Here is a 288,358-nt window from a genome sequence, read left to right as displayed (position 1 = left end):
ACATGATCTTTAAAAATAAAATTTAATATGCTGATTTGTTGCTCGTGTAAGAAACATTTCCACTTATTATTATTATCATCAGTGTGGAAAACATTGTTAAACGCTTAAGATGTTACTGTTAAAACATATTAAAAAATTTATATTAAATAATTTTGTGTATTTTCAGGATACACTTTGTGTTAGAAAAGAACAGTGTTTATTTGAAATTATTTGTGTTTATTTGTTTATTTATTTGCACATTATAAATGCCTTTACTCGTCACTTCAATCAATTAAAAACTTACTGACCCCAAAACTTGTACTGGCCAGGTGTATGTTTGCTGATAATGTAAGATAAAGCGTTTCATAAGGCTTTTATTCCTAAGGTTGTGCAAATGGTGTCTTTCTTTGTTCTGTCTCAGGGGGGCTGGTTAGTGCTTTGGCTGATGATAGTATTTCTCCACCTGTGGAACCCGCGACAGAAGAGACCAGCTGTGCTGCACTCACCTTTCAAGTTCAACAAGGAGAGGTCAGCCACGGTCACTTAATCTACACTTGCCTGGAGCATGTGTGTGTGTGCATGTAGACTGCTGATCAGTGTTGGCGTCAGTTCACACTGCATGATTTTCTGTCATCGATCACCGTTAAGCAGCCACACTGCACTCCACTCAAGAACTCCACTTCACACAGCATGATTTTTAATCGCTGACAAGTCCAGATATTTAGCATGCATCGCGGACCGAAATGCAACCTCCCCGCTCTGTCTCAAACGAAGCCAACAAGGAAGTAACTAAAACTGCAATTCATCGACTGGTCAGCTTGAGGCTTGAGCTGCAAAAAGGGAGTCAGTCCCATAGACTCCCCCATGTTAAAATGCAACTTACAGCAGAAAAACCTGCTGTTTACAGCCTGGTTCAAAAAATTATTTTGGTCTATATAGCCAATCTTGCCTCTTCATTACAACTTCATTGTGGGTGAATTTCTTTGTGAACTCATCCGCTTAAATAATATTAAGCCTGCGTAAGTTCTGCATAATTAAGGGCATGTGGCCATTTGAATGTACAGGTGGATTTCGCCACTGCTGACACCTCGCCACTATATGAGCAGGGTGTGGCTTCAGCAACAGCAGCTCCCACCTTTTTGCCCATTTTCGATTATCTGGGGAGTGACGACTGTAATACGCTGCCAAGATAGCTTAACGCCCGCTTCTCGCCCACTTTGTGCTTCAAATAAGCTTTCTTCAGAAATCTGCTATGGCGATGTCACGCGACACTACATCCATAAGCTTTTATACAGTCTATGGCCGCCGGGTTTACATAAGACATCACAATTTCCCTCTCAGATCGCTGCCTTTTGATAATCTCATTACCGCGTGACTGTCACTCTCATGAACGAGCACCGATTTGCCTCTGATATCTTGTATTTGTAGGCGATTTCGCGAAAAATCTGTCGGCGAGGAATATCAGGGCTAAAATCGTCAGTGTGAACTCGGCATTAGCAAGACATGACAGCGGGGATGTGTGTGTGTGTGGCAGGATTGGTGTTGGTGTTTGTGTGGGCCGCACGCTCTGATCTGATACCTCTGTTTCTCTCTTTCACTCCCTTATTATTCCAGTTGATTTCAACTTGCTCAATCACTGTTGGTGCCCAGGTGCAGCACAGAACACAACAGTCATTTTCTGTTAGTGGCACAGGGAGGCAAGTCAGCATGTGTGTAGTCATGTTTGCAAACAGTAGTGGGAGAAAGAGAAAAATTTTAACTAATGCAGAAAGCAGCACTATTTTACTGTTTTCGAAGGGCTTTTTTATTTTTAAGTTTATTTATTCATTCAGTTTTACGCAAACAAGGTTTCAGCGCTATTAGTCATAATTTAATTTAGGAATAATTGAAAATCCTGTCATTTACTCACCCTAATGTCGTTTCAAACCTGTATGACTTTCTGTCTTCTGTGGAACATGTTAAATGTTGACTTTTATGTTCCAAATATTTTTGGTGGGTGAACTATCCCTTTTAATGACCATCAGATGCGGTAAGCTTATTGCATTGTGCTTGGTTATACTGTACACAGTGTTAAAAATAGGCAGATTTCCTGATGACTTACAGTATTGTTTTATAGTTTAGTAGACTAGAAGGTGAGTTATGAAAGATAGAGTACATTTACATTACATATCATGCTGTTTTATTTCATCTAGTTCTCCGTTATATGTCTCCTTCAAAAGCAAAAAAGTTACTTATTTGAAACATAAGTGACGTGTTCATACTAAGGACACTTCAGTCAGCGTTGTAGCTCTGTGGCAAGAATTGAAGAATGTGTGAGACATTTAATCACACTCATAGCTATAGATCAGAACAGGAAGGTTGTAACCTTCTGATTCGGTTTGGACAGCTGTTGACTCTGATAAGAGATGAGGCAGCCCTTCACTTATAATCTGCACTGCTGCTGTTGATGAGAGTGACAACTTGCCAACAGCATAACTATGTGTGTTTTTTTTTGTGTTTTTTTTTTTTTTTTTTTTTTTTTAAAACGGGTCTCTGCATGTGTGCATCTGCCTTGGAACTTTTTTTTTGATTTTTTTTTTGTTGTTCTGTTGGTTTTTTTTTTGCTGACATTTAGAAAGTGTTTCCCTTTGCGATCTGCCTCACCCCTGAGGCTGCAATAGTGCAGCTGTGCCCCTGAGAGCAAACAAAATTGTCTCTGTGTTGAGCTGTAAAGTTAACATGAATAGGCATTGGGAACATTTTTTTATTTGCGTAATGCATTGTATATAAACACATTTTTATAAAATACTGGATATCTGGATCATATTCAGTAATATTTTAAAAGTAAAGATGTAGTAGATGGCTTCCATCAGTACTCCTAAACCTTGAGCAAAAAGATGAGATAATCACATTTTTATAAAATACGGATATCTGGATCATATTCAGTAATATTTGCAAAGAAAAACGGCAGTAGATGGCTTCCATCAGACTCATAACCTTGCACCGGGGAAGAGTTTACAACTCTTAAAAGGGGGTCATATGATGTTGCTAAAAAGAAACATTTAGTTGGTGTATTTGGTGTAATGCCCAATGTGTTTTACGGTTTAAGGTTCAAAAAAACATTATTTTCTACATACCGTACAATATTGTTCCCTCCTCTCTGCCCCGCCTTTCTGAAAGCTACGTTGATTTTTTACAAAGCTCCTTCGTTCTAGAATAAGTGAGGTGTGCTATGATTGCGCAGCTGTCAAGTGCGTTGTGGATGGGGTGAATACCTCAAGAGTGTGATGTAAATGTTAAAGACTCTCTTGGGGTTTTGAGACTAGTTTTTTGCAGCGTTAGGCATCAAGATAACAGAGGAAATGCGGCCACTAAAAGCTTGTGGGCTGTGATGATGAGGAATGCTTCTTTTGGAAAGTATATATTTTTGGGAGGAATATAGCTTGGACTACTTCCCCCCCGTCAGGACACCGTGGGGGCATCACACTAGCTGACGTTCTGACCGAAAGCTGTGAGGAAGATTTTACAACAACCAGAGAGGAGGGTATAGAGAGAGGAACGGCTGCTGTTAAACAATGCCTCTTTCATGTCATAGAGGCGTTAAAAGTGCTCCCAGCAAATGCTCTCTCCCCTGGGTGCAACATTAAAGCATTTTGGAGCCGAAAAAGATATTCGACTGTGTTGACTTCAAAATGCCTTTGCCTGCCATTCAAGCCATTCTGGCGCATAAGAGAAAAATCAAAAAATTCAGCTGATTTAAATGCATTTGTTCGGTCCTAAGCGTTTACAGGAGGAAATGAATTAGAGCTCATTCCAAGATTATTTTTCCTCCATGTTGCTACATATGCAGCCTGGTCAGATTTAATGTGTTTTTGCTTTACTCACCGGTTGGCCTTGCCTGAATCAACACATTGTAGGTGATTATGAATCTTCTTGTATTTTTTCAGTGAGCCAGGTGTCTCAATCATTCCAGAACTGTAAAATGAATTTTCCCATATTATGATGCCAATGAAAGGCCCAAGTTTATGTTTTTGAAGCCGCTATGACCTACAGACACAATGTTTTACAGATGCCATCCCCTGGTGCTGGCTACATACCGGACATGATTCAGAAGGGAGGTTGGCGGGTTTTTAAGGCTGTTCCTAGATGGATTTGAGCTCTCTTTGCTTGTATGTGTGTGGGTCCCTGCGCTCAGTAAAGAGCAAGCCAAGTATCAGGACGTGCAGGGCGTCCGTCTGTCATGCTAATACACTCTAAATTTAGCTCACAGTATCACACAGTCACAGAAAGCCGTCTGAACAAATGCACACCTCACTTTTCACACATGGAGGGCTGTTGATGTTGGGAATGTGGTTGTGTCTGGTTCTTCTAAACAAAGAAAAAAAGATTGAAGGAAAAAACCCGTATGGCTCAGTTTCACTGACATTGGTGAGACCAAGGTTCATTATAGTAAGAAAACTACATAAATGGAAGGAACAGCAATTTCTTAATAAAAAAAAAAAAAAAAAAACAGCATGTTTTTTTAGAGGATACAAAATATCATTAAGCTCCGTATAAAAACAATACAAGTGAATGGAGTGGAATATATGTGTTTTGATTATGTGGCACATATAATATTGTCTAGTCATCCTGGAGGAGATGTGCAGATGTCATGTTAAATTCTCTATGTTAATGGACACACACACTCACCAGTGAAGTGATAGATGTGATTCTTTTTTCCTGTGCTAATTAGTAGATTCATTAAAGAGGATAAATTAGCTAATATATGGAGAAAAGGTGCCAGAACAGGACTCAAACCCGATAACCTTTTTTCCACTTAAACAGTTTGCACAATAAAGAGAAATGGGATAGAAACTTTTGACAAAATGATCACTTACCTGAGATGATGACATAATGTAGACATAAAATTAGTAAGATAGTATATAATTGGATAATCTAAAAAATATTGCAAATTAGTAATTTAAATTTAGTAGTTTGTGTGTAGAGCTGTAGTGCATAGATATAATTTGGCTGCTGTGTGTTTAGTGGTACCTTCTGGCTACTATCGTGTATGAGTTGCAAGTCCTAATGATCTTACACATTTTAAATAAAAATTGCATGTGTGTTTTTCTTTGAAAGCCTCTCTTATGTTTTTCCTCTTACATGTTTTTTCTTCCTATTTGCCATTTCTCAAGGGAGAGAGAAAAAAAGAGAGCAGTCAGCAGTCCAACTTGTGGCATTATCTTTCGGTATACTTTTCTCCATCTTCCATCTATCCTGATAGACAGGGAAAGAATAATGTTGAGTTTGATGCATGGGATTTCTTCCAAACAACTTCACCACTCAATAGATATATAAATAAGGTGCTAGTAGCCTGAAGTCTATTTGGGGGTAGGTGTTTGTGTGCACTTGTATTTGCAGGGAAAAAGCAGTAGTAGACCAGAGGGAGTAGAGAGGCAAGCCGTTTGCACAGCTACAAACAAAAAACAAGCCTTTTTGTTCATAAAAATCAACCCATATGCTCCACCTTTTTTCCTAAAAAGCAAGTGTTCATAAAGATGTTCTGCATGTGAGTTTAGGAGAAACGTATACTTTGGGTACGAAATCTCAACTGAGTGGTACTAATATTTCAGTTTTTTGCACATAATTATATAGATAGAACTCCAGTAGCTGAACTTGCTTGCTGCACTTCCATCCCTCTGGGCATGATACAGAACAGTGCATTTGCAGGTTAGAAGACAAGCAAGAACAGCAGGTAGGGGGAGAAAGAAAGAGTAGGAAAGTCGGCTATGGGGCGTATCAGTTTTTTTTATTTTTTATATTTTGCTAAGGATCTGTAGAAGGCATTTGGTTGGAAGAGAAAATCGATGTAGTTCATTTGGTAGCATGTGAGTCAATATAACTGACTATTGAAAGTGCGTAGTGCTTGCTGCAGCTTTCTGTTTTGCTTATCTTTACCCGTGAGTTTCGCACAGACAAAATGCTATTTCGTCGCCAAGGTTGATGCTTTTCCATGAGTGGCCCTAGGAGGGGGTGGGAAATGGTGAGGGAGTCAGAATTGTGGCCATGAACCGGCTCAGATGTCAGCTGCACAGCAGGAGGAGAATGTAAGCATATGATTCAATTGGTGGAGATAGAGTCGTATAAGGAATTTTGAATAAATGGCCCGTAAATTTGTCTTGAACTAAAAGGAGACAAATTTTCTATGGAAAATGACAGAATAGCACCTGTGCAGGGGACGTGTGTGGTATCTTGGCAAATCCGGAACAGGTTGCTTGACATCTCTTTTGCTGAAACTCTAAGGGGGCTTTCACAACTTGGTTAAACCCGGTACAATCAGCTTTGCGGGCACTTCCATCTATCTTAGCAGATGTACTGCGAAATGATCTAAAGAACATATGCAGACTGAACAGAAATGCGATCTACAGCTCTCTGTTGGCCAGCGCGTATCGATCAGGCTTGTATCAGGAACGTGAGTAACATGTACACACAAACACAATTTTATCAATGCGTTCAGCATCAAGGGAGCGAACTGTACGGAGTACACATGCAACTGGGTACCCCGACCACCCGCTTTTTAAGTGGACCGAGTGCCTGGTTGGGGTGCGCACCTTCGAGTTGCGGGAAGCCAGCGTTTAACATCATCAAACGACCCGAATTCTGACATCGAACGAACCCGGGTGCGCACCATTTAAGTGCTAGTGTGAGTGAAAGCATCGCCGGAGGAAGGATTGTGACAATACAGAAGATTCCCCCCCACGTTTTGGGGGGGGTTGGTCTCAAAGAGAAGAGAAGTAATAAGGGGGAAAATTTAAAAGTCAGCTATTTAAACTATGTGCTGTAGAAGGGACGTTTACAAGACTAAAGAGAAATCCTTTTCGAGTCATGGGAGTCATAATATTGAGAATATGATTTTCAGCCAGCTTTGTGATGAAGTAAAGTAAATTAACAAAGCGTACTATGATTTTTTATGTGTATTTACACTGCACATAGATACCATTTATTTATTTGTCAGCCAAAAGTCCCTGCTCGGAGGAAAGAGTCAATGATTGGGGCACATTGCATTATAGGTATTTAAAGTTTTCCTACTTTTTTTCCTGTCCACCTTTTGCTCTATGTATGTAGTTTCTGATTATTTAAACCAAATCTTGTCTGTGCTGTAAATTACTCCCTTTTATACAAAATTCTTATTTCAGTTGAGTCCATGCATGCATGACGTTTTCTACCTCACATTACACTTCCCATATTTTTTTATAGAAAATGGAAATGGATTGATATTCAAAAAGGAAACCTTCAAGGGTCATGAGAGTTCCAGTGTATCTAGATCTATTGTGCTCTGATATGAGAGGTTGCGCAATATATGCATGTTGTCCGGCCAAGATTGCTACATGCTGCCAGCAACCTTTGAGCAGCGAGCGCCGCAAACCTATGATTTTAAAGTATGATGTAATCAAGAATTCCTTAGAATACAAGGCTGATGGATCAAGATTCAGCATTTCTGATGACCCCAGACAAAAAGAACCTAAATAAGACACTGGAGAACCAATCAAAGAGTACATGAATTTTTGAATTTAATCTTATAAATTCAGATAGAAGATAATTAAATAAAAAATTGTATTACATTTTTCGTTTATACATATGAGGCCTTCTGGGTAAAGTTTTTTGATATGGGAGAGCGTTGTGTTCTTTTATGAATTGCAAATAATCACAGATTTACTTTTCTCTACATTCGCTCTTTTTGCAGGATAACGTTTCTGTTCATCTGCCCTTCCAAAGTAAATGTGCGTGTCCATGCGGCTCGGAACGAGAAAACATTCCACATTGTGCATGTGGAATCCCTTTAACCCGCTCTAGGAATATACCATCAATGTGGATAATCAAAGCCATATTAATTGAACTGTGAGTGACACACACACATTTTGAAATGAAATGTAATTAATCTCACTGAGACCTTGAATCGGATTTGTAATATTTCATAATCTGTCACATCTGTCATTGTTACCTGTAGCCCTTGTTATGGTTTTATTTGTAACTAAGCCATCATTTCAATCAAATGCCATTTGAAATCGTCAATTCACCTGCTCTCACCTCCTATCGCGCTCTTCTTCCGTAGGTACCCACGATTTCCTTCAATTATTCTAATTCTAACATTTTTTGTCAGCAGTTTTGTTTTCCTCCCTGACAACCGCTGAAAAAGCTGCAGTGCCTTTGAGACCCAGACAGTGTAGACACAGCACACACACATATGCATTTATCAGGTGTCAGAATCGGCATCAATGTTAGTATAGACAGATGTCCTGTCTTGCCTCTTGCTTTAGTTCTTACAGCACACTGAACACTCGCAGAGACAGACATGTTGTGTCCCCTTGCGACAGGAAGGGCAATTGTTGAAAGAGACTTGCTCTCCGCCCTTTACTGTTGAACCCTGTAGTGACAGACATTAATGGGCAAATCAACATGGCTTTACGTCATGTTATTGAGCAGGGTATTTTCTCCATTGTCTCTCGCACACAGGTAAACACACACATATAACTATTACCTGTTTCTCATACTATGAATCACATTAAAAGAACAATGGAAGATTATTATTGGGCAGGTGCATTAAGATAAATGTTAAAGGTCCTTTCGCCACAAGCAGGGCATAAAATAAGGTCTGAACTTTATTTTGTGATAAAATTGTATTTCTGATAAAAAAATTTTTTTTATATAATATTTTTAATATGTTTTTTTCAACAGTGGCCAGTTTTTGTTATCTCTAGTTTTTTCGAAATAGTAAGTATAGGTCTAAAATACAATTTAACAGACCAATATTTTAGCAATATACAGCATTTGAATAAACATTAGTATATTAAACTAAAGAAACTATTTAGAAAATAAGATATGTAATGTAAAATATGTAAAATAATATTTAAAAATAATAATGTATTTGTCTTTCTAAAAATATATAATATTTTTCATATAAATTGAAGGTCAGTACTTGTTTCGAGTATTTATTGTATATTATTTATTATTTATTGTAAATACATAACGAGGTTTTCAATGGTTTGACGTGAATTAGATTCATCAGATCATAATACTTTATGTGATTGACACAATTTTTAAAGGAATAATACATGTTTTGTACTGGTGGAGAATATCATGAAAATTTAGTGCTAAGCATCAGTATTTCTTCTAAATATTATATGTAATTTATTGTTATCTGTACATGATCAAATATGATATGAAAGTTTTGTTTGAGAAGGGGTTAAGCAAGAGAATGCGTCATAGCTATTATTTATTCTAGATTGTCCTATCATAATTATACAGACATATTTACTGGGTCGAACACACAGGACAATTATCTTGAAAAAAAAAAACGGCTCCCTCCGTCTCCGTTAATACAATATTATTTGTATTTGTACATGATCAAAATGTATGACATAATTTTCGAATAGGATTGACAGTTGAGAGAGGTTAAACACATGAGATGCGAGTCACTAGCTATTATTTCATTCTAGATTAAAGTCTTATCATAATTAATCAGACATATATCACAATACTTCGAAAAACACAGGAAATTATCTTAAAATCAGTGCCAGCCAGTTCAAGTTGTGTTCATAAACATCCCTTCTCCATAAACACACTCTCAGAATGCACTTCACAGTAGTAGCCTACCCCCCACAGCAGCTAATCAAGATGGTGTGTGCCTGTTTGAAAGAGGAAATCTGGCGTGGCTCACTGGGTGCCGTAGGCGCCCCCCCATGATGCCAGACATGTGGTGGGTCCATTTAGGCATGATGCCAGGACATTGAGAAAAACAGTGTTGTGTTTCTGCAGGTGTCAGTATAGCGCAGTGTTGTTTTAGAGTACGGGGGCATGTAGGTTGGCACTTTGACTGTGTGGGCTGTCTATCGGGTGATTAAAGGTGGGCATAGAGATGAGTGGTGATGTGCATGCCACATTGACAAGCGGGGACATTGAGGCATGTTACAAGGGTTACAATAGCAGGTGGTGCAATTTTTAAGCTGGTTCTCCAGGTGTACAGACTGGGTTGCAAGGAACGCCAAACATGGCCCTCTGGACAAACAGAATGTCTCCACAATTCAGGTCTTTGCATGTCTTTTGGTGTGACAGTGCTCTGTCATAAATCCAGATCTTCCGCCAACAAAGACACGTGATGTATGGTTTCTCCTTGGCCAAGGTTAAGCAGACAGGCAGTAGGCTGGATTGTTAGTGTACTGGGTACAGTCATTAAAATAGTAATATATCGTACACCTTTATGAAGATTTATATAGAGTTGCATTAACCAGAGAGTGTGGTAAATGACATGCCAGTTTCAGACGACTTGATTTGCCGGTGGACTCACGTGGTTACTGCTTAAAGCCAATGGATGCACTTACTTTAAAATTGAACGGAAATTGCATCTTGGATGCGCACAATATACACGTGTACACGCACAGCTGGTAGGGATGGAAGGCGGATGCTGTGCTGTGTTTGCTCTTTCCTGTGGTTTTTTCCTAATGACAGGAAATTAAAACTTCAAGTCAACATGCACTCGTCACAATCAGAGAGAAAGCGTGAGAATAAGAGTTAGGTACGTTTAGTGTGATGATTGTTTTGGACCTTTAAAAAAGGATTGTGGGTAGGAGGGGTATATGTTGGTGAAACCGGGGGGGTGAAATTGGGGGGGGAAAAAAATTTATGTAATCATAAGATGTCTTGAGTGAAGAGTGAGGGCGGCAGTTACAGAATGAAATTTTGCCCATCCTATTCTTGTTGCCATGGTGATCAGCTCTCTAAAACCAGACTGTTTCTCCTAAAGTAAGGGTTGAGGGATAGGAGGGAGCGTAAATTAGGATTTTGAGGTCTAGGGAATGGAGTAGTTAATATCCGTCACTCTATCAACACGCTTGCCACCTTGACCTCAGTGTGGAGGGGCTACTGCTCCCTCCTTCCCCTTTCTTTCTCTCCCGCTCACTCTCTGTCTTTAAACAAAACAGGGCTCAGTTTGTGCCAAATGTACTCATTGAACCAAATTTGGTTACTGTGCCGGGTGAGGATAGGTTACATTTTTCTTCTCAGCTAGATTACTGAACATTTTATCATATCAGACAGATAAGATGAATACTGCTGCTTACAAATGGAGGCTTTAGATAAGATTTATTTAAAAAAAAGTCAAAATGCTGTTTCATATCTGTTGGGGTGAAATTAGGACCTCAAATGAACATTGTTGTTACATATTGTTTTTAAATAATTAATATGTGTATTTTAGGACTCTCTGGATTGTTCAAAAAATGCAATGAAATGAATACAATTAACCATGCTTCCTAATCTCTTATGGACATTTTGTAATAAGGAATACAAGCTTGAAGTGAAATACCTCCATTTTTTGTGAACCTGTCCTGTGTGAACTTTGTCTTTTTTTAACTATTTTGACACAGTAATGCCATATAATTTATCTTTGAAGAGAATTTCTTAGTAAATATTGATACAGAATGCAATAATAATAATATGTCAGTATGTCATTAGAATATGATAACCTACTGTACATACAGTATAACATTTAATTAATGTTATGTGCTTTTAATGTTTAATGTTTTAATCACATCCTTTTTATGGCCGATTCAATAAATGGCTGATAATAAAACACTACACTGAAAAAAATTATACATTTTTTTAAAGGTAAGTTGTTGCAAACAATTTATTTTAGCTACATTTAATAAAAAAATATATATATTGAAAGTTAGTCAACTAAATTTGTTTATTTAAATGTAGCTGAAAATAAATTGATTGCAACCACTAATCTTAAAAAAAAAAATAGTAAATTCAATGAAATCATTTTTTTTTCAGTGTATTTGGGATAATTTAAATCATTTTCAAACTAATTTAGGCTAAAACCAAACATTTTAAATGCTACAGGTAAAAAAAAAGAAGATAAAGCAGCCATTAAAGGGGTCATATGATGCGATTTAAATTTTTTTTCTTTCTCTTTTGAGTTGTAACAAGCTCTTGGTGCATAAAGAAGATCTGTAAAGTTGCAAAGACTAAAGTCTCAAATCCAAAGAGATATTCTTTATAAAAGTTAAGACTTGTCCACGCACCCCTTAAACCGCTCGTTCTAACACACCCCCACATGTCTACATCACTGTGTGGGAAGATTTGCATAACACTGTCCAAATATTCACGCAAAGAAAGAAGGCATAACTTTTATTCTCTCTGTTGCCACCGCTGCCATGTTGAGGAGTCGCTGTGTGTTTCGTTGTGAAAGTGAAACTACTTTGTTTGGCCTTCCAAAAGAGGACACGACTAGAAATCAGTGGTTTCTATCAGTGGTTTCAAGTTGTATTTCAACACTGTTCCAGAACAGTCCAACCCAAATATTCAGATGTGTGGTGCGCATTTTATGGAGGATGAGGACTGTTTCCTGAACCTGTAGCCTGCAATGTGTCTGTGGCAAAACGGCTGTTTCTATAAAGTTGGGCAGTTCAAACTTTGCAAGGACAGTCTGGCGCTTCTGACTCACAGCCTGTAAGTACGTTTTTTATATTTAAATAATTTGCCACTGATGATTCAAACGCTAGTTTTGAGCAGTAGAATAAGCATTGTCGTTTGTTGTTTCTCAGATCACAAATCCAGAGATGGTTTTTATGTTTACGCAGCACGATATGCAACGCAATGCGTAAAAAAAAGACAGTATAAGTCATTATAATCAGTAATTATGTCCCCATTGGATGCAAAAAATGCCTCGTTTGTAAAGTGTTTTATTGGTTTTGTCTCGTCTAGTGAGGTCCAGATCATGAACGAATTTTCTATTTAACCGGATCTTCTTAGTGAACCGGTCGCACCAGTTCACCAAATTGAACTGAATCGTTTGAAACAGTTCAAGTCTCCAGTACGCACTAATCCAAAAATTACTTCGTTATTCGGTTTATAAACGTGCCTTACACTCCCTCTGATGTGAAATAAACCAATGTCCCGAGTAATTCAGTTACTCTTAACAGTACATTGACTGAACTGCAAAAAGAGAACCGATGATGGGATGTGCACAAGCAGAGCAGCTGGACTGAGTCTCGTGCTGCTGGCCTGGGAGACGGCATCACAGTATGTTAAGGGGCGTAACATTTCCGTCACACGCTTGAGGCATTCGGCTAATTACAATGCAGTGGATAGCTGGCCAAACGTTTCAGAAAGGCGGGGCATAGAGGAGAAACAATAATGTACATTATATGGAAAATAATGTGTTTTTTGAACCTTAGACTGCATAAATGAATTACATTACACCAAATACACAAAATAATGTTATTTTTAGCAAAATCATATGACCCCTTTAAAGAAATTATATATGAAAATGCCCTTAAAGTTGGCATTAAACAGAAGTTGTGATAGTCTTTTCTGCACTAATGTGATGTATATCAGAGAGAAATGGTCGCTCCAAAAAAAAACAACAACTGTAGGGCAGGAGTGGATTTTATCCATAGGGAACTGATTAAATTGCTGGATTGTTGTTTGCTATTGCAGTGATATATTTTTGCAAGAAGGAGGGGATGTTATTTTCATTTAAGATTACAGAGGCACATAAACAAGGTTTCACAGATAAATATATAATTATAATAAATACTGCAATATTTCATGAAATATTATATATAGTATTTTGTAATGGTGAGCAGGTGAGGGGCCCCGTGTTACAGATTTTTATTCCCCATGTACCTGTCAGTTACGTCGCAGACGCAAATCAGGACCCCTGTCTGTCGAAGCTCCATCACCGTAACAGATGTATAAGGCTCCGTCTCTCCTCATCACGCTGTAGCTCAGCAGAATGTAGCTGAAGGGGACAGAAGGACCCCTGTCTAGGCCACGGCTGTCACCACTATAGGCGTCTAAGGCTTTGCCCGAGAGCCGTCAACAACACAGTTGGCCTGCTGGGTAGTCAGAGGGTACAAAGGAATAAGACTCCTGCCAGTACAATCAATGGCTTATGGGTGTCCACAATATTGCTATCTGAAGTAGCTCCTATTGATGGCAAGGCAGCTTGTTTTGTGATGAATAGAGAGAAGGGTTTTGTAAATGAGAGTATCCGTATATGCTGTCTTTTTATTTAGGCCCGTATTTATTAGAATGAACCATTTTGCTCTTTCCGATCTATTGGGCTGTTTCTTAACTAAAGTAATGATGGCATATTATTACATTCATTGGCTGCAAATGAGTGGGCAGTAGTGGTCTTGTAAAATTTCTCGCTTACACTATTGTGTCCCGGGGAGATCTCAAAGCTTCTTTTATGTATTTAACTGTGGATAATCTTGAGGTTGAAAACGGACTGTCTGAATGTCAGTGGAGACTTATACATTTCATATTTCAAAAGCCTAATGGAGTAAGTATCTGGATGGAAAATTTCAGATTAGGTTGGTTTCATTTGGACGACATCAATATAAGATGCCTCTATAGGAGCTTGTCATGCATTATGTAAAACCCTTTCATTTTGAACAGCTTTGCATGGCAAGAATCCCACTCTTGGATTTTGTAATGTATTGTTAAAGAAGATATTTTTATGAGAAAAATCCCATTTTAGTGGTGATAAATCTCAATAATCCCAGCCAGTGCTGGACTTCATATCAAAACTCATGCTATTCATAGCTAGATTGAATATATCATGGTTATTAATTTTGGAAATGTTTGATAATGGATCTGTATGACAATCTTTGATTATAGTTATGAGTTGTATGGCATACCGAACTATCCAACTGAATTGATTTATTTAATCTTTGGTGCATGCTTGGAAACATACTTATCACTTTCATAAACACACCACATAAATTACAACATGCACTGCAATTCAAAAGTTGGACGCCTTTTTTTTATTATTAATTAAAATATAATATTTAAAAGATAATATTTCACAATATTACTGTTTTTACTGTATTTTTGATCAAATAAATGCAGCTTTGTTGAGACTTCTTTTAAAATAAAATCTTACCAACACCAAACTTTTAAACAGTAGTCTCTCTCTATCTCACACAGTCAAACACACACATCCCCAAGGATCCTTTCCTCAATGTCTTCATACTGTATTTCTTGTTATGTGTTTGAACTCCTCTATCCTGTCTCCTCGCCTAACACCAATCCCAAACCTGTCTTTCTATCACAGGTCCTCCAAGGCCCACCCCGGCCCAGTCGTTCACATTAGTGACAATCCTATGGATGAGGGCAAGGTAAGGCGATGCCTACACAACTACATGAAAACAAATCAACAGTTCCTGACATGAATAATTCATTTCCCTTACTTCACACAAAGCTCTTGTTTTTTTCCATTCTGAACTCCTAAGACATTTCTTTCCTACAGTGCAGCACAGTTCAGTAATTGGGTCTCTAATCTCATACAGCTTGTTAGCAAATTATGTTGTTTTTGAAAACAAATGATCGAGGAGATATGAAGGAGATGAACAAATGCTCCAGCTTCTTCCAAATACATCTTTTTAGAAATTCATTTTTACCTTCGCTAATTGCCAGCGCACAGTCAGAGGGGAGCAGAGAGACTGGCACACACCTGCTGGGGTTTTGCGTTTTTATGGATGACAAACTGTCTGTCTCTTACTCTGGCAGCTGAGAGCTCCTCATAGGCGCCTTTACAGTGACGATCCAGTCTCTCTCTCCCATCCCACTTCTGCCCCTGAACGGGGCATCGATCCATAACAGGTCCACTCAGTTCTTAATGGGTCTTAAAGTCCTTAGACACAATGTCCCTCCCTCTTGGCTGACAGAACTCTGACAGTTTATCAATTGATAGACTATCACTGAATCTTTAAAGACAAAGAGGTTTTGAACTCAGATGACAGGAAACGTAATTTTTACTTATTTCCTGACCACTCATTCTTATACATTTACAACTCAGGACTGAAGTTATAGAGCTTAAAAAAGCACCTTAAAGCATCTTAAAAGTCATACAGTAACTTTGTGCAGTACAGGATCAAATTTAAGTCTGAAAGAAAGAAAATTCACAGAAAAAGACAGGTTTGAAATTACATGAGAGAGTTTTCATTTTCTGGTGAGCCATTTCTTTCATAATAAAGGTAGAGTTGAATTATGGTGATAACTTGCACATTTCTTCCACGTTTTGAGCAGAATGTTTTGTCTGATTCATTGATTTTGTTGGAGAATGAAGGTTTGTTTTGGATTAACAATCAGAAAAAGGACTTGAATTTTCTCAAACAGCTATTTAATGTTTTCTTTGACGACACGCATCATTTACTTTCAGATTTACGTCACCACCTGCATGAACTCTCATCAGTTTACAGGTCAGGTTCAGCAGCCTCACAGCATATTTTCCTTCTTTTCTTGTTCCCCCCACATCTTTCTTCTTCTTTCAGCTCATAATAGGATTTGAGTCTGGGATCGTAGTGCTGTGGGATTTGAAATCAAAGAGAGCTGACTACCGGTACACTTATGATGAGGTATGTATTGTCACACAATGTTGTATTCCAGGCTCCTGTCGCCTGCAGTGGCACAAATGTGGAAATGCGTTGCACAAATATTCATGAGATGTTTTGATTTTAATAGAGGAGACTGATTAGATCTCTAAGTAGGCACATAGTCTGTTCAGCTTGGTGCTACAGCATCAAAGGAACATTGGTATATGAGAAGAATAAGTGGCAGTGTGTACTTTAGATGCTGCTGTAAGTTCTTCCTATTCTCAACCATTCATTCATATTGGTGTCTTCTTCAGGAATGTTCTGAAAAGTGGAGGGACACAAACTAATGACTCATTAATATTCCCCCAACTTATTTACTGAACAGCAAAGTGAGCACTAGCTATAGGAGGATTACAGTTTGCATGTTTGTTCAGTCTACTGTTCTTACTGGGTGTTGTTCTTAAAGCCATTAATTTATACAACATCATTTATTGATTCATTGATTGATTGAAAACAAACTTCTTTAAATATTATAATTTTCTCAAAGACTTTTTTATATAATTATTATCCAATAATTATTAAGACGAATTAACAATTTAAAATATTTTCCAATAATAAATTTTTTTTTTAAAAAAATCCATGGTGAATAGAAAGTTCAAAAGAACAACTTTTATTTAAAATATAACTCTTTTGTAACATTATATAATTTTACAAATGTATGTTTCTCTTGGTCAATAAAAAGCATCACTGCTGAGTGAAAGTACCACTTTCATTTTACAAATAAACTCCATTACAATAATAATATCCCGAAAAGTGGATGAACTTGGAAATTTGAGGAATGTCATCTTTCAGCTGTGCTATGCCTCTGAATTTATTCATCAATTTATTGGCCAAATAGCTTCTGAATTGGTTTTGAACAATTCATTTCAGCTTAAATGTTATTTATTTATTTATTTTTATTTTTTCCAGAAATAGTCTTTTTGTCTGAATGTCCTGGAAATTATTAACATGCATCTGAAAAGCCCCCATAGAACATAGTTAATCTGCCACTTCAGTTTAAGTTGGTTCGATGGCTTTTGTCAACAGTGGCAGCCAGCTTACATTAGTTATTATGATGAGCATGATGTGCCCAAAGCAAAGTGCGAAGGAATTAAAACTGACACTTTTTTCCCCCAGACATGCACATACACACACACACACATGCACATGTCAAACCCATCTCTTATTGTAACTCCCTCATTGGTGTGTTAGCGTATACGTGTGTTGTGTGTGAGAGTGAGAGTTTAATTTCTCAGAGGACAACTCATCTGTACCCTGATGAATGACTGTGCCTGGCTGGATGTCTGATTTATTCCTGCCTTCATTTAACTTGATTGATTAGTACAGCAGAGATAAATGTCCTACAATTCACTGCTCCATAGGGGTAGCAAGGTGTCATTTTGGCTCAGCACAGAGTCACGCTCGTACCATGAAACCCTATTGTCCATCAGACCCCCCCCCCCCCATATTGCCTTACTGTTTATAATTTTGAAGTAGAGACCAGAAACGGCTCAGACAGGTTGATCAGACTGTCTTTAGTTATGCAGATGTTGCCTGGGAACCTTTTTATGTTTGAAGGGGTCACAGAAGTGCAATAGACAGCAGAATTAACATCATATCAGATCATGGGAAGCTATTAGTGCTGAAGGGGTCACTGAGGTGCAGTGAGCAGCAGAATTAGCACTGAGGCGGTAAGGAGCTATGCTGTTATAGATGGATGGAAATGCTGAAATAAGGGTAAGGAAAGGATCAGTGCAAGCAGCATAAAGGACATACTGTATGGATAAGCAGTTTCTGTTTAATAGAGATTTTAATAATCTTGCTTTCTCCACCTTCTTTTTCCTCCCCTTCTCCTCTTTCATTTAATCATTTTTGTGTGCGATATAGAGTGAGATATAAATAATAAACTACATTTTTCCTAGCATCTATACAAAGTTCTGTCATAAAAACAGATCTAGATTGGCCTCAATCTGCCCAATCTACCAGTATTCACATATACCTACATGGTGCAGCTGATTGGTTTCTGTTGAATTAACAGCCAATGAGCTTGCTGCTTAATATTCAAATACTCGACCAGTGTTTTCTGTAGCAGTTTGCAGAGTGCTTGCAGAAACCCTTCACCTTCCCCAGCTCCACCTGTATTGATCTCCTAAAGGTAATTTTTTTGGGCATTTTTTTTGTCTTTATAAAGATAGGACAGTGTAGAGCAGGCAGGAAGTGAAGTGGGAGAAAGAGAGGGGGTGGGATCAGGAAAGGTCCTTGAGCCGGGAACGGAAATTTTTTTTCCTGACCATTTTATTCTCCATCACTTCGAAAAGTGATAGTGGATTGGAACAAAATGGATTGTTCAACTCCCTAACTGTAAATATGAGCAACAGTAATATTGATAACAAGCACTTGCTGTAATTAACATATGCTTTTTTTATATGTATGCACATCTACAGTAGTCTTTTTTGGAGAAGATGGCCAGCTGACCTTGTTCCGGATGGCTTGACGTTCACTGCAGGAATGATGTGTTTTTGTGTGTGTGAGGGCAGTGGCAGCAATATTTTTGGACTGAAGAGGCGGGATGTGGCTGCCTGCAGTAAAGCTAGCAGACCTCTTTAGCTCTAATTGGGCCTCTGTGTGCGTGCATGTGTCAGAGGTATGACAATGTCACGGTTCCCTGTCTCTGTGGGTATCTCCAAGAGTGTGACGAAGAGAGAGAAACATATAGAGGATAGAGTAGAGGGGAGCTAGAGGTCCTGGTATCTTTAAGGTGTTGTTAATAAGGCAGGTGGCTTATCCTTCAGACCTTTCTCAAGCTGACATACACACACACATGCATACAGTTATCCTACATGTCCTTGTCACTGTATGAGTATAATTACAAGTCAGAAACTATGGAATACTAGTGTACTGCAGGGTATGCAAGGATAAAACCAACAAGGTCTATAATGTAATCTAGAAATCTATTTGTTAGGCCTATCCTTCACATTTATGAATTTTAGGAATCAGCCACTGAAGTATCACTAAAGATAATGATAGTAATTAAAAAAAAGGAACTGTATACTGATCAATCACTAATCTGAATATGGGTGTCTATATTTGATTTTTTTTTAATGTATGAGACATTATTAAAAATAAGTATTATTCCCACTTGTCTGCATGCACATTTCCACAAGTGCTACTCAGTTTTTGCATAATAAAATGGGTTAGTTTGCATTTTTATCTGATTCTTGTTATAAATCATAATAGTCTGGTCATATATTGAAAAAAATCATGGACAATCTTAAGATACTTGCCGTTTATTCATCAGGAAAGTTCTGGTCAAGTGCATTCCTTAATGGGATAGAGTATTCCATGCCATATTCTGTTGCATGTTTTGGCAAATGTATTAGCCCCTTCAGGTAATCCATGCATTCAAAAAAAAATTACATTCTGGCGTATACTATATTCTGCAGAAATGTAAATGTATGTAATGCAATTCTGAATAGTTTGCTTCAAGCTTCATTGGATGTCATTTGTTTAGTAAAACACATTTATGATGAATAATTGTGTTCCACAGCCATTTGTTCTGTACCTTCAGAACATATATTATGCAAGCAATATAATCCTTCCTAATCGTAGTGGGGTGTTGTGAATGTAGTTGTGCTTCAGCATATTATTGTGTGTGTGGGTGCGTCTGTTCATCTGGCTCCTCCTCTCTGGATGCTCCTGTAATGATGTTGCACTCGGTTCATTGATTAGTTAGGTCTGCTGAGGTTCGTCCCCACTGTCTGCTGGAGACAGAGATAGAGCCGCCATCATTATGCTAAACAAGAGGAGACTGCGCTTAATTAGAAAATAATGAGAACTCTCTTTCAGCCTTCTTTGTGCTTTCACTGGCTCCCTTTTCTCTCGATACATCAGTCTCATGCTGTGCATTCTCTCTCTTTCTCTTCCCCTTGATTCAATTCTGTTCTATTCATTGTGCTATATTGGCCTGACTGTTTTCCCCATAGTATTGCCAAAGCCTTCAGTCAATACAACAACAGTACAAAACAAAGCTATATAAAGAAACAAAGCTACTGATGTGCAACAAAGGAATTATGGAAAGGTTAATATATGTTCCAATATGTTATGCTCCAATACTGTATATATGTTCCAAAATTTTCAATAAATGGTGTTTTTTTAAACTTTCTATTCATCAAGAAATCCTGAAAAATTCAAAACATCACACGATATTAAGCCTCACAACTATTTTCAACACTGATAATAATATAAAGTGTTTTTGAGCACCAAATAAGCATAATATGATTTTTGAAGGATTATGTGACACTTAAGACTGGAGGAATGGCTGCTACAAGTTCAGCTTTGCCATCACAAATATCAGTAAAATATCAATAATAAATATCAAAATAGAAAAAAAGTAAACTGTAATAACATTTCACAATATTACTGTTTTTACTTAATTTGTAATCAAATAAATGTAGCCTCGACTTAAAAAAAACATTACAGACCCCAGCCTTTAGATTGGTAGTGTATATCAAAGTTATTAAATAATGTAGCTAGTTAAGCTAAAAAACTGTTCTATTAAAAAAACAACAAACAAAAAACAAAACACTAGTTCTGATTGTAAATAGCTGGCAGAAAATATGATGTGATTCCAGAAATATTGCCAGAGGATATGTAACATTCTAGATTTTATCAACTCTACTTAATCAATAAAATAGCTTAGCAACATTATTTTAAAATCAGCTACTTTTAAAAAATTAAATAACACTTGGGTGTAAATGTGACTCCCCTCCTCATGTTTTTCTGGATAAAGCTGCAACAAAAAACCCTGACGGTTTAAAAAGCATGCTGCAATCCTACTGTTGTTGTTGCACCCAAAGCCACAGATGCAGATTGTGTATAACAGACCTACTAGCTTCACTATTTGTAGCAACCTTATTGATGCTCAACACCAGAAAGACAGTCTTTCTTTATATCACTTATCCCAGCATGCCTCTTGATTCAACCTGGGTAGACCTGACGTATACCCCTGGGTCATGTTCTTGGGCATTACCGGTGTGAGTTACTATTAGGAAATCTCCCATTGAGTTGCCTCTCCCCATGCAAGCATTGCTAACCTTTGTTTCCTGCTCTTTTTCCTGTCTTGAACTGTCATTCTCATTCACAGGCGATCCATTCGGTGGCCTGGCACCACGAGGGGAAGCAGTTTATCTGCAGTCACTCAGACGGCACCCTGACCATATGGAATATAAAGTCTCCAGCCAAGCCCGCACAGACAATCACGCCACACGGTTAGTGATCTTTCCCTTTTTCTGCCTCAAACACACAAACTCATTTTCTTCAAATTCATATTTTGTCAGGATAAGGGTTGCGAAATTAATTGCTCTTGTGTCTATTTCAAAAGGTTGTATCACCTCTTTCAAAGACTTATTAATTCAGGATTGTCATTTGATTTTTCTCCCCCTCCTTCACAAAGCAGCTTAAAACAATCACCTCCCCTTCCCTGATTTCCATTTCAAGTGAAGCTTTAATTTTAATTTTCATTTTGCTCCTACATGGAGACTGCCTGTGTTGTGGTCTTTAGTGATGAGTGAGGTGAGGTCATGCACTTCCTTTTGGTGCACGCCCTTGCCTGCTCTATAGAAGATACTCCATTACGGTCCGCTCTTGATACAAGAACCCCATGAGAGGAGAACATCAGACAGCCAGATTTAGAAACAATTGGGAAAAGTCATAAAATATTGTCAGAATTTTGGTATTTTCAATCCATAGGCATTAGTAGGGTATGTTTAGGGAGGAATTAGCCCCGCTGTCTTTAACTTAGCCACATTAAAAATCTTAGACTAATCTGCTCCATTTTTCTCTTTTTTCTCTTATTTTAATTTATGTGTATTTAAATATATAAAAAGCAGCACAATTCTTTAAATTTATTTATTAATTATTTTAAATGCAGTATTTGAGCTATTTGCTCATAAGGCAATAATATTCATCTGAGCCCAACTAAAGACCGAAATCCTGGAATCACCCTTTTTAGTTCAAAGATTTTTTGGGAAAGTTACCATTTTAAGGATGGTCATTTAACAAACTGCTTTGGAGGAGAAGAAAATTACATTAATCAATATGTTTCATAGTGAACATTTCTGTTTGTTATGAAAGTACTTATGTAGTTCTTCTGTGACACACTTCCTGTCTGTGGGAGAGAGAGGCTCTTTTCCAAATAACACCTTCAGCCTCTGCAGCCGTCTACTCTTTGGTGACATAATTCTTGATAGAATGTTGGCTGTAAAGTCTCCTCCTAAAATGCCAAATGACAACTTCAGTCTTTTAAGTTTTGAAAATGTACAGGAAGTTCTGTGGCTTTACTCTATTGGATATGAAACCTGTTTGCTAATACACCCCTGTTTAGAAAACTTCCTGTTTCAATTGGAAATATGTGAATGGCTTCATGCTTGTCAGATGATTTAATGGGGTCTTTAGTCTTTTAAGTCCACACCAAGTGTACTGTTTGGGCCAGAATCAGACTTATCCCGAGTGATTTCTAACCTCTTTTTCTGGCTCTGTTTCAGGAAAGCAGCCTAAAGATGGAAAAAAGCCAGAGCCTTGCAAACCCATTCTTAAAGTAGAGTACAAGACCACGCGAGCAGGGTAAGTGCACATATGCAGCAATACATTTTTTGTTTCTCCTGGCCATCTTAGACCATCATGAATGGTGGTCCAGGCTGGTTTTGCTGGTCAAGCTGCTAAACAAGCATAAGTTAAACTTTTCTAGCGAAATGTTGTTTTTAAATAAATGTGGAGTCCAAAAGTCTGAGACCACATTGAAATATGGAATTAAAAAATTAATTTCAAGCTCATTTAAACCTGGAAGTAAATAAAAAGTTACAATGTAAAATAAATAACAAGTACTTAAGATTCTGCAGGATTTCTAGGTTACAACCAAATAAACAAACTTGTGGAGCTCAAGTGCTTCTTATGTTAAAGGAAAAGGCATTCTAAAAGACATTCATTTCAGCTTCTCACTCAGATTATTATGCAAATAATCTAATTTGAGGAAAATACAAGCACAAACTTTCCAACTTTTGACTTATCTCACTGTACGGTATATGTTTGTGTTCTGAACAGGGATCCGTTTATGATCTTCTCTGGTGGTTTGTCATATGACACTGTTGGTCGACGGCCATGCTTGACAGTAATGCATGGAAAGAGCACGGCAGTACTGGAGATGGATTATCCCATTGTAGATTTCCTCACCCTGTGTGAAACGCCATATCCTAATGGTATGTAGGCCGATTTACTCATTAACAGCACCTGCTCTGTCCCAATATTGTTGGAATAAGTTCTCAGTCTTTTTATCTCATGCCAGTTCCTCTCTTTTCATTTTTTGCTGACATTTAAACCTTTGTTTTGTTGGGTTCTTCTATTCTTTCATGTTCTTTGTAGATGAGCTTGGGCTCTCCCAGTGGAACTGCTGCCTAGTAATTACATTTTACATCACTTTTTTTTTTTTTTAAAGCTCCCTCTATTCATAACATCCAGTTCTGTGACTGCATTAGTTTATTATTGGCGTAGCCATTTGAATAATTTATCACTTTGGTGGCTATTTCTGAATAGTAAGTGTTTTCTTTTCTCTCTGCAGGCAGCTGTAGCAAAGGCTGATAGTTTGTTAATAGTCTGTCAATAATTTGCTGCTGTGAAAAAGAGAACATTAAATATACTTATTATGAGTTCTTTGAAATACTTGATGCTCTGATTGGCCAGACTCAAACTTTTTTTTTTCCCCTAAAATGTCTTTTGAGCTAAATTTCAGCAGTGCTTTTGAACATTACTGATATAAATACGAAATAGAGGAAAACGTGAGTTGTTCAAGACAAGTTTTTTTCTTTTTCTTTTTTGAAAGAAATTAATACATTTATTATGCAAGTATGCATAACATTTAAAATAAAGAAGTGACAATAAGCACACTGTTTTCTATGTTATGGACTTTTTTTCTTAGTGAAAAGCTGAGTAAGATAAATTAAGTTCAACTCAAATCAATATTTTAGTCACCATGATTTGAGTTGGGGTTTATTTTGAGGTAATGAAAAGCTGACTGTACTTTATCCCTTACATAACACCCTGATCATATCACATACTTTACCTTGTGCATGGTACTGGATTAAAAACATTTTTATTTCTTGTGATTCACCTTGCTTTTACAGATAATCATGCAGTTGTTCTTACCTAAACAAAGCATCTGTGTTCCTATATTTTTATAAAAGGCTTAACCGTTTTGTTTAGAATTTGCATTAAGCCAAACTGAGAGGCAGTGAAGAATACAGAATAAATGGGAACAGTGTTTACTGTGCTGCTTGCATAACAGTGCCTGGCTCTGTATGTTGATTAAGCTATATTTGAAGTGAGACGTCTTTGGTTCTGACTCATTATTGAGACATTTAGGAGGTTCAAACTTATGCAGTGACGTCTCTAGTCATAACTTCAATGGATCAGGCCACTTAAATATGATGCATACTTTATTATAAGTTCGTGCCAGAATGGGTGCCATTTACATCTCTCATGTTCATATACTACCAAGTCTTATTTTCACCAAGGCTGCATTTATTTGATGAAAAACAGTACTGTGAAATAACGTTATAATTTTGAAATAACTGTTTTGTATTATATTATATTTTAATTTGCAGTTTATTCCTGTGATGTAAAAGCTAAATTTTACTCCAGGCATAAATCAGTCTAGTATGCTGATTTGGTGCTAAAGAAACATATCTTATTATTATCAGTTTTGAAAACTGTTGTTTAGGATTCTTTGATAAATATAAAATTCAAAAGAGCAGCATTTATTTAAAATAGAAATTTTTGGTAACATAAATGTTTTTACTGTCACTTTTGGTCAATTTAATTTCCCCTTGCCAAATCAAAGTATTAATTTCTTTAAAAAAATAAATAGCCGTGAATGGTATTTGTAAAAATATGTGCATATATTAAAAAATTACTCAAACATGTAGCGATTTATTCATGATTTTACCCATCCTGTTTTCATTTCTCTGCAGATTTTCAGGAACCATATGCTGTAGTGGTCCTCCTCGAAAAGGATTTAGTTGTTATTGACCTTGCACAAAATGGGTATGTATCACCCACAGCATTTGCATCATATTTGTGTCAAACATGTTTGACACCATCCCTTTTCCACCACAGTATCAATCTTATTTTTTAAACTCTGATGTTTTTCAGTTACCCTATCTTTGAAAATCCGTATCCCATGATGATTCACGAGTCTCCTGTGACATGTTGTGAGTACTTAGCCGATTGTCCTGTGGACCTCATACCTGCACTTTACTCTGTTGGGTCTCGCCAGAAACGACAGGGCTACAGCAAAAAGGTACAACAGCATGCGCACACTCATTTAAAGGTGCTAATCGGTTAATGATGTCTTTTAAATCAAAACGTCCTGCCTACACACATGCACCTTGGCTTTTGAGTGACTAGATTACAGTCCCTCGTGAATCCCCCCGTTGCCCTATGCCTGCGTGACTTCAGGCCCCTGCCGTGCAGCACATTGTGTCCTCAGACTGTGTGGGTCAGAGACAAAGGCAGGCGTATTTATGGGTATGAAAGAAATCATGACCTCTCAGCCAAGACTGGAGTGCGGTGTGTAAGTTGTGGGTCTGTCTCCCACAGGGAGCAGGTTAACTCAGACGGCCCACTTTGAATCACAGCACTTCTGAATACCTTTGAATAAACTGCTTCAGCTTCCACGCCTCGTGAGGAAATGCTTTCCTATAGAGTCTCGCCAGCCATTTAATAAAGGTTCCACCCACGTTGCAGAAATGTTTTGTGGCTGCCAGTGCAAGCCACAGTCATTATATTAAGAGTACGCTTACTAAAACTTACAAATTGGCAGATTTCGTTTTATTAAGTTTCCCAGGAATGCTCACATGCTTTAGGGCAATATCTACTAAATTTCCTCTATTCTCATATGTCGAGAAATGTTGGATTTATGTGGTTAGTTTCATGGATTAAAGTGCTTTTATGTGGTTCTGTTGTTCATCACAGGAATGGCCTATCAGTGGTGGAAACTGGGGCTTGGGCACACAAAGCTACCCTGAAATAATAATAACTGGGTAAGAGCAGTGTGCACTTGTGTGTGAGCAAGTGAATGTGTGTGTATGCTCTGTTCTCTCTTGCCATTCGTAGTTCTGCTGAAATGGCAGAAATTGCAAAAAAAAACCTTAAATGGAGTAAAAGAAGAAGGCAGGGTATAAGAAGAAGGAGGAGGAGTGCAGAAGAGAGAGTAATGAGCAGGACAAGACGGTAGCGAAAGGGAAGTATGACAAAAAAAGTATGCATTTTCTGATGTACCGCCCATGGGATGACAGAAGCTTTTTTCGCTTTTTTTAGTGGGTTTGACAGCAGTGGGAAGAGCACTTCCTCTCATCTCTAGACTAGCTTTTATCTGACATAGAAACTTAGCTTACCTCAGTGGTTTGTTTGAATACATGTGGTAATGGGAAAGTGACAGTGAGTTTATGTGGGTTTGTGTATAAAAAAATGTATGAGACAGTTGAAATAAAAGATTCTCTGCTCTTCTTGCAGGCATGCAGATGGTTCAGTGAAGTTCTGGGATGCTTCAGCAAGTAAGTACCGAGTCTTTCTGACTTCCACATTCACCCCATTTACCACTTGTGTGCGGTATAATAGTTCCATTTACCACAATGTGTGCGGTATAATAGTTTTGTCAAAGCTCATAAACTTGCTTCAAACACATTTGCATTTCATATTGAACTCGGCAGAAGCATTTATCTAAAAACAAAAGTTTTATATCAGATTTTTGTCATCTTTCGGACATGAACCCATGACCTTGGTATTGCTAGTGACATGCACTGCTATTTTGGCAACTGCAAAGACTGTAGACCAAAATATTTCAATCATATTACTGTGAATGGCAAGTGCAACACGCAACATAGAGGAATTAGTCAGGTGGAGCCAGTTGGCAAAACTGAAGCTCTGGTGCGTATAGAGAGTCAGTTTCCTGACTGCACGTGCCCATTGGCTTTACCAACTCAAAATACATGCTTTTTTTCACTCAGTTTGAGCAATTTGAGAACAGCATTTCTGGGTCAGTTTATGTCAGATGTTATTGCCAATTTGAAATACGTTATTTGAATGTGAGTTCGGTAAAGCAGTTTTTTGAGGTTATGATATTCCCCATTCAGGTAGATAAGAGTTGGTGTAAAGGGACTTGGCTACAGTTACAATCACATTTGACTAACACTTAATAACTGGATTCTGCTGACCACTGTTGGAGTATAACTTGACTTCAGACATAATTTACCTTAACAATAAGGCAATTTTCCATGATTTATGACCCCACTGGAGACTGACCTTATAATGTCTCACACAAAAAACTCCCCAGATCCCACAGGCTTTTTCTTACCTTGTGCACCGCTGAGAGAGACCAGCGTGGTGATAGTGTTACCTGTACATGCCATTTGACCTTGCTTAAACTGTGAGCTTTGCAGACTACAGTTTCCACTGTTCCTGTACCTCCTGTAGGTGCTAAAGGACATTGCAATATTAAAAATACCACAAAGTTGCAAACCCCTCACACAAGTGCATGTTTAACATTCAAATGAGTTTTCTTAGTGGTAGAAGATAATTTAAAACCAAAGTGGCCCTCATTTTGTTCACCAATGAAATATAAAGCTAATTAGATAGGACTTTTTAATCCTGCTAAGACAGAGTGGCTAATCTTATGCCATTTAATATTTTTTTGCTTTGGCTGAACTGAACAATTGGAGTCAGTGGATTAGAGGCCCTCAAAAATTGGACAAAACACATGTATGCATTTGATAGCATTGAAACACTTCCCATCATTCATTTAATCCTCTAAAACATTAATTGTACAATTCTAGAAGTTATATGACTTTGTTGTTTAGAATGCTAGATTCTGATTTGTTTATTCACAGCATTTTGTGGTCTTTTTTTATTGTCCAAAGCAACCTATTTCCTGTTAAAGTGTGTTAGATTTCTGTCTAAAATAATTTAAGTTAAAATTTGTTTGTGTCCTTTATTCATTCATTCATTAATTTATTGATATGAGAAGTAGTTGTGTAATAAAACAGATAATGTACAGTAAGCTGGTAATATGCAACATGAATATGCAAAATAAACCTCTTCAAATTAATAGAACATAAGGATGCATCAGTATTAAAGTTCTGTCTGAAACCAATAAGACAGTAATTATTTTCTTGCTCTTGGCTGATCAACAATAAATTGCCGTTATTAAATGTACTGTAGTGCTAGTTTGATTAAATAAATGCGAAATAAAACACACAAAAAGTCAAATCAATTTTAAATGACACAGGTGAATTTAGACATCACAACATTATAATGTACAGTATGAAAAAAATGATATTTATTTAGAGATTTGCATAAGACTACATTTTAACAATGTTTTTAAAGCAATTTAATGTTTTTAAAGATTAACTTTATTAACATTATAGTGATATTAGATGACAATATGACAAAAATCTCTAATTTTGTGTTAATGACTGGTTGACTACAATTATCTCTAACTTTTTTCTATGAATTCCACTTGCCATGTGTTCAGTAATGCTCCAGGTCCTGTACAAGCTGAAGACAGCTAAGGTGTTTGAGAAGGCACGCTGTAAGGAGGAGAAACCCAACACAGAGATTGTGGATGAGGACCCATTCGCCATTCAGTTGATGTCTTGGTGTCCCGAGGAGCCGCATGCTTTGTGTGGCTGGTGTTTCTGCACATGTCATCATATACAGGTTCAGCAAACAAGAAATCACCACAGAGGTTGTGCAGGTAAAAATATGTTGTTCATACATTTTAATGTTAGAATTATTTCGTAAGAATTATGCAAGATTTTAATTTTTTTTTTAATTGAGGTGCTTTTGTCTTAAAAAAACGTTGTTTTCTGGAGTGTAATGAGTAATGCTGCCCTTATAGACACTCTCAGTCTCTCTCTCTTATTCCCCGTCTCGAGTTATTTTAGTTTCCTGACAACTGCCATGACTCATAACGTTAATAATAATATAAAATCTGTTCATTAAATGGATGTTGTTCAGTGACTTGAATGTTTTTGTGCATTTGTACGTGTATGTGCCGTCTACAGAGCCAACTAAGGATATCCGAGGAACAGTTGTTACTCAGATGCTTAACTAAATCCCTAAGCCTTTCAAAGCCGTTTTAATTAATGTTCACCACATCTAGCTGTATATAGAGCTTGAATAATTCATACTGCATTCATTTTGCCCTCTCAGTGTTTTTTTGCAAGCCGTACATTTGCATACTGATGCTTCCATGACCCATAAATAAATGAGCGCTTATGATAATGCTATTAGAAAATATATCTGTGAATAATTAGAATTTCCATATGATTTATTGTGGGAAAATATATAATGTGGTAGACTGAAGCAATTAAGCAATAGTGCTTTATTAATGCTTAAACGACGCAACTTATTTACATATTAATACATGAATCATAAAACAGGATAATAATGAATCAAATGTTCGAATACTGTCATATTGGGGAAACGTGAATTTCAGGCACAGGAACGAATCTCATTGGTTAACAGAGGCGCATGCTCAGCGCAAATGTGGGAAAACCATTAGTGTTACCATCTTCTGCTGACTGAACATTTACACTTCGGTATAATGAGGGCAAATTAAGCCTATTAGCACCTTCAGTCCCGTGACTCTCACACACATTATAAACACTCACTTGGAAGAGACACGCACACCAATTAGTGTGTCTCATATTAAGAATAGAGACACCAATGGGGATCAATTAACTCAGTGTGTTTAGCTGAATCATAAACATCTGTTCTCAAGCACAATAGTGTCAATTACCTGTGTACATGTGTGTGTGTTTTACAGTTATTGGAGGTCAGGTTACAGTATGAGCTGAATGATCTGGAGTCTCCAGAAGGGGGAGGAGATCAGACACCAGCTCCTCCCACACCAAGCACCTCCCCCAGTCCACAAACCGCTGCCCCTCAGACACACACCTCCACTAGCAGCAACTCGTCAGATGGGATCCGAGACAACATACCCTGCCTAAAGTAATTCTGCTTTGCAAGTTGTATTTTAATACACATAACAGGGAATTCAAAAGTCTGAGGCTACTCATGTAAATGCCTCTATATGACTTTTTTTTTTTTAATTTAGACATTTTTTTTCCAATGCAAATTATATTATTGGCAGAACATTTTGATGTTTATTTGATGTTTAAAAAATGCTTATTTTTTACTATATTATAAGTAATGGTGCAAAAGCCGTCACCTTTTAAGAAGGTACACTTTTGTTCCTATTAGGTTCTGATATGTACACTTTAAGTACTAAAATGTACCTTTAAGGTACCAAAATGGACCCTTTAGGTACAAACATGTACCTTTTGAAAAGGTACTGCCCCAGTGACAGCTTTTTACCTTTATTTCTGAGAGTGTAGTATTTTTAGTATTTGGTATGTTGCCCTTTTGCTTTGACAGCAGCACTCGGCCCATATTAACTCCACTAATTTGTGTAAAACCTGATGACCAAGTGATCCAGCATGATTTGAAAATGATCCAAAGAGCATCTTATGTTTCATTGGATTGAAAACATCTAATTGTCTTTAGAAAGGAGTTCACATGATCAGTTCATTTGATTTGTGAGAACCCAACAGATAATATGCACCAAATTTAAGTGTCAAGTTAAAAATAGTTCTTAGCTTTTACAAACACATTTCAGGACTTCTGTGTTCTGTTCCATTTAGCTGCGCCCTGTCTGGCTGTTTCCAAAGAGAGCGTTGAGGGATGTATTTGCTTCTGACTGAAAGTTAGTGTTCACAGTATTGACGCAAATGGTTGTCTGACAAATCACCATGCACTGTGAGGCCCCTTTTTGGCACATCTTTGTATAGCTGTTACTAGATTTTGCTAGTTTTTATGATTAATCATGACACTTTCAAGTGCTTGGGTACTCATTCCCATCCTCAGTAAGTATTATATGTCATTATAGAGTAAATGTTGTACTTTTTTTTTGGCAGGGACTATGAATAACCCATGTCCTCTCTCTGTCATTCCCTCAGGGTGCGCAGCAGTCCCTCTAAAGCAGTCTTCAGGGTATCAGGTGGAGCTGGTGGTACAGCTGGTGTGGGTCAGTGGAGAGCCGCCCCAGCAGATCAGCAGCTTGGCCATCAACTCCAGCTATGGCTTGTGAGTTACCTGAAGATTTGAAGACTTGTTTTATATTGTTTTGTCAGGTGGTTCAGCCAAATGCTGCAGACTGTCGGAAAAGTTTATGAAAGGACAATATTTGCTTTGTTCTTTTGTTATATTAAAAATATTTTAAAATCTTAAAACATAGATTTAAATATATATCAAGATTTTCAATGAATAATGACACCTATGTTGGTTTGTTCCTCACACACAAAATTATAGTAAGGCTTTATAAAACTTGGCTTACACAATCCTTCAAAGTTTGGGGTCTGTATGTTTTGTAACGTTTTTGAAGGAAGTTGCTAATGCTTACCATCTGTGCATTCATTTGATCAAAAAACAGTTTAATAATAATGTGAAATAGTATTACAAAAAATAACTCTTTAAAACAAAATAATTGCTGTGATGCTGAATTTTTAGCATCACGGTTACTCCAATCTTCAGTGTCACACGATTGTTCAGAAATCATTCTAATAATATGCTGATTTGGCACTCGTGCAAGTTTTGCTTATTACGTAAAGTATTACCATACCAGTATAAACCATTTTTTTTTTCTCAGGATTCACTTTGAAGAACAGAATTCAAAAATAGAAAGTAATGGTTAAAAGTGGATTAGAATAAAATGTCTTTACTGTCACTTTTGATCATTTTAATGCATCTTTTAATGCATCAAACTTTTGAATGTGTGTATAAATTATAAATGATTGTGTGTGTAAAATATATTAACTTGATTAAATAATCACTATAGCAGCATAAACCAAAATCCTAAACCAGCATAAACCCAAAATCCTTCGAATTTGAGGACAAAATCACTTGCTGTCTTTTATGTTTGTGTGTAACATAGGGTGTTGTTTGGCAATAGCAATGGTCTGGCAGTAGTGGATTACTTACAGAAGAACTGTTCTGTTGAATCTGGGAACTGTGGAATTGTACGGCTCTAATGATCCGTATCAGAGACAACTGCGATCTCCCCGCAAGAGCCGACAGCCTTCTGGAGGTCTGATATGCACACAAACATGGTTTTCATCTATAATAGACAAAGCACATATATATGAACAGCACACCATTGGCAGGACATGCAGCTGTGCAGCGAGGGGGATACAGCAGTGTGTCCCCCTGATGGTGGCTGGGCAACAACATTGCACAATTGCAGCGGAAACACATGATGTAAGGAAGAGAGACGATTGACTGGGACTTGGCAATGGATTGAGGTTGATTAGATTATCTGGGTGTGTATGTGCGTGTTTGTTTCAAGGGGTAATGAGTGATATTTAGCGGGGCTGGCCTGGGATCTGTCCCGAGATATGCGCACAGGGAGTGTGCTTGATCAGAGCAGCTGGGGTCAGCTCCTTTCTGCCCATTCTGCATCTCAACTCCAAGATCTGGGAGCAAAGGCTACACACTGCACCTCACACTAATGTGAGTATAGGCAATTGTACTGTCTAAAATAATTCTTTAGACTACTTTTACACAAGGTTGAGACTGATACTTTAGCACACTTTAACACGTTTTCCCATAGGGTGTGACAATCATGTTTCTTTTCTCTCTACACCGGCCTTGTGACATTAAGAGGGCTCAGCCACCTCAGAGGATCGCTGCAAATCCCCCACCCCTCAGGTTAAAAACACCCCCTCAGAGCATGATACAATCCCATACTGCCTCCTGCCACCATCATACCGATTAGTCCTGACACTGGAGTTTGCTCGAAACACAGATGTTATTGAGCTATCCACCCCAGCGGGGGCATTTTAGGCATTTCAACCAATTCCTCTGCTCAGGACTAAAGGGATAATTCACAGAAAAATGAAAATTCCGTCATTATTTATTCATTGTCATGGTGTTTCAAACCTGCCCACACTGACAAAATTTCTTATTGTGGAAAAAATGACTAAATAAACTGTACACTGCTGTTCAAAAGTTTGGGGGTCAGTGAGACATTAATACGTTTTTCCAGCAAGGCATGCATTCAGTTTCTTTGATCAAAAGTGACAGGACATTGTTACAAAGATTTCTATTCAGCTGACAATAATAAGAAATGTTACGGTTAGCATCAAGTAGGCATATTAGAATTATTTGTTAAAGGGTGAAATGTGACATTGAAACTGAACTAAAAATTTTGTGGGGGGGGGCTGCTGAAAATTCAGCTTTGCCAGTTTCCCAATAATTGCAAATTTTTAATATATATAAAATAAAAAACAGTTATTTAATGGTAAACAGTAGTTTCACAAAATTAAAATTTGTTGGTGAAACTGTTTTTATTTTTTTTATCAAATAAATACAGCCATGCTGATACTTTTTTAAATATATTTGAGATATTTTTAAATATTAAAACTGACCCCTTGGTGAGCCTTTGAACAGTAGTGATGTCATGTCTTCTGAGTTTCCTTACAGTAGGTTTGTCCTGGGGCTCAAACCAACATTGAACATTATTTACTGAAAATCTTGACATCCCTTCAGAGAGTTTTCATTAAACTTATTGATCCATTTTCAACAAAACCAGCCTTTACTGTATTATGTTTAAACCACTATGACTAATCTGAAAAACAGCCATGAGGGTGAGTACATAATGATTTTTGACTGATTCATTACTAATTTAATCAACACCCAAGGAAGCTTGGATTTATTTTGTTATTACTCATCAGTATATAAACAAGCACTACTGCTGAAAATCCGCTGGCAGTGTTAACAGGGACACACCTTACGTAACATCCTCAAAACTTGTGATCATGGTGTCTGGTGGGAGTGCGAAGAAAAAGGTTACACCAAAGGTCACAGATGACTGATGAAGGCTGGCAAGTGTGAAATAGAATGCGTAATGGTGGACTTGACATTGTGACAAGTTGCCGCCTTCGCCTGAGTGGAGAGATAGTGGTTTAACATCTGGGTCTAGCAAGCAGTCATAGGTTCAAAACCCACTGAACCGGGGATGATATCATGACCTGAGGCGCAGCACCATTTGTGCTCCAACTCAGCAAAAACTGTTCTCTGTTTCAAAGTATTTTGCTAAAGTAAAACTCCACTGCAATCATAAAGACAACAACACCATGTTGTTAGAAGTGGTTTCTGAAAATTAATATGTGCAACACCGGTTGAAATTGTTTAGCCGTGCTTCAGACAGTCTCTGATCAAGACACGACTTGTCTTGCGTGGCGAACAAGACACATTAAACCTAAAATTATACTAGGACAACACCAAAGCTTGTCAATTGCACCTGTAAAACACAGCACTCCTTAGTTGAGAGTGCCTTTTAGACTGTGGTATAAATGAGAGATATTGATTGCTTTCAGATACTGTCAACTGAAGGTAACGTGCTAACCAAATATTCACTTTCGAAGATGTGGCACATAACAGATTTTACTTTTAGTGTCTGTTAGATGGCAAGAGTGTTATGCCAAAGTAAAACTTATCCGCAGGAAGGGATACGTTTTGTTCCCTCACGTATTCTTAACCTTTGCTATAGAATATCACGTCTTCCGCTAAGAGTTTCCCTGCGAAAACTCCGAAAAAAAAGACCACATTATTTCAGCCACTCATTAATTCAAGAATTTGCATATGTTTTTGTGTGTAGAATCGAGACAATATAATAAATGCAAAACATATTCAAGGGTTAAAAACACAGTATAGGGACAAGTTAATCTTAAAGCATTTGGCATTCTCTTATCTTTAGTTCATTTAGCGCAGCTTAAGGTGGCATGGATTATGCCGAATACAACCTAAAAAACTCCTTCTAGAAATAGCGTACATTCACACTCGGAGACCGGGGCAGTCTCAAAATAGGATAAGATTTGCTCCGAAAGGGCAGATCAAATGAGAATGTATTCTGTTGAGCACACGACCTCGGAAGCGTTCTCTCATCAAGGTGGTTTGATCAAATATTGACAGAAGGGGTCTCTGTAATTATGGGGGCAAATAGCGCATACCCCATCAGTAACCCCGCGAATGGGCAGATACAGAACAATGATGCAACTGTCACGGAAAAGCCAACCAAATGCATAACAAACAAAACAACCCGGTCGATATGTAATCTTTTTTTTTAACACGTTATGGTTCTCCTGCGCTGTATGTTGCTCCCAAAAAGCGTAAATATCTCTAACTGTCTAATCTTTACTTCCTCCCAAACAGTCTTTATGTCAAACCATCACAATTCTTCAATGGAGGAGGGAGAGGAGGTAAGGTTGGATGGCCGGTGTAGAAGAGGTTCCACTGGTTTTGTTCAGCTCACACTGTCTCTGTCTCTATGTATGAAAAAAACAGAGGAAGCAGCTGTCCTCAGAAAAAGTTGCTTGAATAACCCTGATGGAAATTCCCACTGCATTCTACGTTCATGTAGCACGCATGCATTTATGGTGAAATGTGCTTGTGGTGATTTGCTTGAGGCTTCTCTTTTTCACACACCGATGGCTAAGTCCTACAATTGTCTGTCTGTAGGAATGAAGGTTTTCGGTTTTGTCGATCTTCCCTGTACTTTCTGTCTCTTTATGTCCGTTACATCTCTGCTGCTGCATTTTGAACAATACATTTATTTAGATGGATTGCAACCAGCAGTGGTATTATTAGGAAACAAAACATATAGTTTTGGGTAATTAACCATTTAGTTTTCTTTAGTTGTTCTTATATAGACTTCTTATATAAAGCTGTGAAGGCTGTTTTTGTTTTGTTGCTTTCTTGATGATTTTTTTTTTTTTTTTTGATGACTCACTGAGGCTCATTACACTGCAACAAAAAACCAAACAAAAAAAAAAAAAAAATAACAACTGTAAATCATTATTTTGTCCACTTAAAAAATATCTTAATACTTTAAAGGGAATAAGTATATTTTATTTGAGAAGCAAATCTGTCATAATATATTAAGACTTATTTTAAGATATATTATATAAAACACAAATAATCAAAAATCTATATAGTGCTATCATTAAATATACCATTTAGTTCCAATTTCCATTCCAGTTAATCAATGAACACATAAACGCATTGTAAAAAAAAGAAAAAAGAAATCAATAAAAAATAAATATAAAGCTACTTGATGTAAATTTGGAAAATAGTATTAAATAAATACAAACAATGAATCTTATTCAGTTTGTTTCTCGAAATCAGTAAATTTATCTTGTTTTTAGAATGTTTAGATATTTTTTTGCTGACAAAGCGAGGTCACATGTTCATCTACCAGCTATTTATTTATTTGTGAAAGATAATAGATAAGTCCAACATATGCCTCTGCAGCAAGGAGTATATATACAATTATATTATACAAAATGTACAAAACTCATCCATATATAAGCCATAATGTCTGGATTTGGATTCTCCTATGTGGTGCATGCTTGTGGCATGAGCTACTGAGAATGATTATTTTTGTCTGTTCTGATGTTAATTCTTTTCCTTTCAGGGCTGATATGTGCGTCAGGCTACACTTATTTACATCCCAGTACTGTTTGTCCAGCATGCGGCATTATGCAGTTTGTCTCTGCTACTGCTGAAAAAATATTGCAGTGTCTCCTTAGGTCTGTTTGGAAGTATTTGTGTCCCTCAGGATGATTAAAAAACCTTTTTAGCTATATTTGTCTTGGTGTTTTCTCCAGCTTTAACTAGTTCAAGCATTGCATGGCTTTTACTGAGGCTTCAATGTGTTTGTAAAGAGAGAGGTGTCTCTTTTTCCAGCAAAGATAATCCGCGGAAATTAAGCTTGCCTACTGAGCTAAAGCCAGACTTGGGTAAGCCTAGAGCTTTGTGTTCATGCTACTACAGCTTTTTGAATGTGGAGTCCATCAGCACATTATCAAGAAACTGGAGTCCACATGCTCATTGAATTTGAATATCACATGTCAGTTAGCCCAAGACTATGGTGGCTTCAGAATTCCTGAACTTTCAGAGTTTATACTGAGTTTCTGGGATTGAAACGTGTTATGAAATACAGTTTATTAGAAAAGGTCCATCTGAAGCTGATTTAATTTTGTATTGAATTGTGGGTCTGACATACATATGGGTCATGACTGAATTGGTTTATCAAAAGTCTTGAGTGTTTCCATATGGTACACGTAAGCATGGCCAAAACCACTGCATCACTTTCATGTAGTCATGGTCCTCTGTCAGTCTTCCTAACTCTTATCCTGAATAACACAAGTCAGCATTTGCTGGTATATTAATTCAGTATCAGATTCAGTTCGGTCATCACTTTCCAGCAGGAGAGTTTTTAAGGGAATTCCCTCAAGGAGTACTTTTCTGGAATTGCACTGATTTGAAATGGAAATCAGATGAGTAGTTTGATGTAAAGATCATAAAAAAGATTGTAAAGATGTTCCCCTCGCATATCATATAAACTTCTACAGGATATCAGTTAATTGTTTTGAATAAGGAAACTTTTTAAATGTATACAATTGTTCAAATGTTTGGGATCATTAATTTATTTTATTTATTTTTTTTCATCAAGGATGCATTTAATTGATCAAAAATGACATTTATAGTGATAGTTTTCACAAAAATATTAAGCAGCACAACTTTATTCAGCATTGATAATATTAAGAAATATAACCATAATTGGGGTCCAAGCACAAAATGGTTTGTGTAGACGATACAATTATACAATGACCATGTCTCTTTTCAAATGTAATTATCCTCACGTGACTTTTCATGGAAGTTTTATTCTACGTACTATATTAAAAGAGGCAAATTTAAAATTGGACCGCAACTCATTAAAGAATGGCATAACAGCTGCTGAAAATTCAGCATTTGCCATCACGAAATAATAATGTAAATTACTTAAAATCTAAAATTGTCACAGTATTTCACAATACTAACTGATTTTGCTATAGTTTTGAATACAATAAATGATCGCATGTTGAAAGCTTAAGACCCCCCCCCCCCCCAAACTTAGAAACATCTGAAAGGTTTGAATGGTAGTGTAGGTTTTAAATGAGAAGTATTATACATGTCATAATATGAAAACTAAACTTTAGTTCTCCTCACATTCTCATTATTTTATTTATTTGTTTGTGTTATTTCAGACCGTGACGCATCTTGGATAGGGATGACCAGACTTCCTAGCTTTTCCAGAGTAGTCCCATTTCAACCCCTTTAAGCATGTCCAGTGCAGATTTTTTTAGAAGCTGGGCCGTAGGGCCAATTTTCAGATAAATGAGGTCGGATAAAAGGGTCTAAAATATATAAGTGTCCAGAAACCAAAAGGGCATCCTGTCATGCCCCAAACTTGGCACAGACCATTTATTTCCATCACCTGGAAAGACTGCCTCATTTCCCACCATCAAAGGTCATTTTCTCACCACTGAGATATTTTTTGTGGTGTTTCTTATACTTTTTGCATAAACCACAAAGGCCATACATTTATTTAAATTTTAAAGGGACGACAGAGGGATCAAAAGGAGAGACCAGGGCGGAGTAAGCGGCACAATGAAACGCCGCGATAAGCACGGGGATGGGGAAGAGATAGGCTTTGTGACCAAATTACACCCATTTACATCCACAGTACTGTTTGTCCAGCATGCAGCATTATGAGTTTGTCTCTGACTCGTCTGAAACATATTGCAGTGTCTCCTTCGTCCTTGTTTGAAAGTATTTGTGTTCCCTCGGATGTAAAAACCTTTTAGCTTATGTTGTCTTGGTGTTGTGTTCAAGCACAACTAGTTCAAAGCATTGCATGGCTTTTACTGCACGGATTCAATGTGTGTTTGTAAAGAGAGTGTTCTCTTTTTCCAGCAAAGATGTCACGAAATTAAAGCTTGCCTACTGAGAGCTAAAGCCCGACTTGGGTAAGGCCTCGACGTTTGTGTTCAGCTACACAGCCTTTGAATGTGGACGTGCCATCAGCACATTATCAGAAACTGGAGAGTCACATGCTAATTTAGATTGACTACAATGTCAGGTTAGCCCAAGACTATGGTGGCTCATGAATTCCTGAACTTTCAGAGTTTATACTGCGATTTCTGGATTGAAACGTGTTAGAAATACAGTTTATCAGAAAACGATCCACTGAAGCTGATTTAATTTGTATTGAAGTTGTGGGTCTGACTACCTATGGGTCATGACTGGAATTGGTTTATCAAAGTCTTGTGTGTGTTTCCATATGGTCACACGTAAGCATGGCCAAAACACTGCATCACTTTCATGTAGTCTGGTCCTCTAGTCAGTCTTTCCAACTCGTATCCTGAACAACACAAGTAGCATTGTGGTATATTAATTCAGTATCAGATTCCGTCGCGTCATCACTTTCCAGCAGGAGAGTTTAATGGAATTCCTCAAGGAGTACTTTGTGGAATTCGCACTGATGTTGATGAAAGGAAAATCAGATGAGTAGTTTGATGTAAGATCATAAAAAAGATTGTAAGATGTTCCCCCTGCATATCCTATAAACTTCTACAGGATATCAGTTAATTGTTTGATTTGAATAAGGAAACTTTTAAATGTATACATTGTTCAAATGTTTGGGATCAATTAATTTTATTTTATTTATTTTTTTTCATCAAGCACATGCATTTTATTGATCAACCAATGACATTTATAGTGTTCTATGTTTGTCACAAAAAATCTAAAGCAGCACAACATTATTCAGCTTTGATAATATTAAGAAATATAACCATAATTGGGGTCCAAGCACAAAATGGTTTGTGTAGACGATACAATTATACAATGACCATGTCTCTTTTCAAATGTAATTATCCCTCACGTGAACTTTTCATTGGAAGTTTTATTCTACGTACTATATTAAAAGAGGCAAATTTAAAAAAAAATTGGACCGCAACTCATTAAAGAATGGCATAAACATACTAACAGCTGCTGAAAATTCAGCTTTGCCATCACAGAAATAAATAAATGTAAAATTATTAAAATATAAAAATTGTAACGTATTTCACAATATAACTGATTTTGCTATATTTTTGATCAAATAAATTGGTAGCCATTGTTGAGCTTAAGACCCCCCCCCCCCAAACATTAGAAAATCTGGAAATTTTGAATGGTAGTGTAGGGTTTAAATGAGGAAGATATTATGTCATAATAATGAAAACTAAAAATTTAGTTCTCTCACATTCTTTCATTATTTTTATTTATTTGTTTGTTGTTAATTTCTAGACCGTACGCATCTTGGATAGGATGACCAGACGTCTAGCTTTTCCCAGAGTAGTCCCATGTTCAGACCCCTTTAACATGTCCAGATGCAAAGATTTATTTTAGAAGATGGTCTAGTAGGGGCCAATTTTCAGATAAATGAGGTCGGATTAAAAGGGTCTAAAATATGAAAAGTGTTCCAGGAAAATAGGGCACCTGGTCACCAAATCTTGGGAATACCATTTATTTCCATCACACTGGGAAGAGACTGCCTCATTTCCCACATCAAAGGTCATTTCTCACCACTGAAGGATATTGTGTGTTTTAACTTGTGCATAAAACCACAAAGGCAGAACATTTATTTAAATTTAATTCTGCTCAAGATGAAGAGGCTGATATGGAAAAAGTCATTCTGTCAATCTGTTAATCTGTTGGTTGTCATCTCAGAGTGGGGGCTTTACTTTTTTTGTGTGTTTTCTCCTCTACTGTCCTACTCTCTGTATGTCCCCCACGGGGTTCCATACCCCTAGACCAACAGGGACACAACTCCTTCAGCCGCTCACGGAGCTCCAGTGTGACCAGTATTGACAAGGAAGCACGAGAGGCCGTAACATCTTTCTATTTCTGTGAGACGTACAACCGTAAAACAGATGGTGGACTTACACCTAGTCTGTGGGTTGGCACGTCCTTGGGAACAGTCTTGGCAATCTCCCTCAACACTTGCCCCCTGCTGGAGAGCAGAGGCTTCTGCAACCAGTCATCGTCTCCCCTTGTGGTAAGTTAGTACATTAGAAGTTTAAATGGAAATGAAATGAAAATAATATATGAAAAAATAAATGAAATAATGGAATAAATGAAAATTACTGAAAAATGTACTCAGCCTGAGCCCAAGATGTAGATGAGTTTTGTTCCTTCATCGAAACAGGTTTGGAGAAATTTAGCATTACATCACTTGCTCACCAGTGGATGCTCTGCAGTGAATGAGTGCCGTCAGAATGAGATTCCAGACAGCTTATAAAAAACCTCACAATAATCTACAAGTAATCACACAACTCCAGTCCATCAATTAATGTCTTGTAAAGCAAAAAAGCTGTGTGTGTTTGTAATAAAATTACCCGTCACTTCTGGCCAAAATTCAAGTGCATAATTCTAAAATAATGTAAAAAAAAAGAAGTCCATCGTCTGTCTTCTCACATTAAAATCAATTGACTTATTTGTGTAAAACTGTTTTCACTTCTTGATCTGTGGATATTTCTCTCCTGATTCAGATGAGATGACCTTTTCTCTGGAGGGAAGCGTTATGGTTTATGGATACATATTTTGGCCAGAAGCAAAGGTTTAAAGTGAAAGCACTTTAATTATGGACTTGTGGATTATTGTGATGGTTTTATATCTGTTTGAACTCTCATTCTGACGGCACCCATTCACTGCAGAGAATTCATTGGTGAGAGAAAGTGATGTAATGCTAAATTTCTCTAACTCTGTTCTGATGAAGAAAAACAAAGTCATCTACATCTTGGTTGAAATTTTCAGCAAATTTTCATTTTTGGATCAACTAATCCTTTAATTGAAGGTTAGTTTGTTTGACTCTGATATCTCAACCCTTTCTGTACAGGAACTCTTGTCAGGTTGAAGGGCAGCATTCTGCGGATGGCTTTCCTAGATTCTACAGGGTCTCTCCTCCCTTCTGCTTTTGAGCCATGGTATGAACCCAATGCTCCGGTTCCCAATGGAGAGGAGCGGGACAAGGTCCGTAAGAGACGGCCGGTGTCTGTCTCGCCCCATCCACATCCCAGGAACTGAATGAAAACCAATATGCTGTGCTGTGCTCTGAGAAACAGGCCAAAGTCATATCCCTGCCCTCTCAGACCTGTGTATTTAAACACAACATCACCGAAACATCTTTTGTGCTGCGGGCAGATGTGGTACAGATTAACACCGGCATTTGTGTGGCCTGCTTCTGTGCCAATGGACACATCATGACCCTCAGGTGAGAGAAGATGCCCTTAACACAAGCCAGATGAGGGTTGATTTAAGTGCATTAAATTAAAACTGTATGTAGGGATGCGTAAATACAGAAAAATCTATGAATCCATCACGATTAAACTGGGAAAACAGATATTATCTTGTTAAAAAAACAAAAACAAAAAAAAAAACGGACTGGCAACTGTAATGTCATTTTATACGTGTAAAGAACTGATATTAAATAAATAACATATACAGTATATTGAATGCTACACTTTTCAAGACTCCAACTCAGTCCGCCTTTAAAGCATTGTTTATCTGCAGACTCCTGGTGATTGTTTCAGTGATGTGAGGAATTGTTTGTAGATTGATATTGATATACTGTAACACACGCAGTAAATTTGGAAATAAGGCTATTTTTAGTATACAATATTGTCGTCTTGCTCCACTGTTCAGCAAAGTCAGCCAGGGGGCCTGTTGCTATTGCAACACAGATCTAATCACTGTATTGCTCTCCAAATCGCTTTGGCTTATAAATCTTCAGAGGACAGAAAGGCAGACAAACATCTGTGTGTTTGTCAGTAGGAAGGTCAAAGTTAACCATCAAACAAGAAGACCTTGGGGGTATTACTCCAGATATCATCTACAAATATCCTTGTTTCTTGTAATTTAACGGCACATTTTGAAGGACAAAATCAGCACTGCCACAGTCTCAGCATTGCAGCTCTTGAATAATAGAGGAGGTGAGAAAATCCCAGAGCTGAAGAAATGTCTCACTGTGTCATGCTGTTTCAGTCTGCCAGGGTTGAGGCCACTGCTGGATGTAAATTACCTACCCCTGACAGATATGCGGATAGCGAGAACGTTCTGCTTCACCAACCTCGGCCAGGCCTTGTACCTGATTTCCCCTACTGAGATCCAGAGGATCACCTACAGCCAGGAGGTCTGCGAGAACTTACAGGTGAGCAAAACCGTTCTTCTAGACTCTTCTGGTGCACAGTATTTACGACAATGTTGATGATGATGTGATTTTAATTGTGCAGGAGATGCTAGGTGAGCTGTTTACTCCGGTGGAGACGCCTGAAGCTCCTAACAGGGGATTCTTTAAGGGTCTGTTCGGAGGAGGAGCACAGTCTCTAGACAGAGAAGAGCTCTGTGAGTTATTTTTCATTATCTGCTCTTTACCCTTAGATGCTTAAAATATCTCAGCAAGAATGGTAAAAGTAGGAATGTAGACCACAAGCTGAAAGATGACCATTTAGGATGTGGGGAGCTAGCTGTCGCACTTTTTACTTCAGTAAATATATTTTTCAGGGTAGGGTTCACTTTTGTAAGTCAGATTCTCAATAGGCACAAATTATTTCCCAGTCACAATAGATGTTGCAATTGAAAAGCCAAAACTGTTGCTATTATCATTGTTAACTTGTTATCATTAATACATCTACAACTAATACATCTACAACTACAGCATCTAAAACACACTGGCAACCCGAGATTCATGAAAAAAGAATATAAAATAACACATGTATGCCAGTGTATTTTATTGTGCATGGTATTTCAGTTGTTTACCCAACACCTACTACAAAAATATCATTATATTAAATAATTCACAGATTATTCAAATATAACATTGTTTTGAATAAGGCATTTGAATCCAACATACAAAATTATGTTTATGAAACTACACAGAGATAGAATTTTGACAAAAACCTATTACTGATGTTGTTATTTTTAGCTAAAATATAAAAATGCTTTTTGTTAATTAAAATATAAATAGATTAAAATCTTGAACTTAAAAACCTAAACAGAAAATTGGAAATGTTGCCTGGGCAACAAACTGAAATAAGTTGTAGTTACTGAAATGACTAAAAAATGACTAAAACTTAAAATAATAAATTAATGCTGATATATTTTAAGATCAGTCAGAGTAAGTTTCTTTCAGTTGAAACAGCTCAGACGTAGATTTTAGGCTTGGATTAGGCTTAAGCGTTGTCTGTGAAACCGGGGGTATATCTTGTTGTAAATAATTATAACTGGATTTAAAATGCGTAGTGTAACAATAGCCCCTTTCAAACAGTAATACCAGTAAATTGCCATAAAATTACAGGAACGACTTTACCGGTAAATTCAAAAATGCACTGTTCACACAGTCAACAACATTCCGTCTTTTTTCCCGGAAAAGCACCATTCACTAATCCATTGCAAAATACTGGTAAATTCTGTGACATCATCAGCCTCTAAACAGCTGCGCTTGTATTTGTAAACATGGAGGAGTATATGCGGTTAGTATTTTTGTTGATGGTTTCATTTTTGTTTCAAACTTTCGCATTCATGAAGCTTTTTTTGTCAGAAACATCGTAATAGACGACTAAGAAATTCTTCCACTACCACTTCGATTGTGATTCTCGTTTATTTTCAGATATTTAAAGCACAATGTTTTCAGTTTACTGATGACCTGACTTTTTGTCCTGTGAATGCCTTGCTCTCGGAGATGGTTAGTTATTTTATCATACGTTACTGAATCACTAACAGTTCCTCTTAGGTGACGACGAATTTCTTCATCCGCCCAGATAAGGAGAAGTGCTTTAATTTCACTGTCACTCCAGCTGGATGACATTTCTATCGCAAGCCATTTTAGCATTTAAAACTTTGGTTTGACTATCCATAAATATAAACAGTGTGGAGTGAATGCGTCATTTGCCTCAGATTGTTATGATTGGCCCGGAGTAGACGTCTTACGTCACCGCGTTCTGAATTTGTACGTGCTCATACCGGTAATTTTCCTTCTGCGTTCACAAACAGCAGAATTCCGGCAATTTACTGGTACTGTTACAACTTCTCATACCGGTAAATTGGCAGAACGAATTTACCAGTATTTTTGAAAAGGTCCTGTTCACACATGATCTCTTTACGGCAATTTACCGGTAATTTTCCGGAAAAGTCTGTATGTGTGAAAGGGGCTAATGAAATTAGATTGTACAGTACATTTATAAGGTGCATTACAAGGCATAATTAATGCATTAAAACTACTTTTATAATGCATTACACATAAAGGCTCTAAGTAAAGTGTTAACATATATTTTTTCTTAAATCTAATAAATATGACAAAAGCAGAGAACAAAATACACAAGCACATAACTAAAAAAAAAAAAAAAAAGAAAAAAATCGCTGTCAACCGATTATCCAAAATAAGCCTTTTTGTTCACATAATATATGTGTGTGTACTGTGTTTATTTATTATGTATATATTTAGCAAATATTTACATGTATATATTTATATTCATGTAATTTATATTATATATTTAATATGCAAACAACATATTTTTCTTAAATATATACGTGCATGTGTGTGTATTTATATATACATAGCCTAATAAATATAAACAGTACACTCACATGTGTTATTTAAACAAAAACTTTTATTCTGAATGTGATTAATCATTTGACAGCACTAATATATATATATATATATATATATATATATATATATATATATATATATATATATATATATATATATATATATATATATATACTGTATCACAACTGGCACAACTGGTGACAACTAGACATCTAGCCTAGGTGCTTCCTGTGCCTCTTTGCCATCTTAATAAGTTCTGTTCTTAAAAATGGCTTCTTCACTATGTTGTTGTATCAGAGAGCTCATTTGTGCTCTGTTGTGCTGTCACCTCATTTGCAGCATTCTTTTCCTCCACTTCTTTTCACACTCTGCTTCCGTATTTGTTTTTCAGTCGGTGAGTCAGGAGCCGGGAAAGCACCACGCAGTCTCGCTCAGCACATTCCAGGTCCTGGGGGTATAGAAGGCATGAAGGGGGCAGCGTCAGGCATCGTGGGTGATCTTGCTCGAGCTCGGATAGCGTTGGACGAGAGAGGGCAAAAACTGAGCGAGGGGTGGAAGAGAGCGGACGGCAGCCATGATGGCCAGTGCTGACACGTTCTCCAAACACGCTCATGAGGTACAGCGTTACCACCGCTGACGCCAATAACAGATGGATCACTTTGTAAAAATAGATAAACATTTTATGTATTACAAAAGTTAATTTAATGTGCATTAGAATCATGTGGCAGTGCAGCTGGTGTCTCTAACTTTGATCTTCTTTTTACTCCCGTTGCAGATGATGCTAAAGTGTAAGGATAAAAAATGGTACCAGTTCTGATCTCCGCAAAACAGCAGAGCCCAAAGGGACTCAGGAGTTCTCCTACACAGCCTTGTTCATCCGTAATCCTTCTCCCACTCCCATCTTTATCTCTCCTCTGCTGGACCAGTGGGATCCCTCGCTCTTTCCTAGCACAATATTAAATACAGTCTGCTTACAGAACTTCGGCACAGACTGAGAGTGGCCCAAATCTGAGGAATACCATACCATGATGGCGTCCACTCTTCCGTTTTTGTTTGTTGTTTAATATCGCCAATCCCCTCTCATGGTGGCTGGGCTTTGCACGCCCTGGAATTCCATTTCTTCTCTCAGTCTTTGAATTGTTTTTGTGCTGTTGTTTTTTTGCAATCACGTCCTGCCTCTCACATCCGAGAGCAGTAAGTAGTCAAAAAAGACAGACAGACTAAACAAAAAAATACAATAAATAAAACAACAAACATCATAAAAATCTAAAAAAAAAAGTATATATATATATATATATATATATATATATATATATATATATATATATATATATATATACATATACATAATTCTATATAAATCTCTGTAAAAATGCCATATTCGCTATTGACTGTCAAGGAAAAACTGAAATACAAAGACACAAGGTGAAGCACGGAAAGAGCTCCGTTCACAGGAAATGATGTCATAACATGGAGGAGTCAAACCTTTCAGAAGAAGAGAGAGAACATCTCCCATCTCCAAGAAATTACTCAGTATATTTCTGTACATTTTTTTTTCAAAATTGCCCCTTTGGTTTAAATACCGTTGGATTATTTTATTTATTTATTTTGCAAAAAAATTTAAATAATTTGCAAAATGAACTGTATTATGTCTAATTAAATATACAATGCTTTTTGGGGTGATATTTTTATGGAATTATTGTGAATATCACTACAATAATGCTTTACATTAAAAGAACCATCTAGAGGGTTTATAATAAGTTGACATGATCCAGAGAATTTAAATGACAGATCCATGTGGTAAATGAATGAATTATGAAATAACTATTTATAAACCAACCCTGAGTGATTTAATGATGGTATTTTCATGTGATACATTATACAGATGCTTTAAACTTTCTGTGAAACTCCGCACAGAAAATATCTGGTCTGGACTGTGTTGTGAAAGAAAGTAGGCAAATTTAAGGTTTAAAGTTATCCATGTTTTGTTGGGTAGACAGCCTATAGACCTCAACAGCTAGAACATTTGTTGCGATAACAACAAAAATGACATCACAGTATTTTCGGCGTTGACTCTGGGATTTGATTTGGTCCATTAGACCAGCTTTCTCATTCCTGCATAATGCATAGATTTAATATAGACGCTTTAGTTGAACATGTAGAGATTGTACTTTAGTAAATATTCTGGTCCACATTTCATTTGTTAAATAAAAAGCACTTACTGTACTCTTGGAAGCGGCTCTTTTCATAACTGGAAATATGGAGCGGTTTTCCAGCTCTAATCTTTGGTGACTTGAGACTTGATTATAAGCGTGAAGTAGGGCGGAACGCTTTCACTGACTTGGAAACAATATTCATTGTAGTTCTGAATTGTCAGGATAACAGGTTTCTTTCTGGTTTCACACTGGTGCTTCATGTGTGATGCAGTAACACAGAACGTGCTTCAACATCATCTCCATCTGTGAAAACAACTACAATGAGTGTTAGGTGTACATTCCAAACCAGAAAACTAGAATTTAGTAACATTAAATACAAAAATAAAAAATTGTACAGCAAATGTCTTTCTTGTCCCATTTCTCCCTTGAAACCACATTTTAGTGCCATTATATTTATTAGTGGTTTGCAAGAAATGCTGCTATATATGTTGCATTCATCACATGATCCATTGTTGTTCCAGATACTGATGTTCACTTGCCTCTCTGCCCAAAGTTTTTTTGCCATTCTGTGAATGAGAGAAGTAGTTCGACAATCTGGGAGCATAAATTGACCCTAAGACAGTTGCCATATCTTTTCAAACGCCAAAGATTTTCTTTCATTGAGTTCTGTATTCCATTGACTGTGTTCGACAGGTGTCTGTGTCTGAAGTACCACTGCATATTTCACCAGTAACAGTGTTGAGGACTTTTCTGATGTTTTTGGCGCTGTGCTAGTCTGCCTTTCATGTGTTTGTATGCCATACTTCAAACAAAGAAAAATGGGGGGAAAAAAGAATTACAAAGCAAAACGAAGCCAATCTCTCTCAGACTCTAAATGTTTCTCTGTGTTGGACTCTATATTCTCTGTAGATGTGTTTTCATGCCATGGTGTTACAGTGTTTCTGAAGACCGGGTTTGTTTTTGAATATCTCGCTTGTACGTCATCTCTCCTGATTAACTAATTAAATTATATTTGTACAATGTGTATTTTTCTCTGCAGTACTGTATTTCCCTGAATAGATATCCTTTCTTATTTTTAATCATCAATTATTAAAAAATTATTTTTATATATGCTTTGAGGAGGATGTAGTTTGAGCTTACTTGTCTTCATATCTTTGTTTTCTGTTTGGAATTGATCTGTTTGTTTATGCCATCATTGACAGAACAGGGTGATTTCTGAATTCAACACGCGTGAGTGAGCTTTTACCTTGAAATTGCCACATATAAGTGTGGTTCATTTTAAAAATGCCATCCTTTTGATTTTGTGTGTTGGAAAATACATTTTGGACCCCGACATGGTTGATACAATTCAAAACCAAAAATTGTTTTATCAAGATGTTGGCTCATGTACTCATGAGATATTTCCAGGAAATATTTGATGTCCTAGGTTGCTGTTTTGTCATTGTCAATCGATAAAGTATCCAATCCGCCGTGTTGAACTGTAATGCTGTAAATGTCAGTAATAAGTGTTCTAACTCCAGCAGAATTTATTGATCACAGCCTCAGTTCATTCATGACTGTTTCAGAGAGGTTTTCAGACTCACTCTTGATGTGAACCTGGTTGTTTGCCTTTTGTTATCTATCATGACTAAGGAGAAAAAAGTTCTTGTTGCTTTCTTGGCTTAAATTTAATTTAATTTAATTTATTCATTTTGTAATGTTTCATGTTGACTTTAAGTGAATTGTTTTATTTGTCTCAGACAGAACATTCTTACCTGAAATATTACACTTTTAACATGCAGAAGAGCCTCGTTCATTTCTGTCCTGAATATAACCGTTATCAGTGGGTTGCAGTATTTTCTCATTGTAGCCAATTTCTTGTACAGTTTTATGCAAATTTCACATTGGATGTTTATGACTATCTGCTGCCACAAACAATTTAGAATTTCTGTAGATAGAAATTACTGTGCAATGGAAAATAAATGATTTAAAAAATCTTTCCTGTGTTGTCTGGCTAATGGTTCCTGATCAGAATAGTTTGCAAAACTCCAATTTTATTAAACATGTAAAGTGGGAACAAAAGATTTATTTATTTCAATTTGTATTCTTTATAAAGACCTTTAAGAAGAGCATACTTATTTGCCAGTGTGTTGGCTGTGATTGGTTGGATGTTGCCTAACCACGCCCACTACAATGATGTCACGTCAGGCAAATTACATGATTATCACAATCATATACCCATCTGGTATATATATATATATATATATATATATATATATATATATATATATATATATATATATATATATATATATATATATTTTTTTTTTTTTTATTATTTTTTATTGTGACTGCTTCCTTCTTTGTTGACTAATGTTCTTATTAATTAAATTATTAATGACTGTTACATTCTGCTGAATTATAAAGGGACGCATAAGGGAACTTATCTGACTCACTTCTGTTAAACTCACCCTTATTGATCATGGAGGTGTACTATGATTAATACTGATACAGTATCTCAAAACAGTGAGAAGATATGAAAAGGATGCTGTTATACTATTAAAGACCACAAGGAGGGGTAGTAAGACAAGGAAAAATGTTGATCAAACTGCATTGAGGCACGACTCTGGATAAGCTGAAGGCCTAAATCAGGTTTAATATGAAAACAACAAAATGAAAAACTTTTTAACAAAAATCACCCCTAGAGCATAAATATTTCTTAGTTTGAAGAAGCACACAATTATAATAGTATGCATTTTGTATTTGTATGAACATATTGGGGTGAATTCAGGTCGATTGGGACACCTTTTGAGGAGTGTCCTGAATTCAATTTAATACTATGAATATGAAATATTTTTTCCAGTTGCCAACTACTATATTAAAACAGGTGATAATTTAGTATAATTTTTATAATATTTAGGCTGCTGAATTAGCTTAAAATTATGTTTTTTTATTTTTAGTTTAGTTTAGTCGGCCTAATTTTGTTGCGTGCTTTTGTCATTTTTAATAGGTTATTTAGGCTATATTTAACTTTACATTCAAGTTTAGTAATTCTAGTTCTTCAGCCTAAACTTATTTAGCCTATTTCCGTTTGTACAATAACATTTTTCATTTTCGTTTATAGTTTTTTTACGTTTAAGTTTTTTCTTCTAATTTTATTTTTAGCATGCAAAATACTAACATCTTTATATGATGTGAACATTAGCTTTTTTCTAGGCCAAATATATATTTTTCCCAATTTTAAGGCAGGGGGCATCATAAGACTGTAGCATAAAGTGAAAAGCGCGTGCAGCAGCGCTTCCGATTTAAATCCTCTTCCAGCAGCAGAAAGGAGACACGCGCTCCCGCGCAGCACGCACACAGCAGACAGACAGCAGCCTGCCGTTAACCGCAACATTTACCTTCCTCGGCTTTGCCAAAAATTAAAAGTCACAAAGTTTCGGATTTTTAAGAAGCGCCATGCCAGGGTTTCGTTTACCCCAAACTCTGACAAACTGACAGTTTTCACAGCGCTTGCCTATATTCAAACCGTGTCTCCTCACCAACCGTCGCCTCGCTGAGGAAAACCGATCTTTCTCGTGCGCCGCCAACGCGATTACGCTGCTCAGCAAATAGTGGCAAGAAGTCTGAAACCACATGTGCTCGTCTCCAAACCGGAGAGACGCGGTTACATTTGTCTTCAGAGAAGAAAAAGAGTTGGCTTTAAGCCGTACTGACAGACACAAGGGAAGGAAGGACGGTCTCGTGAGAGCGCTGGAGAAGAGCATTGGAAATTAACGCGGTGCGTAATATTCACGTTTCTTCTTGGCACTACTGCGCGAACAGTTGAAATAAACGAGGGGAAAATGTAGTCTTTGTGGATGGTTATCAGTACAGCCACTTTAGACGCTAACCATTACCGGTGAATGGCTCTTTAAACACGGTGAAGGGGGGCGGTAACGTTAGTTGTGGAGTATACGGCAATGCCAAGTTGAAGGGTCTCGACATTGTCAGTATTAATAAACGCTGAAGTGCCCAGCACCGTCTGTTTAACATTTTTGGGCTCGTGGATATTTTCTAAACATCCCCTGCTATCAAAAAGTGGAGAGAAATGCTGAATGAAGATGACATTTTGACTGGGATATTCACGTAAACCGCTGGCACACGCGCTGTCAGTCACCTGCTCACAAAGGTAAACGCACCTTTACTTAAATACCGTTGAAAATGATGACCAGTGGACCCAACATCGTCTATGAATGGCTGAAAACCCTTCAGCTGTGTCAGTATGTCGAGGCTTTTGTGGATAACGGGTACGACGACTTGGAAGTTTGCAAACAAATCGGAGACCCGGACTTGGATGCCATCGGTGTGTTCATTCCGCACCACCGCCAGCGGATTCACGATGCCGTGCAAAGGTTAAAAGATCATGATAAGGAGACGGCCACCGGGCTTTATTTCACTCTGGAGCCGATGCCCTCGGTCTCACCTATATACACGAGTCGCATGGTAGAGCAATGCGAGTCTAGGCTGCGGGGCTCCAGGTCATGGACTGAGCAGAGCAGTGATAGAGCGGCGCGCAGTGTGGGGTACATGGGGGCGTCCAGGAATCTGACGCTGGGCAACCGCAAGGAGCTGGAAGTCTACCCAAAGCTGAAGCTGAAGATCATGATCAGGGATAAACTCATTAGGGACGGGATAAATCTTGCCAAGCAGCCATACTCTAATAAGGTGAGTTGCTGTGTTTACTTTTTGTCCCGCGTCGGTATAAACCACGTGGCGTGCCCTTGAATCAGAAATTTGGATTGTAAACAGCCTCAGTTCGAAACACAAGCTCAGTATAAGGATAAAACCTGGGATTTATGTCATTAGAAGGAGAAGGTAACAGTATAGGACCATATGGCTGGGATGCATGGATCTGGAGGTTTGATGACTGGAAATTTGCCTTAATCTGGTTTTCAATATATGATCAGTAGCCTACTGATCAATTTTAGACGCACTCCGTTTCTAATGGCTTTCTGGGATCAGTAGGTCAGCTAGAATTGATTGGCCTGTGCAGGAAAGGCCTGTGCAGGAAATGCCCTCACACTGCATTCATCCAACATTCAACATTGGATAATTCAAACCTGACCCATCTCCTTATTTGTGTGTGTTTGAGCACTGAGGCTGGAAGTTCAAGGTGGATACAGAATCAAAGGAGAGAGAGCGCCTCAGAGAAGTTAGGTGAATGTTGCAACCTTGTATTAGATTGAGTGTTCATTACACTTTATTATAGATATTTAATGTGGGGGATTTGTTAGAGGTATCACTGGGATTTAGATGTACAACAACTTAATGCTCTCAGATGATCCCTGGCCTTTAAAAATAGGTGTTTGAGTGTGCACCACAGTTTCCCCTTTGGAAAAAAAAAGCATATTTCTTGTGATTTATAGTTCCCAGCAGCTGGGTAGTAAAATGACTAAATGAATTTCCAGAAAACTGCACAGCATTAGAAGCTGTGTGATTCTTCCTCTCTTGATCTGTTTATTGGAATGGATTGTTGGAGATGTGCATTGTTTTTGAGGATTGTACAGATGGTTTGCTGCATTCAACCATCTGTACTTAGAAGGTAAGGTTTGCTTTGGTTTAATATCTTGAATCAGAATTGGATTGGTTCATGAATGTTGATGACATCAGTTATTATGAGGTCACAGAATGCATGGACATCCTGATTAGTCAAGACAAGACAGTAATAACTATGACAGCATATGGATATTTGAAATCAGAACAGGTCAAATCTTACTTCCTTAAAGGGGTTTATTCACCCAAAAATTAAAATTCTGTCATTCACTACTCACCCACATGTCGTACCAAATCTGTGTGACTTTCTTTCTTTTTTGGAACTAAAAAGAAGATATTTTGAATGTTGCTGAGGTCCAAAGAGCATTGGATCCCATTGACTTGGAGACAGTTTTCAGGAGACAGTTTTCAGTGTCTATGTTTCTCAGAAGGAAGGAGTATTAAATGATGTTCTATTTTTGGCAAATTATGATGGCCATTTTTTTTTCATTTAATGAAATGATCATTGATTGCTTCATAAATTGTCAGAAAAAGTCCACAACTTTAAATTAGTCCGCATTGTTCTAGTCTTGTGTAGCCAGAACTTCAGACTGATGGCAGAAGGTCTGGGAACTTTGGCCACTTTGAAAAGCCAAGGACTGCCCAAGAGGCCATATGACTGACAGGTATAACAACCAATCATGTTTCGCTTTGTGCCGTGTCATGTTTAGGGGCGTGGAAATGTCCCCACAATAACAGAACAGTGTCTAAAACTTTTGGATGTATTTTAAGGAGTCTATGCAAACTTTACATATTTCATTTACTTTTGGAAATCCAGCATTTAGTTCACTCTAAGTGCTTTTTGTGACAGCTTTCTTCTTCCATGAGGGGTTTTGGCATTATGGCATCTTTGTTTCCAGGTGGAACTTTAAAGAACGTGATGCATACTACTTGCGGAAATCAAATAGAATTTGACCAATCAGATGGCGACTTCAAAACTCCTGAAGTGTTTCCAATTTGTCCTGCCATATGCGTCAGATGTTCAGGAAAACGTTTCAATGTTTAGCATTGTTCACACCAGTTTGCATTGCTTTTTATGCTTTGCTGTTGCCATCTAGTGGTAAGGCATGCTGACCGTACCCCATACTTCAGGGATAGGCAACTTCGGTCCTGTAGGGCCACTGTCCTGCAGAGTTTAGCTCAAACCCTAATTAATACACACCTGAACAGGGCAATCAGTGTTTTCGGGATTACTAGATAGATACAGGCAGGTGAGTTTTTATGAGGGCTGAAGCTAAACTCTGCAGGATAGTGGCCCTCCAGGACCAGAGTTGCCTATCCCTGCCATACTTAGATCACTCAATTTTCACTTTTGTTGAAGTGGTGTAGTGTAAGGTTTGGGTATAGGGTTGGAGAAAGTCTTTTGAAGAAACAGACCAAAATTGTCCTTATTCATTGGTGATGTTTCCCTCCAGAGAGCTGTTACTGTAACCACATCATTGTGCTTGTTTGGGTTTACTGTAGATTGTCTTCTAATTTTAGCAAGCTTCTGATCCTCACAAGTCAACCCAAGCATTTAAAAGGCTCATTTGATTCAGTCTGTTCAGAAATGTCCTTGTATGTGTCTGTTTACTTAGAAATAAGCTCACAGCATATGGTCCCTCAGGCACTCAATGAACATATGCTTGAACAGCACAGTTGTGTGGAGTGTTCAATTCATTGTTGATTTATGATACAACAATATATTACGGTGTGAAATTATGAAAGTAATTGTCACGTTTTTAGTTCCCATGTGATTGAGTTGAAAAGCATGTAGTGCTGATGTTTTATGTCAAAGCTTTATTGCTGTGGTAGATCTGTATACTGCTCCTGTGAGGTTTCAGTAGGCTAAAATAAACTTAATCGGTGATGATCTATTTGTGTTACTCTCAAGATTGGATTTCGCCATAGGGGTGGAACACTCATGTCTGATTTAAAGTATTAGCTTGATGGCTTTTCAAGTTCATATCAACCTCATGAGTGCTTAGCCACTGTATATGGTCATTGTGTGAAGTGGATTGTGGGAAACTGTTGTAGATATTTTGTGTCTGAAATGCGTGTTGCAGTGGAAAGATTTACTTGTCCTTGTTGAAAAATCCGTGGTTTGATGATAATCTTCTGTAAATTATTCCCATTGAAACTCTGCATTAGCTTTCCTCACCTCTCACTTTGACTATTTATCCACAAATAGATTACAGTAGTTTTAATGGCTTGTGCAGCAGTGGTCGTTTTGTTTATAGCTGATCTTTGAAAAATGTCTGCTAGCAGCTCTTAATAGATCCTTTGACAGGCTGTGGAATGTCGTCCCCTCACACGCCAGACCATAATCCTTTTCATGACGCCACAAATGACCTTAGGGGGAGCAATAAATACCCATAATGCTTTTCCTTCACTACAGCAGAGGTTTATTTATTTAATGATGTCTTATCAGTTTTACTGACCAGGGCTCGACAGTGGAGCATTTCACTCTAATTTGCGACTAAAAATAGATGTGTATGAACTGGAAAAATTTATTTAGGAGAATGAGTGCGAATAAAATGTATTGAACATCCTAACTTGTACAATAGCCTATAAACAAATGTATTAATTTCTTCAATTTATTTGTGGAAAAACAGTGATGCATCCTCATGATTATTGAACTTTAAAAAGGTGACAATTTAATGTAAATAGCACAGATGAGAAGACAGAAGAAGTGAAGCTGACACGCTGAATGAAAGGGCACATTCGGCGCTAGAGGGCGCTGATGGAGGCAGAAATGCAGCCGTTACCCCGGTAACCCTTTAAACAAAGCAGCTGCTACTTTCTGTTTCAAACCATCATTTAGATATTTATATTAGCTTTAGTTTTCACCATAGCACCAAATAATTCATACTTAAAGACCTAAAACATGGCCGTTCGTTATTATGTTCACTAACACTTAACAGGTTCCATTAACATTAGTTAACATGAAAATAACAATGACTGTATTTATTAATCTTAGTTCATGTTAATTTCAACTTTCAACAATACATTATAAAAAGCAAAAGTTGTCTGCTAATATTATTTAATGGAGTTAACATGAACCACACATAGTTGTATTTTTAATAATCAGCGGTAAACACATAATATTAACTCTGCAAACAATTAGCTATTTCACATTGTTAGTTAGTTAACCTGTTTTAACTAAAGTTAACTAATGGGAACTTATTGTAAAGTGTTACCTATTGTTCGTTCGTTCATTTGAACTTTGATCTTTGCACTCTAATCTTGAAATGCTTGTTTACTTTATAGTTTTTACTTACTTTATAAGGTTATTTAACCTGTTTGGGGGACAACACTTGTTTTTTTTTTTACTTTCTAAGTTATATATTGTGATAAAACAATATACTGTGATAAAAGCTTCAATGACAATGTGAAAATTTGATATTGTAACATACCTAATGTTCATACAATTTAATAGGACTATAAAAATTACATAATTAGCCTGTAAATAGAGTCTGAGGAATTTTTTTTTAAATCATTGTGTATTTTCTGTGTTCTGATAAATGAAATAATTTTGTTTGTAAATGTCTCTTTTATATCCTCTTATTAAGCTAAAACACATAATTTGAAAAATTTGCATTGCGCCCCTAAATTTTTTTTAATGTGCTTCTAAATTTGTCAATTTAGGAGCACATTGCTCCTTGGGAAAAAAGTAAGCGTCTAGCCCTGCTGACATGATAGATCCGTTAATAACACACAGACATAAATGCACCAATGTTGGCCCATGGTCTATATATTTCACTATTTTGTTGGAAAAAGTAGGTTTGTTCTGTACCTGCCATCAGGTTCATGCTGACTGCCTATATAGCTTACATGGCCTGTCTCAAACTGAGCTCTCTGCATGGAGATAACATAGGGGTTCACATCATTTTTTTGTCCAGTGAGAAAATGTTACAGAGGTATTGTAAAAAACCAACATCACACTGCCTCTTATTTTGAATGCCCTTTCCTATCCACATCTCAAAAAATAGCAATTTGTCATTTAAAGACTCTCCGTTTCTGTGTGTTTTCTGCAGAAGCATCATGCCCATTCCAATCGAGCCAACTAGATTTTAGACGCAATCATTTTTTCTATATGCATATTATTGATATTTTGCATCTGGTCATGTTTTACTGCCACTAGCACACCTCAAAAATGACATAGATATCACCCCGTTTTTCTCCAGATAATATTGTTGCTTTCAAGGCAAGCTATGTTGGGATGGCTTCTATATGGTGCACAGAAATAGAAAAGGTTCAGAGATGCATAGGGAAATGTGATTGTAGGGCTTGTATATGGCAGCTTTAAATTATTTGATTGCATTTTGTATTCATTGTATTGAGTTTGATTCTGTAAGTGTCAGCATTTCCATTTTATTTTAATGGAACTCATAACTCTGAAATCAGATTTCGTTAAACAGGCTTCAGATTCCCCTCTATTCGCCCACAGACCTCCCACAATGCTGTTCACTTCCATTAGACCGCTCAGTCAGTTTTTATACTTGGCTTTGCGTTGAACTTCAGTCAGTGTGACTTCCCCTCTCTTCGCAACAGACCTCCCACAATTTCAGCCATGGACAGAACGTAATTGTCGGATTACCAATATGGATTTTTACATTAACAGAAATACTGACAAATTGATACTTAGAGGTTTGCAGTCAATTGTGTTTGCACTGTCTGTAATTTGGTGAGACAGAAGAATAGTGCTTGATAAATAGTGCACAAAAGATGAAAGATAATATATACATGTTGTTGGAAAACAGCTAAATTTATAAATGTACATCTGCAAATACACTAGCTACATTTTTACATCAATCAGTTGAAATTGGTGCTCTGTTTCTCCACATGAAAGGCACTAAAATCAAGCAAGCAATTTTGAGCATAAATGAGCTCAGGATAGTTAACATAGCATGAGCTGTTCTATAAAAGATTATAACTTTATCAGGGCTCCAGACTAATATTTGAGAGCAGTAGCACCAGCGGCACTAACTTCTACAGATGGTGGCGCCAGGAGCAGATTTAGTAGCACTGGGGGTGGTGTGTGGGGGTATTCAAAATAAAGATAATTTCAAAATTACTATTGTTTTGTATTAATAAGTGCAGTTACTAATAGCGTTGCATGTTCATTTCTTGTTTATTGTTTATACGGATTTGAGAGAAAGGCCCTGTGTCCACCAAAGCTTTTTTCCCTGCGGCTAGCGTATTTTTTCAGTTGTTCTCAATGGGAGCACCGCGTTTTTTTAAAACACCAGGAGCGTGCCGAGGGCCTGAGCATCTTTTTCGCACTGAGCGCTGAGTGTTCAGGCTTTTTTTTTTCTCCCCCCCCCTCGCTCATAGTTGAAGAATGTTCAACTTTGGATAAAACGCTGCGCTCATCACTGTCACTTTCTAGTCAGCTAACCAATCAGAGTGCAGGAGGGGCAGGGCAAATTCCACACCGATCAACAGTCACAACTGTCATTTTGTTACAACGACGTGTCAACAAGCGCATCAACGGAAAAAAATGGAGGAGAAAATAATATTGCTGGTTTCTGAGCATTCAGAGCATTTTAGTCAGAAACAAATTATCTACCAAATCAGATATAAGTAACAGTTTAGCGGATATTCCGAACATAGCAACCAAAGTGTCTCAACTGAAAAAAAACGATGCGCCACAAAAAGCGCTCACAGGTGAGCATATAAAGCAGAGCACCTCGTGTTTTCAGCTGGCTAAAAACGCTTTGGTGGACACAGGGCCTAAAGCACTATGCTTGAGTTATGATGCATACAAAATTTACTGTTATTAACCCTCTGGAGTCAACTAACGTGAATACGCGTTTAGTGGCATATTCTCCTGATAAGACCGAAAAGAACTTAAATTACGCTTTCAGTTTTGATTGTACAGATAAGAGCAATACATCAATCGAATCTGTGAAGGGTCTACTTTTATTTGTATGCACACACAATAACAACAAAACTTTGTGCATTTATAAAATAAAGAAAACAAACAGTGCGCTGTCTGCCGCCTTGGTTCTGCGTGATCTTCATTTAGAAACGCGTTATTAAAATGAACTGTAACTCCGCAAATACTCAACAAAGAGACATGAGAGATAGGTCTATAGAAAGCTTGACATGTCTACTTTTAAACTGAGCAAGTCTTATCAAAAACAAATATTCTGTGATAAAGTAATCCATAAGAAAACAACTGATGTCCAGTCTTTCAAGTCTCCCTTCATTATATCTAATGCGACCACGTCCACGTGCCGAGCTTGCTAATGATATTACAATCATCTACATGAAGTTTGTGGCAGGTAAACACCCACTTCACAGCAAACAAAGCAGCGAGACTGTACTTCACGTTTTTTAAATGTTACTGTTCGCTTCGTGCTGAGAAGAATAAGACAATAATTCACCTCAATAAGACCACTGAGAGAAATAAGATTTGGATTACCTCAGAAAGAAGAATGTGGCTTGACTCAGCAGAGATCATAAACATGAGTAAGTCTTTTTATTATTAATCTACTTGTATAAGTTTTCATTATGCGGGCCTTTGTCTTCTTAGGTGTGAATCACACATATATTCATGGTCAATCACACCTACTCGCATATGCCCTTTCGAAACAAAAAGTGTCTTAGAAAATTTAAATCAATCTATTGTTTTCTGTGAGCGCGTAAACGAGATGATTTTCACATCATTTTGAAGCAAAGATTCTAGGCTACAAGGTCCATGTTTGACAGTCTTGTGAACAAATGTTCTCTAGGTGTTTTATGACCTTATTTCAGTGACTTAAAAATTGTAGTTTTTCATTTAACCACGCATAAACATTGTTTTCTCAACACAATCATGTACATACATGCTATTTACATATTATTGTAGCCCAGTTTGTACTAGACTAGTATTAGACTTTAGCCATCTATATGTTTATAAGCAACTGAAAAAAAGCACAAAAGTAAGGGGATGTCAAAACTTCACCAGGCCCCCAAAACCCCTTAGACCCCAGAAGGTTAACAATAGTAACAGGTGCAAAATCTACTTTTTATATACAGAAAATTTATATATTCCAGTCTTATTAAATGTACCATTATTCTTTTAGCATGTGGAACTTAAAAAAAATTGACTCTTTCAACAGTTGAAACAAAATACCTTCTGATGGTCATTCATGTTTATTTCATGCTATAACGAGGAAAGAAATGTTCGGTTCTCATGCCACTTGGACTGAGGAGCTACAGTAATCTGTCACAACACATTGAAGAGATATAAAATGGTATTTATTGTTTGAATTTTTTTTGTATGTTTCATACCTAAAGTAACCTGCTGTGTCAGTTTTCTTTTTGGTCCGTGAAGTATTTTTCACTGTGTGAGAACATGTGTTGTGAGAGCACTATGGCTTGTTGGACACATCAACAGTAACGAAGGCTTTGCAAAGGGTCAGTTGGTCAATTGCAGCCTCCTTGAGTTTTCTTTATTTGCATCATTTTGCTTAACTGCTCAATTGTTTGTTGATTTTTAGTCAAATTGGCCTCAAATACTGGTTGTTGTTGTAAGAGTGCAAGTTTATGATGACACTGCAAATCAGCATGTGCCGGAATGACAATCTGTCAATACACTAAAATAACCCACCATACTGTATATCCCAATGGGCATAGCTGCATGTACTGTTTACAACAGCTGCATGTAATATGGCTGTAGAACTACACCATATGGCACAAACACATTTATGTCTTGTGTTAACAATGAATCTCCAAGCATCATATAACATGTCAAAGAATGGCCCAACTGGGAGTGTTTTTGTGTTGGTGAACATTAAGTTATTAATTAATGCAGCACACATAGACACACAAAAGAAGAAAATGAGTAAAGTGCATGCAAATAAATAAAATGACAGAAGAAGTGTTTTGAGAATAAGTGCATAAGAAACTACACTTTCTCTTAGTGCTCTTGCTGTTTGTTAAAACCATTACGTTCAGTTGATTACTCTACCGTTAATGTGACTTTTACAGCATGAGAGTGCCGTGAGATGAAAGGTAGAGAGGCCGCTTTTCTTTCTCCATTATTGCAGAAAATTCTTCCCACCTGTTTTGGAATTCTTTGAGACTTCCTTATGTTTCCATGGTGACATTTACATAAACACATTCCACCAAAGAGAGGAAAATGGGAGTTGATGGCATCTAATTACCTGTGATTTATAACGCTCTTTGACAGGGTCTGCACAGGACACATTTATTCAGTTTTAATCCCTATTATACTGTTAAGGTCCACATTAAGGTATGTGTGCAGGTGTGCATGCTTGTCTGCTCACTGAGTTTTTTTTTTTAGTTTTTTTTTTTTTTAATACTGCAAGTTGAATTCTAAATCCATATGTGCCTTTTCTTTGATTTTTGACAAGAGCGATGATGACTGCTGATTTTCAGACAGATTCTGTTCAGCGTACAGAAAACGAGGGAGGACAGATGAAATAGGATGGGGATGTCGGTTGCCATGGCAACATTCAGTGGTAGTTTTTTGTACTGGGATTGTGAAGGGACGGTTGTTTGTGGTTTTAAACAATCCAGCAATTTCTACTTGTATCATTATATTGGTGATATTATCATTTCCCAGAATTTTTGCATTAAAATGATTTTCTACATTTTTGTTTTAGTTTTTACATTTAGTTTTGGTGTTTTATGAATGGTTGAGCAGGGTCTGTGGTGCTGTTTGCTTGTGTGCATCTCTGCATGTCTCTGTTTGTGTGATTAGCTTGGGTGCTCACTTTAGTTCTTACTGACTGCCGAAGGAGAAAGTGCGCAAAGTGTTCACGTGCACACACACACACACACACACACACACAGACAGACACAGTCCCATAGGCATATTTTTCCTCCATACTATGGCGAGTACGCTTAAGGGAAAAAAATAGCATTTTTTGTCTGTGTACTAAAAAGCACAATTCGGCTTATTCTGTTTTTCAACTGACATGCAAATTGACCAACCACAGTTGGTTTTGTTTTTGCATCCTGTTTAGGGGTGTGTCTTTATATTGTTCCACAATATTAGACTGGATGAAAATGAAATAATAGTTGTGGAAAAATGTGTGTCATTAAATATTGATGGTTTTGCAGGCATATATCAGAAAGTAGAGCACAATAGGACAGTTCTGCTTATAGATATCTAATTTACTGTCTATTAAATGTCTCAATCAAATCCAGTTTAGTTGCTCTTCCAAAGCTCTCATTGTCAATTTGGTACCTTTTTAACACTGTTTCGATTCTTTGCAGAAAGATAATATTCAGCAGTGATCTTCAGCTTAGTGATGAGCTGATGGAAAATGATTTCTCGAAATCCACATGTAAAGGCCAATACACTGAGGCACCAAAGAAATATTTAATGTAAATGTCAGGCAGTGAATCATCAGTCTGTTGGTCTGATGATCTCAGTTTGTACAACAGCGAGTCCTTCTCACTGAAGAGGAAAAAAAGCTTTCAGGCTTCTGAACAGCTTTATAGCCCCTAACCTTTCCTGTCAAATTCTCCAAACTTGCAGTAACAGTTGGTCGTTTGGACTAAAGCATTTGTTTTGTGTCTCTGCCCCTGGCCGTGTTTCTACAGATGGAGCCAATGAAATCGGGGAAATAAATGATTTCGCCAGTAATTAAATCAGAATGATTTTATTTAAAGCATCATTTACCTTCTACTTGATTATTTAATATGTCATTACGCGCTGCTTCTGTGCTTCCATTCTTCTCAGGCGCCTGGCCATCAGCCCTGCATCCACGAGACGTGACCTTGTTCTTCATAGAAGAGAAAATTTACATTTCAATATGCATGAAGTAGCAACTAAACAAAATCTGTAATTGTAATTAGGGGATGGTAATCAGAGCTATCTAATGACAGGGGTTGGGAAAGGACAGTCAACAAATGACAATCATTTTAGGGCAAATGCATGGCAATAGTAAAGTGGGACATTCAAGGGTTGATTTACATATCCAAATACCTGCACATATCCAAATATAGATCATTTACATGTCTAGGTATCTATCCTATCTGTAAAAAGTGACAAAGGGCTTTATTCAAATCAATTATGTATCAGAAATGCACCAGAAAAAAAAATATATCTGAGTAAAATATTTTTTGACATGTATGGTGTCACCGGCCTTATTCACTGTGATTGATTGTCCAAGAAAAATGCACATGTTCTTTAAAGAGCCAGAGGTTATAACTGAATTGAAGCCAAAGCCATTTGCTGTTTCGAGCAAAAATTGCCTTTGGTGTGTGTTAGATGCCTTAGACATGATGGAAATGGAATGAAAGGTCAGAGGTTGTAACATTAACAACACATTCAGTCAGATTCAGATTTGTACAGTGCTATTGCTTTGTGTCACAGATGTGATTTAAATCTGTGTTGGCAATGTTTCATTGTTTAATGATGTGTTGGAGGAAAAGCCAGTCACAGTAGTTTGATGGTTTTTGGTGAGAAACTTTAGGACGTAAATGCTCATAAAGGACAGTTCTGGCTTTTGAGCTGCTGCTTTGTTACTCGTCAAGGCAGGGCTTCACGCTTACCTTTTTCCCAAGGAGCACATGTGCTCCTAAGATGAAAAATTTAGGAGCACATGTAAATTTTTCACATTTTGTGTTTTAGCTTAATAATGGTTCAGTAGAGAAGTTTACAAACACAATTATTTAATTTATCAGAATAGTACAAAAAGTACACAAGGTTTTTAAATTACTTTGCTTCAAACTATTTAATAGGCTAATTATGTACAGTCATGGCCAAAAGTTTTAGCAGTGACACAATTTTTGTGTTTTGCAAAGTTTGCTGCTTAAGCTGTTGTGGTGTTCATTCACATTGTTTCTAGATTATTGTGTAGAGTGATCAGATGCATTTTTAAATAATTGACCAGCTAACATTAATTGATTAATCATATCAGCAGCACATTTGAAAGTGTGAATGAGTACTAGTGAATGAGTCAAGTGAAATCACTATCATACTAATTAGATTATAAGAGCAGACTGATTGCTATAAAAGGAGGGAAGAAGCGCTTCCAATCATTGTGTTCTTGTTGGCAATAGTTACCTCCAAAGAAACACGTGCAGCCATCAAAACTTTGCATCAAAATGTCCTCACATGCAAGGAAATTGCTACAAAGAATATTGCACCTGAAAGAACCATTTACCGGATCATCAAGAACTTAAAGGAGAGTGGTTCGACTGCAGTGAAAAAGTTTTTCAGTTCAATTCAAGTTTATTTGTATAGCACTTTTCACTATACAAATCCTTGCAAAGCAACTTTAAAGAAAATTAAGTTTCTACAATATATTTAGTAATAGCTTATCAGTGGTGACTGTCAATTAATGTACTTATGGCAGAAATGTACGAAAAAAGTCTTCAGGACGTCCCAGAGTGTCCAGCAAGTGCCAGGACCGTCTCCTCCTGAGGAGTCAGCTACAGAATTGTGTCTCCACCAGTGCAGAGCTTGCTCAGGAATGGCAGCAGGATGGTGTGAGAGCTTCTGCACGCACGGTGATGCAAAGACTTTTGGACAACAGCCTGGTGTCAAGAAGGGCAGCAAAGAAGCCACTTCTCTCCAAGAAAAACATCAAGGACAGACTGAAATTCTGCAGGAAGTACAAGGCTTGTACAGCAGAAGACTGGAAGAAAAGGTGAACACTACCATGAGTTCTGTGTTGTGCCAACTGTAGGCATGTTTCCATTACAGATTTGCGTAAAACTTTAGCGATATTTTATAAATGTCGATAAAAAAGTATTGCGAAATGACGGCGTTACCATTAACCAATGTAATGTGACTAAAACGTAACCTTTTTCCTCTCGCATTGTCATGGCAAAGGATTTTGGTGGGATTTTGATGGATTTTGGCTATATTTATTCAGAAACACAATGGAATAAACACAGGCATTGACTAGAGTGGTCACAATCAGCTTCAGTGACCATATCAGAGCCACGTAGGAAGTGTTTCTTGGAGGTTTTAGTACACTGAAGAATATGACTTTTTACATAGGCCATGTGACCTGTAAATGCGAAAAACATTTCCATTGCAGTTTTTCGAATTATTCATTTTTTGCGTTGCCTGAAAAACCACCTCATGCGAGCGTAAAAACTTTTTTGCAATATATTGGCGTTTTTTGTGAAATTGATTCATTTTCATTAGGCATATTTTCATGAAATTGATTCATTTTCATTAGGCGTATTTTCGATTCGCAATTTCTATTTGTGCAATTTGAAGGGTAATGGAAATATTTTCGATTCGCAATTTCTATTTGTGCAATTTGAAGGGTAATGGAAACACAGCAACTGTGAAATCACAATATCCGGAAGAAGCTTGCTATTCTATTACTGCCATGAATAAAGAATGGTATCAAAACATCCTGCAAGAGGGACTTCTTCCAACGATCCATGAGCAATTTGGTGATGATCCGTGCATTTTGCAGCATGATGAGCATCATGTCACAAAGTGATAAAGAAGTGGCTTGGCTTGAAGATCATTACATTGAAATTTTGGATCCGCGGCTAGGCAACTCCCCAGATCTCAATCCCATAGAGAACCTGTGGTCAGTCCTCAAGTGGAAAAGCAAAAGCCCACAACTTGTGATCAACTCCGAGAACTAATAAGGCAAGAATCGATTGCCATCAGTCATTATTTGGCCCAGAAGCCAAAATCCAGCATGCAAGAGCGAATTGCAGAGGATATGAAGAACAAGGGTCAACGCTGTAAATATTGACTCATTATATATATATTTTTTTCACCAATAAAAGCCTTTAAAACTTATATGCTTTTCATTGCTTTTCAGTGCACCATAGAAACGTGGAAAAATAATCTACAAATACTGAAGCAGCAAACTTTGTAAAACTAAATTTGTCACTGCCAAAACATTTGGCCATGACTGTAATTAATTATAGTCCTATCAAATTGTATATACATTAGGTATGTGACCGTATCAAATTTTCACAATAGTCATTGAAGGTTTTATCACAGTATATGTTTTTATCACCATATACAATTTCCAATTACAATTTTCTTTTTAACATCCGCTGATGCTCCACTCAGGGCTTCCGTAGTTCCGAATGGGTTCAATCCTCCCCCCGCGCGTTTGGCATAGAGACATGCTCCCTACAAAATGAACAAGACAGCGGCAGCACAAGCACACCTGCCAAAAAGCAACCTACAGCAGTATTACTCGTTGCGCAGCTCGTCAAGCTTTACTTTGTGGCTCGCATGGCAGTAAATAATACAGTGATATGATCATGTATTCAATACATTAAAAACAAGCAGGGCTATAACATAATAACCCATTAAAAAACACATCATGTCTACTCCGGACATGAGTGGTGCGATCTGACAGAAGACAATATAACCCAGTGATGTTGTCTACACTGGATGCAGCGCGATGCGACACGATCCCCATCAGTAAACTGATGCCTCGTTCTATTTATGTCGAAATGTACTGACACTACGTTCAGATGATTTGCAACTGTAGTGTGGTGTCATCAAGTTTAGACCGACAGACCGGCACAGCAGGCCGCAGCACGACAACTCTCGCATCCGGTGTAGACACGGTTAGATGGTGTCTGCTCTATTACAAATAATTTATATTTAAAAAAATTAAATTTTTTAAAAAAAACAGCGGCATTACAAGATAGAAATATAGACTAGAAAATATATTTACACTTGCTCTGTCCTACGTCCATGACACTGACTGCGGAGTTGCAAGTTTTAATCTTAACCGCTCTTATCGCTGAGTGTGCACTTGGATGGTTAGATGCATAATTGGCTAGTGTGTGTATGTGTGTATGTGTGTGTGTGTATATTATATATATATATATATATATATATATATATATATATATATATATATATATATATATTATATATATATATATATATATATATATATATATATATATATATTTAAACACACTTAAGGTCTTTCCAGCATTAAGGTAGTCCTGCTTTTTTTTTAATGATCTTTTCTGTTACAAAATGGTAAATGATAAAGAATGATAGCCCCTTTTGTATTGCATTGCATTGCATATCAGGGATGACAGATTGATAAAAAGACATGCTATTTATGACTGAAACTTTGATGTAAAAGTGGCTCTCTGATTGACTTTGCCCTATCAGTGCAGCTCCCGTGAAAAAAAAATAGTGAAGACCACTGACAGTCTTACAAACATTTACAAACTATATCCGGTATGATAAGAATGTTGTGTTACATTTTATGTTATGTTATGTTACATTTTCACTGTTTACAATGGCAGGGCCTGCCATCTTGTCTTTTTGGCTTGTTGTTTCTGATTGCACTTTAACCCCAAAGGGGAAATCCAGATTGCCCAGCCCTATGTGTTTGTAATTGTTTTATTGTGAAACTTTTTGTGCTGCCATTTTGGTCAGGACTCCCTAGAAGAAGATTTTGCATCTCAATGGGGCTATCCTGGTAAAATAAAGGATAAATAAAATAAATTTGTTAGTTCATGTTAGCTTCATTAAAGGGGTATGTGACGTTGCCAAAAAACATTATTTTGTGTATTTGGTATAATGAAATGTTTATGCGGTTTAAGGTTTTTATTGTTGCTTATCTATGCCCTGCCTTTCTGAAACAATTAGTTCAAAAATCATATGAGGCTGTATCGCTTTTTTTCCATATATAAATTTAAGAAATCAATACATTTGTTATAGGCTACCATGTAAGTTAGGATGTTTAATACATTTTATTTGCACTCATGCTCCTAAATACATTTTCCAGTTCGCACACATCTAGTTTTAGTCGCAAATGCGAGTGAAATGCTCGCACTGTCGAGCCCTGCAAAGTCACCATAATGGAGGCATTTTCATAACATGATGTGGTTGTTGCATCAGTTATACTGATCAACTCCTTTCACCAAATGACTGCTGCTTATAATAAACATGACCAGGGTTGACTTTTGTATGGTTACATTGTAAGGAATGATTGAAGATGATTATTGTAATTTAAAGTGAATCAATTTAGTGGAGAAACAATTCCTTGATTACATTAGGACTGGATTGATTGGCAGTATAATTTCATTAGAAATCATTTTGGTTGTTTGCAAGCTGTATGTTGTTCTTGTGATGCTCTTTACTCTGAGCTAGTAACAGGATGTGTGTGTCGTGTCGTGTCGTGTCGTGACTTGACCCTGGACCACAAAACTGTCGATGGAGTATATTTTTAGCAATAGCCAAAACATTTATCAAAATTATCGATTTTTCTTTTATGCCAAAAATCATTAGGATATAAAGTAAATGTCATGTTCCATGAAAATATTTAGTAAATTTCCTACCGTGAATATATCAAACTTAATTTTTGATTAGTAATATGCATTCATTTGGACAACTTTAAAGGCAATTTTTTCAGTATTTAGATTTTTTTTGCACCCTCAGATTCCAGATTTTCAAATAGTTGTATTGTCGGCCAAATATTGTCCGATCGTAATAAGCCATACATCATGATGATGTATAAATCTGGTTTTGTGGACCAGGGTCACATTTATTATTTCTGCAATGTCTTTAGCTGTGGCCGAAATCGCCCACCACTCGTTCACCCATTCACTAATCCTGTATGGAAGTTGAGTGGACTATATCAGAAAGGAGTGAACAAATAAGTGAATGGATTCTTCACTTTTGAATGGTAGTGTGCCTATTCTTTTCCCCTCAATCTCTCCTATTTGTTTGTAAAGGTGCAGATAAGGACTATTTAGTTCCTGTTCTCTAGTGTGAACTACTCCTCCTTTTCCAAGTGCCACACGATCTCAGACATGGTGCTTTGGTGTTTAAGGTTAAGAATGTGATTATTAGCATAGACATAGACACACAGCACATAGACACAGTAAGCACAATGCATTTAGACGCAAAACAACACTGTAATGTATTTTTCTAAATTCAGATGGTTTGGTCGGTCATATTTTAGAAGAAAATGACTCATCCCTTCTGTTGGTATTTTCCACTTTACTCAGTTGGCCTGTTATTAGAGGTGTTTGCTCTGTCTGTTCTTGCCTTAGCTGAGTCATCCGTTAAAATGCTGATATTTTGGTATCAGTGATCAAATATTTGCTCTGGCTCCTAAGTGCAATACCTTTTCTGCCTCATATACACCCAATCAATTACATTAATGAGAGATACAATTAGGGCTGCAATTAATCAAAATTAAATAGCAAAGGCAATAAATCACGATTAGGCAGAAGCTGCGATTATCATGCGTATCTTTCAGTGAAGCACAGTTCTGTGATCAGCAGTGAATCTCCATCTGAAGGCCAGAGGGTGCTCTCGTGCGGAAACTCCAAATACGCATTGCAAAAGAAACCCAGGAAATCCCTATAGAGGTTGCTGAATAAAAAGAAGATTTAACTGCTTTCATTAATTCAACATGACTAATAAACACATGACTATGACAATATATGGTTTATCTGAGTTTGTCTTGGCAAGGGGCGATGGTTATTTGTGGCAGTCAACAATGGATATTGTGGTGGGCCGCCACAAATAAATCAATGTATGGGAAACCCTGACATACCCTGTATCAGGGCTTAGAATACTATGAAATACAGTATGTTGCATGCCTTATTCTGTGTAAGAAGCCACATCATCTCACAGATTATTTCAAACACGACTGACGTTATGAAGTGAGTTTGGAGTAAAAACATGTTATTAAATGTAGTATTTTCACGTAGTTCACTGACAAGCTATCCAAACAACTTTGCAGAACAATTTCATAATCGTGTGATTAAATCGTCTGCAATTCTGAACGCGATTTTGCGTAACTTTACAGTGAACTATGGCTCTGTGTAGTAAATGCTGCTCCATCTGAAAGCACGTGCTGGAGATTTACTACTAATCACAGAACCAGCTTTACTGACGAGATGCACATGACAGTCTCATTTGATTAATCGTGCAGCCCTAGATACAATCATTGCAATTCAGGGAAAATTAAACCTGTCAGCAGCTTCAGGTCAAAGCCGTAACAAGAATATTTAGTTCATTAGTGCTAGAGACAACATGTCTTACCCAAGGGTGTGTAAACCAATCTGAAACTAAGATTCCAAAATCCACCAGGAGAATCAAAATAAGTTTAAGCAAGGTTTTACCTGGTATGATTTAAACCGAACAATCCAAAAACCATATAAATGTAAACTGGTGAAACAGTAACCCTTAATATAGTGGCTGTAAGATTTGAGTTAAACAAGTTTATTGCTGATTTTGATATATGATATTTCTGTAAGCATTCAAGTAGATAAGAGTTGTATATACCTATTACCTTATATGGAAAATAGCTGCTCCATGACGTTACCAAGAAGACATTCGAGTCACTGGACTTGTTTGAAAGGGACTCGAAGAAACAGCCAAATAGATGCCGTTAGGCTGTCTTGTTAGCATAGATTTGCTGCGGTTCTGTCTTGCTGTGACTCTGTCAAAGAGGTTAATTGAGTTGAGCACAGAGGAGGTCAGAGGTTTGGGCTGCATTTGGTGTGAAATTAGATAAGCATAGTTCACCCACGCACATAATATACACAGCGCTCGGACCCAAGCTTGTTTTATTTATTTGCTAATAACAACTGACACTCAGAGCAACAGCGCATCTGTTCACATCTTCCTACCACTTTCTCTATTTCTTTCTCATCTACTTCGATTGTGTGTGTGTGTGTGTGTGTGTGTGTGTGTGTGTTTCTTCCTGTCTGTTCCACTGACACACATTTAGAGCTGATGTGTTGTCACAGATATCTTCCCCTGGTATATTTCCATCATCTGGTATTGCTTGTTTTATGTCATTTTTCTGCTGTTACATTGTACTGCAACTGTTTTCTTCTGGACTGAGGTCACTCCATCACCATTTTAATATCAATTTATCTCTTTGATTTCGCTTATGACTTTTGGAAAACAAGGTAAACAGATTTCTACATGCCTTGAGACCTGTATCATATTTTCATAACAGCAGGACTGTTGTTTTGTAATTCTCTGTAATAAATGAAGTATGCTCGCAAATGGCATAATGCACTAATGTAAATATTACATTTGTAGATTTGGCATGCAAATGACCAACTCAATTTGATGTAGGGCAGTCATCCTTGAGGGGCTTTTGAATAGCACAGTGGCATGTACGAACTGATTAACAAACAGCTAAGCACCATTAGGCTTTTTTCCTAATAAAATAAAGAATGTGAAGCCTTCAGACAAAATGATTGCAAGGAATGTGTTGCTTGCATGAATGTGTATGTGATTTAGGTGTGATTAATGTGTTGGATGGTACGTTCTCATTAATGCTTTGAAGATGATATTCTGCTTACTGTCTAAATGAAGATGAGTATGCTATGTACAGAGTGGGTCGTCCAAAATAATCAGCAAGGCTTAGAATAGAGGATATGTGTGTTGTCGTGGAATGATCATCGCCTTCTCACGTCAGCGCCACCTTACAGTCAGACTCAGACCAGGATAGGAATGTGTGCAGCACCAGGACCCCTGCTCTGACTTGGTACTAGGGATAAGCTTGTTTTCATATTTTCATGTTGTGATTAATTGCTAATGATTTTATCACAGTATACGGTATAATCACGATATTGGGATTTAGTTGCAAAAAAGTGTTGTCATAATACAGTATAACAGGTTTAATAACTTTTTTTCTATAACATTTAAATGCAATAAAGAATACACAAAAATGTATAAAGTAAAAATTTGTATACAGATTAAAGTGCATAAGCAACCCTCTACATTGTGAGTAAATCACTTGCATATGCAACTAAATTTTACTCTGGGCGACTAATTGATGTCTATCGTTAGCCATTGGCTAATATATTCTTAGATTTTACTTGCCAGTGTGTGAGTTCGAGGCTATTATAAGTTTAGTATATATATATTTTCACTCGCTAAACACTGACTGAGTGCTTCAGAGTTTCGCTCTCCATCAAGCGATCTGTACTTTTTCAGTTCATCTCAATGAATATGCAGCGCACCTTAAACTCGTGTGAAGGCGCACGACTCGCCGTCGCTTTGCTGATAGCGCTGTTTCTCACACATGCAACGAGAGAGAGGAAACAAGGCATTTGTTGCATCCAGTGGGGACATAATTACGGATTGTAATGACTTATACTGTCTTTTTACTTGTTGTGTTGCGTTGTGTTGCATATCGCGCCACGTAATCAAACAACAAAGCACTACTCTACACTGCTCAAAACTCAAAACTGAATCGTCAGTGGCAGATTCTTTAAATATGAAAACGTACTTACAGGCTGTGAGTCAGAAGCACCAGACTGTCCTTGCAAAGTTGGAATTTCCCCACTTTATAGAAACAACCTTTGTGCGAAGGAATTGTAGTCTACTCTCCCAGGTTCAGGAATAAGTCCTCTGAATATTTGGGTTGAACTGTTCTGGAACAATGTTGTAAATACAACTTAACCACTGATTTTTAGTTGTGTCCACTTTTGGAAGACCAAACAAAGTAGTCTCACTTTCACAATGAAACACAGCGTCTCCACGACATGGCGGAGGCGGCAGCAACAATACTACAGCGAGAATCAAAGTCAAAGTCTTTCTTTGCGTAAACATTTAGGCAGTGTAATGCAAATCTTCCCACACAGTGACGTAGATGTGGGGGCATGTTTAAATGAGGCATTTTAGGAGGGCGTGGAGAAGTCTTAATTTTTATAAAGAATATCTCTTTGGGTTTGAGACTTTAGTCTTTGCAACTTTAGAGATCTTATCTATGCACGACCAGCTTGTAACACTCAAAAAAGGAAGGAAAACTTGAAATTGCATCATATGTCCCCTTTAAAATGTAAAAAAAGTTTGAAAATAGAATATTAAGTCTAAATATTTAAGTACTTGCTGCTGTGATGAACACCACTGTGAATACAAAAATCTGAATGGGTATTTAATCTATTTAAATACGTTTTAAAAAGTAGGCAGCTGCTTTATTTATGGAGTTTCCATGGTAATTCCTGCAGTTTAGTGCCATCTGCTGTCAGAATGTGCACTTTATCCAGAGCGTCTCTCATGCGCTGTGCCATGGGCTTCTCATCTGTGCTTGTATACATGTGTGTGTATGCGTCTTTCACGCATACAGCTCTGTTGTCCATTTTAACCAATTGATGGGAAAAATATTCTTAATGCATTCAAAAAATCGGAATAATTTATAATAAATAATTATTCACGTTATTTTGAAGTGCCCACGATAACAATATAGTGCATATTCATTACCGTGGGTCTGTGATATATTGCATTACCGATACCGGCACACGTCTACTTGGTACAAATGCTCTCTACACGTCCCTGACCTTCGCTCTGTCCAAGTTCCATTTTCTCATTTAATTTTTATTCTGTTTTATTTAAAACAAACCATCTGGTTTATTTGTGTCTTTACTCACCTTGTCACAGTGTGTATATCAAGGTGGGTGGCAAACACTGCACAGTTACATAATAATGCTGTGTAAGCTACTGTTTGACCACATAAGTTTGCCCTGGGCACATTGTGTAGAGGTGTATTCCTTTAAATGTATCCATTTATTTAGTTTTTGTTATCTTGTTAACCAAATAATAAATTTTAAATGTACACTGTGGTTTTTTTTTTTTAGTGTTTTTGTCTTGAGGAAAATAGATTGCAATGAGTGTGATGGGGAACATTATGTACCATCAGGGAAGAGGGGAGAAATGCACGATAAAAGTGGTCTTTCAAATTTGTCCAAATAACCGTGTGGTGTGTATAAGTGTGCTTTCAGGCTGTTGAGATTCAAGCTGTGTTCCTGATGTCCTGATGACCGTCTGCCTGCTGGATTTCACAAACTCCACTGACTCCAGACAGAATACTGGTATCGGGATAGAAACACATCAGCAACAGCTTATATAAGACCGGTCCAGACAATCGTTTAAGACTGTCAGTTTAGTGCAAATAAGTCTTTATGTAATACACTTACTTACATACACATCTTTATATAATACATTTAGATAAAGTATAACAGTTTCTCATTTATAACATACTTTATGTAATACTTTTGAATCAAGAAATCTCTCTTATATCAGATAAGCTATTTTAAATGGCACCGCATTTTTTTCTTTACATGATACAGTTGTACAGACATAAACGCACACAAAACTATTTTGTGACATGCAATATGGAATAATGTTTTAATATTGCATGTCACTGCATCTAGTCAATAAGCCAGCTGTGGGTGTTACAATCAAGAACATTGTCACTCATACACACACGAAAAAATACTGATGCTAACAGTGACACACACACACACACACACACACACACACACACACACACACACACACACATCAGTCTGCATTATCTTTACTCTAGTGTAAACACTCTGCAAGGCACAGGCTTTGGAGTAATGCAAAATGCTTTACGCTAGACAAACATCACGTCATGATGCTCTCTTGGGAGATGTGTATAAGATCCTCTGGGTTGTTCTGCGACTGCACATCTTCTGTATTCAGCAGCATCTATTTAAAGTTTGTTTCAAATGTATTCTAGCATTTACAGACACATAGCACAAATATTGTCAAGACTGCATCTGTTAGTACTTCTTCCAACCATACTGGATCTATAGCGGTTAACTATTTGGGCTCGACTAATGCCTCTTTGCTGCAAGACTATAATGCTGATAGAGCTAGAAACCATAAATGTCAGCCTGGAGAAAATGGCAAGAGGGCATGAAAAAAAAAGACCAGATTTAGACACATTTGATCCATTTTCCGATGCTCTGCTCATCACTTTCCTCATTATATGATGAGGCATGTGTGACCCATTGACCCACAGTCTCCAATACCCAGACAACATTAAAGGGTTTTGGCTGGGGTTGCCTTTTAAGACAGCTCATCTATATTTAAGGATTAGATTTTGTATTTGTGCTGTGTCTAGTCTGAGACTGCTGTGGCGGTACTGATGTAAATGGACTTATATTGGGTAAAAATTAATTGCTTATTATGAAGCAAATACAGTATGTTCTTGGTGTATTTGAATAATACATGAAAAAGGAACACAGATAATCAATAAATCATATAAATATTTGCAGTTTACTTTTTTAAACAGACCTTTGATAATGTGCTTTAAATTTAGTTAATAATTTTAATGTTATTTTCTTTCATTTCTGTCCATTGTATTCTGACTATAATGGCATATAATTGTAGTTGACAGGAAGGTCATTTTAGTTGATGATAATGTGCAAACTAATGGATTTTTTTTTTTTCTTCAAACTGTAACATATCAAACAAATATATAGGATTATTTCGGGTTGTTTAAATGAGCTAAGTAACCTGCTGGCAAAGTGATTCAATTGACTTTTTTCACATCAAGAAAATATAATCCCTTGCATAATTATAATCCCATTTTATGTTTTATAAATCAGTTCTTTCTAGATATTTTTCTTTATGTTTTTGTCAATAGCCTGTTGTAATTACAAAAGTTTAACCTTTCATAATAATTTGTTACTGATGTAATGGTTGAAAATTGCTAATTTTTTTTGCAACTCAGTAATTGAATCTGAATATATTGTCTGGGTTAATGTCACTTTGGCACACTTCTGTATCTATTTTTAATCCACTAATGGAGATGACTCAGCATTTCAGGTTACCCAGCATGCCAAGGTCAGTATCTAAGCGTACTAAGCTCGGTGGTCAAAGGTGACTGCTATTGGACCATGGCTGGTTGTTGCTCAGTAATGCGTGAGCATTTCCTGTCTGTCGTTGTGCTCATTTGTTATATTGTGTGTGCATTGTGAATCCACCGGTCAGCGATCTGAGTAGTAAAAAGCCATTAATCTCTCTGTTTAATGACCCTGAGCCACTGAACAGCTGTGAAGGCACCCTTTACAGTTGAATGCAAACTAATCAGAACTTAAACACAGTAAAATTTACCTCATGCCTTCAGAAATTAAGATAAAGTCCACCTAAATTGGTAGCCTACATTTGTGTTTGTTTTTTTTCTTTTCATTGGACAGACCAGCTATGTACACACACTGGAACATAAAGACCACACACACACACACTTTTTCCCTTTCAATCGAATGATTTTAGTCCTTATGGAAGCAGAGGACTCGTTTTACTCCATTAATCACAGAGACCCCATAAACAAGACACACAAAAGGGTCAAAATATTCATAATACAGCTACCAGCCCCCCTCTGTCTCTCTTTCTTTATCGCCCTCTCTCCTCTGTTCCTGACCTTGCCTTGTTTTGAAGTGCAGGGTTCATGGTTTGTGGGTGTTTTTTGGTTGAGCTATATTTAATAAAAACAGGCTGACTGTAAGCTCTGAAACACATGACAGATGTTTACACAGCAAGATAGAACAAGAGAAAACCAATGTTTATTAAAACCTTTTATTCAGTGCTGTTTTATTTCCTGCTGTGGTTCTCAGGGGCAATATCATCACTACATCACTCTGTGGCTGCCGACCTGGAATGGATAGCTTATGACCTCATGAGAATAGGGATGTGTGTCGGATAAGACTGGATGACTTCTCCCAAATGGATAGTGATGTCTTGAAGAGACACACTCTAAGGTCGTCCAGGTTAAGTGATTCACAGACAGGAATGCTGATAGTGACTCTGTGCTGATATTGTAAACACTCTCCCCGGTGGCTCATAGTTCATGAAAGCTCATTGGCAGAAGCGTTGCTTGTCTTTTTGGTTCTTTGAGTGAGAAGAAAAAATCTGTTTCAAATAAATGCTGTTCTTTTAAACATTCTATCCCACAAAAATGCAGAGCAAATGTTTTCATCATTGATGATAAGAAATGTTTCTTGAGCAACAAATCGGCATATTAGAATCATATGACACTGAACACTGGAGTAATGGCTAATGAAAATTCAGCTTTATCATCACAGGAATCAATTACATTTTAAAATATATATTATTAGCATATATACCAAGACTCGTTTGTTTGACCTTGGCCTCACAGCACCCATTCAACTATTTTGCAGATTATGTCAAACAGGAGGAGGTCTTTGTTGGCATTTGTAGATTAATCTGTTGTGCCCAACATCTTGTTCAGTCCTGATGTGCTGGTCGGTTTCTGGTTTTCTCATTATCAGGCTTGGACCTCAATGACCTCCCTGCTGTGTGGCACATTACCCACAATGCTCTGATGTGACCTCCCTCTGATGGAGGTTGGCATTTGAAGAGCACTTTTCCTCCTCTCATCAGACATGTTCTCTCATTGTCACGTTTCCGGAAAGATCCATCACATAACCTTCCCTGACCCCCCTTCTCCCCCTTTCTGTCTCCTCACACTCGTCCGGCAGACAGGGTAGTATGCCGCCAATACCAACGCCTCAATAGATGGTTGTTTGTGTGCGTGTGACTGAAGTGATATTTATTCATGCCCCTGCAATCTTCATCACCACCTTTTGTCAACAGGATTTCATGCCAATAGTATGACAACCCAGCACATCAGTGCCCTTAGTTATTTATGCCAAAATACTTTTTGTGTGTAAAACATCATATTTTGCAGGTGCTAAAAAGAAAAAATGTGATTAAGGGCTACATTTATTCATATTTAATAAAACAGTTGGACAAAACCTATGGATTTACATTGATAATGTCTGGAACAATATCTAGGGATGAGAATATCCAAAGTTACTGCACACAAGGCCATCTTGGTTATTTTCTGAATTAAATCCATTGAGCCATGTTGAGCACTTTCTTCCCACTAGAAAAGTTAAAAATCAAAGCAACAGGATGCATTCAGATTTTTCTCTCAACTATGGTCTTAAAAATTGTACCAAGTAACAATACTTTGTTTTATCAATTTGAATTTGTTCAATCACTATATGCAAAATTCCTTATTTAGCCAATAATTTAAAACAACAGATGTCATGTTCTGCAAATTTTCAGTTAGTAACACAAATTAATTTACTGTTTTGATAGTTGTGTATGTAGTCTTATTGGACGTTTAATATGTTAAATGAACTATGCTATCTTTGTTTGTGAAGGAAACAATTTGATAATGGTAACCACATTTATTTATGCTATAATGTGTGCTGGGAACTCAAAAACCCTTAACATTTCAGCTATATGAAATTCTTTTCTTAAGGCAACTGTGTTTGACTAGTTGGCACAATGTTTAGGGGAATCCCATTGGTCTAAGGTGGGTTTTTATGTAATTTTAAGAAAATTTAGTGTTTGAGACTCGAGAGATTGTCAATTGGAAAATGTGTAGTTGTGCTTTTTACAGCAAATATGATTTCTGTAATGTGATAAAGACATGGACATGGGCACTTTTGACTTGAACCAGAAAGCTACCACCTAACAATTAACCAGAACACTTTAATAACAGTATAGCAACATGCTAAAAACACTTAGAACACCTTTGATAGAATGTGCATAGCAACACCCTGATAACCTCTCATAAAAACCCTAGCATCATTATATGCCCTACCATAGCAAATTTTTACATGCTGTTATTCATATTTTCATGTTTATATTTGTGAGTAATGATAAACCACTAATGGCTCTCAGGCCAGTGTAAATAGAAAAGCTTTATTTCCGTATACAGTCTGTGAAATCATGCTTGTGACAGATGCCACTGATAACAGTCATCATCATGTAGATCATTTTAAATGGGTCAGTTGTTCCCAAATGCATAAACATGGACAATGGATTTGTATGAAGACGCCACTCTGTGTCTGAATCTAAGTGGCGCCCTGTAGACGGGCGCTGAGATTCCCAGAGCAATTAACCTAATTAAGCCCACAATTCTGATTGTTAATAAAGGCTGGGTGGTGAAGAAACTACCTGTCTAAGCAGCTATCTAATGAATGTGTAGTCGCAGTGTGAGGAAGACCACATTGAATTTAAATTAAAAAAATTCCTGCATTTTTTTCAAATTTATTAAACTTTTTTTTTTTTATATATATTAGAGTGGAATGTAAAATAAAAGCATTTTGGGGTTGTTGGCTCTTGGCTACTGTGTATGTTTGTGTTTTTGTAAGCATGTGATTGGTCTGAGTGTGTCTTTGTACTTTTACTCTTTGTCTCTTTGACTGATAGGGTTTGAAGAGCTCAGCAGAAATCAGACATTAGTCTTCTTTAAAGCAGGCAGGGTACAGAGGAAATCCAGACCTTCTGACTGCTTCATCCTCATGTCTCTGTGCATCTATTTGAGTGTCTGTCGCTATCTCACCTTGGGCCATCTGTTTAAAGGGGTCATATGATGCAATTTCAAGTTTTCCTTTCTCTTTGGAGTGTTACAAGCTGTTTGTGCATAGATAAGATCCCTAAAGTTGCAAATACTAAAGTCTCAAACCCAAAGAGATATTCTTTATAAAAGGTAAGACTTGTCCATGCCCTCCTTAAACGCCTTGTTTAAAAACGCACCCACATGTCTACATCACTATGTGGGAAGGTTGGCATAACCCTGCCCAAATTTTTACGCAAAGAAAGAAGGCCTAACTTTGCCATGTCTTGGAGACGATGTTTCGTTGTGAAAGTGAAACTACTTTGTTTGGTTTTCCAAAAGAGGACACAACTAGAATTCAGTGATTAAGTTTTATTTAAAACACTGTTCCAAAACAGTTCAACACAAATATTCAGATGTGTGCAGTGTATTTTACGGAGGACTGTTTTCTGAATCTGGGAGAGTAGCCTATGCCGGCTGTACACAAAGGTTGTTTCTATAAAGGGCAGTCTGGCGCTTCTGACTCACAGCCTGTAAGTATGTTTTCATATTTAAAGAATTTGCCACTGATGATTCAAACGCGAGTTTTGAGCAGTGTAGAGTAGTGCTTGTTGTTTCTTGTTTCTCCGATCACAAATGCAGACATGGTTTTATGTTAATGCTGTGATACGCAACATGTAAAAACACAGTATAAGTCATTATAATTCATAATTATTTCCCCACTGGATGCAACAAATGCCTTGTTTGTAATGGATTTTATTGGTTTTGTCTTGTCGCGCCGGGACAAGGCATCACAGTATGGTAAGGGGCGTAACATTTCCGTCACACACTTGAGGCATTCGGCCAATCACAATGCACTGGATAGCTGGCCAATCAGAGCACACCTTGCTGAGCTTTGTAAAAATCGATACGTTTCAGAAAGTAGGGGCATAGAGGAGCAACAATAATGTACAGTATTTGAAAATAGTGTTTGAACTGTAAACCGCATAAACACATTGCATTACACCATATAAACAAAATAATGTTATTTTTAGCAATGTCATGTGACCCCTTTAAAGCTGTAGCCCGTAAATGTTGCCTCTTTGTCGCCATCTCTGTTTTTGAAAACCTGCAATTGCAGTTATTTGCGGAATTGTCTTCATTACCTGGGTTGTACGCCGGCACAGCTCCAGGGCGGATGGATCTAATGTTTTGAGGAGTATGTGTGGCTGTCAGTCAGTCTTGGAATATATGACCCAAATAATAATTTTCACCGGACATTGTCATCTGAACAAGTAAGTAACAAGTCTGCCACTTTTGTTCTGACCAACTGAGGAAAAATGCATTACAATAAATCATGCTACCAATGGTGATTGAATCTAACGATCACTTATATCACATCAAGCCATGCAAATTATTATTGTTTTACTTTTTTCTCAAATTGTTAAAGTTAACAATATCAGCATTGTGTGACTACATGGGTATTAGCATGTGGGCTAGGGCTGGGCGATATATCTAACGATATGATCATGCGCATCTAGTCAGTAAATCTGGTTCCTTGATTACCGCTAAATCGCAATCACCTGCTTTCAAATGGAGCGGCATTTAATAGACAGAACCGTAGATCACTGACAAGCTACGCAATATCGCGTTCATTATCGCAGATGAATCGCCTTCGATAATCAACGTGATATTGCGTACCTTGTTTACAATCCGCTAACAAAATGATAAGTTTAATTATTCCAGCTGCTGTGAGGAAAAAGGTATAAATGATCCGCCACCTGCAGCATCACATGCGAAATAGCAGACTAGCTGGGACACCTTCTTTATGTTTACAGACATAGGCTTAATGACGCAGTGGCATGCTCAAATTTCCCGGGAATTCCTACCAGTACCCCTCAAATTAGAAAACATTATTATAAGCTTACTGTTGTGAAATCGGGCTAAAGTGCGGTGATAGTTTTGAACACTGGCTGGTTATATTCTTGCTCAAATACTGATTTCGGATAATTTTAACCAAAAAAAAAAAGTTACGGACTGCAGCTTTACACCACGTTCCAAATTATTATGCAAGTGATATATCAATAGGATTTCGGTACAATAAAGAGTCAGATTTTTGTTTGTGTTGTTTTTCACATCTTTTTAGATATCAATCTCAGACAGGTTTGGTCAATAGTTTGCCTTGTCTTCTTAGGTAAATGGAAACCCTACTTAAAGAGGTTGTTCCAAATTATTAAGCAAGTCACGGTTCTCATGAAATATGGTGAGGAAGAAAGATTTTTCTAAAGGTGAAAAGTATGAAAAAATGCAATGTCTTGCAAAAGGCATCAAAACAAACAATATTTCATGAAAAGCAAATAGAAATTATTCAACTGTCAAAAGATTTATGAGTGACTTAGAGCACAGAAGATCTTGGTCAGATAAAGATTTATTAAGCAAAGTTTGTCAAACTAATATATATAATGAAGATTAGTGCTCTCACTATCCCATGCTACATAAATACTATTGTGCTAAATAGTTTGAAAATGTGTTTCTACAGCCACTGTGCAGGTTTCTCTTTGTGAGGTTTGGTTAGCAGCTACTGAAGTGCAGCTTTACACACAACTGTCAGTCTGCATGGAGAGGATCTTGAGACTCCAGTAGCTTCAAACACCTGTCTGCTGATCAGCAGTGGCTTTTTTACAGCTGGCATTACAATACAGTTCATTTGTTTGACAGAAACTTTCCTTAATAAATATTTATCTGACCAAGATCTAATGTGCTCTAAGTCATTCACAAATCTTTTGACAGTTCAATAATCTCTATTTGCTTTTCACAAAATATTGTTTTTTTATGCCTTTTGCAAGATATTGCCTTTTTCATACTTTTCATCTTCAGAAAGATCTTTTTTCCTCACCATATTTCATGAGAAGTGTGACTTGCTTAATAATTTGGAACAACCTCTTTAAGTAAGGTTTCCATTTACCTAAGAAGACCTGGCAATTGACCAAACCTATCTGAGATTGATACCAGTTATCTAAAAAGATGTGAAAAACCACACAAACAAAAATCTGACTCTTTATTGTACCGAAATCCTATAGATATATCACTTGCATAATAATTTGGTGTAAATATTTATTATTATTATTTTTTAATTAAATGCAGTTACATTTGTGAAGTGACTCAGAGCAGCTCTGGAGACTGAAGTTCATGTGCTCATATATTGAGACACAGACGCTGAAATCAGTGTGAGCGTCACGTGAGTTTGAGTTTGTTTATTAGACGAAATAACGACTTTCATTCGCACAGAGACACTCGAAAACATGTAGACTTATTAGCTGTACTTTCTGGCTGCTGTCGTGTTTGTTTCTGCTTTTTGATAGCATGTTAATCCATATGATATTGTTTGTCACCCAGCCTAATTCATGCTATGTATAGACCGTGCTTGGTGGGTGACTCAGAGACTCCATGGGATTGGGAGTTTCAAGATGGATAAAAATTCCCAACATAGATTTTGCATTGTGGTCCACCCTGGTCATATTTGCCATGCTGACTAACAGAAGGCTGCTTGGTTTGAAAATGACTTCTGTGTGAGGAGTGCATTTTATTAAAGGGGTCATATAATGCTTTTTTAAAGATCATTATTTTGTGTATTTGGTGTAACAGAATATGTTGACATGCTTAAATGTTCAAAAAACACATAATTTTTCAAATACTGTACATTATTGTAGGTCCGCTATGCCCTGCCTCTCTCAAACGTGTTGTTTTCTACAAAGTCCCTCCTTCTGACAAGCGCAGTCTGCTCTGATTGGCCAACTGAACCGGTGCATTGTGATTGGCTGAACACCACAAGCACTCATCGGAAATGTAATGCCCTTTTCCATAATCGCGAGCTTCATCTTTCAAAATAAATGTAAAGACAGTTAATAATGTCCTTAGTTTTACCATCAGTTCAAGCCTGAAAGGGGAGCAGAGTCACGTGACAGACACAGTGATGAAGCTCGTATGTGTTTGCAGTACACAAGCCACGGACAGTTAAGACAGCTGACTCCACTGTGTGACCCTGTCTCTCTCTCACTCTCACACACACATGATGCGCAAAACTCCGCATTTGAACAGTCAATAGCAAATACTTAAACTAATAACAAAACATACTTACAGTAGCTGATTCAGAAGTGTCAGATTGTCGTAGCAAAGTCAGAATTACCTCCTCTCCTAGGTTCACGAAACGGTCTTCCATAAAATGTGTTGCTGTTCTGTTGTAAGTAATGTTTCAGAAGGCCAAATAAAGTGCTTTTGCTTTTGCCTGGATACACACAGCATCTCCCTGACATGGCTGCTTCAACACTAACTGCAGTTACTGAAACCATGCCTTCTTTCTTGGCGTGAACATTTGAGTGGCATTACGCAAATATTTCCACATATTGACGTAGAGATGTAGGGTGTGTTTGACGAGCCGTTTTAGGGGGCGCGTGGCAGAGTCTTAACTTTGATAAAGAATATCTCTTTGGATTTGAGACTTTAGACTTTGTAACTTTGCAGATCTTCTTCATGCACCAAGAGCTTGTAACACTCCAAAGAGAAAGGAAATTTGAAATCGCATCATATGGCCGTTTTAATATAGACAGATTTTTTTTTGTCTGCACCAAAAGTTACTTTTGAGAATCAGAAAGCGCTTTATTGCCAAGTATGTTTACACACACAAGGAATTTGTCTTGGTGTTAGAAAAGGTGAGGTGGAGAAAAGGAATATGAAGTGTGTACAGTGTATATACAATGTGTAGGGATTCATCACTGTATTCTATCCTACAAATTCCCTCAGTTTGTGACATGCACAACCAGCTGGTGTGAGGATGAGGGGTAATTTGGCTCTGCCACAAAATGATACTTTCTTCATTTTTTTTATTGAAAATGTCTTTCAGTTCTCTGTTTCTTTCTCTGTTTTAGGTGTGAATATATACACCTTCATAATGTGAGGTTAACAACACATTAGTAGCTGTGTAAGCACTGCTCAAAATGCTATGTTTCATTTTTTTTTTTGTCTGCATTTATTGTTCACTTGGATTTTAAGCTTCATTGTAGGCAAAAATATGTGTTTTGTGAGATTTTTGCTTTTTATTCCTTCTGCTTTCAGTTTAGCGTGTTTCTCTCCTAGTGGTACAGTGCTAATATTTGTATGGTTAAAAAGTGTGTGTGTGTGTGTGTGTGTGTGTGTGTGTGTTGAGTGTAGTAGATAAGATCAGTTCAGGGGAAGTGAAGCCACCAGAGAACTATCAGCTTCTACCACTGCCAGTATTTACCCTTTATCACACTAAAGAGACAATTCGGTGCCAAACAAGGCTATTGAGTGTGTGCATGTGACACACATTCCACGTGGGGTGGAACACCAGTTTTTGTGCAAATATTGGGTGGCCCCCCACCAAAAACTCCACTCTTTCTATTTTGTCTGCTTCCACTAAAGAGGATACATTGTTTCCACACACACTCACATAGTCAGTGTTATAAATAACCAGTGTAACTGGAAATCTCCTAAACCATTCACTTTGTGAGTAACAGTCTTTTTCATCCTAATGAAAACTCACTTTATTAATGACTCTTACAGTATGTTCTTTGCACATGCTTTCTTAGTAAACTGATTTCTATTTTAGTATTAAGGCTAGACCATGAAACTTCATCCATTATTAACAACTTTGTCCTATGACTCACAGGATACTGGATGTCCCTTTTATTCTCAGAAATGAATGCTGAAAAGGGAAATAAATGCAACCCTGATTTGTCACTTTTGTAATGCGTGTTGTATGCAGTTTCTTTTTTCTAAACTGTTAAACTGTTCTTTAATTTATTTCTAAGTCTGGATGTATATGTGTGTATATATTGTCTGTGGATCAATAATAATAATATTATTATTATTATTATTATTGTATTAACAGTGTTATGAAACAATATTTGTTATGATTTAGTGCTGTATAAATAAAACTAAATTGAATTAACCATAAATGCAGATCTGCTGTATATCTGGTGTAAACTTCATAAACACGTTTTTGTTTAGTGAGACAATTTGTGACTGTGATTATTTTTTTGTCACCAAAATGGGGCCATTCAAAACCTTATAAAGTCCTTCTTTCTCTGGAAACTGTCTTCTAATGGCTGACGCAACACATGCAGGTAAGGGCTTCCTGGTGTGCCTGCCATGAATGCCATAGGCCCAGCGGACAATTTGCCTGTATGCTGTCAATATTGATTGTGTTATCTCAATGGTATCAAAAACTGTTACTTACAGGTAGTCCTGTAATGTAATTGAGAAACAAAATTATTCAGATTGTTTTAATATTCAAATCTTTAATTTACTATCTATTTATACATACAAGTTTTTAGCTCAGAGTAATAATTTATCTCCGCCCTAAACATGCTCATGTCTGCTGGCCTGGAGAGGTCCATGCTCCTGTCGGAAGTGCATATAGGCTATCTGTAGTCATACGTGTTCAGACTAGGCATCGGCCGGCATGATAACCTTAATCAGAAATATCACGGTTTCACGGTATCACAGTATTGTCGTTACAGCTCTAAAATATGTTATTTGACAGGATAAAATTGACCGCTGGACACAATATATTTTGTTTTTGAGCAACACAGAATATTAGGAATAGTAGAATGTTTAATTTTTTCTTTGATTTGTTTACTTAAAAAAATAAAGACTGACATCTTTATTTAACCTTGCTCAAGGGCACCTCAGTCGTGGTATTGAAGGTGGGAGACAGCGCTATACATTCACTCCCCCCACCTACAATCCCTGCTGGTCTGAGACTCGAACTCAGAACCCTTGTATTACAAGTCCGACTCGCTAACCATTAGGCCACGACTTCCCCGAATCTTAATTTGTGTTCTGAAGATGAACGAAGAACTTACGGGTTTGAAACAACACAAAGGTGAGTAATTAATGACAGAATTTTCATATTTGGGTGAACTAACCCTTTAAGGTGTTGCCACCATTGTGATCAGAGAGCTGATTTTTAGATTGTATTTTTTTCTTAAAGGGTGACAGATTTTTGTTTGGCAGGTGTTTCTCTCTTTGGTGTTCTCTCTGTCTCCTAGGTGTAAATTATTCTAGAGGCCTCTCTTCTGGATTTCTCTCACCACTTTGAGAGCACCAGTGTGCACCCATCACACGTACAAATGAGCAAATGTCCTGGGGTTAAACCCCTAATACTTCCTTCCAGAAGAGCACAACCTTACACAGTTTATCATTATGGAGGACTCGGACTTGCCTGCTGTTTTATGAGTTAATATGTAAGAACAGGCATCGGGGGAAACCTCTCCTGATAGCTTAGAAAGACATCATGCATTCCTGTTTAGAGGATTTAATAGTTTTGTTTGTATACTGAGTCACATTTGTGAATTCTTCAGAACAGTGCAGGGCTTATTCTGCACTTCTCACTGAACTGGTCTCATTCAGTGAATGTGTGCCGGCTATAATGACACATTTATGGAGTTTTTGAAGATCCTAGATGTGAGTGTGCAACTACTTTAAATTCTATGTTGTGACTGAACAACCATTCTTAACTGTTCTTTTCTGTTTTTATTTTTCTCTATGTTGGTATCTGCATTCACCCTGCTCCTGTTGAGTCATTTGTGCCAATCCTAGGTAAGACTCAAAGATAGTGTTTTTTGGTTGCTTGAATTTTGGTGTCATCTTCAGGTTTGTTAAATGTTCAGTTTGTTATAGGTTTTTAGATTGTATACAATTTCAGTATAAAGCAGATTGAGTCAGAGTGTAGTCACATTTGTTCAAACCCAGATCACTTAAGAACATCACAGCATCATAGAGTTTAGGCACAGGCAAGCATCAGTCACATTTTTGTTAGAACATTTGAAGTTTCTCTTGAAAGTGACTCAGATGGCTCACTCAGATTATACCATTTACCATCTTTGCATACATCCATATTTGTAGCCTTTAGGTAGAGATGGCTTACTTATGTGGTTGTGGTTCTTATACAGTATGTGTGTCTCTCTCAGCTTCTTTTCTCTCATGATCAACATCAGACTGTATGTAGGCTCTGGAAATATGATGGATTCCGTCTTCTGTATTTGTCTCTGACATAAATGAAATGCCACATAATGTTGGCTAGCACCAATTATCAATGTTTCAAGTGTCAGACAGTGTCTGTAAAGGTCACACACTTTCAACCTTTTACTCCGCCTCCCATGAGTCATCAGTCATGAATCATCAGTCATGAATCATGTCGATACAGATCACAGGAACATCACAGTGCGACAAATGTAGTTCTATTGCATTTCAGCTCTTGTTAATTTATCTGCATGCTTTTCCTACTAGAAAATGGACTGTGCTAACTGTAGAATGTGTGTTAATGAGTAAAACAACAGCACACTTGGGAGAATTCACTAAGAATAAATTGCACGCACTTTGTTTTGTTTATTTGCATGTGCTGCCTTTATTGTAGAAATTATGCTCACTAAAGTTTTTTTTTTTTTTTTTTTTTTTTTTTTTTTTTTTTTGCCTGTTACCTTGTAGAATACTTGTAGAAAACATAATTTGCACCACCTGCAACCGCATGTCTGGATATGTCCAGTTACAATGTTCCTTTCTATCACACGATTGCGAGTGTTTATGGAAAAAGACACAGAATGCAGAAGTGCCACAACTGTGTAGTGAATTTGCCCTTCGGTCTTTGTCTCTCCCTCTTTTTTCAAAATTTTTCTCCCTCTTTCACTCTCTCTCACATAACTCTCACTTACACAAGCTCACACTTTGTTCTTTGCTTAATTTTCTCTTTTTGTTGTTTGTTCTTTCTTTGTTTGTTTGGGCTTTGTATGCAGGGAAAGTCAGGTCCATTATGCAAATGAACTGGGAAATCAAAGCAATTTTGATTGTGTGTGATGGAGACATCAAGAGTATGATACTGTAGTGAGAGACCAGCCTTGGGCTTCCTAATTAATGCAGGCACAGCCTTTCCTCTTTACTTTGTTTCTCCCTCCCTCTTTCTCTTCTCACTCAGCTCTCTGCAAACACACACACACACACACACACAATAAAACAAACACACACACACACACACACAATAACACAAACAGCATGTCTTAAGATGTGTAGCCTAATATGCTATGAGGTGGGGGGTCCTCATTTCTGTTATTATTACTGTTCTAGTGTTCTTGTCACAGTGGGGCTTTGAATACCACAGACCTAGTTTCCAGCTTCACATGCACTTTTAAAGTGTGTGTGCGTGCGTGTATGTGTTTTTGTATGTTTATTTTCAGCTTTTTTCCCTTTTTGATGTGATGTGCACTCTACCATTTCAGTGAGGCTGATGTAGCATGTATTTGTTCTTTGTAATATGAAATACACAACAATATACAAGTTTGAGTCACAATGAGCAAATTTTCAAAAATGAGTTATTAGTTTCTTACATTCTCCATTCACCTTCAAGTTGATGTATGATATATTGGAATCGGACAAAATGAATGAGCTACACCTTTTTGAAGTCAATGGAGTTAGCAAAGTAAATTTAGAGAAAAACTGATTTAAAGTTTTCTGAAGGTTCCAAAGCAAAATCACTTAGAAACATTACACCCCCCCCCACCATTTATTTTCTTAATAATCAATAGTAGATTAATAATCACAATATAGCTATTTTTTTTTTTTTTTTGTATTTTTGTTATAAATAAGAACCGATGGAAAAAAAGAACAAATATAAGAAAGAAACAATTTGTGTATCACTTTTTTCATTTTACATCTAAACATAAGCATTCAAGTAATAAAAACAAATGGTAAATTGTAAAAATCACATAAGTGTGTTCATTACAAATAAATTGATTATTAATTGATTAACTGCAAAAGCAGTCAATTCAAGAGCAGAGAGTGATTACCTCTTTTCTTTTATCGTTTAATTTAACGTTAATGTGATGCCTAAATTAAGTCAGTGTAATGCACAGATCTATTATGTTACACATCCAATGTTTTTCCCCAACAGTTCCCCAAACATTGACTTCAGATATAACAGATTATGTCTGCATTAATACTTAAATATATTTAGCCTACTGTAAATCTGTGTATATGTGTATCAGGATCACGTGTCGTTGGTGTTGTCTTTATGGGCGCACCTCGGATGTCAGTCAGCGCATGAAGCAAATGGAGAAAAAGGTACTCCTCTCAGAAAAACGTACAAATAAAGATACTTTAGATTTTTATTTACTATTTGTAGCATTGGGATCACTAGACAAGGGCTTAATGAACAATTATGGCTCTCTGTTGATAAATTTTTTTAACCTAATTAATTACATGTGTCAATTAATTAATTACAAATTACATTTGGCTGAAAAAATACCCCCCCAAAATTATTTAAAACTATTTTTGTGTTAAATGAGAACGTATTAAGTCGACATTACTATTTTATTTCAACATAAAATTGATTACACACAAAAGATGGAACGTAAAAGAAGATCATTTGAAAAAATTTAAGTTGTTACGTACATAATGTTTCCCAAATTATGTATTTTTTTTCACATAGGAGTGTTGAGTATGTCCTTTTCCAGTTCCTCACGTATGTTTTTTTGATGCACATTAGTGTAGGTGTGTGCCAAATGTTGACTAAGTCTGTTTGACTTCCTGAAACAACTTGCATGCTTTATTCACATACCTCAATCAAACAGATAAAATGGTAAACACACTGAGGAGAAAAAGGCAATCGTTTTGCCTTACAGTATGTTATATTTTATATCCATCCCTCTCCTCTTGTGACCTAAATGCATGTACAAAAGTTGATCTGTCCCACACAAACACACAGAACATTTTGAGTTTCTAGCAGCTAAATATTCATTTGTTCATTGCATTATGAGAGCACATCGGTAGCTAAATACCAGCCTCATTTATAGATCTGGAGCTAAATGCCAAACCCATTTACTCTGATTATGTCATGTGTCTTGTGGTGTATGTGATTATTTTGTGCATGGGGTTCTGCCTTGTCCTGATGAACATTTGTGCTGTAGTTACTTGTTCATTAGGCCTTTTTTGTGACATTAACTTTTTTAGTCTTTTTAATGTTTTTATTCGTGATCTATTTCATGTGCCTGAATCGGCCAAATCAGTGTAGTAAATGAGTAAATAAGACGAGCGCAAAAGTCACGGTTAAACAAGGCTCAACTTTGTCATTTTTCACTTTAATTACAAGCAGATGAAAGTGCAGCGCACACATTTAATGCTAGATAAATGGTGTCTTCCACTGATTTATGTGTGGGATTTAGAGACAAAGCCTCCAATATCTATCTTCATTAAGATGAGAGGAGATTTATTTACTACATCTAAGCATAAACGCACAAAAGATCTTGGTGGTCCAGAGTTAAATTTGTTGCATCTTATACAATATTGTGTAGGTTTTTATTTGATGCATAGTTATCATATAGACATGCATAACATGCTCAAGTATATCTGTTACCTTTCCTTAGTGAACTTCTACAGTAGCCCAGTTTCAATACTTAAGGGCATGTGAGCTTCAGGAGTGCAGCACCTATACTGTAAACATGTTCATAAATTTATCAGCGAGATGGAAAAAAAGGGATGTTATAATACACAGTGCAGGCTTGTTAAGCAGACGGATGCAGCTTTTAATCAAAGAGGAAGTTGGAAGACCTGCTGGGATTAAATGAGCCTTTCATCTGACAGAAGGCTCCGCTGCTGTAGGTCTCACTTCAGCAGTCTCTGTGCACCTATTGAATCCATGACAGGAAACTGTGGGATCATCACTACTTTTTCCCAGCAGTGGAATCATTCTAAAAGATTCCATTTTGAAAGACAAAAGCTAGAAAATGTAATTATCTGGCATTGTGGGATTAACATAGTTTTACGCTGTATTCTATCCATGTTGTGCACTACAGATTAAAGATGATTATAGCATTTCTTGTTTTAAAGGCTTTCTCTTTTGATCTTGCGTCCTTCAGTTTATTCAAATTTGAAAGATGACAGGAAATCCTTTATATCAGGCCAAAATTTATAGTGGAATTTTCTTTCTGTTTTTTCTTCTTACTTCTTTTCTTCACCAGGGCTGAGTATCTACATTATTAGAGTAGTGGGATATTCCACTTTCATTCTCCATTTAAAGCAAGTTTCTATTATAAATCCCATTGTTCACACTGATTTACTACTGGCTCCACAAAGTCAAAACTATAAAGTTTAATGGCATTTTTTATGATTAAGGTTCTTCACTGTGCCAGATGTTGCCTAGAGCCTGACTTCATGAATATGCAATTTCTTCCAACAGAAGCTGGACACTTTGCTTTTGGGGTTGGTTGATAGATGTAGATTGTAGAGGGAAGCTGAGGCTTTGTTAAAATGCTGGTGGATAATGGACTTTGGTTGTAAAGTTCAATTACTCTCATCTCCTGCTGAGAACGGACAAGAAAAGAAGGGGGAGTGATGATAGAGGGAAAAATAACACAACAAAATAGCAGGGTGATTGTGGAAGATAAGTTTGTTCTGGTGGAAAAAGAGGAGCAAGCAATGCTGGTTTGATTTGAATTTGTATGGATTCGTACAGCACATCTACTTTAAACTGGGAAATAAGTGGGTTAAGTATGTTTGTGTGTGGTAACAGCTCTCTTCTTTACACCTTGTAATGTGAGACATTACCTTTGACCCCATGTGCTCAGCAAATCTAAAGTCAGCTAGTCATTATCACAAAATAAAGACTAAAGACAAAAAGTAAATGTGAAACAAAGAGTGGTGAGAATGTACAGTAATACAGAAAATTATAGAATGCTGTGTTTGGCCAATCAGATTTGAGTTTTCCATAAAGCGGTGTAATATGCCAATTCAATCCTTTTACTTTCTTTAATGGTTACATGTTTTTTTATAATAAATTTTTACTGAATGTGCTTTTCTGTGTTCTTTGATGGTTTGTTTCAGCAGCAGTGATCCTGTCTCTAACTCTAAAATTTTACGCTAATGTAATTTTACAGTTTTAGATTAGGATTATAGTCCATCCTGTGACCATCGTTTTTTTGGACAATTGATAATCTGACTGCTCAGTCTGCAGTCATAGTTTAAGGCACTGACAAATTTCCAGCTGTTATGAAGGTATGAACATCCGTTCTAGTTATGTTATAATGGCATGTTAACACTATATTTTGGAACATTTATGTAATCAGGATGTTTTCAGATTTATGTATGTTACATAACTTGAAATACCTTGGAGAACACATTCCCTTCATTTCATTGAGTGTGTTAACCTGTTATGTTTAATACAGTACAAACAGTCAAGCATTTCTTAAGGGGTAATTATAAATATGAATTAATTTTTAGACAGTTTAATTTTAGAAATTTTATGTAGCTCTATAGTATTTATTAATATTTTGAACTTAATTTTAATTTTTTTATTTTAAGTTTACATTTTAGTAACTTATTTTGGTTTGCATTTCTACTTTTTTTCATCTAATATTTATCTTTGTTTAATCTTTATTTTCAAGAAAAATATTTTAATAGTTTTAATAAACTGATGGAACAGCGTTTATCTCTGATGCAGTTTTCTGAAGAAAATAAACTTTTGTGTGAGGTTTTGATAAACAGTATTCATATAATCCGGAACAACCTATAGCAAGTCCTCCTGAGCACAGGAGCACACTCAAAGAAATCAAGAATCACTGTTCGTCTGATAAATCATTGTATAGTGTATTGACTTTATGTTGGAATCAGGGTCAATGAAACAATCAGAGAGCTAAATGGCTAATGGGCAGCTGTATTCTTGTCTATCAGACTAAGGCTTCTTCCCGTTCCACAGGCCTCAGCGACACAGCTGATTAAACTATCTGTCTGCTGTTATCACATCAGACCTAATCACCAGAGCTCAGGAGCTCAGATTGGCCTGTGGAGCTTTAGAAGTTTTACGGAGCCAGACCGTATTAAACGATCTCACTGGAATCCATCCATCTGGCCTAATTTACTTGAGTCTGTATGGACCTTGACAGCCTCACATAACTTCTTTTTTTTTCTTTTTTACTGGTTTTTATCAAACTCTGCATGCAGCTTTAACACTCATTGCTCTTTGAAATAAGGATATAAACTTTTCCATATAATTCTAAAAATAACTTTTTACAGTACAGTGTGTCCATAAAATTCATACACACATGGAGTTTAATCTTAGTTTGTAGCATGTAGGTTATGGCTATAACATTAGAAATTAACATTAATCTATTTTTTAAGCTTATGAAAAAAATGGGATACCATGTTTCACCGATTTCATTTGTTGACAATACAACCGATAACATTAGTGATAATGACAGTTATAAATATGTGGAAGAATTCTTAGACTTAAACCTTTTACTTTTGAAATATAAATTTTTAGCACAATAAATGTCTTTATTGTCATTTTTGGTCAGTTTAATCCAACATTTTATAACCTATAAAAAATGTTTTTTTTTTTTTAGTTGTAAACTTTGTTTGATAATGGTAATAAATTCACAAGATAACCTCTGCCCATGTGTAATGAAGCAAAGTCTAGTTGTGTATTTAAAGTGGGCTTTGCCATGATTACGACACAAAGGTGCAACACATTAAGATGTCTGATCAATACCCATTTCCTCTCCAGCCATCTCCAAATCAGTCCCTGCACACAAGGAATATACATGTAATCGATCATATAGATAGAAAGAAAAAGAGCAAGCCAGAGAGAGAGAGAGAGCGCAATTTTTCGAAATAGACAAACAATTAAGATAGACTCAGATCGTACACATTGGGTTTCAGCATACTGTTCTTTGTTTCTTTTTCACTATTGATCGGAAAATAATGGCTGGCTGGTTAGCCGATCCTCCCTCACCATTTCTACTTCAGACAACTTGGCCTCCCTCTGTGCTGATCACACACACATACACTAACCCGTGGAAATTAACAGTTCCACCCCTCAATACGAATTAGATGTTCAGCTAACATTGCTTTCCTGAGGTCTCCAGTGTGAGGTGTACATATGTGTATCCCCCTGAGCTACCAGCACAGGCGTTAGGAGGTATTTAGCAACATGCATCAGAACTGTTTTTAACACTGTCATAATGATGAGGATTCCCAGAGCTCCAGAAACTCCAATGGCTGCTAGCTTTAAGTGTCCCTAAATCACATTCTACAAAGCCACATATAACTGCGCAGCTTAGACTCTAAAAAGTATGATAATAACAATTCTGGCAGGAATATATAGGCTACAATTTAAATCTCTCAGCAAGTCACCACAGCATGGTCAATGCACTGAATAATCTTCAAAGAAAGCTTTTTGGCCTGTAATTTATTTATTTACCTACTACTACTATTTCTTTATTTGGTATAATAATATAATGTGAATAATAAAAAAGCTGTTTCTCAAATATACAATGTAATAGTGAATTTCGGGTGGGCAAATTTTTGAATATTAGTTCACTGACAAAAGATCCCATTCAGGTAATTCACAAGTTTTCAACATAGCCTACTGAAACTTTATAGAACTTAAGACTGCTGTTCTGGGATGGACATACATGTTTCACTCATCTATTTACTGGGAACACTTTTATGGAGGTCAAGGTGCAGCTGCACTGTAGGCCTCTAAATATGCATTTTTTCAGGTACTCATATTCAGTGAGGTGTTATTCCATCATGAATGTCAGTGCTTGGGTATATGAGGGTTAAGAGTGTCATTAGCATAAATTATACCTTACTTATAAAACAGTGCACAAGATTCAACTAAAAATACACAAGGATCCTTTGTGCTCTGTTCTCTGGACCAAATGTGGGAGGTTTTTTTTTTTTTATGTTTGTGATTGCACAACTCTCTCTCTCTCTGTCCTTTATCCTGAGAGAGCCCTGTGGGGAGTAATATGTTTCTGACAGACCTCCTTTGCACTAATGAAATGATAGGCCGTGCTGTGGCCATTAGTCTCTGCTCTGTAAATAAAAGCTCTGCCACTAAGCTTCAGACCGCTGAGAGTCTATCTTGATCCCCACAACCAGAAACTCGGCTGGAAATTTTAAACAAGCTGTGTTACACTGCTTACAGTTTGAGCTAATAAGTGTGTTGCTGGGAGTATCTGGAAAAATAAGGTTTGGTGGTACTTTGCTACAGTGACACAGAATAGCACAGTGGTTGTTTTAAATGAAAACTCTTTTGGATAAAATGATTTGTGTGGAAACTATTCATGATCACCTCTAGATTGATGGCTGTGGAATTTTGAAGACTGAAATATAATGCTGTATTTTTAGTTTATGGGAAAATACTATTCCCTTTTTTTTTCAGTCATCTTTGAGTTTAGTTTTTCACTTGTGTACATACTGTAAATTTTGACTTTTCATCTTAATCCCACCTCTGGTACTTTAAGTAAATGTTCTACTAACCAAACAAGGAAAGCAGGGCGATGATATCTTTATTAAGGTTACATGCAGAGAGACAGTTTTTGGCCTCATTTACTTTTTCTTAGAAGTTCTGAAATATGTTTGGAAAGATGACTTACTGTGGTTATATAAACAGCTTTTTCAAACCATACTTCTGAGAGAGGATTATGTTCCACACTCTAACCCAGATATTATAACAAACCTCACAAAAGAACCTGTTTGTAACTCGTAGAATAAATGTTCCAGTGTTTTCAAACAGAATAACCTGTTTTGAAAATTATTTTTTTGCACTTCCAGTTTGGCTCTACTCATGCACAAAAAATTACGCAAGTTTTTTTTTACGGATTTATTACATTTTGAATAGTATTGGTCTAGATACCTCAGGTATAATGTACATTTTATACCACCATTTATAACCACCCCCAGTGACCGCACTCATAAGTCAAGCAGAGAGCAAGAAGATGAAATGATGCATTTCACTGTCATTATATAATAATTTAAAAGTGAATAAGGTCAGTAAAGCACTCACATATGCATTATTGCAGTTCCAAGAATGAACCGTTTTGATGAAGGGGATTCTATTATCTGTAATTGTGGCTAATGTAGGTTCATAACTCCAGTATGTTATACATGCTTTATTTTTACCAAGTTTGGTTTAAATAATTAGCATGTTGTTAAATGAGGAATTTTGCAGGCAAGCAAAAATTCACAACCACGGCTAGATGGAAACCGCAAACACACCCCCTCTTTTTCTTCAGTCTTTTTCTTTTCTCCCAATTCTTCTAACATTTCAAACTCCCTCTGTCCATCTCTGCCCATTATTTTAAGTGTAGCTGCAGACAGTGCTGTTGTCCCATTACAATACAATAGCCCTTTGTTATTAGGACTCGATTTTTATGTGCTTTCTGTGAAGCATGACTAGGTAAGGCAGCAGCAGGAGTCAGGCATCAGTCCCAAAGGGAATAAAATGGAGATATGGCAGTACATTTCAGACAGGAAAAGTCTCATCACCCCACCTCATTCCCACTGTTACCAAGCAGCCAGTGTCAATGTCTATGTTAATGCAGAAGTAGATTGCAGAAAAAATGGCAGAGTCATTTATCAGTCTTTGGCCTTTTTCCATCCAAACTCAATCTCCCTGGTTCCTCTTCCATTTGATTTGTTTTTCCTCTTTTTGCTCTAAAAGGTACATGGGTGTAATTAGTCCCCGCATGGCGTTTCTCATGTGCTGTAAATCACATTGGCCCTTACCTCCCCATCAACAACCACTGAGTGCAGTTGTAAGCAAGGCCCTCACTTTTAAAGCTATCCATCATTGTGACAGCAGCTAATATAAATACCTTCAGCATGTACTTCAAGAACTCTGCACAGCCTTGCTTTAAATTAGCTTTACGGCTCCTCCACACACACACCATGTTTGAAGTTGTCTCTGTCCTTCAAGTGATTAATTGTGATCAATATTCAATTATGTGGTCTATGATGCCGTCTTTTCTCAGTCTTGCTGAGTAATAGCAAGGGCAGCTACACAAATACCCATAAGCAATGCCATCAGTGCATCAAAACTGACCACACAGCTTGGGTAAGCCTAAAGAAACTTTATTTTCTGTATTTTAAAACTGGGCCCTTTAAAGATAGTAAAATCCCTCATTTTCTTCTGCCTCCAGATGAAAATAAAAAAGTTTGAAAACAGTAGCTTTGTCATAATTACGCAGCAAATAGTCCTAGCCCTTTTAATATTATGTTTTGACATTAAGGGTCATTTGTAGGGCTGTGCGATATGGGGGAAAATATGTAATTGCAATTTTTTATTTATTTTTGACAGATATTGCTATTGCGATTTGATTTGGGATTTTACATTTGCAAAGTCAAGCTTCAGCTCAATATTTTTTATTAATGTGCAGCACAGTATGAGTATCATTACCCTTCTGCAAAAAACAAAAACGAAATTCTTACAGTTTCCATTAAACCATTACAAAGTTCCTTTTTGTTTTTAGCATTATTCCAATAGGAATTACTGTGTTGTTCTATTGGGTTGCCACCTGCCATACTACATCCCACCAATAGAAGCTATCAAATAGACACCATTATAGTTTACATTAAAACCAATACAATTCCCATTATAATTCTGAAATCCATTCAATTTTCAAATTGTGTTTTGGGAGGGGTTCTATATATTTTTTTATTTTATTGTTTATTTTTTTCAGCAGACAAGATTATAATGGTATAACTACTTTTACAGAATTAACTTAATTGCTGAATTTCACTGAAAAGATTTGTTTATTTTCTTTTTATGAAAATAAAGAACTGTATTTCTTTAGTCAATTATTAAAGTATTGCATATGTTACATTGTATTTGGGATTTTAAGAACTAGTGAAAATGTGCTGAATATTTCATTTCACATCCAAGTGAAATTAGCAAACAGTTTGGACTGAATTTACAAAATAGTTTTAAAACGCGGAGCCATGCACGAGTCGACGAAGGTTGCGCACGTGCATCAAGCCTCATCCTACTGGCCAGATGCGCTCGTGGACGATTTGCGGTGCAGGGCCGCATGCGAATATAACAGAGCGTTACGAAACAGGCTGCGTGGAGTGCGGCAAGTGTGAATGGCTCGTCCGTGAACCACAGGATTTGCGCCACGTTGGGAAGAGATGAGCGAGTATGAGAAGCATTCAGAGACATAGGCTGTGTGTGCGGTCATCTGAATTGTGAATAGCGAACATGCAATAAGGGATGCTCTTGATGGCACTGTGACGCAGTTCTTTGCAAATGAACCATTTTTGTTCGTTGTCTGTCGTTTTGAAGCTTAAGTTACATAATGTTTTTCTTTAGTTTTAATATGCCTAACTATTGAGCTAACCCTTTTTTTTTTTTTTTTTAATGGTGGGCGTTTAGCAGTTGGCTACAGCAGTGCTGATTGGGGAGAATGGAGGTGCGCTCACTCTATTGGTTGTGAGAGACTGCCACTCAAGGCTGGCAGTCATGCATATGCGCTGGAACAGAGCAATATCGCGTCCCACATCGCAGGCTTTTGTGATTTAGCAAGTCGCAACGTCTCAAATTCCGATTTCGATTAATCGCACAGCCCTAGTCATTTTTAGTCAAAAAGGTTGAGAAGCACTGCACTATGAAAATGCAGTGCATTAATTCACACTGGTCAGCGCACAGAAAGCACGTAGGGTCACTTTTAGGACATGGCACATATAATTTTACCTCAGCTTGGAACGCAAAGTGTTTGTACATGATCATAACAGAACAATACCTCTTTAAGTCTGCATCTCTTTGAACTCTCCCGTGAGAAACTCAATGTGAGAGTGTAGTAGGATTTCACGTTCAAAGGCTTGGATGCTAGTGGACTTGGATGTTCTTTGTGTATGGGTGGATGCATGTGTGTGTGCGTGCGGTGTGCACACACTCCGTACCGCTTGCTGTGCAGCTAGGTTTGTTTCCTCCAGTAGTAATCAAACAGGAAGATTGCCATCTGCTACAGTGTGAACTTCCAAGTGCCAGGACAACACATAAGAAGCAGGTGCCACTTTGTCACACTGTTTCTTTATATGCTCTCAACCCTTCTGAGCTGAAGGCCCCAAACACTATTTTCAATAGTTATTGAAGTCCATTTAAAGGCAATTCAGAAAAATTGTAAATATATTGCTGAAACACATTACAAAGACTGAACTATGTAGTATTGAATTGTGGAGTTAGAACTGTTAAATGGTTTTTCTTTCTTTTCTCATTTTTTTGTTGTAGGATTATTAGGGCGGGCCTGAAATCATGTTCTTGATGCAATGGAGCCACTGAGCATGGCTCCTCACCTTAACACTAAAAGAGGGGTGCTCCACTTGAAAGCGGTGCTGTGCAGACCAATTGTTGTAAGGACATCAAAGTACAGTAGAGCTGTAGCGAGCAGACAGCTCTGCATGCTTTCGAATTACTCATGTGGTACTTTGAAGTCATACACTGTGTGTGATGTGACAAACTCAGAACGCATTTAATATTGCTTTACATGGACTTTGACTATATGTTTTTGATAGTTTTTTTTTTTTTTTTTTTTTAGCATTTTAGTTTAGTTTGTAACGTTAATATATTTATGATATTTTAATTTAAATTAGGGCTGTCCGTTGATTAAACATTTTAATAATCTAATTAATTACATGTCAATTAATTAATCTATGAATCACAAATTACATTTGCCTGTGAAAATACCCCCAAAGATTATTTAAAAAAGCTATTTTTGTGTTAAATGCGAAAGTATTAAGTAGACATTACAAATAGTCGCTTTAGAAAGAAATATTTTATTTGATTCAACCTAAAATTTACTACCATATAAACTTTTAGGGCCACAATAGCTAACATACCAACTATGGACACATGAAAAAGTATAATTTTGTGAAACATCTCATTTTTGTTTTTTTTTTTTTTTTTTTCATTAATTCAATGGAAGGCTTCATAGTTAACCACATACAGCTTAGTTTTATGTTTCCACAAAATAAAAGTTAGTCATTCAGGACTGGAGTAAATGACAATGAAATTTTTTTGGGGGGAGATCTATCCCTTTGAATACCCAAAGCCCCCCTCCCAACCCCCCCCCAGGATTTCAGGATTTCAGTAAAAGCTCACTTTATGAATGAGCCTTTAAATCCTTGATTCACCGTATTCGTTCAAAATGCGGATTAATTTTGAAATGAAACACTGCTGTGTTGTTGGAGATACACCAAACAATTCTGCTGTGCCTTTATAGGTATAATTTTTGTTGACAATATGTGTGTTTTAATATATAAAGCAATTATTAACTACTACTGTTTGTCATAAATCACATTTGCAATCGTTATAATTTCGGGCAAACAGCACCCGTGTGTTATTGCGCTCGCTGTTCCCCCGTGTAGTGATCTCCGCTTTATAAAATGTGCTGTAAAAATATGAGAACAAAAACTCCGTAGCATGGCAGTTTTTTGCCTCAATATCTTGAATTCCTAGGGCCATAACTGGGTTAATGGAGTTGTTGCCCCACTTCCATCATATTTGTCAACAGTTTACCTGTATGAAATGGGTCAAAAGATGTGGGCCCCCGCAACACACCCCACCCCCCCACACCGGGCCCCACCCCCCCCCCCCCAACAAAAAAAACACACAAAAAAAAAAAAAAAAAAAAAACCAACAACAAAACTCAACCCCCCGCTACAGTCGGGGGCGGTGGCCAGTGGGTTAACTGGATTAAAAATATTTTAATCATGTTGTTTTTTCCATAACTAAGTGTTAACGCGTTTTAAACTGATAGCTCTTACCATTTGCTGAAAGCCCCTTAGTATGAGAAACAACTGTTCTAAGGTATTTTATATGTCCCATTTTTTTCAGTGAGCTTAGCCTTACTAGTGAAAAAGAAAAATGTCAATCAAATCCAAGTATTCAGCCTTCAGCATATAATTTTTTTATAATTGTAGGGTTTTTATTAAAATTCTGAAATACATTTTAATCTTACCTTTTTCAATGTTGTCACCTGTCAATCACAGCGCATGAATTCCCCTGGCTTGAGCGTAAATTTACAATGTCAGGTATCTGGATCATTGGTATGGGTATGCATCTCGCAATCAGAGTGTTTTTTGAGTTTTTGGAGACGTCCATGTACAGACAGAGTACGCATGGTGATAATTAAAAATCTCCGGGTGGGACTGAGTAATATTGCTGGCTGTCTGCCTGTCTGTGTCCTTTCTCCTCCCGTTCTGTGTCCTTTTTTCAAAAATTGAAATGGTTGATTAGAGAGATGCCATCAGGTGTTCTCCATGAATTGGTTATGCAGATTTTGTGGCAACATGTCGACTGTATTGAATAGCAAGTGCACATCCTAATTACAGAGGTGAATAGTGAAATTGTTTTGAAGAATAAGAATGAGAGTGTTGAATCTTAGCAACAGGCAAATTAGACAGCTCCGTGAACAGCTTTTAAGTGTTTGAAAAAATCTGGCTGTCCTAAATCAATGAATTTTTATTTACCTATTCCGTTTGGTGATAGTGGCACAATAGTCCTCATATCAGCTTTGATACTTAGCTAAGGTAGGTTAACAGACAGATTTAAGGTGATTTCAAAAATGTATACATGTAAGGGGTGATAGAGCGTTCTATTGGGATTATATTACAGGCTGGTGGGTGTTTGATTAAAAGGAGGGCTTTAGGTAGAAAGGGAGATTGTTTTAACAAAAGACAATTATAAAGTGCAGAAAACTGCATCTCTGCTGTGACAATGTGATACGATTGTTCAGTCCTCGGACAACACACATTCGTGGATGCAGAGTTTGACAGAGAACCTGAACAATGTATTGTCTAGCAATCACACATTAACCGATTCACCCCACTGAATCATATGACTTTGGGAAAAAAGACAGCCTGTGGTGAATGTGTTGAGTGAGTGTTGTACTGTGATCACGAAGAGGCTGTTGGTATGTGGAACAATGCACACATTACTGGTGTGTTGTGTGTGTGTGTATGTGTGTGCAATTCTAAGAGCCAAGCTAATGAGCCTGTCTGAGTTGGTCATGGGAAAGTCTTCTCTCGTTATTCCAGTACAGATGATAGCTGTCTACACTGGCCACAGTGAGACATCACCACAGAGACACCATCAAACCTCAGAGACTTGATGGCGCATTCTCACTCTGTTAATGATTCAACCTGTCGAATGAACTACTAGTCTCTAGATCCTTTGTTAAAGCTCCATCCAACAGTAACTACATCTGTAGTTATCGTTGTGCCTGGAAAACTATGTGATCCCAGCAGGCCAATATGCTAATGTGGCGGCATGAATTGGCTAGTTAAAAATAGGCCATAGTGAACAGCTGTGATGGAATGCACTGGGCTTTTGAAAAATCGGAGCATAATCTCCTTCTGGGGGCATTGAGCTGACCGTCGGCAAGGACATAACTGTGGGCTCATTAGTGCGTGAGCCTTTATAAAAACCCATGAGTTCACAGAAATCATTGCACCTTACAGTTTGCAGCTAAGATCGCAAAGGAGGTTTTTGTCTTAGGGAGGCAAGGGAGGGCAGTGCCGCCTCAAGAACTCATCACTCATCACTGATGTAGATAGTGAAACACAGCAGCATGCAGCTCATTATCTATCATTATATGCACAAAGGTGTGATTTATTTGTGTGTGTGTGTGTGTGCTTTGTCATCTCATTAAATGTTTTGGCTGCAGCATTAATGTGCTGGACTCCACTGTGCCTCATGTGTTGTCTCTGTTAATCTCCATATAGTGCAAAGGACACTTCATGTCTAGACATTTTTACTGCCTTTGAGCTTTTCCCTGGTCCCTTTTCATCTACTGTCTCTCTCTCAGCTTTCCAGCTCACAGAACCACTGTCAGCTCAATCTGTGACCATCAATGTTTGCACAATCTGTCTTTCGTCTTCAAATTTTCACTGAATTTTCAGAAAGCTATTACTACAGTCTTCATTGGTTCCTCTTTTGTATCATAGTTAAAGGGGTAGGATATTTTAAAAAATGAAAAAAAAAGGGAAAAAAATTGTAATTTTCCCTTCATCTTATTTTTTCCTTTCTATTCTTTGGAATATAAATTTTTTTTGAAGAATGTTTGAGCTTTTTTATTCCTACAATGAAAACTAGCTGTCAAACTACAAGCATCACAAAAGCCCTTAAAAGATAACTCAGTAACATTCAAGTATCTGAAGCAATATTATATGTAAGAGAAACGACTGAAAGTCAAACAATTTTTAAAAACTTTTTCAGTGAAGTCACCATTCTTATTGTTTTTTTTGGACAATATGCCCCAATCATCTACTTTTTTGTTTTCATATCGATGTCAAAGAAGGAGGGGGGTAAATAAATTTGCCATAACTACTTTAATTCCATAGTAACTGCAAAACCAGAAATCTAACCCCTAAAAGAGAAAAAGAATACAAAGAAAAAAAACTATCATAGGTGTCTGCACTGAGAGTTTGGATTTCAGAAATGGCACGTAACATGCGGTCATGCAGAAACTGTTTGCTGTGAAACTGTTTGGCTCAAGTAAGACTAAATTAATGGAGTCAATTATAAAGTTCATAAGCATTCAAGTGTAAACGGCAGACCATCATTTTCCCAACACCCTCTAAACTCCCTGAATGGACGAAATCATTTAGGAAATGTGTTATGAGTAAATGAGGTGTCAACAGTGAGTTGATAATGAAATTCGGGTTGGATAGATCAAACTCACTGATCCACCGCGAACCGTAATTCAGAAGGTATCTTGAAGGTGCAGATTTTTGTGTGTATGTTGTTACCTCTGATTTGATCTTGGAAAAGGATGACTGGTTGTGATGGAATGTCACCCTTCATGAACAGGATGTGCTTAGCTTGGCAGCAGGTGGGGTTGTCTTGAGTGGTAATGTAATATGCTGCCCATATTTGACATGCTTGTATATGTCTTCATGTTACTTGTTGTCTTTAGTGTGCCCAAAAATATTCTAGCCGTTTCTTCTCTAATACACATGAGAGAAAAATCAAGCTAATTTGACTGTCGGGTCGCTTTTAGATGAGATGGCGGATACCTTGACGTCGCAGCGAGAGAGATCTGATCATACATTGTAAAAATCTTTGACTTTAAAAAATACTGAAAATCCTTATATTTTGGTATTATGACATGAAAAATGGTGTGTTGACTAAAACCGTTTCTTTTGTATACAGATCTGAAATGTATTACTTACATAAAAATATATCCTATATGTTCGATAATCTGATTTCTACCTTCTTCCTTGTTCTCTTTGTGTGTGTTGTTGATGGGTCGCTAGTATGCTGAATCATATCAAATATCTCTTCCTTAATTTCAGTGAACGGGAACTTGGGGCGACTTACAGCCTGAGGCAGGTGTCTAACTTTGAGATATTGAAGTATCCATAATTAGCTTTTTTACTCTCTAATCCGTCTCTGAGACACGAGATTAATGTGCTTTTGTATATTAGATCCGTGCATTACACTGTCTTAATATAGGTGTTCTGTTGCATAAATGTTAATCAAACAATAAAAGTAAAGAGGGAATCACTTGCTTCTCTAGACTGAACTTCTTTTGTAGTTTTAATTATCAATATATTTGTAATGAACACTAAAGTGATTTTTACATTTACAGTTTTTTTTTTCTTGAATGCTTTTGTTTAGATGTAAAATGAAAAAAGTAATACATTATAGGCCTACATTGTTTCTTTCTTATATACAGATATTTAAAACAACAAAGATAAAATAAAAATAGCTACACTGTGATTATTAATCTAGTACTGAGTATTAAGAAAAGAAGTGGGGGAAAAGATTCAACGTTGCTGTTTTTTTTTTTTTTTTTTTCTTTGGAACTTTCAGAAAACTTTTTTTAAAAAAAAGTATTTTTTCCTCTAAAATTACAACTTCAGCCAGGTGTAGCTCAGTCATTTTTTGACCGATTCCAACAAATCATACATCATTTTGAATGTATTTTAAAAATAAAAATAAAATATATATATTTAATATATATATATATATATATATATATATATATATATATATATATATATATATATATATATATATATATTAAATATATATATATATATTTGTGACTTATTTTGGCAGCACAGGTCACACATGTAGTTTGTGTAGTTTTTTTGTGTCACTTACAGTAAGTGTACTTATCCCAAAAAAGTACTGAGTAAAATAAGTTAATTACATGGATTAAGATTAGGTTTAGGCGTAGGTTTAAGTTTAGTAGTTTTTATCCAGTTATTTTAATTATAACAGTAAGTATAAAGAATGTATGTGCAGAACAGGACCATAAAAACAGTGAGTGAGTGCTACCCATTTTTTATTATTGATATTACATTTTGCCACAGTGCAGCTGTAGATTTACCAAGAAGAGATTGGTGTCTAATGTCAAAGTCATAACGTTGAGAAAACTTTCTTTATTTTGCCTTTGGTAGATTCAGTGTCACAGTTCCAGCACTGCATATGATGTAGATGGATCTGAAAGGTTTAGTCAGATTTGGCCTTGTTGTTGCTGTGTTGATGTTTTTACTTGCCTGTAGATCAAGCCTTTAGCAGGCTGCTTTCTTATGTTGTTGTTGGCAGCCAAGATAACATTTGACCTTAAAATTATCCTTGTGACTTTGGCCTGACCTGCTCTTTCATGTGCAGTTAGTTAATGGACAGGCTGAGATTTCTGACCTTTTGAAAAGAGAGTAAATTAAAAGTGAAGCAGAAAAATGAGGGAGATGAGTGAGGGCAAAATGCCAGAACCTCCCCTCAGGCACTCTGTTACAGAGCCTCGATTCTTTTCTCTCTCTATCTCTTTTTTACATAATAGTCAAAGGTCAACTCGAATGGTTATCATTGTGGATGGAATCCTGCGGGGTTGGCGGGTTTCTGTTTAAAATTTGGAAAGTTATGTGGTATGATGCTCATTGCATTTGCACTCTTAATGCATCATTTCAGTTTCATGTGTCCCTAACACACACCATACACAACCACACATACTGATCGATGGCCTCTCAGGGAGTATAATGTAAAAAGCAATGCTTCAGCGGAGAAGCTTCAGATTCAGCTCACTGGCCTTTCATGAGCAACTCATTTGCTATTCACGCTTTTATTTGCTCTTTTTGTCTTTGTTTTCCTTTTTCTACAAAATCTTTGAACTTTCCTGTTTGTGTGTAACTCAAATGTCTGAAGATGCACAAAAGAGGATGCCTCAAACACATTTTATCCCTGCGTTCCTGCTTAGTGGTGTGGACTGATGGAGTGATACTGTGTTTTATTCCAAGTAACATGTCTGATAGTTGAAACTAAACTTATTTGACCGTAAGGGATAACAGCAAACTCTTGCAAGGATATTTGTTGTATTGCCAGGAACTTCTTCCTGGCTGCCTTTTGATTTCCACATGAATGTCTCTCATTCAGACCTTAAGTACCTTCTTTTGTCAAGATCATCAGGCTTTTCATGGCTCTTGATGCCTATTAATTGATAACTATTTATTTGCTATTTAGTTAAGTTAAAAAAAAATATACAAATTCATACATTAGCAAATTCAGTTATTCCGTTGCATGCGGTCTTTAGGTGTTTCTCAGTTGAGTCAGATTTTATTTCATTTTGTTGCTGTTGTTGTTGTTTGTTAAATTAACAACACTGGGTTAAAAATGTAAAGCAAACAGTGCAAGTTGGTAACATTAAACTTTCAAACCTGTAATCAAATGTAAATGGTCATAATCTCTGTAGTTGTTTAAATAGTTCTTTCTTTATAAAAGCCAGATTTTATATGATTATTATAAAAAAAATGTTAGATTGTTTTTGTTTAGAAGTCGTCTCTCAGTGGTTATCCTCTTCATCCTGTGCAATAGTATTACATGCTCTAGTCATTAGCTTGAGATGTTGGAGCTCCAGTCTGGAGCACCTAGCAGTGAAATGTCCTGAGGCTGTACCACACATATAGATGCGCCTTCTCGCATGAACACAAGATGGATGTGTTGAGAGTAAGCAGGAAAGCAGAAGATGAGTTTCCAGCGGCCTAAGGCATGAGTCTGTAGAGTGACATGCAGCCCACATAGCAAACTCCTGAAAAAGAGAGAATGGAATAGTGTGTATTTGTTGATGTCTTCAGCTTCAAGAGATCTTTTTTTTTTCAGTCAGGCCTGAGGGTGAAAATGTGTATATCCTTGCCAAAATGCCACAGTTAGCGGGACTGAAAAACAATTTATAACCTCTGTGTTCCCGTTACTGACTTTTTTTCTCGGGAAACCTTGGACTGCTATCATAGATCTTGACACCTCTCTTGCATTTTTTCCTCTTTTTACCTCTTTTTGGTGAAAGACTAGTTCTGTGCAAATACACGGAATTTTTGTTTGCAAGTGTGTGTGTATGTGTATTGTGTGCTGTCTGTCTGGGTCTGTACATTTTTAAGAGACCACCCACCTAGACTCTGTCATGCCAGAGACCCCCTATATAATAACAGTCATTAAGAACGTTAACTTGCATTACTATATTATATGATGCTTTAAAAAACCACTAGTTAGAAGATATAATAATTTTTTCCCTCAAAAAATACATCAGCTAATGGAAGTACAGTAACATGTTGTGAACAATGTGGTTTCTCCATCTAATGAGGCTTGATTCAAATGCATGAGGTTTTTGTGATTGCCAGTCGAAATAAAGATGGATATGAATAAATGATCGTTAGTCAGTCCTAGCAAGGAGTTAAGTTGCACCCCCACACACACACCGCAGATCAAGCTGAAGACTTGCTTGAACATGCTTTCAGATTTTTAAAATATGTTCAGCTTTTAGGTAAAGTCATCAGTGCATTCATTCCCACAAGTGTTTGGAACTGTCTGTTATGAACCTGACCATAATAATATTCATAATTTTCTTTATAATGCTTCCTATATTTAATATTTTTTTTTAACAAGACTTGTTAGAACCAGATGGTTTGATTTGAATCCCTTACTTAAAGGGGATCAAGCTATAGTTTCTTCAGTTTGTCTTTAATCATGTGTTATGTTGCAGTTAATATAACAGTAAAGTTACTGGCCAACCAGTTCATTTAGTTACCAAAGCCAATTTTTAATCTCTTTTGGTGCTTCTTGTGTGTTAAAGAATAAACTCTACAGGCAGAGTCCAAAATCATGTTATAAGAAGATTCCTCTCTCAGGGAGACTGTAGGCTGTTTTTTTTTTTGTAGATTTATTTTTTGGCAATTTTGCCTTTTATTATGATCGGATCAGAGCTGACAGGCAGAGAGATAGGGGCAGGATTGGGAAAGGTCCTCAAGCCAGTATTCGAACTTGGGGTCAGGTGCCAGAAGTGCAACAGCACTGTATGTCGGCGCACTGACGCTATTAGGTTACTCTGATTAAGAATTTATTTTCATTTAATTATGGAGTTTTTCGTTTTGTTTGGTCTGAATCTAGAAGTGTGTGAAGCCTAAAGTAATCTACTTTAATCCTATGCCCCAGTAAAGATGTTAGCATTTTGTATATTTCCACACAGAGATGCGTTTTGCTGTATACACATAAATTTTGTGTCGTATAGGCATTTCGTCCACACGGATCCGGCGTTTTGGGAGAGTGAAACTAATATTTTTTTAGTGAGATTGTTTTTAATTCTGAAAACCCCACCTTTGTGTTTTCGTGTGGTTTTCGTACATTTTTGTTTTCTGAAACGATGACGTCATCAGCCCACATCTCGCTAGAGCCCTGCACGGGCCTCAAATTTAGGCCCGAGCCCGGCCCTGGCCCGAGACTCTCAGGCCCGAGTCCGGCCCGTGTCCAACAGCTTATCAGAATTACCGGCCCGAGTCCGCCCCTTCTCCCTAAACAGCTTATACTACTGTTTCAGCTATTAAAAATAGTTCAGTTTTGTATGTAATGGCAAAGTGATTATATCTCGTTTAGTTTTTTTTTTTATAAGTTAATTTCAAAAAATGTTTGGATCATTTTTTGTTCATTAAATATAAGTTTTTGTTTTTTAATGCAATGACCAAGCGGCCAGCGGCAGACAGTAAGCTGATCATATGTGTTTGATCAATTTAGCCTTTTCAAATCATCATGACTTGCCTAAAATAAAGTCTATAGATATACTAAAACAGCTCAAGCATATGACAATGTTTAAACGTTAAACCTAGATAAAGTGTGCTATATCCAATAGTTTGTGCAGAGAGTGGAAGCAATTGCGCGCTTTGCAGGACATGGAGGCGCCAGCGTGATCACTTGCATGTTTTCCGTGGATATGCTGTCATTTTTGCTCATAAGGAAAGAGTAATTCATCATTCATAACTGTAAATGGTCTACTTTTTTTTTGGCTCAGGATATCAATAGATTGTTTTGCTTTTATAAGGTATAGATTTTTTTTTTGATGCGCCTTTTTGCCGTCTAGTCTTGAATAGGAGCGCTTCACAAAAATGAACCGAAACTCAGCAATACATGCCTCACAGACATGATAAATATATCTATAGAAAGCTTAAAATTAGTACTTAACGAAATAAAACATATTGAAAATAAAAACTCTTTTATTATAATCATAATCCGTATAGATGCATATCTTAAAGGCGTGTCTAATGAGGAGATGGTGAGCACTGCACATGACCAGTTGGCTCGTTGTTTGACTTGTTAATTAAATTAAAACTCTTTTTTTAAAAGGCAGCTTTTCCCGAATGGACTCAGCTTGTCGGGCCCTGTCGGGACCTGATGGGCTTGCAGACCTCTACGTCTCACCCCTAGTCAGATACCACTACATCAGGTACAGCAACAAAAAACATGAACAAACGCTGAACGATTGTCTTTTTATTAAGTAACATTAACACAGATTAATAAATTTATCGTTCCATGTTAATTTGTATACCACTCGCGCAAGGTTTTTGCGCATAGTCCAAGTCTTCTTCTCTGGTTTTAGTGTATCTGTGTGGCAGAATTACAGCGCCACATGCTGGTCTGGCATGTATACTACATCGTTTTGTGTCGGTTTTGTGGTTTCGTGTGGACGCAGATATTTCTTGAGACGAGAAAAAAAAAGATTGGATGGGGGAAGCTCTGGCTTCGTGTGGATGTAGCCTTAGAGGACTGAATTCAGACTAGAATGTGCCACATGAAATTATTAGCATTCTGTTCTTAAGTAAGTTATTATTAATGAGTGTGTGTATACATGCATGAGATGACTGTATGTTGTCACTGTCCCATAGCACATATATTTCAGTTCTGCTCATTTCTGGAGCAGAATGCATTTGCGAAGTACTGGCTTTTGTTACACACAGGACTGCACTCTGATTAACGAGCATCATTAAGCTCTATCTTGATGGGGGACAGAAGGAGGAGAAAGATATTGATGGAGAGAGAGGAAAAGTGCTGGCAGGTTGATGCATGAGATCGGTAATAGTCTTTACTGCTTTTGTCAACCTCCTTAAACACCCATATTATTGTGTTATCATGCTGATTTCAGACATTTACATGTCTCAAACCTAAGAGATGATATTTGATCCACTCTTCTGTTAATATTATTTTTAAAATGTTTTTAAAAAATGGTAATATATTTTTTTTAAAAATTTTTCAAGATCTTTTATTTTTTATTTTAAAAAAGTATTACAAGTGTGTATGTGTATACATATAATTGAGCTTTTGAAAGAATTTGAAATGGAACAAAGAAGAAAGAGGCTGGGCACACAACGGGATATTCAACACTGTGTCAGAGAGGAATGGAGAGGTGGGAAAAGAGATAGATGGGTTGTAATGGCTGAAATATCTGTATGTATGAGGGCCATAGATCTTCACGTATCAAGTGGTATCTCCTGAATAGCATCAGGTCCTCATTAGCGCATGTCTGCTGCTTAATTATTGATGCCTGAATGAGAGATCCCTGCTAGCTGTAACCCCATGCTGCTTTAGATGTACTTCACATTAACAAGTTACCACTAAACTGACTAATCAATGTCTCCTCTTTTCAGTCCTGTGACTTCAAAGACGTTCATCCACACCACAGGAGAGCACAGGCCACCACAGACAAGCATATACTTAAATCCTAAAGAAAAAAATTCTCCTTTTCTTTAAGATTGTTACTTGTAAAAACTGTACAGTGTGACCTTAGTGAGATCTTGGGTTAAAGCCAAGGATTAACTGTGTGACTATCGTCTTTATAAGTCATCTGACATCCTCATTTACACATAAATTAAAATGATCAAGGAAGCTCTTGTCCAAACTTGTTATGCCTGGATTGGTTAGATATCTGTAACATGTAGGACTGTGACCCAAAATGTTAACATTGTTTGTTTAGAAGGATTTGTTTCTATCTGCCATCATGCATGTACTATTGCTGAATTTAAAAGTCAAGTAATTATTCTGAGGTTTTCACATAATTAGTCACTTGGGACTTATGCAACCAAACTATAATTTCGAATCATCCATGTAAATTATTCTCACCGCAGTGGAAGTTTGTTTGTAGGCACTTTCTGAGTTCGGTTATTGTGGTTATGATTTTTTTTTATTGTTATAGACATATATACAAATGCAAAATTACTACATGGTACACTGAAATTATCTTATGGGAAGAACTAGGAAGATGGTTTCATTAATCTTCCAAACCTTTTTTGGGGGGGGGGGTGCTAAAAACAGCTTTTTATTTTCCTCAGAGAATGGAATTCCAAAATATAGTCCATTTCTCTTTTCCTTTTTGTGGGCTGGGCTTCTGAAATAGACAGAGACGAAAGTCCTCCCCATTATCTTTTCCCCTCCTGATTGCTGTTCTGTCTCTGGTTATAGTGTAGCTGATAAGCGAGTCCGTCTCTTCTTCCGGCCTGCTGTATGCTTGCCTCTGTTTCTGTCTGGATTAGTGGTGGAATTAGTCCCTTCCTGCTATTGTGCAGAAATAAAAGTGTGTTTTCCGCTGACATGCAGTCAGTGAAAGCAGAGGATGTTGAGAGTTAAATAGATTTGTGTATGTCTGCAAATACTGTACTTTTGTTGTGGAATCTCATTGCTGAGCTGTATAATAGGATTCATAAACAAGAATGAAACAGAACTTACTATTATGGTTCTGCCTTTCCACTTTTCAAATATGTGCATGTACAATATGTGTGTGTGTTTGCATGGTTGGCCTGTTGTCAAATCATTTTTTGCTCTCTCTTCTTTTTTAGGTAAGTGTGTGTGTGATATCTGCCAGGTCTTCACAGCAGGGTGGTAAGTCTGACAGCAGCAGCTTTGCAGCGTTGCACTCTTGTCAATATATTTTAGCCACTATGGTTTAAAGACTTTCTATGTTATTAAATTAGTGTAATTAAATTTTTTTCTTATACAAACATTTACTAATTAGCACAATTGGATTAGTGTTCCTGTGGCAGCTTGTGCTGTCATCTTAGCTCTTAGTGCAGTACCGAAAGAGGTTGAGTAGAGGGTTGGCATTGTGTTCTTATTGGCACTTTTTTAATTTGAAAGTGTCTGCCAATAACAAAATCTTGAAAGAACTAATGAAATCTGTGTTACAGGTCATTGACCTTTCTAGGGTGGAACCTTTTAATGTTAAATCAGTGTACTGGGAATAGGATGAACACATCACAAATGAGATCTCAATAATTTTTTTCTAGACAGCATTGGCATTAAATTTTGATCAACACTTTTGCAGGGGCTACAGGTTGACTTATTCAAATAAGTGCATTATTATCAATGCAATTAATATTCATATTTTTATTTAATAAAATAATCAAACATAATTAAAATGCTAAAAAAAATTACATCAAGAAATCACATAGCTTATTGTCCTTGTCAGTATTGATAGTTTCTCAGTTTCTGTTAATGAAAAAATTAAAAACAAGCAGCTATGTCAGAATTATATACAGAAGCAGAATTTTGAGGATAAATCTTGCCATATATGAGGGGACCTTTGAAATAGTGTTGGACATTGGGGGGGGCATTCGATTCAAAAAGGAGTTTAAAAAAATTCTGAAACAATTGGCTCACGTGTCTATTTTTGTGTTTTTTGCTAAGTCGTTTTAGCAGAAACTAATGAAATAAAGTTGACACTTAATGTGTCAATTTAAAATATCCTTGAAGACTCTATTATATTAGCGAATTTTGCTGGCAGGAGCTCACTCTTTAGATGGAGGAAAGAGGCTTATTGGAGATTGTGTAGTAATAAGTTAGTGATATGCGATTAAAGTGTCTTGGTTTGTTCATTATAAGGCCCTATTTTAGATGGCGTCTGTAATACTATGTACATCATTAGGTGTTTCAAAGCAGGCTGATAATTTCCTTTGCCACTCTCACCTGATGCCTACTCACAAATTACACTTTAATAGAGCACCAAGGGAGTCTCTTGACCAAGTAAAGTGGATTGATGTTATTTTTCTTAAGCGTAGCTCAGACAATGCTTCATTAAGGTTGGAATTAATAAATGTATTGTAGTTAAAGAGTTGAGAGAATGGCCTTTAAGTGAAAAAAGAACTGGTGATGTACTGAATATTCACAATATATTGCTTGCAAAAGCACACACAAAATTGAACAGCATTTTGAATATACCAGGTTTTATTTTTTAATTAATAATAATTGAATTTTATACTGCCATATCACCCAGCCTTACATGTGAGATACTGGCTTAGGCTACAAGTGTTTTCTCTGATGGCTCATCATATCACTTACTGCCTGAATTTAGGAGCTGGTTGGTGATGGTGAATGAATGTGTCATGCAGCCCTACAGTGCCGTTGCTTCGGCAGAAAGCCAGCCTTAAGGAAAACTCAAGTTTGATATCACCTGACATCTGTTTATTCATGCAGTCTGTAGAGAATGACCTAAGAGCAGATCACTCCAGCCAACCAGGTGTCTTAATAGTGGAAACAGAAAGTTTTCATAAAAAATACACTTCAATTCATAGTTCATGGGAGTGGTTTCTCAGAATGGGTGTCAGGAGGTGAACATCCGTTTTTAGGCATCTGCAAAATATGTTTATATATATATATATATATATATATATATATATATATATATATATATAATATTTCCATTATATGGAAATCTTTTGTAACTAAATGGTCCCTGCTGCCTCACACCATGTCAGGAACTGCTGCCAGAGAGACTTGCTAAATATGGTAATGGAAAAAGATCAAATGGAAGTCTTTGTGTTAGCGTAAAAAAGTCAGCCAAGTATAATACTCTTGTGGAAAGTTATTTGCACAAGGCCACATGCTGTGGGAAGAGTTTGTTTTCCATCAAAATGATCTAGCAGATTACCTTTGCAGTCATTTAAGAGAAGCTCGATTGCTAGATTGTGCTGGATTGTATCTATCGAACAAACTAATTTAACTAAATCAAGCAGAATATCTTGTGTTGAAGCCTTCTGATCAATGAACTCTCCTGGTGATCCTTGAACTTCAAGCACTCCACAATTTCCACAAGAATCCACACTTTCTATGATATAATTTATGAATCAGTGCTGTCTGCATTTTCATGATTTTTTAAAGAGAATCACTCAGGAGGGAGTATTTCCGATTCACAAAATGTGAGAAATGATTCATTACATAGAAGTTTAGGTGGGATGTCATTTATATTTTATTCTGTGCAGAAAAATATTAAGGAAGGGGTCATTTTGGATTCATGAGAACCGCAGGGCATTGGGGAGATTGATTATTTGTCTTGGTGAACGCTGACAAGAATGTCTCATCTTGCAAAAATGACTCTGTGTGTGTGGTGAACATGCATCTTCCACCTTGTTTCTCAGCTGATGAAAGTTTTGTATCACAACTTATTTCAGTGCTCAAAGTTATGCCTACGTGTTTATTTGAAACTCAGTTGCGAAATGTGCAGCTGTCTATTTTATTCATTAATTTGACTGATCATGAACCTTAAAAGGGTACATAACATTACACAGTTTCACCTAATCTCATGTTAATAATGAATACCTATAGAGTAGTACTGCATCCTTCATATCTCCAAAAAGTCTTTAGTTTTATCATATTTATAAAAGAAAAATACAGCTTTCCGATTCTCTCCGGGAAAAGCCGAGCTCCTGGAGGCTTGCCATGGGTTGGAGCTATAATACTGATGTTTTCGTGTTGTTTCCATTAACATATATGTCACTTATGATGGCGGATTTCCAACAAAAAGACAAATCTGATGCAGTTGTACTTACATGACATGGGGTCTTTTATCACTGGTCCGCTCCATGTTTTAATAGCAAACGATGTGCAAATCCAGCGGTCAACCTAAGCCTTGTTTATAAAACATTTGTCACTGAATGTCAAAAAAATGACGAGAACACACAAACGCACTTGCTATACTCCGTTGCTGCCCTGGAAAAACAAATTGCATCCACTGTTCGTGTAACGCTGGGTTCTTTGGGAAGCTGAACATGGTAAACTTTCCCTCACATCCAAAAGCACGGTAAACTTTCCCTCACATCCAAAACACACTTATTTAGAGACATTCTTGAACAAATCCTATGCATCGCTGCCGAGGATTTCCCGATGAAATGCTTTGATGAGCGCGGTATCGCTCTTCTCTGGTCGACGTTGTGCATGGGCGCGCTTCTCCGAGAGAAATGCGCCATATAAGGAGTTCCCACCATTGTCTACGTCATTAAATCCACAATCGAAATAAACTAAACAACAGCTGAAACTTGTACCAAACCCGGAAGTAAGATTTTCGGCACAGAGAATTCTCCGTCATTTGTCCAAACATTTTTTAAAACTTTGGCCAGGTTTTAGCATGAGAATCCATCTCTTTAATACTGCGAACAACTCTGAGTACATGAAACACCATTGTAGCCCCCCTTTAAGTACACAACCACATTTTGAATTGGAATGTAATGACTTGTGGTTCATTGAGTATACTCTTATTTAACCCCAGGGATCACTGAGTGAGCTAGGAGTTAACTCTAATTTGTGAATCAGCCAATTTATTGGAAAAAAAAAAAATGGCTTGTGAGAGTCATTTGTGTAACGAGATCAGGTTTCTTAAATCGAGGCAGTACTAATCAAATTTGCAGGTTCGGTGGCGCATGCAACCAAAAAAGAGGTGTACAGGATATCGTTGTTTGTCCCATACTACACCTCCTCCCTGTTTACCATCTCTACAAATCATCAGTTCATGTATGATGTATGATATATGAGTATGGTCATCACTGACAAGCAAATGACTAATTGATTAACTAAATTGATTAATAGGAACGTTGTCCAAAACCGCTGTCATCCATTGTTCCTCATTTCATGATATAACAGCGCAGAAGCCCTGCCCTGTCGATGACTTGTGGGAATAAATTAAGCAGGGAGGGTATAAATGATCCTCTTTTGTTTTGAACTATTGAAAGATAGAACCCCAGCGATAGAAGAACCAGAGATAACCTCTTATCTGACACCCACACAACCGCAGTTGTGTTTGTCACCTGGATCTAATTAACCTTTTGTTCGAGCTCTAAAATTGAGGGCCTTTTTATCTCTGCGTTTGACCCAGTCATGTCTTCTTCCTCATTTCTGTATTTTTCTCAAGAAAGGAATTTAGTATGTCTTCTTTAGATAATGTGATTTTTGTTAACCTTAATTCTGCTTAGCATATATTGTCATGGTCATCAAGAATGAGATTCCGAAAGCGAGAAAAAAACCACAATTAGATAACTCTAACCCACACACAAAAAAGAAAAAAAAGATCACATTCTATTTAGAACTTTTTTGTCAGAAGTGTTACATCTTGTTTGTATTGTATGAGCCACAGGATGTCCACCCTTATGTCTTCACAAGATTGAATTGGCAAATGTGTAGTCATGGTGTTTCAATGATTTCTTAATGTATCTATGCATGTCTCTTTATATTTTTTCTTTTTGAATGCCCCCCTAATGTCTCAGTTAAGCAGTCATCTTAGTGATGTGCTCTTCAGTGGCAAATGTCTAAGATTCATTTAACCCCAACGAGATCTACATCTCTCCTGCTAATGGCATACCTAAAAATAGCATTCATTTCATTTCTCAGGATGCAATGACCACTCTGATTTGTGTGAGAGTCAAGATTTCAGCCCCGTGATTGTCATGCCTAATCAGGTTTGCAATAGCACACAGCTGAATATCGCGCACTCATCGGGGGTAGTCATGGTTACGTAATCATAGGGCCAATCAGCCCAATCAGAACAGAGAAACACGGGAGCACTTAGAGTCATGAGGTTGATACTGTCCACAACTCAACCACCTGACTGTTACCAATAAACAAAATAGAGTCTGTGGGGTAACACTCCAAAAACACATATTTAACCTGGTATATTAATTGTGCAATAAAAGATTAATTTTGAAGGACTCCATTTACTGAACATCTGCGGTTCTAGACCTTTTTGACTTAAAGGCTCCCCACTGTCCAACACAATATTCGAAGGCTATTTCGAACAAATGATAGAATAAAACAGCTACATAATGTATGTATTTTTATTTGATTATTATTTTTTATTATACTATTTATATAAGAAAATATTTATTTGCATTTTGAAATTTTGAAATTCAATCATTTAATGTATTTGTTTATTAATTTAAATACTTTTTTGTCATCTTGAGGCCCCATGCAAAGGCCCCTTAGTAGCCCCCCTTTTTTTAACCTATTGCAAAGGCCTTGTAGGAGTCTGTGATGATGATCACAGCTTTAGAAGAGCTTAACCCAAGACAAAATCATGGCCCTTCAAGGAAAACATTGAAAGAGTGATTTAGGTTTTACAGAGTGGCTTTTTGTGGTCCTGACCGGCCTCTCCTTTAATGCTTCAACATTGGTAGTGGAGCAACCAGATTTTCCTAAAGCTTGAGTTTCGATCAGCTTGCAATTTCAGCACTGCAGTGAGTAGATTCTAACTTAATCACCTTTGATTGGTCATTGCGTTTCCAGAAATCAACAGCTGAGTCTGTGATTGGCTACATTGTGCAACCCTTTAAACAAGTGTTATAAATAGAAACTATGCCTAGCTTGCGCATGTCAATTATTTTAATGTGAATATTAGTTTTTCTTTTTGCTTTTGTGCAACAGATAAATAACAATTTATGTTTTAGACACTTTGTTTAGATCATTTCTATTTTGGGGGAGTTCTGCGAATCATTTTATTCTCCCGCATCCTGCACACATACGAGTCTCTTCCTGCCCTCACCCGCACTTGCCCATCAAGAGTTGTCCTGAGCCGCACCCTGTTTTGTTGGTTCACACACCCACACTAGCCCATCAAGAGTTGTCCTGAGCCGCACCCGTTAGTCTATCATTCTGTCTCCGTGTGTTCTAGCTATCGCTCTTATCATTATAGCTATCATTCAGCTTAAAAAAACATAAATTAAACAATTCGGTTTCATATCTAGATTGGAATTTTCATATTTGTTGCCTCAGTTCAGTTGAATTGGCACCTCAATTTAGATCTTAAAGGGGTCATGTGATGCTGCTGAAAGAACATTATTTGTGTATATTTGCGTAATGAAAGGCGTTTATGCTTATGCGGTTTAACAGCCATCTCTGACTCATCACAGTCTGGAAAAAGCGCTCTGTGCTCTGACGGCCAGCATGCTCCACCCGTGGCTTGGTGACACAGGAAAAGCATGTGAAAGAAATCTTACGCCCCCTCTGCCATACTGTGATGCATGTCCCAGGCTTCAGAAATAACGGCGCGACAAGTAACAAATAACATATAAAACCTATACAAACGAGCCATTTGTTGCCATTCCAGTGGGGGACATATTATGGATCTATAATGAGTTATAATTGTGTTTTTACGTGTTGCGTGCATCGCCGAAGCCCCATTCCCCTCGGGGGTGTGTGTGTATAACATAAAACCATGTCTGCATTTATGAGCAGAGAAGATGAAAAACAACAAGTGCTACCTTACACCAGCAGGGTTCTCAGTTGTTCCAGTCCCTTGCGCCACCTCACTTTGGAAAACCTCATTCACAGATTTGCGCTGCCATAGCGATCTCTACACACGGACAAGTGTTACATCATACTACCAATGTAAATAATAATAACAGTTTAATTTCCAACATCTCATAACGTTCAATGTGCTTTTGAAGCGAACAAATATGTTTGCCCCGAACTGGAATCATAGCAGAATATCCTGTGATGTCCACTTTGCAGGGCACTTGTGTTCACGTGATTAGAGACAAAATGTCTAAAAGCCATAAGAGAAACATACAAAATGTGCAGCGCAGGGGTGGGGACTCGAGGACTGGGAATTGAGAACCGCTACTCTACACTGCTCAAAACTGCGTTTGAATCATCAGTGGCAAATCCTTTACATATGTTAAGATACTTACAGATTGCTTGTGAGTCAGAACAGCCCGGCATTGTAGTTTTTTCTCTCCCAGGATCAGGAGACAGTCCTACACCAAATGTGCTGGTTCACATCTGGATATTAAGGTTGAACTGTTCTGGAACAGTGTTGTAAATACAGCAACTACTGATTTCTAGTTGTGGTCCTCTTTTTGGAATGCACAAACAAAGTATTTACGCTTTCCTAGCGAAACAAGCGTCTCCACAACATGGCGCCGGCGGCAACAAGACGAGAAATCGAAGGTTATGCCTTCTTCTCTTTATGTGAGCATTTGCGGGGCTGGCGTGCATTTCAGATACACATCATAGCGTGAGCATGGGGTTGTGGTATTTACTTGAGAAGCGTTTTTGGGAAGCGTGAGACAGAGTCTTGCTTTGTATAAGAATAGCATCTTTGGGTTTGAGACTTTCGTCTTTGCAGCAGCTTTACAGATCTACTTTATGCACCAAGAGCTTGTTACACTCCAAGAAAGAGAAAACTTGAAATCGCATCCTTTTGACCTTTTAATGTCACACCAGGCATTCCTGGTTGTGTGAATTAAAGTAAATCTAGAAATGCATGCGCGTAATGTATACTATTTTTTTATTTCTCTTTCTCTATAGAGGGAGTCATTTTTTTCCCAGTTATTTTCGTGGTTTATTGTAATATTTTCAGTTTCATGTCATTGGTAAGTTAGCTTGATTTGTGTGTGAAGGTTGAAATTAATGTATGTGCTCTTCATGAAGACTTGTCTTCAGGTTGTTGGAGTAGTTAAGACGTGTAATGTGATAAAGATAGTGTCTCTGCTTCGTCACTGGCTGAACCAGCATCCTCATTTTAGAGTCTATATTTCCCATGGGCTAACCAGCCCTGGTTAAGTATGTCGGGACAGTCTTTGTGTGTAACCAATTTATATCACTTGCCGTCTTTGTAACATTTAAATAGAAAGGATGAAGGTGCCATAAAGTGGTGGCAATTTTATGTGTTATATGTTTTATACTGGATGGTCAGTTTTGGGTCAGGTGTAACCAGGAACTACACTGTCCTACCAAACCTTTTCCTACAGTTTACCCCTTGATTTAACCCCAGGCATGAGAGCAAGCACAACATTACTTGAGTTGCATTGGAACCCCAGAACGTAACAAAGCCACAATTTCCCAACTCTTTACCCACCTACTAAAAAAAATGTTTTCTCCTAATTCCAGCTAATTAAACAAGAGTAAAGTCAATTGTTTTGTACGCGGCAATAAGCCAGCTACACTTTTTTGTGAGACAGATCCTGCGCAAAGCAGGCCATTATTCTCCTACCCCTATTGTTTTTTTTTTTCTCCTGTAACTTTTCTGTGCAATTATTATTTCCATATGTAATAGTGAACACTGTGAAAACTCCCTAAAGCTTAGTCTGTCATTCTAGATTCCCCAAATAATGTGTCAATTAACCCATTTGAAGCAACGCTGTGGAAATACTCAAATAATTTCTCTTAGATTAAAGGATGCCCTTACGAAAGGGCATTTTTGTTAATTGTTAAGAAACCACTTTACAAAATTCATACCTCTTAAACAGTCATCATGTCTGGGTCTAGTCTTCCTTATGACCGATAGATATCAGTTTCTGTTGTGACTTTTAATTAGCACGTTGCCAGGGCTCAACATCATTTTCATTAAGTTTTGTTGTTGAGGCAAAACTTGTAATAGGTTTAAGGATTTATTTGATATGGTTCAGGTTAGAGACAGGTCAGGAAAGTCAAGAGACAAACTCTGAACCCTAGAAATGCTACTCAAGCACACGAGGCCCCTCTAGCCCACAAATACATTTGGATAACCCCTACCACAATGATCGTAAAATCCGCTCTAATCTGAAAACTATCTGTAATTACATTTTGAAGAAATGAGTGCCTTTTCATCATCGAGGAAAACATCAAAATGCAAAAAAAACGAAAAGGAGTGCCAGTGAGAAAAAGAAAAAAAAAAAAAAAAAAGACTACATGTTTGAATATTTATGAAGTCTGGTATCACCACTCAACCGATGTGGAACAGGTTCCTTCCTCCTGTGTTAGGTGCTGAACTATTATGGACTCGAAATATCCGACAGATGGTCAGTGTCAGTCTAATGTGTGTCCACTCGTAGAGATACCACCTGGACCTAGGTTTCCTTATGAGCTGTGCTGCTCTTGCCCTTAGCAAGGTTCAGGCCCAGGTCCCCCTGCAGGCAGCTAAACACACACAGATCAGCCCCCCCAATTCAGCATGAATGTTAACTCTTTACATTCACCTGTGAATTGAGATATCAGCCATAATGACAATTCATGGGACATGCATGCCTCAGAAACAATGACACTATTTCTGCGATAGTTAAAATCAACATAATTGTACCCCAATGTATGTTGATTTTAATATACTGTTTGCCCTGCAGTCCGATTTATGGTTTGAATTTTCCCCGTCGTTTTCCATGTCGCACTTCTTTGGTCAGCCACCGGCAGTAGTAATGTAGTTGTGATCTGCCGGTGAAGCTCTTGTACCGGATATCGAGTAGGCACGGACAAGTCATTTCAGTTTCCGAGTTAACTGCGCTGGAGCTAACTGTCGAACGGTGTTTTGAGAGGTCTAGCCCACCCTGCCTTATTACGATAAATATCACAGCAGTCGGCTTGTGCTGAAAAGACAGAGGAACAGACCCACTGTAGACACTCGTTGGTATTAAATTGGGGGCCAAGTCGGACCGTTAAATGTATAGGGGGGGGGTTGCTTTTTTCCGACCTATTTAATTGATATACAGGGAGATTTGTACCGTTCGCTGACGTTTCTGGTCGTGTTTATTGTCGCTCTCTCTTCTCATGATGCCAAACATTTTGCAGCTGCTGTGCGAGCACAGTATTGAGGTTCATGTAACTATTTCCTGAAATTTACTTGTTATAACAGTTTATTTTTCTGTTAGACATCAAAATACTAGAGGGGAAGGAGCGACAACTTAGGACCACTCGGGAAACACAATGAACTGTTGTTTACTGCCTTTGAATGATATACTGATATTCCTTGTCAAAATCCTTCGAACAGTCATATTATTATCTATCTTTTCTTAGCCATAGGAATGTGTGCATTATATAACAAACGACCCTAAAAGATTGAAAGCTTAACTATGAAACTGTGAAGAAAAAAGTTGTGACAAATAGTATTATCTTTAATTTAGGCCTTTTCGTTTTTGCGCAATTACTTTTCGTCACTTTGTTGTCATTTTTTTTTCTCTCTGTCTCGTCAGCAGTTCAGCACAAATTGTGCTAGAACTTTTTGAGTCCAGTCTTTCGTATTTATGGTGATGTGACATTCTCCCTAACTGACTAAAGGCATACAGCAGTGTTGAGCAGCGCTAGTAGATTTGGACTACACTGTGCCTATGTTGAAAATATGACTACTTTTTTTTTGCTTCTGTGGCACAAAATAGGATAAAACTTCTCCAAAAATAAAATATTATTATTTTGCAAATGGGAGGATTTAGTAATTTCTAATGTACTAAATCCCCCATTTACTTTTCATAATAGTTTGTTCTTTTATGCATCTGAGATGGCAAACTTCATTGTTTTTAAAAAGAAGCAAAATAAAATCATGACAATTACCTGCAGACGGCCGTGATAGTGATCAAAGCTCGTCATCATACCTGCGTTGCTCCCATCCTCTTGCTTGTGCTGGCAAGCTCTGTCTTTTCCAGGCCAGCGATGCTTTAATGTCTGGGAGGTTTTACCCCACACAAGTACCTTTTTTTCCCCAATAGCTTGTTTTCGATGTAGTCGTTTTTGTGGTTATCAAAGGAATTTTGCCTCACTGCTTAAAAGGCGCTTTCCTAAATTTTACGATTCACAGATCTGGCGTTATTATAGTTTTTGGATCAGAGATCTTTCGTTTTAAAAAGTACCCTGAGGGTTTTGATGATAAGATCTTATATTACCAGTCTGTTTAGTAAGCACGAGAAATACAGCAACAATCCTAGAGGTATTTATGCTGCGTGTATGTTACACCTGTGATAATATTAGAGTAATTTGAATTATTATGTGGAATCCTCACCACAACTTTTTAAAAAGGTTTTGGTGTGTTTTTTGGCCTACCATATATGGTACTGGGCTGGACGGGAAATAGTGCAAACTGTAAGTTTTTTTTTTTTTTTTTTTTTTTTTTTTTTTTTTTTTTTTTTGGGAGGTTTTTTTTTTTTTTTTTTTTTTTTTTTTTTTTTTTTTTTTGGTCTTGGGGTCTTGGACAGGTTGGGTTGTCAAATATAGACATAGCTTTGGTCTTCAAATGTGAAACCTATTTGCCACTGGCGCTTCATCACACCACAATGCTGCGGCTCAGTCCAAGTCTGACAAATGTCATGAACACGCATTGATCTGTGTGTGTTTGCATGTGTTAATTGTGTCTTCATAGCGGACTTTGTTCTACTGGACAACATTCTTGGTGAGCAATAATTGCCTGCTCTTTTGTAAGTGAGGTGTACTTGACTTGCTATGAAATGGATTGTCCTCACTGATTACAGTTTGCTGATTTGACTTCTCCTGGTACCACCACTGATTAATACCAACTGTATGAGCCTATTATAAACATGCTCCTTTCTGGATCAGGCACACTGAAAATTCGTTCAGTGTTAAAAATGACACACACAGTTTCCCTCAATTTCTTGTTCCTCGTGAGAACAATGTGTGGCTTAGAGGTATTCTTGAAAATTAAGAGCCCAACACCCCACCGTTTTACCCCCTCCTTTCCCCGCCATGCACTGTATGTGTTGTTCATTAGACAAGCAAGTTCATACCAAAAAAATATGTACCTAAACATACAACGTAATGAATGTTGGCTCACACCCACAAACAATGCAATTGCCAATAGCAATAAGGACAAGATTGTTGGTTTGGTTTTAACAATTAAGTGACGGGGAATGCTTTTCTGTTGTCACGCCAACTTTGAATAGACATAAAGAAGCATTAAACACACAATCATCACTCATCATCATTTCAACTCATTTGATGTTGGAATGAGTTGCCTCCCAAACTGTCTGACTAAACAACATTCTTGCAGGCTAATTGCATGCTTCCCATCATCCATTCGTTTTCAAATCCATCCATTTGTAAATTAATGTTGTGTTGTTTCATGTATGCGTGTCTTTAATCAAAATAGCACGATGTGGCAGGGTTTTGAGTGTTGTTTATAAACGTTTTATCAGTCAAGTTTTTATTGAACTTTGAAGAAATCAGCTACCAGAAATATTCATTTTTGCAAGTGGATACATTTTTCTTGTCTATAAACTGTTCAGAAACAGTTAATCTATTAAGATTTGCATTTTGGTTTAGGTGTAGATTGTATGTTTACATTGTTAATTACATAAGAAAGAAAACCTATTAGAAAGAGGAGTTATGTATTTTTAAAGCATATAATGGACTGTGTGCATTAAAATTGGAGTAAATTATAGTCAGTTTGAAGTTTGAAACAGTCAGTCATTATGATTATAATCACCGTATGTAGTCCAGTGGCATTATGATCCCGTTGAGCGGAATTTTTCTTATGGAGTTTGAGCAATCTCTTGGTATTCATTCTCAGGGGGCGATGCAGAGGCAGGCTAACTCAGGGATTGTTGGATTGACAAGGCGCGGCCAACCCCGTAAGTGTTGACAGCGTCAGAAAAAGTTGAAAAACTGTGAAAATTGATTGCAAAAGAACAGGCCGAAGGAATGTTTTTCCGGGCACTTCCCACTCCGGGCACGTAACATTACTCCTCAGGTCTGTACAGTTTTTTTTTTTTTTTTTAAAATGGAATTCGCAGGGGCTCGCCTTGTGAATCACATTTGGGTTTTTTTTTTTTCTTTTTTTTTTGGTACTATGTGGGGGCCCACCCCCCCCCACGCAGTTGTATTAATTAATGCTGCAGTTAGTTGATTTAATATTCATTGAAGATCAGCCTCCATATTAGAAATTCTGTTTATATTTTACAGACAAAACCACCCCCACCAGCCACACGACCACACGAAACCACAACACAAACACACAGCAACAAATTCTTCTGGTATTTTGAGCATGTTTCTTCTGAACCAGTGCGACCACATAGAATGAGTCCATACTCTGAAATACAATGACTGGCTCGTACAAGCAGTCAGTTTAATTCTGAATGTGTGAGTGTTTAGAATAATTGAAATAGGATGTCGAATGTTAAGGTCCCGGAGCTGTAAATGCAATTATGAGTTGCCTTTTATTTTAGCTATATGTGTTCCGCCGGGGGGTTCTGCTCTATGGTTATCTGCAATTTACACTAGCCCACGAACCACTTTTCAGACTTCTAAAGTCTAGCAGGGGGATTGGTTAGACTGGACAAACTGCTAGAGACAACTACAGTACACCACAGATTGTATTGGGACTTATTTTGTCATTTGTATTTTGTGTGAGGTATATGGGAAAATGCGAAAGTTGGACCGTGCGCACACTGTAATGCTGTGCTGGACATGATTGCTTAGAACGTACAGGCCTGCAGGTCGTTCTACAATTTCATTTTAAGAACCTTCACATTTAATGATCATTATTATAACAAATACAACTTGTGGATTACAACTTTATATGAAGGTGTCCTTTTGTGACAACTGTACATGTAATTGTACATTTAAGTTACTGCAGGCACTATTAAGTAACTACATGTATTTACTATATACAGACGCGTAAGGGTTAAGATTAGGGTTTGGCTTAGGGTATCTTGAACTATAATTAACATTCTATTTATGTTATATACACTAGTAAGTATATGTAAAACATGTCGAACAAGACACCTTAAAATAAGTGTTAGCCCCCAAATTTACCTTATTTGCCAGTAAGATAGAATAAAATAGCCAGTGTGATAGTCGTTAATATATTTGTCAAAGACTCAAGCTGTGGGTACACAAAATGACCCGTGGGATGTATTTGGCTCTTGCTGGAGAAAGTCACACACTCGGTCTCGTCTCTCACACCACACACAGCTGTTTACTGATCCACACATCTGTGTACTCAAATTGTCTTAAGCATGTCTCGGCATGCACACCACACACACAAATCACTTCAACAGCTGTTCCCCCCTACACAGGACATATGTTTGATGTGGACAGAGTCGTTCCAAGGGAAAGGGCAGTTTAAGACGCCATCATCCAGGTGTCATTCCCGCATGTCTTAATGAGGCCAAAGTACCCGCAATTTGGAGGGCAATTAGTTTGAATGAAACACTCATCTGTTGTATGGGAAGGCTGGGGTACAAACGATTTATTTAACAGTGACTTAAATTCAATTGCTAAAGTGCAATAAAACCTATATTGGCACTAAGAGTGTTTTTTGACATCTGACATTAGGCCACATTCTTTTAAAAAAATATTATATTATTAAAAATATTATGTTTATAGCTGTCATTTCCTATCCTGGCTTGGGCTGTTTCGTTTTCGGTTGATTTTACCTTTCTTGTTCATCTCTTTTCTTGCTTAGCTCTCCTTGAAAACGTTTCCTCCTCACTTCTGTGGCAACGCACGCCGCAGAAAGATAGCCATCTACTACTCACTTCTCGATAGACTGGGCTTTTTTAAAAGGTTGAGACAGTCTTTAGTGAGTGAGTCTTGGTGCGTTGTTCTCGGGTAAAGCTATTATTTTCAGATAACTGGAAGGCAAACCATCGATTCGTGTCTTTCTGAAAGCACCAGGTAGAGTGCGGGAATCAGGTTTAAGAGGGAAAACCACCAAATTACAGGGACACAAAGGAACGTTTATGAAATTTGGTATTTGGTAACTATCCCAACGATGCACGAAATCAAAAAAATTGATGATTTGTCATCAGGAGGGAGAGATCACACGAGTTCGTGGCTAGAACGCCTTCTAATAGTTTGGGAGGGGAATTTTTAGCACAATATTCACTAGACAAACAACAATGACCAACAGGTGCCCCAAGAAAACTGTGGGGGAGCTGCCCTCACTGCCATTTCAAATAAACACTTGGGGAAAATAAGACACAATTGAAAAAAAGTAGTTTGGGGGTCCTGTGTCTGATTTTTTTTTTTTTTTTTTTTTTTTTTTTAAGTTGATTGAGAAGAACATCTCTTGTTCACACAAGGGGCGCTGGCCAGTTTTTACTTCGATTTAAACACACAATTTAAAAACAGGCATATTAGTAGATTATTACAATGTACAATTCTTTTCTTATGTGTGTCGTTTTGTTTGTCTCAAAGTAACATTTATTAACAGTTTTGCAATGCTTTTTTTTCAAGATTATTTGAATAGAAGGTTTATTGCTAATGTGTTCACTGTCAGTGTGGTTTATCAATCTAATTACTGTAGCTCAAGTAGGTAGAGCCATTTGCGTTTAAGAAGGGGTTCGATCCCGTGGCACACCATGGTAGGTTAAAAATTGATTAGCTCTGAATGCACTGTTAAGTCGCTTTGGAGAAAAGCATATCTGCTAAATGTCATTACTATAAAATAAAATAAAGATATCTATACATCTTTGCCTCAATAAAAACAAATAAATACAACAACATGTTCAGCTTTTCTTATTTATGAAGAGTTAGGAGGCGAGAAATTGACCTGCCGTGTGTTAGCACTGGCTAAAAAAAAAAAAAAAAATAATTAGTTGCTACCATTTCTAAAGCATTTCCCCAATCACTATGCCATGACAGAAGATGATCCAGCAGGGAGACCAATGATTTCTTAATGAAATTAGAAAAGATTATGGCATATACCCACATTTCTGTTATAAGTGTAGGTTGAAAGTATTTATTCTGATGTTCATTCAGGTTGCAAAAGACATAAAATAAATAAATAAAACTCTTTTTCCGCTCCCCTTCTGTTTTGCATAAGATGGGAAATGCATTGATCTCACTGGGCCAATTTAATCATCTGATCTGAAATATGTTGTTAATCAAATATAACATGCAGTCAGATTTCCCACTAGTGTGTTGAATTTAGCCACCATTCAGACATCTTTCTGTTGGAGACTGTTCCGATGAGGTGAGCATGTCAGCTCATCAAGGAGATTGGACTGGGTGAGGGCTCTGACGGGCCCAAGACAGTAGCTGCGTGTGCATACTTTAGACACGAACGTTGAACAATCAACTGCAAGCACAGGGCGATCGCTGCTGTAGATTGACAAACGTGAATATGTGCTTTATTTGTTCATGACAACATTTAAAATCGAGGCTTGGACACTCTGAACGGGGTGGACCTGCCGACAACATTGTAATTACAATTATGAACAGTCAATAAAACAAAAAACAACATCTTGGTTCCAGTTTTAAAGAACAATTGCACTACATATATTGTGTTTTTTTTTGTTTCTTTTTTTTTTCTCTCGTGTGTGTTCATTCTTGAGACAATGCCGCGACGGTCTCCACAGGACACATGTTCGGTTAGCACAGTGGAGAATCAGATCGATATGCCACACTGAACAGAGAGAACAAGCTGTCTGCTGGCTCTCTTATTATAGACAAACACAGCTGTAGTGTGTGTGTGTGTGTGTTTTCATGACCACAGTACATTGGGCATGAGCGGCATTTTCCAGCATTTTCAGGGGCAATCACACACACAGCATCATCACATTAAGACTAGGGAATGCACTGAATGTTCAAGAAGCAAACCAAAATTATTCTGCCAAAAATAGCATATAAAAACAAAAAAAGATATTTTGGTGTTAGCCGGAATAAGTGAAAACCAAGAATAAATTGAAACGGAACAACAAATGGCATGACAAAGTCAAGTAGCAGCTCAGCGTAGAGAGTGAGCTCACACTCTTTACAATGCGGCAAACTGCTACCGACAGTTTGCAGGCATTTTAAAATCAACCGAGAAAAGATAAGCACCCACAGCGGGGAACTGCTCGATCAACCGAGAGATCTGACGTCCTACGGCGAGAAGAGGGAAGGAGTGGATGTTGGTTGCGGAATTTTGTATGATGGCTGAAATCGAAATGGACTTAAACTATTAGTAAATAAACTGCAGAAGCTTACGCTTTCTAATACACACATCTGCCTGGTTTTCAGCGAACGGCGCACACTAAATCTTCTCCCATGGCTACTGCCAAAATAAAGTTTCGAAAAGGAAAGAACTCCATCAACATTCCTGCAAATGTTATTATTGTAATTTTTACTGTTGTTCTGTAAAAATAAAGGCAAAAATGAGGCAATAATAATGATAATAATAAGTACAACTGCTCTATATAATGTGTTTATTATAGCACATACACATGAGTATTTAAAGTCTGCATCTTGTAATATTTTCCCCAATATTTTTAAAAATAAGTTCCTTCCTGCTCTGTAGCAAGGCTGCTTTTATTTGTACAGTAAAAATACATTACGCCTGATTTAAGAAGGGGTCCCTTGTCGGCCAAAAAATATTATTTTACTAAACTGTTCATCGGTTAACCAGCTTGTTGGTATAATGTCTGGCGGTGAATGCTAAAAAAGTTCATTGTTAAACATTTTTAAAATGTTGTTTTGTAACTTTTCTGAAAAGCAAGACAGTAAAAAATTTAAAAAGCACATTTTGCTATTAAATTTATGCAGTGGTGGAAAAATTGATTACTAATAGGGGGGAAAAACATGAAAAACTGTTCGTTATACAGCCTTTGGCCCAGTGTTTCATTTTGTTTGGCTTTGGCCAAGAATTTTCATTTTGGTGCATCCCTAATTAAGACACAAATTTGTGGATGTACTGTACATACCCCTCCTTTAATGGCTCTTAAAGGGAGTATCTAACCTAAAAACAAAAATGTCATTATTTACTCATCCCCCCATGTTGGTCTAAACCTGCACGTTTTTTTTTTCACCTCCAGGGAACATCTTAGAAGAAATCTTTTACACAGATTATTCATATGACAGTCCATAACAACCACCTCTCTGTCACCTCTGTAAAAAAATGTACAAGAAAAGTGGTCTATATAAGGATTTGTGCACTATATTCCTCCAGAGAGCTCTTAACCGCTGAAAATAGACCATTATCACATGGCCCAATCAGACATTTGTTGGTCATTGTGCTTAATGCTTGTTATTTTTGTTTTGCCTTTGTCCCAACAGATGTAGTCACTGTGAACAGTAATTTTAAAGATACAGTCTTTTTACATGTTTAAATGTCAGACTTCTACTTTTGTACTTAACATAAAAAATATGGGTTAGGAACAACATGAGGGTAAGTAAATAGTGACATAATTATTATATATATATATATATATATATATATATATATATATATATATATATATATATATATATATTAGTTACTCTTATTATTATTTTTGTGAATCTTCATTGAAAGTACATTATAGGTGAGGTGTTATTTATTTTTGTATTTTTTATTGCCTAACTGTATGGGGTATTGTTTGTTTGTCTTTGGGGTAGATGCCCATAGGGCAGGTGGCTCAGAATGACCTGCTCTAATAGAGCTGCAGTTTGTCAGTTTGTGTGGAGCCCACAGGTGATTTCATCTTTCAAATCAAATATGTACTCCTTCTTTTTACAGTTACGCCTTCACATGCCATAAGCGGGACAACTATCTGTTCATTCTACCCAAGACTGGTTATTATAACACTGTGACAGTTCCATGTGCAAAGTAGAATAGGACTGTTTACAAGATCGGTTTGAACACACATAGTTTTTTTTTTGTCAACTCTTTTGTGCAGCAGTATTTGGCCAGACCTTCCTGTTGGTGATTTAGAATCTAATACCTTCTCTGAAGTTCAGTTGTGGTTCCTTATTTAGGCTGATGGAATATTCACTCTTTAGGTTTTGTCTTTGGTTTTTTCCTGGATGTGTATGTTTGTGTTGCCTGTCCTCACTAAAACTCGTGATTCATTGAGAAACTAGTTTGTTTGACTTGCAAGACATTTATCTTAAACCCAGTTTTCAAAACACCGTAAAGGTACAGGATCATCGCATCTTTTGTTCCATGTGATGATCATGAACAGAATTACATTCATGTTGAAGCCAATGTATATTATTGTGGTGTCTACCATAGTAGACAGTGTAAACTATTATGTAGCTTTGGTTCTCTTTAATCTATGAATTACATTTCAATTATTTCTACGCAGTTTCAAAAATTATCCTAGCGCTGCAGGTATCAACCTTCTTGATTTACAGCATTTAAGCTTTTAACAAAATTCCTACAGCTATGATTATTCATCACCCAATGGAAACCGGGCGGCATTGTGAAGTGTGTGTTCTCTAATTCTCTTCATATTCTAAATCCATGGATAGCCGGGGATGTTTCATATCAATTACATGTCAGAGTTCAGATTTAGGTGTTGTATCCTTTGCTCCATGATAGTTGTTTGGAAAAGAAATATTCCCTTCATTACGATTTTTTTTTTTTTCTTTTTCCCAGATTAGCGCATTTTATCTCAGTCTCTGTTTAATTAATTGGTCGAAATGGTGTTGTAAGAAGAACTCAAACGAATCACAGAGATGGACCCGAAAGAGTGAGGGAATCTTTATTAATTAGAAAATCTGGGCCCACTGAGTAGCTCAAGCGGACATCGATTGTGAAAAAGTTCTCAAAAAGAAAAAGTCCATCCAATTTTCATCAATTAGCCTACTACAGGAAACACACAGAGAGACAACTGGAACACATTAATGTTGACTCGTGCCTGCCTGGGTGAATTTGAGCTGAAAGGATTTCATTTCTTGTTGTTTTTGTTTGTGCCCGAAGGGCTGCCATAGGGTTTCCTCCTCCTGTACGTCCATCTACTGTTCTATGAACATCCTCAATCACTCTTTGTAGTCTGCACATGTGTGTGTGTGGGCTTGTGTGCATGCATTTAAAGAGTTGTGTATGGGTGTGGCTGTTGCCTCTTAGTCCACTTTTTTCCAGTGACTATGGCTGGATTATCCTTCTATCTGGGTAATTAAAGTCAGCCATGGAGAACCGCCACACTGCACTGAGCAGGGACCGACTACATATTTTATCACTCTTTCACACACACACACAACACACACACCACACACACACACACAGCCACACACACAACACACACACCACAGCACACACACACACACACACACACACACAGGCACACATTTCCACAAATCAGGAATGTGATGGAATTTCTTTCTTATCTCCTCAAATAGCTTTTGAGATACCCTGTCACTTTTGAAATGATTTCTAGAGTTGACGGTAGTATCATCATGGGTAGGTTTTTTTTTGAAGGGTTTTTTTTGGTGGGGGGGGTCCTTTGGCAATCAAAGCTAATGGTGTCATAACCTTATAAGTCCCAAGTTTGGAATGCCTTTTTTTACCATCTTGCGTTCAGGACCTTCTGAAATTGATTGACTAATATACTGTAGGTTTTTCATATGCTGATAGATTTTTATATATTGGGGATGTCTGGTTGGGGCATGCTGAAGGTTTATCCTTTTCCATTTTTTGTCTTCTTCCTATTATTATTATTAACCGATATGCTTTAATTAAAAAATCATACAACAATTACAAATATGATTAATCTGTCATTTACCTCACTCTCAATTCATTCTGACCTTTATGACTTTCTTTTGTTTATGACGCACAACAGAAGATGTTTTTAAGAACGATGGAGAAATTACCATCATTGGACCCCCATTGACTTGACAGCATTATTGTATGAACAAAAAAGACATTTCTCCAATACCACATCACAGTATTATGTATTTGAATAAATGAATATATTTTTTCCACTTTTATGAATTTATAAAGTTTATGGTAAGATAAAAGACTACCAAATGTATCTATATCCTATATGACACAAGCCCCCGTTATTGATCATCTGCTGCCCTGTCTTGGATTGATCTGTGAAATGGCCTCATCATTAGAGCTGCAGAAATAAATTCATAATGACAAGGCCTATATTTACACATTGATTTTACTTCTTTGTGTTGTAACTATATGTTAGAAGATGTTTATTTGAGAGTGAGTATTTTTGGACTGTTCTATATCTAAAACAGCCATTATAAATAATAGAATGGATTTTAAACATGCACACACACACACGCGCACACACACACACACAAAGGAAAACTTATTAAAAATTAAACTTAGTTTTTGGTGAGAAAATTCATGTAATTTGATGTCATTGTGACCACAGAAATTACACACTTCCATATTTTTGATACAGTTGTGTATTTTTATATGATTAAACATGCCCAGGAACTCTGAATAAGGATGATAGTAAATCAACAATATTAACTCTATATGGAAGTTTGCTTACCTATTCTTCCATGTGGTCATGGTGTGTTTTCATGGTAACAGTATATGAGGTTGCAGACAGTAATGACATTTAGATTTATTCAGGAATCAACATGCAACTTGCATTTTATGATATCTGTTATAATAATATTGATCCAGGATTATGTTAAAGGAAAAAAACTAATTTGCTCATTGTATATTAATATGAATGATGTTGTTTAACATATGTATTGCTCTTCTTCCAGTGAACGTTATATCCACAAATAGCCTGCAAGAGGTAAGATTTGTATACTATGTATTCAGAAATACTCTGTAACTGATCCTCTGAGGGGCCATAGATTGTGTCTTGAACATGCAGGGCATAATCCTTTGCCTTTATGTCTGCAAGAGTCCTTCACGGGAAGCAATAAATGCCCATTATGCTTTGTCTCTACCAAAAACCGACCCTTTTGTTAGAGAGACGGAGACCCATTCTGCTGAGTGAAACATACTTGCATAAAATCCCTAAGTAGACACAGTGAGTTGATAGGTCTTCAGTTGTCTTCAGAATGTCTTCAGTTAGTCTCTCACCTTAAGTACACAATGATTGTTGTAATGTGAGTTTTTTTTGTTGTTGTTGTTTTATTTTAGACCCCTCATCCATAGGAACAGTGAGGGAAATGGTGCCCTTGAAGTGACTTTGAGGGATTTAATTATGATTACTTTCTACCCTAGTAGTGTATATTGAGAGTTTTATGCAGACTGTTAAGTGTAAATTATTAATTTGTGTAAAACATGGCTTGATTTTTAGTGTGTTTAGTAATTTAAAAATAACTTTGTTCTGGGGTATTTATTTTGTGTGAGAGAAACACAGTGACTGGTGGCTCCTCGGAAGAGTTTTTTTTTTTTGTGGGGCAGAGACTTTGTGAAAAACTGGATTGTCTTTTACTTTGATTCTGAGTGTGTAAACCTTTTTTAGCCATTTTTAACCCTCTGGGGTCTAAGGGGTTTTGGGGGCCTGGAGAAGTTTTGATATCCCCTGACATTTGTGCTTTTTCAGTTGCTTATAAACACATACATGGCTAAAGTCTGGAAACACTATATCCAGTACAAACTGGGCTACAATAATATGTAAATAGCATTTATGTACATGATTGTGCTTTTGAGAAAACAACATTTATGCGTGTGGTTAGTAAAAATAACTACAATTTTGAAGTCACTGAATAAGGTCATAAAACACATACAGAACATTTGTTTCACAAGACTGTCACAAACATGGAACCTTGTAGCCTAGAATTTTGCTTGAAAATGATGTGAAATCATCTTCTTGTTACTCGCTCACAGAAAACAATAGATTAACTTAAATTTTCTAAGACACTTTTTGTTTCGAAAAAAAAGGGCATATGCGGTAGGCGTGATTGACCATTGAATATTTGTGTGATTCACACCTGAGGAAGACAAAGGCCTGCTTGTGTTTTTAATAGCACTTCCCCTGTTAAACAGGCAAGCCTTGTTCTTTTTCTAATCTCTCTTTACTCACCATTTTCCCACCAAAATGGATTTGCAAATGGCACCTTTTGAACTCTACCATGAAGGAAAAGTTGCCCCTCAGCAATGAATTAACCAGAATGCTTTTATGTCATTCTATGGTAAAACCAAGATGGCGCCCAACGAGTTCAGACTGCCGTCCAGGTCCAACCGCTTAGATTGTGTTTTTATTTACTTTTTTACATACTTTTGCGTTCTCTTTTAACACACATAACGTCTGCACTTTATCCTCCCAATCCCATTGTGGCCATCTGAGATTCGCCGGAACGCCGAGATGAACAATGGCCACACTGAATAACCACCCCAAGGCGACGGATCAAGAAACACTGCGGGAAAACGCGCTGGGATTCGCAACAGACTGAGGAAAAAGTGCTCACAATGCCTCCTCTAGCGAGCATTCTGCTCACCAATGTCCAGTCTCTGGAGAATAAGATGGCAGATCTTAGAGCCAGGATAAGTTTCCAATGGGACATAAGGGATTGTAACATCTTTGTTTGTCTGAAAACATGGCTCACGGACCTCGGTTCCGGACTCTGCTGTAAACACCCGTATGATAACTTCTTGTTTTACAGATGGAAATAACAGCCGAGGCCGGTGAAATCCAAAGGTGGAGGAGTGTATTTCATGGATTAACAAGAAATGGTGTGACCCCAGAATATCTCCACTCTGTCACGCTCCTGCTCGCCTCATCTGGAACATTATCCTTATTTGCCAACCATTCTATCTTCCCGGGGTTTTCACGAGATCATCTTAACATCGGTTTACATTCCACAAGCAGACACCAGCTTGGCTTTGTCTAAAGCTTCAAAGATGCGCTCAGCGGCAACATCAACAAACATCCTGACGCTGCTGTTATCATCGCTGGGGACTTTAACAAAGCCAACCTCAGGCAGGTTATGCCGAACTTTTATCAACGTGTTTTCCTGTCCAACCAGAGGATCCGAAACACTGGATCATTGCTACTCACAGTTAAGAATGCCTACAAAGCTCGCTCACTACCGGCTTTAGGCAAAATCGGGTTCATTGCGCGCTATTTTTTCCTCCACAGCCGGAATATAAACAAAGGCTCATTCAAGAACCCCCGGTTGCAGAGGGTGGGTGATGTGCTGGTCCGCCACTCTGAAGCCTGCTACAGTCGGCTCTTGATGATGTAGACTGGGACATGTTTCGTGACGTCAGCGAGTTCACGGAGGTACCATTAAGCTTTGTAAACCCGCTAGCCACAGCAAGTTAACTGAAACAGTAACTATAAGGACCTTCTCTAATCAGAAACCATGGGTGGACAGAACCAATCCGTGCAGCAGTAAACAAATGCACTGCTGCTTACCAATGCCGGTCTTTTGTCGGGAAACACTGAGCAAGTACAAAGCATCGTGCTATGCTCTCCGACGCGCAGTAAGAGCCGCCCAGAGCCACCCTAACTCCAATACAGGGAATGAATAGAGTCTAATTTTCAGCTAAATGACTCCCGGACAGACATGTGGCAGGGGGACTAAGGACCATCTGTGCATTTGGAAATAAATCCTCTGCAGAGGTGAGAGCAGATCTGTCGCTGGCTGACGAGGTAACTCTTTCTACGGCCGCTTTGAAAACAATCTAAGCAGCGCGGTCTGCCGATCAGCGCATCTGAAAGTAGCAGTCAGATGCAGCGATAATCACGTATTCACCATGTCGGGAGGACGAGGTTCGGAGGGCTCTAAATCGAGTGAATGTCAGGAAAGCAGCCGGACCTGATGGGATTTCCTGGCTGTGTTCTGAGGTCCTGCGCTGATCAACGCTCGCTGTTTTTTTACATCCATCTTTAATGAGTTTCTTGCTACCTCGATGGTTCCCACCTCCTTTAAAAAATATTATCCCTGTGCCTAAGAACAATAAACCCTCTTGTCTGAATGACTATCTTACAGTTGCCCTCACATCAATAGTCTTGAAGGTCTTTGAGGGATATGGTTAACAAAGTACATTTGCTCCTCCATCCCGGATACTTTGGCACCCTCTTCAGCTTGCTTATCACCCAATAGATACACTGATGATGCCATCTCTAACATCCTGCACTCTTCGCTCACGCACATTGACAGCAATAAGGGGAATTTATCTGCTAATTAATCGACTATAGCTCAGCTTTCAATACTTAGAGTCCCCATAAAAGCTAGCTTCTAAAAAACTCATAGACCTCGCGCCTGAATTCTTCACTATGCAACTGGATTCAAGATTCCTCACCGGCAGACCTCAAGTTGTGAAAGTAGGCCAGTTCACCTCTAACTCCATGACACCTTGAACGTAGGAGCCCCACAGGGCTGTGTCCTGAGTCCCCTGATATACTCTCTCTACACACATGACTGCGTGTCTTCTCAAAAGCTTCAATCTATTATCAAATTTGCTAATGATACTGTGGTTCTAGGCCTCATTCACACAATAATCGGAGACTGCATACTTGGATGAGGTAGAGAAACTAACATTCATGGTGCCAGGACAATTGTTCCTCTCTCTGAATGTGATCAGCGGGACCCCTGTGGAGAGGGTGAGCAGCTTCAAGTACCTTGTAAGTGTTGTAAACATCTACGAGGACCTGACTTGGATCTGTTCTTCACACATCCAAACACAGGTAAAACAGGTAAAAGCCAGGCAAAGACTGTACCATCTGCGACAGCTGAGGAAATTCAGGGTTTCGCCAGTAATCCTAAAAACTTTTATATTCAGGGGCCATAGAAAGTGTATTGACTCAGTGTATCTCAGTGTGGTATGGGAACAGCTCCAGTCAAGACTGCAAAGCCCTGCAGAGAGTTGTGGCGCTAAGCAGAGCGCATCTCAGGGTCTGCATCTCCCCTCTCTGCAGGACATACTACCTCAAACGCTGCAAAAGCAGAAGCTGTTAATCAAGGACTCCATCCACCCCAGTAACCTCTTTTCACTTTGCTGCCCATCATGGTAAGCACTTCCCATAGCCTGATGGCAAAAAACTGAGGGACACTTCAGGAAGGAGATGTTCTTCCCCCAGGCCATCCACACTCCTAAACTCAAAACCAGCCTCTGAACATCTACATGTCTCCACTTAATATTCACTTAATCAGTAACATATTCATCATTCTCTACCTCATAATGACATACTGACCATCAACCTGTTTGCACATTCGCCTCTTGTACATTCCTGTGTATCTTAATATTTAAGACTACAGTATACTTCCATGCACATTATTTTCTATTCTGTATTTAATTATACAGTATACATCTTTTTTTAAATTTTATTCTTATATTTTTATTGTTACTTTTAATTCTTTCATACCTATTATTATGTATATTTTCATCTGTGTTGTATTCTTTAATAATTGCACTGTCCATGGAGCGGCCCCCTGACTCACATTTCACTGCTGGTTTTATATGCTCTATATAACGTGTATGTGACGAACACAAAATCTTGAATCTTGAATCTTGAAACTCTTGAATCTATGGGCATGTTATCATGTTATTAGCACGGACATGTTATGTTATGGACAGAGTTGCACAGACCAAGAGTTACGGAGAATGATTCTTAGACTTTTCTTTTCTTTCTTTTCAGCTATTAATTAAAGCCATCATGTGTTTTCAAACATTTTTTTGAATTCACCAAAAACAGCCCAGGTGCACTTGGCGTATTTGAATATCAGATATCATAATGTAGTGTGGCTTTTCGTGTGTGTGCGCGCACTCCACCCAGGTCAAGAGCACCTGTTAATATTTTAAAATAACTCAGTAAGTCTGATCAGATCGTTGTCTCAACAATGCATAGCTGCATATACCATGGCCAACAGCTGCAAGAAGCATATAGATAGAACTACATATGGTGTTAGCTAGACTCTTAACAAACCCCTTTCTTTCAGTCAGACATCAGTATATTTCAAAATAGTTTTTATGTATTTATTTATTAGTTTTTCCTTTACACCTTTATTCAACTGTGTTCCAACGTTTTCTGTCATGTGCTGGGGTGTGTATTATGGCTTTATTTTATATTTTGTTACCCCCACTTTTGCAAAATGTCTTTGTATTCTGATGAAGTGTGGTACCCCCTCGGGATATCCCAGTATAGTATCCATGGTGAGTGTGTTTCACATGATTTAGTTCAGTGTGTGCCGATGACTCAGCGGTCTCTCTCCATGTTAACAGTCTCCTGACTGTGATGTGCTTGTTATTGGACATCCTCAGGGTCCAGTCACATGCTGACCTTCAAAACCCAAGAGACCCTCAGCTGGAGCTGATTTCGGTACAGTATTGGTCTCTGCTTACTTTGACACAACTTATACCTCTGTGGGGAATGACGAATTTCCGCTAAGTTTTATCTTGGATTTAAATGCTAAAAATATAGAAATATATATAAATATTTGACCTTAGAATGCTGTGATGACCAGTCAGATTTTTCAGAGAGTCACGTGATATACTAAAATCTAAACGTGCTACTATTCAGCTGCAGTTAGCTTGAAGATTCACGGCTCCTCAACTCTTCTGTCAAACCTTCTTTCTTTGTATAACCATTGGCTGGTTTCCCAACAGCCCAGTTTGTGTATGGCTGTGATTTTACTTTGAGCTCTTTCTACAGATGTAGCTGGTGGAAAGAAATCTCCAGTACTTGTAATTAAATGAAAAAAAAGAGTGTTACTTAACATTTAAGATTTTTCAAAGATTCATTAGTTACAACTGACTCTGCGCCAAAGTGTTTTTAATATGCATTATGTTGCAAACCCTCATTTGCATTGCAGTTAGGGATATTAATCAGTGCAATTTAATAACTGGATGTGATTTGAGTAATCAGTGGTATTTAGTGGAGTAGTGGATCATAACCATAATTTATTGCTCTTTGTAACAATATACTACAAGCAGAATTAATGCAGATGATGTGATTATAAGTCATTGTTTTAAATTATATTTGAAGTACTTATAATTTTTTAAGCAAGTTGAACCAATTACACATTCCCCCTGTTTTCTTATGCAAAGACCAGCACTATTCAAGCAATATCAGGTTGTTGCTAAGACTATGACATGTGGAGGAGGGAGAGAAACTGAATCCTGCTTTCCTACAGCATCAGCAACCCATTAAAAGAGAGACAGTCATGCTGGTCACAGTATAAGATCCCCTGTGTGGAGTGGTTGCATGGCTGGACAATGGGTCAAGGTTTAGTAAATAAAGCCCATCCCTACTCACAGTGAATAAATAATCTGTATTTGTTCTGCAAACACACAGGTCATTTATTCTTTACTTAACAGAGAATGATGTTTTGATGCTGCGGTCTCTCTATGTTTACTCATGGCTTATAATACAGTTGTTGTTGTTTTTTATTTAATCCCTCTAGGCTCTGAAAACAAGCAAATCTTAATAAAGCATGTTTTTGTCATCACAGCACAGAATAAAGGAAAAATGCAATAGCATTTAAAAACATTGATGGAGGCTTTACAGAAGACAAGGTCAAGACCATATTCAAATTCTTGATGTAACAGAGTCTGGTGAATTGCGTGTTAATATTTGTCAGACAAAGCTCTAGGGAATTATAAACTAGTGCATGAAGTGAAAGAAGAAAACATCAAATGTCATAAACGTAACAATCCATTTAACCTATTATTTAAATGGTATTGCTTTGTGCTGTAAATACAAATGAAGACTCTTGTGAGGTTGATTGTTTGATGTAAGACACTTTAAATGAGCATTCTTTTTTTTTTTTTTATAAAGAGTTCCCAGGTTTTTCCTGCAATGCTTGCTGCTGTGCTTTGCAACCAGCAGAGGAGTTGAACTTTTAAGTGCGTTTAGGGACTCCAAAAACAAACAAAACAAAACAAAAAAAAGGTAGCATGACTGCAGTGATGTCACCCTGCCCTTTCTGTGGGCAGTACTATAGCAGAGTTTTCTGGATGGAACGAATATCCCTGGCTGCTGGGAATCATGGGTAAAATAGCTTAAATCTGTGCAGTTGCAGCTATATAAAGGAAGATTTTGTCTCTTGCACCCTGGTGCCATTCCTGCTGTAATTAATCCACTGTTAAAAGACTTTCATCAATGTCATAGGAAGAAGAATTCTTAAGGAAAAAGGGATAGAGTCTCCATTGAATGTGTTAATTTGATCATGGTCAATCATGGTCATCTGAAACTCTGATAACACAGTAATTTACAGCTTCTCTAACTGGTGTGTGGATAATTATACCAGCATTGTTGTCTGTTGTTTATGAATGTAATAAATAGCCCATACATTTTGTATATTCAAGAAGGTTTTTGGATTCAGTGTTTGATATAATGTCTTCTAAATCAGAAAACAGGCAAAATTCAAATGCTTTGCAGCATTAAGTTTTATGTATTGAAAAGGGTGCGACATGCTCATTGGCAACACGATGATGACATAAGTTGAAAACTGTAGCAGTCTTGATGATGAAATAAAAACCATTTGCTGTTTCCAATCTTAAAATTCAATTTTAAAGTTGAAGGGGATCTAAACTAGGAGCTAAACTAAAGTTCAAAAGTCAGTTTTATGACACTGCTGATAAATTTAAATAAACATAAAAAACAAAAACCTACTAATTCTATACTTTGAATAGTAGTGTGTTTGGTCTCACAAAAAAAAAAACAAAAAAAAAAAGGTATTTCTGCATAATGTAGACACCTGCAATTCTTTTTTTTTAAGGGTCTGCATTAGGGCATTAGCATGGTTGACTCATCAGTCTGATGGAGGTCATTTAGTTCTATGAAATGTTCACACCCCACACGGTTGCACACATGCTTACACAATCATATATGTGCAGAGCCAGTGCTCTCAAATTAAGTCAAATCTGCTGACGGAGGGGCAGAGATCAAACTCCCCCGGCTGATGCACAAATCACAAACACAAAAATTTATAAAACCAGCAGTCATTTCATCCATTTACTCATCATCAGTATCATTTCAATGCATTTCATATTTATTCCCCTGACAGCGACATTCTTCTTACCAGATTAATGAAAATGCATGGGAAATTGCCACACTCTCAGCAGATTGTTGTGAGTAGTTTAAAATAACCCATTGAATTAGAGAAACACTCAGAATTTTGTTAAAATAGTTAAAACAGTGTTTCAGTAGGTCATGTGTGTGGGTTTGGCTTTTCTGTAGGTAAAGTTTTGGTTACCTGAGGTTTTCTGTAGATATGTATTTGGATTTTGTGATGATGTTGTAATTTTTTTTGAAGTTTGGTGTCTGTAAGATTTTTATGTTTTAAAAGTCTCCTATGTTCACTAAAGGCTGCATTTATTTCATAATAAAAGAAAGAATAAACAATAAATATTATTACGAATGAAAAATAACTACTTTCTGTTGTATATATTTTGAAATGTTATCTATTCCTCCTATGGCAAAACTTGAAAACTTTTAGCAGCCATATCCTCCCATCTTCAGTGTCACATGATTCTTCAGAAATTATTTTAACATGCTGAGTTTGGTGCTCAAGAAACATTTATAATAAAAAAAAATCTCTATCTATATTTTCCAGGATTCTTGGATTAATAGAAGTCTTTTTTTTTTTTTTTTTTTTGTGTGTGTGTGTGTGTGTGTGTGTGGTGTTTGTGTAACAATGTAAAAGTCTTTACTATCATCTGTAAATGCCATCCATGCACTGATTTAATAAAAAGCTATACCCATTCTTTTAAACCGAAAGCGTAATCCTATACTTTTGAAACAGCCCTGTAGTTCCAACGCATCCTGTACCCCTTCCAAACAGCTGCTATTGAGATGAATAAGCAAATCAGGGGACCGCTTTCTGCAGGTATTATGTAGACCTCCTAGGAACAAGCAAGATGTGTGTGTTAAGTTCGTTCTAAATTTGGACAATTTATTTAATTCCTTCAAAAAATTTTACAGAAAGCTTTTTTTATATGAAGCATTATGACCAGTAACAACAAGTATGGGTAAAAAGCTTTGATTTCTTTCTCAGTTGGTCTTTTTTTTTTTTTCTTGATTTCCATTTTCCCTCGTGTTCTTACTCATCTTACCACACTGCTGGCATGCAGGCATTGCCAAGATGGAGAGACTGAGAGACAGACTCTGTGGAAGGTACTAGAGAAAGGGATTTGTTGGATGGTCTTTTTTGAAGTTATTGTTCACTCTCAGGGCGCAGTTGGGGGAAGTGAAACACATTGCATGGGGTCTTTTTTCCAAACTGTCCTATTCTCTCTCCTTTTGTTGTGGACCTGTGTGTTTTGGCTGTGAGATTCAGGCTGAGTGCCAGGTTGGACTCTAACCTGCTGCCTGCTTGCGCTTTTCAAGCACCTCCACTGTCTGAACTCCAGGCAGGGAACTTCTTTTATCATAACTCTATTTCCTGATTTTTTAACTGGAGGGAAATGCATCGGGGACTGCTTGTTAAGACCCACTGAGGCAATAATTGAATAGCAGTTGGTTCATTTGAATTAACTGCTTAGACAATTAGTTCATGCATTTAGTAGTCTAGCTGTTATTTGAATTAGATCAAACTCTTGCTTCCTTTCAACGGAATTCTAAAAGACTAGGGGTGATTTTTGTTGTCGTAAATTTACATGGTATACTTTTCTTTTTCTTAAACATTTTGTTGAAAAAAAATATATATTCTATTGCCTAGACATAACTACAGATTTGCTGTGGTGTCATGTAGATACTTTATTCATAGTCTTAGTGAGAGAAGTTATTTCTGAAAGTAGGAAGATCTCAAGCCCTTCACCTAAATTGTTTCTGGTTTTGTTTGCTTTCAAACTGTGTTTATTCAGAATGAAGTACAATACGCCTACCACATTGGCTCTGATCTGCTCATAGGAACAGTGGTTCTTTTGATTGGGTCATCCAGTACGGATTATCAAGTAAACAAGAATACACATCTGCACATTTGACATCTGATTGTCTGCCACTACTGCCTCTTTGTTCTTCCTCTTTCCTCGGAGGGATCCTTCACCTCAATCTATCACCTTTATCTTCCTCTCCTTTTGTTGGAATTTTAATAGTGTTGAAGGAAAAAGAATCTTGACAGCAACAGAAATCAGTGACTCCACACTGAGCGGTTTTTTTGTTACCTTTTAATCCTATTGACTATTTTTTAACATAGAATTAGACTTGCATTGTGTCTTTATTCATTGAGTGCAAAGTGCAGTACCACTACGTAGCAAGGATATAATTTGAATTTGAATGTGAGCATAAGTAGGAACTAAAATAGTTATATGGCACAATTTCTGTTATACATTGCTGTTGAATGTTCAGTTTCAATATGAATTAACTAAAAGTGAGGTCACATTTATTTAAAAAACGCTGTATACAGTAGAGATTTCAAAGCAGCTATCACAGTATTAACAGGGCATTTTTGTAACATGGGGAAGGACACTTTATCAAATATAAGACAAATCCCAAGTGCTGCTGTAAAGCAGCCTTTAAAAATGCAAAGACAAGAAATATTATTTTTCAGCTCCAGTGTTGATTACATTCATTACATAAAACACTAAATTAACAAGTAAGGTTTTCATTAATACTCTATATCAACAAATTATGGCATAGCGCCAATTCAATTCTAATTTCAACTCATGTATTAAAGAGGAATAAAGAGTTTTGCCCAACCCAAATTTTCTAGTCTCATCCTAGCCTATATTTAAATGGATTCCATAACCTTCAGCAGTATAATGCTGTCCTAATGTCAGGTGTTATGTATGGGGGTCAAGGCTGAACTATGCAAATGAGGTTTGACAACTGTTGGGTATGAATCTAATTTGAAGCGTTTTGACACTTGATTGGTTGCGTGTCTGATCCGGTGCGGGCTGTGTATGGCCTCTGGCAAGAATGGATGGGACAGAGGGCTTTTGATGTGTCTTTACTGTTTGACGCTCAGGCAATTGACAGCTCATTAGCTGCAGGGATGAAGCAGGTAAATGCACACACATATGCAGTTTTTCTCAGTCGACGCTGCGTCATTTTGAGCAGACTAAATATTTGCTCTTCTCTAGGGAGTTTGTGAGTGTTAGAAAGAGTCCGACAGCTGCCAAATAAATTCTTTCAGAAATTCCTACTTGCGTTGGTGTCTACAGCCGCATACATTGAATGATTTACACAAATCAATTTACTGTGGCCTGAACAACTTTCCCATTTACAATATCTCAAATAAGCTGCTATAATGATACCTCTAGGAATTGAGAGGGAGAGTATCTGCACAAGATAGGCAGCATATTACATTATTATTTTGACTTTGAATCCTTGTAAGATGGCTATTGCACAATCTATCTACTTTGCGTAGGGGGAGAGGGGTGCCGGGACTCTTTCTGAAGCTGACAGCATACAATGTGCGATTTAACTCAAGATGATTACAGTGTTCTTATAACCAGGGATTTTCACATAAAAAAATCAGTATCTGTCCTGTGCTAAGACCTCATTCAAGATATGCTCCAATACAAGAACAAACAATAAAAATATAATAAAAAGTTATATTTCTTAAGACCACATAGTGACACTCTTTCTATTGTTAATTGGGTTACTGTGTTGGAACCCTGATTTGATTTCCAATCTGTTGCATTAAATTAAACATTTGGCGGAAATACAGACAGGGACTCGTTTTACCGTAAATCCATAATAATTCATTAGGAGAGAGGACGTTTCAGAAAGGGTGAAGAGGGGCAGTTAACAAAAAAAGGCTTACATGGGACATGACTACATCTCCGATGGACAAAATTCCATTTAAATAATTCATTTCTCGCACAAATGTTTTCGCCTCTTTTCTTTCATTAAAAAAACCACATTTTCATCAATACTGGGTCTTATGCTGGAGGATCAAGTGCGTGATTGTATGAGACTGTATTGAGCTCTTTGTTAGTGAATAACTGCTATCAGCAGAAAGGTCTGGTGTGGAAAAGTGAAATGCTGAATGCTAGCAGCCGTATCTGTCAGTCTCTGGTAGTGTACGGGTTGTGTATAGCCTGTGTGTTGTGTCTGTCAGGGTGTGATTGTGAGCCATGTTTTTGGTGATTGGCAAAGGCCAGTCAGGCAAGCAGTTGAAAGTGTAACTGCTCTTTTGTGGGGCTCTCTGTTCTGTACAGGAAAGTCATTGTACCATTTTCATCCCTGATGCAGAAACATTTCATTTTTACAGGTGACCCGTGCCAGGTTTAGCGGTTGCCAGATTGTGCTTATGTTGCAATACTATCAGTGTCTGAAAAATACAACAACCTTAAAGGGATAGTTTCACCTAAAAATGAAACATTTGCGTGTTCTGTTACACACCCATCCTATTTTTTATATTCCATAAAAATATTAAGCAGGACAACTGTTTTCAACATCGATAATAAGAAGAAATGTTTCTTGAGCAACAAATCAGCATGTTTCGAATCAATATTAAAAGGATCATGTGATAGCTTGCTGAAAATTCAGCTTTGCCATTCGCAAGAATAAAATTCCACTTTAAAAAACAGGTACTTTAAATTATAAAAATATTTTCACTGTAGGTGTTTTTTTAAAAATTTACTGTGTTTTTAACTCGTGTATCAAATAAATGTAGCTTGTGGTGAGCATAATAGTCTTCTAAAAGAAAAAAAGAAAAATCAGAAAAATTCAATAAGCAATGCACCATTGCTAAGTATGCTTGCTTAGACCAACACACAAAGGAAATCAGATTGTGACTTGAAATTGGTCATTTATAAATACACATAGACCAAAATAGAACAATATATGCCCCCCTACAGATATGACTATCGTACAAATTACAATTTGGTCAGTGACACATGGACATACGCCCATACCTTTTCTCTTTTTCCCTCCTTTTCTGTTATTTGAATCCCTGCTTCTCAATTATAGGTTCATGCATGAACCTGGTTGGGTATTACTTTTTGTTTACATTTAGTTTTTTCTTTTTTGTTTTTTTCCTATATTTGTTTTTTTAACTCATTTACAAATCTGACTTTCTTAGCCTGAGGTGAATAGTGGGGTTAACCGATTGTTGTTTTAAGGATTGTAGAGAGGCGAATGTGGACGGTCATATAGTCTGGGATGCTTTTGTTGTCACTGAGTTACAATGACTTCATGTGAATGTATTAAACTAATAGTTCTGTTCCTGGATGTTGATTTGGTTAATACAGCATTCCAGCCATGACATTTTATTGGTCAGTTACATCCTCTCTACATGCAAAATCAGTTCTGATTGACTCTGTTGACCTGATTTATAGTGGGTCAGGTTAGGTGGATTTATTGGGATCAAGTCATGCGTCCATGTGTGCACAGGGCATGTTTGTGTGTACTCCGTTCCTTGATCAGCACTGAGAAACAATCATTACTTTCTTTGTTTAATGACCAGCTCTTTCCACATGCAGTGTAATGGCACAAAGTCACTTTGAAAGTTTTGGTGTTTTTCTTATGCATTTCACTTCAGATTATGGAGATTTTAACCAAAAAAGTGTATTTCAGAGACACTGTGCACACAAGAGGGTAAAATAAAATTACAAACTGTCGGCCTGCAGTGGGCCAAATAAAAAGTCCTTTATAGTAAGATGTCTTTAGGCCACTCATGTCATTTAAAATTACTTTTAGTGTACATAACAGCAGAAAGAAATGGTCCCTAGAGTAGCCTGGGGTCACATAAGAGAGGAGAGATGTGTGCCTGATAAGAAAGAAACTCTTTCTCTAGATGGGAAGAGTGATGTCATAAAGGCACACACATGGTCAGGTCATCCAGGTTAACCGATCCTCACTGACAGGAAGAATGATGCTAGTGATTTTGTGCCAGAAGATTTCTCTCCACTGAGACGTTCTGATAAAGCAGCACTGTCGTGTTTAAGGGATGTAGTTTTAATAAGACACTTTTATGGTTTTTTTTCTTGAGTCTGTCTCTGTCTCCCTCATTTTAATGAGTGATTTATTGTACTCTTTAATTTTTGAAATGAGTGTGTACCACCTCCGACCATATAGGTCAATTGAGAGACTGAACATTTAGCATGGAGAAACACTTCTGTATATACATGCCACGCATAAAGAATGTTGTAGGAGGAACTGCTTTTTCAATACATTTTGACAGCTTAGATTAAAATGTCATTATCATTCCTCTCCGTCCTTCCCCATGACTTCCCTACTGCTAATCTATTAGCCCTCCCACATGCTCGCAGGAAGTGACATTGTACTTCCTGCAATTTGGACAACCCAGAACCAAAAATAAACAAGTTTTTCTGTTGTACTTTTTCACAATCCATCAATCACTCTGTTTTGTTGCCTTTTCCTCAGCAGGGATGCGCAGAGCGAGAAGGAACTTTGTGACAAATTAAATTTCACCAGTTCGCACGCACTTTTCTGGTGTGCAGTTCTTTTTACCTGCAAAATAAATCAAGTGCCTTGTCGTTCTTCAATACCAAACTCTTTGTGTAAAGAACCCATCGGTCAACTTTTAAATCCCTGCAGAACAACCTTAGTTTACTTATCCACTCTGCAACAGAAATTAGTCTTCACAATCCTTATTACTCGAACATTATATTAATACTCGAACTTATTTTGACACATTTGAATGTAAAATTTCTATACTTTGCCTATGCTGTCTGTTTTTTTTATATTCAATGTTGCTGTTTACTGCTTCAAACAGCTGGCGGTAATAGAATTTGTTTAAAATATGTTTACATTTTCTATTCATCATGGCAAGCGGTTATTAGTTTGTGGCATACCTTATTTTGCATAATTCATTTACGTGATTAGCCACAAAATAACGTAGAGCATGCAAAACGTTTTAATTCAAATGTGGGGCACATGCATAAAATACTTAATTTAAACAGTTATCGTGGCAAATCCTGTCTTATGCAAAGCATCCTGGCACTGATATCCTTGTCCCAGGTTCATTGCACCTTAAAATGGCTTGACAATCTAATCAGCATCAGCTTCCTTCCGGGCCACCACAAGGGCGCTCATCTCATTTGTCTTACGGGTTTCCACCTCACCAACCATCAACATCTCTTTTAAACCAGTCTTTCCATTCAGGCCTATCATAGGCTGCAGGTATCACCCTGCATGTTCATTTAGCTTTGATCTTTATAAAGGGTAATGTCCATTCTCCGGATTCATGAGTGTGGACAATGAAGTCTCATAAAGCTTCCAGCCATGTTTGAATCTCTCTGGAATCCTACAGACAGATGCTTTTGGGAAATTAACGATAGCAATGGTTAGAATGCGAAAGTTTAGTTTAGTTTTTTGATCGATCTAACAGCAGGATAGTGCGTGTTTTTTGTGTCGTGGATTCCAGTGTTTTTTTTTTCTGTCCCCTTTGTGCTGCCTGACTACTTACAGCATGCCTCGTTTCGTTAACCTGAAGTTAACAGTATAGAAGTCGGAGGAGGACTGTGCAAACTGCCTATTTTGTTCCTGTAGCCGATTCGGATTCCAGGTTTTCCCTCTACCGCATATTACCTTCATCTCACTCAAAAAGGGCAAATGAGTAAGTAGAGAGAGAGATTCAAAGAAGTGCTTAATTACTGTACGCAGATTGCTGTATAGTCTATTCATTGTGAGAGTGTTTTTTATCACAACGAGAAGTTGGGTCTTTTTGGTCCCTGAGGGCATTAGACACGACTCTACACTATTTTCTGTATATACAACTCTATACGTTGCAACAGTGGAACAGGCGCTTGCCTGTTTTAGCTAGCAAAACAGCAATAAACGTGAGAGGTAAGACATACATGTCTTTAGAACAAAAGATAAGAAAGCCATCTTTGTTCTATTAATCATTAAGCTATTGTTTTTGTTTTCTATTGTAAATAATATTTAAAAAATATTTCAACTTTGTGTCGCATGTACAAAAATATTCGAAACAACACTGAACCTGGTAGATTCATCATGTTATTTCAAAAATGACTATTTTATGTTTCACAGAAAGGAGGTCAGTTTGTAGCTCACATGAGTATAAATAATGACAGTTTTCAATTTTTTTTTTAGGGTGAACTATCCCATTAAATTGTAACCCTTACACATTTTAAGACCTGCATTTTACCTATGGACGGCCCAAGGTGTTTTCCCATGATTTTACATAATGTTTTTCATTTCGCAAACACTATCCAGTTTGTAACAATAAGCAAACAACCATCATGCAAATGCGGGTGCAGTGTGGAGCGCGATAAATGCTTGTTATGCTGAGATACTTACACTGAATTTCCTCTCCAGTTTTTACCCCACCGCTTCTTAGCTTTAAATTGCATTGTATTAGATATGAGACATGTGGTGTCCCCAATTCCTTTTTTGTAGTGGAATAATATGGCCACTGGGTTGCCTTAATTAGTAATGTGTAATTAAGTTGGTTTAAATGAATTAGAGATTCAACTTCCCTCGAGGCGACCCAGGTGGCTATATAATACTGTCTGCTGATGTTGCATAATAATAAGCTCACGGTACCGCATAAATATGTGGTCTCACGCCGAAGTGAGGAGGTTTGAAAATGGCCATTACGGTGGCCACAGTCTACCCTCTCCAGACTCAGTTAGAGGGGAGCAATTGTGATTAGTCTGGGTTGCGGCGCTCTGAAGGACACACTGTCTTTCTGTTGATGATTTGGCTGGTAAATTGCTCAACCATTAACCGTGAAGGTCGTTCCTTACCAGGTGTTGGGCATACTGACCTGTCTTGGAATCAGCTTTTGTCTCTGGCTCTTCCAGTTGACGCTTGGACAGCGCACTCGTCGTCCACAATTCGATTCAACGGTCTCCGCTTTCGCTTTCTCATTCACTAACGTTTACAAATCCACTATGTTTATCATGCAATAGATCCTGATGTTGTGCATTCTCTTAGCGGTATTTGGATTCTTATGATTATATAGATATATCTATAAATCTATATAATATAAATATATAGAATTTTCTTTTAAGACGTGTCTGGTGGCTGTCGTCTGTTAGAGTTTTCGAATCTTGCTAGCAATAGACCACCCAATGCTCAGGTCTAAAATCGCTGTCGCTCAAGTGCTGACTGTGACTGGTTATCTCTGTACAACAGGCGCCGTGCACATATGAAGCGAATGGACATTTCTCTAATTTCCACTATAAGGATGATCCCATTCTAAGTGCAGACACGACAACAAAAGATATTTTTACTTTCTTCCTCAACTTTTTACATTAATGAAGTGTAAACTAGTTCCCACTGAAATAACTTCCGTCATTCCTGGCAGGTTCGGTTCAGTTAGGTTTTGGTTTCTTATTGTCCTATTCAGGTTAATCTCCTTCAGCCTCCCCTATAAATAACCTTTCCTAAATCACCTCAAGCTGTTAAAGAAGATTTTTGCACTTCTTTGGCGTGTTTTTGTTTTGGTACCAGTGCTCGGCTACTCGCAACTATGCTTGTAAGATGCTGATGCTTGCTGATCTGCATCTTGGTGCACCAAATGTTAGATAATGTGAAAGCAAATATCACTGTTCCTAATGTGAGTTTTTTAAACCACTTCTGGGTTGCGGTATGAAGCGCTTATTATAAAAACTGCCAGCATCTCAGGATAGTTGTGTATTGGTGTGTGTGTGAGTCGCATTAGAAACATTCTACGCTGAGGCCTTGCCGCAATAGCTTTGTGATTAGCTATGCCAGTAGCAACATGTTATTGTAGGACTCTGCAACCACCCCTACTCGCATCCAGGTGCACACAGTTTCACTGTGTCTTTCGCGTTATTCCCCCTTCTTGTCACTTAATTTTTTGGTAAATAATACCTATTGGTATTCATCTGAGAATGTTCCGACATTAATACAATAAAGACACCAAGTTACAAACACACTTTTTTGTTTAGTCTTCTGCCTCCGTGAGTTTAACATGTGCGGATTAATCTATGTTTTGTATACTCATTCAGACGTTTTTAATTCTGTTAATGAACTTGCCCACCATTCTATCCCTTCACCTCTTTTTGAATGTGGACATGACCTTGAAAGTAAATCTGCTTGATTCAAAGAATCATTTTATCTCCCATTCCTTCACCTTTGCCACATCTCTGCGATTCATGAGCTCGTTCTTAAGATGACTCAGCTTGTCTCATGTGCAGAGTAAGTGTTTGACTACCGTCATAGGTTGCAACTGGGTCATCCCATATGCTGAATAAAAGACACTAGTTGTGTTTTTACGGAACAAATTTGCTAGTTTTCCTTGCTTACTGTCACAGGCTAATCGCAGTAGACAGCACTATGGCATTTGTGTTTTAACAGAGAGACTTGGCATAACTACCTCTATTTACTTAAGTATTTGCAGAATTTTTTTTTTTTTTTGGTTTTTTTTCTTTTTTGACGTTCGTGGTGATGTGATGTGTTTTCTGGAGTTGTTTCATTGTAAGAACGTCTGTGCTGTATGTCGCTCTGTCTCTTCCTAATTTTCCTTCCGGGCACTCTTCGATCTGGCAACATGGCCATGGGACCTGGACATGATGTGTGACAGGGTAAGGAAGCGACCCTCTTGCTGACAAAGTTTGTGGCTGTGCTTTCTCTTTTCTTTGCTGGTAATAGTCATTTGGTTCTTCAACCACAACACAACTCCCTATATTACTATCAAACTGGGTCCGCCACTAAGGAGTTGTTGGTCGCTCAGTCACTGTAAGGTAGATATTGTTAATAGGATATATCTGGTGCAAATTGTATTTTACAGTGTTAACAATAATTGTTTATTCCCTATTGTTAATATGCGCATGTTGTAATTAATGTTGGTACACCGTAGACAGCGAATTTCTGTTCACGTAGAGCCATACCCTCCACTCTTCCAGATGGTCACACTTTTCCTAAGTCATATACAACGTCATTCTATTCCTTATTTCTGGTCCCGAGTTTGGGCGGGTGCTGCTTCACACTCTGGAGTCGACGATTTAAACGCGTATACGCGTTTTGGGGTATTTCTCTATCAGTGGGAACGCTCACGGTGACAACAAGAAGCGTTTAAAATTCTAAGCGCCTCGGATTTCAGTTTTGAGTCCCGGTGTACAGAGATTAGCACCGCTACATGTTCAAAATCGAATCTGCTAAAGGTCTAACTAGTTTGTTTGTTCCCTACCCATGCACAGTGATGAGTCCGTCTTACAAAACGGTTGTGTGGCACTGTTAAAATAAAGTTTTGTGTTACAGGATGCTCGCGCTCCTACAGCCTTTGTCTGCTCTGATATGTGAATCCGACTTGAAAAGATCGTGATTTAAACCTGTCACCACTGTAAGGCCTCAGGTGAATACTCAACCACTGGAGCCGAGACAGTTAGGAGCTATCAGAAGAAGCCTGACATTTCTACGTTTAAACTATGCTCAAGTGCTGCTGAAAACAACGATATTCTGTGATAAAGTAATCCATAGGGAACTGACGACGCGATGTCCGTTTTTCACCCGTCTTCCTTCATTATCTTCTAATTGCACCACGCCCTCGCGGTTCGCCGAAGAGCGCACGCGCTTTTGAGATTCAAGTTTTTTCACATGAATCCGCTGGCTTTTTGAAGTCACGACCCACACACAGACAGACCAGCTCTGGCTAGGCGTCAAGACGGTCTTCACGTCGTTTTTATTAGCTTTATCGCGTGTGCGTTGGGTTCTCCTCGCGTACTGTGAGCCGGAATAACCAGTTGTGTTCAAAATCCGCGCCTCCTCGCCAAATCCGAGATTGAATGTGGGTGAGGATTTGATTTTCTTGCTTTCCTCATGAAAAAAGAAATGAGCACGCCTATTCAGCCGTTTCCATAGAACATGAGTAGTCTCTTTATTTTATTCTTTAAATCCTATTAGAATCCTTAAGTTTTCGAATACATAACGTTGGGTACACATCATTTAACCTACCGTAGCCACATTTTTGCCAGATCTGTTGTAGGTTTGCCAAAGAGCATTTTCCAAACTAGATTCCTTTGACTATCACAGTACTAGAGCCGTATGTGAAAGTTCAATAGTCCTAGGAATTCTCGCCCGCTAGCCCACGGTTCACTTCACTCCTAGCCGCGCCTCTAACCTCAAAAGCTTGAGGTAAATAATAAATGACTAACAATAGTAATCTGTAAGCAAAAGGATGTACAAATCTTTTATTGTCCTTGCGCCCACGGTCCGTGTACTTCGTTTCTACCACGGGTCAACATTATCTACGCGGCCCTACCCATCTAAAACAACCGAAAAAAGAGACAAAATTCCTCACTCTTTTCAACGTATAATTAATAGAGAATATAAATATATACCCTTTAAGGATAATACTAACCATAATGTTTTTAGTACAGCAAACAGACTCGTTAAAGGATTTCTGACGATTGTGTGATGAGTAATGGTGCCAACAGCTTGACAGTATTTTTTTTGGTGGCGAGATTGATCGCCGGTAAACTGTTCATAACTGTCAACTTCAAGTCATATTAAATCTTTTCTATGCTGGGATTACCGAGAACAATGCTGTGTAAAAATAAATCATTCAACAAACAATTATACTATAGTTATTTTGTCCTCAACATTCTTTTCTTGGTAACTCATCTCATCCCTCGCAACAGTGACACAGCTTGACGGAATGGCTCCTGTATGAAGCTCATTATGCAGAGCTTTGTCTTCTCTGAAGTGTGAATTCATGGATAGTTGACTCCTAATCGCAATATGACTTATTACCAACACAAGGGGTCTTATGAAAATGCTAACAATCCACAAACAAAATTGGCTTTTCTGTAAGTGATTGATCACACAGATGAATTTTTCAGACAATCATTTAGAAAAAAGTAAATTCGAGGCTTTTAACTCCAGGCGACTTCTCATATTTCCTCTTGGAACCCATTTCTGCTGTTTCCTCGTGTTTGTTATTGCCTTATATCAAGTGATTCTACAACCTTTCTTTTGGATTTTCCGACATCGCATACCATCAGCCTAATCATCATATTTTCTTTCCTCAAAACACACACAATTCCCTCGTACATACATTGCTGCTCACGATAGTATTCATAAACTAGTTTGTCCTTGAATGTACAGTGGAAGATTAGAGACCATTTAGTACCATTTAGAGTAGGTTCCTGCTAGGCACTAAGCCTGAAAAAAAGCAACAAAATTTCAGGCATTACAAACTTCTCCATGCCCCAAAAAAATACACTTAACCAGAGGGTTAAGAAACAGTTATATTATTAGCAATTTTGAAAACACAGTTGGCGCTTTCTAATATTTTTGTGTAATCGGATAAGCCGTTTTTAGATTCTATGATTCATAAAGTTCAAAAGAACAACGATTTATTCAAATAAAAATTTATTTTAATCACTTCCTGACACATAGCATAAAATGTTTAGTATGTCACCCCATATATAATAGATGGTTCATGACTGATGCTAAATTTTCCCTTGTCCTCAAGTTTGTGCAATTTTTGAATTTCCAGTTAAAAAAATTGTTTAAAATGCAGTACTCTTCTCAACACTCACATGGTTGTACAACTTTTTCTCTTGACGCCTCTTTTCAAAAACATTAGTTATTTTGTAAGTGTTCTGGCTTATTCAATTGTCAAACACATCATGTGGATGACCGTTTCCTGCCATAGTAAACTGTTGTTTTGGAAACATCTTTTGCTGCAATCGATTTTCAATTTTTTTTTTTTACCACCCCACACAAGTAATTTTGCTCCTGCACCCTTAAAAATTGTGCCATGATGCTCCAGAACAACCACAAAGTATTTTGTGATCCAGTATTCAAAGTGCAAAGCATTAACTTGTAATTATTTACATCAACCAAACTTTGTCCGATTAATTTCCCATTTTTATGAGTATCAATGTTGGTGCAAACGCATCAATGAAAACTACCGATTTGGTCCTGTTATGTTGAAAATCCATTCAAATATAGAATGTTGCCTCATCTATAACAATGTGTGCCAATGGGACCCAATAGAAGCATCAAAGCAGGTTTGTTATGTAACTCTTCAAATTATGAAAAACACAATTTGGTCGTTATACCCTCAAAAAAAAAAAAACAAAAAACTAGAATATTACGTTATTTCTCACAAGGGACTTATTTTTCTTATCAATTCAATATTGAGCTCTTTCTGGGTTGAAGTCTAGTTGTTTTTTTTAGCGTGGCCCTAATTCTGTGCCTTGTAAATTTGACCTCAGCTGAAGATGGAAAAAAATAATGTGGGGCGGACCAAAATTATGTGTGTTTGTGTGGGACACTTCCAGAGGTTTTCCTTTATCGATATGTCCCAGGACTCTCCGCATGTGCTTTTGTGCTTTGATATTCAATTACTGGTTGTTAGACACACAATACTTTATTATTAACTTATCATTTTTTTTCGGAATAATTGTTTATGGGGCATGTTCTGTTTGGTACTTTATGGGCAGGTGTGTACCATGTTTAATAATGTGGTAACCATAGTCGAGAAAAAAATGCAAAAAATTAATTCTTAGTGGAGGATACTGAATTTTAGTTTCGAGTACATTATGAATTTATTAGTAATTTATTATATGTGTTATTCAGAACTATTTTAATCTATTTTACCAGATTCCCCTGCCCAGCGTGCTCGAAACATAGTAAAATATAACTCTCACCCATAGGCAGCATGTCATTAAGTCCTCGACCACACTGCATCAAGCGACAAACCCTAGCATGCGTACATTTCTTCTGCTGTTACTCATTGTGCACAAGCGTGACCCTTCTCAGTCACATACTTTTCACACTTCTCATTACCTGAGCCATCATTTTCCGCTACTCTACAAAATTACACCTTTACAAAAGACCCGGTTGCCGCATCTAGGTACTGTCTGCTAAGACCGTCCGTCGACGCAGAAAGCCACGGTAAGCTCTGGCTGGCCAGCTCGCCGCATTCACACACAGCAATGCGATACACACGCAGTGCGCGAGCAGTGTCTACTCGTTCCGTGATTAAACAAGCGTCTCAGATTTGTTCAAATTCTTGTAATGTGCTGGAGTTAAAAGAAAAAAAAAAAAGAAAATTCAAACAACAAATACTGTTTCATGTGTCATGACAGATCGCTGTAGCACCACAGTTCAAGTGGAATGTGAACCGCATCTCTTACTAGTTTTTTAAGCCAAAAATAAATATGAATGAAACATCAGAGGTAATCTGGTGTTAACTGTGAAAAGATGTCAGTACACACCAGTTGTCAAGTCTAAATCCTCCGACTTCTATTTTAACTCTCTTGTCTGGTGTGTTTGTCAGACAAAATTGGCAAATTTGGCATTAAGTGGGATTGCTCAGATTGGCTGTTAATCAAACTCCCGGCTAAGGGTCAGTTGAGTGAGCTATGGCCAGCAAAGTTTTAGAAATAACTGGGTCTAAAAAATGACTTAATTCATCTTAATTGTGGAACATCCTCACACCACATCCAACAAATAAATCACTTAATTGTGATTTACATGGCTGTTTGTATAATTAACATTTTGAATTATTCTCATTCCAAGGCAGGTCTTTTGTGATGTGTTGTACTACTCATACTTCTACAGTTTGTCGCCTTTCTGTCATCGTGGTCTGTCTCTCGTTTAAGCTGTTGTCTTCTTCTTCACAACCAACCTCTGGTATCCTGACTGCACCTGAGACATTTAGCCATATGCCCGTGAAACACTGATGTTCACACCGCTTCTCTCAAGCACACACGCATCACACACAAACAAACAAACCACCGTATCTAAGGCAGCATGAATGAGCATTCCTGCTGTGATCGAAGCACTGCAGTGATTGATCAAGAAAATAGTACACACATACACACACGCATTACTGACAGTGTAAAAGTAATTTGGTTATATGTGGAATAACATCAAACCTTTTCCAAATCAGTGCTGTATATGTAGATCTGTATAAATACCAGACTCATTAGGCCCTATTGAACGGCACCCTGCTGTGTTTTTCCCCCTTCCTTATCTGGATTTTCGTCGAGATGTTGCTCCACGGAGGAGGTTGAATAAATTGAAGAGAGCTCGCTGAAAACACACACATACCGTAGATGCAGACACAGCTTCACCATTATGGCATTTTATTATTTTACAAGCATTTAGCCAATTACAATGATGGCTATTATTGTACGCAAATATAAGTACATGCCTGATCTCAAACCATGTGGTTTAGGTACATCAGTCTGACGGGCCAAATGCTTGTGCTAACTAATGTCTAGGATTTAAGGCCAAAGACCCTCAGGATTTATCTTCATTAGGCTACAAGAGTCGTATGTTAACCCATAGACAAACGGCGGGGTGCGATTTTCCCATGCGTTGCATTATTCTCACTGTGGGGTCAGCACAGCGGTTCATGCTACTCATCTGGCTCATGTTGCCTTTGTTTAAAGCAGAGCTGTGCGATTAATCAAAATCGAATTGCAATCGCGATTTGTGATGTTGCGGTTTGCCAATCACAAAGCCTGCCGATGGACGCGATTATTGGCAGAGCATATCATGACTGCCAGCCTTGAGGCATCCTTAACTAACCAGTAGAGTGAAGCGCACCTCAGTTCTCCCCAATCAGCATTGCTCTAACCACTGAGGGAGAGTGTGTGATAATGGCATCTACAGGTTGCAGGATCGATATTTAGGCAAATTAATACTGGAAGAAAAACGGATGTAATAAGAGATTACTTTCGGCTTCGAAATGACAGACAGCAAACGAAAAGGTAACGTTAATTTGTGCAAGAGCTGTGACACAACACATCAAGAGCTCCTTATGGGTTCTGCTTTCAGTACTTGGAGAATAAAAAGATATATTCTTAGGTGTTGTTTTATAGTACTTGGACATTACTAACTGCCACTTTTTATCGTCCCCACGATTATAAGGTTAAAAAGCTTATAATGCATGTTCGCTATTTCCAATTCAGAAGACCGCACACACATACTCCGCTGGCCGCTCTCACGAGGCCGTTTAAACGTGCCGCACACGCAGCCTGTCTCAGTAATGCTCCAGTTCTACTCGTGCGGTCTCCGCCTAGCACATCTTCCAACGCATCTGGCCAATATGGACAGGCTTTGATGCACGGCGCAACCTGTGGTCAACTCCCGCCGACTCCGCTTTAAACAGTGTAATTCAGTTTTAACTGCCTTTGCTAAGTCCTTGGATGAAATGAACATTCAGCACATTTTCCCCACTGTGTTTCTTAAAAAAACCCAAACCTTAAAAATAATAAATCATCCTATGTAACCTATGTAATACTTTAAGTATTTGACTAAAGTATACAGTTCGTTATTTACACAAAATAACTAATCTTTCCTGTGACAGTCGTAAACTAAGTAAATCTTGTAAAACATAGTAATTACACACTTATAATATTCTCTGCTAAAAAAAAAAAACCATAGAACCCCTCCAAAACCACAGTCGGAAAATTTCATGGATTTAAGGTTATACGTGGGATTAATATTGGCTTTCACATGTAAACTATTACATTGTGTCTAATGGTATTTGATGAATTTCCTATTGGTAGGAATGTAAGCCTGGCAGATGGGGAAACAATAGATAGACACATCCAGTAAGTAATTCATTATTGGAATAAATGCCCAAAACACACTACAAAATGGAAATTTTGCAATTGTTTTCTTTTTTTTTCCGTTTTTTTGTTTGCTTTTCAGCAGCAGGGCAATTGATACTGGGATAATGGGCAGGTGCCACTGAACACTGAATGAAGCTTGACTTTTCAAAAAGGAAAATCGAAAAATCAATCACAACTGCAATATCTGTCAAAAAAATATAAGAAAATACGAATAATGCCAAAAATCCCCCCAATCACACAGCCTTAGCACCCTTTACCGTTTTCTATGTAAACGCAAAAGATATGATCAGGACGTTTGAAGTTTTAAAGGTTCTAGAACTTAACGATCCACAGGGATGATGGGGATGGAATGTTTTTGTATGTGTGTATAGGTGTTGTCAGTGTTTGGGGATGTATGTTCCTGGTGCTCTAAGGCTAATCAGATTTTTGTTGTCTGTAGGGTAAGTGGTGTTTACTGATCATCTCTGGTTTTATTACAGTTTCTTTTTATACAGCCTGCAGGTTTTCATCTTTCATGGGATCGATCGATGTAGAATAAGGCTATTTGTAAAACAGTTTTGATGACTATATTTCTTTGTGGCTAAAATATTCAGGTTACAAATTGTGTGTTAGTTTTCTTGTTTTGTCCGGTAGTTTTTTTAATATGGTCATTAATTTGCGCTTTTAAGTACATTAAAAACTAAATAAAAAATGAAAAATTCTTAACTAAAAAGTTATTGTATTACAAGGTCGATGATTTTTTTTATGGTTTTCATCAATTTATAATAACCTTATTTAGTAAGTGTATTCTGAACAAGAAATACAGGAATTTCACAATAAAACATTCATTTCATAAAAAGCTGTATAAATCCGAATGTCTATGCTACGATTTCCTCTCTGGAAATTCTGTGTCCTTCCTCGCGAACCTTGCAGGTTGTTCACCACCTTTCAAGCTTGTCTGTAATCAGCTGCCTGTCATTCAGGCTTCCACCCGAGGCAAGTGCTCTTGATTAGAACACCGCCGAATGGCCTTTTAGTGGCGGTATTTACTGCATGTCTTTTGAAGCCTTTTACTGTATTCAATTCTGCATGTATTGCAATAGAAGCAGTGACACGTGTTTGATGTACAGTACTGTTTTCGTGTTGATTTTGGTTTTGTTTGCCTCCAGCTATTAATGGATGACATGCTTCTATATATGATCAGAGCCAGATTGAAATCACAGGAATTGAAATTATTGTTGCAAACTTTGAGATTGTTTCTCAACCCAGTCTCGACAAGTACAAGATGTTCTCTGAAACCTGAAAGTTTCATGGACCTGAGGGAAATCAGTTGTTATCTACGGGAAAAGGTTCTATTGAATGAGGTGAAAATGAACCAACGGTGATCTGGCGGGACATTTCAATTCTCAAAGTAATTTGATATTTCAGTTATCCATAAATCTCCAGGAAAGCATTATTACGGAAACATGTATATGACAGCTATTTATCTCGCCCAGAACAGAAGGAAGCATCTTTTAATCAAGGAGGAAGTAAAACACAAGTGCGTGGCTTATTTTAAATGAGTCCTTTTCATCTGACATGGATCCTCTTCTGATGCCTATCAAATCTATCTTTACTGTCATCTTTCATTAGTTTTTGTCAACCTAAACAGGCAAGTTTTTTTTAAACCATATTTGTTTGTGATTAAGACAGCTACCAGTAAGAATTTGAAATGTTTTGTACTAGGTAAAAAATAATGCATTATCTCAGGTTTTTAGTGGCAGTCCATTTGTCAAGTGATTTAACCATAAACAGTGGCCATTCTGAGAGTATTAGCTCAGGGACTGTTGTGACGCCTTGCTAAATATTTCCCTCTTTCCATATCCACATTAATGTTCTATTTAGGTGAGATAATGCTGTGGCAGCCAGCCATCTAGCAGCCGAGAGGCAGACGGATGAGTGTGGTTAGTTCCGGCACTCCCAAGAGACTGTTGAACCTTGGGCTCAGGTGGGTATGTTGAGTTTGGCTCTCGGTCGCTAAGTGGTGAAGGGGTGTGAGAGAGAGAGAAGAAACTAGAAAGATAGGTGATGAAAGAAAAGGTGACAGAAAAGACAAAGACTAAAGAGTGTGAATGATGAAAGAGATGTGCAGAGATGATGTGAAATGGCCGAAAAAGAGGAAGAATGGAGGCAGGGTATCGTTTTATTAAGAGGGGATTTGTTAACCTGTGAGTGAATGGAATCGTCATGTGATCAAATACATAAAGGTCTTTCTATTCAGTTTTCCTACAAAATTAGACTTGTCGTGATAGACGAGCCTTTGACTGATGGGCCAAAACCAATTCCATAGTCAGACCCTATGTTTGATATATGTTGATACCTGCATTTTTAAAGTCTGATCGCAGCGGATTAACATGTTATCGATAGTAGCCTGTCATTTAGTATTGAAATGTATCTGGTATTGTGATCAAAAATGCATTGGATTGTTGACTTGAAGAAGAAATCCATTTCTTCTTCAAGTCCAGCTCTCCCATGTGCTTTTATCCTGTGATTTTTGCAGTGCTCTGTCGTGTTTAAAAGCAGTTCGTTTTTTCCGTTGTAGTCAAATTTGTAAATCGCTGGCAACCATCAAAACCACCCCAAGGTGTTTAAGAGGGCCTGTTAATTTGCATACAGTATGTCATTCTCTGTCTGAGTTTAGTGTGTGTTTGTTAGTCAAGGGTCTTGAGGTTAAGTGGTCCCTGCTCACACAGCGCAGCAAAGAGCTTTCACATCCTCTTTGCTTTTTCACAGAAACACTTGGGTATCCTTTTTCTAACCAATTCACAAGTCTGCATATTATAAGTTGTTTTGTCAGCGTTCAGTCCCCTTTAAAGAGAGCAAGGAAGGAAGATTCTCAAGGAGGATGCCATTAAGAAGGCCTGTTTGAGCCTTGAGGTCCAATTATTCTTTCTCAAGCCAACTCAAACAAATGGTCCTTCAAACAGAGTATTCCTTCTGGGTCCTACATTCCATTTAAGGAAAAGCCAATTTGTGCTTTCAGTTTACAGTTTTAAACCTGGAAATAAACAGATTTTTTTTTTTTAAATATAGTCTTTTATGCTCACCAAGGATGCATTTTTTTTTAAAAAATTACAGTAAAGCAAATACAATGTGAAATATATATATATATGTTTTCACATACTGAAAAATGTAATTTATTCTCTGATTGCAAAGCTGAATTTTCAGAGCAGAACATCAGTTTTGTTTGAATTAAACTCTTTTACTACAAATTATGTTTAGGCTTAATACTTGTCAAATCTAATCTAGTTAATGTGGTCCATGCTTAAATATATAGATTAAAGAATCCTATATACACGTATAGTAGTTGTACAAGCACATTAATTGTTTTCCTACAGGCATATTCAAGCTAAGTGGAGAAATATGGAGAGTCTGTTTTCATCACATCTGGTCTGATCAGCAGGTCTCAGGATTTAGGATAGCCCCTGAGGTGAGGAGAAAGGACAGATAAAGCTAGACCTGTAGAAATGAGTTATCAGACATAATTAGCCTATATGAGATTGGACTTTCCTCCATAGAATCTTTCTGTCTGTTTTCTATTGACCCAACACTTGGGTGCAGGTTTGACAGAAACATCTTCTAGTGAGGATTTTTTCAGTGTTAATGTAACTCCTTTGTAAGTATGAGTGGGATTTGTTTAGGGATGTATTATTGTGTCTAAAATAAACCCGGGTTTGATTTGTAATAAAGCTGAAGCCTAGCTTGTATTTAGAGTGGGCTTTGCAATGATCACGACACAAAGTTTGCAGGCATTATTAAGATGCTTTCTGATCAATACCCGTTTCCTCTCCAGAATCTCCAAACAGCCCTGCAAACAACGGAATATCCCTCTAATCAATTACACTTGAGAGAGAGAGAGAGAGAGAGAGGCTGCTGTTTACAGATGCACAAAGGACCTGAGCAGGACTGAAATCTGACAGGCTGGGATTTGACCGTGCACGCCTCTCCTTCTCTCCCCTGCTGTCATAATATTGATTTAGAAATAATTACTGACTGCTTAGCCATTCCTCTCTCGTGTGTGTCCTGTTCAAGACAACTTGCCCTCCTGCTCCCCATGTGCCAACCTCAAGACACATACACTCTCACACTCCTACACCCCAGTCTACACTCACCTACCAGCGGTCCCTCACCTCCTTGTCAATTATACATTCAGATAATGTCTGCTTCAACATTCACTGGCACACATTCAGCCTGCCTACAGTATGTGCTTGGTGTGTGTGTGAGTGTGTGAGTGAATGTGTGTCCGCAGATCTGCAGTATTTAACATCACCACCAATGAATTACAATTCCTTACACCTTCTAAGGCCTTTTCAAACTGAATGCGAAAATCGGCCAAAATGTTTGGCATTTTTTGGGTGAACCTGTTATTACAGATTCTGTATTTTTCCTCAAGTACTTGATTTTTGAACTTACTCCACCGCTGGTCTTAAGGCATTTTCACACTAAACGCAAAAATTTGTCTTTTTTTTTTTTTTCCCCCCGTTGCTCCGTGATGGAATGGGCCATCCAATCAGATTTGAGCTAAGTTCACATGCCCGGAGCAGCTGCTGTTTGCACAAAGGGGTGAGAGTAGTGGTGCGTGGGTTTCAAAAACCATTGTAAAACAAACACAGAAGAAGAGTATCCCACATGAAGAGAGAGAGTGGATGCTGAGTTGTGTTGTTAGGTTTGGTATTTGAGGTCAGATTTATTTTCACATATTCTTTATACGGAATAACATTTCTATTAATTCTCCACTGAATTATGAGGTCTGAAGAGCACCGTCCGTTTTATTCCTCGAGCGCGAGTGATAAGTCAGAGCGCGTTCACTGTAGACCTGTCAATCATGTAATCATATCACGTGCCCGTTCTTTTTTAATAAAAAATAAAAAATAGACAAACATTTTTCTACACATGAAATATGAAAGCAAATAGCCATACGATTATGATTATATATTTGTATATATATTTTTAGGCAGCTCATGGTATTTTTATAACAATAAAGGATGTTTGTGACAAGCAGGTAACTTAGCAGTCAGTCCATTATGAAACACACAAATGTGCATGTCTGTCTATTATAGAATCAAAATCCATTTTAGATCACAATCGGAAGTTACAAGCACTCGATGATGATTTTAAGTGGGGTTTGCGCAAAAACATTAATAATTAAATACATTTGAATCTAGCTTGATGCTAATTGTACCTCTATATTTTCAGATATATTCTTGTAAGCATTATGGATAGTTTGTGTTTCTGATAAAGATCCAAAAGTTATTTATCTTTAATTTAATGCTTTAAGTTATATTGAGCAGTGGATGATGTAAAACCATAGGAGATATATAGGTTACATTAAGAAAAAATGCATTGTTGGTCGGCGCCACCTACCGTGCAGGTGTGAATTAGCAGAAGACAATCAACCGTTTCACGCTCGGTGTGAAAGTACAGTTTTCCGTGATTCGCCTCGCTTTTTCGCATCACACTCAGTGTGAAACGGCTTTTAGTCGTTTTGTATGGTTTTTCCATAGTTTTGTTTTGCTTTGCATTTTTTGTTTTGGTTTGCTTTGCATTTTTTTTTTTTTTTTTTTTTTTTTTTATTTGATTATTTTTATTTATTTTTTGCTTTTTCGCTTTGTGGTGGTGTTTTTTTTTTTTTGTTGTTGTTGTTTGTTGTTTTTTTTTTTTTTTGCTTTTTGCTGTGCCTTGTTTTGTTGTTCTTTTGTGTGTTTTCCCCATTCCCTTATTTTACAGTTTGTTTAGGAATAGATAACATAAGGAATAACATTTTTCCAGTTTCTTAAACAATTCTATTCATACGTTTAGTAGGACATTGCAAAAGGTGTGTTTACACACACACACACACACACACACACACACACATTGCACACACACACACACACACACCACACACACACACACACACACACACACACACACACACACACACACACAGTTTAATGACTTCAAGTAAATATTTCTTAAGTAGTTTCTTCAGGAATTTAATGCACTGATTGTGCTGTTGTTCTTTGTGGGATTGGTTAATGGAACAAAATTCTAAAAAAGTTTATTTGTATAACACTTTTCACAATACAAATGATTGCAAAGCCGCTTTACAGAAAAATTAAGTTTCTCTAATAGATTTAATAGTAGCTTATCAGTGGTGACTGTCAAAATTGTCAAATTTTTAATGGAACCAAACTTTTATTTTCCCCAATTTTTACTATGTATTTCTGTTTTTAATTCCCAAACCCCTATTCTATTCTAGTCTAGTCTAGTATAGTCTAGTATATTGAATTATTTTTATTCCGTTATTTTCTATATTGCAGTAATTAAATGAATGGACCGAAATAAAGATTCCTTCTGATGCTGCCAGGTTCAGGTTCAGTAAGAGATGTCAAATACTGATCACATGATATTTACATAGAGGCATAGGCACCAATTTATGTTTCTGATGGTGCATCCAACCCCCCAAACTAGCACTTTTTTTTTTGTTTGTTTTTTATAAAACACATTTTCACTGCTGTTTCAATGACTAAATAATAACTGGGATAAGTTATCATACACATACACAACAAATTTAATATTTTCAAGTAATTAATTCTCATTACTCAGTAATTAATTATACTGTTTTAGTTTTTTTCTAGAGTATACTCCGTTGGATGGTGCGACTGATGAATTTGTCGTGCGAAGTGAAACACACAAACTGAAAATACATTATTTAGCCAAATAATACACACATTCTTTCTATGAGGGCTGCGCTTCACTAAATAACATGCACACAGAGTCATGCTGGCACCTCTCGTGTTACAGTAATGCACTCTTTACATTTGCCATTAAAATAACACCAAAAACTACCTCAAATGAACTATGAAAATGAGAATATAGTTGTACAAGCTGCAGTCCGTTTCTTATTGGTTAAAATGAACAGAGACTATCTCGTGTTTTTCTGTGGGTGCTCGAGCCCCTGAGCACCCACACGATCGGCGTCTATGCATAGAGGTACACATAAAATAGTAAAATAATGCAAATGACGGTTCTTTAAAACACTTAGTCAGTATGAGAGTCATGGTCAGGGTTTAGATGCATTTAATTTGCTATACTGATGGACAGCTCTGGGCCCTTAACTTTAATGGTTGTAGATGTGCACTATTTTAGAATATGAGACCATAAAACATAGTATTGTGGAGAGACTCCACTCCCTTAACAAGCTGTTATGAAACCTCTCCAGAGATACATGATCGTAATTGTTAATAGCATCTCTGCACTAATGCTCTGAACCATGAAATCAGTTATTGGAAGTACCTCTGCTGCAACGGCACTCTGTGACTCTGAAGAGGCTAGATCAGTTTGGGTGGATCGGCTGGAACTGAGAATCTGAAGCCAAATTTTTCAGAATCTGTATTTGAAACGTCTATTCTAGTTGTTTCTGCAAAATGATACCGAGTAACAAAAAAAAAATCCTTTGTTTGATTGAATCAATCAGCCAAGTGATTTATAGTGTTGTCAAGATTGTAAACTAATCCTAATTTCTCTGTGTTTGCCAGTGGCATTTATTGGACATGATGTATATCTTGGCAAGAAACCGATGTGCTATATGGCCCCATATTGCTATGCTGATCTGAGAGAGTGTGGAGAACCAATTACACTGTTTATCACATCTTTGAGGGCTCCATGGAGCTGGACCTCAGTGTATCAGTTTCCACTGAGCTCCATACGGCTCGCTGGCAGACAATAGCATGCTGTGAGGGGTTAAAATCTGTTTCCAGCCGATTAGATGCGTTTAGCACCTGAAGACAGTTTTTTCCCCCATTTTTTTCAGCCTTGCTCATTTGTCAGACACACAGAGTGAGCAGGAAGTGGAAGGGTGTCACAGGAAATTGGAAAGGTCATTTTTCCTTGGCCTCTCTGATGAAAATGTTCCTAATTTCCTGTCTGCTTCTGAACATTCCGAACTACCCTGACAGACATGGACAGATCCTATAATCTTTCTAAATGCGGTCATAAAGCCATTCCATATTAGCATGGACTAAATCGTTATGCATTTTAGAATATCATTGAGTTAATCACATCTTAGCAACTCGGCACTTCCATTAAAGTGGTTTGTGCCATGGTCAACCTTTCCGACAAATATTGGATTTCTCTTGTTAGATGTTATTCTCTCTCTGTCTGTCGCTTTTCTCTTCTTTCTTCTTATAGACGCAGCATTAAGAGAGCCCTGCGGTGAGTAATATGCTTCTGACAGACCTCTTTGAACTAATAAAATGATAGGCTGTGCTGTGGCCATTAGTCTCTGCTCTGTAAATAAAAGCTGTGTCGCAAAGAGCTTGAAACACACCTAGTATGAAGCTTTTCCCCTAAGAGCAAATTGCAGTGGAACTGTGGTAAAAAGGGACTGTCCTTGCTACAATATCACACATTTGGTACATTGGTATGAGTATATTTTAAAAGCAAACGTGGATTGGTATACTGTTTTATGGAGTTTTAACTAGGAAAATTACATCATGACAATAACACCACTAAAATTTCATAGATTGCAAACCAGCCATTGGTAAATTGATAATATACAGTAATATGAGATGTATATACAAATAGACAGCACACACTCAGTATCTTGTTGAAATGCCCAAACAGGCCGATGGTTATTAAGTGTGTTTTTTATGCTTCCCTCAAGTTGTGTTTTTGTTTACACATTTTAATGTGGTATGTAGCTATAAGCTAAATACATTTATTTAATTATTTGTTGTTTTAACACATATCTCTTTCCCCGTGGATACAGCTGCAGTAATTTTTCACGACCTGCTCCACTGTAATTTTCTCACACTTGGTGCTGTTCAAGACCATTAAACCTAATGAACATAATGAAGGGTCACAGTGCCACCCAAGCACAAGTAGAGGTTTAAAGCCATGTGGCAAAATACTCCACCTGCTAAACCCATTTGAAAAATATTTTACCCCAGATTCCAATTATGCAAATGTCTGTGCTCAAAACATTAACTTAAATTGCATCAAAACTCTTTCCACCGGACCTTTACGAAGTTGGATGTTCAGGCTCTAGTTTGTTATAGGACATCCTATAATGATTGCATTTGAGCAATTATAAGGATCATGTAGTGACTTTTTTAACAAGGGTGTTTTTTTTTTGTTTTTTTTTTTACAAGTTCTGTCTGGGTCACAGATGTCTTTATTAGTGGATGAAGGCACTTTTGTTCATGTTGAAGTTTCAGACAGGATTATATTTCAGACTTTAATCCAGAAAGTTGCTAGTCATAGATCCCATGAGATGTCTAAATGGAAAGGACAGAAAATATCATCTGTTTTATGGCTAATGGTTTAAACTCTTTAATATTTAGTGGGCAAAAAATGGTCCAAGTGGTCAGACAGTTACATTGCATAAAGAAATAATTTAAAGCTCTTATTCTTGCTCCCAGTCCACACATGACTGGTCTAGATGTATTTATACAGCAAATTATTATCCCAGTTTACTGACCACACAAATAAAGACTGAGCAGATGAAATGGTGTGTTTCATTGTAATTGCATAATAGTTTAAAAACGGAATGACTACAGTAAAGCGTTCACACATTTTAACAGTTCTTCATGAATAGAGCCATTCGGGTGAAGGGAAATATGGCAATTTTGGCTATTGTTGGTTCGTAACTCCAGATGTTCTACATGCTTTATTTACCAAGTTGGATTGAAATAATTACATGTTTGTAATTCAAAAAAGAATTGTGCAGCAAGCAAAAATACACAACCACAACATTCCCATCTTCAGAAACCTCACAGTTTTTTTTTTATCTTTGAGTCTTTAAATTTCTCCCCATTATGCGTCTGGCTGCAGACAGCACTGTTGCTCCATTAAAATACAATAGTACTTCTTATTTACAGCCAATTTGTGCCTGGTTTCTGTGAGGCTTGACAGAGAGCGAGGCAGCAGCAGAGCTGGGGTTGTGATCAGTCCTAAATGGAAAACAGGGAGGGCTCATTTAAAGTGATTGTGGTGTTTTTAAGAGTGTGCGTGACTTTTCATTTGAGCTTTCAATTCTAGGACTGATTCAGACTGGTGAGATGTTTTTCCAGTGTCAGAATTCATCTCACTCATATATATCTACCCTTTATGTCATAGGTATTTACTGTTCATTATTTTGAATTTGCAGTTAATCTTGCTGGTTCTTGATGGTTCTTTCAAACACTTGTTATAATAGACACACTAAATTAGGCCCTTTTAGTTTAGGTACTCTCACCGCTGCAGTGAGCCCAATCTCGTCTCTTTCTTCTCTTTGTTTAAATCAGATTGTCTCTGAACCATATCTATGACCCTGAGCCCAGTATGCTAAAACTATTCATCAAAATGACATGGGCTAATGGATCAGTACTAGCCTTTACCAACTCTGAACTGGTGGGGCTTTCAAAGCAAGACCCTATTTAAAGGTCTTCCTATCACCCAGCTTCCTGAATCCATGTCAAAACACTCCAATCAACATTTTTATGCCACGTCACACCATTATGATGAAATATGCTTTAAAAAATAGCCATTGTTCTAGGATTTATTGCTGAGTATATGAACGTCTAATGCAAGAGGATCTGATTTATACACCCACAAATGTGTATCATTAGATGATAATGGACCAGCTGTTATAAACCTCTGGCTTTTTAATGCGTATGACGCTGACTGCTTTGGCAGGATAAAACATCTTATAAAGTGTGTGACACATGCTTAATGTGTTTCAAAACAAAGTGGTTGTTTCACATAGTCCATTTAATGGCACCAAGGTCAAATGACTACATGCTTTGCTTATAAGTAAAAATGCCCCGAGCTCAAAGTATGCCGCGTCAGCCAAAATCGGAAAATGACACCAGACCAGATATCAGTGCACACCCACTCATAAATCTGTAATTTAACACATGCAACCCTCTATATTTTATTATATGTGCATTTTTAGCAAGAACAAGCCGCTAGATGCATCACCAATTTATTTATTCATGCTTTAATTTTTTTTACCCAGCTCATAATTTTTTTGTGCATGTACCTGTGTTTTTGCCTTCTTCCACTGGCTTCCTTGAGCCTGTACTGAGCACATGGACATTTTCAGAAGAGTGTTACCTTGAGTCAGTTTGGCCTCTGTCACATTTGTGTCAGTACGCATTTGCGTATAATGTGTCAATTGAGATAAATAGCAATAATCACTAAGAATGAACACAGATAAATAGCAATAATAAATGCATTATACTACACTGGCAAATTGTAGTAGTAGTTCACTTGCACACACTTGGCTGGATTTCTGCCATACCAGCGAATAAAAGTCTAGACCCCCATTTAGAAAATAAATTTCACACAAACTAAATGAACTCTGGTGTCAACTATACCATGTTTAGGACCTTTATTATTGCTCAGCCATTCATCATTTAATTGATTTAAGATATTAGCAGTCAACAGACAGCATCCTTGAAGATGAACCAGAGTGCTGTTTTCTTCTGTTATGACCTGTAATAGGCTAAAACATGAAGATGCCACTCTAATATGTGAATAACATTCATACTTGATTTGACTGGTCACTGCTCCTGTAAATTAAATTGATTTTAAATGCCAGTACACATTGATTTTTGTTTTTATTTTCATTTCATTTTGTTGTGCTCTGCTTGGTAATCTTAAGAAAAGCTATAATTTAACATTGTGTGTTTTTCATACTGAAGTAGTTAAAGATTTTTCTTCATGTCAGACCAATTTCTACAGTATTTGCTCTTTATTATTCTGTTCCCTCCTTAGTCTCTGTTTTGAAAGTAAAATGCTTGTTGAAAGACGTTTATGTAGATTTGGGTGCTGTTGGAGTGAACAGTATTTCTCATAATTTTGCATGTGAGAGTTTGAACATGAACATGACATGTTCTCTGCTATTAGCATAAGTCAGACATAAAGCTCCTTACACTGCACCTTCACCTTCACAGTTAAATAAAGTAGAACTTTTAAATTTTACAACTTTTTCTTTTGCAAACCTTTAGAAAGTTCTCACTACACATCTGTTGTAAGTTTTTATACATTAAAAGGCACAGTAAACAATATAAATTCATTTACTCACCCTCATGTCATTCCAAACCTGTATTACTTTCTTTCTTTAATGAAACACAAATGGTATGTTGGATGGAATGTCTGGGCTGTTATTGTGCATGAAATGAAAGTGGATTATTTATTTATTTATTCCTTTTTTAATACCAGGCTCCAAAATGGATGAAGGATTTTCTCTAGAAAACAGCTTAAATTTTCATCTGTTTGTCTGTTGTTTTGTTTTTCACAAATCATACAGGTTTGGAATGATATGAGGTTAAGTAAATATTAAGAGAAATTTTATTTTTAAGTGAACTAATCCTTTAAATGTTTTGGAATGCTGCAGGGGCGGATAAAAAGACTGTTTCCTTGTCACATTTATGCTCTTCATCCATAAGCAGGTTATGGTTAGCTTGAATATGAATGAGTATATATTAAAAAAAGGGTGATAGAGAGTTCATATTGGGATTATATCACAGTCTGTGGGTGTTTGATTAAATGAAGGCTTTTGGGAAGAAAGGAGCTTCTGTTAACAAATGATGAACTGCATAAAAACTGCAGCTTTGCTTTACTTTAGTATAAGCGATTCACCCCACAACACACATTGAAAAGGTATGAGAGAAATACGAGTGTGTCTGCATCACATTAACCGATTCACCCCACTGATCAGATGCTTTGGGGGAAAAAAGACAGCCTGTGTGAATGTGTGAGTGAGTGCGTACGACTCATGGAAGCCAAACTGTGATAAGAGAGGCTTTAAGTAGAACAGCAAATGATTTGTCTGCCAATGAGGCCAATTTGTGTGTGTTTGTGAGAGAGAGACAGACAGATACACAAAAGCATCCCTTTAACTGTTTCCTGTCTCTCACATGCTGATAAAGCAAAAAAAAAAGTCAGTTTTGACTGTAAACAACATCTAATATTAGACGTGAACTGACACAGATTTAGAGGTAAAAGACAGACCACTCTTCGAAAAATAACTGAAATTGTAAAGAAAATTTATGCTTTTTTTAATCTTTTTTTTTTTTTTTTTACTCTCAGACACTGAGTACTTAAAAACAGTAGAAATTCACATTTCATAAGAAATCAAACCTGTCTGATTACTTGACCATGAGATCCTCTTTATAAGCTCTATCACAGTAAATACTGTACATCTATACATATAGTCTGGCTGGCCTTGTGCTGAAAAGCTATTAATCCTAACAGGCTGATATGTTAATGTAGTGGCATAAACTGGCTAGAGTTCAAAATAGAGTTCCATAGTGAAAATATGTGATTGAAATTCAGCTGTTTGCTTTTGAAGAATTCAAAGAACAATATTTGGGCATTGGATCTCCTCCTGTAATTTCTTGGAATGATGGGAGGTTCATCAGGTGTCATGACTGCTGACACAAGTAATCTCCAGATGCTTCAAAAAGTATGTTTTTCCCACTGCCCTTGTTCTGCCTTTGAGCTCTTTCCCTCTCTTCTCAATCTGTCATTGTCATGCTCAGGGTGAACTTTATCAACCCCTGGTGACCTTCAGCCCTGTCTCCAGACTGTGATCTTGTCTTGGTTCAAAAGAGGGCTAATGAGAAAATGAGAGTCCTTAGTAGTAGTTATTGGGGGAGTCTGATAAACACAAATACTGTTTTAAACTGTATCACTAGTGCTCATATAGCCAGGAACCTTTTACAGCTTGTATAGAATGATTGCACCAGATTTAGCCATGTTATAATTTTTACTTACCAAGGCTTGTTGGGAAAATGTGCCTGTGGTGACATTTCTGCAAAATTATATTGTTGCTTCTTGCATGATTTGTGACACTTTCAAAGCAGAATGTCAAGTAAGTGATGCTAAAAATACATTGAGTTGCATTGCAAGTGCAGTGTTGTACCAGGTGAGGTACAGAGCAAGTTTACTACATCAGAAAAGCCAGTTCCTTTTTTCCAATAATAAGTCATACCCTATGGTAAAAGTGTTTTGAGATAAGTTACATAGTATTGTGTAAGTATTACAAAAGTCGTTATTAATCAATAATATGAACCTGTAATCATAATTTGAAAGGAAAAGGAATACAAATTGTCAGTGCTTTTACATTTAGTGTTCATTTCAGCTGGTCTTGTAGGTAGAACATATGTTGATCTTTACAGTTTGATAGCTATTTCTATTTATTTCTGTTTGAATTGACTAAATATCCATTGTATAGAAACAAAAATAAATAACAACAACCTTTTCTGTGCAGATGTTGGTTTTGCCAGCACTGAGAATTTAGAATTCAGAGTTGGCACTTGTCATGCAGTCATGCAGAAAGTGCTGTGAAACTGTTTGGCTCAGGTAAGAGTAAATTAATGGAGTCAATTATAAAGTTCAGAAGCATTCAAGTGTAAACGGCACACCATCATTTTCACTCCCACTCTGTTAAACTCCCCTCACTGGAGAAATAATTCTTACTGAATGTTTAAGAATGAATTTAATGAACATACAGTATGTTAGTTGCACTGATGGATTTGTTTTCTGCAGGTTTCTCATTCAGGTAGATCATTGACAGTATGGACTTTTTTAGTATTGAGTACATTTGCTAAATGTAGTCAGTTCAGTAGAATTTATATTGTGAACTCTAAGTCTGTGTGCATTTTGAGTCTTTGTGTGTGTGTTATGGCTCTTTGATCAGGGTTGAGACTGGACACCAGGAAGCACAGGCACTGTCTTTGACAAGCATTGTTATTTACAGGTCAGGGGACAAGGCAAGCCAAGCGTAACATTTAGGCTTCGCTGCCAGATTGGTGTCTCCAAGGAAGTTTGTCCTGGCTAAAATGTCACTACTTGGATGGTGTTTGTGTGTGGGGGGTGTTTGAATGTGCGGGTTTGTGAGTGTCCATCAGACTTGTTTATTATTGTCAAGCTTGTCCCTTAGGTTTGTGCTTCAGTGAATACAGTATGCGTGGTTAAGTTCAAACAGGGTGTGTGTGAGCTTGCGACTCCACAAGGTTTTAGAACTGCTGTCCTCAGGTTACAAAGTGTCAAGATGTTAATGTGAACAAGCATGTAGTCTAGGGTATTGAGTATGTGTAAGGGTGTGGAAAAAATAAAGTTTTCCAAGAGCAAAATGAAAGGATAACACCTAAAACTAATATTTAAAGGATGGTATTTACACCAACCAAACAATAAAGCTGCATTTGCGTTGCTGACGAGTGATCAATGTGAATGTCTAAATTGGACAAATTACAAGACAGTAACATCCTTTCTTCATCATTTGCTATGTTGTCTGGTAAAACAAATATGTTGTTTTTTTGTGAACTAATATGCAACAAGCTGTCTAAACATTTTGCCCTCAGACTGTGAATGGCGACCGAGCGTGGCCCGTTTGGCTTTGTTTGTCTCAGCTGGGCTCGTCCCCTGCCGCGAGTGTTTTGACAGCCAAGACTTGGCCTGTCACCCGTATGAGTACAGTCTGTGTTTTAAATGAGAGGGGGAGTGTGAGAAGTATTGTGCACATGAGTGCACATGGTTGTATGTTCACACTGCCTGTTTACCACTTGCCCTCACTCTGTGTGTGTCTTCCATCTTGAATGAACTTGCTTGATATTTAAAGGTGATATGAGAAATTTTTTTTATTGTATTTTTTTTAAGCTTTTGATATGTCCTTGCTGAAAAAAAGGTATTTCTTTTTTAAAAAATCTTACTAACTCCAGACATTTGAATGTTTGTGTATCATGTTTCCAGAAAAATATATAGCATTACGACTGCTCAAAATAATAAGAAATGATTCCTGGGCACCAAATCAGCAGAATGATTTCTGAAGGATCATGTGACACTGAAGACTGAAGTAATGGCTGCTGAAAATTCATTTTAAAATATATTCAAATAGAAATAAGTCATTTTAAATTGTAATGCTATTTCATAATATTACTGTTTTACTGCATTTTTATCAAATGCAGCCTTGATGAGCAGCCTTGATGTCTTTCTAAAACAATCTTAATTACTCCAAACATTTTGCTGACAGTGTGCGTGTTATTTTGCAGTTTATATGTGCCTACTATGTTTAATATTTTACCTTACATACAGTACATCAAAGTACTACATAGAAAAATAAGACGCGTAGCAGTCGGTAAGTCTGTACCACATGCACAGATATTCTTGTACACATGCTTGCATGCACTAGGCAGATGTCATGACAATGACCAGGACCACAATGAACAAGAAACCTTGACAGCTCAAGTCGGCATAACATCAAGACCACTCAGCAATAACACAAAAGGTTAGAGAGAGAGGGGATTTGACTTTATTGGTAAAGTCGGCATAACATCAAGACCACTCAGCAATAACACAAAAGGTTAGAGAGATATAGCTGCAGCAGTTCTCATCTCTACAGTACTTAGAAGTGGATAATATCCTTGCCAGGCTTCAGTATTAACAGAATAGAAAGTAATTTCCCATTTCTTTCGAAAGGTACATTGGAGTGACCTATACTATTTGTCAAGTATTATATATCACATCCTGTAATACACATCTTCTCTCTTTTTCTCTCTCTCTCTCTCTCTATGGGTAAGGTGCAGTATAATACATTAGGGTAAGCTAACACAGTGGTTCTCTTTTGGTCACCACCTAAAAAGTTCAGGTCAATTCTGATGCTAAAAGCAAATAAAATGCAACTCAACTTACTATCATGCATAGGATCACAAAATAAATATTTTTTTATAAAGAAAGAGGAAACACTTCCCATATCTTATGTTGTTGACTTATGTTGTTATATTTTTTTCTTCTTCATTATTTATTTTATTGTTTGGTCCCCCTTGGATGGGTCCTAAAGCAAAACCAGTTGAAAAGGCATTTAGCTAAGACACACATGGCTTGGTGTGATTAAACAAGCTAAGTTCATCTACATTATAGACAAGTGTGTGTGTTTGCTCAGAGAACTAATGAAATCACAGAAGAACACAGCAAGACCTGTAATTACCTTTTCCTGAAGAGCTGATATTCAGTATCCCTGTAATCCTCTTCCAGTTTATCTTACAGACAGAATCAGATGCAATTATCTGGACTCAGAACAGATAAAACATGTACAACTCAAAGGACAGGCTGCTCTGCTGATGTTACATTCATGGTTACTGTCGCTCTCACTTAGCCATGTAAGAATGAGGAGAGTTTGGTATTCAAGAGTTTGATCAGAGATGTTGTTCAGTGGCAAGTTTTTGTATAAAATTGCATGAGACAGTTGGTAGGAGGAAATGGAGCAGAAATAATATGAGGAATAAAGAGAAATGTGTATGTATATGTTAAAAATATGAATTGTGACCCATACTGTACCATTCTTAGATACAGTCTCGGTCTGTATTGTTCCTCGGGTAAACGGGTTCACTAACGTCTCCAGGAGGTTTTCTCTCAGCCCAAATGGCACTAGCAATCTCTGTTTGGTTTATAGTACAAGTTACAGTCAGTTTGTGGTCTGAATGAGATTAACTTCATGGTTGTGGTGATTTCTGATAAGCTTATCTGGCTGTTCTGCTGTATGTGTGTGTATTTCTGTCAGACAGGCGCTGGATCTGGGAGTGTGACAGTAAAGCCGTGCTAATCCCACACTATTAATGCCGCACTACAGATGCTGGACCAATATGAAACAAGATTAGTCTTTCCCCTTTTCGTTCTTCTAACACATATACAAGCAGTGATTGATGATATTCTGTTACAAACTGCTGTTTTTGGGATGCTGTTTTCCGCAACTACTATCAACAGTATTATATATTGATATATATGTATATAATATATTGATTTCTATTAAAATGCATCCACATTTCAACTTTGTTTTATGTTTTCATTTTTAGTACTTCTCAAATGTGTTTATATAAAGATTTATTGTTGTAATCTTGTCTCAGACCTAGAATTTAACTCTTAAAATATCAAAATGCATTACATTTTTTTACTATGCAATAATTTGTTTTTAATCTAACTGTAATTCTATTTAAAATGATGCAAAAACATGTCACAAAAACCTTTCACTTTGCTACAGTATATGAGATATTTCTTCAGGAACAACTTCAGATAAAAACACTCCTGTGTGCCGTCAGTCAGCTATTACAGTTTTTTAAAATGGCTTGTCATAATATACATGACATATCATAGGCTGCCATGCATGTCTTTAAGCACTTGCTGTGTCATTATTTTCAGCTGTAAGGGTAAATTTGTCAATGTCAGACAGATCTTTGTCACGGACGGGACTCCAGTCTGATTAACGAGTCCCATTAAAACCGAGGATGAGAGAGAGAGGTCTGGTGGCGTGATGGATGTGGTCAGTAACCTTCCTTATTGCTGTGATCAATTTCCTCCTTTAGAAGACATATCAATACGTTATCTGCTGCTTTCCAGATCCATTAGGTATGCAAAAGCTGTCAGGAAAAAAATATAAGGGTTACTTATGTCTGTTAATAGTCTGCATTTATTATTGTTCTTTTAGTTACAATGAATTTGACCTATTTTTTCCTGTACATTTGCCAGTAGTAACGTTCTAGAATAATAATCCGCCCTTGGAGAGTATAACAGGATTTTAAGAGCCTTCAAAAGCAATTCAGTACTCAAAAAGGAAGTGTGGAGAGAGAATTACAAAAAGACAAAGACTGTCGAGCTTCAAAGAGAAATTGGGTTGAAAACAGGATGCGCAAAGCAAGAGAAAGCGGTGGGCATTAAAAACAGAATTCGTTTAAAAAAGTGGTAAACACTGAGAGATTCGAACAGAAGCTATGTTGGTTTATATGTTTGAGCATCTTTCCCAAGCTTAAGTGTTATGTTCTAAATAGCATCAGGTCCTCATTAGTGCATGTTTGCTGTTTAATTATTGATCTGAATGAGAGATCCAGAGCCCCAGATTGTTCGACTGTCTCTGCTAGCTGTAACCCCATGCTGCTTCACATTAACATGCTAGCACTAAACTGACTGATCAGTGTGTCCTCTTCTCTTTGTCCCTTCATCCACCACCACAGACGTGTGTACCTACATCTAACACTAGTCCTCGCCACACACAAAAATCAAGCTGGGAATATATTACCACACAGATACACTATACCTCCATATTTGTTCATTTATTCAGTAAAAGAAAATATTTACTAATGTTTATACAGAAATCAGTCATTGCTCATTTATTAATTAAATCAATTATACAGTACTGTTCAAAGGTTTGGCATCAAGGCTGCATTTATTTAATTGAGAATATAGTAAAAACCATTATTTTGTGAAATGATGCAATTTTTATGTATTTTCAGTATCACATGATCCTAGGCTGATTTAGTGCTCATGGAACATTTCTTATTATTGCTGTTGTTGTTGAAAACAGTTGTTCTGCTTCAGAACATATTTTTTGGAAACAGTGACATTTTCAAGATTCTTTGATGAAGAAAAAGTTCAACAGAATTAATTTAAAATAGTAATATTTTGTAACACTATAAATGTCATGCTAGATCATATGATGGGGTTGTAGATGCCATTTTACGATAGGTGTCCAAAATGTGAAATACTTTACACATCATGTAGGTAGATACTTTATTTGATATTCACATTTTGAAAATCGATTAGTTGGTGTGTCTTAAAAACCATTCAAGTAGGTTTCCAGGAGTCCTCTTGTTTATAGGGTCATGTTCATCTGTATTTAGTTATATATCATGGACACTTGATTTTCATGAAATATTCAGTCTCACATCTAGCCATGTTGATTTTGCTGAATGTTTTGATTGTTTAGGTTTTTATCAGTTGCTGACTTGCAGTTCTAACCCCTGCTTGAGCAATAAACACATTGTTTAACCGCACAACACATTACTCCCCTTTGCTTGTTCTCCAGCATCCCTCATCTGTAATATATCATCATTTGACATGAATGTGATTTTCCTGTGGAAACTGGGTAAGTGCTTAGCATGCCACCTCAACTGCTCTCATCCATTTTGCATGATGTCACCAGGCACAAATCACCGGAGGATTTAGAGGAATGGATGAAAATAATTAAAGAAGCCTTCAGGGAGAGAGGAAGGGATAAGCAGAGCTTTTCCTCCAGTTTTTTTCAATAATCTCTTTTGTTTTGAAGTGACGAGAGATTCCTCCTTCAGGCTTGGTTTCATTCCAGGAATGAACCTAATTTTAATGAACGTTTTTCTTCACTTAGTGCTTAAAGCAGTTTCTATATATCATTCGCTTCTGTTAAATGTGTTTAATAATGGTAAAACAGACAATTGTGTAAAGTAGCCTTAACCTTAAAAGCATGATTATTTTATATGAAATGGAATTCTTCATGCACTTTCATGCATGCAAAAAAAGGAATCACAAATATATAATGCTGATTGAATGAATGTAATTATTTATTGACTTGGCTTTGTTCACTATTTAGAACAGATAATGTAGTTTACAAAATACACAACTGCTTTATGTATTTGTGTTTTTATTTGACACCTTCAACATTTCTCACATTATCACGGTGTATTCGCTATAATTTAGAAAATGGTAATAAACTCAGAGTTAAACTGTCTCGGAACAAATTCATCTTGATAATGTCAGATACCTTTGATAGAAGGGTATGTAATGAATTAGGTTGAATAGCTGTCAGCTGTTAAATTTAAGTACACAATTTGATAATACCAATTTAGGTCAACCAATTACCGAGCAATACTTAATTTTGTTCAGTCTGTGGTGTAAAAAGATCACTCTAGCAATTAAAGAAAAAACACATGGTCAGGTCAAAGTATCTGAATGGTTAATTTTTGGTCCCAAATGTTACTGGTAGTCCACTGTATGAAGAATTCTTGGGTTTGTCACATTTTTTTTTTTTTTTATATTCTCTTTCATAAATTTACTATAGTGTCCTGCACCCACTAGTAAAAAAAAAATATCAAAAATGATATCTGGTGTCTGAATTGAATTCACTATTGACTGTATAATAAATCCCATTTAAAAACATTAATTATAATGCCCTAAGATATCTGGTATTAACATGTTAAAAGAACACTTTCCTGGTTTGGTGTTGATGAAGGGGTGCTTTAGCCTTTGGGCTCTGAAAGTTCATGAGACAAAAATAAATAAATAAATACATTTTTTTTTTTTTTTTAATGGCGTAAAATTCTTAAATTCATGTAAAACTGCAGCCAAATTCGCTCATCCCAGATGCTAATTTAAGGCTATTTGTTGTTGCTCAGTTAATACTCCAATGCCATCTGTTGAAGCCTCAGCAGAATTCCAGTCCAACCATCATCTCAATGTGTACCACCAACAAATTACTGTGTTAATAGAGGGCACAAATTACTTGGTATTCTACATACTAGTGATGCTGAAAATTAATTAGCACAATGAGCAAAAATGCAAATGTTTAAGCAGTATTAAAGAAATGAACATCAAACCAGCAGTTGGAACTCTCCTCGACCTGTTGGCCATTAAATCTTTTAAGCTAACCTCTCACCAGGAAGTAATTATGAGCATGCCCAACACCACTGTCACATGAGTCTTTCTTTCTTTTGCAGAAGCAGAGTAATAATTTTAAACAGGCATCATCCTATTTCTGCAATATCAGATTTATAGGTCAGTCTCAGCGCAATATTTCTACAGGCTTTACAAGCTAATGAGACTGGGAAAAAGGGAGGGATAAAGAGGGGCGCGAGAGAGAGATTACTGAAGAAAGCAATCCAGTTGTGCAGTGGTATAGCCGTGTTTTACCACAGGACTTTTTTCTTTCTGTTAAACTTTCACTTTGATGTTGTTTTGGAAAGACACCCCCTGAGAAACCAATGCAGCCTCCAATCAGTACCTTCCCTCATGGAAATAATGAATATTTATCAGTGCTCATTATGTGATGCTGATTATTCATTTAGGATTAATTATTTATGAGCGTCATAACTCTGTGTATGTTGATAATTCTTGGGTTCAGGTTCGGCTGAGGGGAAGCTCATATGTTTTATCAGAGCTGCTGATTCAAGCTGTCTCACTCATCATTTGGTTTGGGAAAAATGAGACCAGACAATCTAACTAATGTTTATATGGGAGGCTCAGATATTGTAATGGAGTCTCCCATGTTGCTGTATTAACATTTAATACTGCTATGCAATACTGCTTTCATAGAATTGAGAATTTCTCACTAAGGAAATTAAAGCTGAATTCTCTTCTGGCAGTTTGTATTAGTGAATCACAGAACCACGCTGATGTCTTTTAATTGAAATTGAAAACACAACGCACAATAAGCACATAATTGTTTAGCCCGAGTAGGCCTATGTCCCCAAGGTCAAAGTCTTCTGCTGAATTTCACAGCTCATTTCAACACCTCCATATACTGCAGCATGTACCAAACAAGTCTGAACTAACTGAGAAAAATAGATTTTTGCCTGTTTATTTCCATTAAATAGCTTTAGATGTATTCCTGCATTACAAACACGCACGCAGAGCCATTTGAATGACTGTTTCTGTATAATATCATGAATCCAAGGTTTGTTGAAAACCCATTAAGAGAGTGACATGCAGTTTTCCATTAAATATGTATTAGCTGGGTTATGCACAGAGAATGATCCTTGGGGAGTTTCTTTCTAATTAAATGCACTTTAATGTAAAAGCATTACTGAGCGTGCTGATTTACTCAGATATATTGTACCGGAGAGAAATAAGGTCAAAATCACTAGATTAAAATGAATTGAGCCATTTATTATTGTGCTGGAGACTGCACATCTGAAAATATTGGCATGCATGCTCTTTTTGTTACTGCTTTAGAATAAAAAGCGATTTTGTTCTTTCCATATTTACAAACTCCTTTGTATTGAATTTGAGTCTGTTTTTCTATCAGTATCACTTTCTATCCATTTCAACTTCTAACACACATTTAAAAGTCAAAGAATTAAATTGTGATTAAGATGTTTACCTTTTTATTGATACACATGATGCATTATTAATTATATAATCAATTGCAGGGCTTACATGCTTTGACTGTGTAATATAATCATGCATATTTAATGCACTATGGGAATTTGAGAAAGTACCGCATTCCGTCTAACAATCATACAGCACTTCAGCATTAGAAACTAAAAGCTGTACAGAAACTGTCACATCTGCAGCCTTGACTGAATGGAAAATTCTGCTTCTGCTGCTGCTGCCAAGTCTGCTTGAATGGCGCTTTATTAAATTTTGGAAGTGTGTGTGTGCGTGTGTTCTAGTTTGTGAGAAGCAGGTATGGATTCACCTCCTTTCAAAGGCATCACTTTTGTTCGGAGAGTTTGACGGCTGTAAGAAGCCCAAAAGAGTTTTGCTAAGCTCTGACAGAGCACTCACTGGAACCTTCTACAGATCAAATACAGCTCACATGTATGACATGAGACATGCTCCAATTGAGACGTCTTTACCAGGATCTGTTTATTCTGGTACAGCAATGAAAAAGACAATAGAATAAATCTTAATTTAGTTAGTCCATGTTTATAAAGGATTTTATAGATGTGTTTCCATTAGTTCACATACAGTATAATTCCTTCATTAATGTATCTAGTATTTATTAGTGTGCTTGCTAGTAAGCAACCACTTTGAAAACACCCAGAACTTCCTTTATTTTTTTATTATTTGATTACTGCCTTTGCTTTCAAACTGTATTCCCTAGCTGTTACATACTTCAAATATAAGTCATTGTCATTTACTGATAATCTTCCTTTATGTAAACCGTATCCACTGTCATTGTATGGAAAAGAACAGCTCAGACATTCCATCCAACTTCTCATTGTGGGAACAAGTGAGAGACAACAATGTTGAACTGATACGTGATGATAGAATTCTCTTTTGGATGAACTGTTCCGTTAATTTATGCATCCTTTCTTTCTCTGTTGTTGCCTCATGTATCTCTCTCTCTCTCTCTTTCGTCATCCTTCTCCTGGGATTTCACCAGATTTTATTCTTATTGCAGTGATGCAGTAGAGGGTGAGAGAGGTCTCACATTAGAATATGCATGAAGTAGCTCTGCGGATTTATCGTCGCGACCAATGAAGTGCACCTTGCTGTCGGAATTCTAACAAGGCTAAAACCTTGGCTTTCACCTCTTTTTCCTACTGTTGCGCTCAGCTTTATTTTGGCACCACGAGTACTGTCCAATTATGCAGCCCATCACACATCTGTATCGCTGCATTGTAAACACAACGCTTGCACCTCGTAAAAGATATCTGAAAATGAGCGATTACCCATTCAGCTGGGTTTATTTTCAACCCTGTGATCTCCGGGGTGATTCTCAAACCCATGTAAAACTTTTGAAGGTGACTGTTGATCAGTTCCTTTGAACACCTGCTGAATGAATGGCTGAGTCGATCACAATGTACCTTAGGGCTGTGAATATTCTCTCGTCTGCTGGCAATATGAACCGGCCTTCACAGGCACAATAGAATCAGCACACGGAAAAAGCTATTCAGAACCAAACAAAAGAGGCTTAATGGAGAATTCAGCTCGTAGTCTTATTTTTACCACCTTGATTAAAAGGAGCAGAGAGCAGAGAGGATTGTGATTTGCTTCAGTATTTGGGTTGAGGAATAGAGGACAATGAAGGACATCTTCACGGAGAGCTTGCTGCTTTCTCACAGGGCTGCGAAGGTCTCAATAGCTCTCAAATGAAAAGTCCCGTTCAAGCAATAGAATAGGAGAACCCTGCCTGGTAATTCCATCTTATCTTATGGCCTAAATCTGTTAGTTGTTTTTTTGTATCTCATTTATTTATTTATTCGATTGTCCTATCAATAGAATAATTCCAACAGGGTAGCTGTTTAATGGATTGTGAATGTCAGCTACATCATTATGCATTGAAGTGTAACCTTCAAGATAATGTGATTTTATATATATGTATACCTTGGGCCCTATGAAATCCGTATTATTTTTTCCTAAATTCCGTTTTATTTTTTTCTAAATTCTGTTTTTTCCGTTTTAATTTTTCTGGATTCAATTTTTTTCATTTTTTAAATTTTCTCCACTCCTTTTTAATAGTTAAATTAAAGTTTATTAATCAAAAAGCAAGTCTAATTAATTAAAACCATGAAACTTATACATTTTCACATCAGTTTAATAAAAGTTTAACAAAAATTACATGTTTAGGGCCCTATGAAATGTTTTATTTTTTTTCTCACCATATATTTTATTGTTAACATATTCTGTGTTTTAGCATGTCTAATTATTTGAATGTATAAAACAACTTAATTTTTTTTTTTTTTTCTTAAAGTAGCCTTATGAATTTTTTTCCCCTCAGAAATTCTGTGATGTGTATTTAAATTTGTCTGGTTCTCAAATCAAGGCATAAAACATTAATTTCATTTATCTTTTAATTGCTGAAAATTAAGCAAACTTTTTTTTTTGGCAAACAAAGGGGATTTACTATTAAAATTGAAACATGGAAGAAATGTTGTGTGATTATTCCTTAAAAAATATTGTTTGTTTCATTTTAGTAGTAGTAGGCTATGTATATTCTACTGAAAAATAGACTTTAAATCAAACCGGACTTTTATTTTGACGGGTTGCCGTGAATACCTTTACAGTTCTGTGTATGTGATATGCTAGTTTTACTCAAATTAAACGATCAAATGCTTATGAAGTGACTTTCAGAGCAGTTCTGGAGATATTGTTCATGTGTTTATGTCCTAATTCAGTGAGACAGCAGACACTGAAATCACTGCGAGTGTCACACGTGCTTCAGTATGTGTAGTAAATGAAACCGACCGTCTGTGCCATTCACTGGTAACGTTACTATTGTAACAGAGAGATGCAGAACATGCAGGATTCATATTTAGATCAACTTTTACTTACCATATATGAGGGAGCCACTCCCTGATGCAAACGTCATGTCTGCCAGCCAATTGGGGCTGGCGTAATGGAATTGGGCTTCTGAGGAATATGCGGAAGGGGCATATCCCATAGTGGGACACCGAAGCCTATGCTTGAAAGAGAACCCCCATACAGACCTGCCTGAATCCCCACAAACCTCCACAGCTTTCAATCTGTCAACTTAATGACTTGCAAAGGTATAATGAGCATATGTGTTTGTGTGTTTTTACTACAGCTCTGTGACATTTCTTTTGTTGCTGTGTGCTGATTTTCAGTAGCCTTTGTTCCAATGTATTGATCCTTCAAAAGGCCAGTGAAGGGTTCAACTGTGAGATGAATACAGATGATATAGCAGAAACATGAACATGTGAAAAGATCAAAGAGTGCCACACTTATATTTTTGTATACCAAGTAATTTTAATTGAAAGTCAATATTTAAGTCTCAAGATTTAAGCAGTGTTGACGTCTTCGCTAATTTCATCACTTGTTGCTAAGCTTACGCTGGGTTCCTATAATACTTGAAATTGTTTTCTTATTTATGAAAAAACTATATGCTATAGGTTTATGAATAATACATTGTATGTTTGTAGGATGATGGCTAACAATTCAGGAGTGAGCTGTGTTGTTCTGTATCCAGGCATCAGTAGTTCCATCAATCTGAATATATGTGGATTTATGAATATGAATGTGTTTTGTTATTATAGAGTCTGGCTTATTAATTTCTGTCAGCTGGTTGATGAAGAGCTCCTACTGTTTTGGGTCAAGTGCCCTTTTGAGCCATTCTGTTATGCTGTTGTTCATCAAAATAATCTGGGATGTGGCTTTCATATTATTTTATATTAACCTCTTGAAGCCGAATGTGTCATTGGGGTCACATTACTTGCTGAAAGCTGTAGTGTAGATCTCACTGATCTCTTCTGGTTTAAACTATTTCAAACATCACACAAGCTTTAGAAGTCTGCACCTGCATTTTTTTTTCTCATTAATTCATTAAATATATGTGTGCATTGTTGCTATGTGTTATTGTTTATCGTTGTTACAGTTCTAATGGTTATATCGATATTCTTTGTTTACGTTTTAAATCGTTTTCTCTTTTCTTCTTTTCTTAGGTAAGTTTGGAGCTTACATCCTTCCTGTTTTTACCTGTTTGGTGAGTAGGTTATGTATAACTATGCATGTTTTAGGGTCTAGAATATTTAGGTTGATATGTCAGTCAGATGTGTAGAATACACAGTTTTGTGTTTTTAATTTTTTTTATTAAATTTTTTTTTGTTTATTTGTTTATTTTTTTATTTGAGTGATTCATGTTTCCCAGTCAACAGAAAATATGAAGTGCTGCTGCTATTAGGGATATGCATGTTGGTTCTATGTCTGTTGATATTGCACATTGTTTTGTTTCCTAATTTTTTTTAACACTCAAAGTTAGTATTTAAATATATTAACAATTGAATAATGTTGTTTTAGGCAATCTTCAGAAAATTTCAAAATTAAAATCTATTTTTCATACTGTACATTATAATGTTGTGATGCCAAAATGTACTTGTGGCATTTAAAACAAATGATTATTCCTGTTATTTTTTATTTCCTAAGACAAATTTGTATAAAATTTTAATATCTGCAATTTAATGGTTATGCAGCATAACATTAAAATAATTATCATCCAATTTTAAAACCTGTGCATCCCTAACTGCTATGTTCTTAGACATGACACAAAATGGAATAGTCACACCCTAATGGCGACATTTTGGTTTATTTTTCATAATTAATAAAACTGCCCTTCATCAGATCAGCCCTTGCCATACAGTGTGATTCAGTGCAGAATTTTCCACTGGTTATGAGGCTTTGGCTTCTGCAGCCTGTGATTATCTGATCTGTGGTCAGTTCTTGGTCTGGGGAGCAGACACTTTCAGACGGCCAGCGGCAAGTATCACTCTAACTTCGGTTAACCGGTCACTAAACCCACGACCTTGTCAAGATGCAGTGCGATAGACGTCAGTGCTGAAGTGGAATTTAAACCTTGCGCAGACCACATACAGACACTGGTTGGTAAATTTAGGGGAGGATAAATTGCAAATTACAGGTTTGCCTTTTTCCTGCTTCAAATTCATATGTTGAGATTTTTTCTTTGACTTGTTTCTGGTTGCTGTCTTTCTCTGAAATACCAGGCATCTTATAGCCAGTTGGCAGCAGAGGGATGTTCTAGAAGGGTTGTACATGGGCTTTTTGAAACTACTTGCCCTGTCTTCAACAAACTAATATACGTGCATCCATTACATATCCTGTTTAAAATATCTAAGTCCAATCTTCCATTAGTCCATCTTTGTGACATTATATTTATAACTTGAGTATTTGTGTCATTTTATGTCATTTTAATATTATGTTTGAATATGTAGCTGTCATGGAATTACATTATATAAGATGTAGAATTTATAGATATTACAGCAGATCTAATATTTATAGAATGAATGAATGAATGAATAAAAGACAATATTCTTAAAATCCATCCTCAAAGCTCTGCAATAATGAGAACATTTATTATATATATTTTGTGATTTTCAACTTCACCATTCCTGTATCCTTCTGAGATTCTCACAGCTGTTACTCCTAATGGCTAAAGGCACTTCATACTGTGGAGCACATATGTTGTTGTGAATGATATTCACAGCTTAGACTCAGTTATAACATCAAGTAAAATCTTGTGGTAGTTTTGTAAGGGATATATGTTATTGCTGCTGAAGAGACATGATCTCACACCTTAAGCAACAAATAGAATTTAATGAATGATCTGCCCACATCATTATTAGATGTTTTATCTACTTAATGTTGCTCCAAGATCAGGATTTTGTAGACTAGAGAAATAGTGTGGTAATTACTCTGCATTTATCCTATGACAGCTCCTGGGGTTTAATTGCTCTAATTATTTGATTTAAGATAGGGGCTTCTTGACATTTTGGTAATGAGCAAATTTTCTATTGTTCATTTTTTGATTGTTAATGTCTAATGACTAAATTGCATGTTTATATCAAATAAGGGGTAAGATTACTTCTGTGCAAGTGATCATGTCTGTCAAGGATGATGAATAGAAGATCATTTTTATAACTATAGTCATTTTGCACTCTGTGCCTATAAAACAAATGCACAGCTAAATGTTTATGTAATGTTTTGTGGACAGGAAATGTTCTGGTCGGAGGACCTGCATCTGTATTCCTCATCTTTTTACAGATGCAATCAAAAATGGAGCTCTTTCTGAGTAGTAAATGTAAAACATTCAATCTGTGGAAGATTCTTCTAGTGGTTCACAGCTAAAGACTGACTGGGCCCCTTATTTCTGATTCTGTTTGATTAACCATTCTGTTTAGGCTTGTTTGGTGTGTTGCACAGTGCTTATCTCTGGGCTTGCTTGTCATGTGGCATTTTAGCAAGCACTGTGCCATTCCTTTAGCATCAGGCCTTCAGCGTAGGTCCACACCAGTAGTGTAGCCGGATCAAAGATATGCCTCAAATGTGCTGAAAATCCACATTTCAGTGGCACTCTGGTCTGGTTTGGTGATTTTGGGCAACAACGAAATATTGATTAAAATTCAGCTGTTTTCATTCCACATTCCTCACATCCCTGTACTGTGGTTATATATATGGACTTGTGTAATAAAAGAGCTTATTTGAAAATTGTGCTTTTTTTTTTTTTTTTTGCAAAGCAAAAAGTTCATATGCAAACAATATTCAGATATATAGAGACAATCAGAAATCAAAGTACCTTCACTCATACTCTTCTGTTCTCCTTGTGTGTGTGTGTGTGTGTGTGTGTGTGTGTGTGTGTGTGTGTGTGTGTGTGTGTGTGTGTGTGTGTGTGTGTGTGTGTGTGTGTGTCTGTCTGTCTGTCTGTCTGTCTTTTTGATGTAGAGAGATACCCTAAGGCTTCTTTCATCTCTTGTCTGAGATAAACTCAGAATTTTCCCCAGCAAGCACTTTTTGCTTTGTCAACTCAAAAACAGACAATTTAGTAGAAAGGTCTGTTACTCTTTTTTTATGGAAAGTATTATGTTCACTGAGCACAGAAAATAGGCTTTTATTAAAACTTAGAAAAACTTATATGTGAACTTATATATGTAATGTTTATATGTGAAGAGACTGACACTCCAGTCTTCTTATGAACATATTGTAGCATTATCACCTGCTGTATTAATTTCTATGATAATGATAAATCTACACACAGCAGGTGTGTGTGGGAGGGAGAGAGAGAGAGAGAGAAACTCTATATATTGAATATAAATCATAAATTCTCAAAAAAAAAAATATTAATTGTATTAAACTGCATATCTATCCATTTGTGTGTCTGGTTACTTCAGCATTTTTGTTATCTTTAGGATTCTTTAATGGATAGATAACTGCATTTATTGGAAACCAAAATCATTTCTAAATATATGTCTTTATTCTAATTACGAAGGCATGGTATAGCTTCTCTACAGTTTATGGACTCCAAGTGTCTAATTTGCAAGTCATGGTACATTTCATGGGAGCTTGAGCAACGTCCCCAGATTTAATATGAGATGGAGTCGGCTCTGATGTCTCGATGTAAGCTCAGTCGTGCATGTGCTAATGAACGTGTAAAGCTTTGACAGAATCAGAAACAGAGATTGTGAGATGACAGTGATATTTTAGATTGACCTTTTCATCTCATCCTACACATCTGGATGTCTATATATGAGTTTCATATGTCAGCAGCACTACACAAATCTTCTGTGACTAGTCTGTCATAAGGCAGCGGGATTTGAGAAGACATACTCTTTAAATGACACTTCACAGGGGTCAGGATCATACATTTGTCCAAATATCACCTTGGGGGGACTGAATGAGACATAAATGTCAGAAGAAGGTGTGTGCTGTCTGCGTCTATCACTTTAAAGTATAAAGGACAAACATGGCATGATTAAAAGAATAGTTCAACCTAAAATTAATATTTGCTGAAAATTTACTCACCCTCAGGCCATTCAAGATGTAGATGAGTGTGTTTCTTCATCGATGGAAGAACAGATGAGATCAGCAATATATCCTGAATAGAATCCACTGGTGAGCAAGTGAATGCTCCAATCCATTAATTAAAGTCTTGTGAAGTGAAAAGTTGTTTGTGAATTTTTTTTTATTTATTTATTTATTTATTCTTTTTTTTTTTTTTAATAATGGACTAAATTTTGGCCAGAATCTAAAGTTAAACTCCCTAATGAGAGTTGTTTCTTACAAACTAAGCTTTTTACTTCACAAGATGTTGATTGATGGACTAAAGTTGTGTTGATTGCTTGTGGATTATCGTGATGTTTTTTATCAACTGTTTGAACTCTCTTTCTGACGGCACCCATTCACTTCATATGATCCATTGGTGAACAAGTGATGTAATGCTACATTTCTCCAAATCTGTTTTCCGATTAAAAACAAACAAACTCATCTACATCTTGGATGGCCGAGGGTGAGTAAATTTTAAGTAAATTTTCAGTTTTGGCTGAACTGTTCATTTCAAGGAGTGATAAATATGCAGCTCAAAATGTACTAACTCTTACTCCAAAAGTTTGCATAAAACAGCATGTTTCGTGTTTTCCAGCATGATATGAAAATGATCCAAAGAGCATCTTAAGCTTCAGTGGAACAAAAACATCTGACCGTCTGTACGACTAGTCACATGTTAAGTATTACAAATTGTATATCAGTAAAATCCAAAAATAGTGTATGAATCTAAAATATTTCCACAGATTTTAAATATAGCATCAGACCTTTGGTGTAGTACAAGCAAATAGTGTTTATAAAACCCATTTTAAGACACATTTGTGATTTTTACCATGCATACTTTCATGATCATCTTATGTCCTACTTGAGACACAACTTACTTTCAGAGCTCAAGCTGTGGGTCACACTGACCTTGGATGTCTTTCTTTGCTTGGAAACAATTTACACACACATACACACACAGTCCGATTCTTCAGTCCACAGGTATCAACACTTCTCACATACAGACACATACTGCTGCTTTCTTCTTGAGAGGCCATATGCTTGATTTGACAGTTACACATGAGGTTAAAGGTGAAGTGATGCACCATATGTGTGTGTCACATCTAACATACATCTACTGTCTGAACATGTGCTCACGTACCAGTGTGTGTACTATGAAGAAGCATACATTTAACTTATATTCAGCATATCTTTTAATTATTTATATCGAATAGAACATCTCGTGTCAGGTTTGTAGGTTAAATAAATTTTTCATTTTCTACATACAAGTTAATAGTTTGCGTTCTGCAATGTTATGCATCGTTTTTGCAGTTATGTGTGCATTGTCAACATTCAAGGATGCATGTAGGAAACCACACAGAGATGCACACTGTGCATAAATTGAGCAGAGCGAGTGGTTTAGCATGCTGCACACACACAGATTTTGTTTGGCAGTGTGGTTTTGCAAGATTCACAGACTGTGGAAGTCTAAGCTATAGGACAAGCCAAGTGTGAGCTATAGGACCACAACTTTATCCAGCCTGACTGAAAAATGAATGAATAATGCATGTGTGTCTAGTAGAGCAAAACCATCTTTTTCTCTTGGTCTCTCTCTTTCTTTGAGTTAGTCTTATTTTTTTATTTTATGCTATTCTACCTTATTTTCCTTGGTATTTATAAGGGAAAAGTATGGTGGCTGAGAAGTGCAAAACAGATTACAATTCTGAAAACAAAATAACAAATTACAAATGCAAATCTAAAAAACAAAATAACAATTCAGAAAACACATCAACAATTCAGAAAACACAACAACAATTCAGAAAACATTATAACAAGTCAGAAAACACAATGACAAATTTGAAAACAAAATAACAAGTCAGAAAACACAATGACGAATCAGACAAACCAGAAGAGGTAGGTATAGTTTGAGACAGCATCATTGGTTTGGGATTACTCACCGCTGACAGGACGAGACATCTGTCAATCAATGTATACAGAAAGAACCAGCTTAAGAACAGCAGAGTCATGGTAGAAAGTTCGGAGATGGTCTTAAAGTAGCTCAATTTAAATGTATTGTATGAATTGCGCTTACTATGGAATAAAACATACAGAGTGTCTGTTTACACTTTGTGCAAATAACCTGCCTTATTGGAAATAACTCTGCCCTCCAACATGTGTTAACACTTTAATAGCCATTTAAATTGATCAGCTCCGGTGGTGCAGGTGGTTAAGTGTGTGCCCTTGGCTTTTTGACACAATTGACCTGGGTTCGATCCCGTCTTTTCCCAAACTTTTTTTTCTCCCTTTTCAAATCTCGTATCACATCGTAAAGGCATTTATTTTCAATAAAAATTAAGGAAATAATCAAAAAGGTGAAAATAAAATATAGGGTAGGGTTAGGGAAGGTGTAGGGAGGGCTTTATTGTACCAATAAGGTGGCATCCATTTAATAATTTGAATAAAAATTATAATTTGCACTCAATACGTTATTATTGCATACTGTTTTATAATATATTACAATACTGAAGTGCAGATAATTGCCACTATTTGCAACAAGTAGTATACATAGCAGAAAATCCTGCTATTTTAACATATTGTAAATAGGTATTTGCACTTAGTATAAATAGCATATTGCTAAAAATACTGCTATTTTCACTTAGTGTAAATAGAATTGATTGCTAATACGAGATTTGAAAAGGGAGAAAAAAATGTTTGGCAAAAGGCGGGATCGAACCCGGGTCAATCGCATCAAAAAGCCAAGGGCACACACTTACCCACCTGTGCCACTGGAAAGTGTACATAGACACTCTGTATGTTTTATTCCATAGTAAGCGCAATTCATACAATACATTTAAACTGAGCTACTTAAAGACCATCTCCAAACTTCCTACCATGACTCTGCTGTTCTTAAGATGGTACTTTCTGTATACATTGATTGACAGATGTCTCGTCCTGTCAGCGATGAGTAATCCCAAACCAATGGCACTGTCTCAAACTATACCTACCTCTTCCGGTTTGTCTGATTCGTCATTGTGTTTTCTGACTTGTTATTTTGTTTTCGGATTTGTAGTTGTGTTTTCTGACTTGTTATAATGTTTTCTGAATTGTTGTTGTGTTTTCTGAATTGTTATTTTGTTTTTTACATTTGCGTTTGTAATTTGTTATTTTGTTTTTAGAATTGTAATATGTTTTGCACTTCTTGGCCACCATAGAAAATTTTATGTTATTATATTATATACATTATGTATAGTGTATATGAAGTGATGTTTTCTTTTTTTTTCTCAAATTTGGAGCTTTGTTCTGTCTTCTCTTGTTCTTGAGAGCATTTCCTCTTTCTGTAAGCTTCCAGCTGCAGAACCCATCCATTTAATCCTGTTAGATAGACCGGGCTTAAAGCTGAGGATGTCTTCAGCATCTTGTGCTGGAAGGCACTTTTTCTCAACTGGATAGGGACCAGTAGCTGTTTGTCATCCAGAGCAGCAGTACTGAGAGAGAGAAAAGAAAAAAAAAAACACTCACAGAGGTGAGATAGTAAGAAATTGTTATTCTAGAACATTTCCCAACATTTTCGAGGAAATTGCCAAAAGAGACAGAGCCTTGGGCAAAACACTGGTCAGAATGAGTGTTTGATTTTTACAGTTCCCAGGTTAAAACAAAAGAAACTCCATTTACTTTGCACTTTATTACAAGCAACCAACACTATAATATAGGTTTATAATATTTTATATATAAAAATATGTTTATATTTATGTTTATATAAACATTATATTTTTAAAACCAGTATTACATAAGTATTATATTTATTATTATTATTATTATTATTATTGTTTTGTTTTATTTATTTATTTTATTTTAGACTATGAATATGTTTTAGAGCGAGAGCAAAAAAGACAGCAAGAGAAATATATACAGTATAGAGATGGAGAGACTACATTGACCTGCCTGAAGCCAAATATTGTTCATGCATTTAAATAGGAATATTATTAAAATGGCGGATGAGCAGTGTATGTTTCATTCTGAGCATCAAGTGAATCTGGTAAGAAAGCATTAAAGGTGGCAGACCAGTTCAGGTGAAACTTTTCTGCCAAAACCTGAAGAATCCATCACGCTGTTTGCTTAAAATGGTCATTTATTATAAATCAAGTTAGATGACAGCTCGTATGATTGTTTCAGGTCCAGAGAGGTAATCACATCCTTCTCAGATGATGAATACATCAATAAGAACTGTATAGTGCTCAATATAAGTCCACATCTAGCCACCAGCAGATGCTGAAAAGCAAAAGTGCGCTCAGGAAAATGACACCATCTGGAGCAATAACAAGAAATCTTATTGAAAACAGCACAAAATGACCTTTTCAGCATCATAAAACAACATAAATGAAATTTTAAGATGCCCAAGAGCAATATCTGGGAGTGTCTGTCTGTAATATAACAAGAATAGCAATATCTGTGTCCCCTTGGTAGCATATGCATGCACTGAAAGTTACTGAAAGAAATATTAGAAGTGGTCAGTGATTCAACACCATTGTTTTATAAGGATGATTTACTGTAGCCATGCTCTTAATCAGCTCAGTTTTATCTCTTTATCTGCTGATAAAACCAAACACGGGCCCTATAGCCTGGCTGATATTTTGTTATAATTGAACTCTCTCTCACACACAAACACACACACAAGTTAAGATGATTTCTGTACTTTGTCCTCTGGGTTCTGAAATGAGCTGTGCATGTCTTTTAGAGATAAATAAGAAAGCTCATGCTAGACAAATAATAAACATTTTCTATTCAGAAAGCTAGACAAATAATTATTCAGAAAGATTGATTACAGATAGATTGGTGTGTGAACAATGCAAATAAAAAAAAATATATATTCTTGTTTTCCTTTAAAAGCCTCTCGTTAAAATAGTTAATGCTATTTATTATGCATATTAATTTAATATAGTTAACATTTTTATGCATATCAATATACATTATGAATACAGTGTGTCATGCAGTTTGTTTCAAGTACATTTTCTTTCATTTGAATATTGTAAATATGATTTTCTACTGGAAACCAGACAAAATGCTGATTATGAACATGTAAATCCCAGTCAATGTACTTTTAACATACGTTCAGATGGTTCAGTCATTGATTATGAGCTTTGAAGGCCTGAAGACCAGACATCTATAAGAACTGACGTGTGCTAGCCCTGGCTAATTACTTAAATGAACCGAAATCTATAAGCACTTTCAAATGCCATTAGCTTGAGATACGGTATAATAAACATAGATGATTAGATGCGCCACAGGGTAAATAACACTATGAAAGTGTTCCATAACAAACAACCATTTGCATTTAATCATAGAAGACTCACTCATTTAAAGGCCCACTCATTGCATTTGAAGTATAATGTACATTTGCAAATCTAAAATGTGACAAATATGGAGTGCATGTTGAAGTATACTGTATAAATAAGTATATTGAATTGAAGGATTGAAGAGGTTCTGTTTGGCAAGAGAGAGGTCAGAAATAAAGTATTACTGTGTTTGTATTACCGGGAGCTGTGAGAAAAGCATTGTGGGTTATTTAAATATCAGTCTGTGCCTCAGTGTTGGTCGTGTTGAATAGACACACACACACACACACACACACCACCACCACCACCACTATAATTGGTGCCCCAACAAAAGACTATTGTTGCTGGCTGCAAATTGTGTTTGCTATTTGTGATGTTTAATGTGATATTTCACCCTGAATTTCATACTGCTACTGCAAAGAATAATGCCTACCAAGTATACGATGACAGTGATTTGCTGCCCTTTGAGTTGTTTTTTCATGATTCTGCACGGTGGTCACCGATTTGATTGTACAGATGCATCAAATGTGTTTGATGTTTCATGCTTCGTCTCACATATTTCACTATTTTATTATGCTTTCTACAGAATTCTGATGATTAGATTTAAACCCAAAATTAGAACATTAAAAAAGTTTAGGTATGCCTTGTGTGAATGTATGTATGTATGTATGTGTGTGTGTGCGCATGTATGTGTGTGTGTGTGTGTGTGTGTGTGTGTGTGTGTGTGTGTGTGTGTGTGTGTGTGTATTGTCTGTGTGTTTTTGTGCACATGTCTGGAACCCATAAAGGAAGCAGGCAGAAAAATGTGAGCTGGTTTGTTCAAGTGGTACATTTCGTGCAGAGCCTTGACCTGACTGAAACTCTCAGCATTGTGACAGTGTCCACATTATGATGTGCTTCCCTACAGTCACGTTATTACAGGGTGCAGTGTTTAAAATAATCACTCAGGCAGACATGAAACAAACATAATGTAGTCAGCGGGGAGCCAGTGACTTCTGTCTGCCTCTCTGAATCAAGATTAATGGGCTTGTGAATGCTACATTAATAGGCTGTCACTTGAGGATACATTTACAAGAGCATGATGATTATCCCGGTTTTACTGAATTTCCTCATTACAGGTGTTTGTGTTGTGCTGAAGATGGGTTAGAGCAGAGTGCAGTTTGAAAAAGCCCGATCCAGAACCTCCTGCACATACAATACCATTCAGAAGGTCAAAAAATGTTTTCATGTTTTTAAAAGAAGTCTCCTGTGGTCACCAAGGATGCGCTTATTTGATCTAAAATACAGTCAAACATTTTTTATTAAATAAATAAATACATTTTATTTTTAAAATAACTTTTCTTTTTAAATATATTTAAAAATTTATTCCTGTGATGGTAAAGCTGAATTTTTATTCCAGTCTTCAGTGTCACATGATGCTGATTTGGTGCTCAAGAAAGATGTCTTCTTCTTATCAATATTGAAAACCATTTTGCTGCTTTTTATTTTTTTATTTAATAGACTTTGTTAACATTCTAAATGTGTCTTTACTGACCCTTTTGATTAATTAAATGCTTTCTTGCTGAAGAATAGTATTAATTTAAATAATTAAATATTTAAATAAATAAATACAAATCTTGATAGTGTACTAGTTTTGTGTGATATCTACTATAGCCTATTCTGTACCTCCTTTGAAGACACATTCATACTTCGGCTTGGGTTATACATTTGTAATGAATCATTGTGTTCTGAAGTGCATTTGACCTTTATAAGTTGCAATGAGGACTGGAAGATACCGGTTAACTGAATATCATTATGGCCAAAAAACAAATGTGTGTGCACGTGTGCTTGTTTGTCTACAGGGTCTCATTAAGTGAGAAAAACAGAAGCTCAGACAGACACAGAAACAAACTGACTGTTTCTATAATTATGGAAAAGTTTTTGTTTTTGTCTGTTTATGAACTTAATCTGTCACTTATGCACAACTTAAAACCAAAATTTGTTGGGAAAACTGAAGAAAACACATTCTTTTTGCATCTCTGAATCCACTGCTTTCCTTGGAATACTATAATAAGGCCACAGTTATGATGGGTAATATCCTTGTACATTAGGAATTGCTGACACAAAGCATTGTGGGAGCCGTAGGCCATAGACTACACTTGATTTAAATGAAGTGCCTCTGAAATATAGTCTCATTTCGCTGTCAGTCACCCTAATGGTTTTACCACTGACAGGCCTGTCATGCTCAGCTCCAGTGTCACGCATCTAATAAAGGCCCTGCTTTCATATCTGGAGCTGAGTTTGGTTCCTGATGGAAGCCAACAAAAAGATTGAACCTCACTGGGGTGTTGCATTTATTTAACATCATGCCATAGGTCTAAATCAGTGAAGATTTGGCTGTGTGTTTGTTTATGCTTTTTATGTGAAGGTAAAATGAATATATAGACCTATACATGAATTATACATCTGTTTTCATTCCATATTAGTTGTTGTTTTCATTGCTCACTGAATGAAATACAGCAGGTCTGTTAGTGAAGGGAAAATAGGAGAGAGAGACTCTATTAATTGGAATTTCTGGGCCACTGAGTTGCTTGAGGCTTTATTATAAAACATTCTCAAAACGAACAAGTTTTATTAATTAGGAGAGAAACCCAACATACGCACACACACCCTCATGCCTTTATATGTTGAGGGGAATATAATAATTCTATATTGGTATTGTTTTCTTTTTAATTTTCTTAACCTAAGGCTTACCTTTCCATTCTTTTTTTTTACCCTGAAAGAGGCTTTAGCCCTGTCTAGTTTTAATGTCATTTCATCCATCATCATGCTGGCTAGCGGTGTGTGTGTGTGTGTGTGTGTGTGTGTGTGAGAGAGAGAGAGAGAGAGAGAGAGAGAGTGCACCAGAGTCCAGTCTTTCAGGCCAGTTTATCCCTCCATCTGTAATTAAAATCACTCATGGAGAACACCACCACCGCTGAACAATGGCATCCATATTTTATTACACGCACACACAACACCTACAATTACAGGCTGAGCCGCTCTTCACACACACTTACACACACACTCCCACGCTCATTTGATGGAATTTATTTTTATCATCCAACTTGAAATTGGGTTTTGACAAAATTGTCACTTTCAAGGACCTAGATAAGATTGACGAGTGTGTGTGTGTGTGTGTGTGTGTGTGTGTGTGTGTGTGTGTGCGTGTGTTTGCTCATACTGTAGCTCTGATTTCTCTTGAGGTGGAGTCATAAAATCTGGAATCACTTTTCATTCTTTCTCTCTTTCTGTCTTTCTAAGATTTCGGACCTTTTACTTTTTTTTCTTTTAAATTATAAGGTCACTGAGTTTATAGTAAGAAAGTGATATGGCTTAGAAACCGGGCTCGCAGGCACACCCCTACCTTTCATTGGTTGGCCAAACAGATAGCCCCATCCCAAAACCAGCACAACATTGGTTAAGCCATTATTGCTGTGTTGGTTTGGTGGTGTTGCTCAAACACATGATTTAATAAAAGCCTATAAATTGTTTATTTATAGTTGTCTCTGTATATTAAGCTGGTAGAAAAAATACACTGTTCAAAGGGTTGAGGTTTTTGAAAGATGTTATGCTGACCAAAGCTGCATTTATTTGATTAAAAATACAGTAAAACAGTAATATTGCCAAATATTTTGTCAAATGTAGTTTATTCCTGTGATGACAAAGCTGAATTTTTTTTTAGCAATTATCACTCTAGTCTTCAGTGTCACATGATCCTTCAGAAGTCATAGTATGTTGATTTGGTGTTCAAGAAACATTTTTTTTTATCACTGTTGAATAAAAAGTTAATAAGAAAAGGATTTATTTGAAATTTTGTAACAATGCAAAAGTATTTACTGATGTTTTTGATCAATTTAGTGCAACCTTGCTGAATAACGTATTTTTGAAAAGATTTTTTCTTTTTTTTTTAGAACATACTAGTATGTTTTAACATTAAAAAAATTGCACACATCAGTTTCAAAATGAGAGGCTTCAGTCTAATATTCATTCTTTTCTACAATTGACAAATTCAAAGCACAACTGTCACAAACTCCTGCCTATAGAGTATATCATCTGGACATCTTTGGCATACTGTTTTGACTGTACTATGGTTTATATTGATCTTATTCTTGAATACTACAGTATACTAGACAGTTCATACACTTGGGTTCAGCTAGACACTTTAAGTTTAAGTTTAACTGATATCTTCTCTCTCAAGCTCCATCCTTCTCTCTTCCTCCGACTGCTTCTAGTCTGACTGATAGACCATTCACACTCATCCTCAAGAGAGTCTCTCTCTCTCACGCTTCTTTAAATCATCCCTCACTTCATTCCAGTCCTTTATTCTTCCCCTGACTCTCACCCTTTACCTCCCAATTCTTCCTCTATCCATCGTCTCATCCCTCTAGAGATCTCTCCTGTCGGCCTGCTTCTGGTAATCACAGACAGGTAGAGACAGATGGCAATACTTCTTCCCCAGTCTCTCTCACTTTATCTTGCTCTGTCTCTCTAATGTCTGAGATCAGAGAGTCTAAAGCGTTCAGCTCAACCCCACAGAAGTTCATCACACGGGGAGCTGACACAGTACAAGCTCATTTAACATTTATTACTGTTATATTTCATGTACTGTTAAGGCTTTTTTATTTTATTTTAGAATTTTTAAAAACCTTTTTGGTGTGGTATTTAGTTTTGAAAGTACTGGTATCCTGTTTTCTTTCTCTCTTTGCTTTTTACAATTAAAAGTATTGTTCGCACAAAAATGAAAATTATCATCATTTACACCGCCTCATGTTGTTATAAACCTGTATGTGTTTTTTTCTTTTTCTTTTTTTATTCATGCAAAATATTTTTTTTATTCCATTTGTCAATTTTTACATGTATTGGTTACACCAATGATCATAAACTGTTCTTTTTAGGTTCAGCTTACACGTTTATGTAATATATTCACTTTATAAGATATATGACAGTGCAGTAAGAAGCAGTAATGGTTTGATGTCATGATCAGAGTGATTTTAGAATATGTGTGTTGAGTTATTCATTTTACTTACTGTCCTTATTTTCATAATACTCTGCTGCCACCTAGTGCTACATCTCTCTCTCTCTCTCTCTCTCTCTTTCTCTCTCTCTCTCTCTTTCGCTCTCTCTCACTCTTTCCTTCTTTCAGTTATCTGCACCACTCCTGCTGTCAGACACAAAAGCCAATCAGTGCTTGTCGTTAAAGAGAGACAATAGTGGAGAGGAGTGTGTTGGTTCAGTCAGGGAACTCACACACGCATACATTAACATCAGTGTTTACATATCCCTCACATAGACACTTAGGTACACACTGGAGAATGAACACAATTACCACACACAGTTTGTCAGACCTAACCTAGTAGTCACAGTCTTCCGATCAAACACACAAACGCACACTCATTTACATATAAATTGCAGTAAGTAGGACAGAAGCTTGTTTAAATTTGATGAGCGCTTTTGTTCAAATGAGGACCGAAAGCACAGGGGTGTCGAATGAATACACTTTGAGCTTCAATGTGTATATGTGTGCAACCTTAGCAATAGTTTGAGGACAGGCTTATCCTCATTTTTGTGCTAGAATATCCACCACTTTCATCGATCATATATTGCATGCTATTGTATGATCTGAATTCATGCTTATCTGATCTATGTTATTTAGCACCATTCCCATGACATTTAGTTTGCATTGATTTGATTGGACTAGTTTATTGTGAACACTCTAACTGTACATCGTCCAAATGATAGTTCAGCAGCACTCAGTGAAATCAGGATAGATGCTGATGCCAGTATTGTTCCATGCTGTTTTTGTAGGAGATATTTGGATCTGTAGACACAGAGGAGCCAGGATTGATTGGAGAGCATCTTAATACCAGACTGGAACAGAGGTTTAAATCTAAACTAGAGCACAGAAATGCTGTTATTACCCATAATTCATGGGATGACTCTCAGCATTCCTTGAAAGAGCAAGCTTTTCTCTTGGCTCGATTACTCAAAACCGCTGTTCTCTTTCCCTGCAATTACACAAAACATTTACTTTTTTTCTTGCTGTTTTACTGGAGCTTCTTCAAGTCATCCAGGAGAAGCAAATGTGCTTCAGTAAAAAACAGATAAGATGTGATTGAAGTACTTTTACAGATTCACTCATTCTGTCATTTGGGTCATTATTGGATCATTTCGCCTCACACCTCATTCACCTTTATACATTTTATGTTGTTTCCTGAATGGCTTCACTCATGGCATGACCAAAATTGTATGATAGACATAGTTATTCTCTCATATTATCTGAAGTGTTTGAAATACCCACCAATCAGCTGTCTCATCTCTTTGACCCTCAACATGACGTATTGTTGGTATTGGCAGACCATATTGGGTGGCCAAAGGGAAAATAAATAAAATGCAGTAAACAAAAAAAAAAAATTATATGTGTGTGTGTGTGTGTGTGTGTGTGTGTGTGTGTGTGTATATATATATATATATATATATATATATATATATATATATATATATAGATATATATATAGTTAACTACGTGATTTGTCAAATGCTAACACTTAGAGGTTTTGAAAAATCTCCAATCTTACGTACAGTATGAGCAATTGTAACAGTTATGCTTGCCTTACTGCTAATTATGAGCAATGAAATAGCTTGCTTTCCCCTTTTTTAATGATTCATTTATTTGTTTATTTCACTTCTTCTTTTTATTGAATAAACTTTACTCTGACTCACTCCAGCAGCTGCTGGTTTTCCTGCATGAAATATCATACTTTCCTTCACTCTTCCCCTTCTCTGTATGTGGGTCATGTATACATGAGAGTTCTTCAGTGAAAAAGAAAAAGAAAGATGTGTGTGTGTGTGTGTGTGTGTGTGTGTGTGTGTGTATGCGTGTGTGTGTGTGTGTGTGTGTGTGTGTGTTTGCCTTTGGGCTGTGTTCTAAAGTTTGAGGGAGGATGCTGGCAATGGTTAACAGTAACAGGAAACGCCAGTCATCCCACTGGAGCCAATCAGCACAGAGTCCAACTGAACCCAGTTACTCTCCACTTCAGCAAGAGATGTTTCACTGTTGCGCTCTCTCCATTGGGACCACAGCTGTGGTCTGTATGGGTGTGTGTGTGTGTGTGTGTGTGTGTGTGTGTGTCTGTGTGCATATTTATTGTCACTTTAAGACACATTGCTGCTGAGAAGTTGTGTGTAACTTGTTGATGTTTATAACCTGAGAAGATGATTCTGTGGGGGTTTATGTATGGTTACCCTGATTCTAGCTGCAATGCATTGTTCTAATTCCCCACCGTCCTGAGAGAGAGAGAGAGCAGGCGTGGAGGAAGCTGTACTGAGGGAGGAGGGAACTTGGAAAAGAGGAGGGAGGTTTAGAGAGAGCAATAGAACAGAAAAAGAAATAAAGACAAAGAAAGAAGGAGGGAGACCTGTCTATTCTGAGTGACATTACAGCACCGATCTCTGTTATAGCGGTGAGTCCTTCTTAAACTCCGGTGGAAACTTTAACAGCCTGTAATTGTGTTGAATATTAATGTTTGAATATTCTCAAGAGTTTCACTTCAAGTAGAGTTGTAGCACTCTGGCAAATATAATAAAAGTCTGCTAACATTCATAGTTTGGGAAATGATAGAGTGTCATAGAAAGTTTGAGAGTTTTGCACTTTTGTGTCATACAGTTTATTTCAGTATGTTAGCATTTGGCTAAGTGGGCATTGTATTGAGTGCAGCAAAATGATGTCGTTTAGTGATGTAGTGATCTCTCTGTTATTAGCCTGTGTCTGCTCTTAAAGGAATATACAAAGTTAAATACAAATTGAGCTCTTGAAACAATATCTGTGGCATGTTGTCAATTACCACAAATTTAAATTTCTGTTCTAATTCTTCAGTTAAAAAACTAAAAATAAATAACAAAATTAAAAAAGTAATGCTCTCAGTTACATGCTTACAGCGGAAGTCTATGGGCCAAATGTACAACAACTATCCCATGGACTTCCATTGTTAGTGAATTGTCAATGTGTTCCTTTGTTTTTCGAAAGGGAGGGAAAAGTCCAAATATTTTTATGTGATACTTGTATTTAAGCTGGATTATTATTTGAACCATTCCAATATGTGGTGTTCAATAGTTATGGTATTCAACGCCTCTGCAAACATTTTATTTTAGACAGCTGTGTGAATTTCATGTTCGAAATTCAAGTTGGGAGTCCTTATTATGTTTTATTATTTTTCTTAATTTGCTTTAAATTGATCTGTATAATAAATCTAATATAGATCTAACATGGACTCCAATGTTAAACAAAAATATAAATCAGTGCGCTTTCAACATTTCAACATTAGCCAGGTTTTGATCCAGTAATTTTTTTTTTTTTTTTCGAAAAAATATTTAGTGCTTCAAAATTTTTACCGATATGGCTGATGGAAATTCCATTTATCGATAAAATTTCTCATGTTTCAGCACAATCTTTTTCCGTTTAACTTTAATTCTTCGCATAAATTCTATATTGATACTTCAAATGTCGCAAAAATTTGTTTGGAAACACTTTTTGTCAAGAAAAGGGGCTTTAACGCTAATAAATGTGTTGTCACATGACAGAATTAGCCTATAAGCAGCATCTGTGTTCATGTTGCTCACGTTAAAGCACCGTTTACCTGTAGTTCAAAAGCGCATTAAATCATATTCGTATTATAAAATTGACGAGTTGCCTCTCAGACAGAAATATCTTAATTTGATGTTCCTTTAGTACGTTGCAAGTTAAAATTTATTCATTTTGTTCTGAAGATCTTGTTTTACGTGGATATTGGAACGATAAGTACAACATTTTAAATTAATTTGTTTTGGCTTGTCAGTCGCTTCTTATATTTTTATTATTGTTTTGTTCTGAGTACTTTTCTACGTTAAATTTAAAATATTTGTTCTGAAATAAGGGGAAATAAAATAGCATGTTTTTTCAATATGTTTGGCTGACTGTATTTTATTATGACAATGAACAAGCTGCGTTGTCGAGTTAATAATGCTTAACTGCATGCGGGAGGCACCGGCATGATCACTTGATTTTTTTTTTTTTTTCCTCTTATAAAAGTGGAAACAACTTACAATAGCCTAATCCTTCATTTGTGCTCATATAAGGTTAAGACATTATTCAAAACTATTCTAAATATTTATTTTATTTGTGTACATTCACAGTAAAAACAAAACATTGTGCTTTTGTAAAATAAAGGAAACAAACAGGATGCCGCTTTCTCAAGAGCGCATCAGAAAAATGAAACGAAATTCTGCATATTGGCTGCTAATTATTGCACAGTTTTTTTCTTTTGTTTTGTTAATTCATTAATTATTTAGAAAAATATATTTCATATATAGGCCTATTTATTTCTTTTATAGCTTTATAATGTTTTTCTCCGTTCGCAGAAGCACTGCAAGTACATGACGTGACCATTTGAATCCTCATGTTCTGTTGCTTATGCTGCTTTTTGCATGTATAAAAAGAAACCCTGGAAAACAAATTTAGGTATTTTTACTGGGTCACAGCCACAGATCAATTCAAATTTCATTTAATTGTAATTGAACATAAACTTGTCGGTTAATGGTTAATAATGGCTTAACAACCGTCCGTTGTCGGTTAGGCTGTAGGAGAAATAAAATAACCTAAATTAATATTCCTATTTCCTAATAAATGTCAATCAGAAAATAATACTAATACAACTGCTTCTGTTTATGATTATTGCTTGCTGATCAAGTATCTAAATAGTCTATAACAAAGTACAACAACAAAAAAACTTAATGACACTTGTTAATAAAAATAATTTTATGTAGGCCTATACAGTTTAATAATAGGCTATATAATTAAGTTTGGTTTCAAATAGATAAAGAACTGGCTACTAGCCTATATAATGTACGCAATATAGGTAAAAATATGTATGGAAACAACTCAAGGGCAGTTTTTTCTTTTTATTTTTGCAATACATCAAAACTTCTGCGACAATTCAATTTTTTTTGTGGGGGGGGGGGGGTGACGTCATCACGCACACCATTTTATCGGTAAAAGGCCAGTTGGATGGAAACAGAATGGAAACAGCAAATTTCACAAAGTTTTTTTTTTTTTTTTTTTTACGCATATTCTCATTGTCGATAACAAAACAAAACTCGCAATAATATTTCACAGTGTCACCATTTTTACTGTATTTTTGATCAATTAAATTCAGCCTTGGTCAGCATAAGAGACTTCCTTCAAAACCATTAAAAAATTATACCTACTGCAAACTTATGAACCACAGTGATAGAATGAGACATATGGATGTTTGTTAGACAGTCTTATTTCATATATTGATCTTATTTCATTAAAAGCAACAAAATCCATTCAAACAGATCTCCAACTGGGCCCAAAATGATACACAGTTTTCGCTGGCAAGCACCCTTACAAATATGAATTTGATTTGCACTGTTGCAAGAACAAAAGAATGGACACAATGAAGTTGTGAGACACACTCCTGTATAGCCACACATAATAACCCAGCAGTTTGGATTCTAACAGGAAAGGAAGTTAGACAATGAGTTATGTTTGTGCTCTGACGACATCTATTGCACTGACAATGAAATTTTACTAACAAGCATTCAGACACACACACATACACATATACAAAGCCCCTTGTGTTTGACTTCCTGTCTGGAATACGTCCAACAGCATCTGGATCAATTCAGGATGAAAATAGAAAGGAGACTTAGGGAGGGAGAGAGGAAGTTTGCAGAAGTTAGATACACTTCACAAACTACAAGAATTTCGAAAGAAAGAATAACAGTGATTTGCCTCAACCACTGCTAGTTTCATCAGTGGAATCACCATAACTGGCATCCCATCCTGATCAGAGCTGTGTTGCCATGACGATTGTAGCCGGTACCTGCTCACCGGCTATTGCCCGCTTTGGTCCATTGTGAAGTCTCCTCTTTTGAAAATGTTGGGATTTATTGTGCACATGGCCTGAGGGAGAAGTGCATCTGTGTTTGTGTTACTGATTACCTGTATCTGCATCTTCCAATCTGTAGTAATGTACACAGACAGCCTGTCCTCTGCCAGAGTCATGTGCATGAATGTTTATTAGTGGGCTTTGCTAAAGCAAGCATCACTATGATTATTTCCCATACTTATGGTTAGGGATTTGATCAAACCTCTAATCCCAAGTATTGCAATTCAGTGTGTAACTCATCCCACAATGTTTCTGACATAAGATACCTCAAATCTTGTGGCTTGTTGAGGAGAGGTGTGCAATTACTTTTCTAAATCATTCGACTTGCAATTTTCTCCACAACAGCTCAACCAAGTATCTTTGAAGTAGGTTCCTGAGCCTTTTTTTTATAGGCCCAAAAATATTTGCACTCTTCTTGGGAAAGAAACCACATAGCAACTGCCCAGAACACCCTAGCAACCACATAGCAACCTGCTAACAGCCACTCTTGGTGACTCTTGCATGGGCGCCCCAGCCCGTGTGATTTTCCTACATTGCTGTAGTTATTTTCATAGCTTTAGTCGGAAATTATACATTGTAGATATTGTGTTTTAGCCCAAACATCAGCCTGATGATGTCATTTCCAATAATACAGGAGTGTGTCGCGGACAGCATATAATCAAGCCTCCGATCCTCCTCTGCTGTAGACATGACACACACCACAGTATAACACACACACACAGAGCGGACCATATTTATGGATTATTTTAGGGATGTTATTTTTGAGAAAAGTGTGTGTGTGTGTGTGTGTGTGTACCTACTTAAGCATCCTCAAAACTTCCTTTTGAGGATGTCTTCATTTGTGAAAAAAGAAAAAAAAAACAATTATCATAAAAATGCAGAAAGTTTTATTTTAGGGTATGTAAATATACACAGAGTTGGGTAGATTACTTAGAAATTTTAGTCTGTTACTGATTCCAAATAACATGACAAAAATATACTTAGTAATGTAATCATTACATTACACATTTTAGGTAATATAATCAGACTATTTTTGATTACTTTTGACCTAGCTTGTTTATCACATTGATTTACAAAGGATAATCTTGCAAAATATTAATATAAAAATACAAAGAGAAAAAAATATTCCATTTGTTGTAATTAACAAAATTAAGTGCATTAAAGTACACATTACAGTACATCAAGGTTTCCCGAACGTGGGTTTGTGAGTTTAATAAAAAGCTAACAATTAAATATTTTTTTTTTAATTAAAATAACATCAAAATAAAGCACTAGAAATTTAACACTTTATTTGTTTATCTGTATGTCATGTAACCATTAATCAACATTAAAGAACCATAAACATGCAAATACAATACTTAATTGATCAAATTGATTAAAAAAAATGACAGTAAAGACATTTATGATGTGAGAAATTATTTTATTTCAGGGGAAAAAAAAACTATCATGGTTTTCACAAAAATATTAAGCAGCACAACACAATCAACAGTGATAAGAAATTTCTTGAGCACCAAATGAGCATATTAGAATGATTTCTGAAGGATGATGTGACACTTTCACTTTTCACTTTTTTATTTATTTATTTTTTACTTAATGAAGCCACTGTAAACATAAGCAAATTTTCAAAAACATAAAAAAACTTCCTGATTCCAAACCTATTTCTCCTTCTTGAATATATTATGTAAAGGTTAAGTTTGAAGGGTTAAAGACAAATATAGACTATATAGACTAGACTATTTGCTTAATTTCACATGAAGACATTGTGATATGTCCCCATTTAAATATCTTAGTAAAAATGTGTAGAGAGAGAAAGAGTTTGTTTCTTGAGTGTTCAGTGGGAGAGAGAAGCTTTAGTTTGCTGAATGGGGTTTCAAAACTGTGTCATACTCCAGATGTGTGGTGACCTCATCCAAACTCAAGCTTTACAAAAAACTGAAACAGCAGTGAACCACACTAGCTTATAGATGTCATAGTGTGTGTCTGTGTTGCTGAGACTCTTTGGTGGCATATTAGTGACTTTGTTATCTGCACCATATTACAGTGGAAGTATCTTCTGGAGTGTGTCATTGGACTGTAAGCCAATCATATCACCTCATTCCACATCAGTGATGTACATGGGTGTTTCTGTTCTGTAGCAGCCATGAAATTGTGCATGTAAGGGTGTGTATGTGTGACTTCATGCAAATGTGCGTACATAAAATATCTTATGTGTTGTTTTTACCAAATGGTGTGAAAGTGGTGTATCAATATTCATGAGCTCATACAATCCCATCACAGACTGGTTGCAGGAGAGCTGTATAGGCTTGTCTCTTGTACGTGCGCATGAAGACAATGAAGTGTGACGCTCCTATTCTCCTGCTGTCCACCCTATTACACACTGACAGCATTCACTGCACACACACACACACACACACACACACACACACACACACACACACACACACACACTCACACACACACAAACACTAATGCTCTGATGCTGCCCATATCAGTGAGCATGTGTGTGTAGAATGAGAGACAGGACTGGCTTTTGTTTTATTCACTGACAGAAATGCTGTTCAGTAATGAGCTCATGCCACAGCAGTGTCATGTAGTGGCAGTCAAGCACACAGGCCTGTACCAGTACCTCAACACACACACACACACACACACACACACACACACACACACACACACACACTAATGCTCTGATGCTGCCCATATGAGTGAGCATGTGTGTAGAATGAGAGACAGGAATGGCTTTTGTTTTGTTCACTGACAGAAATGTTGTTCAGTAATGAGCTCATGCCACAGCAGTGTCATGTAGTGGCAGTCAAGCACACAGGCCTGTACCAGTACCTCAACACACACACACACACACACACTTCCCTTCATCATGCACAAACTATGGGGGTGGACAGAATATAATATGTTGTGTCAAGTTATCACACATCATTTCAACAGATTTCGTGATAAAAGTACAATGGAGGACACAGCATGCAGTGTCAGTTCAACAGTTGCAATTTAATGAGTGTTTTTTTTTTTTTTTTAATAACATTACTGGTGCTCCAAGATATAGAAAGATATCAGAATAGGCGTTTTTTTTTTTTTTTTTTTTTTTTTTTGCATATGTTTGATAGTGTAAATAATTTTTAAACGTACAAGGATAAAGAGAGCAATGCCCGGTTCATATTGTTAGCAGATGTATTATTTTTCAGTTCTGATTTTGGACTCATTTAATTCTTTTCCACACTCTGTGTTTGCATATGTGTTTGTGTGTATGTGCACATCGCAGGTGTGTCTGGTTTATATCTGCTTTGGTCTGGTCTGGTTCACTTTCCAAATGGTCCATGCTGAATCTCAGTGATGCCAGCAGAGACCGCCCTGCTTGCCTGCTTCTATCTGTCTGTCTCTCTGTCAGACAGTCAGTCTGTCTGTCTAACCGTCTTTCTGTAATGTTTAATATACTATATTACAGGAAATAGACAAACAAACAAATAGGTAGACAGACAGATGCAGTTATTACAAAAAAGTTGCAGAGGTTTATTTTTAACTACATGTTGTCACAAACAGTTGGCCTGTAATTATACTGATTTATGTTTTGTAAACCTTAAGTAAACAAAATGTAATTTTCAAGATGGTCATTACTCCAAATAATGATAAGTTGTCTCCGTCTTGCATGTGAGTCAGATACGTTCAGTAACTCTGACGCGTTCAGTGAGTTCATTCAGAAAAGGATTCGTCATACTGATACCTCCTGAATACTTGAATTGTCCTGAACGATTCGTTGAAAGAACCTAGGCATAAGAGTAATTTGCTTGTGTATCAGACTATCAGACTTTATGGTAGTTTTTTGTGAGGACACTGTTGCCGTTCAAAATAAGCAAAACAGGAACCACTGCAACAAAATATATAAGAACAAATTAGGGATGTTACGGTATTATCAATATCGTGGTATTGCGATAGCAAAACTATCTTGATATTATCGTAGTCACATGATGATATGAAACGAAAGAGGTGTTCCAGGCAAAAAGTGTAGTTTGTTTTTTTGTTTTTTTTTTAACATACATTTAAAGTTGTGTTTTGGGCCATTATGCTTTGGTACAGTATCTGTCAAACAAACTAAAGCCGAATGCACAATATGGCTTAATCCCTTTATCAAATCTGTTTTCGCTGCGTGTTTCAAAGCGAAGCGCGCACTTTGTTCGGACGATCAACTCGTGGTCCAGGGTTTTCTGTGCCACAGAACGGCTCAGTTTACAGTGAATGCAGTGAACTCGTTTATTGCATGTGCTGTGAGTTTAGCGTGCATTTGGGAATGCAAGGGTCTCCAGCTATTTTTGCGGCAGATGATTACAGCATTTCACTAGATTTGTAGTGAGACGCGTTTTTGTAAGCCTATTTTCACTGAAGCTGGAGAAACTCTACTGCCATTTCCATCAAATTAAAAGCGTAGAAGTGCAGTATGAATTGATGACAGCTAGCCATCTAAATGGGTAACGTTACTGCAGTCCAAATTCAAAATATCTATTTCAAGTGTAGAAATTAGGAAAGAATTATTGTAATTTCTCTACTGTAGAATAAAGCAAAAATAATATACCTATGAAATATTAATTTAATTTATTTTACAGTGGAATTGTTTTACAATATATGGCTATTACGGTCACATACTGTCAATTTAAAATTGTTATTATTATATTATATTATATAATTTGTTTGGCTTCCTAAAACACCAGAGTGAATTTAATTTAGACTGAGACAGAATACCACAAATTAAATAATGAGGGTTGAGTCCACTTTGAAGTTCATTTAAAGGTGGATGGAGTACCCTTTAAAGTTCAGGTACAAGTCAATTCACTGACTTTTCTTGACTTCCTGAGTTTTCTTAGCTCTTAAAGTGCATTAGACAGAATAATTTAACTTAAAAATGTACAAAATTTTAATTTTTTCCCAGCATCGTAATAAATATCGTATCGTGGACTTCATATTGAGTTATTATCGTATCGTAAGATTTTGAAATCGTTACATCCCTAACAACCATAATACTATGAGCTCACGCAGTTCTCTTTAGTTATGCCAGAGAGACTCAAAATAAAAGTAATGTTGAAAGATGTTCTTTCTGCTAAGAACTCGAAGACATAACAACCAGTGTTCATTTATTTGAAGGGGTTTAGACTTTGTGTAATCTGGCAGAGCAGTGTTTTGATGATACGTGGATTTTTCCAGTAATAACAGAGATACTTTGTTGCTTCGCCATATATACACACGCACACACACACAAAACATTCTTAGGTGGGCCCGCGTGTTGCTGCAGAGATGTTGACACAGCATCTACATCCCTTTGGACTAATGATTGTTATTTTGCTGCCTGCTGTAACAGCCAGGTCTAATTGTGTGTCTGAAAGCTCCCGCTGAGTTTGATGTGTTTATGAATATCAGTCCCACATTAAAAACCTGGATAATGGGACTCATAAAGTTAAGCCCATCCTGATCAGTGCCAGCAGACCTGTACCTAGATACTCTTTTTCCCTTTCATCCTCCACCCCCAGCGGCGAGTTAAGTGGGTTGCAGTGTGTGAGTGTGTTTGTTGGCAGTAGTATATTAATAGAGGAAGACTACCTGCGGGGGAATAGGTGTTTTGGGAGCGGAGATTGAAACAGCCCATTAAAAGAGTTGTTTTCGTTTTCCTCTTTTCTTGCCCACAGCAGCAGGAGTCCAAACACACACCCCATTCATTTTCACCACCCAGCTACTGTTCACTTTACACGTCATGAAATCCAGTTCACCTTGTACTGTTTTGAAACGATAACTTTATAGATATGCATCTGTCTATTCATGATTCTATCTCTTATGAGAAATCAACCTACAAATGGCTTACTTGATTCGTCTCAGCATATTAAGCTGGGATATGAAAAAGTATTTATTATATAAAAATATATACTTCACAATTATCATAACTGATCCATAGTTGACATCAGCATTGGCACTGAGTTAATAAGGAAGGTCTTGAGTTGATCTTGGCTGGCGCGCTGTTCAGCTGATTTATTGTGGAATTGATTGTGATCTCTTGAACTGCCATGCACTGCACGCTTTCAAAGGAAGCCAGAAGCAATCAAAGCCCAGCCCATCTCTGTCTCTCCCCCAGACATTATTAAATGCTCATAGGGTGTCTGCCTGAGTAAATAGAGCAGGAGCTTTCTGAGGATGCCAACTAGCACACAAGCAGGAAAAGTGCATTGGGTGAGAAGGATTTTTGGATGTTGTATTAGCAACTTTTAGCCCCTATACTACTGTTCAAAAGTTGGGGTTAGTAAGCGTATTAGAATGATTTCTAGTGGTCGACCGATATATCGACAAGGCCGATATATCGGCTGATATTTGGCATTTTTCAAATATCAGCACCAGCCGATAAGTTTTTCTGCTTGGCCGATGTGTTTGATGCGGGACTTTTAATTTGACGGCGTGCCAGACTTTTATTTTGACTGCATTTAGAATGGCAGCGCCTGAGCGCACAAAGCTCACATTCTCCCTCTTGTTTGCCGTCGTCGTTAACAGTTCTGTCTAATAAGGATAGAAGTCTGTCTAATAATCAGAAAGAATGGTTAAACAAAGGAATTAGTGTATACAAAAGTATTATGATTGCTTTTATATTATTAGTAATAGAAAGACAAACATTATAATACTTTCTTGTTTGCCGTCAGCATTAAGCAAATACGCATTTATATCATTTAAACAAATCTTTGAATGGCTAATGAACATTTAATTTCACAAACCTTGCAAACTTAGTCGAATCCAGCTGTGAGATCTTGTGAAGTGTGCATTTTTATCCAGCATGATTGCGTGTTCTCTGCGTGGCGGTCAGTCCTTGTGAATTGAATGCTTTGAACTTTAAACTCATGATTTCAAATTATGCTGCGCTTTATCAATTTGCCTACTGCCATATTCATGTCATTTTCAATGTATGCTGTATGTAAAATGAGTGTTACCCTGGCTTTATTTGAAAAATATGATTCCCAATGCACACAAACTTCCCAGAATACTGAGTGCCCTGTTGGTTACCTTTTTAATTATACTTTTATTGAAAAATACTTTGTCATCTAAAGTATAAGTATTTTTATTTTACACATTTATTTTTTAATCCATTGTCAAATTATTTAAAATATCTTAAATATTAATTTAAAAAAACAATTATATCGGCTTTATATCGGCCCCCCTGCTTTCCAAGATATCGGCATTGGCTGTCAAAAAACCAATATCGGTTGACCACTAATGATCATAAGACGCAGAATAATTTTAAATATAATAAAGTAAAAAATTATTTTAAATTGTAATGATAATTAACTATATCACTGTTTTTATTGTATTTTTGATCAAATAAATCCAGCCTTGGGGAGAAGAAAGAGACTTCCAAAAACATTAAAAATCTTACCAAGCCCAAATTATACATTATAGCTGAGCACATGAATCTAAAACAGCCAAATGGTATAATTTTGTTTAACTCTTATGATCTTTTATTTCTTCTTTTTAGTTGAGTTTTTTAGGCTTTTCATTGAGGAAAATGCCAGAGATAAAAGTAATAAGATATGAGAGGCAGTTTGTAAGCAAAATACTGCAAAGTAACAATTTAATATAATGAAAGCTACAGCAATTTGATTAAAGGCATCATTGTTAAATAAATAGTTTCACATTCAGTAACAGTTACTTGTGCCTCCTCAAGTAGAATGTGTGGTCAGAGATGTTTGTTTATCTGCTTTTTACAGTGCCTCATACAATCAGATATTAAATTCAAGACTACGTTTTGTAAAAGATTCATCCCTACTTGCTTGAGGGCAGTGAGTTTGACAAATGCAAATGTGTGTGTGAGAGATTGAGTTCTGAGTGTCTGACCTCAAATACTTCATTGCAGCAGCCTATATTTGAGCGTTCATGTTCCCTAACCACAAACCTTAGGACCCCTGTTTAATCTATCTGTGAGGTTATTAGAAATAACAGCTATGACTTGGTTTATGTGAGTGGTGTCTGTTTTATTTTATTTTAATAAATGATGGTTGTAAGCAGTAAAAATTGTGTTCTGTAAACTCATAGAGATTTTATTGTAAGCCTGGTGAACATTTGTGTGTTTAGAGCTGTTGATTTTGTTGGTGAAAAATTGAAAAAACAACACTATCCCACATTCTCAACACTCTTTGTGTGTGTGTGTGTGTGTGTGTGTGTGTGTGTGTGTGTGTGTGTGTGTGTGTGTGTGTGTGTGTGTGTGTGTGTGTGTGTGTGTGTGTGTGTGTGTGTGTGTGTGTTTTCTCTCTCTCTCTCTGGGTTTGCTTTCATGACCCCAGGGGGAGCTGTTTCCTTATAAATCCAAACTGGGCTTGTGAACTTGAATTAGATAATCATTCCAGTGAAATGTAAAAAAATGAAGGAGAAAATAACAAAGCAATATGTTTAAAAGAAAAAACTGGGATTGAATCAGAATTAAATCTGTCATCATTCTATCATTTTGTTTGTGTGTGTGTCTATTATATACACTTTATATACATATTTTAATAGTAATTAATATATTAATAATAATTTACATAAAAAAAAGACTTAAAGAGCCCTGTATGTAATTCAGGGTAAAGAGCACATCCCAGTAAGTCTTTGTCAGTGAGTAATCAACCTCAGTGTGGAACTCAGTGTGCAAAACCCATGGCTGAAATATTATTTCTGTTTCCATAGAAATCAGCTGTGGTCTGTCCCTTGTGGTTGAGGCCGAGAGCAGATCAGTCCAACCCACACTCAAACACACAGGTACCCATGCCATAGAGTGTTTATATCCCCGGCATCACCGCTGACGGCAGCGGGCATGTTTTTATGACAGTCAGTGGCCAGTGGCCACAGCGAGCTCTCATCACTCCCCCACTCTACTGTAGACACGCTAACAAACCTGAGCCAAGCCCCTCAGGCCTGTGTCCTCCTCCCCTCTGCTTGTGTTTGGCAGGTAGTCAACTCAATTTCTCGCCCGCTGATTCTGTCTCCCCACCTCGCCTCCTCCTTTTCCTCTTCCTCTCTTCATTTTCTCTGTAGAGAAGGATTAAGAGATGACGGTCAAATGCGTAGTTGCTCTAAGTGGTTGCTTGTGGTTCTTAGGAGATTGCTAAGGCCTAAAATACTCCTATTGTCTACTTTCTGCCTTTGAATTCTACTAAAATCCACCCATAGAAAACAGGGACGGACTGGGAGTAAAAACGGCCCTGGATTTTCTCCCAAATAGGCCCACCACAACTACAAACAGTCACTCCTATTTCACATTATTACACCAGTCCTATCGCATTTATGGCAAATAACATAACAAAACCCATGGTGACCCTGCTGACAAAAACAATAGAAACCATCACAGAAATTTGAATGATTTTCACTACAAATACCATCAAAAACATTACAAACAATCAACTTTTAACCATTAAAACCACTACATAATGGTTTCCTGTAGTGTGTTTTGGGACATAGTATATTAGGATTTAGAGGCTATAAAAAAAAGCCATGAATAGAAGGTGACCAATTACCAGTAGAAACCGACAGGCAATATTACAGTTTCCATTAAAACCATTTATTACAAATTACGTGATGTTTTCTATTTATTTTATTTTATTTTTTTCAACAGAGGATTGAAATAAATGTATTATTGTATGGACTAAAACACCTGAAATCTACATAAAAAGAGCAGAATACAAAATGTATATGACAATAATAAACATAAACCTAAAATCTAGAAACATGAAACAACAGAATTCTTCAGTTTGAGTATTCATATGTGTGTGTATGTGTGTGGGTGTTATGTTAATCACACTAATCACCTTATAGGCTACTTCATTTACTCTATCTTTTAACTCAATAGCTCTCAAATGTACCCATTGTAGAATCGCTGCTGTCTCTTTATGAATGAATGTTCATATAAGGAATATTCAGGCCAGACAATGTGGAGTGATAAATAGCAGTGGACGCTTGGACTAGGGGTGTCCTGGGATTTTACTACAGTGCTATAGGCTACATGCTGTGTATAGTAAGAGAGGCGGGCAAAGGAAATCTGATGTATCTGTTCGCTTTTTTTCCTTTTAGCTTCTCCCAACCACCTTTATCTTCACGTCTTTTGCTTGGCATCAAGAGCCCATCTCCTTCGCGTCAGTTTCGGTTTCTTATAAGCAAAAATAGATTGCATTAGTGCTCCCTTTTGTCGGCCGTCTATGTCACTTAATCTGACACTTTTTCTTTGATAATGAACCAGCCAGGCCTGACGGCTGTCAGACTTCTCCGGAACATCCAGATGGCCAGTCTACCCCTGATGAAAACAAAAACATACCATTACCAACATAAATATCCACCCATTAATGTGTTTTTATTTTTGTTTTCTTATCCTTATTTTTCCATTATTCTATTGTGTGCAGAAAGTCAACTGCGTTCCACTGAAACTGTGTTTGTATGTTGTGCAGATGTGTGTTTATGAATATTAATAAGCCTGTCAGTGTGACAGATTGGCTGTGTGTAAAGCGCCAAATCAGTACAGCATTTTTCTTGAATGTAACTTCACTCTCCAGTGGATTGGTTGCTGTGGCAACAGGCCTGTTTGTTGTGGGTGGGAAGCAGAGACAGACAAACACCAGCATCTGGTGTACTGGCCTCTCTTCCAGGATGGTGTGGCGCAACCCCGCATAGCATGCTCTGGACAGACATTCATACTTATTGTGCATTTGACCCATTTTTTGAATGATTTAAAGTAATAATCTGTGTTCGATCTGAGCTCAATCGACAGTATTTGTGGCATAATGGCAGTGATTACTACAAAACAATTCTGACTTGTCCCTTGTAAGTGAATGATTCACACAGTATCATTCCTCTGTGATGTTATTGTTACAGTTGTTGTCTGGACTTATTAACTTTATTGTGTTTGGTGTGAACAGGCCTTTATTCTACAAGTGCTGTCACTAGCTTGTACCAAACCCAGAGTATTCCTTTAACAACAGCTCAGTGGGTAAAAAATAGCTGTTCAGACATTGTAAATGATGTTTGTGCTATGTGCTCTATGATGCTAAGTCTTATGTGTGGAGAGCAGCTGTTTTTTTCTCATGATGATTACACACATCTGGGACTTTCATGAGGATTTGAAAGATTCTGTCAGGCTTTTATTAATTGCTATGGGATTGTGCAGTTCTCATAGTGACTAGCTTTGGGAAACCCTGTGGAAAAAACTCACTGATGAATTCACTGGAAAACAGCATCAAACATGTTTCTTATCTCCTTCTTACTGACATTACATTTAGCCTGCAGTTGTGTTGTCAACCAGCAGGGGGCTCTGTGTGGAAACAAATAGCTCACGCTATGATTACATTGGGCTCACTGGTGGCTGTACACATTGTTGAGTAAAACAGATTATTTGTCCTACACTGAGTTTCTTTAGGGAGAAATGAATCCCAGGATGAGTGCTTTAACAGACAAATAGCAATGTTATGGTGTCATCATGTGGACAGCATGCCACTGCTCTTTAGAAAGATCAGAAACTTGATTTATGGTTTGTTATTCCATCCAAAGTTAATTGTATGTCATTTGATGAATGGAATTAAAGCTTCAGCTAGTCTGTTATAAAATATTTTTTTTGATGATGTTCACAGAATGTTCACTAAACTAGTTTTTTTTTGTATATATTGTGAATGTGTGTTTTCGTCTCATTGTGTTTTTCTTTACACCATACTGATTAGCAACCTTACCATGATTAAAACAGCAAATCTCCAGACGAATGTGATTGCACATGGATGGCTGAAATCCTGAGTTCCAGTGTGTCAGACTAATGCAACTGAAATAAACATTCCAGCTAATAGCTGTTTACTCAGTCAAGAGCAAAACGGATAAATGATCCCGGCATTTTAGTACCCTCCAGTGCCTCGAACGCTGAAAGAGTTTAGAAATGTAATGACAAAAGCAAGTGTTTTAGGAAAATTATTCTCTGAAACACTTTGAGTGACTTAAGGGGACATACCAAGTTTAAGCAAAGAAGTTTATAAACAATTACAGCGGTAATTTATGTGTGTATGATATTATAAGGGTTTCCTCTTTTAATTTTCTTTACCTTTATCCCTCATGTCTGGGGAGGAAGTTCAGTTCTGATTACTGTGATTACTTTTGTGTTTTTGCCACATCAGCATGTAGACGTGATCAGGATAAACATCCGTAGACAGCAGAATACACATCTTGCCTTGAGATCTGAAGCAAACATGCATCTCTCAAACAGAGCATAGCACATTTGTTTTCTGGAGCTGTATGTTGTTCAGAGCAACTGGAGTGAAGCCTTCCTACTACCAGCATGAACCAGAAAACACACTTCTGAGAGTATTCTTTTTGAAGTTAGTACTGGCTGTTGCTGTAAGGTCACCTGTATTATGGCTGATCCTGAGGTAACGTGACCCTTTCCTGATCCATGATAATGCTGTGTCATTGATGAAACACTTTACATGATTTCTGGAATCTGTAGAATATGCTTATTGCTTCACGATGATTTAAACCGAATGCCCAATAATTGTTTACAACATTTTCAGTAAAGATTGTATACAAACATTTTTTAAAGTGTTTATTTTGTATAGATTAAATCTTATGAATAAACACTCATAAGTCTCAGTTTAATTAAAGCGACGGCTCATAACCTGTTGCAGAACGTCATTAAATGTGTTTGGTCACTGACACTGTTTATTGCTTTTAGTCATGTCTGCAAGTGTTTTTATTGTCCAAATATCTCTCATAAAAATGACCTGGCTAGATTTCATTCAGATAAGGTAACCCACTTTTTCATCCCATAGGCTATTTGTTTTCTTCTCTTTTGTTTAGATGTTAAGGTGCAGTATATTTTTCGTTATTGAATGGACATACATATACTTTCCAAGGCTGTGTTTGTTTGATCAAAAATACAGCCATAACAGTAATACTGTGAAAGATTATTATAATTTAAAATAATTGTTTTTTATTATATTTTAAAATGTAATTTATTGCTGTGATAGCGAAGCTGACCTTTCATTATTACACTCTTCAGTGTCAGATGATCTTTCAGAAATTCTCTTATGTAACATTAAAAATGCTTTTACTGCCATTTTTAAAATAAATGTAATGCATCCATTCTGAATAAAAGTATTTATTGCTTAATTTAATTCCTTATTGTATTATTATCTTTATTTCAGATTATTTTTCAGAATATGTTTCTTTAATCTTTAGCTTCTGCAGATCCAAACATCCAGCATCACCATGGGGTCTATGCTCAGTGCACACATCTATGACTAAATCATAGAAGAACAGTGAGTGTTTTGCTGTCTACAGAACCACAGGCTGCAGGTGGCCATCGTTTTGGCACTTTCCATATAAACAGATCCAGTGAGCCAGGCCAAACTGGCCCCAGTAGTTCCGCCACCGAGCATGTGGATCACTGGAATACCAATCACAGCGCTGCAAGAGAGCCACTGTGTGTGTCTTACACAACAACAACACCATCCACGCCACAGGTGCAGAGAGAGAGAGGAGCAGAAAAGACAAACAAATGATTTCCCAAATATCTGTTCAGAAAATACAGAAAAAGTTTGAGTGTTGATGGTGTTAGAACACACAGTAGTCTCAAGTTACATAATCAGTTATTTGTGCAGCATGCAATAAATGTTTGGTTAAAAAGAAAAATTGCATGCTTTGCATGCATAATCCCTCTTTTAAAGGTCAGTGCTGTTCAGGCTCAGTACGTCTGGAATGACCGTTTGTTATATTCTCATTGCAGACAATGACAGACTCGAGCCACTTTCCCATATTTGATATTGGTTATATTTATAGGTGGTGTGAATCGGGTGCAGCTGTGTTGACTTTCCCTTCTTGAGATCTATATGCTCTACAGGCCCCCTGCAGTCTGGCGTTGAGTTAAGTGTTTCTTGAAGTATTGTGTGGAAGTGTTTTGCAATCCCTGTAGGTTACAGGCCCTTTAGTTTTAACGACACACTTTGGTTTGAACCCGGAAGGCATCTCAACAATAGAGCATTACCTTTGCTCTGCCATTCAAGTGCTTGTTTTAGAAACTCTTGTTTACTCAGCAGGGAAACGTCTTGGTTCCCTTAATAATGTGTCGTAACACACGGTGACCCCTGATAGCGGTTTGACCTCTTCAACCGGATCCATCTCTGATCCTGCAAATTTGATTGATGCAGCCACTTTTTAAGCAAATGTTATGCTAATCACACATAGTAGCAGACATCAGGTAAAGCACTTCCAGAAACATCGAATCAAAGTACCTCAGAGGAATTTTAAAAAGTTTTAATGCACCTGTATACGAGTAGCATGTAAGCATTAAAGATCATGTAAACGTGTGTTGGTTGAAAGATAGTTGAGCATTGTGCCTCATTTTATATGTTTAGGCTATAAACACTAAGCCACTCTGAAGAAACAGCTGTTTGCTTTTAGAGTCCCTGTGACTGGAAAGTCATTCCCTCTTTACCTCTACCTACAATGTGTATGAATTCCTTTCATTTGAGTGTGTATATGTGTTTCCACCAGACCCTAACTATGCACAAAAATTTAATTGCGTGTGTGTGTATTGTCTTTGTGAGAGGTGACTTTAATTTAGTATAGCCTAATGTAGATGGTGCTTATAAAAAACTGCGTAAACCACTAAAAGTTAAGTAAGTTTTTTTTATTGAGAATTAAACGTACTCTACTACTCAGATGTTTATGTGTGATCTGCACATATGGATGGTTTCTTTCTGCCCCTGTATGACTGATGGACAGGAATTCTCACACAGCACAAGAGGGACTCGCTCTCCACTTTTCCTCGCTTGTGAGCGCAGACCCCTCTCTCTTCTAGACGGTTCTGGCGCAATCTGTCACAAGACTAGACAGCTGTTGCTGTGTTCAGTCACTAGAACATGAATGTCAGAGCCAGTCTCTCGAGGGGAAGCAAAGGAAAACTGCTCCCCAGATGGAGGCAGAAGACGAACAGACATGTTTAGCCACGTCACTTCTTTTTTTTTTTTGCAATAGACAGGCGTGACAGGAGAAATATCCAAGGCATCCACAGCTTTGAACGTGCACATTTATTGAATGCCTGTCCTGTCGTCTGGCTTACTACAGCTCAGATTACACAAGGGCTCAGAGAACACTCTTCTCGGGTTAGTTAGATTAGTGAAAACCACTCTGATTGCCTTTAATTCTTCCTGCAGGACATCCAAAATGGTCAGATGAAAACCCGAACTGGTATGCATTACCAGAGCGATCTTCTTGAAAGATTATGATGTCACAGATCGTGATGTTACATGAGTGAACCTCTTAAAATTACTGTAAAGCCTCGAAGATTGTTTTACCTACTAAATCTGCGTAACTTTGGAACTGAACTTTTTTTTTTTTGTAGTTTAGTTAAGTCTGAGCTAACAAACTAGACAAAATGTTTCGAGACCCCCACATTAAAAGTTTTTGTTGTTCCTTATAATAAAGTCTCTGCGGTTACTTCCTGGGAGGGTTGTTGTGTTGCAATAAACAGCACTTTAACTTATCTGAAAGACTGCTTTCAAACAAAAATATTTCATCCCTTTTTTTTTCAATTACTAATATTGCTCCCAAACTCCCTTGAGTGCGGCGAAAGATATCCACTTCCCTACCTTACGACCGTTAATCGAAAACAGTCTAAAAGAAACAAACGTTTTTTGTGTAAGCCACAGACTAAAAGTGACCGAATGGGTGCTTTTACCCTGTCGGTTTGTGGGGGGTTAACACGCCCAGTCAGAAACCTGGCTTGATGAGTACTACTGATGTGTGTAAAACGAGGATGCAGATTCAGAGGCCCGCAAGCGACTTTGAAGTGTTATGAATAGAAAAAAATGGATAAGTCCGTCATGCTTCTGAAATAATTTCTCCTCATGGAAACCTTATCCTTTTGTTTTCGAATGCATTGTGAGCCAAATGTCGCGATTTTGTTCCTTTGTGTCTGTTTAATCGAAGAAGCTACCGGGCGGCAACGAGAGAAGTGGATCTGGTGACACACTGCAAGGAAAAGTGAAAGGAGAGACGCCCTTCCACCCTTTTCAGAAACGAAGTCTTCTGTGTGTGTCCGTCAACGCTTGGTGAAGCTCATACACTTAGTGGAGGGATCAGTTTGTAGACCGAATCTTTGTGGCAGTGAAGCGCCCCGAGAGCCGGTGTCAATTCTTGTTTTTGACGTCTTACCAATGCGGCGCGGAGTAAACCATTGCGCTAATGGAGAGGGTGAGGCTGGAGAACTCAAGCTCAAAAATCCGCTTCGGGCGATTTCGTCAGAGTTGAATCGTAAACCTCTGTCTCCTGAATTGTGCTGTCGTAAACGGTGTTGGGACTTTGGAACGTTGTTTTCTCGCAGGGATCCCTGATCTGGCTAAAATTTGATGTTATTTACATATTGCACAAATTACTGATTAAGTCTTTTTTTATGTTGCACAACTAAAGAGAACTCCTAAAGTTCTGGGGTTGGTTCGCACCGACGAAGTGCCAAGAAGTGAATCTCTGAACATCTGTCCGGCATGTTTACTTGAGTTGAAGTTTGAACTGTCGTCTGGCGTTACGACAGCTGATTACGGGGTCAGATGGTTAGTTAGTGTGGCGCTCTTCCCTGGAATCAAATGGCCACATTAACCATATCACAGATTATGCGAGGACTTGATGAATATGTATTACTGCATTTTGTTTGTTACTTTAACTGAGCTAACAAAATAGAAAAATGTTTCAAAATTAAAATTGTGTTTTGCATCGACCTTTTTGAACACGCTCCACGGAATAGCGAAATAGTTAAACTCAGATTTAAAAGACCCTTCTCGGACATACTTTTTTTATGGTTTGGCCATTAACATTGGTTTTCTCAACTTGAAAGTTGAGGCTGTGAAAAATCAATGAGAGACATCAGTGTTTGACAATGGAGGAGGATCAAGTATCTTCTCCCGAGGGGGAGCCGCAGGCGGTCAGCGGTTCGCATCATCGGACAGTTTCTGGCTTGATGTTATTTACCCAGCTCTGGGTCGGACGTGATGGGGATGCTGGTAAGTTTGGAGTTGGGGGAGGGGTGTCACAGGAAAGCAACTTGGGAAAAGTCCTTCAGATGTAAAAACCCAATGGGGCCTTAATTTATTGGAGCTCATTGTGTGTGTTGTGGTTGTGCTTTGAGTTGCCAAGCGCACGTTTAAAGTGCTTTGATTGCCCGCAGGAGCGTCAGGGCAACCTCAGCTGACTTTCTGCCCGCTGTGAATAGAACTCTCAAAGTTGTATGGTTGGATCTGTTTGAGAGGCTGTGAGAAGTTTAGAAATCTCCAGGGAATCGTATCACACGGTATGTAACTGAAGTGTTTATTATTATAACCCGGCGCACGTGCGGCGTCAGATACGCAACGTAACTCAAACAAGACACAGAAGTTTAAATGTGTTTAGCTTGTCGTTTCACTAGCTAGATGTACATTATCCCGCATATTACGACGCTGTTTTTATATAAGTAACTATCTAGAAACGAAATTAGTGGTTCTGGTTACTTGTAAGTTGACCTAAATCGTTCGCAAAAGTGGTATTGCTTGGCAACATTGAAAACTAGCAGGCCACAAAACGAGCATTGCAACAATATTACCATATTAGTGTATATTAAATAAACCACGTGTTTTCTCTGTACTGGTTAGCTAAGAGATTTAACTGTAACATTTCGAGGACTTGTACATATTGGAGATTTTGTTTCACTCTGATGCATTTTTAGTCTTTATTTTACGGGATTAAAACATTTCCTTGGCCACTATAGCATTTAGTTTGGGAAAAGATCTTAATAATATGTATTCTCTCTCAAGGCTGTCTCTGTTGTCTGTTATTTGCACGTCACTGGTCCTATTAGTTTTACAATTTATGAATCAGTTCAGAGTGTTCATGTTTCCATTGAGACCAGCTTAAATAGTGATGGGTCACATGTCCTCAAGGCCTAGTCATGGATTCTCTGGCCTTTTTGGTTTTAATTGGACCTTTAATTGCAACTCTCGTGTAGGAAATTGGATAAAGTGGATATTTACATACATATATTCCCTGACACTTTGCCAGAACCCTAACATGCCTGTTAAGCACCCAGATGAAAGAGATTAAGGTGTGGACACCCATGTCTAGTGAAAATGGCTTTGTATCTTGATGGCTGCAGTTGTTAATTAAACATCTGAAAAGTGTGTGTATTGATTTTGTCCAGGAAAGGGAGATTACCTAATGATAAATAATTGTTTCTATTAAATCTGATGAGATAAACTGTAACACTGACACATTAATGATTAATATATTTTAAGTAGCATGCCTTTCTTCCTCCCTCCCTCCCTCCTGTATATTGTCCTGTGATGTTACTGTAAGATAAGTCTTTTTTTTTTTTCTTAGAATATGTCTCATGTATACTCCTCTTCTTACAAATAGCCCTGCAGTGCTCTCTCCTCATTTGACTTGAACGCTCACATGATAATACTAAAACCACACTGCCTAAGCAACAGGTTGAGACTTTACATCTATGAAGCAGTTATGTGGGAAAAGTTGTAGAAGTAGCACATGAAGGTTTCTCAGCTTGGATTTACCCAACCCCCAACAACAAACTGCAGCTATTGTTTATGATCCTTGCAGCTTTAAACAAATCCTCCATCTTTTGGCTTTAAACAGCTCATTTTAGTGGCCTTCATCTATAGTGGTATAGTTTGGATAATTTATATTCTCTTTGCTTCAGTTATTTTGATTGTTTACAAAGGAGATCTGTGCATTTGCACTGCAGTGTCTCTCTTAGTTTATACTTTTTAAGCAACACAAGTGAATGCCTGACTGTATACAAACTAATTTTTTTTGTTAATGACATTTTCATAACCATGTATAGGAATCATATACAGTAGGCTGGTCATTATTGTATTGTATTGAAGGGTTTAATTTCGCAACAATGATGACTAGATGATGGTATAATTCATTACAAGGCAACTTAATAAATAAATTAGGTTGAAATATTGATATAAATTTAAACTGATGAAACAGACCACTAAGTGCCAAGCCAGAGAGAATTAGCACAGCTGTATTAGAAATGGGGTTCCCATGGAAAATGGTCAAATATACAGTTTATATCAGGGGTGTCAAACTCGGTTCCTGCAGAGTTTAGATTCAACCCTAATTAAATACACCTGATTGAACTAATCAAGTCCTTCAGGCTTATTAGAAAACTACATGGTATGTGTGTTGGAGTAGGGCTCTGGCCCTCCAGGAATTGAATTTGACACCCCTGGTTTAAATACACCAGTGGTTCCAAATCCTGGTCCTGGAGAACCCCAAACACTGCACATTTTAGATGTCTCCCTGTTCAAACACACTCGATTCAACTCATTCAGCTCATTAGTGAAGACTCAAAACCCCTTTCACACTGCACGTTGGACCCGGAACATTGCCGGGTCGCCTTCTGTGTGAACGCAGACACGTCCTGGGATTGATCCCAGGTCGGGGACCTAGTAACATTGCGGGGTTCAGTCCTGGAACGAGCGCTGTGTGAACAAAAGACAGAACTAATGCCATAAAGGGTGTGTCGTAGTGATGACGCACGTTATCGCGTGACTCTGGTGTTTTGAAGGCAGATAAACATTCGCGACGAAACAAATATGTGCAAACTGTAACGAAGCAGAGAATCAGTTAGTTCCTCACTTTCCGTGCTGAAGCTGAGATCGTTCGCCAGCTTCAGTGAAAGTTAACGTACCTAGCGTTTTTGGAGGGCCGCAGCCCTGCAGAGTTTAGATCCAACCCTGCTTCAACACACATACCATGTACAGGGTTTTTCCTGGCTCAAAATGAGGCAGAGGTGGTAAAATCCTGATCATGTGCACACAATGTACCCACCCTTTAACTGGCTGAAACAAACACTTTTTACACGCAACATACTTTAGGTGCTATAATAATTAAATGATTGAAAAAAATTACAATTCTAAAGTTACATTTTAGAAAAACAAACCTGTTGAACATGAAATTAAATGAAATATACCAGCTAAAAGGGGCCCTTTTTTATAGGTGAACACATAACATTAAGTTGTTAAACATTTCATGAAATTGAAAATCTTTATCCACTCCTTATAGTTTCCTGGTCCACATTGCATTGATCCAACATCCATTTATCCACTTAAAGTGTCTTTCTAGAAAACAACCTTAGGTGAATTCTTCTGATACATCATGAAATGCAAGTGCACCAGGGTAACAGGTGCATTAGAGCTAACATTAGCACCAAGCTAAGACTTTTTATAAAACGAATAGTACATTTTTACTCAAACCTCACTTCAATTCAGCATTGTGTTTGTAATAACTTATTTATAGTTTTTATACTAAGCTACCAACTTGGCATTTGTCATGAAAACTTTCTTTATTGTTAAGAAAACAACAAACCATATACTATTGTAATTGTGTGTTTAATATAGGGCCCTATGAAATCTGTTATATTTTTTCCCAAATTTGGTCCAAATTTTTCTAGAATCCTTTTTAATGGTTAAATTACATTTTATTATCAAAAAACATGTCTAATTAATTAAAATCATGGAACTTATACAGTTTATTAAAAAATTACATGTTTAGGACCCTATGAAATCTTTTATTTTCTTCACCATATGTTTTATTGGTACCAAATTCTATGTTGTAGCATGTCTAATTATTTGAATGCATAAAAACAACTTAATTTCTTCATTTATTCTTGAAATAGCCTAATTAAATGTTTTGTTTTTCCTCAGAAATTCTGTGTTGTGTATCTGCTTATCAAATGAAGGCATAAAACATTAATTTAATTTATCTTTAAATTATTAAACTTTAAACTTAATTTTTTGGCAAACAAAGGGGATTCATTATTAAAATTAAAACATGGAAGAATGTGATCATTCCTTAAAAAATAAAGTTTTAATAATTTTAGTAGTATGTACATTCTGCTGAACAAAAGTCATATATTTCGGTTGCAATGTATTGAAGGTAAGCCGGACTTCATGAAGTCATGAAGTTAACTCTCAGAGCCGTTCTGGAGATGTTGTTTGTGTATTTATGTCCTTATTTAGTGAGACAACAGATGCTGAAATATCCACGAGTGTTGCTCGCTCTTCAGTGTGTGTGTGTGTGTGTGTGTGTGTGTGTGTGGTAAACGGAATCGTGCGTCATTCATTCATACAGAGATATGATCGCGTAATATGAGTTAATGCTCATCAGATTGCGTAAATCAGTGGAGAATTAATAGAAATGATGATTCTGTGTACAGAAATATCAAGTAAACTTGTATAAAAATATCTGTATTTTTCCAAATATGAACTAAAAGTTCTAATAGAAGCAATTCAGTGATGCTCGCACGTGATTGCCTGCCTGAGTTTTGTCGACAACCAGAGGCGGCACAAAATTTTGCAGAGGCGGCTGCCTCATAATTCTCTATGCAGGAAAAACCCTGCATGTAGTTTACAAATAAGCCTGAAGGACTTGATTATCTGGATTGGGGCATTTAATCAGGATTGAAGCTAAACTCTGCAGGGCTGTGGCCCCCCAGGAACTGAGTTTGACACCCGTGCTCCAAGACCTCAAATGTGTGTGTCAGATAAGTGTTGGGGGTTCTCCAGGACCAGGATTGGGAACCACTGACATACACCACGATTGACCAATCAGAATTAAGTATTCTAGAGCGCCCTGAAATAAGTATAAGAAATGTGTTGATTGCTTGTAAAATTGGTTAGACATAGTTTCAGTTAAGTTGACCATTAGACGGTCTGGGTCATTTTACTTTCAACTTTTACAAGCCTTTTAGATGTGACTTGCTATTGAATGAAATGTTGTTTTGGTTTTATTATGGCATTAACTAGATTTTTGAAGATCATTTTTGCTTTCTTAAGTGAATGTATTGCTACATTTGAGGCAGTGTTTAAGATTTACTATCTTATGCTAATGTTGATAACAGCATTTGTAGAACTGGCGGCTACAGAGTTGTGAATTAAAGCTCTGAACTACATTCTGAGGTTAACCATTGTGCATGCCAAGCTCATAGATCTCTCTTAATGAGAATACCTCTTTCTGCCTGTCATTGTAGTGTGGTCTGTGTGAGCAAACCCCATTTATATGTGGTTCCACTCATCTAAATTCATTTTCAAAGTCAGTTAACAGCTCGTCACCCTCATTTCAACCGTCTCTTGGATTTGTGTTATGTTGTGGCTGTGAAGGTTTTAAAGAGAAAATAATCTGTGAAATACAGTTTTTGACTTGATTGTTTGACTTAATCTTAATTGTTTGCCTCATCAAATATTTCTTAAATAGGAGCAGCTTTGTTGAAGCTTGAGCTACAGTATTTGCATGTAACGTATAGTAACACACTATAGATTTGAGAAGCTTGTTCCTACCAGATTTAGAGAGAAAAGAGAGAAGAAAGCCAGATGCACTATGCATAAGGTAGCAGTGTTCAGTAATGATATGTTTGCTTCACCACTGGACATTAGACAATGTGTGGGAGAGTGGCTGGCCATAGCTGCAGTACTTAAGCACCTTGACAGTAACTGCTTTTGATTTTGGATGAGCTATTGCTCCCCGCCTCTGATTCCCAGTAAATTTAACATATTCTCCACCCAGCACACAACAGGCATTTCTCTCTCTTTTTGCATCCCGTCCTTCCCTTCCTCCTTCTTTATGCTTCCATCAGCGCCTCTATGGATATCCTGAGGAAGCCACCCTAATGAGGGTGCGTCAAGACCCCCTGACCAATTTCTGTTTCACATCCTCTCTAACTCAAATACAGCTCATGTCCACTTCTCCCCTCCAGGGCGGTGCCACACTTCTCACAACACCTACGTCAAGTGACTTCCCCTTCCCCACGTTACTTTGAAGAGTGTGAATCATTTCCATTCGTTTGGTCACCTTAAGTCTTTAGTTCAAGACCATTAACACATTGTGGTCTTTTTGATACAGACAGGCCTCATGCTTTCTGAGTGTTTGTTTTATTCTGTGCTTAGTAATAGTGTCAGGACACTTTTTAGGCACTGTGGGCATTAGCATTTAGGATGAGAAGTGCTAGGAGACAAAAGCAGACTTGTGATGTTCTCTGTTTCTGAAGGAGGACACATTAAAGTTGTTTTGTGGTTTGCTGTGTTATTCATTATTCCAGGATCAGCAACTATAAAGGCGTATTATACAGTCTCCATTTACACAGAATAACAACTGGACAACCCAAAAACAAAAGAAAAATGCTGTTCAGCCTTAATTACCTTTTCTTCTTTCTTTCTTTCTTTCTTTCTGCCTCCGTTGCTTTCTTTCTTTCTTTTTTCTTTCTTTTTTCTTTCTTTCTTTCTTTCTTTCTTTCTTAGATGTTGTTTTGCATAGTAAATAATTTTTGTGACAAAACCTAGGCTATAGACTGCAAATGTAACATTTGTTGTTTTTTTCATTTAGCTGATGCATTTATTAAAAGAAACTTGAGGAATATTACAATTGAATAGTTTAAAATAAATCTATGAAAAAATAGATGATTAAATAGATTTTATATAGCGTTCTCTTTTTTTTTTTTTTTTTCATGTGGTGACATTGGATGCCCTATCTTCCCCAATGTTTGCAAGAACACTAAAGGGTTTGACTGACAAAAAAGTTTGTGAATCCCTACCCTATGTATATGTTTTACTAAAACTCAAACTACTGTTGTACTGTTGTTTTTTTAATCCTCAGTTTAGCATGCTTTAAACCCCATGTGCACTGCATGCTTCTCATGAATTCCTGGAATTGGTCGACACATTTGTCACAGTGCACAGAAGCATTGGATTCAAGACTGTGTCCAAAACTCTAATGGCTCTGTAGTCTTCACGCTGCATTCAGAATGAAATGTGTTTCCTTTGATTTCAGTGTTGTGAAAAGAACAGCTCTTATCAGATCTGCTCGCTCATTTCACAATGGATTCTCTATATGAATGCATTTGAGATTTGGTTTAGGCCTTTGAAGAAATGAAAGGTTTTGCCTAAAAAAAACTGTTTCCTTTCTCGGTAAAAGAGCCAGCAGGGGAAATATCCTAATCTTGCATTGTTTTTGCGAAGCTCAGCCGTAAGTCATAGGAAGAATCTACAAATGGCTTGAAGTCAATGATTTCTTTCTGATTTGTGAAGTGTAATCAAATACACCTTAACCCTCTAAGGACTTTTGTGTCCCATAATGCTGTTTTGGAGCAGGTGGGCTGAGCAACTGAAAGGAATGTAGAGTAATCTATTAGCTTGAGTTCGAGAGAAATGCATCTCACCCTTAGATTTTCTTTCTCAGTATTTTACTCACTCTTTTCTTTCCTTGATTTTCTTTCTCTACCTCATACCAGGCATAACATTACATTTGTTACGATGGCCACATCAAAGATTTGTGGCTTTACAGAACGGCAGTTTCATCTGAGGGAAGTGTGAATTTGCAGTTGGCTTCTGTGAACAGCTTCTCATATTTAGTGCATTTTATTGTAAAAAGTTGAGGTTCGATTGCATAATGTGGAATCTTTCTCTCTTCCAGTCATTGTGACCTGTTCCTCTCGTTTCTGCCCCTGTCCTGGAAACAGACGTTCTCGAGAAAGAATGTTGTTGCATGTCATTACACAACATGTTGAGTTTTGGTTTATGTTGTGGGTGGCTCAGGACCTCGAGTAGTGTTGAAGTTAGCAGATTCTAGAGAACTGAACTGTAATTAGGTGTTGAATACTTTTGAGGAGTCAACAGTGAGTGTAAAAGACTCAGGAGCTACAGAACTTAAGTGTAAACTCCTGTTCAGTTACTGATATCTCACTTCCTTTTATCAACCAGAGTCAAGCCAAAAGAGCAAACAATTTAGGAATTATTGTAATACTATCAGTCTATGAGTGTTGTTCCAGCTGGAAATTATAAACACAAGAGCTGGCTGACTACACCTGCTGACAGCTTTAGTCTGTGCTGACGTAGCTTAAAAGTTGTCTTTTTTTCTTTTTTTCTGTTGTAGCTTTCAAATCTCATTTGTTTTTGCGTACAGTTCAGACTTTATTTTTGGGTGAACTATTCCTTTTTCTTTTTCCCATCAAGTGAATAAATGTCACGTTCCTCTTGTCAAACAAGTACCAGTCCCAAAACGTGGTTTTGTGGCTAACCATCTTTAAAAGAGGAAGTTCAGATAGATCCACATTACTGGTTGAGGTAGGATAGTGAAACAGCAACAGTCTGTGTTGGTTTAAGGTTAGTATTTACTGATGGTATGAAGAGGTCTGCATTAATTTGTGTTTGGAAATGGTTTACTCTGGAGCTCTAGATACAGACAGAGATATAGCTTTGGGAGTTTTTAAATGGTTTGGCTTTTTGGGCTGGACAGCAGAGTTTGGGGTGGTGCTGTTTGTGTGCTCAAACAGTGATTCATGTTGCGAAACAAGATGCATTCCCTCTATTCCTTTTAAGAGCTCTCAGCTCATGTGGTGATTCATTCAAGTAAGAGGCAAACATCTTCTGTCCCCTTCATCCTCTTACAGATACAGACAGATGAAGCATGAGCTTTGAATTAGTCCATCAGTTAAATGCCCAGCTGGAAGCAGCAGACCCACACTCACTCACTTTTAAAGTAGAGGATTGCAGCATTACCTCACCGGAGGCCAGGAATGTGTGGAATGATAATAAGAATATGGGAGGCATGTGCTATACAGATGGAGCTGAACTAATTCAGATCAAAGGCCACTGCTGCTCAGTTTACGCCTGAAGATAGATGATAGATTGATGGCCTGTTCCTCGTGTATATTAATACATGTATTATATATTATATATAATATATATATATATATATATATAATATATATATATATATATATATATATATATATATATATATATATATATATATCTATATCTATAATATATATATCTATCTTCAGCCCTGCTCCTGGGGACCCATTGTCCCACAAAGTCTAGCGACAAGCCTAATCAAACACATCAGAAACCGATTTAATCAAGGTCTTCAGGATGGCTTGAAAAATTACAGAGTGGGTGACCTGAAGTAGGATGGAAATTAAGTTTTGCCAGTGGATCCCCAGGAGCAAGGTTGAAGATATTAAATGTATACATTGAAATATTCTTGTTATGTATCAATGTATATATTTAGGCTATATATATATATATATATATATAGAAAACTAAGGGGAGAAAAAAAGAGAGAGAGAAAAAAATTAAATATATTATATAAAAAATATACTAAGCAACTAAGGAAAAAAAAATTATATATATATATATATATATATATATATATATAATATATATATATATATTATATATATATATATAATTTTTTTTCCTTAGTTGCTGTTACTAAGGTTTGTTACTACTGTTACTACTATTGAAGGTTTGAGTTAGTTAAAATGTATTTTTATATTCCTATAAATAAGAAAGTGGTTTCCTCCATGCATCCCCTTTTTTTTCTTGATTTCTTTTTCTTGAGCCTTTACTTTTCTATATAATAAAATTATCTAAAGTTATGAGACCAGTTTAAGACTGGAAAAAGTTTTTGGATGAAGGTTTTGGCCCTTCAACCCATCACTCAGAGCTAAGCACAGCCTCTGGTCTGTCATTACCATCCCAACCAACACTATGTACTTGAAAAGCTTGGCTAGTGGCAAAAGAAAAAAGCCTGTGGACTAGTTGCTGTTGTAAAGTTTTTATTTAGTCTTAGTTCAGCTGTTTTATCTCTCTTTATCAAGTATCCTAAAGGAAGGAGGATGTTTTTTTTTTTTTTTTTTTTTTTATGCATCTAACAACAAATATCACATATTCACATCATGTTTTGTCTAAAAGCTGGAGTTGCTCTGCAGGCCAGCAGATCGGAATGCAAAAGCTGGAATTTCTCACAGACAGCAGCGCTTCCATTGGGAGTCTCAGTATTCTGAAATCATCTGTTTGGAGTGTTTGTTGGAATGGATTGATTAAGGGGCATTTTGTGGCGAACGAGAATACCTTTTACATTTAACCCTGTGAATATTATTTATAAGACATTATTTATAACTCAAACTACACTGTAAAAATGAGTTTTTCAAAGATCTCAACAGCATTATCATGAGTTTGTATGTCCTTAGACTAAAGTGATTTTTATTGTAGTTTACAAGCGCAGCCAATTTCTGTAATACGCACCAGTTTTACCAGTGTTACCATTGTGTTTAAGGCCCTGGTCTTCCTACCTCTGGCCCGTACACACAATGAACAGGATATATGTGTTTGTCAGCATGGTCCTGAGCAGGAAGAAGGCCTTTGTGTTTGACTTTTCATTCAACAGGACTTTAAAGCGCATGTAGTACAGCAATAGGAGAGATCTAGCCTAGCCTAGAACTTAGATACAACAAACATGCTCTTAACTATAACAAACTCTTCCATCTAGGAAAAGAAACTATGCCACCTACAGCTGCTGGGTTATTATTAGGTTTCTAAAGAAGTTGAAAGAAGCTAATCTCTAGTTTTGAGTAAAAGACATTGATATTGTATGTTCTTTTTTCAGCAGTCTGGAGGTCATTTGCTCTATGTGCATGTCACGAGCTTGTAGAAAAATAGGATACACCCCACACTCACTCACGCTGAAGTCAGGGGCCAAGCAGCACCACAGTTGAATATGTGCACTTACAACACGACAGCTGCAAAGGTCAGAGAAGGTCATAAGGGCTGGGCAGTAAGAGAGGCCTTTTGCGCTTGTGTGCGTTGAGTTTATGAATATGTGTTGCACAAAAAAATGCCACCCAGCCAGACGTAAAAACTTGTATTCACTTGTCTTGTAAAAATGTTCTCTGGCCCCACCACAAAAAAAAAAAAAAAAACTTTGTTAACTTGGTTGTAAAAATATTTTATATGATTTTGATTATAAATTAAAACTTTTTTTTCTGGAAAATCATGCCACTCATTGGTCCATCCTTGGCCCATAATACGTGATGAAAAAAAAAAACATCTCAACAAACTGACAACTTCTCTGTAAAACCAGTAGCATGGAAATTATAACCCCAAAAATTCACAAAAAGCCCAGCAAAATCCTGTGGTCTCAGCCCAGAGTATCGTGTTGAGTGATAATAATGGAATGTGAGGGTTAGATGTTTAGTTCAGCTTGTGTGTGACTGTTTGCTTCGTCGGAGCAGATGTGTGCAATGTGTTCCGAGTGTTGTTAAGTCCTTTTAGGCTGGCGCCGTTCTTTCTTGCGATCCTAAATTAAAATCGTGTGTGCCAGTGACAAGTTTTTAATGAAGCTCTCCTACAGCTCCGCTCGTGTTTGTTTTTGTGTTTCTGAGACTGTGAAGGGAGGGAGGCTTATTAATGAGAGATAGATGAAATTTAATTGTAAAGTATCAGATTAAAATTCTGTGTCTTTTTAAATGAAAGCCATCAAAGCTATTCTCATTCATATCTCTGTTTGTGTAGGATGGCTCTCTGGATAATATAGATGACCTTGCCAAGAGTATTCAGAGTACTACAACACATACTTCAGCGACGTCAGCGATCGGATGGAAGAACTACGTAAGCGGCAAGTGTCTCAAGAGCTAGACATGGTAAGTTTCAGCCTCAAACATTTATAGCACATACAGCCTGAATTGTACTCATGCATTTCTACAGCTGTGGATGTGTTTGTTTTCTAGAATGACCAACAATTTAATTAAATCACCTTGTCACCAGATAATTCTTAAGAATTGTTTATACATACTTTCACCATGGATGTAATTCATCTTGGCATGTTTACTGCGTTGGCATTTAAACCAGATGAGTTTATCTGGCAGTCATTAGCACTGTGAAACACGTTTTTGGGTCAGGTGGAATTTGCAAGTTTTTTTCTTATTTAAAAAGTTTTAGCCCTTTAGTCACATGGTCAGCCACTGCAACATAAGCTAAAAAAATGCTGAGTATGCCCTTAACCTCAAACATTTTCTGTTTTGCTTTTCTGAAAAGCATTTAGTTTCAATTCTTAAAAAAGATCTCATTTATAGTTTTTGATTATGGGGTAAAACAAACTTCACTCTCTGACCTACATACTGTTTTATACCCTTGGGTTTGGCCTTAATAAATAAGGAAAATTGAATGCTAAAGCTATTAACACTGTATGGCCTACTTGTTATTGAAGTAACAGTTGTTTTAGTCATAAACCAGTGCAATAGTTTCCCTTCCATCTATGTTGCCAGGGACAGTGACCACAAGCACAGCTAATCACACAAAATGCACTTATTTCTTTCATCACTTGGTGCTACAGAATGGCCATTGTAAACCTATGAGCTAATAGAGGGAAACGCTTGTCTTAAACCATTACAAAATGAAGACAAATGCTTTCACCCCCTGCCCTCTCTCTATACGTGTTTGGATTGTCTGCGGTTCTGTCAGTGCTCTGCGTTTCTCGTCTGCATCTCAAAGCGTCTATGTTCTCAGGGATGTAGGGTAGTGGGCCACCCAATGTTTGCTAAAGAAACCCACCAGACACATTATAACATGCAGCTGGGGTTGGCACGGTCCAGTGATTGGGATTTTGAGAGAAAAAAGAAAACATTCTGAAAGTCATGCTCAGCTGTGGTGCTGGCCTCAGACAGCGAACCAGTCATTCCTCAAAGTTTTGGAGAACATTAGGTACGCTATTTTGTGTTGAATTGTTTCAATGGATTTTCTCTTGGAATTCTGGAATAAACTACAGAATTCCACTGTGCACCACTGTCTAGATATCACTACATCACTGCTACTGCAAAGAACTAGCATTGCCTTTACTGTACAACATCCCACGTTTTTTTTTTTTTTTTATGCTACTCCGTCCCATGTCATTCCAAACTCATATGAAACTTACATTTTTTTTAAACAAAAGATGACAAATGACAGAATTATCATTTTTTAGATGAACTGTTCCTTTATTTGTTCTTTTCTGTTTTATCCATCTCATCAAATCCAGTATCCAACCCCACACCCTGCTCTGTGTAAACCGTACTAAAGCTAAAGCTGGTTAATACAGGGCTGAGCACAGCACAAAACCTGGCTGTACCGTCCCACCTAAATCTGCACTGTGACTCAGCTGTGTTTTGTTTAGTAATCCCGATTCATGCCTCTTCAACACTAGGATTCTTTTAGAGTGCGCTTTATGAATATTGAACATTTTTTAAGTTATATCTTTACTTTAATGCCATATCTCTGCCCCTTTAATTAGCACAAACTTAAGATAGCTACCAACAAAGGTAAGATAAAGCCCATGCAGTAAGAGTTGAGTGCAAAAATAGGTGTCTCCTTTCAGAAAAAGTCAGTGTGATGCATCAAAGGACTTTGTGACAAATCCTGAGAAGAGGATAATGACTGTCAAAGGAGGGTATGGTCTGAGGCTAATGGGGCAGGAGGAAGTGTCAAGTGGGCCAAGTAGGTCATCTCTTTATGTATTTAGTGTTGCTGGTCTTGTGCCATTCTCGGGAGTATTATGGAAAGGAAATGGGGACATTGGAGAACCTGCTGGATCGGGGAGGATTCGGTTAATGGGAGGAGGAATGATATGGATAACTGTGGGAATTTTTTAGGAGGTGTTTTGCATTCCATGTGCAAAAAGTGAGGGAAGAACATGCTTGTTTTTTGGGGCTCTGCAGGTCTACACAAGTTGAACTGGTTCATTTAGTTACACAGATGGTTTTTGAAAACTTGTCATTCTTCTGTCACAACTATATGCTGTTTTTATTTGTTTGTTTATTATTTGTTTCATTTTCACAACACACAAGATTTTTTTTCATATTTACACAGCCCTTTCTATACACTGTCTGGGCTAAATCCATTGGGAAAGAATAGAAATTATGAAACTGAAATGGGATACTTCGTTGTCCAAGCTGAGTGGCTGGTGTCCAGTCTGAGGGCAGTAACAGGTGATTATCCTCTTCCGGATTGGTGGTTTAAAAGGCCACGTTAATGGCTTGATATTTCAGCTTCGCCTTGAGAGACATGACGTTTTGCATGACCTTTGAATTTTTTTGGCACTTGGAAAAGTCAAAATTCTAGTACTCCCTATCATTGTCTTTCAGTCTTCTCATTATTCTTTCTGATCCTTTTCGTCCTCCTCATATCCTCTCACTAATTTCCATAAACACTGTCACCCGGCTGACCCGGCTCTCTCCCAAAGGCACTTAAACCCTGTTTTTAGAGGCCAAGCTGGCAATGGGGCCTTGGCTTTCTCCCCTCAACCCAAAAGAGGAGAAAGGTCACCGGTTTAACCAGAGGCAACACTGAAGGCTATTGTGAGTGAGGCACGAATGTTTGGGTGTCTATTCATACTTGGACAGAATGAATCTCTGAGCACATGCAGGAATCCACAGTGAAGGACTTGTATCCTGAACAGCATCAAATGAGGCCCCATGGTTTTCCCCTTCACTGCCAGCTGACATCTTCCTTTCTAACAGAGGTGACGTCTGTGTGCTATTTGAAGCGGTCTGTTACTTTCTCTTCTCTATTTCTATTCTCTGGTTTAGTCTGAGGCACTCTCAAATGCCCTAGACATTCCCGAGTCCGATTTGAGGTTTGATTTCTGTTTCATTTCCTCAGATATCTCCACAGAGCTGACAGAGCTGGTTCGGGCTTCCACATTTGCTCAGCACTCTTCCTCTCTATCTTGCTTTGCTTTTATAAGAGCTACCCTGATGACAAAGAGTTAGGAAAACATCCCTCTACTCAGTGTGTTGAATAGATAAACCCCCACATTTTACATAGAACAAGCTAGCCATGTTGCTATTTTTGTAATTTGTCTTCATAGCTGTTCATACAGAGACACTCTCCTTTATTTCCATTTGCCAGACAGAGAGTCTCTATCAACCACACAATGCCGCTGTGGAAAGCTGTTTGTGTTATTGGGTTTTAGCTTGAGTATCAGTTTTGAAGGTGGAATAATAACAGACAGAAAACATCAGGCTGAATGGCTTCTCTTCTTTTTTTAAAATTATTTATAACAAGTATTTATTAATTTATATATGACTGTATTGCATATTTACTAACATATATTGTTTATATAATAGCAATTTCTTAAGTCAAAATGCATGTGGCTGATCTAGTGGGAGTTACTCCACAACACTTGGTTGCGATGGTTTGGGGAGTTCTACTTTAACATGTTTAATTCTGTAATTGCTCTTTAGAGTAATTTTAGGCATACCCTTTGCTTTAATGATTTTTAGCTCTTCTGTCTTTCTCTTTCTCAGGCTCAGGCTTTGTTGTGGTGGTTTACTCAAAGGCATGTTGTGGCATTTTGGTTTAATATTCCTGTTGGTGTGAAAGTAGGTTATGTTATGGAAGTGAACCTTTGTTTGAGGGGAACCCACATACACGCACACTAATTGGCAGCTGACACACAAAGATAATTTAGGTGTTGCCCACAGGTCTTTCATGACACTGACATAAAAAATACTTAACTGTTTTAAAAATGTTTACTCCAGCATGAGAAACAGTGTTTTTCCCTCTCTCTGACTGATGTTTTCAGGTAGAAACCACACAGCTGGAATACTGGAATAGTGAACTCACAAAGCGTCACACACTGCGAGTGTGTATATGTGTGTGTGTGTTTGTTTGTGTTAGAGCAGTAGGAATGGTTAGTCTGGTTCTACAAGGACACTTTCTCTAGCTGTTTCTCAACCAAGCGTCTCTCCTGATTGGGTAGTAGGAGCCAAGACTCTCCCCATGAGCCGACCGCATCCACCCATACAGGCGTTTTTGCTGCCAGCCTGACTGTGTGTGTCCTGCCCTGCACACTGGGACTTTGTATGAATTTGTGTAAAACACCTCATTAGCCTCCTTCAGTTTGTTTATTAGCCCAATGCTGCTGCACCAGCCATCACGCCACATCTCTGCCTGTCTCTATATCTCTTTTTCTGACAAAATTGCTATTCCAAAATGTTGCAGTGATCTATCTGACTGCATAAGTCAACTACCTTTTAAGGCTGCATGCTAGCCGTTGTGGAAGTGACTGGTTTGAAAGGCTCTGCTGTTGTAGCTGCTTTATTTTGCTGTTAGATGCTTAGCTGTTTCCAGTAGAGTTTGACATTAGCATGGTGCTAAGCTAAATAACCATACTCCAAGCACAAAAAGTGGAGCATGCAAGATTTTGGATTTGGAACAAATGGAAAATTTCCATGAGACATTGAAGAATTTTGCCTCATTTTACTTGTCAAGGGCGTAAGTTATAACAGCTACACGATTAATCAAAATAAATCAAAATAAATCAAAATAACGATTTGGCTCATTGCAATTATCAATTTGCAAAGGCTGTCATTCAAAAAAAAAAAAAAAAAAAATTCCACACTACAGCTTTGTAAAGACACTATTCTTGATTTTGTGTTTTCAGTGTTGCGGTGTCAGAGCAAAAGATGTTCCACATGAACCCAAAATAAACCACAAAATAAAAGCTTGATAGTTAATATTTTATTGTTATTTTGTGAAATACTATTTTAAATTTTACAGTGAAATATTACAGTAATAATAGTTATTTTTATTTCGTAGTAGTAGTAATAATGCAATGAAATATGTAAAAAAAAAATATATATAAATATAAGTTATAAATTATTAATTTAGTTTAATTGTAATTTATAATTTCTTTCTTTTTTTTTTTTTATTATAATTATAGTAGTAATTTTTTTTATAGTATATTGGTAAATGGTAAATATAATGGCATACTGTGCAGTCCTACAAACAACCATAAAAAAAATTTCCCTCATCAAAATGAGAGAAAAGGGTTTATTGGAAAAATCTCAAATTTTTTCCCAAAAACTTGCAGCCTGCTGTTTATATTGAAGATGTTAATGATAAATACTAATAATAAATACATTATTGCCCACTTCTGATGGACTTGGACTGATGGTATTGTTTTAAAGTCTCTTTCTTTTAATAGGAATCACAATCTCCCTTCTAAATCCCTCCATTGTTGCTTAACATCTGTAAAGGGCTTGAATATGTTCTGTCAAATTAATTTTTAGTTCAGGGAGTGGCTGCATTATCATGCTTCAACATCTCGTAACTATGTATTTTTCTTTTCTTTTTTTTTTGGGTGAGTGTGCACTCGGTTGATCTGTATATATGGGTGTAGGTGTGTACAGTAGTGACAGTGTGCTGGCTATTAAGCCACATCCATCCTCAGCATGCATAGGGCCAAATCCAGTCATGCACATACAGTCACAGACACACCGTCGCTCATCAACCACACAAGCTGCTGGACTTCACAATGAACTTTATATAGCCAGTCATTAAGTGGTTGTCTTTAGCTCTACACTTAAACATGTCCCATATAGCGGTATAAATATTGACACAAATTAAAACTAAACTATGTCAAGAGGTGCAGTGTCTGTTTAATGTAGATCTGTACTATTACACGGGTTGTTGTGAAGGCGTGGTGTGTGTGTGTCTGTGTGAGTGAGTACACACAGACACAGAACATCTCTTTGTGTGGATATGTGTTTTGGATGACACTGCCAGCAGTAGTGTGTACAGATGATTCCGTGTGTGCCAATGGGAGCATGTGCCCAGCGGGTATGGGGCAGTTGATGCCCTGCTGCTGATGATACAGAACACAGACCTGTGTGTGTGTGTGTGTGTTTACTTTGGCCAGTGTGTGTTCTTATGGGAATAACTTCAACTGTGGGCACACTGTGTGTGTGTGTGTGTGTGTGTGTGTGTGTGTGTGTGTGTGTGTGTGTGTGTGAGAGAGAGAGTGAGTGAATTCTTCTTTCTGTCCTGGATGGCTCCACTTTTACAGCACAACGTCTGATTTACTACTTAGAAGCTTCCGGACTTTACCAACACACCATTGAGTGCTAAAGCAGACGGATGGAGTGGCATAGAGACAAAACACACACCAACAGCCATCCTGACCTAAAAACAGTGCTTCTCTCTGATGAAAATGCTTTGCTTGCAGGAAAAAGAGGCTTGAAGATTACTACTGTGATAACTGAGGGTCTGGACACAAATTTTCCACTGTGCTGTCCACCACTTGTGTTAGAGGGCTTTTTGTCATCCAAACATATATATCTCTATCAACGTTCTGTCATAATGATATTTAATAACTATATTCAGCAGCCTTTGCTGATTCTCCTTTTAAACTACATTATCAGATTTTTTTATTTTAGTTTATTTATAAGGCAAGATAAGTTTTTACTAAACTAAGAATCTCCAAATCGCACAACAGAGTGCATTTTATAGAAGCCCTGAAGCTATTAGTTTTTTTTGTTGTTGTTTAGAAAAACTGCTGATGCACACTTTCACACCAACACAGATATGTGGAGGTCATTGCACGAGCAGAAGTCGGGGTTTTGAGAAGTGAGTAGTGAGAATTTGCAAGTAGTGATACAGAGTGTGAACTGGGAACAAAATAGATGTTTGCATCAGTCTCCACTGAGGGTTTCAGAAAGGCTGAAAAAACATGCAATTCTACAGGGTTGCTAATAAAAAAAAATGGTTGAACCAACTCAACCCTGACTGCTTGACTAGGCCATTGTGGCCGGACACCTACCAGACCTGTCGCTTCAACACCATGGCCAGTTAAAAAGCAAACAAACAGGCAATATTCCTACACAATGAGGTTACTTGTGAAGAGCAAGTTCTTCTTGATTTACTTGTTACCCCTCTAAAAATATTTGAATTTGAACTTAAGACGGTTGACAACATTTTTTTCCATCCAAGATGCAATGCATGTCTGATTACATATAAGAACTATTTAAATGTTGTTTTGTAATCTTTTGGTTTTAGTTTATTTTGTCATGTGTAACTGATAAATAAATCAGAATGTATAATACATTAAAATACATGTCACACAGTTTTGCCCTTTTGTATTCCAAGTAAAATGTATTAAATATTAAAATTATATAAAATATTTAATTTGCTTTGGCATAAGAAAAACTACATTTAAACTTAGACTAAAATTAATTGTGCCCAAAAGATATCTCTCAGATTTCAGTGAATATGTCTTAGTAGCTTTCCAAAATATATCTGCCCTGAGATTATTTTGGTGTTATATTTTGACTGTTGCTTGTATGGTAAGGTGCTGATTGACAGTGTTGGTTTTTATCAGGGTTCATATGTGCTGTATTTCCAGTAGGTTTAGCTCATTCCACATGTGATGAATTTTGATTTTTTTTTTAAATTATTTTTTTTGTCTTGTGCAGCTGCACAGGGCCAGCGGGTTCAGTGTGCCTCAGGTGATTTGTGCATAGGGGTCAGAGGGTGTGGCTTTCTTGATCACAAGACAAGCTCTTGGCATATGGGTGTGCGGCACTGTGTGTTTGTGTGTCCTTGTTCCTAACCCACCCTTTTTATGTGTGTTTTTCAGGAAAAAGCAGACACCAGCTTCAACTCTTCACAGCTACGCTCAGACATCCAGGTCAGTCGACCCACAATGCTGTGCATATCTGTTTTCAGACATTCGCACAGCTGCACTCATCACCATAACTCACTGTTACAACACAACACGCTATCATTCACAATGCCTCAGTGATAAATCAGCAGACGTCATGCTCAGATTACACTGATTTGTGTGTCATCATCAGTGATTAAAATCAGTGTGTTTGTAATTGCAGTAATTAACTGCAGTGTTGTCTGTGTCCACAGGAATCGTTCGGCATCAGCAGTGAGGTGTCCACTCCAGAGACTGAGAGAAAGTAAGAAAATCTCATTGAATTTAGTAATGTTTATTAACTGGTTGTGTCTTACTTATACAAAGGTAAACAAAACTAATGAACTAGATCTAGGATCGTTTTTAAAATCTAAACCATCAGCTTAATGGTTTACCCAAACCTAAAGGACAGTTTGCAGGCTGTCTGAATTGAATGTGACTGCTGACCTCTCAGATATATGATCACACACATAAGATCTGCTATCCATCCACCATCTACCCCTGAGTGTAAGTGTGTGTGTATGCATGGGTGTGAATTCCTCCATTTTACTTCTTCACATCTTGGTGCTTCCAGGCTTCCTTCCTTCCGTCCATTGTTCTTAGATGTTTAAGATTAAACTCGCTGATTAGAGAGATGAAGAAAAAATTCAGACCTAAGTGAGACTCAGTGAGTTTATAGTACACAAGGGTGTTAGTCAAGCTGACGAAATGAACTTTCTTTAGCATTATTGCTTAAATCTAACACAATGACATAATCTGTGCCGACAATTGTGTAATTGACAAAGGTCAGTTTGCTTAATTTAAAATGTATTAGTCATGTCGTGAATTTCAGAATACTAGAGTTTTTGTGAAGATGACGAATTTAAATGAATGATGTCAGTGTACAAACAGCACTGTGTCTCCATGCATCTTGTCCGTGTTGATGGTTTTTTCCTGTGGGGATGAACAGTCCACGTGCCGTGGGAAAGATTAAGTTTTACCTCTGTCATCCACACTCTCTGGAGAGTAGTAGTATGTTTGGATAAATGTAAGACATATGGAGCTGACACATCTTTCATCATTTATGTGTCTCTGCGGTCCTATGCACATGTGGCTAGATTTGACTGGTACTCTGCTTTGTGATGCCTGTGAAACTAGCTTTGATTGACAAAAGCTAGCTTAAATTTTTCACTCAATATTTATATTTAGATACAATAGTTGAATTAACTCTTTAACCTGTTTGTTTGAATGGATTGATATTGGATTGATATAATTTGTTAGTTCAACAAAAAAATTAAAATGGTCATTTTCTCACCCCTATGTTGTTCCAAAACTTTTTTACGGAACACAAAAAAATCTATATTTTGAAGAACATTGGAAACCAAATAACATTTTAGCCCATTGACTTCTTCAAAAACAAACATTTTGTCAAAATATTTTTATTTAGTCCGCTTAAATCCACTCCTGCAAGCTCATGTTCACCTGCCTTCACTTTCGAGTACATTGCCCACATCTCAAAATGCAATCAACAACCGATACATAGAATCAAGATCTGTTGGTACTTCCGTTTCATTGTGACTTTAAGTTTTATGTGCGAGCAGATTTTATTCTTTCCCCCTTGATATCTAAACAGAAGCAATATTTTAGATGTTTGCCATATTGCAGTTCAAGTCGTAATCATAATATTTTTCATAATCGCAATATGATTTTTTGATATCCTATTCTTAAGAACTGTCTGTGACATTATCAGCACAGTGCCATAGCGGACAAAACAGTCTTTGCCAGACTACCCGGACTTCCTGTCTGTATGATTAGAAGAAGCTTTGACCTCCAGAAAGGCTGTTCACGCTGAACAGCAGAGAACCCAATGACAGTAAGAGAGAGTTTAGAAGCCCCTTCATTCTTATGTTGGCAGAGTCTTCCTCCAAATACATGCTACTTGGTTTGTTTTTCAATTTTTTTTTTTAATTGAAAAAAAAAAACTTTCGAATATAAAGAATATATCACTTGTTCCCACACAAAAAAAAATAAGCTATGATATAACAACACTGTTATATAAAATGGACTACATTAATGATAAGAAAACCAAATCAGCTTTAAGTAGCTTTAACCTACCTTTTCCTGAATTAAATTCTTTCATTTTTATAGTAAGGTGGTAGAAATGTAACAGGGTACAGAGAAAATGTATGTGTTTGAGTGTGTGGCTTTAAGGAAATCCCTCAAGCTCCATTTACCGTGACCTCTAGTGAAGGTCATTTCCTGGACGCTTCCTTTGCGATCTTTGTGTATGTGTTTTTGTGCTCAATCATATACGTGTTCTGAACTCCAAAGCCAGGTGTAAGGAAGCAAACCAACCAATCGCAGGACACCAGTTGCACCCTGGGATAGCAGTGATCCTCTTCATCAGCATTTTGACTAGAGGAAAGAGGAAGTCATACCACTCCCAGCACTGAAAGTACAGTGAACATACATCACTGTAGTGATGCATGACTGATGAGAACTACATGATGTTCCTCTTAAATCAATAGAGAAAACATGTTGGCATAGTAATTTGACTGATCTCACACTTTGGAAGGCCAGTTCTGATAATTCTGATAACAGTCATGCAAAGACATAAGGTAAAGTAGCTACAATCACAGCAACAGAACACAGTTGTCTGATTAAAAAAACAGCAACAACTATATATGGTTTTGTTCAGTATTAGGGCTCTCTCTCAGGTTATTAAAATTGGTCAAACATAGAGGTTTATGTAGTTGAAGAGGAAATCAAAACAATATAAGTAGGTTGAATCAGACTTTTTAATTGCATGTCTGAGTGGTTGAAACCAGCAGATGCTGCCCATAATGGTTTCAAATTGACAAAAAACTACAAATTAAATCTTCATAGATGTAGTTATTGTCTGTTACTATGGTTACAAGACATGATTCAACCCAAACAACTTTTAGTAAATGCAGTTGTCCATCCCAAACATGACTCATATTAAATTGAAGAACACAGTTGAATCGTGTGGAGAAAGTAAATATTTCAGAGTGAAGTGTTCTTCCATCACATTCTCTGAATAACAATCTCAGCAAGCCAAGGATTCCTGTGTTGGGAGAAGGTGGACATGACAGTTACTCGCAGTGAAGGAATGCAGCCAGCAGGGCTTATATTCTGCTAGACACACACCAGTAAAGACACAAGACACCCTGCAAAAATAAAAAAGGAATTGACGGACTGTAACTTGCTCTTATTGTATGCTGGTCACACTGTGCTCACACACATACAGCTCTGTGAATGGCAGAAATCCTGAATGGAGCCTAATTTACTGAGATGCTCTTCAATGGGGCCTTTAACGTTAGATGCAGTTAGCATACAAGCAGGAGACTCCCCTTGGATTCTGTGCGGGGTGAATGAAAGGTTAAACAGAGAAAGTTTGCCATGGCAGCATAATGATATGATAATTCAGGGAGGCCTCCGTCATGCCTTGTGTCTCAAACACACACTTGGGTAAAAGAGCAGCATTGACGTCTTTATTTGGTCAGAGTGCAGTGGACGTCCTGAAATATGCAAGAATCTGTGTCTTTAACACAAGCACATTTTCACAGTCCTTGTAATGACATGTAACATCTGACCTGACACTAAACACACACAAACACACACACACACACACACACACACACACACACACACACACACACTGTCCTCTTGAGTGTGTGCAGATACTAATAGCTTTAGCAGTGAGAATGTCATAGATGGCACATGGACAGCGTACACGCATGCAACCATAATGATTTAAGCTCGAGTGACTGGTAAAAACACTGTCTTCCTGTGGAGAAAACCAGACCGGAGTTCATAGGTGCACGCAACTGTGTGTTAGTGTATGCTTACATGCCGGTGTCAGAGTTTACTTTAGTGCAGACTAGACTGAGATTGTTTTCTTAATCCACTACCCCAATAAGAAAACCACAACACATACCCTTGCATACTTGCGTGCAAGTCCTCATCTGCAGAACAAACACTCGTTTGAGGCAGAATGTTTTCTTCTCCCTCTGTGTTTTGGGTTTTGTTGACAGTCGGCTCAGTTCAGATGTTTCCTCTCACTGGCAGTAAACACATGGCCCAGTTTCACACAACATTTTACAACCTACTATATGAAAAAGTCAACATGATCTACATCACATGACCAATGGGAATGTAAACACGGGATATTTTCCCAAATGACGATAGCATGTCCAGTTGTTCTGTATGAAAAAATATGGCTAGATATGGTTTTATTTTAATGTTAGGCTGTTTATATCCATACACACACTACTGTTCAAATGTTTTGGGTCAGTAAACAAAAATGTAACAACTGTTTTCAACATTAATAATAGTATTGATTGATTTCTGACAGATCATGTGACGTGAAGACAGGAACAGTGCCAGCTGAAAATATAGCTTTGCCATCACAGGACAAAATTTAGTTTTGATATATATTAAAGCAGAAAATGTTTTTTTTTAACTTGTAATATTATTTCACAATATTGCTGTTTTGTATTTTTGATCAAATAAATGCAGCCTTGGCGCGTATAAGAGATGAAAACAAAGACTCCAGATTGTTAAACGTGTTCATGCATTTTTTGTAATAATAAAATGTAATAAATACATTAATTGGACACAAACACACATTCCAATGAATGTATTTGTCCATCACGATTAGTTGCTCAGGTAACCCATTGCCTGACTGATTTTGAAAATTAGTATAGAAGAATATATTAGAAGGATATAAGAGTTTCAAAGGTGATGTGTCTGTATTAGAGTAGGATGCAATCAGACCAAATTTATTTTCTCAGCTTCAATATGATATCTGAGGGGTCTTGTATGTTTATCCTTTGACTCCATAAATGAGCTCTGATGTGTGTGTGTTAGATTTTTGTTATTTTGGTATTTTCCAAGGGCACTGTGCCTCAGAGGAACGAAGTAGAAATATAAACAGGCAGTGTCTGTCCTGTGGTGGCTCCTGTTCCCTTTTTCTCCCTCTCTCACTTTCTGTCTTCCTCATCTTGTTTTTGCTGCATCTCCAGAGCATCTCATCTGTGCCCTGTGAGCCTCAGGAGCCTGACATGTGCTCTGTGAACAGCACCACACTGCCCTCTGCTGCCTCAAATCATAGACATTTTTATATATCCCGTCAGTAGCAAATAAGACTATATATGAGAATGTAATAATCAGTGCTGAAATATTGAAGTGTTGTATTAAACGTTCTAATTCCTTTTTTTCCTCTGTTTTTCATTAGAATCCCTCTGCACAAATCCAGCTCTGAAGATGGATCAGGTTTGTGAAAACTATAATTATGATAATCTCTTGGTGGTTTTGAGGAAATGTTATTGGAATTATTTGGTTTTATACCAAATACCAAAACATTATTTTGAAATAATGGATTTTCCCAGGAAAATGGGACAACAAAAAGAAAAACAAATCCTTCTGGCAGAACTTTCGAAAGTCACAGAAAGGGGTCACAAGGCAAACGTCAAAAGGTAATGAAAACAAACTCACTCCTCCCTTCATTACTCTTCACTCACTTGTTTTTATTGTTCAGAGACCGCATATGAGAGAAAAGATAGGCCACTCATAGGAATGTGAATGGAAGAAAAAATCACTTTTAATATTGTGGCTTCAATTACATCTTTCACTTAAATAGCCAATTAATTTTTGATACTGTTTGTTTACTCTAGAATGAGTAAAACTGGACCAGTTTTTTATTTTTCCTACAAAAATGAATTTATGGCACCACTGTTATCAGATATTATTGCTGATTTCAGGAGAGGACATTGGCTATGTGGCCAGTGAGATCACTATGAGTGATGAAGAACGGATCCAGCTAATGATGATGGTGAAAGAGAAGATGATCACAGTGGAGGAGGCGCTGGCACGGGTAAACACGCCCCATCATCCCCAAAAAATAACACAAATGAGCTTTCCTGGCTTACCTTCATGTTTACTAACCTAACTTACCTAGACTGATGCCCCCTGCTCCTTTCTTCCTCCAAACGCACATGCACACACTTACATACATATAAATACATGCGTACTGACCCTGCATCTGAGAGCTGCAGTAGATTTCTTTTGTTGAGATGAAGGAGGGTCTTTGGTGTTTAATTTCTGACGTCGGGTTAGCTGGGATTGGTTGGATAGGTTTCTTCTGTTCTTTTTTTTACTGTTTAGGTGTGTTGGGTTATAGTAGGTCTCTTTTTCCCTCTGTCATTTTGTTTTGAGAACATGATAATGATTAATTATCATCTGATAATGAACCTAATGGATGATTGTAGAATGTGGCTTCCTTCTCTCCACAAGGCTGACATTGATTCCTTTAACCAACTGGGTTTTCTACGTTCTTTAAAGTCTCTTCTGCTTTAGTTTTTTTCTCCTTTGGCCTTGTAGTTGATTTATGTAATGAGCGGTTTTGATTGATTGGATCTAAAGTTTGAATCAATGCTAAGCCTTTGTGGATAGTTGCCATCATCATACATGCTGTAAGCATGCATGAACATGTCTGTCCTCTTGTGTTTGTTTAAATGCAAATGAATGCAAATGTATTTTTTTTTTTTCCAAATTAATGTTGCTTTTCTTGTTCTGTGTTCTTTGTCTTTTTGTGGGATGTTTCTTTGTGTGTCCAGGGACGTCATGCATCCTTTAAATTGTTTATTTATCAAATTTTTTAAAGAGTTTTAGATAGACTAGTCTAGTGGTGCATAGTGTAGCATGAAAATGGACCCAGGATCAGTCAATGGTCATTATGCATTTTTATTGTATGAAAAAGAGCAGCTTTGATCTTGTTCCGGTGGAATGGAAATTGGAGTGACACAAGGGTGTGTAGAAACATTTTAACCTAAAAACCTAATTTTAATAAAATACATTTTAATAAATTATATTATTAATATATACATAGAATAAATTAAATAAATATACAAATTAAAGTAACTAATTAATTTTTAATATGTACAAAAGCCTATAAATACACAACCATTCATAAGTTTGGGTCTGTTTTTTTTTCTCGTTATAATAGTCTGTAAAATCTCTTATGTTCACTAAGCATTTATTTATTAAAAAATAAACCAATAACAATAATATTGTGGTATATCTATATTTTTTATAGATATTAATTTATTCCTGTGATGGTAAAGCAGAATTTTCAGCAGCCATTACTCCAGTTTTCAGTGTCATGTGATCCTTCAGAAATCGTTCCAATGTTTTCTGACATTCAGAAACCCAAACTTTTGAAGAGTAGTTATATAAACACACACAACAAAATTATACATTAAAAACAATCTCAAATTGAATGGACATGACGTTCCTTTGTGTCTTTTTTAATGTATTTAGCTGGTGACTGGTGAAAGCTTTGTGTGTTTGTGTGCGTGTCTTTACGTGGTTATATGGGGTGTTCTCTGACTCCATTTCTGTAACAGATAGGGTGTGTGAGTGTAAGGGCGAGGGGGGCGGCTCTCTTTGACCTCTTGTTCTCCATAGTTAAAGGAATATGAGAGGAACAGACAGTTGAGCAGCAGTACAGACACAGCAGAGTGGACTGATGGATCCAGTCCCACTGTTAACCTCTCCTCCGTCTACAATGTAAGTACTTTACTAAACCACCCAGACTGTAGACCTGAGTGTATATAGGGCGTTTACAACATAACCTCATTCAGTCACATCAAAGTTTATTTTCCCCCAGCAGTAAGTGTTAGTAATGTCTCTCACTGTACTGACTGATGTCTTGTGTGTGTGTCTATAGAGGTAAATCTCTGCAGACCACACTAGTGACATTGTGGTTTCTAAACTCAGGCAGTGGCAGTCCTTACGTCAACCCAGTTCATCCCCTTGCTATAACCACATTGAACACACTTTCATTTGTTAGAAACTGTAGGACTCTTAAAGCTTTGTACGTACCATACATTAAATGTGCACTCAGTATGTGTTTATGCTGATAGTCTATGGTACATAGTGGCATGAATAATATCATGCTTCAGTTTCTGACTTCACTATGAAAATGTGCAAATCATAGTCAGTCATGAGTATTATTAGGCTGGTCATATGATCTGAACATGGCTTTCATTAGATTACTGATTTGACTGGAGTCGTCATATCATCTCATGTACATCATTTTTACAGTACGATTCATTACTCTTTAAATGAGTAATTTACTGAGTGCACCAGAAATTCTAAATCAATTCAAGCAGTGATCTGAAAGCTGATATGCCATACGTGTTTGAATGGAGACAATGATGTTGTAATGCCTCAGCTGTAATGAGCATCTGGCACTGTAAAACCTCTAGTGCTGATGTCATTTCTACTTGGCATGAGGAGCTGGCACACTAAACATCCCCTGGTGATGAGGTCATAATGAGCGTCTTAACTGAAGAGTGATATGTGGCCATTTCTGCCACCTGGCCTTTTCTTCTGCTTTGAGAACAACAGTTGGATAGGCTCTAGTTACTATTACAAGAGCATGTTTTGTGTAGACTGTATATATGCGCCTGTGCACAGGCGCGTCCCAAGCATAGCATGAAGGAGCCTTGAAAGGTTTGGTAACAGTGGATTTAGTTTGCCCTCTTGAAGAAATAAGCTGCCAGTACACAAATATACACATAGTTATCATGGAAACTCTGAGCAGCTTTCAGCCTCTGGAAGTAAACATGCACCTCCTTTTCTAATGGTCAACAGCTAAGCTGTTTTTGCAATGCTTTTTGATGTTAACAAACCACAGCACTGCTTCGCTCAGCGCTTAAAGCTACAGAGTGACTCACTCCGCCTAGCAAAGCCTTGTGTCCGCTGAGAGGAGTCACTGCCCGTCCTACGCTTTCTGTGCATCTTTGTTGTTTGTGTGTGTGGTCAGTGTCATTTCATGTCCAAAAGGATTAAATTAGAGGAAATTGAAGACCTGTTTTTTAACTGACTTCTGATAATGGATTTGAAGAGAATGATAAAAACTGCTGTTGTGGGTGAAGCTCTTGTTAAGAAAGAAAAAAAAAATCTCTTTATAATAATGCATCTATATAAATAAATACATATAAATTCTTCACTATCTATCTATCTATATCTATATATATATATATATATATATATATATATATATATATATATATATATATATATATATATATAATATTTATATATTAGCCCTACACCTAGCTAATTAATGTTAACATACAGCTGATTTTGTAGTTTTTGAAGATTTATATAATGTTAATTAATTGTTTTGTTTATGATTTGAGATTTTTTGTGTGTGTGTAATTGAACTTTAGATTTCCAGTAACAGATTCACATTCATATTAGGGCTGGGCAATTTTTGAGATTTTATTGAATAATTTGAATTTAAAGTTTTGCCACGATTTTATTTTTAGAAATCGAGGAATCGCGATTTTGAATAGAAATATTACCAAATGTTAGAATTAAACACTTTGACAATATGCCAGTGATAACAGTAAAGAGAAAAGAACGATCCAACCACATGTTGGCGCACGTGATGATTAACCTCTCATGTGTGACGTGCTCATATCACCATTCATACAGATCACACTTTTGTGTTGACAAAGATGTGACACGGGCAGTGGAATAATAATTTATTTTTTATTTATTTGATTTTTCACAATCAATTTTTTAGAAATTAAAATAATCCACATTACAATGATTTTTTTTTTAAGGAAAAAAAAAATCTGAACAGCCTTAAAAAGATTTTATTTTCATAAATGTAATTTGTAATTCTTTTATTGGGGTGAAATATGACCCGGACATTTGTTCGTGAGATTTTCCCTTTGTACTCTTTCACATGTTATAGCAAAAGGAGTGGAAACAAGGTAAGCAAATCTTATTCATACAAAGACCCTGTATCTCTGAGCCCCTGGGGGTGTTTCTGAAACACACACACATTTCCTCCTGCCTGTCTCTACCACACATCAGCATGTGCAAATTGAATCTCAGCGTCTGAATAAGAAAATGGATCTCTGTAGGAATCTTGGCCCCTGGGTTGATGATCTCCTATTTATAAATGGAAACTGTTCAGCCCTAGCCTGTGAACGGTTAAACCGATGGGCACAACTCTCTCTGGGGATCCCGCTGATCTGAGCTCAGTTTAACATTAATAAGAACACTGAGAGCTTGCTGTGTGTCCACAGGGTTCCCCTGTCATGAGATCAGTGTCAGCTGCAGTCAGTATAGTGACCCATCACGGCTTCACCGGATTGAGCTGATCTGGGGTCAGTGTTAGTAGCCGTTGTCACAGAGGGTGTACTGTATCTGTATATGAATGGACTGTAACCAAACCAGCCTTTCTTCTCTGGCCCACATTCCTTTTCTCCTCTGAAGACCGTTAAGGATGTTCAGGGGTCATATGGCAGACTTCGCAATGTTTCCGGACACACAACTCACGCCTTTTGCCAAAGTCACTCCCCTGCCTCCAGATATTGCAGTTTCCTTCAAAAAACTGTTTACAGTTTGTATTCGTCTCGGCATGAGATGGTGTTGCGTTGGGATTTTTGCATGGGCCGCTACTCCTGGTAGGAGCACAGCTGGACACATTTTTGCACGCATTCTTGTTTTTTTTTATGTTCTCTTTCTCTTCTTTTTTTCTTTCCTCCCTTGCTCTTGTTTGAAATGTGATTTTGTTAACTTGTTGGCGATGGGATTTGAGCAGCCCCTAAGTCCTTAATGAGAATTGTCCAGACGTTATTTTCTACATATGGGTGCTTTTGATTATTATGTAAATGGTATTTCTGCTCTATTTCTTGGAATACACTTTGAGCTGTTTGAGCAGTGTTATGAGCCGTGTATCCAGCTGTCATCACAATGACTCCTCTTCTTTTTGAATGATGGTCATTGTGGCCTTGAATGATAAGGAAAGATTACTCAATGACTATGGTGAACCATTGAGATTTAGTGTGTGCATGTGGTTGAACTTTAGATTTCCAGTAACAGATCACATTCAACCTCAGTGATTTAGTGGAACACTTAAGTGTGTAGTGTGTTGGGGTACAAATTGCCAATCACTGATATTGGTCAAAGCAGCTCAGTCTCTCCTGATGGTTTTAAAACAGTCTGTGGTTAGAGCAGATTATATCCTGTTAGTTAAAAAATAGTATGTCATCCCATAATGTGGTGTACTTTTGCAGTGAACAAAATTTTTTTGGTGTGCAGTGACACTTTTTCAAAATTGCAATTTGCAAGTTGGGGATCTGGGTGGAAGGGATTAAAGAGGATTTGTCTTTGTGTATCAGAGGTTTCAGTATCATAAATTATGTGTTAACTGTGAGGTCAGGTTATGTTAGATGTTTGTTTGGGGGAGTGATCCATCATAAATGATCTCAGCAGTATAGTCCCTATCTGAATTATTCATTTGGACTAAGAAAAGGATTTGTTCCACCACAAATGCTCACTCATACCCATCTGTTATGTTCAAAAACAAGACTTAAGTGTTTTCCTGGACATAAAATTCCATAACACACATAACTCCATATTGCATTAAGTCATGTCCTTAATATCAAAAGTCCTTCCTAAACGTGTCATAATCTGTTCATACCAGTTGAAGCCATCATTTTCTGTTTTTGTGTGTGTCTGTGTGAAAGATGTTACGTATTTTATGTTCATAGGAGGTGATATAATACTGAAGTTGAGTTTTCTCTCTGTAGTCTGTGGAGCAGTCAGATGATGAGCAGGAGGACTCTGTGAAATTCAAGAGGCTTCACAAGCTGGTCAACTCGACTCGACGTGTTCGCAAGAAGCTCATCAAAGTGGATGACAGCAAAAGACATGGCTCACAAGGTAGCTGGAAAAGACTTGTTCTTATGGCATTGACTCAAGTTTTTTTTTTTTTTTTTTTTTTTTTTTTTTTTTAGCAAATTTTTTTTTTTTTTTTTTTTTTTTTTTTTATTAAATATATTTTTTTTATATATATATATATATATAGAGAGAGAGAGAGAGAGAGAGTTTTCTGACATGAAATGTATTTGAATGCCATGTAGACAAAATAGATTAGAATTGCAATTTATCAGTTATTAGCCAGAACATGAAAATAGTTATCAGCTTAATACTATTGGCCAGAATTTGTATATTGTGCATCTCTAATTTGATCTTTGATAATCATTTTTATCCATGCTTTATTCCACTGCTATTAAATAACTTATAAGACAGTATTGCTTGGAATAGATATAGATATTTCAGTTTATAGAAGTTTTTGTTTTGATCTTTCTTTTTCTACAGATTCGCTCAGTCTGGATGCAGCCCCCTTATGTGATGACATAAACGCTCTGTATGCCGAAATCCACAAGAAGCCGGCCAAGTGCACAGACTCTTCTTTGTCCTCTCTTGCCCAAGAGCAGCTCTCTCTGTATGGGGACACGGACAGCCTGACCACCTCGCCCTCCACCAGTAGCCTTGATGCCTGGAAACCTGCTCACAAGTTAGTGAAGACCCCTGGCGCACATCCCCACGGCCTGATCCGCCCTCCGCGGAAGAGTAGTGCTGGATCCGGACTGGGTGTAGTGGGGGGTAGTGGCTCCTCTTTCTCTGAATTGGAGGGTCTGGGAGACGACACTGATAAAGTCTCCCGTTCGGCTACAGACGGAGAGATGCGGAAGGCTTTGTCATCTCTGTCACATGGGGTAAGTACTGACAGCGTTTACGCTTTTTATGGCCTCACTAGGCCCCGCCCAAAGCCGCACCCCCTTCTGGTGTCTTTAGAAGACATTAACAACACCAAACGGCCACCGGTCTCCATGTGGCAGCGCAATAAGCCTGACCCAAACTATGCGTACTCCACCAAGCACCTGCTCTACCAACGTTCCTGCAATGTTCAGAAAACCATCACTCCATCCTCCACTTTGCCCGCTTCCCCTCCCACTCGTGAGCTTCCATTGGCCAGGGAGAAGGGGAAGAGTTGTGGGGGCGGAGTAGTGGGCAGCTGGCTGTTTCCACCGAGGCGTCTGAAGGGAAGGACTGCGGTCAGTGAGCTCAACATCACATACGTGGTGGAACGCAGCCTGTATGGCCATTTGAACTGGACTGGGCTGGTTAGGCCCGTCACGCTGAGCAAAGCAGACAGACGTTGGCTCCTGGAAGACGAAAGGGATGCGAACAGGAAGTGGGCATCCAGCATGGATCGCTGCACCAAGCGCGTGCTCTTACGCATCCAGCAGAAGTCTGTGAGTGTGCCCGAAGAGCAGATCTACAGTGCCCCCTGCTGCACTGGAGGAACAGGCTGCTGCAAAGCTGCAGAAGAGAATTGCAGTAGAGTACAATTTAGATACAAACTGCTTGAGTTATATTTCAAGACCAAGTCTGATACTGAAATATGAACTGTGCTGTCATAAAATGAATTTTGTTTCTAAAATCTTCACCCATCTCGGGGGTAATTATTAAAGCTAGAAATCCCTTAGACTGTCAGTTAGCCACCAGTTATTCTTATTACTGTAGACTTCTGTTACTGCAGTATGGAGTCAAAATTTTATAATCTAAGAAAGGTGTAGAAGAGAAATAGAATGCGACAATACCTCAGGTCTTATCTTTCCCCATCCTGAGCTTCTCTCCTTTCATTTCTTGAAATTCTCTTATTCTCTTGTAGTCAGTCATGTGTGTCAGAGCTTAATTGAAACTCTCGGTCCTTGAGAGACAATGGAGAGTGGTAGAAGAAGAAAATAAATAATATGGAGTTCCTTCTGCAGCTTTGTAGAGTCTGTCGTCTGCGGATCCCCGTCTTCATTCATAGTGAATGTGAACATGACCGTGATCTTCATCAGTGAACTATTTCATCCATTTTGGGTTGGAAATGCCTCTTTCAGCCTAGGCATGAATGCTATTTATTTATTTTTGTATGTGCTACTCTCTTTTATTGAGATTTTTTTTTTTTCTTTTAAAGTGCATGATGTTATTCCATGCAATATGCAACAGCGTCTCGTACTACAACATTTGATCTGTATTCTGTTTATTTTGAACCGGATATCTCTTATTCAAACAAAATGTCATAAAATGAAAAGCAAGTTTATTTAAATTTAATGCATCGCTTGTATTTGAGTGATGTGAGATGTTGCCTTAAATCTGTTCACATTTGTTTTTTATTTCTCGTTATTTTTTCAGTACCAATTTTCAGTTCATTCATCAAGGTTTTACAAGAAAGCGTTGGTTTATTTACATAATGCTGAACAACTGCTAAAAGATTTTATTTTGAGTTAAATAGGAAATCAGGTCATACCATGAACTTTCTTTTGACAGCTCGTCATTTTAAAATGTTTGGGTTCCATTATAAAGAGCAGCATGAATCATTGAGACTCTTTGTGAATTGTTTTAATTGACTCTCTCTAAATATATTCATTTGCTCGTGAATTCACAGTAATTGTCTTTTTTCTTCAGAGAACGTGTAGTTTTGGAGGATTTGACCTGACTAATCGTTCCCTCCATGTGGTCAACACAACTGAGCCTAGTGTGAGTACACATGCACTCTTTCTATCGCTGCTTCTCGATCTCAGCTCTCATATGCAGCTGCAGTGTTTGTGATCCAATTGTGCTGATCAGCTGGCTTTCAGTGTGCTTAATCGCTCTCTTTCTCTCTCTCTGGCAAAAGAGCAGGAGGCTCTGTACAGGGACGCTGTGAAGTCTCCCACCACGTCCCGCATCTCTATAGGAAAGAAAGTCAAGTCTGTGAAAGAGACTATGAGGAAACGCATGTCCAAGAAATATGCCGGGTCTCTCTCTGAACAGGTACACACACAGATGCCCATGTGCTTGCTTTGACCGTGCTGAGTTATGTGCTATATAGCAAGCTTGTTCAGAGGTGAGACCCTGCCTTTACTCAAGAGGGAAGTAGCACATGTGTGCCCCACTTTCTGTGTTTAAAACTAGGGTCAAACATCTCTTAATGTAGCCTAGAGCTTGGATACAAGCTCAGTCCAAATAAACACACCCATACTCCCTGGCAGTGTCAAATATACACTCACTGCCTGTATTCACATGCTGTTGAAAATGTATTTGTCTTAAAATGCTGCCTTTTTAAGCAGCTCACTAGGTTTGTTACAACTGAGGCAAGAGTTTACATCTATATGACATCATCTCTTTTAGCAGTATGTGTGTTAGTCAGTGTTAAGCTCATCTGTGCAAAGAGAACTTTGTGCCAACACCATGTCTCGCTTCCTGTAATCATATTATGTTGGAGTGCCACCTAGTGGCAGCTTCGTGTAATTACTTTGCTAAAGTAGAGGATTAATCTCACAGCAGTGCTGCAGTCAGCTGTCCTTTTTGTGGCCTTTATATTATATGCATCACCTGTTGTCCATATTATTACTTTTTTCATTTATAAATAATAATATACTTTAAATTCTCTCATTTTTTATCTTTTTATAGTCTAGTCCAGATGGAACGCCCAGTTGTCCTCAGTCTCCTCAGCCAGACACAGACTCTCTAGAGAAGCCCAAACTCAAGGCAGGCGGGTCTGTAGAGAGTCTGCGCAGCTCCCTCAGTGGGCAGAGCTCCATGAGTAAGTGTTTGTGGTGTGTGTGTGTGTGTGTGTGTGTGCAAGCAGCGCTATTGCTCATATTAGTCTTATCCTAACACTGTGCTAAAGCCAGCACGAAATGGAAATTCACAATATCTGCATGTTTTTGATCTCATTTTGAACAATTCAGCAATGTATGTTTCTTTTTTTTTTAAATTAATTTTAGCCTTGGAATTTTTAATCAAAATATAAATAAGCCGTCCATTGGAAACTATAGACTACTGTTTGGTGACTTCTCCAATTATTTAGTGCATAAAATCCTCTTTCTTACACTCGACTGCAAGTTTGCATTCAGATCTGCCTCCATTCCATCCAATTAATAGGTGTTGAATAGATGTATCCCTGTCCCACATTTCACTGTGATATATATCTCAATATGTAGGAAAATATCTGTCACTACTTCACTTTCATTGAAACATTGAATGTTTGTACTACGGACATTAATGATGCCTTAAATTATGTAGATGTTTCTCTTTTTTTTTTTTTTTTTTTTGGCAGTCTGATTAATGATTTTTGCCTGGTGAAAGAATCCAGTGCTTTTGTAATGATTGTGTTGGTCCTCTCACAGGTGGACAGACAGTGAGCACCACAGACTCATCGGCCAGCAACAGAGAGAGTGTGAGGAGTGAGGATGGTGATGATGAAGAGCCTCCGTACAGAGGCCCTTTCTGCGGAAGAGCTAGAGTTCACACTGATTTCACACCGAGTCCATATGATACAGACTCACTCAAACTTAAGGTACTGAACACATTACTTAAAATAGTTTTGTGTTTAATACTACTTTAAAAAAAAAAATATGTTAGACCTTTACAACCCACTGTGATTAAACATGAAGTGGTCCAACTTATTACATGATTACTTAACAAGTAAATAAATATTAATTTGAGTAAAAACCATTTTAAATAGGTGGAAAGGATAATATGAGATATTAAAACTAGCATGACAATTTATAATTCAGTTTGCAGATTTGAAAATATGTTTTAGATTAGTTTCAATTTTGATTTTGATTCAATTCTTTCTCTTTCAAGAGGAGATGTGATTGATATCATCAGTAAGCCGCCCATGGGCACATGGATGGGTCTGCTCAATAACAAGGTGGGCACATTTAAGTTCATCTATGTGGATGTGCTGACTGAAGAAGAGGAGAAGCCTAAACGAGCGGTTCGGAGGAGGAGGAAGGGCAGGCCGCCCAAACCCAACTCAGTCGAGGAGCTTCTGGAGAGAATCAACCTGAAGGTGAGACAGGGATCACACACAGCCATTTTTTGAGATATGTACATGCTTTAAAATTTGATTGGTTTATCTATTATCATCTAGCGTAAATCTGTGTGTGTGGCTCATCTTTCATCTTTACTGTCAGAAAGTAAGAACAGGGTGGGGAGAGATGAGAAAATGAAAAAGTGGATGCTGGTGTAAAAAGATTATCAGCTCTTGTTTAAACAGATTAACTCTGAGAAAGGGGGCGAGGTTGTTTCCCCATGCCAGTTAAAATTTTTATTTAAAGACAGAGACATACACACCCTTCAGACCTCCCACGAGCTCCTGCATCTCTAAATAACATCACATTACAGACCTTACGCTTCACACAATAGACACCAAGGACGAATTTTAAGCCCTATTGTGTTGTTTTAGTGTGTTAATGGACTATAATGATAGCTGACCGTCACAAAAGAGTCTGAAGTTTGGAAACATTCCCTCACATAAATCCCACCATAGATGAACTTCCAGGGTGGAGTGGGGTATTTTAGCTGTGCTTCTGCTCTAGTGGGTGTGTGATCTGTGAATGTATGTGTATGTATTTTAGGAGCACATGCCTACATTCCTGTTTAACGGGTATGAGGACCTGGACACATTTAAGCTACTAGAGGAAGAAGATCTGGATGAGCTCAACATCAAAGATCCTCAACACCGTGCCGTACTGATGACCGCTGTAGAACTACTGCAGGATTATGACAGTAAGTACACACATACACTAAATACACTATGTACTAAATGTGTCTTTATACATTTATCACATTTATAAAAGAATGTTTAAGTGGATACAGATCCTAACTTAGTGTGTGTGTGTTTTCTAGGCAGCAGTGATCCGGAGCGCACCGCCCTCTCTGGCTCTCAGGAGAAACTCCTCTGTGAGGGGCGTGGCCTCATGGCCGACTCCCCACGGGACTCTGGTTGCTATGAAAGCAATGAAAACCTAGAGAATGGTAACCAGGCGCTTGTCTAGCATCTCCATACCAACCGCATCACCATGTCCAGCCTAGTGTAGCAACGCCATGACACCATCCTCTCACCTCTGGGCCACGCCTCTCTCTCTGCCATGACTCAGTGTCCTAACAGCAAATGAGAACCTGTCATCACATCTGGATTTAACCCAAGCCTGTCTGTCTGTCACATCTGCTGTGCCCTGTTCTCTATCTGCTTCTCTGCTTCTAGAGGCGCTCTGTCATCATTCCTTTAACTTTCTTATCCAGCCTCCTGCTCCTGCTTTCTTCCATTCTGTTAGAAATTGAAAATCCAAAAACCGCAGCAAGTCTTGCTGTTGCTAACTGATCAGAATCCATCCACTGCCTCAGAAAAATCTAAAGAGAGACAGACAGAATCTCAGAGAAACAAATACAAGGCTTGTGCTCACAGCAGGACTTAAACAGGAAGATATTGAGAATGTTCTCTATGGCAAAACCAACGCAGATTCATTTAAAGTCTCCTCCTCTCTCCCTTTGCCATTTCAAGAAATATCACTCCATATTTGTGTGGTGTTTGTTGTGGTCATATTGCACAAGTTCTTATGTGCCTAAAAAAGAAAAGACTTTAGAAATACAAAATGTAGTGGATGAATCGCATACATTTGGAAGGTGATATTTTACCTAGATTGTGTAAAAGTAGGAGCTAATCTACTGTTTTTAAAGGATTTTATTCAAGAGAAAGCATCACATCTCATTCTCTATTTCCAAAGAAATTGAGTGTTTAAGGTTTTCACTCTTCTGTTGTCTTCTTAACCTCCTACTGGCATCTTATAACCCTGACTGATCCCTCCTCCTGTTGTGTATGTCAGCGTATGAGTCTGTGTGTGTGTGGGGGGGTATGATTGTTTAGGATGGATCAGAAATATGTGCAGTCTGCCAAAGTGGAAAATAAATCCATTCTGTGATCTGTAGCATTCTGATCTGCTTGCTTTTTTCATCTGTTTTCATCTCTTGATATTATTTTATCTGTGCCGATTATATTTCCACTCATTTTTTTGTAAGAGCAGCGGTACAGAGTTTATTATATTCACTATTAAAGCATGCACTGCTTTGTCACCATTAGAGTTTGAGTCATTGATTCTGTTAAAGTATATCTGATGGCCCAGGAAAAATACTTGAAATGCATCCTTGAATGCTTCTTTCTTTCATTTCCAGATGCTTGCATCATTTCTCAAACATGTCATTGTCATTTATGATCTTCTTTTATCTTAAAGGGCACCTATTATGAACCTTTTTACAAGATGTAATATTGGTCTTGAGTGTCCCCAGATTGTGTCTGTGAAGTTTCAGCCCAAAATTCCCAACAGATAATCAAAAAAATATCTTAAAAAATAGCTGTTTTGGAGTGTATCGCTTTAAATGCAAATGAGCTGCATATTCCCACCCCATCTCCAGAAGAGGGCATCGCTTATTCATCTCTCTGCATTGCATATCTACAGCAATAAACAGCCGGTAGAAGTAACATAACTGAAAGCGAGAGAACCGGTGTTTAGCCGTACATATGGGAATCCAAACGCACTGAAAGTGGAATGAAACCGCGCGATGCTACAGAGCTTGCACCACGCTGATCAATTGACTGAGCCGTGTGACCGTGCTATTGAATGAATCTCGTGAATGAAATAATCTCACAAGCGTGGCGCTGATGAGTTACGGTTGAAGGCCGGGACACACCAAGCTGACTTCAAAGAACTAGCGGCGACGGAAGCCGACGGTGTTGTCACCTCATGTCGGCAGCGTCGGGCCAAAAAGCTGCGCTCGAACACACCGCACAGACTACAGCCAATGGCAAACTAATTTTTTACCATTTTGAATATCATCACTTTCTCTTTAATTCTTGGGCACTGACTCGTTCATTAAACTGAACATCCAATCAGAGCTCTCACTCGTTCCGACAGCCCCGATGCTAATTCAACATGTTAATCTGGCAAACTGCCACCAAAGAGAGCCAACGAGTGGAACACACCAAACAAACTAGCCCGACCGTCGCTCGCCATCGGCCCAATGTTGGCCAATGGCTGACCGTCGGCTTGGTGTGTCCCGGCCTTAAAACACTAAGCACTGTAACGATATGACATTCACATAAGAGCCTGGAGTGATACATGTATTTAGGTAGATTTTGAGGCGCATTACCTTGAAAAATCCACTAGCCGATTTTCCACTGTCGGGCCAGTGCGAGCCAGTGCTTTAAACAGGCCGGGCGGAGCTAATAGCCTCGGACCTGTAGCACCGAGCCCAAAATCACACTGCGTTTTCACTGTCAGGTCAGAAGCTCCACTGCGCTTCACTAAAACCTGCCCTTTACACGCCTCTCAGGAACAACGTTATGCAACCCCATCATTTCACTTACAAAGAGAAGTTATCAGAAAACTAATAAGAAATAAGCCACTGGAAATAGCTTGATCACAAAACAAACATGATAAAAGCGGCCGTTTGTTTGCATGCTTTGTTAAAGATTTAAATCCAAAAGCATTGATGTTTTACAATAATAAGTGATGCATTGATCATAATGAATTAATTTATCAGGACTGAAAATTAGTCACACAGAAATAAAGCAGTATGAACAAAGCCTACCTACTTATTAAGTGGAGTCTGTTTCTGTTTATTTGTAGTCACAGTATAGGCTATACATCACATTTTTATAAAAGCTCCCGAACAAAAAACATTAATATATTTTTATGACATACGCGGAGCTAAACTCTCGAGACGACTTATGACAGATAAAATATGTTACTAAATAAACACACTATTGTGATGGAGAATAAGAAGCTGATGTCAGATTTCTTCAAGCGGTCATATTTACTATGTTTACTATGATAACGTTAATGGCCAGCGTGCATCTTTTGCATCGCTTATTCTTGTGTGGTGATCATAATCCACATCGGATCAAGTTATTTCAAACACTCGCTGTCTGAAAGTGAGTTTTGAACTAAAATTATTTTGAAAGTCTTTAATGCTGGTGTTATAGCTGTTAACTTTATGAAATGATCCATGACACAGATGCTCTCCAAACGTAGAGAAACTTTGAACCTTTGTTCATAACCTTTCCTCTAGCCCCAGCTGGCCCGCTTTGGCCCAAGGTTTTAGTCTGTCCAAAAAACCCGGGCCGTTGGCCCCAAGGAAGCACCGACGAGGCACAATCAATCCCCGGAAGTGACCGTGGAAACGCGAAAGGCCCTGTCACGCACTAGCACACCCGGTTTTGGCCTGACAGTGGAAACACGGCTACTGAGGGCGGAAACTATAGCAATGCAGAGCTGTCAACTAACTCCCATGGCCCAGCCCTATAAAATGTGATGTCACACTGCATGAGAATCAAAACTGCAGGCCTAGTGAGACCGACTTGGTTTAAAGGGGATTATAAATGAGGAGTGGGTGGGTTTTTATCATTGTAGGGTTGTTCACACACTGCCAACACACATTTATGTCCAAACAATGGACCATGTAAAAGTGGATTTTGCATAATAGGTGCCCGTTAAGGTTCCTGCATATAAATACTCATTTATCATTTTATTTATTAACTGTTTTTATAATATTAAAAGCATTGTACCTCTGTTAATCTTAAATAGTTTGACTGTTACTAACTCTATGCTAAGCATATTAAGTATATTTGATGTGGAAAATTGGCAGAAAATTATGCTTTCTAAATAAATATAATCTGGACTTGTGGTTTTCTTCACTTAATGTCTTAACACACACTTAACACTCACCCAACCAACTAACCCTTGAGTAATCCCTAAAAACTCACAACAACTATTGAACAAATGCATTGAAAGTGGAAGGAAACTTTCAGTGTAACTGAAATATGTAATAAAGTGTGCCTCTGGGAACCTGCTAAACAATGTAACCATTAACCCGTTCAATAACATACTTTTTCACACCTTTAATATGTTACAGATACTCATTCTGTTTTGCATGGTAAAAAGATAATGAAAATGGCATCTTTTACTCACTTTCATGTTGTTCCAGATCTGTATGACTAACTAACTGTGGACTGAGGCGTTGAGACATTACATAGTTTTGGAACAACATGACAAAATTCATTTTAACCAACATTAACTCGTTACATTAATCAATAACTAATAATACTTGCCTAAAACAATATGCTAAATTATCTGGGGGAAAAATGTGGAATGGAGTAGTACCCTCGAAGGTACACTTTTGTTCCTTTTGTAACCCTGAAGGGTGTATTTTAGTACAAGTTACTGATGCTCTATATACCCTTAAGGTAGTAATATCCACACTTTAGGGGTAGATAAAATACCTTTGAGGATACTGCCCTGGTGAAAAGCTGTTGTTCACCAAAAGGTGCAAATGTTTGCAATTTATTTTCTGATAGCTTTCATCACATTCGTTCAGATTGTAGTATATATATATATATATATATATATATATATATATATATATATATATATATATATATATATATATATATATATAATATATTTCAACACTTACACAATGCATGAATCATGCATGCATGCATCAATAATAAAGTAAAAGAGCTGCACTCTCCTGTGAAACCAAATTTCTTCAGTACTAGATCTTATAGATCATCATTTTCACGTCATCAGAGTTATTCTTAGGAACCAATAAAAATAAATAAATAAAATAAGGTACCATCTGAAGCCTTTGAGGAAGGAATTATATGTGATTAATAAGTTTATGTGAAGGCACGGCTCTCTGTTTCAGGTAAGAGCCGCAAGGTGTCGCGCCATAGCCATGGTTCATCTGGATTTGATTGTGGGGGTGTAAAGTCTCCAGACTATCCCACTCTTCCCATGACTCACTCCACTGAAGCTCTTCAGCAGCAGGCCAAGAAGGAACGCAAGTTCCCAAAGACCTTTCTGCCCCGGCCCATAAAGGGCTTCAGTCTGCGAAGCCTCGGCCTCAAGAAGGGCTCTAAAGCAGGACAGACTTCCCGCATACTGGTCAGCCGAAGCTGTGAGGAGTTGGACGGTCCCCAAGAGTCCCCTGAGTCTTGTAAGCGCTCGCATTCTCTGGGGGATATACACTGGGAGCAGAGTAGCAGTGAGGATAAAGGCAGTCCAGAGAGCAACAAAAAAGAAGTAAAGGCCGAACCTGTCGAGTCAAAACTGGACCAGAGTGGCGATAGGGCTGGAAGAGAGACGGGCTCACTGCAGAGACCTATGGTTCCCACACACCTTCCTCTCAGCCCAGTCGGTCTATTACCTGCTGCTCAGACCTCAAACCGCCAACCAGTTTCTGCCCCAACTAGCCCCGCTCCACGGACTCACCCTAAAAAGCCACCTGTGCCACCTCCCGTGCCTGCTAAAAAGTCCAAAGAACGTCTGTCGAATGGTCTGCGCCATCCTCCGCTAGTGCTGTCTGGTTCGGTGCCAAATACGCCAACCCTACCCCCAAAACCCATTTATACCCCACCCACTCCCTCCGAGAGTTCCCCGTCAACCCCATTATCACCAGGTGAATCTGCGGCAGCTCTGAGTCCACCCTGGCTGTCTGACCTACCTGAATCAGCATGTCCTCAGATGCACGGAGCTAAAGTTGCCCTCAGCAGAAAGATCTCCCATGCCAAAATGACTGACCTGGAGACTCTGCTGGAGGACAGGATGCGCTTGGAGGCATTGACCTCACCGAAGATCCGTACTCTGATAAAGTAAGTCATGATTTCACTTCACTTCTGCTGTTGCCAACCACAATTTTCAGTTAGTAGTAGAGTGCATAGCACTCACAAAATAAACTCCTATGAGAACTTTTTGGAATCATGAAATGCGAATGTTACACCATATGGCAGAGTTCTTCAAATCTGGCCGTAGAGAGCCACTGCCCTGCAGAGTTTAGCTCAAAGTCTGATTAAGCAAACCTTCCTGTGATTTTTCTAGTGATTCTAAAGACCTTGATTAGTTTGCTCAGGTGTTTTTGATTGTGGTTGGAGCTCAACTCTTCAGGGGAGTGAAGAACTTTTTAGGGATTTCAGGAGCCCTTCAGTATAGCCTAGTAATGGACTTCATGTTCACGTGACCTCAAGTTTGCATAAATTGCATCATATGGTAAAAATGGAGTGGAAAGTGGTGGCACTATAGTATAAATAAAAAGGTTAGCAGACTAAACAAGCACAATGATTAACAGTAGGGGGCTTGACTCAACCATGCCACTGTCCCTGGAAAGTCATGGCTGGGAGTATTTTTTCCTTCCATTTACTGCTGGAAGTTCTTTTGAAAATGTCAAGAGAAATGGAAAGAAACATACATTTCAATCAGTGCTCATCCAAACACTAATTTCCACTCATCAGTTTCCATATAAGAATATGTTCTTATAGTACCTATGCTGTTGGAGTCTCTGTACAATTAATGAACCTTCTTTTCTCTGGCTATTTTTAATTGCTAAATGCACAACTTAGCACAAACATAACTATTGCTGCATATCCTGTATCCTTAAAAAGTCCTTTCAGTCATGGCAAAGTGGAAGGATTGGAGGACTCGCTTGTTGTGTAATTTATAAGCAGAGCATCTTGAGTCTGGTATACCTTCTTGATGTATATACTTGGTATATTTTCTCACTTCTTTGAGATTATCCAACACTAAAAAGGTGAATAAGAGGTGGAAATGTCCCCTCTTTAATATGAAAACACTGGAACAGTTTGTGGTTTCAGACTGCACAGACTGCCTGGAGTTTTAGTGCTTTTTATTGGCGGCAGGTCCTATTATGCCTGGACCCACAGCCTATCAGATGTACCCCAAATTGGGCACAAGAAATAGTTTGAATCTTTTTGAGTAGATTTTAAATTAATCTTTCAGTTAATAAGCTGTTTGCAAGTTAAAGCTAATGTGTGTGTGTGTGTGTGTGTGCGTGTAATATAAATTAAATAGTTTTTCCTCTCGCAGCTTGTTTGCGGTTCATCGTTTGATTTCTCGAGGAGTGTAAACACTGTGGCTCTGGGGCGCTATCAAAACATTGCTCTGCTTGTGTCACCTTTGTACTTGGATTGTTGATTGTTTCACAAAGATGGCCGAGTATTGAGCTAACTACAATAAAAACTGCTTGGTTTGCACTATTATGAAGCTACATTGTCTGTTTAAGAGAAGATGGCCATTTGGCTTGCTAACAAAGACAGGCTGAAAATGATTAAACTGCATCTTTGTTACGCCACACAGTGTGATGTTAGCATTAGAGCTCTGAATCTCACATTAAACAAACAATTTAGCCTTACTCGCCTTGTAATGCTATAATTGGCACATAAAGTTCGCTTGTTTGTGAGTTAAACTCCGTTTCCAAGTGTGCTTGGTCTCCACCAACCGTAAAATCAATTAAAAAGCCACATGAAATAAACTTTATGATCTGATCATTTCTGTTGTTATTCAGAGTCCACAGTCTGAGGCGAATGTTGCGCCGCTCACATTAGCTGGGCGCTGATCACAGCTTAGCTTAAAACAATACAGCATTAGCAAGGAAAATTCTCCTCATATTTTTAATATTTTGATGACTGAATTTGTGCGTTAAGTTTTCCAATCGCTTAAATGAAGTGGTGAACGTCACTAGATCTTGTTTTCCTGGCTAATCTGTTCTTTTCTCTTTGTGTTTCTCAGCACGGCCGCTGTGGTATTCCTCAGCTCTTAGTACAGAGGTACTCGGAGGACTTTCAGCAGCCAGTGAAGGACGTGGCGTCCAGTCTGGATCAGATCAGAGTTAAACAACTCCGCAAGGAGCACCGCATGGCTGTGAGTTACTTTAGCAGATTCTATTATTTGATTTAGCACATGCATGTGAGAAATGAGATCATAATACTCTTATTTACTTTCCTGCATTAGCACTGAGATTTAGCCCTTGTGTTTTCCTTTTCTCCACAGATTCCCTCGGGAGGTTTGACTGACATGTGTCGGAAGCCAGTGTCTCCTGTTCACGTGAGCTCTGTGTCTGATTGGCTTGTGTCGATTGGAATGCCCATGTATTCTGCCCCTCTATTGGCTGCAGGCTTTGGCACGCTGGATCATGTTTCATCCTTAAACGAGGCGAAAGCGAGGGAAGCGGGCTTGAAGGAGGACCATCACATACGTATTCTTCTCAGTGAAGCCCAGCTAGTCACAGCCAGCAGCTCAGGACAGTCATAATACTAACATGAGCTGTTATGAACTAAATGGATCAAATTTTGCTGGTGAAGGGACAGACTTGGACAACAGCTGCTGAATTTTGTCCCACCTTTCAGTCTTATAATCTCAACTTTTTGGCATTTTCAGAAATGACTGATCTGGCTTCCAAGGACTGTTATTGTGGGCCTATCAACAGATGTTTCCATAGAAACATCTAGTTTTGGCCTGAAACATCTGCCTGTCGAAAGAAAGCACACTTTTTTTCTGAGAATTTATGGTTTTGTATGAATTTAAAGACAGTTCTGAACCCCTTTTTCAGGAAGTGTGAGATTTATTTAGAGAAAAGGAAAAAAAAAACTGTAAAAGAAAAGTTTTTAGTGCTTATTGAAGCACATTGAGAATCAAGAGTATGTCACCTGGCCAAAGCAATGTCATTTCATGCAGGTTTTTAATATAATATACTTTATCTCTCAAAGCATACAGTATGTATATGAAAAGATGTGTACTCTTGGGTGAGTCATTCCCAAAAGCATGATGTTGCCATATGGGGATATTCAGAGCAATGCACATTTTGATTTTAGGCCAATAGTTGGTCACGGTTTTAGCAAAAATGTACTATGTTTGTAAAAAAAAAAAAGTGTTTTCATGTGTTTCTTTCTTCAAGGTTACGTTTTAGCATCACTCCTTATAATTCGCTTAATATAATACTGTATATTCACAGCACATTTAATCTTCCCAGTCTTCTAAACACACAATATTCAACACGCATCACTTACTCGGCTGTTGCGGCATATCAAAGTTTATTACTGTATCAGCTGTATCAATTTATGTCGCCTGTTATCTTGAAAATGATACTCCTGCATATCGTGTACCTCTTACCGTGCTCCGCTCTGATGCCAGTGATGCATCACACAGCTGTAATATGCCTGCTGGAGTGAAAAGGTGTTTATTTTGGTTTTCTTTTCTTTTGTCCCAGATTGCCTTGCACTTTGACTAGGGTGTTGAAGACATTTTGAATCGTAGAAAAAGCACACGGTCTTAGCCTTAAAATACAAGAAAATCAAATCAAAACTGATAGTGACTAACTTAGAGGAGTGTTCTGACACTAGTTACATTTGCAGACTGGTGCTTTACCCAGGAGTTAAAAGTTTTCAAAACTGGGAAGAAGAAATATCCAATGAAGCATTATTTATTTTTGTAATTCAGAACAGAATGACAATGTGTTTCATGAAGAAGAAGGTGTTATGGACTTAAACTTGCTTACGCACATCTGGTGATTCTAAAGGCAGACAGCATCTGGATCCTAAATGAAAACAGAGCGTGAAATGAAACATTAGCTGATGTGTGTAACGTAACGCTGACGTCATCACTGCTCACAGATTTAAAGCATTACATCACTCCAAATTAAGCACAATGAAGCAAGTTTCTCCCACAATCACTCTCAGGCTGTTTTTGATTGAGCAACTGAGGTGAAAACTCAACTCCTTTCAGTTGCTTCTGCAAATCCTTTGGTTTTCCATTTACAAAAAGACACCAGCCGTGCTTCCCCAAGGCCTTGCGGTTTTAGGAAATGGTGTTTTTGAAAGCTTGCTTTAGAATTGTATTTCTCCCTCATGCCATTCACTCTTTTGTATCTAACGCAGCACAATTTATAGGCTGTAACGCTCAAGGTTTAAATGAACGTTTTAAGCAGTAGAGAATCGATAAATTCCCTTTGTATCAGAATGGATGCCCTCAAATTGCTATCAGTTGAGTGCTTTGATAACAATGAGGCTTTTTATGTGATTAAAATCGAAAATATATTTCATGAAATGTTACTGTAAAAATGCACTTTATTAAAGAATGCAAGTTGTTTTTTAATTCCATTGTGGAGAAAATGAGATTACAAATTGACACATTTACAGTTTTTTAAAGAAGCTTGTTTTCAGGTCAGATGTTGATGGTTGAGGAGAGCTGTTTAAATATCAAATCTTTGTTTAAAAAAAAAAGAATTATAATCACTTTAATTAATTAATTACAGAACTAACCATGACCAGTTAATTATTTCAACTTAAATGATATAAAACTGGGTCTTAATTACATATATGAAATGATTAACTAAGGTTGCACATTCTGTATATGTAATTGATATTTAAATAACTTATTTTTGCTTTTACATCAAATGTAATTATTAGCTGTACTATACATCATAGAGCAATACTCTTTCGCCTATAGTTAGCATGCTCCAGTGACCATTGTAAAATATATGTATAAAAATTATTTTATCTGGTTTAAGTTCGCTAATGATTGTCTATAAAGGTTTTGCTTGTGTATTTACAAACAAAAATGTCTTAAAATATTTGTCCCTTTGAGGTGTAATAATAAAAAAAAGAATATCCTACACTGACTCCTCTACTTTACTCTGTATTTTCAGCCATTACTCCAGTCTTTAGTGTCACATGATCCTTCATAAATCATTCTAATATTCAGATCTGGTGCTCAAGAAACATAATTAGTAGTGCTGTCAAACGATTAATGTGTACTGTGTATATTTATTATGTATATATAAATACACACATACAGTAAATATTTTTAAAATATTCACATGTATATACATTTATATATTTTTATTCTTATATTTTATATTCTTATATTGTATATAAATAAATTTAACTTATAAACAACATTTTTCAAAAATATATACATGCATGTGTTTGTATTTATATATACATAATACACATACAAAAACTTATTTTGGATGTGATTAATCATTTGACAGCACTAATAATTATTAATGTTGAAAGAGTACAGGTTTTTATGAATATAAAGTTCAAAAGAACAGTATTTATAAGACTACTAATTTCCTTCAGAAAAAAAAAAAAAAAACTTTTGAACTATTTAGTTTATATTATTTTTCAGCCTGAGACCATTGTCCTTCGGTGGAACTTTTATACAAAACACAATCTCAATGATATAACCCCACTGATCTATTTTTTTTAAACTTTATCTTCATAAAAATGAGAGGGGGAAAAAAACAAGGCCTTCAAGATTTTATACAATTACATAGGCCTACCTATAGTGCATATTTTTGATGCCTTATTGCATCAGTAACTAAAGTCTTAGATCATTTATTATTAAAGTACAAATAAATTCTCTTGACAATAGTATCAGTAGTACTGCATGGAAATAAACATCCTAATTTGAGAACAAATTAGGAGACAAACTATTCTTTCTTTTACTTTAAATCTTTGATAAAATAATTTCAAAACCCTCAGGAAGCTATATATTCAAAATGGGGAGACATTAACAAACACGGCTTGAGGCTAAAGAGAAGGCCCTTTTTTTTGCCCTTGTTCACCTCTGATTTGGCAATCTTGATTATATTCCCAGTGGGTTAAATAAAGACATAATTTCATTTTGATTTAGAGTGCCTAGCTGAAATAAATGATATTATGTTGCACTATAAATGAAACCACTGTGAGGCAGACTGCTTTTATCATTCTAACACTTACTCACTAACATGGCTGGAAGAGTCCAATTTAGTTTTGCTTGTTCAAATTGTCAAAAACTGCTCAGTAATGAATCTGATTCTTGGTTGAATATTTAATTAAATTGTTTCTATCTTTGCTGTTGTCTTTAACGCCCTTTGCCAGGATAATGAAAATTTGGCTCCAAATGCACAGCTGTTTTTCCAGACAGACAGACAGACAGATAGATAGACAGACAAATAGACATATAGATAGATAGATATTGCACAAATATTTGTTGATCTTTTTTATTAAATGTGTATTTTTTTAATATTTGCATTTATTTAAAATAATTAGTAATTTTGCATCTAAAATGTGTGTTGTAGGCCTGTTAGTTTTTCTCAGATTGCACTGACGCGTTCGCGCGTCTTCCGCCTGGTGGTGCTCAGCTGCACACGACAGCGCGTGAGTGAGTGCGAGTCCATCCTCCGGTTGAACTTTTTCCTCCACATTCAGTAATCTGACACCGACACTAACCCCAAAAAGCAGAGGATGGATTCCCAACTTCATTCGCAAAAATAGCTCAGCCAGAGCCGACAAGAAAACACGACCGATCGGGGGGCGAACATCTCTGAACGCGTGTGCTCGCGTGCATCGATCTGTGAAGTGCCTAGTTTTTGTTTAAATGTTGACTAAAAAGTTTTTATCTAAAGAGGCGGATGGGTGACGACCATTCTCGGCGCTTCCATGTGAGGAGACGATGAAGAATTACAGCAGCAGTCCCCGTCTAAACAATCACAGCGCGAGTCACAGCACGGATCGGAACAGCAGGAAGAGATTCTGGTTATCGGCTCTCGGGCTTCGCTTCTCTCTGCGCGATTACGGTTTCTGCATGGCCACACTGCTGCTCTTCTGTCTCGGCTCACTGTTTTACCAGCTGAACGGAGGACCCCCTAAAGTTCTGCTGGAGATCAGGCAGTATCTCGGTAAGATTCGCTCTCCTTCCTCTCGCTTCCCCTGTGTTTGGAGACCTGTACCGACTGCTGTCTCGTCACGGCATCAAAGTGTCCAACATTTCCGTTGTGTGTAGCCGAGGCAGATGTTAAATTTGTCTGAGGTTTCTGCGTGTTTGGACAGGTGTGCTTTTTTGCGTCCTCACCTTTACGCAAACGAAAACGTGTCTAAAGTCAGACAGGTTTGGGTTGTGAGGCTGTTGGGGGGATATTTACATCCGAAGAGTTCATCTTAGACTCATCCTCACAAACCTGTGTGACCACACTGGGATGTTTGGCGTACAGTCTCAGTCACCAGTCATTTTAGATGCATCTTTTTCTTTTCCCCCAACAAATGAAAGTGAATGGGGACTGGGCGACTGTCATTTTAAGAAAGTCATGCAGGGTTGGAACAACATAAGCTTGAGTAGTAGCTAAATGATGACAGAATTTTCATTCTTGATGTACAATCCCTTTAACTTATAATAATGTAGAATGAAGAACTGTTTGTTTTTCATATTCAGTCTTTATGCATTTGTCTGTTGCCTTTAAACACAAGCCGTATTTAGAGATCATGTTTCCTCTGTCAAAGTAAACCAATCCATATTAATGTTGCATCTATGTTAATGCAACAAGTATCAGCTTGTGTTTGTTTGTTATTTCTATAGTTATGTACAGTCTGTATATTTAACACTTTTACTATAGTTTGCTGAAAGGTATGCTATTCACAGGTTAGATGCAAAGAAATGCATTGATATAAGCTTAAGCTTTGATTTAGGTTTTGGCAATATAGTCTATTTGTAGTCCATACTAGATCAGGGCTTGCTGTCATATAGGCAATAAAATGTCAACTTCTTTAATAATTTTTTTGTTTAATTATTGTTGAAATGTTCGTAATAGGCAGTTTAATACCATGTTCCATTGGGACAAAAGACAAAACAATCACTGGTGTAAAGTGTAAATTTATGCTGAGCTGTCAAAGGAAATGTGCAGAGAGGCTGTGAGAGCAAGAGAGATGCAGAGCACATGGGTCATCGTGTGCTTTCATAAACAGCAGTCTGTGTCATTGGGTTGCTATGAATGTTATTGAAAATAACATTACCATGACCAGTCAAGCTTTCATTCTGTTAGTGTGTTTTTGAAAGAGGTCAGTGCTCTTCTTAATCATTTGAATGATGTAATGTGCACATGGGTCAGCCGTCTATACTTAACTTCAGTTCTAGTGGTCGACTGATATTGGTGTTTTGACAGCCAATGCCGATATCTTGCAGAATAATTTGACAATGGATTAAAAAATTAATGTATAAAATAAACATACTTATACTTTAGATGACAAAATATTTTTCACAAATAAATAAATATTTAATAAAAATATAATTAAAAAGGAAGTAAACACTGTAATCAACAGGGCACTCAGTATTCTGGGAAGTTTGTGTGCGTTGGGAATCACATTTTTGAAATAAAGCCAGGGTAACACTCATTTTACATACAGCACACAGAGAAAATGACATGAATAAGACTGGGCAAATGCATAAAGTGCAGTATAATTTGAAATCACGAGTTTACAGTTTAAAGCATTCGATTCACATGGACCGACCGTCACACAGAGAACACGCGATCATGCTGGATAAAAATGCACACTTCACAAGATCTCACAGCTGGATTAGACTAAGTTTGCAAGGTTTGTGAAAATAAATGTTCATTAGTCATTCAAATATTTGTTTAAATCATATAAATGTGTATTTGCTTAATGTTGACGGCAAATGAGAAAGTATTATAATGTTTGTCTTTCTATTACTAATAATATAAAAAAAGCAATCGTTATAATACTTTTGTACACATTAATTCCTTTGTTTAACCGTTCTATCTGATTATTAGACAGACTTTTATCCGTATTTAGACAGAACTGTTAACGATGACAGTAAACAAGAGGGAGAATTTGAGCACTGTGTGCTCAAGCTCTGCTGCTCTCAGCACCGTCAAAATAAAAATCCCGCCGAGCAGAAAAACTTATTGGCCAATGCCGATATTTAAAAAAAAATGGCAAATATCAGCCGATATATCGGCCTTGGCGATATATCGGTCAACCACTATTCAATTTATTTATAATCTGTTAGGTCATCTTAACACTATAAAGGCTACTGTATCATACTTAACACACAAATTTCCTAGGCCTTTTTTAAAAATGATCAAATCTTTGCTGAAAAAACTGTTGTGCACAATCTTGCAACTTGCACCAGTTAAAACTAAAGAGCTATAGTGAAAGAGCTGTACTTAAAACTGAAGAGCTATAGTGAAAGAGCTATACTTAAACTAAAGAGCTATAGACATATTATATGAATTTATAGGGTGGCAATTGATATTAATATGCATTTAATGTAAGCAGAAAAAATTCTGACTAGTGTTTCATATGTCAGGCTTTACAGGGTTAAGTTTCCATAAATAGAAAGATGTAAACCAGTCAGTTATTGTCTGAGCAGTGAACCAAAAATACATCTTATGGGCAGTTCAACCAAAACCGAACATTGTCATCATTTACTCCTCCTCATGGTATTTCTGCCTAACATCTCCTTCTTTGTGCCACAGATTAAAAGAAAATCATACATTGTTGTAACAGCAAGAGAGTCAGTAAATGATGGCTACACTTTAATTTTTAAAGGTGAACTATTTCTTTAAACAAATACAGCGATGCATTCTTGAGGGTGCACTTCAGCTTTTTCCAAGTGGCTGGTTAAGTGGGTTCTTAAACCACTTTCATCTGTCATCTGCTCAAGCCTCACCCTTTACCATCAACACCTTCACCAGGAGCACCCACGGTTGCCAGTCAGCTCTTAAACTCCCCCAAAACACGGTACATAGATCCAGTCTTGTCCACAGCAGTAGCTTTGTAATGTTTTGGCCACATGTGCATGTAGAGAGATCTGAATTCCTTATTTCAGCATGTTTTAAAAACCTCAGTCTACATTCCTGAATCAAGTTAAATGAGGGACAACAGCTGACTTCCTTACTGCCAGAGCAGAAAATCAAACTGTTGACATGTCATTGGCATTGTGCGTGTATACATGGCAAAGTTTTTGCAGAGTAGATGTGGTGTATTCAGGATGTATTGTGGGAAACGATTGAACAAATGAGCTATGGCCAGCCAGGGATGTGCTACGCTCATAAAGCCAGGCAAAGGAAAACAGTTATTCTCTGCAGGAGAGTACACAGAGTAATATTTGTTTTGCCCATAGAAACACACTCTCTCTTCAATTTCAGTGCGTTTCATTAGCATGACGAACTCCACAATGGTATTGCCAGAGCATTTGCAGCTGCATAGAACAAGAAATTATAAACAAACATTTAAAAAACAGCGCAAATAATCAAGTCATCTTTACAAATAAAAAATTGATAGTGCAAAATAAACTAAAATATAATGAAATAATGCAATAGTAGGTAAAGACGTAATATTGCTTGAACAAGTCATTAAGAAAGAATGAAGAATAAGACTAATTGTGCCAAAAAAAACAGTGATAATGAGCTTGTGTTTAGTGATGGAGACACAGACTCCAGTCAAATCACTCACTGACCCTCATACTGTGGTGACAGACTCATGCTGGCACTGTCCTTATTAGTGTTCCCCTCATAAGACACAGTTGCATTGTTTAGTACATTATTACTGTGTGGTGCATCAGTGTATCTAATTTCATGATCAACTTTCCCGGATATCTGTGTGTTTTGTAGGAAAGCGCAGTTCTGTCTTGGGTTTGATTTCATAGCAGCAGTGTGGACACAGTTTGTCTACATGTCTCTTATGCTCACCCAGTCTGCATTTATTTGTTCAAAATAGCAGTAAAAACAGTAGTATTATTAAATACTATTACAATACCTTATTTCACTGTAATATATTTTAAAATTTATTTGTTCTTGTAATGAAAAAAAGGCTGAATTTTCAGCGTATTATCAAAGTTGTTGTTTAATATTTCAAAAGAACCGCACTTGTTTGAAATAGAAATCTTTTGAAACATTATACCTGTCTTTACTTTCACTTTTGATAAATGTAATGCATCCTTGCTGAAAAAACATTTTGTAATTTCTTCAAAAAAATAATGTAAAGACCCCAAACTTTTGAATACTGGTGTAATTGTTTTTGTTGTTTTTTGTAATTTGTTTGACAGTATTGTTTCTGGTCCAGAGTGTCAGAGTGATGGTGGTTAGCAGGTGTTAGTGAAATATCAGGACATTTTCAGGACTTAAACTCCAGACCGGAGAGAGGGAGAGGGGACTGGTATGCAGTGTATTAGTGGGGGTCACTGAGTCTCTCTCTCTCTCACTTTGGAAGCAGGAGGATGAGCATCTGTCCTATTTACTTTAAGAGCAGGTGTTACTTTTGGCTGGGCTGTGATTCGGTGTGTGTACACTAAGCGAACACGCGTGTGTGTAAGTCAGTCACTCTCTTGGACGGTGCTCAAGTGCAGTGCTGTTATCTAGCTCGACTAGTGTGAGGAAGTTCAAGATGTTAATAAGTCTTTACACTCCAGTGGTACACCTTTAGCTTTCAACTAGTTTTCACTTGTTGTTTTATGATCTGTGGTTTTCAGAAGTTTAGTGTTTGTGCATGTGTTTATACAGTACAGTACTGTTTGGGGTAATTTGTTTATTTCTTTTTTTTTTTCCAAGATATGAATACTTTTATTCAGCAAGGATTGGCAAATGTGACTTGAGCACCAATCACCATATTAGAATGATTTCTGAATGATAATGTGACACTGAAGACTGCAGTAATGACTGCTGAAAATTGAACATCAGAAATGAATTGCATTTTAAAATAGAAAATAGAAAACCTTTGAATGGTAGTGAATAGAAGAAGAATCATTATATTAAAAATTAAAAATAATAATATTTCACAATATTACCATTTGTACTGTCTATTTGATCAAATAAATACAGCTTTGGTGAGCGTAAGAGACTTCTAAAAAAAAATGTACTAGCCTAAAAGCTTTGAACATTAGTATAGATTGACTAGAATCTTTGGAATGTTTTGTCAAACTGAAAGAGGAACAATCTTAATTATCTCTGGTTAATAAGGATTAGAGTGGATTATTAGAAGGCCACAGACACGCGGGTAAACACTCTTCAGGAGATGAACTTGATCTTCATTGATTTATTGTACGTAAGCCATCCTGCTCTTGAACTTTAGTCCCTTTGCACTTGTATGACCTTTAAGGTGGGAGAAACTCAAAAGAGATTCATCTAAATGCTTCTGTCTTTCAGAGCCATGGTCTAACAATGAGCTCAAATGGTAATCTATGGATCGTCTATTTCTAAACTCATGAAATTATGGGAGCTGACTGGATTATGAAAAATAAGACAGATTGAATGCAAAATTGCTAAAATTTTGTTTTTTTTCATTGGTTAAAAATGTTTCCACTGTTCAAGAGCATGCCTTGACCAATTTACTCTACCCGTTTAGAGGAAGAAATAAAAACTGAATGAGACAAAGCTATAGGAGCAGCACGTTAAGAGTTTAGCCATATGCATATGGGAGTCACATTGGAACAATTACACACATGAACATGTGAAGACTTCAGCTGCTGTATGCACTGACGTAAACTCTGCACACATTGATCTCAAACAGAAATCCCATAGAAACACCTTTGGTTCACAGTCTTTGCGGATCATAATCACATTCATAAGAAGTGTTAGCAATGTTATATAAAAGTAGATGCACAAACAAGCATGTAATCCTCATTTAGATGTCAGTCTCTTCCGAGCTTCACTTATGTACGTGTGATTTTTGGCAGGTCCAATCTTCGCGTGCTTATGCAGCCTGCTTTCTGCGCCCAGCTATAGAAACAAGGGATTGATTCTAATTTTTTTTTTTTTCATTTATTCATCTTACTCTCCCCCGGCTGACAGATTTACACGGTGACTCTCTTAAACTCGAAGGCCAACTCCTCCAGAGTAGCGCAGGTGGGAGCTTTTGCAGCAGGAAATGAGTCCGCCGAGCTGTCAGTCATATTTTGCTGGGTATTTAATGTAAACAGTGTAAGTTGTTGGTGGGCGTATGGTTGTCAGATTGCCGACTTGTTTATTGAGTATTAAATTACTAAATAGTAGTGCAAAAAAAACAGAAAGGGGTTTATAGACTCTGAAAAGGACATGGACAGCAGACAATGTTGATCTATGATTTGACATTTGAACTTTCAGTGAAATATTTGCATAGACAGAGGGAGGCTTGCTTGCCAAAGTGGTTTCCTGAATGTTTGACTTGGACAAATAGCCTTTGTAAGATCAGAGCTCCATCATTTGCTGTTTCATATACACTGGCTTCTTTCTTTTCCTTTATATCGGCCATTCTTTTATGTATGAAATGTGTAAATGTAATGATATTCTATGTGAAAGCTATATTCATATAGGCTCATTTAGTGCATTTGGTTTCAAACAAAGCCAAAAGGGAAGTCCAATGGCTTTTTCATTTCTTTTTGCCTCCAGGGTATTATGTTAAAAGTTTCATTTGTTTCTGTCCATATCACCGTATGCTGTGTATACTCTTCTGTATCATCCGTGCCACAAGGATGCACTGTTTTCTTTCAAATCAAAGCTAAATACACATAGAAACAGCGCATCCTTGTGGTGTTACAGGGGCAAATAATTGATGAATAAATACTAATTTTCTTGTGGTTACTTGCAAATTACTGTTGTGACCTCTAAAGAAAACAATTGCACCATAGTCCATGATTTTAAAGGTAGTACATTACTGAGATTTGTGTTGCATAACCAGCTCCATATTTTAGCTATGGCTTTTCTGATGTAGTAAACTTGCTTCATAGCTCGCTCACAGCATTGCACTTGTGATATAGAATGCTCAGGTACGAGTCAGGTGAACCATTGACTTGATAAATGAGCTTGTAGAAGCAAAAGGCTTGTAGAAGCCAGCTAAAAATGGCATTTCAAATTAGTTTTTTATCAAACGTCTGCTTTTGTTAACACTCTCAGTTAGGTTTAGTGTAGGTAATTTTCAAATGCAATAGAGCAATGCCTATTAGCAGCACTGGGCATTTAATTTCTGAAGTGGTGCGAAAAGTAAAACAGCCAGTTTAATAAAACACTGACAGATTCATGCCCATCTGTTTCAAACTGAATGCAGTTTTAGAGCAGATCACTGGACATTTTTCGATTTGAAAATGCTGTGAAACTTGTAAGAGGGAAAGTAATATAATTTTGCAGAAATGTTGCCACAAGCACTTTTTTCCAATTTGGATTGAATCTCAGTTGGACAGCATGAAAATGTAATGCAGATCCTGCACATATCAGCTGAAGTATGTGTCTGTCCCTTTAAAAAAAAAAAAAAAAAAAAAAAAAAAAAAAAAAGCCCCAGTTACCTTATTCTTAGTCTAATATATTTTCGTGATTTAACTAATTTTGTAATTTCACAAGGGATAAATGTTACAGAAAGTAAATGCAAACATAAAGTAAACAATACTTTTTGTTTGCAGTTGTGGTTTGGACAATTTATCTTGTTTCCCACACTAAAAAATTCCAAAATTAGTTCAAATACAGCACCTAATGATTAATAAAACCCCAAATTCATGAAAGATTTATTCTCCAAGTCAAATACAAGATTGTACATTGTTTCAGATGAAAGCAGCTACATCTCACCCAGTTTCTCTGTAATTGGAAACTTTTTCCTGTTATTATACTCTACTCTTGACTATTCAAATGGCAAAACTGTCCACATTGAACATCAATTCTAGCCATTAGAGATCTTAAGTCATATTTGGAAAATGTGATGAAATATGTATCACAGTGACTCACTGACGACATTTGAAACAGAAGAAGCAGTGTTGTGATTCTGTACAGCTCTCTTTGGTATGTCTTTGGAGCTCAGCTCAAGTGCTCCTGTTACTCCTGCACGTTCGTTGCTGTTGTTGAGTTCGGAGAGGACAGTCACATATTTTGGCAGTGGTCTGTCAGGTGAGGATCTTTTGGGTGAGGGGGATATGCTAGGGTGTGGTATTTCATCCATCTTCTCAGGACTCCTTCTCTGAGAAGAACATCTCGCAAATCTGTAAAAACACATTTCAAACCGTGATTCTCTCACTCGAACCAGATGTTGAGGAAGTTGCATTAGAGTTAATGATAATACCAATGCATTAGATTTTAAGGCAGCCAGATTGCCACAGTGTGTTTTGAACTAAGAAGCTTGTGCCATTTTCCAACTGTTTTCCTTGCAAAAGATTGAGGGAGGGCACAGCTGGCATGATGGGCAAAACGTGTTAGACGTGGGTGGCTCAGTCAGTGGTAGCCTCTGGTGGTCCGGTGGGGCACATTTAACCAGTGCCAATTAACACACCAATTAAAAGAGCATTCCATGAAAAATGGCTTGTTTGAAGTGGAAATTCATTCCTGGCATCAGGAAAACCTAAGATCGAATGTTTTTGAGGAGACGAGTGTGTGTGTCATCTGTTTCTTGTCAGCCGTTTTCTATTCCCAGTGATTTTCTGTTATTCTCTTGAGGGGCATTTAGATTTGAAGTACCAAATTTTACAATTTTGCACAGGTGTTGTTGTTGATATTCCTCGATGCAATACCTGAATCTCATTCTACCCCACACAGATGGAGAACATTCCCAGAAGTTATGTCATCCTCAGATCTTAATCCAGCTTCATCCTGAGAACTAATCCACAAACTGCTTTCCAACAAGTGTTTCCATTTGAGCTTGTCTTTCTCTTGTTAATGCTATTTAAGGGAGCCCAGAAAAAGGTGTTTTATTATATAGCCATCTTCAGATACACGTCTAATTGCTCAGTAATAATGGTTATGAAGATGAAGTGCTCTGGCAGATCTCTATATTCTTGGTTAGGAAGTGCCATCTGCCCTGCTTTACAGTTTTCAGCCAGCTCTGTTTTACTAATTTACTGCTTGTGAAAGAAACAGAAGCAGAACCCGCTCTAAAATAGTAACCTTAAATATATGCTGGGTAGATAGGGCTGCCATGCCCGACTCTTTGTGTGTAACGACGCTCTGTGCTCTGTTGGGCAATGTGTGCTTGTATGTGTCCATGTCGTGTGTGTGGCATGCCACTGAACTTTCATGTTTTATGTAGGCCAAGATATGTATTAAGTGGGCAAGTTGGTTGTTTTCAATTTTCAGTTTTTCCTCAGTGCCAGCTTATGTATGTTCAAAGTCATTTAATCTTTGCCGTCACTTCCTGCATGCCATGTGTTCACCTTATTCACTGATTCTCAGTTGGTAGGTCTTTTCTGTTCTGCTAAATTTTGTCCAAGCAATAATAAAGACACATTTAATTTATAATTTGTCTTAAATATCATTTTGTAAAAAATAAAATAAAAAAAGTGAATCGAATCGAGAAATCAAAATCGTGAATGGGATGAATTGAGAATCGTGAGTTGAGCTGTGAAACGTTACATCCCTATTTTTTCAGGATTCTTTGACGAAAGTTTGAAAAAAAATTTTTTTTTGGAATAGACATTTTTTTTGTAACATAAATGTCTTTATACTGTTTGATGATTCTGAACTATTTAATAGTCCCTGCTGGATAATTTCTTTTAATTTCTTAGAGAAATAAAAAACCTCATGCTTGTTTGGCCTTAAAAGAGTCTGCATCAGCTGTAAACCTTGGCATCTGTCATTACTTTGGTTTTGTCAGGTGGTATTTTCCGTCATCTTGCAAGGGACAGCACAGTTAACATTGTTCATATACAGGGGTTGGACATCTAGCACAATAGGGAACATGGCATGGCAGAAAGAATACATGTTTCATATTGTCCAGATTGTGCCAGATTTGATGGCATCACCCGAGACCCAACATTTGGACATAAGTGACCGAAAGTTACTGGCTTATAACAGCCGTAGACATGCTCATATTGGCGCCTATGTAGCTCAACCGCCCCGATGAAAACAGTTTGGTTGGTGGAAACTGGAGAGGTCAAGGTGCACAGTTTAATCTGCAGTGTGAGTTGGGCAGCTGTCGGTGGTTTATGTTTGAGCGGGATACAGTCTGGGTTAGTACCCGGACATCCTTTTCAGCACACAGCTCCTCTTGCGACGTCAAACAGTTACTCTTGTTGGATGTGGTTCGTACTTTGTGGTGGTATGCCGACCATTACTTTGGATACATGGTGGCTAAGACTTGCTGTCTGGTCACAGATGTGCCTGCAAGACACACACCAACAACTTGCTCTTATTTAAACTCTGATATCTCTCCCATTAAAGGGTTAGTTCACACAAAAATAAAAATTAGCTTGTGTTTACTCACCTTCGAGGCATCCTAGGTGTATATGACAAGACACACACCAACAACTTGGTCGGAGTTATATTAAAAAATTTTTATTTTTTATGTAAACAACTTTGCTATTACTCTGCTTATTAGGCCAACCTTTGCTTTAAAATGATGATCATAGATTTATAGGCGACATCCACTTTCATTCTTTGAAAGAGCGTTGTGCACTTATAAGATGACTTTGGGGATATAAACAGCATTGCTGTATATTTTTGCACATTACTTTAATATTGAGCAATATTGATTAAGTGGAAACATTTACTACAGCAGATGCAGATTATTAAACACCCAAAAATATCTTGCCTGATTCTTACGTCAAGGATAATCTTGCTTTCTTCACACATTTACAGCTCACGTTGAACACAAGCCTGCATGAGTTTTTTTGCTGTCAGGAAACTGTTTTTATGTGCTAGGAAGTGAGTGAGGTGTCAGTGCAAATTCAGTGTGAATGTCTTTTACCTCTGAATCCTTTGTGTTCCTCATTTAATGACTCTGAAATCACTGCCCAACATGCTTTGAAACATCACTGCTCATCTCATCTTTTCATGTCACTGCACTTAGGTCATGTGGTGGAGCTGTTCAGTTTTTTAGTCCTAAAACTCTTTCCATAAGGAATTATAAAAATATTTTCTTCTCTGTGGGTCAATTTACATTACTTAAAGATAGCGACTTGCCTTTGTTCTGCAAAACAAGTACATATGCTGTATAGTCATATCTCAATGTTTTTTGTAGAAGCTGTTTTGTTTTGTTAATGTTGTTTGTTGTTGTGTTGTTTGATTGATTCGTCAAGCACATAAACTTACATACTTTCACTTATTGTAACAACAGACTAAGATATATTTACCCATAAATCAAAATAATTTTTTATTTTTTTCTGAAAACCCATTAAAAGTTCTAGAGGCACTCAATGATGAATGAACATCCTAACCGAAACTGACATTGAGTAGGGTGACCTGAACGAGCTCTATTCATTCAGCAAATACCACTAAACTTTAAGAAACACTTTATCCTAAATTGAACATTCTGTTATTACGCGTCTCACAGTACATTTAAGTCTGTATGCTTTTTTCTTTACGTTTGACCCGAATAGTATATTGTTTGAACAATCATTAGTTAGTTTTGCTAAGTCTGAAACTGTTTCCCATTCAGTAAGACTAGTGAATACAGCACTATAGCACCAAGTGGGTATACGGAGTCACGATGTGTTTTAGTGAGTCCACCCTTCTGGTGTTTTGTCCTTGTTTTTGGGGCTTATCAACTTGCCTTTTCACTTTTAATGTATAAAACAAAGCATTCATCAAGTTTGATACTGTGTATGAGGCTGGAGTTAGTCCTCGGGCGATATATCTTAAGACAAGATATGATCATGCCGCATCTAGTGCGTAAAGGCGCGTCCGGGTGATAACGCACTAAATCACACAACTCACTGCTGTCAAATTGGAGCGGCATTTAATAGGGGGGGGGGGGGGGGGGGGGAAAAACAAGGAAGCAGTAGATCGCATGAAAAGATACAACAATATCGCGTTGATTTATCGATAGGCGAGTCATCTGGGATAGATGAAACCCGATATTGCGTAGCTTGTCAGTGATTAAGGCTCTGTCTATTAAAGGTAGCTCCATTTAACAGCAGGTGCAGGTGATTTAGTGGTAATCACGGAATCGGATTTACTGACTAGATGCGGCCCTATGATCATATCGATTAAATATAGCGACCCAGCCCAAGGCTTGTGGGTACTGTGTATGTATGATCATACGATGTGGTAGTGGTTAGCTACTTAGCTGATTATGATGGTCATAGAAGTCAAATTTCCCTCATATAAACTAGTTGTAATTTTACTATGTTCCCAGTCTATGTGGTAATGTTTAAATCAGTTGACAGGGAATGTATGCTCAACAAATCATAAAATGCTGCATCAGAAAAGGTTTGTAGTGTTATAAACTACCACCTCTCCTTTGATGTATGAGGGGACAAAAAGAACGCACGGTACTCTATTGGCACTCCTGGCATACAAAGAACAAGGATGTGATAAATGCGACATAGGAATTAGGCAGAACTCCGACCCGAGCTCACACCCACCCACCAACCCCTTACCAACACCGCGACAACACCCAAAACACCCCCAAGCAACCCAGTCGAACAACAAAACCACACCAACACATGCACTAGCGGAACGGGGTGACACAACGATTTTCCCAGAACATAAGGAAACTCGTGCCATGATGAGAACATTTTGGGTTCTTTGAGTGGTTTCTACATTCTCTTCCAAACATGTGTCTGCTTTTCTCCAATGTTTTCCTCTGGCCCCCTCGATCCAAGTCATACCATTTACTTTCTCTTCTGCATCTTCTCCACCTCTCCATAGATTTTTAAGGCCCCATAGTTGATGCTATGGTGGCGTTGTGTGGCCTGGGTTTTGGGTAGCTTGAGCTACAGTTTAAATGTAAAAAAGTTATTGTCTATAACCAGACGTAGTTACTTACTCTCCATAAATAGTTTTTGACAGCATCCCCATAAAGACTCTTTACAGGCCTTAATAACTTCACAATAAAGCATTACTCTGTCCTCCCTAACACAGCGGTTAGAGATAAAAGAGGGGTCCCAGATCCCAAACCACCCACGGCCAGTCTCATCCCCAGGACCGCAGGCTATTTCACTCTCTGTTTGGACTTATCAGAGCTTTTGGCTTTTTAATTTAGGCTGTAAAAATGCCATGTAAGATAACAACTTGTTTATGACTCCATATCCGATGCTGCGCCAAGTCAAGTAGCAAAGAATGTGGGCTGGTCTGCACTGTCTTTGGCTTTTTCAAATATAGCTTTATTTTATTGTGTTTTCTTCATGCTTGTTTGTTTCCCTCTGTAAGCAACAGCTTTAGTTTCGTCTGGACTTGTAATGTTATATTACTTGCATTTTCTTGGATTTGTAATGACTATCGTTAGTAGCTTTTGTTTCATTTTGCAGTACTTTATACTTTATTATTATATTATTGGTATATGTCCTACTTAATTTATATAATCCAATCATGATACTTTACAGTAGGATGAACAGATCCATACTAAATGTGCTATTTTGGGAATCATGTACGTCAGCGTATGGTAAAGAAGCTTAAATAACTATTAAAAAGTAGTACAAATAGTACAACAATAATGGAATTGGAGCTGAATTGGACCCAAAAAGTAACTGGGAATTTGTGGTTACTGCATACAGGTATAGTACTGTACTTTGTAAAATACTCTTTAGTTTTCATTGATTTAGTTGTTTTCTTATGCAGTTGATTATCTGTTTTATGTGTGGTAGCCAAACCTCAGGCAAAGGTATGATTTGGTGGGGGAAGAAATTGGATCAAATGTAGGTTTTTAGGTTTTAACTTTTCTTTCATCATTGACTACATCTATAAGTTCTGGTAGCGATCCAGAGGTATGCTGAGTTAAATGTTAAATGGGAGTAAGTCACGTTTGACAGTCTGCCAGTATACTCGGGGCCTATATAAACCTGCTTATTAAATTGTAATCCTGCTTTCAGGTCCAGTACAGTCCTGTTGTATACAGCGGCTGGACTTGAACATCCTCTGTGCTTTGGTCCAAAACGAATTTGGCGTCAGGAAAAAAAAGTAGCTTTCTGTTCCAAGGAAAGAGATTTTGAACAGAGTATGAATTTCAGCCCAGAAAGGTACAGGAGAGGCTGTGATCCAATTCATTCTGACCCTGAGGTTTCAGATCTCTGGAGAGATTCTCACCGCTGTTGGCCTGTTCATCTTGCAATCATCTGACCTGGGTCATGGGAAGTTTGGAGCTTTCAAACAGGTCATTTAAGATACTATGCTGAACTCTCGTTGAGGAATGCAACACTAGAAATAAAAGAAGGAGGCTTTATAATTTGCATTGCAACAGTTCCAGTCCTTTAGTTTTTGAATTTATGAACTAGCTGGGTATAATTAGTTCGAAAATATTATAAAGATTTTATATAGTTAGTTGATATTAACTTATTGATATTACTATATAAAAGTGACATCACACTAACAGCCAAACTATATTACCTAGTACTGATATTTGTAACAATTTAGCTGATGTTCAGTTTTGCTCATGTAGTTTTTAGCATTTTATGCCATGTAGCAGATGCAGGGTTTCTAGAAAGAGCCCTTCTAGAATTCCCCCTGATTTACAGAGGAAGTGGTTTCCTGGCTAACTGATATGTGCTGACAAAATCTGAAAGTGTCGTCTGTTGATCATTAAAACGTCATCAAAGTTCCTGAGACGTTTTCTGTTACTAGTTGTGGATACTTCCTGTTTATGACCTACCGTTACTCTTTCCCTGAAAACACAGACATCAGGCCAGATGTGTTTCTGCCTGAAGTTCTAGTAGCAGTTGGGAGGCTTTTCCTCTGTTTGTATCCAAGTTTCAGATGTTTTATCTGAGAGTGAGATTAAGCCAGTCAGATTCACTTCAGTTGTGCTTGCGTGTGTCTAAAGGAGTCTTTTATACAATAAATGTGTGGACAATAATATATGTGGTTACATTTTGTGTTCCAGCTTAATAGTAGGCATGTTTGTTTTCTCTATAAAGACTGACTCAAAAAGGCATTAAGTACACAGTCTTACCCTACAAATTATATGCAGGAATATAATACCAATATTCTAATCTG

At 37.3% G+C, this 288,358-nt stretch overlaps 1 protein-coding gene and 1 pseudogene across 1 annotated transcript; both read left to right on the top strand.

Moving 5' to 3' along the window:
- The first annotated feature begins 14,990 nt into the window (after positions 1 to 14,990).
- LOC122140992 lies at positions 14,991 to 46,976 on the top strand (annotated as a pseudogene).
- A 4,790-nt stretch (positions 46,977 to 51,766) lies between these two features.
- On the top strand, positions 51,767 to 271,372 carry LOC109112634 (SAM and SH3 domain-containing protein 1-like). Its single transcript, XM_042746617.1, is given in 22 exon segments — positions 51,767 to 52,778; positions 235,270 to 235,297; positions 235,300 to 235,397; positions 243,149 to 243,199; positions 243,427 to 243,476; positions 248,448 to 248,485; positions 248,602 to 248,688; positions 248,974 to 249,086; positions 250,679 to 250,780; positions 254,830 to 254,962; positions 255,401 to 256,341; positions 257,546 to 257,617; positions 257,756 to 257,893; positions 258,533 to 258,665; positions 259,252 to 259,421; positions 259,710 to 259,919; positions 260,488 to 260,638; positions 260,759 to 260,887; positions 265,616 to 266,518; positions 266,521 to 266,561; positions 268,492 to 268,623; positions 268,753 to 271,372. Coding segments are annotated over 22 exon segments (4,485 nt in total). The 5' UTR covers positions 51,767 to 52,274; the 3' UTR covers positions 269,014 to 271,372.
- Positions 271,373 to 288,358: the final 16,986 nt, after the last annotated feature.

This window comes from Cyprinus carpio, chromosome B20, assembly GCF_018340385.1.
Source record: "Cyprinus carpio isolate SPL01 chromosome B20, ASM1834038v1, whole genome shotgun sequence".
NCBI classification, from domain to species: Eukaryota; Metazoa; Chordata; class Actinopteri; order Cypriniformes; family Cyprinidae; genus Cyprinus; species Cyprinus carpio.
This window is presented reverse-complemented; position numbering and strand designations above follow the sequence as displayed.